The sequence below is a fragment of the Mus caroli genome, unplaced genomic scaffold, assembly GCF_978045245.1.
Source record: "Mus caroli unplaced genomic scaffold, Mus_caroli_1 scaffold_1, whole genome shotgun sequence".
Classification (NCBI taxonomy): Eukaryota; Metazoa; Chordata; class Mammalia; order Rodentia; family Muridae; genus Mus; species Mus caroli.
Genome location: NW_028227256.1, coordinates 4,809,317 through 5,097,674, shown reverse-complemented (window position 1 = coordinate 5,097,674; position 288,358 = coordinate 4,809,317).

Here is a 288,358-nt window from a genome sequence, read left to right as displayed (position 1 = left end):
CCACCCATAAAAAAACAGCTCTACCTGCAGTCCCAAAGGCCTACTGCCACCAGGGACTACCAGATCTACCTGCATCCCCAGAGAACTGTTGCCACCAGGGACAATCTGATCTAATCCCTTGTGAGTAAACATTCAAATATATGTCTATAGATACCATTCTTATTCAACCCACCACAAAAGCATAAAAAGTAATAATTTTAATTATTCAACATATTAAATTAGTAAGTATACTTAAGTAGTAAATATATGGACCCAGACAGAAGTGCATTCTTTTTTTGTATGTTTCCCGTAGAGAAAAAAAAAATTAAACAGATATGAATTTATAGTTTTATAAACTAAAATTAAGTTAAACGTCTGTTCTGTGAGCAGAATGATATTAATTGCTATAAAATAAATATAGAATCATTATAAAATTAAGTAAATTTAATATATATTAATTTAAAGTAAAAATATTTAGTGTATTGTAAAACAAATTAACTTAGTTGAGAAACCACTGGCTCACACACAGCACATTTTAACCATTTTCTTTAAAACAAGATTAAAGAAATGAGAACAATTGTGTCCAAACAATAAAAGAATTCAACATTGTGTGTAATTCAAATAGAAAAAAAATGAATCTTGTTTTTCTGTGTAATTCTCCAATAAGACAATTTTGGGGATAAGAAATTATTTAGTACAAGGTAATGTCCTCCTGAAGAAACTTTAAAAGAGATGAAATGTATTTTAACATAAAATTTCAGCTTGTGGTTTACATATGAAGAAAAATCAATACAATAAAACTACATTACTTTTACCCAGTCATATTTTTTAACTTATAATTATCAAGTGTACAGAGTTACTGGACACTATCTTATAATTTTAATCTAAACAATTATTTGAATTACTTTTAATAGTATAGGTGCTTAAACATTATTCAGCTTCTTCTCTCACTATGGGCTGAGCAAAGATAATTATGGAGAAATAGATCTGTTCTTTCAGCAGAAAATTATAAACATTTACTGTTAAATGAATTATTAGAAATTATATGTATTCTGTTATACAGAATGAAATTGTGTTGAAACATAGATAACCTGGAAGTTTCCTAGGCTCAATTATCATAAATGTAAAGATATTAACTGTGGAATTGTGTTCTTCCTTTCCGTTGGGGGTGCCTGAATACTACCACTGCTGGAGAAGGCTGGGGGAGTCCAGAACAGGGAGTTCACTGCCTGCATTTCTTTTCGAGGCACCACTACATGCCAGATCAAAAGGGGAAAGCATGGTCTGGAATGATTGCTGTGGTTCCAAGATCTCTTCTCAGGGTGCCAGGTTGCCGAGGTATACTAGCCCTGAAAGGAAGTCATGAACATTTCCCCTCAGGACACCTGCATAACAGGCAAGAAGGAGAAAGTAGAGGTGAGCAGGATCAGTTCCACTGGGAAAGTGCTGAATACAGACGGGTGAATTCATGACTGTTGTTGGTAAAAACCTCCCTATGGGCAATCTCTAGTGAAGCAAGCAGCTCATTGAGAGGATCTTAGCTCGTTTGTAATTCATTATTAGGGGTAGATATAAATGCATGCACTTTATTCAGGGTGGGCCAGGGATTATTTTGCGGGAAGAACATGAGAATATCCAGGAAGGGACAGTCATTGGCTAAAAGCTAAATGCATCTCTTTAGCATAGCAGGTGCTATGCTATGTGGCTGAGTGCCCAGCCCATGGTCCTCTTAGCTGATGGTCGTGGTTATATGTTCTAGAGCAGGCACTGGAGGGTTAAATAAGCATCTCCACTCCACTATGGAGGGCTCAGGGAATCTCTGAGATTCCCTGGTTCAAGCACACCCCACTCCACCAGTGTTTATGCCTGTCTGATAGTGTTGTCCCACATGCCCTATATTAGGGTAGCTATTTAATTCTAAGTGAATACAAGGATTTTATTTATAGTACAGTTTGCTCCTTCATTTGTCTTTAATCATATTTAATTCTTAATGTTAATACAGGTTGAAAGAACATATGTGATGCCCAATTCACCCACCTTCTAGTTCAGTTACATGCACAGACTCTAGCAAGTATTTATTCACAAATACACGTTTTATGGAAGAAATAAGTATGCATTTGTATTGTCCCAAAAGTGACTATTTTCCTTTGTTTTGCTTTGGTATTACTATGACTGAGAATAATTGGGTAGTATCAGATTTGCCTTATGTCCTTCAATAGCATAATTCCAGAAGAAAATAACTGCATTTTCCAAATATTATGTAAATAGGTACTATGAGATTTGGTCTCTATAAGAAAAAAAATTAACTGGGAATGTCTATTATACCTAGGCTTCCTGTCTGGTCCTAAAATGTCACTGCTTAAGGCACGCTAGAGAGGCGGAGGTCAGTACTAAGAAACATAAGACCACCGGAGCTGGGGAAGGTCCCACTTTGCATGACCTCCACACTCTGGAGGGCTTCGCATTTAGATTAGCCCTGTGCTGCTCCCATCAAAAAGCTCTTCATATTTGCATCTTTGAATTTTTGTTTTATAATCCAAGACCAAATGATCATATATTTGAGCACAGGAAGCACTTGCAATATACATTCAGTTGTTGTTGATGTTCCTTGCATATATCACATTTGTAAAATATCCTAAGCAATAAATGGTTGGCTCACAGGACATGGAACAGTGGGCTCTAGGCTGAGCAGGCACTCACTAAATGATTTAATGAGGCTGAGATTAGGAAAAAAGTAAATGTAAGAAGTGGGAATAAAATTTGTCATAAAATTCTACCCTCCATTGTAGAAATTGGCCCCTCGATCTTGCCCTGGATGGCATATGCCAGCCCATACAGTCTTTGTACCTAAGAGAAGGTCATGTAGCCTGGCAAACAAGATGGACTCTCTCAATTTATGTTATATCCTGTAATATTGAAATTACTCCATGTTCATATGAGACATTCATTCTCAACACTCTGGCCTTGGCCAACAATATGCATTCACCTCAAAGACCTCTACCAACTTCCCATAGGTCTCAATAGCCTTTGTTCTTCCAAGTAAATGAGCTGCCTCAATAAAGTCTGCCTCCAGGAGTTTGTTCTTGCTGTACTTGCTTACCACTTGAAGTCTTCATTCCTCATGTTCTTTCCTGCTTCACTCCCCCTCTCAGAATTCTCAGACTGTGACCCTAAGAGTGAGCAAGTGAGGACAAGAATGACAGCTGGAATCACAAATGTGGGCCTCCTAAAAAGACTTCCAGAACACATAGATGAGCAATCTGCCATGATAGCACATCTATCTGCCCTGCCCAATGATGCCTCTCTGATACAAGAGCTGACAGTTTGTCTTTTCCTTCTTTCTCTTACTTCCAGATGTAGGCAGTCTCATGGGACTGCATACAGTAAGTAGGCAACAACACCTGAGAGAGGCTACTACTCAGCATTTGAAGAAGACCTTCAACGCACTGCACAGACTCTGTCAGCTCAGTCATATGTCAGTCATAACCTCCTATTATTTTTTCTCCTTGAAAAACAAACAAACAAACAAACAAAGGTAATGCAATGACCAGTTAAGAGTCATTATGTTCTTCCTAGAAATTGTGAGTGGGCTAACACCTGGGAACATTCTTTTGTGACCTGGGTACTTCCAATTTTTTCTCTCTCATAAGACATACTGCATCACATCATAAAGAGTCCCAAATTAGAGACCTGAGAGCCCTGCTCAAAACTTATGGCATAAAATGTATCCAATGGAAAGCCACCTCCTTTCAGAAAGAGGTCCTTGATGCAGACCCCTGGGTTGTCAAATGTGATTGCTATGACTCTGATATGTGGACTTAGATTGCTTATCTTGCTTAACACTGAGAAATTCAGGAAGGAAAGCCTGCCTCCTTCTGCTTTCTGTCCCCTATAGCTGCTGTCCTCCAATGTCTGGGTCACTCTAAGTCAGGGCCTACCAAAGATACTTCACACCCCTAGATGATCCTGTTGATGATGAATGTCCAGAAGACTATCCCACTGTAGATCTATCAACTCAAGGAAGAGTCACAAAGGAGTTACGCAAAACAATAGCTTCATCAATTTCTGAACCACACACTGGCTCCACTCAATCTGCTTTGTACCCTCCCTGTGTTCACAAGCTGTACTATAGGACACTACTCCCTCCACCCCTTCCTTCACCTCCCAGGAGCTCTTCAACTTCAGGGACCATGCTTCTGATCTGGAAGTCCAGGCATTCGTGGTTAATGTCCACACCATCTAGGCTAAGCCTGTAAAATTGTACCTTTATAAGGCTGGAGACTTAAAAGAGCAAGAGCTCAGACCAGCAGTCAAGGAGGATGGCATTGATACTTGGATAAATCCCTCCTCCAAAGTCAAAAGGTCACTTTAAACAAACCTCAAGTCTAGCAAGGCATTTCTGGCTCCTCTCTAGCAGTCTCACTTTTCTTACAGTGGGGAGGGGAGCTCTTTAAAGGGACAAAATACCAGAGGGAGCCTCTCTCTCACTTTAGCCTTACAACTAAGATGAGCTTAGAAAAAAACTCCTGATTCTACAGCCAGAGACTGCCTTCTTAAAAACTTCGTTTGGGAGGGTATGACTTCTGAGCTCAGGTCCATCTGCCTAGACCTCAAAATGAACCCTGTGATAGATGGATCATGGTTACCCAGTATATTCAGACAGCATCGCATCATGCTGCCTCCATTGTTGTGGCCTTTACAGCAATAATGAAAACAGATGGGCTTGCAATAAGTGAGACAAAAAGGGACACTAGAAAAGCAAGTTCCCAAAGACAATCTCTTCCACCAGAAATGATACCACCACCAAAACAGTCTATATCAGTGATGTCATAAAAGTTTCCACTGAAGGAGAGATTTTTCCCATGCTTCCATTATGACAAGAATGGAAAGCCACTAGAGTCTTTAAACTTAAAATGGGGCGGCCCTTATCCCCAACAGTAAGATGGAAAACTATCCTCAGAGATTTTATGGATTTTAAGCATCTGAGAAGGCTCCCACTCAAAGATAACCATGAAAACAAGTGAGAAAACATTCAAATGTCTATTGACACTGGAGCAGATGAAATAATTTTAAGACAAAAGGTCCCACATGATTGGGAACTAATTCCCTGACCTTATCTTATAGGTATAGGAGAATGCTCCCAAACCTTTGCCAAAAAAGAAAGAAGAGAGAGAGAGAGAAGGAAAGAGAGAAAGAGACAGAGACACAGACAGACAGACAGACAGAAAGAAAGAGAGAAAGAGAGAAAGAGAAAGAGACAGAAAGAAAGAAAGAAAGAAAGAAAGAAGAAAGAAAGAAAGAAAGAAAGAAAGAAAGAAAGAAAGAAAGAAAGAAAGAAAGAAAGAAAGAGAGAGAGAGAGAGAAAGAAGCATGTCTATATTGGAGGACCTTAATGGGTCTACAGGCATGAAGCACCCTCTTGTGGCCAATGTCATCATCAGTCTCCTATGAAGAGATATTCTGGGGGCTCTGAAAGTTACACTCACTAGTCAGCCAAAAGAAAATTACACAAAACCCAGACACTATGGCAGATGCCAACAAGAGCTTGCTGACAGGAGCCTGATATAGCTGTCATCTGAGAGGCTCTGCCAGTGTTTGGCAAATACAGAAGTGGATGCTCACAGTCATCAATTGGAAGGAGCCCAGGTCCCCAGTGAAGGAGCTAGAGAAAATACCTAAGGAGCTGAAGGGTTTGCAGCCCCATAAGAGGAACAACAATATGAGCTAACCAGTACCCCTAGAGCTCCATAGGTCTAAACCACCAATTAAAGAAAACACATGGTGGGACTCATGGCTCTTGCTGCATATGTAGCTCAGGATGGCCTAGTTGGTCATCAGTGAGAGGAGAGGACTTAGGTCTTGTGAAGGTTCTATGCCCCAGTAGAGGGGAATGCTAGGGCCAGGAATGGGAGTGGGTGGGTTGGGGAGCAGGGTGAAGGGATAGAGAGTAGGGGATTTTTGGAGTGGAAACTAAGAAAGGGGATAACATTTGAAATGTAAATAAAGAAAATATCAAGTAAAAAATGTGAGAAAAAAAGTAAATTACAAAAGGGTGGATGATCCTATCCATGATAATAATGATCCTCATAAGCAATTTGAAAACCCTCCCCCGGGTTACCTCCAATTCTAAGGGCCACTGAGAAATATAAACCCTCCCTGACTCAACTTGCTCTCACAGAACCTCTCTAGGCTGAACAGTCCTTTGTCATGGGAGAAACTTGAAGCTCTCACATAGTTTAAAAAAATTGAACTCCAACATATTTACCCTTCTCACAGCCTATTAAATGCCCCTGTGTTTGTTATTAAAAAAACAAAAAACAAACAAAAAAAACCAGCTCAGGGGAATGGAGCATATTATAAGGTTTAAGGGCAATTAATAAAACCATGATGGTTTGGAGGTCCTCCCAAAGGGTGATATCCCTCATTCTCACTATCCCTGCCAATGTCGCTATCTTAGCAATACACCTTAAGACTGCTTTTCCGTCTCTTCCTCTCCACCTGGGGGATTAGCAATACTTTGTGTTGTCAATACCTCCTACTAACAAGTCTGTACCTTATTTATTATGAGACAACCATACTCTTGGAAGGAAAGGCATACAGCCTCACTGCTGCCAGGAGACCATTGCTACAGCATTAAAGTCCTACTTAGACACAGGTATTCATATGTATCATTATATGAATGATATCATGGTGTGGGAAGACATTTCTACCTCCTTTCAACTTAATGCTTAATTAATAACCTTCCCTATATTCCATAGTATTTAAAATATCTCCTCATAAAATACAGCTTATTCTGCCCATTTCATTCTTGGTAACAGAAATTTCCCTCACCTCAAAACCTTAGCTCTTGATTCCCTCCAAAGCATTTTGGGGAACCTTAACTGGCTTTCACTGAGGGTTTTTTTTTTTTTGCCACCAGTACCCCACCAGTACCCCACAGCCTTTCTTTGATCTCCTTCCCGTGGTGTCTCCTTTTGGAGGAAGTTTAAGATTTAGATAACATTAATGCAGCCCTTAAAGACATGGCTCTCATTAGGTATGATCCAACAATGCCCATACAGTTTCTAACTCTTCCTCTACTCTCATAGGAGCATTCTATCAGACCCAGGGAAAGCTGAAATGATTCCATAGCCCTATAGTCAGTGCACATAGAATTCTGATGTTGATGCACTTGCTATTGTGATTAGTAATGTCAGGGATAGACTCTTACAAACCTTAGAAAAAGAACCTGATAACGTTGTCTACATTTTCCCCCTCTGATAGTCAATGGCTACTCTGAAATAACTCTCACAATGCTATTAGCCTAATAGAATTCCCAGGACAAGTTGATAATAATTACCATAATGAAAGATAGATTTCTGCCCTACTTGTGTTTAAGTGGTTAGCCCTGTATCTTTGCAAGAAAAAAAAAGCCCATTACCTTGGTACCCTCAGTATCTACTGCTACAGGAAAGAGGAGAGCCATGGCAACTACTACACTGGGGGGAAATCTCACATTATTCAATTCATAGAATTACCCCATAAGCCCTACCCCCTACACATATACACACACTATAAGGAAATATATGCTATTTTGCTGTCAAAGAATTCAATGAGCAGTCTAAACTTTACTCAATGTATATGCTGCTAATTTGTTGCCACGGTTATCATGTTCCTTTGTCAAATTTGACATCATACCTCTAGCCACTTACAGGGGCTACATCACCCCTACCTCCAACATGGCAGATCTCACAATACTCTGCCAGTTCCTATATCTGAGATATATGTCCTCATAGATTGAATATTCTCTACAGAAGTATTCACAGCCTATCAAGCAAGCAGATTAATTTCGTTCATGCACACAGGCAAATATAAAAGGACTTCACACCTGTTTCCCCCACATTCTATGGGTTCAACTTCAGAAAATAATAAAAACATGCTCCTCTTGTGTAACCCAGCTTCATAAATATCAGGCATTAACCCCCTGACATCTCAAATCCGATGTCCTCTGACAAACTGATGTCATCCATATTCTCCATTTTGGCTGGTTTTATAATCTATTGATTCTGGGAGCAGCACCCACCTAATATGATTTTGTTCAATTTTTGAAAACTTTATTTGATGGATATAACATGGAATATCAGATTTCCTTATGGTATTTTCTTATACTGTTTTGATGGACCCTCCTCTTTCCCCTCTCCCCACCTCTTAACTTAAACTTCACTGCTTCAGTATTTATCCTTCCAATGTAATAGCATAAAGTAAGTTTAAATACTTTAATATTAAATATAAAAATATTTAAAGTTGTGACAAACACATACAAAAATACGTTTTATATTTTATGTTAGTTTTTCACTAGTTTTAACTGGCCTTACTGGTGATAAAGGGAGGAAGAAGAACAGAAAAAGGCCAGATTACAGGTCCATACTAGAGCTGAGAACCAAGCTAATAATAAGCAATATGTGATGTCACAGGGTTTGTCGAGAATAATTTATTGATGATGAATAAAAGAAACAGATGCTTGGTGTTAAAAAGTGGTAAGAAACATTAGGGTCTAACATAGTGGCAACAAAGAATTACAGGAAGTAGGCGACAAGACTTAAAACTTCTTAGCATAGTTGTTTTTGTAAAACTGGGAGAAAGAAGTCAAAATTATTTTTATAAGGTCATCACAGTTGAAATACAAACAAATAACAAAACTCAGGAAAGTAAGCTTATGTTCCTAATATTAAGAGAATAAAGGCTATTATTTTTCTGATGTTGGCAAAAAACAGTCTCTGAAAATATTCAAAAACATTCATGAGAAAATATCTTAGAATAATGGATACTATGAAAATGAGATTACATGACAGAAATATTTCTACAAAGCACCTCAATCAGCTATCATTATAAAAATGATCCAGTCATTTTTTTTTCTTTCTAGGATACAAAAAGCAATATCAGTTACCATCAGTTCTTTTGGAAATAACAATGAAACAAAGGATAACCCTCAACAGCACAAGGAATATTCTACAAAAAGAAATGAGAAAATTGGTGGTAGAAAAAAATTAAGCCATTTGTCTATTACAAGATTTACATCTAGTAAACATAAGCAATATTCAACAAATTACAGTGAGTATATATTCTAACAAAAATGAATAGACAATTCATTAGAAACAATGTAGGATAAAACATGAAAAGATGTTCACTAGTACTAGATGTCAGAAGATTTAGCATACAGTCCTAGGAAATCAGCCTCACTGATAGAGATGGACCTCCATTTGGAGCAGAAAGATTGACTGATCTCAGTAGCAGTCCCCCTTATCTGCTCATTCAAAACTGAGACATGTCCACCTTGAACTTTCGTAGATTCTCACTGAACTTTATGCATTGTGAGCAATCATGCACATGCTTTGTTACAAATTTGATATATGAATGGGACATGTAGGAACAAGAAGCATACACATTGCAAGTGGCTGCTATGCTCACACAAATGCTCACCTGGTTTATAGAATATGCCTTCAAAGAAGAAAGTATATAGAGCTTTTTGATTGTAGCTGTAGAGGATTAAACTAAATGTGAAACCAAGTAGAGTGTGGAGCCCATGATGAAACATGTCACAATTTGCAAAGTTTGTCCTGTCCTAGCTGTGGCAGGAAGCTGAGACAGAAGACTGCTTATTTTAGATCAAAAGAATAATGAGTCAGAGTCAGAGAACAACAGAGATAGTACAACAGCTAATATTTAAAAACAAAAGTTAAAAGAAACATAAATGAAGAAAATATCTAATTAATAAAATATTTTCAAATTAAAAAAAGATGGAAATTAAGCACACACTTAAACACAATTTCAGGGAAAAAGCAAGAGATACTTGTACTAGAATTACATAAAACATATAAACTAAACTGATGAATAAAATCAGAAATCAAAACTCAGAAAAATAACTTATTTAAATAACTAAAGTATAAATATATAACACACACTATATTTTATATATATATATAACAGAAAAGTAACTAATATATACTCATATATGGACTCTATATTCATATATATGGATATATGTATGTGTGTCTGTGTGTTAGCTATATTTCTGTTACTAGTGATAAAATATTGTGGCCAATGTACCTCATAAAAGCAGAAGTTTACTAATGCTATGGATTCTGAAGTCAAAGGATTTTTGTCAAGTAATTGCTATGTGACAAGCATGGCAGCAAGAGCAAGTAGTTAAAATGTCATATGAAGAAAAAAAGCAGAGACAACTGGAAACCGAATGAGGCTGTAAACCCACCATAACTACCCCCACCCCCAACAGTGATGTACATCCTCTGGGAAGGTTTAACCTTCCCATAACCTCACCAAAGAAATGCACTAAATAGGAAACAACTTTTCAAATATTTGAAACTAAGGAGTCATTCTCAGTTCAAACTGTCACATTTCACTACATGGATCCATGGATTTCATGGGATTCTGATCATAATACAATGCAAAATGCATATAGTCCAACTTTCAAATCACAATACTCCTTGAAAAACTCAATACCATATAAAAGTCTAAAGTCCAAAGTCTCTTCTGATCCACAAGTAAATCTTTTAACTGCAACTCTTGTAAAATGAAAAGCAAATTACATACAACAGTACAAAAAAGAGGAATGGGGATATAGAGAGGAAATACTTGAATAAAGCAACATGAAAATTCATTGGGGCAAACATCAAATCTGCAGTTCATGTCTTATGCCTGGAACTTTAGTTTCAGTGGGTTTATTCAGATATTTTTTTCCCTACATCTTTGCTACATGCAACAAATACCTCTATCTTGGGCTGGTTTTGCTCCTTGTGCAATATTCCTTGTTAAATGCTTCAGGGTTTGGGCATCTCTAACATATTGCAGTATTTATAGAAACCTAGGCCTCAATATTTTATCTTCACACAACAGTCATTTACATTGGGAATCCTCTGCTATAGATTGCATGGTTCTTTGAAATCACAGAGCATGAATTAATGACCCCTTCCTTTTGAATCTTTCATACCTTCAAGGCCATAGCAGCCCTCTTTTAAAAGCACTAGTTTCATTAATTTTTATAAATTTTCTGGTATTATGTGCCTTGAGTGGTAATTCAAATCAACATGGGGCTCTTTTGGCTTATACACTTGTGTGCTCAGTCCCTAGTTGATGAACTGTTTAGAAAAGATTAAAAGGTATGACCTTGTTGAAGGAAGCATGACATTGTTGAAGGAGGTATGTAACTAGGAGTGGGCTTTGAGTATTTAAAAGCCCATACTTACCCATTTTATGTCCCAACATTGTTTCCAATAAGATACTGGATTTTATCACAGAAAGACCTCTGTTTTTTTTTTCTTTTTCATTTTTTAAAACTTTATTCAGCTTATATCCTTATTTCAGCCCTCCCTCTCTCCTCTACTTCCATCTGACCCTTGACCCTCACAAACCCCTCTGTTATTCTTCCCTCCTTTCTTTTCAGAATAGGGGAGTCCTTCCACCCCCATGGCAACCAACTCACCTGGCATATCAACTCTCTGCAGAGTTGATCCTCTCCCACTGAGAACAAACAAGGTAACCCAGCTAGAGGAAAGGGATCCAAAGGCAGACAGAGTCTGGGACAGTCTTTGCTCCAGTTGGTAGGAGACTCATATGAATAGCAAACTGCACATCTATGTGTGTAGGGGTCCTAGGTCCAGCCCAAGGTTACTCATTGATTGGTGATTCAGTCTTGGTGAACTCCCATGGACACAGGTTAGTGGACTTTGTAGTTCTTTTTGTGGTGCCCTTGACCCCAGTAGCTCTCCCAATCTTATTTCTCATTCTTCCACTGGACTACACAAGCTCTACCTAATGTTTGGGTCTGAATCTCTGCATCTGTTTCCATCAGTTGCTAGATGAAGCATCTCAGAAAAAAAGTTATGCTAGGCTCCTGTGTTCAAGCATAGCAGAGTATCTTAATCTAATTTGCCGTGGGCATTTTGGCTCAAGAAAATTTCTTCCCAGGTTGAACTTGATAGGCTTGAGACTATAGAAATAGAACATATTGAAGTTAACTCCTTCAAAGATGTCTTCTTACATATATAAGATCACCATCAGACAACAACTAGTCTTCAATATTATCTATTACCATTAATATTCCTTCCCTGTCTTTAACTTCTTTTAAACATTCATATGAGTCTCTTTGTTCACCTTTTTGGCCATGACTGGAACAGGAGGATGTTTGCTGTTACCGGGTATTGGATTACTAGCTTTTAAAATGCTTTCTAAAAACATTAGCATTATTAAAATAATTAAATTCTAGTATGCATGTTATTATTTCTATTAAAAATCTCTGGGCTAGTTCCCTTTTCAAATTGCTTTGTCTGTCACTCTTTTTCTAAAAAACAAATAATCCACATATATTTTCATTCACTTTGTGATGCTGTTAGAAATTCACTAGTTAGCATCAATTTTCTCAGTTCCAAAATCATGTGTATTTGGATAGCTCTATCTTCAAATTTGAATTGTAAACTGTACTGGCTAGTTTTGTGTCAACTTGACACAACTGGAGTTATCACAGAGAAAGGAGATTCAGTTGAGGAAATGCCTCCATGAGATACAACTGTAAGGCATTTTCTCAATTAGTGATCAAGGGGGAAAGGCCCCTTGTGGGTGGGACCATCTCTGGGCTGGTAGTCTTGGTTCTATAAGAGAGCAGACTGAGCAAGCCAGGGAAGCAAACCAGTAAGGAACATCCCTCCAGTGCCTCTACATCAGCTCCTGCTTCCTGACCTTCTTGAGTTCCAGTCCTGACCACCTTGGTGATGAACAGCAGTATGGAAGTGTAACCGGAATAAACCCTTTCCTCCCCAACTTGTTTCTTGGTCATGATGTTTGTGCAGGAATAGAAACCATGACTAAGACATAAACATAGCATTTTCCCAAGTATTTACTAATTCTTTGGCAGCCTACCTTCCCTTAGAAAGTTTATTCTGTAAAGATTTGATAAGAACAGTGGATGAGGTGTGAACCATTTAGTTGGCAGTTTTATTGAAGAGATAACAAAGGTTAACATTTTCTTATGTTTTAAAATGAAAGATTCTTATTCAAATTGTGAAATTTGTATACAAGATACATTTAAAGTTCTTGGTAACTTATATAACTCAACTAGTTATCAAGATATGTATTTCTGGTCTCTCAGTGAATCACCCACTGTTCTCTTGTATTATTTTCCTATCAAGACCATCTAAGGTAGAAAAATAGTCCTTCAAACAAATGGTTTTAAGAAGCCTGTATGCCATCATAGAAATGAATAAAGTTAGAGACTATTTACATTCCATATTTAAAGTAATCACATATTTTAGATAATTGTTTTGGAGATGCTAGTTACTCAAAACTCAGATATCACAAGGCACTCCTCATCACTTTGAATCTAACAATGTTACCTAAAACAAGAAAATGTCTTTGGATATCTCCTTTGACCACCTTACCTAAAAATAGTAGTGTGGGCAGACAGCTTCTGATGCTTATTTTGTGATTGTTAGACTACAGTGAAATCAACTTTCACTTAATTTGGATGAGAAAGGCACATCTTAAGCCTGAAATTCATAAAATACTTCCAGTAAGCTCTGTTCATCTTTGTAGAATCAGTCTTGATATTTGTCTGGTTTCTTCATCTGCTGTAAAAATGATAAAGTGCAAGAATAAAAAGAAAATTCTTGTACAGGCACTATTTGATCATTAAGATAAAAACAATTATATAATAAAAGTGGCTTTCACTGTGTAAGTGTGGCTCCCCTGGATTGGTGAATTGCTCCATATTATGTGTTTGGCAAAGAGCTGTGCCACTCAAGTAACACCAACAGAACATTCTGAAAAACAATAATAAAGATTTTTGCCTTGGTACATTATCCTTTGTTATTTAATTGAATTTTGTAGTTAACTACATAATGAAGTAAAAGGCAATACAGTTGTATAGAGTTAGTCATCTTTAAAATTACAAACAGGATTTGGTGACACAGTGTCCTAAGATTGTCTAGGACAAAAATTCTCATCATGTGAATCCTGATCTAGTTTTGGTAGAGTATGTTGCTATGAAGAGACATCATGCCCACAGCAATTCTTATAAAGGAAATGATTTCATTGAAGGAAGGCTTAGAGTTCAGAGGGATCGTCCATTGTCACCATGGCATAAAGCATGGAGACATGTGAACAGACACTGTACTAAAATAAGAGCCAAGAATTCCACAGCTAATCAGCAGACACCAGGATAAAAGAGCGAGACACTGGGACACTGGTCCTGCCTTGAGCATCTGAAACCTCAAAACCTGCCCCAGTGACAGACTTTCTCCAAGAAGACCACACCTACTCCAAAAAGTCCACACCTCCTAAGAGTGCCACTCACTATGAGCATATGAGGGGTGTTTTCATACAAACCACCACATGATTCCTTTTGGGATGGGTCAAACAACTTTTCCACATATCAAAGATTCCACATAGCATGTACTTACATTATGATTCATAACAGCAACAAAATTAAGTAATGAAGTACAAACAAAAATAATTTTATGGTTGGGTCACCACAACATACGGAACTATATTAAAGTGTCACAGCATTAGAAAGGTTGAGCAACACTGGTTTATAATATATTTTTTGAATGTTACTTAGTGTTATGAATCAGGATTGAGGACAGAGGTGAGAAGAGCGTGTCTTAGTTAGGGTTTTACTGCTGTGAACAGACACCATGACCAAGACAAGTCTTATACAAACAACATTTAATTGGGGCTGGCTTACGGGTTCATAGGTTCAATCCATTATCATCAAGGTGGGAGCATGGCAGCATCCAGGCAGGCATGGTGCAGGAGGAGCTGAGAGTTCTATGTCTTCATCCAAAGGCTTCTAGTGGAAGACTGACTTTCAGGCAACTAGGGTGAGGATCTTATGCCCACATCCACAGTGACACACCCATTCCAACCAGGTCATACCTATTTCAACAAGGCCACACATCCAGATGATGCCACTCCCTGGTCTGCATAGACTTGTTCAAAAACATGACTCTATGGGGAACATATTTAAACATAGCATAATGCAAAATTATTGGGCCAACTTTCAATGTCCTTATAGCAGTCTCAACAATGTTAAAAGTCCAAAGTTCAAGATCTCTTCTGAGATTCATCCAACTAATTAAGTGTAATCCCAAAAACAAGGCAGGAAACCATCTGGGCAAACTCCAAACTCTGTATCTCCATGGCTGATGTCAAAGTGGTCTTCAGATCTCCACTCCTTTTTCATCTGTGTTGACTGCAACAAACTGCTTTCTCCTGGGCTGGTTCCACTCCCTGTTAGCAGCTTTCCTCAGCATGTATCCCATGGCTCTGGCATCTTTAACATCTTTGAGTCTCCAAGGCAATTTCAATATTAAAGCTTCTTGTTTCAATGTCTGTGATTCCATTTGATTTTTTGGGCTCCTCCTAAGGGCTGGCATCACTTCTCCAGCTCTGCCCTCTGTAGCACTCTAAGCTCAGGTTGATCTACTCCACTACAGCTGCTGTTCTTGGTGATCATCTCATGGTACTGACATCTCCAATACACTGGGGTGTTCTACTCCAACTAGGCTTCACCAATAGCCTCTCATAGGCTCTCTTCATGGTGCCAAGTCTCAAATCCTTTGCATGACCCCTTCAATCCTGGGCCATCAACTACAACTGAGGCTACACCTTCTCCAATGACCTTCCATGACCTCTCACAGTGCCAAACATCAGCTGTTCTTCATGACACCTTCATGCCTTCAAAACCAGTACCACCTGGGTGACTCTTACACATTGCCAAATCCAGCTGGAGCATGAGGTACAACATAGGCTATCTCTGGAACACAGCTTTTTTGTGCTCCGAGAAAACAATTCCCAGAAGATTTCACCTTAGTGATGCTGGTCTCTTCTTAATCACTGCTAATTTCTTAGCTCCAGCTAACCAGCTTCAATTGTCCCAGTAGCTCTTTCCATTCTTAACTCTAGAGCCAGAGCCACATGGCTGAAGCTGCTGAGTTCTGCTGCTTGCAGGAACCAGAACATGACCCCCTTGTACTATTACATGATCACTGGCTTTATGTTTTCTAAATCCTTCACTACCTGAGCTTGGCTATCCTGGATCTTGCTCTGCAGATTGACCTTGAATGCAGAAATCAGCATGCCTGTCTCCTGGAATTAAAGGTGTGTACCAGCATGCCTGGATATGAATTTAGCTGGGTAGGATCTTGCCCCAAGGTCCCAATCCCTTAATCTGTTATCCCCTAGAACACAAGACTTTGCTCCATTTCACTTCCTTGTACTCCTTTAATACTTGAACCATATAATTCATATTTTTTCCTTTCTAAGCTTGCTATGCTTGTTCAAGCTTCTCTTCATAAGACTTAACCAGAGAACAAAGTCTCGGCTGGGCTTTTTTGAAACTTCCTTTGACAATGCAAATAATCTGAGTCTCTTCACCCTATTCTCAGACAGACTTTTCAGACAAGAGCAAAAAGTAGCCACATTCTTCACCAAAATACCACAAAAACAGTCTTTATGCCACATTCTAAAATTATTCTCCTTTAAAATCTCTTGGTCCAGGTCAACACAGTTCAAATTACTCCCAGCAACAAAGTTTTTCATATTCATACTAGGATGACCCATTAAGCCCCAGTTAAAGCATTCCACTGCTTTCCAAATTCAAAGTCCCCAAATCCACATTCTTTCAAATAAAACCATGGTCAGGCCTATCACAGCAATACCCCAGTCCATGGTACCAACTTCTGTCTTAGTTAGGGTTTTACTGCTGTGAACAGACACCATGACCAAGGCAAGTCTTATACAAACAACATTTAATTGGGGCTGGCTTACAGGTTCATAGGTTCAATCCATTATCATCAAGGTGGGAGCATGGCAGCATCCAGGCAGGCATGGTGCAGGAGGAGCTGAGAGTTCTATGTCTTCATCCCAAGGCTTCTAGTGGAAGACTGACTTCCAGGCAACTAGAGTGTGGATCTTATGCCCACACCCACAGTGACACACCCATTCCAACTAGGTCATACCTATTCCAACAAAGCCATACCTTCAGATGATGTCACTCCCTGATCCAAGGATATACGAACCATCACAGAGAGCCTTGGACTCAGAGGTCAGGTTATAATAGCTTATTTATTCATAAGTAGCAATAGACAAATAAATAGTGAAATAGATCACATCCATTTACACACACAGTTAACTAACCTCTGGTTTGGCCCGATGTCATAGCCTGGCTCGATGGTGGCCCATCAGGTAAGGTTCGCAACATGTCCTCTGCTTTCTGGTTCTGCTGGAGCTTTGTCCATGGTGCAGGCTTGTGTGATTTGGTGGTGGGCGACCAGGTCTGTGGACTCCATCTCTCAGTACGATAGCACCTCTGTGGGACTCTGGGAGTGAGTGAGTTGCAGTGGCCAGCCTGGGGTATTTAAGCTTCACTTAGCCAATTATAATTAAGGCATTCAAACATTACTTCATCTTCATCGGGTGTTTTTCTTACTTCTGCTTTATCATACTCACACACACACATACCCTATGCTTGGTTTCTGTGGTTTCATTCTTCCATGGTATCATTTTCTTATGTCATTTACATCTTTTTTTTTAAAGATTTATTTATTTATTATATGTAAGTACACTGTAGCTGTCTTCAGACACACCAGAAGAGGGAGTCAGATCTCATTACAGATGGTTGTGAGCCACCATGTGGTTGCTGGGATTTGAACTCTGGACCTTCGGAAGAGCAGTCGGGTGCTCTTACCCACTGAGCCATCTCACCATCCCTTATGTCATTTACATCTTATTCCTTACACTTAGATATATGAGAGGACATGTTTCTTAAGGAAGACAGAACAAATTATAGCCTCCAAAGGGGCCTTGTTGCATTTTGCTTTTACACATTTAATTATGTCCATGTACTTTTTTCTACAATCATCTTTGATACAGATCACTTATTGGTAGCTATAGGTGAATTGTAAGTGAGAAAAGATTGACCATGTCTTTCTGGTAACAGCAATTGTGTCACTCAAAACAATTAAAAATGACAGAAACATGGAAATAAAATCTTGGGCTTGCTCTATAGATTCTGGAGTTCATGCCTGCAGGGACTAGTATATGTTTCTCCTGTAGATACATGCCCACAACAGATGAGGAAAGCCCCCATACACAGGAATATGAAAAGCTTATGTTAATTTATTATTTATAACACAGGAGGAGGGATTAGGGAGACATAATAGCGGGGTCTCTAAAAAGAAGCATTCTCAGATTTTAAACATCCTAATGCATTGGAACTGGAGGAAGAGAGGAAAGATGTGAATCTGTAGTCAGTCTATCCTATTCCCTAGCAGAAATAATATACTTTCTTTTCAACTCTCAAGAGAACTCTATTTTGTAATCTAGTGATAATCATCTAAAGTTTATTTTCACGGTTAATGATCATACCAATTTTTAAATTCTATCTTCCTTCATATGCCATATTGTTGTTTTACAAGTATAAACAAAATATTTGCTTTAGTTTGTAATTTCTATAATAGAATATTGGAAGGTGAGAAATGTGTAAATAGAAGTTTAATTTAGCACACAGTTTTGGAAATCCAAGGGCATGGTACAGAATGCACCAACTATAGCTTCCTTTTCCCTAATGTTTACAGCCTCAGGCTCCCCAGCTCTGCAAAAGTGCACCTGCTGAAACCTTCCCTGTCAACAGGCCCTCATCATTTGTGGACTCCACAGATCTTCTTTTTCTAGTTTTAATTTTCTCTCTTGTTGCTTTTTTCCACCCCCTACATGAACTGCTAATCAAAAACCCACTCCTGGTAGGGAAGTCTATAAGCTGTCTAGGGAGCTTCACCTTTCCTTCCTTTCACCCAGTCTCATCCCCAGCCCTATAACAGAATAACTGCTATGGTATTCCCTTACTCTCTGACCGCATCTCCAGTGAACCACAAAGATATCCTCCAGCCTTTCCTCTACCAACGTATCCTGTTAGTCCAGCCTCCAATACTAGTAGGTATTCTATAAAAGCACAGCAGCTGCTGAAGGCAGGGAAGTTGTTACAATCCCCCATTCTCATGTCCATTGCTATTGTAGACCTCCTGGGAAGACCTCCCTTCACACTCTACCCTTGTGTCAAAATATTAAAAGAATAGATTTTAGTTGAACATTCTGCTCTCCATCCTGATTTGAGCCTCTTTAGGCCCAAAGCTCATCTCCATTTTTAAGTGCCAGTTACCAAGACCCAGAAACATATTTTTCCCTGGAATTCCCAGAGTCCATGCTATCAGATCCATAGAAAAAACTCTAGCAGAAAACATGTAGTCAAAACATTCATTTTAAACCAAGAGAGTAAACAGAATTAAAGAAATAAAATATTCATTCAATGTAGACAAAACCAGGAATAAGCATGCAGACATATAAGCATTCTAGTCCCAGATGCCTAGATGCCAGCACAGAAATAAAATCAATATCACCCAGAGTAATATATCACCACTAGTGACTAGCAACCCTACCACCATGAGTCTAGAATATTCTGATATAACTGAAGTCTAAAAAAAGACCTTTAAATATCCTGTTTGGAGATAATAGGGGTTCTTAAATCATGATATATCAAATGATACAGCTTCTTAAAGTAGAAATGAATAAATTCCTTAAAGAAATGTAGGAAAACACAAACACATAATGGGAAGAATTGAATAAATACTTTTATGAACTCCAATAAAATGTAAAGAAACAGTGGAGAGGAACAAATTAAAATGTTTAAGAACCAAAAATGGAAATAGAATCATAGAAAATTTAAAATGAAAATATTTTGAAGAAGGAAAAATTAGAAATTTGAACAGTAACTACCAACAAAACACAAGAGATGGAAAAATATGTTTAAGCCTTTAGTTCTTAGCTACAGCAATAAGATAACTGAAGAAGATCAATGAGTTAAAAATTAGAGCCAAAGTAGTCAAAGTACCTTTATTTGCAAATAATATTGTAATATACATAACTAACCCTAAGAATTTCACCAGGAAACAATAAGAAACACTTTCAGGCAAAATACTTGACACAAAATTTACTCACAAAACTCAGTAACGCTCCTATATAAAAATGACAAATGGACTGAGAAAGAAATTAGGGACACAACACCTTTTAGTTTCAAATAATATAAAATATCTTAGGGAATCTATCCAAGCAAGTAAAAGACCTGGGTGATAAAAGCTTACATTCTTCAATGAAATAAATTGAAGATATCAAAAGGTGGAAAGATTCCCCCATGCCTACGAATGGTTAAAATTAACTTGGCTTCATGGCCATCCTAACAAAAGCAATCTATATATTCAATGCAACCTCCATAAAAATGCCAACACAATTCTTCACAGATCTTCAAAGGAAAAATTTCAATTTCATATGCAAAACAGAAAATCCAGGAAAACAAACAAATAAATCCTGAACAAGAAAAGAAATTCTGGAGGTCTCACCACTCCAGGTCTCATGTTCTACTATAAATTTATAGTAATAAAAACAGCATAGTGTTCCATAAAACAGACACGTTGATCAATGGCATCAAATTGAAGAATCCTCCATAAATCAAGAAGCCTATGCACATTTTGTTTTAAAAGAAGAAACCAGAAATATACACTTGAAAAAATGACAGCATCTTGAATAAATGGTCATGTTTAAAGTGAGTGTCTGCCTTTAGAAAAGTACAAGTAGATACATGATTATCAACATGTAAAAAACTCAACTCCAAGTGGTTCAAAATACCATGTTCACTGGTGCTCTATTCACAATAGCCAGAAACCAGAAACAACTAAGATGACTCTCAACAGAAAAACTGATAAAGAAAATGTGGCACATTTACACAGTGGAGTATTTCTCGGCTGTTAGGGAAAAAAATGGCATCATGAAATTTGCAGGTAAATGGGTTGAACTAGAAAAAAAAATCATCTTGAGTGAGGTCACCCAAACCCAAAAAGGTAAATGCGGTATGTGGATATTATTCATTCAATAAGTGATAACCAAGCTATAATCCATAGACCCAATAAACAAGGGAAGACACAAGGATCTACCTGGGAGGGAAAAATAGAATAGATTTTATAGGTGGATTTGGTCATGGGAGGATCAAGTAAGAGATGCAGAAGGGACATAAAGTTGAGAGAGGGTATCCAGGGAGAAATTACTAAAATTAAGGAACATTTCAGGGTGGCATATTACGTCCTATTGAGTTGTTGGTGAAAGGGACACCTAGGAGGGTGTTGCCAAAACAAAATGTTTCTCCACAAACTAACCAGGTCCCATTTCTGAAGATATCTCCCACATAAGACATTGAACATGGAAAGGAGATCAGGGGCTTACAGAGAATACTTATGTGCTATTGTCCTTGGTAGGGGAAGGTACTCTGCAGGCTATCAAAAAAGAAATGTAAACACTAATCCAGCTTCAAAACCTCTGATCTACACTTGGTGCTGCTTGCGATGCATTCCATGGCAAGGGTACCACTAAACTTTTGGGAGTAACCAATCACTGTCTGATTTGTCTTAAGTGCCTCTTCACCACGTGAAATTTACTTATACCCAACACTTCTTGGGGGAGCCAAAACCAAATAGACTAGATAGATAGCTCAAGTAAACCCAAATACTACTGGTCTAAAAAAAAGTAACAATAAAAGTGCTTCTGATGCTATTCTGCTATATTCATATATGATGTCTTAATCAGCCGCTATCAAAGAAGCTTCACTCTGAAAAAGATGGGAACAAATAGTGAACAGAGAGTACAGAGAGTAATACCTAACTTAGAATACACAACTCTAAATGAGAAGTCTCCTTCAAATCCCTCCCACTTAAACATCAGGGAATCCCATAGAAGAACAGGCAGAAAGAATGTAAGAGCCAGAAGGTAAGGAGGATATCAAAAGAATGAACCCCTCTAAATTAGCATGAACAAAAGCTAATATGAACTTAAAGAGACTGAAGCAGCAAGCATAGAGACAACATGTGTCTGTTCCAGGTCTGTTGCTTTATATGTTATAGTTTTCAATTTAATATTTTGTGAAACTCCTGAGTGTATGGACAAGTGAGTCTCTGATTCTCAGACCTTCTCTTGGAGATTTTTTCTGTTAGATTTCCTTGTTCAAATTTTCTGTGATTTCTTTGTATTTTTTGTATCATATTGTATTTTATTATTATTTTAATATTTGATTATTATCTCAGAAGCTTGCTCTGTTGTAATAAGAGACAGAAATGGTATAGATTCAGAAGTGAAGGGAAATGTGAAGGAAATAGCACAAGAAAAGTGGGAGAAAACTGTAATTATAATCTATTTTAATAAAAGAGAAAAATAGTAAAATAATATGTTTTTAAACAGGTGAAATATAATAATAATAATAATAATAATAATAATAATAATAATAATAATGATGATGATATAGAACTAAATTGGAAATATCTGTTTCTATAGAGACTCATTTGTGACATGTGATTTTTTTTTTTTTTCTGGAAGCTGTCTTATGAGAGGATGCTCATGTCATGGAAAAGACGTGATGTTTTCTGAAACCTGTCTTATGAAAGGGAATGTGTTAATTTGCTAGAGCAGATGCTTGCAAGGGCACATGCTATTTAGAAAGAATATAGATATAACCCCATAGACAGTGAGAAGACGCTCTTGCATTAGTTCATCTTACAACATTCTGCTACTTTTGTCATGACTTCATAGAGGAAATAGTGCCAAAAAAAAAAAAAAAAAAAAAATCTTGTGGTATTCTGGCTACTTCTTGCTGTTTCTGTGGACTTGTGCAGATTAGGTTGAGCCTCGAGGTTTCTTCTATATGGAGCCAGTGCTACTGATTCCTGTCTGGTGTTCGCCAATTGGACAGGACTGCTGCTATTGATTTCTATTTGATATTTTGAACTGGACTGCTGCTATCCTGACAAGAAAATTGGGCCTGACCCCAAAGAACTACTTCTAAACGGTTTCACCATTCCCATGTCCTATTAACCCTTCTTTTCCTACTTGTCCTTTGAGGTAAAATGTTGTGTCCGGCCAGCAGATCACAGGTCTGGGTTCTAGCCTGGGAAGGCATTTTGGAATCCTGGAAGAGAAGAGGGGCTAGGCGGTGAGATAAAGACCGAACCAAGACAAGGCTCTGTTCAACGTTCAATTTTTACTATTCCGGCACTCCGTTAGGAAGGGGGAGGGGCCGGATTCCCGCCAAATACTCTAGGAGTAAGGTTGCAGGTGAACACGTGATGGCTTCAGAACAGCAAAGCAGCAAGCTCCAGCAGTGGGCATGGCAGAGCGATTGAGCTGCAAGCTCCACCCCTGAGGAAACAGGTTTCAGGCTGGGGAGGGGAGGCTACATCTCCTCCCTGTTGTTAATAAAAAAATAATAAAATAAATTTTAAAAAAGGCTGGCCTGAGGCAAAAAAAAAAAAATCTATGCTCAATAGTTCTGCCTGAATTCTTAGGGCTAAAGAGAAAACCCATCTCCATGGGATTTCCTAACTTTTCTTATGGTAAACCATATCTAGATAAGATTGTCCTTTCTGTCCTAGTAAACAACTAACAGAATAGCCCTGGGCTGTAGGCTCTGACTTTATAATGCTAATTAGTACTGAATAGGTAACTTCCTAGTTGAATTTTAAGTAGGGCGTTGGGACCCTGGCGAAGGTTGACTGTACAAATTTGAAATGCACTTTATTATGAATAACACTGAGTGGATATTCCTCTGCAGTTTGGATGACAGGCAGGGAACAGGAAGGAGGGGGTTATGACCTGCTCCATAGTACAAGGCCAATTGGTGTTTTTAGGGTGGGAGGCTGTGAAGGGCTTGCCCTTCCAACAGTACGGTCTTCAACCTCTCTCTCCCCCCCCCATTAATTAAGTTTAATAAGGCAATGTGGGAAGCCACATACGCCATTACAAGATGGTGCTGGCTACTGCTGGCCACCACCCATGAATATGGGTAAACAACCAATGTGTGCATGTACAAAAGAGTTTTTGCCTAGTCACTGCCTGGCCCAAGGCATGTTAATGAGGTACTGAAAGCATAATCAATCAGGTGTAGACATGCCTCTCTTAGGCCTATATAAGCAGCACCAGTTCTGGGACTCAGGGTCTTTTGCATTCTCAGTAAAAGCTCTCCCAATAAACGTGTTGCAGAAGAATTTCTTGCTGGCGAGTCAGGCATCTACAAGGCCATGCTTAATTGAGGTGATCAAATGATTTCCTCATCCGTAGATGAGTGGGCTTTTAACCTTAGCTTGGGTGGAAATTGACCCGATTCCTCCCGTGGGTGCTGTCATGACCCACACCTGTGGCTCTTGGTATCGTTTGCGGAGAGGAGGCAGAGTCTTAGAAAGATATTTTTGGTTGTAACTGGAAATAGATACCAACCTCCATCCAAACCGGGTGTATCTCACTGGGATCTCTGAAATGGTCAAGCTGGACCTTCCCCTGCAGTAAATCTCTGCACCAAGCAATACCCATACTGTAGATGCTGATTGACCTGCTTGAAAAAAACAAGATCTAGACAGTGAGAAAGTAGCAATGCAAATCTTCTTTTGGGGAAGTCCAGGTATTTTATCCAGTTGCAAATTAGCAATGCTTAAGCTCAGGAGGCCAGAGACTCTCTGGAAGTGGGGGATGTGCTCTGAATTAACTTTGCTAGGAAATTAAGAATATAGGAATCTCTAATATTGGACTGAATATTAGACCAGTCTAAGATTGAGTTAGAATGACTGGTCACACTGAAGAAAAGAGAAAAATCATTATGACTCTATTAAATGACTAATCTTACTAAGTCAGAATATACAGTCTCTGATGTACTATTGTCATAAAGTTAAAAGGCTTGAAGCTAGTCTAAACTGGAAAAAATTGTAAGCAAGGATGGATCTAAAACATGAATCTAATTTAGTTTCTTAGTTATTTCAATCAGGACACTGAGTCAACTTACCTGCCAGCTCGTCACATGGATTAACCAATATGCTTTTGCAGCGTTCTGTGGAGAGAACCTGTTTTTCCCTTTCCTAATAATTAGCTGTTTAGGACCAATCTATAAGCCAATAAGTAGATCCTTTTAAGATACTATAAAGCATTTATTAAATTCTTTGACATTTAAATCTCAAATTTTGAAAATAAAGGTATGATTTAAATAATGTGCAAGAGAATGCACTAAATAGTATGTATGGGGATACACTTTTTCTCTTTTTTGTCTTTTAAGAAGTTAAAGTTTTAAGATTTACAATAGCTAATCTTTTGAATTAATAACTTGTTGACAAAACATTTTAAATACTTGGCTGTAAAGGGGCAGTGACTAATTGCACTTTCAATCAGTTTTCTTAAGGAGCGGTTGTAACTAGAAAGCTTGAAAAGTTATTAAGAGTCACATGTGCATAATTTATTTATTTATTAACTAGAAATAAGAGCATTTATTTGTAGCAATTATTAAGTAAAAGTCCTCAAGAATTAACACTATTATGTGGAAACAAGTAGTAACTGAGGACACTAAAAGGAAAGAATTATACATGCACAATTTTTAAGAATACTAAAATATTATCTTAAACCATAACTGTTATGAATATATAAAGAACAAGGTTATATATCTAAACTATTTTATATGGACAGCCCATAGACTGTCTGAGATATAAATTTACCCTGGCATTGTTTTAAAAATGTCCAGGCAATTAGGACAATGTAATAAATGTCTAAGAACAGCCTTCTTAAAAGGACAGCATTTTTTTTCTATGAGTTGTATATGCATAAGCAATTGCAAATTTGAGAATTAATAGCATCTCAGGGTGAACAATCTTAAGCAATTATGAGCTCAGAAATATAGCATTGACTATTAATATACAAATTAAGGTTTGATTGTTTTAAAACACCATCTACAGCACACAACTAGATTATTTGTGCTGAAACAGGGGAAACTGCGTGTCTCAAGGCTCTGCCCCACAGCAGCTAGTTGGGCCCACGTGGGCCAACGATCATCTGGGAGGATGAGAAAAATGATTTTTTTTTTTGAGACAGGGTTTCTCTGTGTAGCCCTGGCTGTCCTGGAACTCACTTTGTAGACTAGGCTGGCCTCAAACTCAGAAATCTGCCTGCCTCTGCCTCCCTCCTGAGTGCTAGGACTAAAGGTGTGCGCCACCACACCCGGCTGAGAAAAACGATTTTATAATAATGTTTTTTTCTGGCCAAAGAACTGTCTTGGGCACAGCCAATATTTAATTACCAATGAATATAATTAATAACAATTATAAAAGCTTTCTTTATTTTGTAAAACCTTTTGTAGTAAATTAAAACCCTAAGTAACAAAAGGATATTGTCTTTGAATCTTTTGGGCGAGAGCAAGGATTTAAAGTAAACTTCCCTTGAGAAGCATTAGTTAATAAAATACTTTTCACTTAGGAGACAATATACACTGAAAGATTAAAACTCTTGGCTTCTTGTATAGAAGCAGAGACAATAAAATTTTTTCTTACATAATGTAAAGCTATATTAGCCATACCTAGAGGCAAAATTTTCTAGTGATTACCAGTTCACTAGAAGCAAAACTCTTTGAATTTAAGCATTATTCTAAACATCTGAATAGATCTGCAACACTGTTAAAAAGAAATTTTCTTGAACACAGGGAAAAACTTTCTCAGGCACTGTTTGCAAAACACAAGAAAGCCACAAGTTGCTCTGATGCTGCCCAGAGCCCTGCATTGACTCAAATGTAAAATATTTTTTAATCTGAGCATCTTGGCCCTCCTGCAATAAGGACCGATTCTAGAGGAACAATTTAACTGTCTATGCCTCTAATTTTTGATACTCTTTTTTAGATGACTTACAGTTCAAACGTTCTTCACAACTTTAGTGTTGTGAAAAAATTGCCAGTACTGCAGTTTCTTGCCAGGCAGCAGCTATAGCCAAACAGATTGTTTGAGGGTCTAATTTATGCACAAAGACAAACATAGCTATATAACTCTGTTCCAGTTTTGTATGAAGTGAGCTGTATTAGTGCTCTCATAAGATGATTTCTCTTGTAATAATCTTAATTAACAATATATGGGTGAGTAGAAAATCTTAAATTTGCAAGCAAACTGCAAGCTGCAGTCAATGGAACACTGGCAGTTTTAACCATAATTTTCAAGTTTCTTTTGCAATGTTAGGATAAAATCTACAACCTTGGGAAAGCAAAACCCAAGTTTAAAACAATTTATCATCTATAAAATCAATATTAGAAGCATTACTATCATGTTATGAAGTTTGGCTGCCAATTTATACCTATGAATACATGCAAGCTTTAATGTTTTAATAAAGAGACATTGTTTTAAATCTGATCTTTAATTTTACTTTTTAGGATAGGAACCACATTATTATCTAAATTATAAATATCTTTAGAGACCCAGCCTCTTGGCCTGCCTTATGCCATGTGTTGGAAGGACTCTAAACTTGAGTTATCAATTTTAAGACTAAACATCTGTAGCAATGTAACAATTATTAATCTTAACCAACAACTTATGAGCTGATTGTGAAAACACGCAGAGGACATTACCAATAAAAAAGAACCAAAAGAAGCAGTTACATTTAGACCAATCAGAGAATATTAATTTTTGTAGCTACAATCATAGAATAAAAGGCACTTTATCATTTGTCAAACACATTAATCATGAACCATTTATCAGCTTTTTTACCCCGAAATTAAGAGGCTGTAGACTCGCCCTTTTTTCCTAAAACGAACACTTTTTCCAGCAGGGGCCCTCCTGCCATGTGTCTGATTCCTGGCTTCTGAGAGCTACGGCTAATCTCCTGTTACAGTTCTCAGCTCCTGTTAAGCTTCACTGCTGAACCTAAGTGAATAGGCGCTCAGGTTAAACACTGTTTCAGCTTAGCCCATAAAGACCTTCTCTGGTATGAATTTCCTTTAATTATTTTCTTCTTTTATAGCAGTGCTTATTCTTCTTATACAGCAGTGCTTCTTCCAAATGTCCTCTGCCATTTCTCAGTCCCTAGTTGGTTTGCCAAATGTTGTCCGGCCAACAGATCAGAGGTCTGGGTTCTAGCCTGGAAAGGCATTTTGGAAACCTGGAAGAGAAGAGGGGCTAGGTGGCGAGATAAAGACGGAACCAAGACAAGGCTCTGCTCAATGTTCAATTTTTACTATTCTGGCACTCCGTTATAAAGGAAGGGGGAGGGGCCCGATTCCTGCCAAATAATCTAGGAGTAAGGTTGCAGGTGAACTCGTGATGGCTTCGGAACAGCAAAGTGGCAAGCTCCAGCAGTGGGTATGGCAGAACGATTGAGCGGCAAGCTCCACCCCTTAGCAAGCAGGTTTCAGGCTGGGGGAGGGGAGACTACAGTAAAAGTTGCAGAAAACCTTAAGCAACATAGGATGATTCTTCCTATTCGTGATGATAAGAAAACATAAAATATGAACATCATCACCAATTAAAAATCAAATAGAAAGTTAAAGGCAGGATGTCCTTTAGAAATGAATATAAACATAGATTTTATTCACTTTCTATCATGAATACTTGTTACAAAGATCATAATGGTAACATATTTAACTTAATGGTTTTCTGTGGTTATTTCTGACTGCTTTCTCTTTGGTGCGCAGAGTTCCTGAGAGCTTGAAGAGTGACCCTGATGCATCCACTCTTGACCAAGTATGAGTACATACACCCTGACACACAGTCAATCATTCCATTCTATACAACCTCTTGATACAATCACTTAGAGTAAAGCTTAAATGTTGAAACAAATTGAATGATAAAGGAATGAGTAGTCCTTGTACTTTAGTGGAGAATGGTCAATCACATTATTACCTGTCTAGCTTTCCTTTGAAAATACACATATTTGAGAAAATAAATTGCAAAACTTCCAGGCAATGACTTCATGTGTAATTTTCATACTGGAAGATAGATTCTTTTAACATCTAGAATGACGTGTATTTCTTCCATTATTATCTTCAGTCATCTCTATTCCATCTATATTTTTCTATTAACCTTTTTTTTTTAAATAGTGGTTGCTTCTGTCTTCTTGTTGCCTCATAATTCTAAGATTGAAATGATCTTAATTCTGGATAATATAGAAGTCACATTTCCTAATTAGAACTTTTTACTGTGATATTGCACACTACTCTTTAAATATTACTTGTATTTTATAAGTAACTCTATTACTTCTCATTTTTAGATTTAGTGCTGGTGTCTGTGTACGTCCTCAAATACTGGATTGTAATACATTCTGTAAACTCATTGAAAAATACAGGCAAGTTTCACCCTGAGAGAAGGATACGGGAAGGAACACAGGCTTTGGGCCAGGGGCAGAAGACAGATTTAGCACAAAGACAAAGTTGATAACATTCCACCAAAAAGCTTAGGAAAATATACCAACCAAATCTAAAGAAAGTCTAACAATATTCTTTATCTATTTAGTCATAAATAATCTTAGGAAAAACCAGTATATCCTATGGATAAGGTAATGCATTCACCTAGATTTTGCTTTGCTTCAGATATATACACATAAATATTACCCCTGTCATGTTCAACTCAAATACTGTGAGCTGTGTATTCTAAGGTATATCCATTGTCTGTTGCTACAGAGCACTTGAATTGTATCTAGTATGAATAGAGAAAAGATGAAACAAAAGATAAAATGACATTTATACATTCAAGGCAAAACAAAAAAAATATAAAATGCTCTTGACAAAGCTCTGTTGGTTTTATATTTGCAAAATAACAAAATTATATAGTGGGGGAAAATAAAATATGTCACCACATTAAACTTATTGTTACTCATGAATGCTTTTGGTAGCAAGTAGATTCAAAATGATCCATCCATCATCTGTTCTAGAATTTGTTCCCTGTACCAATATGTTCAGGGCTATTCTGCATCTTCTTTGTATTAGATTTAGTTTATTGTGTATAAGATGGCCATTTTGACTATCATAATCCTAGGAATCCATTATCATGGAAGACTTTTCCATCTTCTGACATTTATTTCTTCAGAGATGTGAAGTTCTTATTATGCAGGTCTTTCACTTGGATGATTGGAGTTACATTCACATATCTGATATTATTTGTGGCTATTGTAAACAGTGTTGTTTCCCTGATTTCTTTCTCAGCTGGATTATCATCTTTTTTCAAAGGAGGGCTATTTATTTTTTTAGTTAATTTTGTATTCAGCCACTTTACTGAAGCTCTAGGAGTTCTCTTATAGAATTTTTTGGGTCACTTATATATGCTGTCATATCACTTGTAAATAGCTGTAGTTTTACTTTTTTTCCCAATGTGTATCTCCTCTATCACCTTTTGTTGTCTTATTGCTATAGCTGAAACTTCAGTTTTATGTTGAACGGATATCAAGAGAGTGGGGAGTGTTTACTTGTCCCTGATTTTAATGTGATTATTTTAATTTTCTCTCAATTTAATTTGATGTTTTCTATTTGCTTGCTGTATATTGATGTTATTATGGTTAGCTATGTGACCTGTATCCATGATCTCTCCTAGGCTACTAACATGAAGGGGTGTTGGATTTTTGTTAAAGATTTTTCAGCATCTAATGAGACAATCATATGGGATTTTCTTTCCCTTTGTTTATATAGTAGATTACATTGATGGGATTTCATATATTGAACCACTGTATATCCCTGAGATGAACCCTATTTGATCATGGTAGGTGATAGTTTTCTTCCATTCTTAGATCCAGCATATAAACATTTTGTTGGGCATTTTTACATCAATATTCATAAGCAAAATGATGTGAAGTTCACTTTCTTTGTTAAGTCTTTATGTAGATCAGGTTTCAGGGTGACTGTGGCCTCATAGAATGAGTTTAACAATTTTCCTTCACTTTTGTGGAATTGTTTGTAGAGTATTGGTATTAGCTTTGAAAGCCTGGTAGAAGTACCCTACTCTCTGGGCCATAGCTCTGCCTATACCCTGCAGGACAACCAGATTTACGCACTTCCAAATCATCTGCCTGCTGGGTTGACCAACTAGGCAGTCCAGTTAGTCAAAAAAGATCCAATGGCAGGGAATGGAAACCAAGACAGTTTCTGCTCTATTTATTAGGAGACCCTTATGAAGACCAGGATGTACATTTTTGACAAATATATAGGGAACCTAGGTCTAGATCCTGCATGCTTTTGGTTGTCAATGAATTTATACAACCAATCTGGAAATCAATTTGGTAGTTTCTCAGAAAATTTGGAATAATTCTACTCCAAGACCCAGCTATCCCACTAGGCATACACCCAAAGATGTTCCACTATACCACAAGGACACTTGCCCCATTATCTTCATAGCAGCTTTATTCATAATAGGCAGAAACTGGAAGCAACTCTGATGTCCCTCAACCATCAAATGGATAAAGAAATGTGGTTCATTTACACAATAGAATGCTATTCAGCTATTTAAAACAAGGACATCATGTTACTTGTAGGAAAATGTATGGAACTACAAAATACTATCCTGAGTAAAGTAACCCAGACCCCAAATGCATGGTATATATTCAATTATAAGTTGATATTAGCCATTAAGTACAAGACACACAGGCTACAACCCCCAAAATGCTAAGTAATAGAAGGATACTTGAATCTCACTCAGAATGTAAAATAAAATGGTTATTGGCAATGGATGGATGGAGAGGGGGAATTCAGAGGGGAGCTGTGGACAGAAAGCCAGGAGAGCAAAAGGAATTTAGCAATAGAGGCATTTTGAGGGGCATCTCTAGAACCTGCCAGAGACCTAGCATGGGGAAAGTGTAGGCAAGCCTATGAAGTTTCCTAGCTGTGTGGGATATAGATCCTGAAGTGGCCACCACCTTTAGCTAGGTAGAACATACCAACCCAGCCACAAAAATTTTCCTGTCTACAAGAGATTCAGGAACAAAGGTCAAAGAGAGATTAAGGGAATGGTCAACCAATAACTGGCCTAATTTGAGATCCATCCCATGGACAAGCACCATTCCCTGACACTATTAGTACTACTCTGTAATTCATTCAGAGAGAAGCTTAACATAACTTTCCTCTGAGAGGCTCCACCTGGTAGCTGATGGAAATAGATACAGAAATCCACAGCCAAACATTGAACAGAGCTGGGAGAGGCTTGTTGAAGAGTCAGCAGAAGGATTGAGGGACTATGACAACATAGGGACTCCACAACAAGATCAACAGTCAACTAACCTGAATCCCTGATGGTTCTCAGAGAGTGAACCACCAACCAAAGAATTATACATGGACTGGATTTAGCCATTGTGAAAGCTTCCTTGTCACCACTGCAGACTAAAGGCTCAATCCAAAGTTTGATAACCTAATAATTACAGTCTTATAAGACTACTCTTAATAGAAATCACATCCCTTCTGTATCTTTTATTCAATGCCTGAAAACACTTCATTTCCAGATATTTAATCCAGAAATTAGAAGCTCCTTATTTGTTTTCATAATATACAGCAATAAACAACTAGGAGTCATTTTAATATGGTATACATTTAGCAAAATAATGTAATGATGATAATAATAATAATTATTATTATTATTATGTTGTTGTTGTTGTTGTTGTTCTCTTGGGCCTATGACCTATAATATTCTTGAATTTGTTATGAATGCCAGGTATGGATTCCATCTCATGAAGTAGTCTCTGAATCTAATCAGAAGATCTTTGGTTACTCCCATAATATTCACTGTATTATTATACTACTGGGCATGTTTTACTAGGCCATTCACTATTGTATTTAGCAGCTTTCATGACTAGACAAGATTGATGATTGCTTTTTCCTTTCAGTAGACTGCATAGCACCTTTCAACACCATAAAATCTAGCAAGTAGAAATGAAGTCTCAGGTCAGTACCATCTTACTTTCTACACGTTATGGCTTAAAATTGTGGTGTCTTCAAAAATAGAATTTTATGGTAAAGTTCTAGGGAGATAACCAAGAGCAATGATAATAGCCTAGAACTCTTAGGAGTTCTATAGAAAATCACAGGCTAATAACTAAAAAAAATTTAAAAACAAAAGATAACTTGTTCCTGGTACTAAGGTTTTATTTGGTAGAATATGGTGTTTCATAGCAGTAATAGGGTAACTCCATTTAGGTTCTTTATGTACATATGCATATATAGATATCAAGTATATATATTTTGGAAAACTTCTGTGGTGTAAGTTTTTCACACATATTTTCTAAAATATTTAGTGTTTGGTATCTTTATTTCCATATTCCAACCTCTTCCCTGCTCTTGCATCTTAAAAATAATATGATATCCTTATTTGTACTCACCTTTAAATGCAAACAAAGAAGCAGTTCTCATTGTTTTTCTTTTTCCTTCTTATTTGATTTAATTTTTAACATTTTTAGCATAATATATTCTGATCATAGTTTTGTGTTCTCCTTGTTTTCTACATCATCCCCACCTTCCCATTCATCTAAGTTCATGCTTTCTTTCTCCCTTTTTAGAAGCAAACACACAGAAAAACAACAACAATAACAAAAAATAATGATGATGATGATGATGATAAAATATAAAGCACAGAAAAAACAAAGAAATGCAAACAGGCAGAAACATATACATACTTTGCATATACTTTCAATATTTTATTTTAAAATTACCCACTTTACTGTATATGTTACCCATTATGTTCATGTGTTGCTTATAGATTTATGTACAACCAACATGAATTTTTAATTCCTTTAGAAACAATTTATTCAAACTATTTTATAGCCTTACTCTTCCTGTTTTTCATTAATTTTTATGTGTTACTCCATATGCTTTAAGTGTCTTTTAGCAATATCTCATGTTTTCGCTTCCAAGTAGCTTTTCATGATGTACCTCAGTCATTCATCTTAACTAATTATGTCAAGAATTAGATAGTAATATTTCCTTGTGACTTAATTTTCACAAAAAAATTAGTTTTCCTGATATTAGACCAAGAGGAATTTAAGGAAGTTGGTTAATGTTCTCAGAGCACTTTCCTTGTGGGTCTCTCTTCTCCCTGGGGTAGTTGGCTGCTGGCCTATGAGGGTAGATGGAACTGTGAGTAGGATTTGGATGGCTTTGAATATTATGGAAGGACTGTTAGAGACCCTTCAGTGAGACAGCTCTAATTTATTGCTTCAGAGCTAGAATATATAAGGGTTTGGGGAATTACAGTCAAAAAGAGTTGATTAGTCACTACACAGCATCTAATTATCATGTGACTTGAAGGGAAAATTGTGACTCACATGCTGAATTATGCAGAACTTGTGGGAAGCTCTGTGCAGGGTAATTTTCCACATAAAGGCAGGCAACTGTGCTTAAAGACACTCTCCAGATAAGGTCAGTGGAAAAGAAGAGCTCCCACTGAAAAATAGAGTCCTCTATTTTACACTGAGTTTGGGGCTATATGGACATGGCAGACTGCTATTTTAATAGCAGTGTCTCCCAACATCCATGATTCACTCCCTTTTAGCTATCATGTCTGTCGGCTTCACTCCAGTTTCCTGCAGGTGCTTTCTTTTTATGGTGTCTTGAGATGAGGTTTTCCTTGCTATTGCTATACACTGTGTGTGTGTGTGTGTGTGTGTGAGAGAGAGAGAGAGAGAGAGAGAGAGAGAGAGAGAGAGAGAGAGAGAGAGAGAGAGAGAGAGAGAGAGAGAAGGCATAGTCTCTTGTAGCAAAGTCATCTCCTGGGGATCTTTTCAAATTAAGATAGAAGGGATTTATAATTTTTTTCCTGTGGTACAGGGAATCAAAGCCAAATCTTCTGCATCCAAAGCAAACACATTTTTTTTCCTATTGAGCTCCACCTGCCTATCTGAAGTTGTATTCAAATCGACTGCTTCTGCAAACATCCTTAAAGTAACAAATATGCTACTGATGTGTAGCTATTACATACGAGTTTTTGTTTGGAAATATTCCCTGTTTTTCTTACATAAACCATGCACAGTTTGATATACTGGAACATATATTTTAAAACTTACTCATTTGTTTTTTTCTTGAACCTAATAGATAGATCTGTCTTAGAAGCTGCTGCTCACTAGTAAAACTCACTTGTTTTATGTGACTGTCTCCCTTCACAAGGGGAAGGAGATAGAGATTTACATATTTGCTTTAAAGCTTTATATCTGGAACACAGAAAATGGGATAGTCTATAAAATCCTTCACATAAAAGCTGAACCTGGGGAAACAGACCAGTGTTTAAATCTAATTAATCTGTCTAACAATATTGAAACAGAGGAGCCTGCTGGAAGCAGGAAGCCACAATCCAGTTGTTGGCTTCAGTGTGGTTACCTGCTGTAATGTTCTCTATGATTCAAGGGTACTTCTTCACTGATTCCAGAAAACAGTGATGTGAAGGTCTCAGAATTATTACTGTTAAGGAGAATATTCTCTTTTTGGTAGAATTAACTTAGTTTTTGCTGTTCCATAGAAACTATGTAGGTTGAGTTTAGTTACTCCCAAAGAAGTGACAAACAAAACCAGATGACCTAAAAATGACATCCCTTGTTTCTAAATTTTCTTATTGCACACTACTGCAGAGAAATCATTTTAAGCATACTGTTAATGTATATTCGATTCCAGAATACTGGTAGAGAGAAACTATAAGCACAGCAGCACACTCATTCCTAGCTGGTTTAACACTACCTCCAAAGAAAATGATTTTGTGTTTCACATTGTTCCAATGACAATTCTATTTTTTCCTATATTTACTTTATCAGACAAAATTAGATCATCAGAACTTGTGTTGTTGTAAGGTAATCACACTAAAGTGCAATACAATGAGTAGAAGAGATTATCTCCTTTGGCTATTTCCTCTCTGATTTTATACACACCACCACTAGGGATTTTCTTCAAAAGTTGCCTTGCAAATTATGTCTATACATATTTTATGAAATTGTAGTTAGTTGACTTCACTGGCATAAATGAAATATGTTATATCTAAAACAAACAGAAGGATCTCATTGTTACCTAAGCATTTCACTTTACAAGTCATTTGGTATCATGTTACATATCTGACAAATGATATATTACCTATTGATGTCAAAAGGTACATCAAGTAAGAGAGCAGCTTAATTATTTTCTTATATATAGCTAAAAACATAAAACTAGAATGTCTAGTACTTTTACCAAAATCCATGGGAATGTGTACTTGAACACCTGTGTAAGATTAGGAAAACTATCCAATAAATAAATAAAACTAGACATAAGATATAGAAAAAGGAAGGAAAGTACTCTTCACTCTAGTCTGGCTTGTTTGATAATTGTGTTATTTCCATACAGATTTTTGCTTTTCCTATTTCTCTAATATGTGGTCATATAGAAGAGACTAAAGCAGACTTGCCACTATTCTCAGGTCCTGTTTGCAAGACCTTCCAGAAAGGTCTAATCATTTCATTCCTACAAAATAGGTAGGCATTGTTTTGTGTCTACTTTACTTATATCAACTATGGGACATATGTCAAGTTTTCTCTTCCCTTTGAGAATCTTAGATTTGATATATGATAAGTATAGCCTCTCTTGGAATGTATGGTTACTGGTGCTGTTGTTTTGACCTGTTTCATGTATTTCATGAGGATCCTGGAACAACACAAAACTAAACTAAACTAAACTAAACTAAACTAAACTAAACTAAACAAACAAACAAACACAAAAAAGAAGAGAGAAGACTACCATAGAGCAGTCACTGCTAAACTACAGCATTGTCCCACTGCAGGATGGAGGTGCTGAGACTATTCTGGTCTGACATCCGTCTGCGTGGTATATCATCACTTAAAGCCAAGGTTCAACCCTGCTCTATCTGTTTTTTGTGTAATACTTTATAAGGATTTCCTTGGGAAATTACACAAGTAAATTTAAGTTGCTATTATATTGGAAATGAGTAATAAATAGTAAACATTTGTTATTTAATTGACAATTTATTTTATGACAATGGAAATGTATTGCAAAACTTTAATAAATTGTTTAACAATATATTAGTGATCAGTAAACAAGTGTGGGGATAAATGTTCCCCATAGTTTTGGGCATATAATCACTAGATCCCCATTTGATGGTACTGTTTGGGTAGAATCAGGAATTGTGGCCTTCCTGGAGGAAATATGTAACTGGGGAAGGGCTTTGAGGTTTCAGAATTTTATGACATAAAAATTGTTCTTTGTATACTGTGTTTATTGTTCAAAAAGTGAACCTCAGCTTCAGCTTCAGCTCCAGCCACACTGTTTGCTTCTTGCGCTCCCCTTCCTCACTATACAAAATAACGTCTGGAACTATACAAAAATAACCCCTTCCTTTTTAAAGTTGCCTTGGTCATGAAGTTGTATCCTCAAAAATTCTAAGAAACACAATGAGCCACACACAATAAACAATTTTATACTAAGCTGCCAAGTGCAGAGAAAGACTCTAACTAGAAGCAGCTTGCATCAGGGTAAAAAGCAGAGCTGATGGAGGGGGCAGAATATTATTTAGGAGAAAAGGAGGTGGGAATCTACTGCCTTCTGTCAGTAGAGCTCTTTCTGTCTTTTTCATCTTTCTACCACCAGCCATTACTAACACTTTGACCCTTCTTTGAAGCAAGAATAAGGTCTAAACAAAAATAAAGGGAAGAAGCAGAATGCAAAGGCATTCTGGAAGACTTACTTTCTCAGTTTTCTGGAAAAATTACCTTCCAATAATTTTGCTTTTCAAAAAGAAAAAAAAACAAAGGCCCTATCCTCTGAAGCCTTTATCTGCTTTTATATACATGCCTGATCACAGAAACAGAATCTGATCTTTTGAACCCTCTGGGGATGATAGAAACTTAAGCCCACCAGTGATAAAATAGATAAAATGATGCTCAATAGCCCAGAACTACCACAAGAACATCTATAGCCCAGAGTTCAGAGGCAACTCCTCTGAATCCAGTGATACAATATTTTTGATCTATTCTATCTTTTGTGTTTGTTGGAATGTAGTGGCTTTCCTACCCCAGTTTTCTATAACAACCTTATTAATTTTAACTTAACATGTGCTGCATCCCAAATCACTGCAGGTATTTTTGCAGTATTTTATAATAAGCTTGTATAAGCCCTTTGATGTCTAGGGAACTGGAAAGAAACTTTGAAAGAGCTAGATAATACACATGAGATCACATCAGCTACTAATAGTGAACTTTCCATCAAATGAAATTTGGCAGTGTGTAGGGAAGTGAGGCTGCCTAGGTGGGTACCAGGCCTCTCTGTGTGCTACTTACATTCTTCAGAAGTCTCGTCTGAAGGGTAGGTATGACTGATCCTGTGGGCAGTGTGATCAGAGCAAATACCAATGTTGTGGTTTAGTAGTCACATTAGAATGAGAAGACATCCTCTGAAAATGTTCTATAGAGGCCCCCAAAAAACATGATGGGTAAAGAACATGTAACTGTGAGACTCTAGGTAGCTTCTAAAAGGCCAGTATGTTCAGTGGCATCATATAATGAGAGGTAAGATAGTAATTTTGGGCTCTGTGACCTGTGGAGGGCATTTTCTGCCTCTATCTATGTTAAGGACTTTTTAAAAATTTAGCACTACTTCTAAAGTTTATCTTAGAGCATATAAACATCCGCATAGATCCCAGTACAGATTTCAGCATGTTCATCCTCTAAACCTCACTTTATTGTCTGTGTAAAAACTTGTCATACTTCCTTTATCTAGACAGGAACCCCGTGAATGGATAATGACATAAACCCACCCACAAAACTTTCAATCCAAAATTTGTCCTGTCTAAAAGAAATGCAGTCCAAGATGGAGTAGAGACTAAAGGAATGAGTAAGCAATAACCACCACAACTTGAAACCTGTCCCAAGGGCAAGCACAAGTCCCTGACAGTATTAATGATGCTCTGTTATGCTTGTCAATAGGAGCCTAGCATAACTGTCCTCTGAGAAGCTCTAACCAGGAGCTGAGTGAAACAGATGCAAAACCCACAGCTAAATATTGGACTGAGGTCATAGACTCTTACAGAAGAATTGGGGGAAGGGTTGAAGTCCCTGAAACGGATGGAATCCCACAGGAAGACTAACAGAGTAAACTAACCCTGGGAGCTCTCAAAAACAGAGCCACCAACCAACCAAAGAACATACATAGTCTAGAATGAGACCACTGACATATAGGTAGCAGGCATGGAGCTAAGTCCTCAAGGCTACCTTGCCAGGTCTCAGATTAGTCAGGGATGACTAATCTGGCAGAGACTTGATGGGCCAGGGTGGAGTGTACCTGTGGAAGGGCGCTTTCTCAGAGAGAAAGGCATAGGGGAAGGAGAAGGACTCTATGAGGGGTAGCAATAGTTGGAATTTAAATAAATAGTAAGAAAAATAAAAATTAATAACCTTTTCACATAACACATTTTTTTCTCCTTTGCCACTAGAGGACAAATTGAGGCAATTGATAATTTTCACTGTGATTTGTGTTTTAATATTAAAATTCTAGTTTTCTTTCTCCCTTTCCAAGATAAATATCTGTTTGCTTGGATTCCTAGTAGTAGAGAATATGGAGTCTGGAACATTTATTTTCTGCAACCAGGCTAGGCTCCCAGTAGTAGAACTGAGAAACCAACCCATCCACAAAATCTATGACCCTGCCCTGGAATAGTGGTGGCTCAGAGCTTATAGGAATGGCCAGCAAATGGCTGGTATAAACTCAGGCCCACACTATGCAAGGGACCACATGCCCAACATTGCCAAGATGGCCAGAATCCAGATGCCAGATGACTCAGAGACCTGGGATAGAATCAAACATAACTGAAAAAAAAAGTCATTGAAATGATTTATAATATTATTCTGCTATACTAGTAATATCTGTATATAGCGCAGAAAGGCTACTTCCAGAAGCTGAGGGAAGCAGATACAGAGACCTATAGAAAGAAATTTGGCAGAGCTGAATGAATTCTACATAAGAAGAGGAGGAAGGATTATAGAAGCTCAAAATATCATGACCCCAGAAGACAATCTATACAATCAAATAAACTGGGCTCCCAAGGTGTGAAGCAGCAACCATGGAGCCTGCATGGATCTGCAAAAAGCATTTTGCATACATGCTGTTCATGGGGTTTTGGTTGATATCACTGGGAGGCCACCTTTTTTCTAAAATGAAACAGAAGAGAAGTGGATATAGGGGAGATGGAAGGTAGTGTGGGTATAGAGGAAATAGGAGAGGGTGTGGTTGGGATGTATTGTATGAAATAGTAATAAATAAATAAAAATAAAATATGATAAAATAAAGTCAGTGTTTTAGTGAGCCAATTGTGGGGCAAGGTCAAATGCTAGAATCATCAACGCTGAGAAAAAAAATCATGCATTGTTATTTCAAGACCTTTGTGGGTCATTTGTGGAAAGATTACCACAAAATCTTACTTTAAGTCTCAAAGAGTGGAACTTAAAGTGAAAGGTTTTCTAGTCAAATTTGCAGGAAACTGGTAGACTAAATTTTCAATGGCAAAAAAAAAGAAAAAAGAGATAATTGTAGAGAGAGAGAATGACAACAATAAAAGAACTAATTATAAACCAAGCTTTTATTTATAACTCTCTTGATTACAAGGAAGATGTCACTTTGAAGGTAAAAATGAGGTTGTATAAATACAAAATGGGAAAGAATATATCTGTATTTATGGAGGCATGCTTCATGTAATGCCAGCTTACAAGCCTGGTGATGGTGGGCTTGCCTTTTAGACTCTTGTCCTTCTCAGTGTCTGACAAAGAGAGATGTAATGATGGTACTATTTCCATTGCAGATGTGTTACAAAACAGCAATGAAGAGAAATAATATTGTCTGTTCTTTTTATGGAGGACAGTGAAGAAATATCTTGTATAAATGAAACAAAAATCCAAAAACAAACAAATAAGCAACAACAACAAAAACAGTTGTTCACTAGAACTACCTTCTCTTGGGCACAAGTTCAAAATGTTCACAATTTATCCTTTTGACCTTCCTCATACTGAGTTTTTATCTGGATTTAACCTATTGAGGTATTGTGTGAATTGTCACATATTTTAAACTACTGACCATGATAGTAGTGTATGACTACTCTGGCAAAACCTCTCTCTGTTCACCTTTGTTCATATCCTCCCTGTGTAAAGATCTGGACACATTATTAGGATCCCTAAAGCAAAAAGAAGGTCTAACATGCAAAATACATATGTCTACCCTTCTATGGAAAAAAATGTCCTCATATGAACACTATAGATGCCTGCTCTTCTATGAGTAAGGTCATTTCCTCAAATGGAAACTTGTAATAACTATGGTGCATGTCAGTAATTCAAATAAATTTTGTTTTTTTATTTCATTATCCTGAGTTATTTTCTAAAATATCTCAAATCAGAGTTATTTTATTAAATCATTTAATCAAATAAAAAAATTTTTGGTAACAAAATTTACTTATCTTTGTTTATATAGATAACTCAATTGCCTTTGTCTTATTCAATAAATAATTTAATTAAAACTCCAGTTTGTAGGATACATAATTTTGATGGATGAATATATTTTGATTAAAATTTGTGGAATTATATTTTTATACATTAAAGTTAACATGTGTCTTAGGATTTTACTACTGTGAATAGACATCATGAACAAGGCAACTCTTATAAGGACAACATTTAATTGGGGCTGTCTTACAGGTTCAGAGGGTCATTCCAATGTCATCAAAGGAGGAGCATGGCAGGATCCAGGCAGGCATGGTACAGGAGTTTCTGAGTGTTTTACATCTTCATCTGAAGGCAATTAGAAGACTCACACCCAAGTGGTTAGGAGGAGTGTCTCCTTGCCCATCCCCATGGTGACATACTTCCTCTCACAAGGCCACGCCTACTTCAACAAGAACACACTTCAAAAATAGTAACACTCCCTGGGCCAAAGATGTTCAAACTACCACAGCATGGTTGATTTTTTTCCCATTAATTCATTTATTTGAGACAGAATGATAATATATGAGTCAAGATGACTTCAACTTTTCATCCCCCTGCCCTACCCTAGTTATGGGAGTATAAAGCTTAGAACATGTGGAAGCTGACATTTTAAGGTGATTATTGAATTAAATGGTGTGATTGAACTTGTGTGATAATATAATATTTTATAAATATCTGTTTTGTGCTTCTAAACATGATCTATAGTTAGTTTATAATTAGTAGCATTTGTTACCTCCATACACAGAGTTCAATACATCAGACAACAAATAGTATGTCAAAAGAATGTTGGTGGCCCAGCCATTCCATTAAAATATTAGTAGAACTTTTCAAAATATAACACTATATATTTCAATTATTACATATTCTCTATCAAGAACAATATGCTCTAAAAATATTTTCATTGTAATACAAACTATATTTTAAAAATTTTAGAAAGTGTTTTTTTTTCAGAAAGCCTTAATCTTTGAAATAATTTATAGTCTCAGCAAAAGCAAAGACCTTAATTGCCAGCAATCAACTGTACATTTTTACCTCCATTAAAAATTATTGATATGTTAATTACATTCAATTACTGTCAGTAAAGAATTTCAGTTTAACAGATTTTTAAATTTACTGAAATGGAGTAAATGTTTTCTTACCCACAGATTTTTTTCATTTGTTTTGTTGTTGTTTTTTACTGTTATGTTCTTTTTTATATTAGTTTAGTTTTTCTCAGATCTAGTAAGTACTGATAAATAGGATTTTTTGAAAGTCAGTACATAAAAATGGTGACAATTTATTATTTTTAAGGGAGTCAAATGAATCAAGGTTAATAATATGTAATGCTAAACTACAATCAGTCTATCTTTGAAATAATTTTTTATCATTAGAAAGATATGAGTAACTTTTCATTTTCAAATCTTTTCATTCCCTTTATTTCTTTGCCACCTTGCTACTCATCATTCTTTCTTTCCTATTTTAATTGACAAATATTTCTGAGTAATGAGGAATAAAACAACCCAAATCAACTTGTTTAAATAAGAGAAATTTATTTATTCCAACCTGCCTGATTCCACCCACCCTGGTACTCCAATTTGTGGTGTCTATGTGTTTATGATGGTGTTGCTGTGGGAAGGTGAAGCAAGTCAACAAACTAAAACTACCTGCAGTGTTGCACAGGACATGTGTGAATGGAATGAATGTTCCCTTAAATTCTTAAAAGTCGATTGTGTTACTAGAACCCTGGGAAGACAATTAAGCAGTTGTCCTTTGAACCTTGAAGGCAAGCCAAAAATAAAAAAAAGATCACTGCAACTGTGTCCCATGGTGAACTAAAAGAATAAATCTCTAGCCCTGTGGGATGCAGTTTTGCCAACTCTTGAAAGGTGTATCTCAGGTGACTGCTGCTTCCTCACAAAATGCTTCCTTTTATTTATTATGGTACTGACTGGCTGGGTAGGATGGCAGGGGACAAGTTAAAGCAAAGTTTAGCTATAGTCTTTTTCAATTTTAATTATGCTGGAAATGTCTCCCCCACCAATTATAAAGAAAAAAATCCGAGGCATAGCTCATAGAGCAAAGCTGAAAGTAGCAGTTTTCAAGAAAGATTTAGAGGGTATATGCAATATCAATTTAAGCATATACAATACAAATATATAAATAAACTGGATGTATTTGTGGAAACTTACTATCCACAACTGGAGTGTTTGCAGATTAGCCAAGCATGCTTAGATTTAGGATTTGAGGAATAGAAATTTTATGTTAAAATACCACCTGTTTATCAATTGGTATTTATTGGTTAGACAAGAGGTTTCTTTGTTACCCAGGCTGAACTCAAACTTCTGCCTTATCTTCGAGTCCTGGAATGAAAGATGTATAACCTTGCCCAGCTCAATTTTTCTTCCAGGTGAAATCTGCCAAATTTATTAAAAAGCATTTCCTATTTATATTAATATGTAAGAACAATATTATAGAAATATTTGTAGTCTATATATCTGTCTAAAATCTATCTGTCTCTATTATCTATCTCTCTTTCTCTTTGTCTTCTATTTTTCATCTATGTCTGTCTCAGTCAGTCATCTGTCTATCATTGATCCATGTATCTTTAGGAGTCAATTTGCCATTGTATTTCTAGGTAAGCAGACAGAGGTTCATACTTTAAATGTTAAAATAACAATTATAAAAATAAGTCTTAAATGAAATGATATTGTCTACATGCTCATCTGAAAGCTAATCTTTCTCAGAAGCAGACGACATGCATGTCTGCTTGCCTACACCTTTCATCACATCTTGATTACAGTTCATTTTTATTCCTGTCTTACCATTTGCCAAGAATTATGTTGATGAATATTGATGGTGCTATAAACCACGAATACCAAAGTCAATAGAAAATTCTGTTACTGTTTATTATTTATTTCATGGTTTACCATTTCTGTTTTTGAATTAAGTATCATACCAAGTATCATACCTGAGTGTCATAGTTAAATTTTTGTAGTACATAATTTATTTCATGCTTTAATTATAGAAAAATTATGCTCAACAGAATATTACTTAGGTATTTTATATGTACTCTAGTGATAACTCTTCATCATTATATATTTATTAAAATTCATATAATATCAAAATATTTAATCTTGTTCAATCATTCTAGGTAGACATAGATATTTTAAAACGTCACAATACCGGTAGAACTCTCAGCTCCTCCTGCTCCATGTCTGCCTGCACCCTGCCTGGAGCCCACCTTATTGATAATGGACTGAACCTCTGAATCTGCAAGCCAGCTCTAATTAAATGTTGTCCTTTTAAGAGTTGCCATGGCAAGAGTGTGGACCACAGAAGCTAACAGCTTCTGGGACAGGCAAGAGCCACAGAGCCTCTGAGGCAGCGCCATTTTCAGGCTCCAGACATCCAGCCACCTTCCTGGCCAGAGGACAGGGGTCTGCCCGGCCCAGGAGGCTAGGATTTTGACTCAGGATCAGCAGGAGCCACCTTGGTTCCCGGACTCCTCAGAAAGTAGCCTGCACAGGTGAGAGTGTGGACTATAGAAGCTAACAGCTTCTGGGACAGGCAAGAGCCACAGAGCATCTGAGACAGCGCCATTTTCAGGCTTCAGACATCCGGCCACGGTCCCGGGCAGAGGTCAGGTATCCATCTGGCCCAGGAGGCCCTACCCTCAGGATCCGAGGGAGCCATTTTGGATCCAGGACTCCACAGAAAGTAGTCTGCATAGGTGAGAGTGTGGACTACTGAAATTAACAGCTTCTGGGACAGGCCAAAGCAACACAGCTTCTGGGAAAGGTCCTGTTTTGGCCCTTCATCTTCACCCAGGAGGAGGTCCAAATGTCAGATAACCGTGCACCTTCCCTGTAAGAGGTGACCTTGCCTGCAGAGACTACACTGACCACTGAAACTCAGAGGAGAGAGCCAGTATCCCCAGTCAGCTGATAGAGGGTAACAGAATCACCAGAGGAACAATCTCTAAACAGAGACAACTATAAAAACTAACTCCAGAGATTACCAGATGACGAAAGGTAAACATAAGAATCTTACTAACAGAAACCAAGACCACTCACCATCATCAGAACCCAGCACTCCCACTTCGTCCAGTCCAGGGCACCCCAACACACCCAAAAAGCTAGACTCGGATTTAAAAACATATCTCATGATGATGGTAGAGTACATCAAGAAGGACTTTAATAACTCACTTAAAGAAATACAGGAGAACACTGCTAAAGAGTTACAAGTCCTTAAAGAAAAACAGGAAAACACAACCAAACAGGTAGAAGTCCTTAAAGAAAAACAGGAAAACACATCCAAACAGGTGATGGAAATGAACAAAAACATACTAGACCTAAAAAGGGAAGTAGACACAATAAAGAAAACCCAAAGAGAGGCAACGCTGGAGATAGAAACCCTGGGAAAGATATCTGGAACCATAGATGCGAGCATCAGCAACAGAATACAAGAGGTGGAAGACAGAATCTCAGGTGCAGAAGATTCTATAGAGAACACCGGCACAACAATCAAAGAAAATGGAAAGTGCAAAAAGATCCTAACTCTAAACATCCAGGAAATCCAGGACACAATGAGAAGACCAAACCTACGGATAATAGGAGTGGATGAGAATGTAGATTTTCAACTCAAAGGCCCAGCAAATATCTTAAACAAAATTATAGAAGAAAACTTCCCAAATCTAAAGAAAGAGATACCCATGAACATACAAGAAGCCTACAGAACTCCAAATAGACTGGACCAGAAAAGAAATTATTCCCAACACATAATAATCAGAACAACAAATGCACTAAATAAAGATAGAATACTAAAAGCAGTAAGGGAAAAAGGTAAAGTAACATATAAAGGCAAGCCTATAAGAATTACACCGGATTTTTCACCAGAGACTATGAAAGCCAGAAGAGCCTGGACAGATGTTATACAGACACTAAGAGAACACAAATTCCTGCCCAGGCTACTATACCCAGCAAAACTCTCAATTACCATAGGAGGGGAAACCAAAGCATTCCACAACAAAACCAAATTCACGCATTATCTTCCCACTAATCCAGCCCTTAAAAGGATAATAAGAGAAAAAAACCAATACAAGGACGGGAACCATGCCCTAGAAAAAGCAAGAAGGGAATCCCTCAACAAACCTAAAAGAAGACAGCCACAAGAAAAGAATGCCAACTTTAACAACAAAAATGACAGGATGCAACAATTGCTTTTCCTTAATATCTCTTAATATCAATGGACTCAGCTCCCCAATAAAAAGACATAGACTAATGAACTGGCTGCACAAAGAAGACCCACCATTTTGCTGTTTACAGGAAATTCATCTCAGAGAAAAAGATAGACAATACCTCAGAATGAAAGGCTGGAAAACAATTTTCCAATCAAATGGTATGAAGAAACAAGCTGGAGTAGCCATTCTAATATCTAATAAAATTGATTTCCAACCCAAAGTCATCAAAAAACACAAGGAGGGTCACTTCATACTCATCAAAGGTAATATCCTCCAAGAGGAACTATCAATTCTGAATATCTATGCTCCAAATACAAAGGCAGCCACATTCATTAAAGAAACTTTAGTAAAGCTCAAAGCACACATTGCTCCTCACACAATAATAGTGGGAGACTTCAACACACCACTTTCATCAAGGGACAGATCATGGAAAGAGAAACTAAACAGGGACAAAGAGAAACTAACAGAAATTATGAAACAAATGGATCTGACAGATATCTACACAACATTTTATCCTAAAACAAAAGGATATACTTTCTTCTCAGCACTTCATGGCACCTTCTCTAAAATTAACCATATAATTAGTCACAAAACAAGCCTCAACAGATACAAAATTATTGAAATTGTCCCATGCATCCTATCAGATCATCATGGACTAAGGCTGATCTTCAATAACAAAATAAATAATAGAAAGCCAACATTCATGTGGAAACTGAACAACACTCTTCTCAATGATACTTTGGTCAAAGGAAGGAATAAAGAAAGAAATTAAGGACTTTTTAGAGTTCAATTAAAACGAAGCCACAACATACCCAAACTTATGGGACACAATGAAGAATTTCTAAGAGGAAAACTCATAGCTCTGAGTGCCTCCAAAAAGAAACTAGAGAGAGCACACATTAGTAGCTTGACAACACACCTTAATGCTCTAGAACAAAAGAAAGCAAATTCACCCAAGAGAAGTAGACAGCATGAAATAATCAAACTCTGGGGCGAAATCAACCAAGTGGAAACAACAAGAACTATTCAAAGAATCAACCAAAGGAGGAGCTGGTTCTTTGAGAAAATCAACAAGATAGACAAACCCTTAGCCAGACTCACTAGAGGGCACAGGGAAAGCATCCTAATTAACAAAATCAGAAATGAAAAGGGAGACATAACAACAGATCCTGAAGAAATCCAAAACACAATCAGATCCTTCTACAAAAGGCTATCCTCAACAAAACTGGAGAACCTAGATGAAATGGAGAAGTTTCAAGACAGATACCAGGTACCAAAGTTGAATCAAGATCAGGTTAATGATCTAAACAGCCCTATATTCCCCAAAGAAATAGAAGCAGTCATTAATAGACTCCCAACAAAAAAAAAGCCCAGGATCAGGTGGGTTTAGTGCAGAGTTCTATCAGACCTTCAAAGAAGATCTAATCCTAGTTCTTCACAAACTATTCCACAAAATAGAAACAGAAGGTACTCTACCCAACTAATTCTATGAAGCCACAATTATTCTGATACCTAAACCACAAAAAGACCCAACAAAGATAGAGAACTTCAGACCAATTTCCCTTATGAATATTGATGCAAAAATACTCAATAAAGTTCTCGCTAACCGAATCCAAGAACACATCAAAACAATCATCCATCCTGAACAAGTAGGTTTCATCCCAGGTATGCAGGGATGGTTCAATATATGGAAATCCATCAATGTAATCCAGTATATAAACAAACTCAAAGACAAAAACCACATGGTCATCTCCTTAGAAACTGAGAAAGCATTTGACAAAATCCAACACCCATTCATGATAAAAGTCTTGGAAAGATCAGGAATTCAAGGCCCATACCTAACCATGATAAAAGCAATCTAAAGCAAACCAGTAGCTAACATCAAAGTAAATGGTGAGAATCTGGAAGCAAGACCACTAAAATCAGGGACTAGACAAGGCTGTCCACTCTCTCCCTACCTATTCAACATTGAACTTGAAGTCTTAGCCAGAGCAATTAGACAACAAAAGGAGATCAAGGGGATATAAATTGGAAAGGAAGAAGTCAAAATATCACTTTTTGCTGATGATATGATAGTATGTATAAGTGACCCTAAAAATTCCACCAGAGAACTCCTAAACCTGATAAACAGCTTCAATGAAGTAGCTGGATATAAAATTAACTCAAACAAGTCAATGGCATTTCTGTACACAACAGATAAACAGGCTGAGTATGAAATTAGCAAAACAACACCCTTCTCAATAGTCACAAATAATATAAAATACCTTGGTGTGACTCTAACTAAGGAAGTGAAAGATCTGTATGATACGAACTTCATGTCTCTGAAGAAAGAAATTATAGAAGATCTCAGAAGATGGAAAGATCTCCCATGCTCATGGATTGGCAGGATCAACATTGTAAAGATGACTATCTTGCCAAAAGCAATCTACAGATTCAATGCAATCCCTGTCAAAATTCCAACTCAATTCTTCAACGAATTAGAAAGAGCAATCTGCAAATTCATCTGGAACAACAAAAAACCTAGGATAGCAAAAACTCTTCTCAAGGATAAAAGAACCTCTGGTGGAATCACCATGCCAGACCTAAAGCTTTACTACAGAGCAATTGTGATTAAAAACTGCATGGTACTGGTACAGTGACAGACAAGTAGACAAATGGAATAGAATTGAAGACCCAGAAATGAACCCACACAGCTATGGTCACTTGATCTTCGACAAGGGAGCTAAAACCATCCAGTGGAAGAAAGACAGCATTTTCAACACATGGTGCTGGCACAAATGGTTGTTATCATGTAGAAGAATGTGAATTGATCCATTTCTATCTCCTTGTACTAAGGTCAAATCTAAGTGGATCAAGGAACCTCACATAAAAACAGAGACACTGAAACTTATAGAGGAGAAAGTGGGGAAAAGCCTTGAAGATATGGGCACAGGGGAAAAATTCCTGAACAGAACAGCAATGGCTTGCACAGTAAGATCAAGAATTGACAAATGGGACCTCATGAAACTGCAAAGGTTCTGCAAGGCAAAAGACACTGTCAATAAGACAAAAAGACCACCAACAGATTGGGAAAGGATCTTTACCTATCCTAAATCAGATAAGGGACTAATATCCAATATATATAAAGAACTCAAGAAGGTGGACTCCAAAAAATCAAATAAACCCATTAAAAAATGGGGCTCAGAACTGAACAGAGAATTCTCACCTGAGGAATACTGAATGGCAGAGAAGCACCTGAAAAAATGTTCAACATCCTTAATCATAAGGAAATGCAAATCAAAACAACACTGAGATTCCACCTCACACCAGTCGGAATGGCTAAGATGAAAAATTCAGGTGACAGCAATGCTGGCAAAGATGTGGAGAAAGAGGAACACTCCTCCATTGTTGGTAGGATTGCAAGCTTGTACAACCACTCTGGAAATCAGTCTTGTGGTTCCTCAGAAAATTGGACATAATAGTACTGGAGGATCCAGCAACATCTCTCCTGGTCATCTATCCAGAAGATGTCCCAACCAATAAGAAGGACACATGCTCCACTATGTTCATAGCAGCCTTATTTATAATAGCCAGAAGCTAGAAAGAACCCAGATGCCCCTCAACAGAGGAATGGATACAGAAAATGTGGTACATTTACACAATGGAGTACTACTCCGCTATTAAAAAGAATGAATTTATGAAATTCCTAGGCAAATGGATGGACCTGGAGGGCATCATCCTGAATGAGGTAACCTAATCACAAAGGAACTCACACAATATGTACTTACTGATAAGTGGATATTAGCCTCGAAACTTAGGATACCCAAGATACAAGATACAATTTGCTAAACGCATGAAACTCAAGAAGAACAAAGACCAAAGTGTTGACACTTTGCCCCTTCTTAGAATTGGGAACAAAACACCCATGGAAGGAGTTATAGAGACAAAATTTGGAGCTGTGACGAAAGGATGGACCATCTAGTGATTGCCATATCCAGGGATCCATCCCATAATCAGCTCCCAAATGCTGACACCATTGCATACACTTGCAAGATTTTGCTGGAAGGACCCAGATATAGCTGTCTCTTGTGAGACAAGGCCCGGGCCTAGCAAACACAGAAGTGGATGCTCATAGTCAGCTATTGAATGGACCACAGGGCCCCCAATGGAGGAGCTAGAGAAAGCACCCAAGGAACTAAAGGGAACTGCAACCCTATACGTGGATCAGCAATATGAACTAACCAGTAACCTGGAGTTCTTGTCTCTAGCTGCATATGCATCAAAAGATTGCCTAGTCGGCCATCACTGGAAAGAGAGGCCCATTGGACTTGCAAACTTTATATGCCCCAGTATAGGGGAACGCCAGGGCCAAAAAAGGGGAGTGTGTGGGTAGTGGACTAGGGGTGGGTGGGTATGGGAGACTTTTGGGATAGCATTGGAAATGTAAATGAGGAAAATACCTAATTTAAAAAAATGAAAAAAAAAAGTCACAATACCAATCCTGAGGTTTTTCTGATGGCACTGCGGTAGTTTTAACAATATAGTTTCAAATTTCTTATTAGAGCTGTGAAGGTCATGTGTGTCTTCTTGCTGGGTGGAAATAGAGTGTCTTTTTTTTCCTATGGAATCTCAATTATTATTTCATTTTATATAATTTTATATCATATTGTTAAGAAACCAAGATGTGTAGAGAATTCATGCTGATTGCTGCATTGTAAATGGGCTTGAAGAGCTCTTTCAGGTAACATAGTAAAATAATACACTGTACATACAAACCTGCACAATATATGTACCCTACATATAAGCATTGGCAGTAACTCCATTACAGCAAAGATGAATTCACTCTGACAGCTGAAATTCTAAATTATTATCATATACATGACCCTTGCTTTCCCTGATGTCTTGTGGGTAAATTTGTATTCCAACAGTGAAAAACTTGTTCACATCATTTCTAGTATATTTTGTTAACTGTCCAGTTCTTTATGCATCAAAGTTACATCATATTAATTAATTTACACTTTTGTGGAATGGAAGTGGTAATCCTAGCTCTTGCATTCATTTTGAAAGTTCCTGTGCTGATTCAAATTGGACAAAAATCCTGGTACCTTCAACTTCTTCTCTTAAAAAGTTATTTTTGTTCTTATTATATTCACTTTTCAACTATTTCAATTTTCATCTGTATGTGACAGGGTTAATGAGAGAGAGATTGGGAGAGGGGGAGAGGGAAAGAGGGAAATGTGTGTTGTTTTATACATGTTTGTACACATGCATATATGGTTACTTGCTGCACATACCATCAGAGAAGAGAGGAGGATGGCAGATGCAGTTATCAGACTTTACTTTACCCAGTGAGACAAGATCTCTCACTAAACTTCAAGGTTTCTGATTTTCCACCAGGATAGTGGACAGTAACAGAAAAGAAGATTTTTTGTTTTAAATGCAATGAAAAATGAACAATTCCATCATTTTAATAGATCAAATAGTTTGGAATTAAGTTTTTCTAAGAATCATGATTTGTAGGAAAAAAGTTTAAATTTCTTTTCAAATTATGTCATCTTCCTGATTTTTTTCTAGACTCAGCACAAAATAATCTCTGGAAGACACAGCAAATAACTAAAAAAATGAACCATGATGTGATGCTTTGAAAGGCTTGATAGAAAATTACATGGTTTTATATTACAGTACTTGCAATTTTCTGTCTCCCATACAAAACTGATTTTACAATGCCATAGGAAAAGACTCTTCTCACTCATCAAACTTAAAAGATTAGAGTGAAGTCTGTGGAATATCTTAAATTTTCCATCCAAAGGGTTTTGACTTAATAAAAGAATATTGAGAATATTTTATAATGTAACAGGCTTTTATATTATTACCTTAAGTCTTCTTAGAGTTCTATGGTTTGATTATTCATGAGGCAAATTATGAAGCACATGTACATGTAGTTAGCCCATTGCTAGTGACCCTCCAAATGACTATTAGCAGTGAGTGAAGAAAATGATAAAATAAAGGCTCTTAAACTCTCATGACCAAGGCTGGTCTGAGCTGAAACCCCGAAGTTGCAGATACACTCATGCAAGAAGGACCATTGCATCTTCGTTAGCTTTGATTATTTAGGGACTGGTGTGTGTGTGTGTGTGTGTGTGTGTGTGTGTGTGTGTGTGTGTGTGTGTATGTATTGTGTATGTGTGTGTGTATTGTGTATTGTGTGTGTGTGTGAGTGTGTGTGTGTGTGTGTGTGTGTGTGTGTGTGTGTGTTGGGGGGAGACAATGCTTATCAAATCTGATGAGTGGATCTATTGATGCTCTGTTTGAACAAAAAAAAAATTGTTTCCTTTTCTACCTGCTTTACAGTAAAACAGCAGAAATTAGGTCACTGAGTGTCAGTTCTGTGTATGCTTAGCTTATTTCCAGAAAATCATAGAGTACACATTCCTATAATGATTCATAAGGACATGATCACTCAAATTCAGAATTGTCATTGGATAATACTTTGGACATGGCATGATAAAGTTTTCTATAAGAACAAGGTTCTGTGCTTAGAGAATGAATATTTACTGAGCATTCATATTTGCTTAAATGAGTGGACGGTCATAGTCACTATAATAGGTAATGTCTAATAAATCTGTTTATCTCCTGTGTTGCTTTGTAAACCAGGTCAGAAGTTCAAGCACTGCAGGCAACTAAAAGTTTATCTCTTTCCAGCAAAGGTTCAATGCCGACATTTGGAGTCTGAGTACGATAAACTGACCAGACTACGATTGACTAGGACAGCCTTGTAGCTCATATTTACAGCAGCTCATAATCAAAGGTAATAAAAGTGATCATTTCAGGGAGCTAAACAAGAAACTATTAAAATTTTGCACATTTTATCCCATTAATTTAACAATTAACAAGGGGAAATGCTCAACACATCATATGCCTCATAATGGTTCCATTAGAAATAATTTCATTACTTCACAAAATTTAGCATTTACTCTGAATACATTCCACTGGCTTTAACATGATATATTTCATGTATCAATTCATTCTTAATACATAACCCATGTTCTCCTTTAAAAGTCTGACAAGTAAAGGGAAGGGATTGAGCACAAAATGAAAAAAAAAAAAACTCCAAGTCAAAGCCCTCAGAGGAAAAGACGCTATGAATTAGACCTCTATATAATGTCAAAAAGAGGAATGGATAGCAGGAAATAATCAAACTTAGGGCTGAAATCAACCAAGTAGAAACAAAAAGAACTATACAAAAAAGCAACAAAACCAGGAGCTGGTTCTCTGAGAAAATCAACAAGATATATAAACCCCTTAGCCAGACTTACCAAAGGGCACAGACAGAGTATCAAAACTAAAATCAGAACAGAAAAGGGAGATATAAAAATAGAAACGGAGGAAATTAAAAAAAAAATCAGATCCTACAATAAAAGCTTATACTTAACAAAATTGTTAAATTGGGATAAATGGATAATTTGCTAGTCAGATACTAGGTACCAAAGTTAAATCAGGATCAGATAAACATCTAAACAATCCCATAGTCCCTAAAGAAATAGCAACAGACATTAAATCTCCAAACTAAAAACAATGCCCAGGACGAGGTGGGTTTAGTGCAGAATTCTTCAAACTATTCTACAAAATAGAAACAGAAGGAATACCATCCAATTTGTTCTCTGAAGCCACAATTACTTTTATACCTAAACCACATAAAGACCCAAAAAAGAAAGAGAACTTCAGACCAATTTCCATTATGAATATTGATGCATAAATACTCAATAAAATTCTCACAAACTGAATCCAAGAACACACCAAAATGATCATCCATCATGATCAAGAAGGCTTCATCCCAGGGATGCAGGAATGGCTCCATATACAGAAATCTATCAAAGTAATCCACTATATAAACAAACTCAAAAGAAAAAAAAAAAAACAAAACCACATGATCGTCTCCTTAGATGTTGAAAAAGCATTTGACAAAATTCGTTACCCCCTCCATGGTAAAAGTCTTAGGAAGATCAGAAATTCAATGCCCATACTTAAACATAGTAAAAGCTATATACAGCAAACCAGTAGCCAACATTATAGCAAACTTGAAGCAATTCTACTAAAACCAGGGACTAGAGGAAGCTGCCCAATCTCCCTACCTATTCAATATAGTACTTGAAGTCCTACCCAGAGCAATTAGATAACAAAAGGAAGATAAAGGGATACAAATTGGTAACAAAGTCAAAATATGACTATTTGTAGATGATAGGATAGTATATTTAAGTGATGCCAAAAATTAAACCTGAGACCTCCTAAACCTGATAAATAACTTCAGCAAAGGGGCTAAATAAAAAAATCTACTCAAACAAATCAGTAGCCTTCCTATACTCAAATAAAGAGGCTAAGAAAGAAATAGTCACAAATAATATAAAATACTTTGGTGTGATTCTAACCAAACAAGTGAAAGATATGTGTGACAAGAACTTCAAGTCTCTGAGGAAAGAAACTAAAAAAGCTCTCAGAAGATGGAAAAAAAGCTCCCATGCTCATGGATTGGCGGGATTAATAGAATAAAAATGTCTATCTTGCTAAAAAGCAATCTACAAATTCAATGCAATCCAATGCATCCAAAATTACAACTCAATTCTTCATAGACTTGGAAAGAGCAATTTGCAAATACATTTGAAATAACAACAACAACAAAACAACCCAGGATAGCAGAAAAAAATTAAACAATAAAAGAACTTCTGGGGGAATCACCATTCCTTACCTCAAGCTGTGTTACAGAGCAATAGCTATAAAACTGTATGGTGTTAGTATAGAGACAGGCATTGAACCCACACACCTGTGGTCACTGGATCTTTGACAAAGGAGCTAAAACGATCCAGTGGAAAGAAGACAGCATTTTCAACAAATGGTGCTGGCACAACTGGAGGTCAGCATGTAGAAGAATGCACATCGATCCTTTCTTATCTCCTTGAACAAAGTCCAAGTCCAAGTGTATTATGGACCTCTCTATAAAACCAGATACACTGAAACTATTAGAAGAGAAAGTGGGGAAGAGCCTCAAACATACAGCACAGGGGAATATTTCCTGAACAGAACACCAATGAGTTATACTTTAAGATCAACAATAGACAAATGGGACCGCATAAAAATTTCAAAGCTTCTGTAAGGCAAAGGACATGGTCAATAGGACAAAATGGCAACTAACAGATTAGGAAAAGATCTTTTCCAACCCTACAGCCAATAGAGGGCTAATATCCAACATATAAAAGAACTCAAGAACTTAAACTCCAGAGATTCAAATAACCCTACTTAAAAATGGGGTACATGCAAAACAATTAATTCTCAACTGAGGCTGAGAAGCACCTACAGAAATGTTCAACATCTTTAGTCATCAGAGAAATGTAAATCAAACAACCCTGAGATTCCACCTCAAATCAGTCAGGATGGCTAAGATCTGAAACTAAGGTGACAGCAGATGCTAGCGAAGATGTGGAGAAGGAAGAACACTCCTCCATTGTTGATGGGATTTCAAGCTGGTACAAGCACTCTGGAAATCACTTTGGTGGTACCTCAGAAAATTGGGCATATTACTAACTGAGTGCCCAGCAATACCATTCCTGGACATATACCCAGAAGAATCTCCAACATGCAATAAGAACACATGCTTCACTATGTTCATTGCAGCTTTATTTATAATTGCCAGAACTTGGAAAGAACCAAGATGTCCACCAATAGAGGATGGATACAGAAAATATGATATATTTACACAATGGAATACTACTCAGCTATTAAGAACAAAGAGTTCATTAAATTCTTAGGCACATGGATGGAACTAGAAAATATCATCCTCAGGGAGGTAACACAGTCACTAAAGAACACACATGGTATATACTCACTGATAAGTGGATATTAGCCCAAAATCTCTGAATACCCAAAATACAACCCACAGACACAAAATACAAAACACAGACTACGTGAAGCTCAAGAAGTAAGAAAACTAAAGTGTGGATGCTTCGGTCCTTCTTAGAAGAGGGAACAAAATTCTCACGGGAGGAAATATGGAGACAAATTGTGGAGTAGAGACTGAAGGAAAGGTCATCCTTAGACTGACCATTGGATCCAAACCAAAACACTATTGTGGATGCTAAGAAGTGCTAGCTGACAGGAGCCTGATATAGCTATCTGCTGAAAGGCTCTACCAGTGCCTGACAAGTACAGAGGCAATGGTCACAGCCAACCATGGCACTAAGCAGGAGGTCTCTGATGGAGCAGTTAGAGAAGGGTTGAGGGACATGAAGGGGTTTGCAACCCCATAGGAAAAACAACAATACCAACCAACCAGATTCTCCAGAGCTCCCATGGATTAAACCACCAAACAAAGAGTGCACATGGAGGGACCCATGGCTCCAACTACATGTGTAGCAGAAGATAGCCTTGTAGGACATCAATGGGAGGAGAGGGTCTTGGTCCTGGGAAGGCTCAGTGCCCCAGTTTACAGGAATGTCAGGGCAGGGAGGTATGAGTGTGTGGTTGGGGGAATATCCTCATAGAAGCTGGGAGAGGAGAGATGGAATAGGAGGTTTCCAGGAGGGGAAATTGGGAAAGGGAAACATTTGAAATGTAAGTAAAGAAAATATCCAGTAAAAAAAAGTCCAAAAAATAAATAGTAAGGTTGTGAAAAGTATTAGAGGCCATTCCCTTTAAAGTCAATGGATATCAGAACCCATTAATACTTTCAGTTCTACTGGGAGCTACTTAGTATGTTGGTTTTGATAGTGCTGTCACTTTTATGTGTTGAATGGTTAAGATGCTTTTTAAAAGGCTGAAACCTATGATAGGATTATGTGAACTGAGAGAGATTTACAAACTCATGGCAGTCAAAATTTGTACCTCTGTAATTTCTTCTGTTTTGCTGAATAGATTGTCTCATGGAAAAAGATCTATAAAATGACTGCTGGACTTCTCACTTTGGATCCAAAGATCTCTCAATGTGCCATGTAAATCACCGGAATGAAACAAACAAACAAACAAACAAACAAACATCAGTTACTTAGACTCTATATCATTACTAGAACTTGAATGCTACAATATTTACCTACTAGGCAGGATGTACCTACTGGTCCTCTAGTTTAGTGAATATTATGGAGTTTACCCAATTGCTTTTTAATTGGGCCTGATATCTTCTTCACAAGAGGAAAGCCATGCCTAGTACTGTAAAACTGGTTAAAAGCTAAAAGCTAGAAAAGCCTTAGGGGGAAAACTAATGATACTATTATTGTTCTAAGTAGACAGACATGTCATCAAACTGAGTTCTTGATATTTAGGTTTATCCCCATAGGTTAGTATTTTGGCCTAGAAACCTCATTTGCAGCGGGAAACAGTCAATGCACAGGTTCATAACTTATGTGCCAAAAGCAAGTGGCACATCATTATGAAAAACTATTGATTTGTTCCCCTCCTCCCTCCAGGGCACAAGGAAAGAGTGAGTGCCATGAAATACTGTCTTTTGGATATAACATGATTTCGCACTCACTGCTGTGACTAATGTGAACAAGACTTTCAAAAAGTCAACAAGGTCAGTCGACATTCCAGCAGGCAGCACTAACTAGAATGATTAGCCAAGTTTAAAGGGGAGGTAAGAAGATAGGAAGCATGTGCTGGAGGTTGTCTAGGGGTAGGTAGAAGGTAATTAGGAGTAGGGTGTGCTTGATAACTATACACTGTGTACATATATGAAATTGTAAGAGAATAAGTTAAAAGTATTCTAAAACCAAAGAAAAACTTGATGAATTGGAAGTTGTATATCCCTTTTGGGGGATAAAATGAACTCGTGATTTTCTTCCTTCATTGGGAGCTTCCATCTGATCATCTCTTTGTAGTAAATCATGTCTGTATTGGTCATCATTTCAAGTTTTCTCTTGTAACTTCATCCTAAGACTTACATGTGAAGATCCCACCCTGACATTTAGGTACCCAGAGAAGGCTGCAAGTGTGGTGTTGCCAGGGGGTTAAAAGCTGATTACTTCTGGCAATTTAACTTTCTCTTGCTATTTAAGGGCCAAATGATGATGGTTTCTGGCAATTACCTTCTACTGATAGCATCAGGGAATTAAGAAATACAACTAGATTATATGGGTTCTTTACTCTTTGACTCATAGACCTCTTGCTGGACAGATAAGAAGCTTAGAGTCAATTAACTCTTTGTAATCCAGAGAGAAAAGAAAGAAAAGTAAAGCAGAAAGAAAAGAAATGAAAAACAGAAAGAAATTCAGGCACAAACAAACACATGCATACTAGATGAAGCAGAAAAGGGCTACACTAACACTTTATTGTTCTTAGTTTTTATACCTTTTCAAGAACAGTGGATTACATCATTTTCTAAGCCCTTTTACATTCAATAAGTTCATAGTAAGTTAAAGGTAATATTTCATGTCATAGATTAACAAAGCTTAAGGAGTTACAGAAGAATTGCTTATATGTCTTTCCATTAAAACTGACACATGACTTAACATTCATGTCATTTTCTGGTTCCACAAGTTCAGTATAAGATTGAAGCTATAGTTTTTTATGTCATAAATTAGCACAATATTGTCAAGAGACATATTATCTTCTTTGTGTCTTATTATTTTGAAGCCTTATTTATTTTCTGTCCATGAACCTACAAGAAATTGCCCATTATCAATTTATGACCTTTAGTTACCATATAGTGGCCTCATTCCTAACCTAGAAGGAATGTCTTCCTTGATTGTAAACCTGTTTTCATAGTACATTAGCCTGTGAGACATCAAGTTGTACAGAGCTCTATTTTTACCTTTTATTTTATGGGAGGGGGCAGTTGAGATTGCTTGTGTCAATTTAGGAGATCTATAAAATCATTATCAGCAATTAAGAAATCATCATTCTATTTATACACCAATACTACATGAAAGTATATCTTTATACTGATTCTGCAAGAAATCTCCCCAACAGAGGAGTTACATACTCAGACAATCATAAACCTATGTAATATTGGCAGGAAAAACAATTCTGGATTAAAGTGTCTGGGGACGCTGTTTCTTTGAGCTCAACCATTATAGCAAAACAATGAAATATCTCTAGAAAACTAATTTACTTGCCATAGCCTTTCCTAATGACACTTACACTAGGTCTGCACTCTATTTTTTAGGATATTAAGTTACATATAAATACTCACCATTGAACAGGTAATATCTACTTGTTCATTATTCTTAACTTAAAAACTTGCACGTTTTTAAAACATTCTCATACCTTCCAGAACCATATTTGGATATATGCTCAGCTTTTAAATTTATTTTATTTATATTCCAGTTGTTACTCTCCTTCTTCTGCCTCTCCACACAGTTCCTCAGTTTTTTCTAACTATATATGCTTTTTGGTTTTGTTTTTCCTGTTGTTTGCCTCCAGTGACTGAGGCATATTATTTCTCTATCATATAACAGAATATCGATTTTAAAACTGCAATGCTCTTGTTAAAATGAATAAGTGATGCTTTATTCTAGATATATTATGAGTGACCAGTGTCCTAGGAACACAGATTAAGGTTACCCAAAACTCCATCTTCAGTTGTAGAAAAAGTTTTACAGAGTTTTCATAGTTTTAAAAAACAACAAAAGTCATAAATCAAGACAAATGTAAATGCCATTGGTGGCTACATCAGAAAGGTGGGTACAAAGCGATGGAGAGACTTAATTCTATAAGTCAAAGGTGCTATGAGATGGCATTCTTAGCTGATGCAGAAGCTAGTATTCATCTAAGTTAATAGCTTATATAGGCTATTAGGCTTCTTTTATGTATTATCATGAGGCCAAATGTTAGTTCAGATAGAGCATGGGGCAAGGAATGACTATTCCAGAAGGATAAAACTAGCCCAGGACAAAGTAATTAGTCTCTCAACCTACAAAGTTCCAATATTTCCACAAATCAGAAAGTTCAGTCAATCCATCAATCTCTGTAGGCACACTCCTACAGGGATTTTTTGGTTCACAGACAGACAAACCTTCTTTTGAGAAATTTCATTCACATATGTTGTGAATGGATGGTGGTGATAAAGAAGCTTTGAGTACAGAGGCAAAGTTCAGAGCTGAGACTGAAGGAAGGACCATCCAGAGACTGCCCCACCCAGGAATCCATCCCATAAATAACCACTAAACCCAGACATTATTGCATATGCCAACAAGATTTTGCTGACAGGACCCTGCCTATAGCTGTACCCTGTGAGGCTGTGCCAGTGCCTGGCAAAAATAGAAGTGGATGCTAACAGTCATCTATTGAATGTAACACAGGATCTCCAGTGAAGGAGCCAGAGAAAGTACCCAAGGAGCAGAAGGGGTCTCCAACCCTACAGGGGGAACAAAAATATGAACTAACCAGTACCCTCAGAGTTTGTGTCTCTAGATGCATATGTAGCAGAGGATGGCCTAGTCAGCCATCAATAAGAGGAAAGGCCCTCAGTCTTGCAAAGATTATATGCCCCAGTATGGGGGAATACCAGGGCTGGGGGTAGAGGGGATTTTTAGAGGGAAACTAGGAAAGGTGATAGCATTTGAAATGTAGATGAAAAAAATATCTCATAAAAAAAAAGAGACAGAGAAAAAAACAGGATATTTCCTTTGTGCCTGTTTCTATGAATTTGTGTTTTTGCAATTGTAAATCATTAAACACAAATAAATAAAGCTAGAAAATCTTATAGTACTCTGTAACTGTAACAGGTCCCATGTCTGTCAACCCTCATGTTGAGTAGACCTGTAATCCATTCTTTGTTTTATTATTTCAATGAAAGTACCTGTGTCTGGCTTGTTGGCAATTGCTCTGAATCCATTAATTCCTATCATGTTCCTGTTTTAAGTACATAAAAATAAATTAAAATTTCCTCCTTTAGAGTCTAGTCATAGAGCTGTTTTATTTTTAGTAAAAGCTAACAAGCTCTGCATTTTCTTCATAAGCTACAGTGATAGAAATATTCATGAGCTGTCTGAACTACTTTTCATACATATAGGTGAAGTTGTGAATGAGATAATAGTTTATTAAAAAACACTCTTTTAAATATGTTTGACCTGACCACTCACAACTCCTTATGGATATGGTAAAACTACAATTTTGATATTATTTACTTGTAAATAAATTTTTTACATATTCTCATGATTTGAGAATATTTGGCTTGTTATTTCATATTAACAATAGTGTGGGATCATAGGGTCAGTGGAACTGATGAAGTAAGAAAGACACTTAACACTTCTGACTCTGTATCTCCCATATGAGAAATTGTACCTTGCTACTTAAGGTCAGTCTACAATGTTGACATAGCTCCTTTGAACTCCTTTGAGCTTGGTGAAAAATTGAGGTTTTCTTCTCTTACCAAGTCTACATGTTCCTGATCTGGAGAGCCTTGCACCTAATCTTCTACTCTAGGAATGTCACATATTCCTTGGCAAACCTACAAGTTCAACTTCCCCTTTCCCCATAAGAACCCACCCAGCAATTACCTGGATTTCCTAAAATGCCTTTCTATAAAAATGAGGAATTCATAGTACTTTGAACTTTAGTCAGCGATTTAGTCACCATAAGAAATCTTTCCCATTCTCCAAGGTTCCTATATAGCCTTTGTTCACCCCAAGTAATATATATGTGTACTACCTCTTTCACTGAAGTTCATCTTAGAGAGATAATTCACTGAGTATGTCTAAAAAAGCTGTAACACTAAATTTTTGGAGAAGGCTGTGTTGCCACTCCCCCCCCCACCCCCCCCACACTGGACTGGGATCCTGCAGACTCCATCCATTCTAGACTCTAATTCGTCTTTCCAGCCTGGTGTACAGTGTCATCTTGACATCCTAAAGGAGGAAGTAGAGTATATGGAACCATAGCTGGTCCCTGACATGCATACCAATGAGAGGGTTTCTCTGTGTACCCATGGCTGGCCTTGAGCTCACAGATTTACCTGCTTCTGCCTCTGCCTACTGAATTCTGAGAATAAAGGCTTGTGCTTCCAACACCTGGCTGTCAATTTTCCTACTCTCGGCATTAACATTTCATAATGTCCAGCTTCATGTGTTTAAAAAGTAATATTAGCCCCCAACTCAAGCAGATACCTCCTGTCAAACCAAAGACCAATCCTATAAGAGAACCAGGTTGACTACAAAACTTCATCATCCTTCTGTTCACTGATTCCTATGCTGTAATTCTCATTACCAGCTTTGTAGTAGAAAAATAGCTGTGGTTCAAAGAAAAAAAAAAACAGAAATAGATACGCAATTTTTAATTATCTCAATGCCAGGTGTCTAGAAGCCAGCCTAAAAACACAATAGTACAAAAAACAAAACATAAAGGTAAAGTGTCTCTACTTAATGACCACCAACCCTACCACAACCGGCCCTGAATATTCCTACATAGCTGAAATATATGAATAAGACCTTAAGTTGCCATGTACAAAGTTTATAGTGTTCACTATAGAAGAAATGAATAAATCTGATAAAGCAATCCATAAAAACAAAGGCAAAAATGTGAGGAATGTATAAATTCTTTAAAGCAATCCAGAAACACAACCAGTTAGGAAAACAAATAAAACTCTTCAAGTCTTGAAAATGGAAATAAGACTCAATAAAATAAACAGAATTCTAATTTGAACAGGAGCTTGAGATGCAAGCATCACCAACATAACACAAGTGATAAATGTTGAAAACCCCGTGCATTGATGACAGGGTAGAAGAAATGAATATATCATTCAAGCAAAATGTTAAATCTAAAAAGTCCAGATACAACAATCTAAGAAATTTTAGACAACATGAAAAGACCAAATATAAAGATATTATAAACTGAAGATTGGAAAGAAACCCAGCTCAAAGGATACAAAATTGATTTCCACTAAATCATAGAGGATAATTATTCTAACCAAAGGAAGGATATTCCTATCAAAGTAAAGGAAGCATTCTGAAAACCAAATACATTGGACCATGAAAAAACATCCATAAGAACAAGATAATATTTTCTGAACAGAACACAGTATAGACGAGGAGATCAACAATTAAGAAATGGCAAGTAATGAGATTGAAAATCTTTAAGGCAAAAGACCCTGTTAATCTACTAAAGAGGCAGCCTTCAGAATGGGGAAATATTTATACCAACTCCAAATCTGGTAGCACACTAATGTGTGTTTGTGTGTGTGTGTGTGTGTGTGTGTTGCTTAATGAACTAGCTATAAAAAAAACCCTACACAAATCTAGTAAAAATGATGACTTACAAAGAGAATTCTCTATAGAGGAAAATCACATAGTCGAGAAATTCTCAAAAAAAGTTCCACATCCTTAGCCATCGAAGTAATGCTAATCAAAACTATTTTGAAATTCCATTTTACACCTGCCACAATAACAAAAGTTACAGCTTATGCTGGCAATGATGTGTAGCAAGGGAAATACTCTTATATTACTGATGATATTATAATCTTGCATAGCCACTATGGAAATCAATATTTCCTAAGAAGCTTCAGTATCAATCCACCTCAAGATCTAGCTATAGCACTCTTGCTCCTATTCCCAAAGGATGCTTCATCCTACCACAAGGGCACCTGCTCAACCATGTTCTTTGTGTTTTTATTCACAAAAACCTGAAGCTGCAAAAAAAATCTACGTCCCCCTAAACAAAAGAATAAAGAAAATGTACATTTACACAATGGAGTGTTAATTAGTTGTTTAAAATGACATCAAATTTGTAGGTAAATGGATATAAATAGAAAAAAATGTTGACAAGTCCCTTCCGGATCCACCAGCACAGAATGTAGCTTGGGCACAGAGTCTGCTGACACCTGCAAGCTAACCACAAGACCCGCCATGAGATCTTAAGACCTCTGGTGAGTGGAACACAGCTGCTGCTCCAATCCAATTGTGCGGGACCTGAGACTGCATTAATTAAGGAAGCAGAAAACCCGGCCTGATCAGGGGCACAAGTCCCTTCAGGTCCACGCCAGCACCGGGGTACCTTGGACATGGAGTCTGTGAACACCCTCAAGGTATACACAGGACCCTCCACAGGATCTTAAGACCTCTGTGAGTTGATCACAACTTCTGCCAGTAGGCAGGTTCGAACACCAGTTATCTGGGCACCTTCCCTGCAAGAGGAGAGCTTACCTTCACAGAGTCCTCTGAACACTGAAACTTAGGAGAGAGCTAGTGTCTCAGGTCTGCTGATAGAGGCAAACATAAACACCTGAGGAACAAAATCTAACCAGGGACAACTACAACAACTAACTCCAGAGATTACCAGATGGCGAAAGGCAAACATGAGAATCTTACAAACAGAAACCAAGACCACTCACCATCATCAGAATGCAGCACTCCCACCCCACCCAGTCCTGGGCATCCAAACAGACCCAAAAAGCTAGACCCGGATTTAAAAGCATATCTCATGACGGTGGTAGAGGACATCAAGAAGGACTTTAATAACTCACTTAAAGAAATACATGAGAACACTGCTAAACAGGTAGAAGACCTTAAAGAGGAAGCACAAAAGTCCCTTAAAGAATTGCAAGAAAACATGACCAAACAGGTGATGGAAATGAATAAAACCATCCAAGACCTAAAAAGGGAAGTAGACACAATAAAGAAAACCCAAAGTAAGGCAACACTAGAGATAGAAAACCTAGGAAAGAAATCTGGAACCATAGATGCAAGCATCAGCAACAGTATACAAGAGATGGAAGAGAAAATCTCAGGTGCAGAATATTCCATAGAAAAAATTGACACAACAATCAAAGAAGATACAAAATGCAAAAAGATCCTAAGTCAAAACATCCAGGAAATCCAGGACACAATGAGAAGACCAAACCTAGGGATAATAGGAGTAGATGAGAATGATGATTTTCAACTTAAAGGGCCAGCAAATATCTTCAACAAAATTATAGAAGAAAACTTCCCAAACCTAAAGAAAGAGATGCCCATGAACATACACTAAGCCTACAGAACTCCAAATAGACTGGACCAGAAAAGAAATTCCTCCAGACACATAATAATCAGAACAACAAATGCACTAAAGAAAGATAGAACATTAAGCAGCAAGGGAAATAGGTCAAGTAACATATAAAGGTAGGCCTATCAGAATTACACCAGACTTTTCACCAGAGACTATGAAAGCCAGATCTTGGACAGATGTTATACAGACCCTAAGAGAACACAAATGCCAGCCCAGGTTACTATACCCAGTCAAACTCTCAATTACCATAGATGGAGAAACCAAAGTTTTCCACGACAAAACCAAATTCACACATTATCTTTCCACGAATCCAGTCCTTCAAAGGACAATAACAGAAAAAAAACAAAACAAGGACGGAAATCATGCCATAGAAAAAGCAAGAAAGTAATCCCTCAACAAACCAAAAAGAAGACAGCCACAAGAACAGAATGCCAACTCTAACAACAAAAATAAAAGGAAGCAGCAATTACTTTTCCTTAATATCTCTTAATATCAATGGACTCAATTCCCCAATAAAAAGACATAGACTAACAGACTGGCTACACAAACAAGACCCAACATTCTGCTGCTTACAGGAAAACCATCTCAGGGAAAAAGACACACAGTACCTCAGAGTGAAAGGCTGGAAAACAATTTTCCAAGCAAATGGCCTGAAGAAACAAGCTGGAGTAGCCATTCTAATATCGAATAAAATCGACTTCCAACCCAAAGTTATCAAAAAAGACAAGGAGGGACACTTCATACTCATCAAAGGTAAAATCCTCCAAGAGGAACTCTCAATTATGAATATCTATGCTCCAAATGCAAGGGTAGCCACATTCATTAAAGACACGTTAATAAATCTCAAAGCACACATTGCACTTCACACAATAATAGTGGGAGACTTCAACACACCACTTTCATCAATGGACAGATCGTGGAAACAGAAACTAAACAGGGACACAGTGAAACTAACAGAAGTTATGAAACAAATGGACTTAACAGATATCTACAGAACATTTTATCCTAAAACAAAAGGATATACCTTCTTCTCAGCACCTCATGGTATATTCTCCAAAATTGAATATATAATTGGTCACAAAACAGGCCTCAACAGATACAAAAATATTGAAATTTTTCTATGCATTCTGTCAGAACACCATGGACTAAGGCTGATCTTCAATAACAACATAAATAATGGAAACCCAATATTCACATGGAAACTGAACAACACTCTTCTCAATGATACTTTGGTCAAGGAAGTAATAAAGAAAGAAATTAAAGACTTTTTAGAGTTTAATGAAAATGAAGCCATAATATACCCAAACTTATGGGACACAATGAAGAATTTCTAAGAGGGAAACTCATAGCTCTGAGTGCCTCCAAAAAGATACTAGAGAGAGTACACAACACGCCTAAAAGCTCTAGAAAAAAAGGAAGCAAATTCACCCAAGAGAAGTAGATGGCAGGATATAATCAAACTCAGGGGTGAAATCAACAAAGTGGAAACAATAAGAACTATTCAAAGAATCAACCAAATGAGGAGCTGGTTCTTTGAGAAAATCAACAAGATAGATAAACCCTTAGCCAGACTCACTAGAGGGCACAGGGACTGCATCCTAATTAACAAAATCAGAAATGAAAAGGGAGACCTAACAACAGATCCTGAAGAAATCCAAAACACCATCAGATCCTTCTACAAAAGGCTATACTCAACAAAACTGGACAGAGTGGACAAATTTCTAGACAGATACCAGGTACCAAAGTTAAACCAGGATCAAGTTAACGATCTAAACAGTCCCATACACCCTAAAGAAATAGAAGAAGTCATTAATGGTCTCCCAACCAAAAAAACGCCCAGGACCAGATGGGTTTAGTGCAGAGTTCTATCAGACCTTCAAAGAAGATCTAATTCCAGTTCTGCACAAACTATTCCACAAAATAGAAGTAGAAGGTACTCTACCCAACTCATTCTATAAAACTACAATTACTCTGATACCTAAACCACAGAATGATCCAACAAAGATAGTGAACTTCAGACCAATTTCCCTTATGAAAATCGATGCAAAAATAATAAAATTCTCACTATCTGAATCCAAGAACACGTTAAAACAATCATCCATCCTGTCCAAGTAGGTTTTATTCCAGGGATGCAGGGATGGTTTAATATATGGAAATCCATAATCGTAATCCATTATATAAACAAACTCAAAGACAAAAACCACATGATCATCTCGTTAGATGCTGAGAAAGCATTTGACAAAATCCAACACCCATTCATGATAAAACTCTTGGAAAGATTAGGAATTCAAGGCCCATACCTAAACATGATAAAAGCAATATACAGGAAACCAGTAGCCAACATCAAAGTAAAGGGTGAGAAGCTGGAAGCAATCCCACTAAAATCAGGGACTAGGCAAGGCTTCCCACTTTCTCCCTACATATTCATCATTGTACTTGAAGTCCTAGCCAGAGAAATAAGACAACAAAAGGAGATCAAGGGGATACAAATTGGAAAAGAAGTCAAAATATCACTTTTTGCAGATGATATGATAGTATATATAAATGACCCTAAAAATTCCACCAGAGAACTCCTAAACCTGATAAACAGCTTCAGTGAAGTAGCTAGATATAAAATTAACTCAAACAAGTCAATGGCCTTTCTCTAAACAAAGAATAAACAGGCTAAGTAAGAAATTAGGGAAACAACACTCTTCTCAATAGTCACAAATAATATAAAATATCTTGGCGTGACTCTAAATAATGAAGTGAAAGATCTGTATGACAAGAACTTCAAGTCTCTGAAGAAAGAAATTAAAGAAGATCTCAGAAGATGGAAAGATCTCCCATGCTCATGGATTGGCAGGATCAACATTGTAAAAATGGCCATCTTGCCAAAAGCAATCTACAGATTCAATGCAATCCTCATCAAAATTCCAACTCAATTCTTTAACGAATTAGAAAGAGCAATCTCCAAATTCATCTGGAATAACAAAAAACCTAGGATAGCAAAAACTCTTCTCAAGGATAAAAGTACCTCTGGTGGAATCACCATGCCTGACCTAAAGCTGTACTACAGAACAATTGTGATAAAAACTGCATGGTACTGGTATAGTGACAGACAAGTAAACCAATGTAATAGACTTGAAGGCTCAGAAATGACCCCACACACCTATGGTCACTTGATCTTCGACTCGGGAGCTAAAACCATCCAGTGGAAAAAAAGACAGCATTTTCAACAAATGGTGCTGGCACCACTGGTGGTTATCATGTAGAAGAATGTGAATTGATCCATTCCTATCTCCTTGTACTAAGGTCAAATCTAATTGGATCAGGGAGCTCCATAAAAAATCTGAGACACTGAAACTTATAGAGGAGAAAGTGGTGAAAAGCCTCAAAGATATGGGCATCATGTAAAAATTTCTGAATAGAACAGCAATGGCTCCTGCTGTAAGATCTAGAATTGACAAATGGGACCTCATGAAACTGCAAAGCTTCTGTAAAGCAATAAGACCAAAAGGCCACGAGCAGATTGGGAAAGGAATTTTACCTACCCTAAATCAGATAGAGGACTAATTTCCAATATATATAAAGAACTCAAAAGGTAGACTCCAGAAAATCAAATAACCCCATTAAAAATGGGGCTCAGAGCTAAACAAAGAATTCTCACCTGAGGAATACCGAATGTCTGAGAAACACCTGAAAAAATGTTCAGAATCCTTAATCACCAGGGAAATGCAAATCAAAACAACCCTGAGATTCCATCTCACACCAGTCAGAATGACTAAGATCAAAAATTCAGGTGACAGCAGATGCTGGCGAGGATGTGGAGAAAGAGGAACTCTCCTCCACTGTTGGTGGGATTGCAAGCTTGTACAACCACTCTGGAAATCAGTCTGGCGGTTTCTCAGAAAACTGGACATGGTATTACCGGAGGATCCCGAAATACCTCTCCTGAGCATATATCCAGAAGATGTTCCAACTAGTAAGAAAGAAACATGTTCCACTATGTTCATAGCAGCCTTATTTATAATAGCCAGAAGCTGGAAAGAACCAAGATGTCCCTCAACAGAGGAATAGATACAAAATATGTGGTACATTTACAAAATGGAGTACTACTCAGCTATTATAAAGAATGAATTTATGAAATTCCTAGGCAAATGGTTGGATCTGAAGGGCATTATCCTGAGTGAGGTAACCCAATCACAAAAGAACTGAAATGATATGTACTCACTGATAAGTGGATATTAGCCCAGAAACTTAGAATACCCAAGATATAAGTTACAATTTGAAAACACATGAAACTCAAGAAGAACGAAGATCAAAGTGTGGAATTTTGCCCCTTCTTAGAATTGGGAACAAAACACCCATGGAAGGAGATAGAGACAAACTTTGGAGCTGAGACAAAAGGATGGACCATCTACAGACTGCTATATCCAGGGATGCATCCCATAATCAGCCTCCAAAGGCTGACACCATTGCATACACTAGCAAGATTTTGCTGAAAGGACCCTGATATAGCTGTCTCTAGTGAGACTATGCCGGGGGCCTAGCAAACACTGAAGTGGATGCTCACTGTCAGCTATTGGATGGACCACAGGGCCCCCAGTGTAGGAGCTAGAGAAAATACCCAATGAGCTAAAGGGATCTGCAACCCTATAGGGGGAACAACATTATGAACTAACCAGTACCCCGTAGCCCTTGAGTCTAGCTGCATATGCATCAAAAGATGGCCTAGGCGGCCATCACTGGAAAGAGAGGCCCATTGGACTTGCAAACTTTATATGCCCCAGTATAGGGGAACGCCAGGGATAAAAAGTGGTAGTGGGTGAGTAGGGGAGTGGGGACAGGAGGGTATGGGAGACTTTCAGGAAATGTAAATGAGGAAAATACCCAATTAAAAAAAATCTCAAAAAAAAAAAAGTCTTCACTGAGGTAATTCAGACCCAGGAAGATAAGTATGTTATGTATTTACTTATAAGTAAATATTAGTCTTAAGTAAATAAATGATAACTAAGTTACAATATCTGTATACCCAGAGAAGTTAGGTAAAGAGGACAGACTAGGAGGGAAAATGCATTTATCTAGGAGGTAGAAATAGAATAGATTTTGCAGCTGGACTGAGAGCAGGTGGGAATATAAGGAGGTGATTTTGGTATCAGTGGAGATGAGGTTGAAGGGGAGAATGCTGCCAGAGATGGCTGGAACTCGTAAGTTTTTAGGGGGTGGTGTGGAAGCCTAGTAAATGGGAAAATTCCTGGAATTTATGAAAATGATACTAATGAGGACTCCAAGTAATGATAGATACAGAGTCTCAAATGGCCATTTCTTGTTGCCAGGTGAGGGTTTCAGTGGTGGGACTAGATTACATTTAATTGAGTTTTTGGACAAGGGCATACCATGAAAATCCCCAAACAACCCAGACTATTATAAAGACAATAGTTTTAACTCTGCAAACCAACAGTGGCCCACTATTGCTGAGAACAATACCCACACAACTTACTGAACATTGTTAAGTCAAACTGGTTCCTTCACTTCTAATTCTCCTGTCTTTGATGCAAGAAGCTACCAAAAGAGAAACATGTATTTTAACCCATAACAAATCTTTTGACCTACAATTTACTCTGCCTCGAAATATGCTAGGGTAATGGTGACACAGAACAGAAAATTGATGTCTGAATTGAAGTGAGGCCAACTACAGAAGAAGGAACTCATACCTGACACTGCTAGAATAACTAAGAACCAGAGACTAGAAAGCCCAGAAACCCAGGGTTAAACCAAACAGTACTGGTTTAAAAAAAAAAAAAAGTATCAATAAAGGACTTCTGATGATATTATGGGAACAGATACAGAGACATACTTGCAGATATTACATGGGGAAAGTGTCTAAATAGGAGTTGTCCATCCAATCCCTCCATTCAAATCTCAGGGTACCTTCTGGAAATTGTATGAGCCAGAGGGAATAGAATACACCGGGAGAAAAAGGTTCTTGATTCAACTAATCAAGTCTCACATGAGCTCACATAGACTGAAGCAACAAGCACACTGCCCACATGGTACCAATGCACACCTAGAATTAAGGAGCACAGATGAGATATGAACACCTAATGCAGTGGAATCTTCCTAAATTACATAAAGGCAATCCTAATGAAGTCTCCAAATAATAAAAAAAGAGAGACCTAACTGTGCATCACTTGTCCTGAAACGAAGCTTCCAGTACTGAGACTGGGTTACATTCAGTGGAATTGTTGCTCAAATGGGTCCCATGGGAATTCCCAAATAACCTACCTGATGGCCAAGATAGTAAATTGCACTCCACAAATGAACAGAAAAGTTTCATTGCTGAAGACAATACCCACACCATCTACTGCATATGGAGAATTTATGGGAAGGAGTGGAAGGCTTAAGCTTAAGGTTGTTACCTCTCACACTTTAGAATAGTGTGAGTAGATGATGGAAAGGCATATGTTAAAGGAATCTGAAAAAATATCAAAAAATGCTTATTGTCTACATCCTGTTTTCATTTCCAGGGAGAAATGATTTTACTTTCTTTTATTTTTATCCACTGTTACTTGGTTTTAATAGAGCTTCAGTTCTTAAAAGGTACAGAAATCAAAGCACAAAACATAAGAAAGTATTTTCCATTAGCCTCTCTGATGTGTCTCATTGCTGAAAAAGAGGTCACTCACACAAAAGAGAATAGAGCCCATCCTGTTCCACTGGCATCCATGATTTGCATCTCAAAAACTCAAAGGAAACTGTTGTGTGCATTGTATAGTCTACACACAGTTCTCTCTCAACTCTTTGTAGCTCATCAACACTCTTACAGGATCTAAATATCGTTTTAAGCCCTAGATGTCAGCTTCGCAATTATCACTAACACTGTCAGTGATGTCTCATAAATCCAAGTGAAAAAGAAAGATCCAAAGTCTGAATAAGATTAATAAAGAAAGTGGTAGAATTATTAAGGAATAAAATAGACTACAAGTGGTAGTTTAAAGATGCTTGGCCCAGGAATTGGCACTATTAGGAGGTGTGATCTTTTTGCAGGAAGTGTGTCATTGTGGGGGTGGGCTGCGAGAGACCCTCTTCCTAGCTGACTAGGAACAAGACCTAGAACTCTCAGCTTTTCCAGGGAATTCTTCCAACCATGATGATAATGGACTGAACTTCTGAACCTGTAAGCTAGACTCAATTAAATGTTGTACCATATAAGAAGTAAATTGGTCATGATGTCTCTTCACAGCAGTAAAACCCCAACTAAGACAGTACTATGCAGCAGTTAGAGTTCATGAACTTAGCAAGTCAACTACAAATTACTGGAAATTAAGGCAGACTCCAGGATGATAGGGGTTTTGAATTATATTTGTCTCACATCACAAAATTCTGTGTGCTTTCCAGGAGTAGTCCGAAATTCACATCAGTTTCTACTGTGAACTATACTTGGTATAGTAGTTACTGTGCTCATTTTCACAATGAAATGTGTGGCAACAGCAACCTCAGGCAGGAGGAGTTTATTTTGCCCCAGATATCCAAGATTCAGTCCAATGGGACATAAAGTCACTGCAGTGGGATTGTTGATGCAGCTGGTTACATTTATTCCAGACATGAAACAGAGAAAGATGAACACCAGTGCTCAGCTCACTTTCTCCTTTTTATTCAGTCTGGAACCCCACTTCACAGGTTAGAAATGGCTATATATAGATTAGGTCTTAAAACTTCAGCTAACCTAGCTTAAATAATCACTCATAAATGTCACCCGGTTGGTTTCCATGATGATTCTAAATCTCATCAACTTGAAAGGAATAACAGTCATCCCTAGTCAGTAAGTCTACTAATTTCAAAGGTGGAGATCTATCAATTATATAAAACAACCTAAAGTCAGTGGTTAGGTATTTCACTACTGCATTAAACATGGTGTGAGTGTCATATGTGTATTCATACTGTTTTTAAAAAGTAACAGAAGATGAAATAAAACATGTTATTAAGTTTATATTTTAAATTAAACTTTATTCAGAGTGTAAACTTAATAGAGATTGAGATAATAGCTAAACTAAATATAATATTGACTTGTTAAAAGGCTGAATTTAGAATTTTCAAATTAGAAGAATTAAATAAGCATTTAAAAATAAATTGAATTTATTCTGCATAATGTTAGAGGACAAATTTACCTCATGCTCATGTACATAACCTGCTTCTAAAAAAATATTAATTTTCCACACAATTGCCTTAGAGTAAAACTAATCACCATAATGGAAGTACCATTCAGATCATAAAACTCAGAACATAGACAGCACCACCTGCCAAAATGAAAACAAAGATCTAATCCATCAAAGCCCATGGTTCTGGAAACATCTCTAAATGTACTACCCTAGATTTTATGGCATCTGCCTGATCTTGATAACTAAAATATGCCAACCTAGATTATCTTTTTTGTGATTAAAAGCTCACCCTGAGAAAGGCTTTGGGCTACACAGGAATCTCAAACACCCAGTTCAGTTCCTAGCCAGCTAATGACTTTTTTTCAATTGACACCCATTTCTGAACAGTCTTTTGTTCTTCTGGATAACCCACAATAAAACCACTTACCTCATCACTATTTTTCAAGGTCAGATTCGGGAATCAGCTTAGGCACCCACCAATAATGAGTAATAAACAACAATGTATAAACACAGAGTGGGGTTTTATTCAGCCACGATAAAAAAAAAAAAAAGAAAGAAAAAAAAAGTGCTTCCTAGGAAACTAAAAGCAAGCAAAGATCAACAGGTTAAGCAAAGTAAGCAGGACTCAGAAAGAGAAATAACATTTCCTTACACACACACACAGTGGAAATTGTCTTTGTCAACGGCATGAACTGCAAGGGGGACAATGTGGAAAGAAGAAAAGGTTTAAAAGAAGGGAAAAGTCATGATAACATAGGAGGTGAATCTGGTGAAATTTTTAGAACTCTCAGCTCCTCCAGATCCATGATTGCTTGGATGATGCCATGCCTTTTTCCACGACGATAATGTACTGAACCTGTAAGCCATCACCAATTAAATGTTGTCCTTTATAAGAGTTGACTTGATCATGGTGTCTCTTCACAAGAATGGGAAGCCTGACTAAGACAATATATATTGGTTACTTTTGTGTAGCTGTGACCAAAACATTTGAAAGAGTAATTTAGAGAAGAAAGGTTTTATGTTAGCTTACTTTCAGACACTACATCTCATAGACCTTGGCTCTTTGACTCTAAACTCACAGAGAAATAGAAAATTATCATTGGTGCATGATTCACATGCCATGCAGAACAGAAACATTGGGAGAAAAGGCCAGGGGTTGAGTATAAACTTTATGACACACACATCCATAATACGCTTGCTGCAACCCTTGTCCATGTCTTTGCGTGCTTTCTATTTCTGTAATAAAACCACATGATCCAAAACAACTCAGGGAACAAAGACTTCCTTGCCCAACCACAAACTGTCCTGAAGAAAAGTCAGGTCAGGAGCTCCAGCAGAAACCTGGAGTCAGGCAGTCAAACAGAATCCATCAGTGGCAGCTGCTTACTGACTTGCTCTTCACGTTACTTTCCTATATTTTATATTCCTCTAAGGACCTAGTGATGGCACTACTTTGAGTGGGGTAGGCACTACACATTAATCATTAATGAAGAAAATGCCCAAACAAACTTAAAATCCAATGTTATGAAGTCTTTTATTTTTACATTGTTCATCTGATATTTTCTTTCCCAGATAACTCCAAGTATGTCAAGCTAGCAAAAAGCCAATGTCAAAGATGGTCCATAGCATAAAATTCTTAGAACTTCCCCCAGATACCACCATCAGCTAGGAAACAAGACCAACATGTGAGAGAATATTGGAAATATTTCATTTTTAAATCACAAGTGCATTGGAAATAGTTTTATGAAGTTTATAGTTGATTTGTGAAAGGCTCCCAATAACCCCTAAAAATATAGATTATTGCTCAGATTGTAATTCTGTGTGGTAGATGCAGGAGAAAAAGCTGTTTGAAGATGCTCACGCTGCCTTATAACATACTAGAAAGCATCAAACTCAAAGGTGTTTCTAATCGGTCAGTGACCCTTTAGCATGCTGTTTACTCTATGAGATTTAAAACACCCAGATTTGTGGTTTCATGTTCACTGTTCTATACTTCTATGTAAATAGAATTCTCATTTTGCCATTATCGCTATAATACTTATTTACCTTCTCCAAGTCTCTTAAGTTATAGTTGTATACAGTAAAATTAACCTACTGTAGTCTATTTTTCTGTCTGCATAAACCTCTATTGTCGTTTAACTTTAACTACAATGTAGAAAGAACAACCAGAAAATAAAATCCATTGCTATACTCTTTATACAGTCAAGCCTTTCCCCAGATTGCTAGCCCTAGAAAGCCATAAATATGTTTCTTGAACCTATACTGCCTTGCAAGAACATTATATATGTGGCATAACAAAAATAAAACAGAGGTGTCTGGAGCCTATTACTGCTAGAATTATGCTGAAGAAAAGCAAACTAATAATCACCATCATCAACAAAACAATGGATTGGTAAAGAATCAAAAATAATAATAAAGAGAATCTAGAATACATAAAAGAATAACATAATTTATGATTATTGACAATGATGTAATATACAAAATTATATATGTTAAACTTTTAAAGGACTGGCCCAGCAGTGCCAGTATCACCACAAGCAATTTAGCCATTCATAGACATGAGAATATAGAACTATCAGGCTGGTTATATTTCATGAGATGGGCATTGTATATGATATCTGCCATAGATCAAAACAACACTGTGTGGCCAAAATAAGTGTTCTATTTTACTACTTATCTATTTACAAAATAAGTGTTTATTACTAGTGTAATCTAGTAACATTTTGATTATAATATGTTTTACTTATTATTCTGTTTTGAATTTGCTTTTAAGAAAAGGTAATTGAAAATTACTCTCAGAAGCATTTTTAACAAATGGTACTGCTTCAACTGAGAGTCAGCATGTAGAAGAATGCAAATCAACCCATACTTATCTACTTGTACAAAGCTCAAGCCCAAGGGGATTAAAGACCTTCACATAAAATCAGACACAATGAGACTTATAGAGGAGAAAGTGGGGAAAAAACCTTGAACACATGGGCACAGATGAAAAGTTCCTGAGCAGAACACGAATGGCTTATGTTCTAAGATCAAGAATTGACAGGCAGGCAGTGGTGGCACACGCCTTTAATCCCAGCACTCAGGAGGCAGAGGCAGGTAGATTTCTGAATTTGAGGCCAGCCTGGTCTATAGAGTGAGTTCCAGGATCCAGGACAGCCAGGGCTACACAGAGAAACCCTGTCTTGAAAAAAACCAAAAACCAGAAACCAAAAACCAAAAAAAAAAAAAAAAAAAAAAAAAAGAATTGACAAAGTGTGAACTCATAAAATTGTAAAGTAAAGTACATGGTCAATAAGACAAAACAGCAATAAACAGTTTGGGAAAAGATTTTTACTAATTCACATCTGATAGAGGGCTAATATCCAATATATACAAAGAACTCAAGAAGTTCAAATCCAGAGAACCAAATAACACTATTAAAATGGGGTATAGAGATAAACAAAAATTCCAACTAAGGAATATCAAATGGCCTAGAAGTACCTAAAAAATGTTCAACATCCTTACTCATCACAGGAAGGCAAATCAAAGCAACCCTAAGATTCCACCTTTCATCAGTCAGAATGGCTAAAATAAAAAACTCAGAGGACAGCAGATGCTAGTGAGGATGCGGAGAAACAGGAACTCTCCTCCATTGCTGGTGGGATTGCAAGCTTGTACAACCATGTGGGGAATTGCAGGCTGCTCTCCAGTTAAGCTGAGTTCTGAACCCCAATAGTATAATTCACCTACTTGACACGGTAGGCATTCCCTCATGTTCCTAGAGCTCTGGCCCCTGCCTAAGGTACCACCTCCCACAGCCCCTACAAGAGAAGCATGGGCAGTAGTGACTAAGCAATGGCCCAAGCTCCTGACCTTCAGGCTAAACTCCTCCCTAGTTAGCTAGCAACAGTGAAGACCATAAAATTGGGTGCTCATCCCCCTCCTCCCTCTTACTTCTTTGTCCTCTTACCTCTCATTTCTCTCTCCTCTTCCCCTTTCTCTTTGTCTTCTCCTCTCCTTTCTCCTTTTCTCTCTCTCTTTATCTCTAGCCTTTCCTCCCCCCACCTTCTCTCTTTCCCCTGCATTTCTATAATAAAGCTCTTAAACCATAGACATTCTCTGTTCCTTCAAGACCCACTGAGCACTCTGGTCAGTGTTGGGAACTTCTTTCCCCATTTCCTCTCTCCCACAACCCTGGTGGCTTTAGCAAAGTAGCTCTAGGGGAGGGGGGCTCCCCAGGTAGGGCTGCCCCTTGGCTACCCCTTGAAGAGTGGGATAGAGGAATGCCCACCCAGGGATGAGTGGATAGGGTAGGTAGCAGCCCTCCCATGCCTAACTGACCAGAGAATAGGGAAACTCTGGCGAGGTATGGGCATCTTTTTCCTAACCCACTTCTCCCCACCCCCCAAGCCTTCCCCCTTTTATTGTGTTCCCAATACAACCACTCTTGAAACCAGTCTGGCAGTTCCTCAGAAAATTAGACATAGTACTACATGAGGACCCACCTATACCACTCCTGGGCATATATCCAAAAGATTCTCCAACATATAACCAGGACACATGTTCCACTATGTTCATAGCCTCCTTATTAATAAGAGCCAGAAGCTGGAAAGGACCCAGATGTCCTTCAACAGAGGAATGAATACAGAAAATGTAGTACATCTATAAAATGGAATACTATTCAGCTATTAAAAACAATGTCTTCATGAAATTCTTAGGCAAATGGATGGAGCTAGAAAATATCATCCTGAGTGTGTTAACCCAATCACAAAAGAACACACATGATGGGCACTCAGTGATAAGCAGATATTAGCCCAAAAGCTCAGAATACCCAAGATATAATTCACAGATCACATAAAACTCAAGAAGAAAAAACACCAAAGTATGGGTGCATTGGTTCTTCTTAGAAAGGGGAACAAAATACTCATGGAAGCAAATATGGAGACAAAATGTAGATCAGAGACTGAAGGAAAGACCATTAGAGACTGTTTCACCTGGGAATTCATCCCATGTACAGTCACCAAAACCTAACATTATTGTGGATACCAAGAAATGCTTGCTGAAAGGAGCCAATTACAAATGTCTCTTGAGAGGTCTGCCAGAGCCTTAAAAATACAGAGAGTGATAGTTCCAGCCAACCACTGGACTAAGCACTGGGTCCCCAATGGAGGCGGTAGAGAAAGAACTGAAGAAGTGGAAGTTGTTTGGTACCCCATAGGAAGAACAAGAATATCATCACCCAACCAGAACCCCAGAGCTCCCAGGTACTAAGCCACCAACCAAGAAGTACACATGACTCCAGCTGAATATGTAGCAGAGGATGGCCTTGTTAGGCATCAGTGGGAGGAGAGGTCCTTGATCCTATAAAGGCTGAATAGATGCCCCAGTATAGGGGAACCAAGCAGGTGTGGGTGCTTGGGTGGAGAAATGCCCTCATAGAAGCAGGGGGTGGGGTGGGATTGGGGGTTTCTGAGAGAGGAGAAACTGGGAAAGGGGATAACATTTGAATGTAAATAAAGAAAATATTCAATCACACACACATATATACATATACACATACATATACACATATAAACATACACACATATACATACACACACACACACACACACACACACACACACATATATATATATATATATATATATATATATACACATACACATACGTGATACATATATGTGTGTGTGTGTGTGTGTGTGTGTGTAAAATGGTTCCTGATATCTGAGCATGTAGAGGTGTAATTCTTTTCCATATTTTGAGTAACCAAAGAAGTATCCCTTTAAGAAACTAATAATTTTGATTTAACCTGCTAATGATTTCTATTAGACCACTTCGAGCATTACTGGCTGGGAGCTATCTTAAAGAAAGTATGTTACAATATGAATTTAGTATAGACATATGTTCCTAATAAGATGCAAGTATGCCTTGTTAGTAGTTCTGTCTTGTTTTACAAATTGTTATGCATATATATGATTGATGGAAGTGCACATATTTTTGGTTCCAAAAGCACATACAAATCAGTAGCATTGGCTATAATTACAGTGGTCAAGCCTCCATGGAGCTAACAGCTGTCATCCATATCCTGGACTGCATTCTCTATCCTCCTTTCCTTCACACTCTGGATGCTTAGCTTTTTCTGAAATTGACATTTTATAAATTTAAGATTATCCAAATGCAAGAAAGAGAATGGTCTCAAAAGTGGAACTGGCCTCTGTGGTTGAGAGACCAGCCCACTGTTAGGAGCATGATGCTCATGTCATCACTAGGTTCATGGCTCTGCTGTGGCTGTTGTCACTAGAATTCTCAGATGCTTTCCTTAGACACCCAGTAAACACCAGCAGAATGTTTTTAGGTGTTTCATTTAAATGAAACTTCTATTTTTCAAATCACCAATTCACACAAATATTTTGCTCTAGATTTCACTCATCACACAAGAACTTCTGAAAGCAGAGTCCTGAATTCATCTCCATGCACTCAGAACTGTCTCAGCCCATTTGACTAGATTTCCTTCACCAGCAAATGATGCATTCTTTGTTGAGGGCATGAACTTCTCTTTTCAAGGCAGAAATATTTTCTTCAATAACATATTTTACTCCATAGATTCACTTGTCAAAATGTCTTCAGGTTAACATCTCATTCAATCTTGACTCATTACTATTCATTTTCTGAGAACTGTGCCATATCCATTTTTACTTAGCATTTTCTCAAGTATAGAATTAACTCTGTAGAGAGGTGATATTCTCTTCACTCACTGCCATGCTCATAGAACTGTCAACAGTCCCATCTTCAACATACTTCTCATCTATCCTTGGTGTTCTCTGTTACCTACCATGTATTCTCCATTGTGCTCAGTTATGCAAAACCCATGTGTAACTGAAGGCATTGGCTTTGCATCATGCTGAGTTTAAAGCCCACATAAGCAAAGAATACATGAAAGAAGGGGAAAGGCATCAAGATATCATCATCAGCAGGCAAGGAAAACAAGGTTGTCATATTCCTTTTGAACAAAATAAGCATGGAAATTTATTGAGGTATGAGACCATGATGAAAATGGACACACTCCCGAGAGTGTGCTGTGCATGAATATATTTCTTAGTGTGCTTTACATTCATAATTTAACAAAGAAAAATAGACACATTTAGGACATGTTCTTCTCAAGGTCCCTGGGTTTTGTTTTATAAAACTAAAGTGATAAAGTAAGCCATAAGGTATGCTTAGCTTGCATAATTGAATTCCAGATGAAAGAAAAGGCCACTTTTAAAGTATATATGGCAGGATTTGCCCCAACATGATCTGTGTCCTCCATGACCAGACCATGTTGTCCGATTTCTATCTGCAGAGTACAGAGAAATGATTACACAGGAATTAAAGCTCTGAGATGAAACAATACTTCTGTGGGTCTCCCTCTAAGTACATAAGCAAAAAACATCAAAATGCATATTCTCCTAGCAAGAATTCAAAGGATGATTTTACTGTTTAATGTTCAATATAATTGGATGGTTAACATAAAGTTAGGATCCTGATTTACTCTGTTTCTCTTGAGCCAAGCAGAAAGATGAATATCCCCTCACTGGTGGACCAGGAAATAGGCATCCAGTGATGATGTTAATCACAGCACAGCCCATATCACCTTGATTTATATAGCCACGTCCCTCTTCACTTAGTGTTAGCAGCCATCTCCAGTAAGAGGTGGCAGCCATTTCCTCAAATATCTGTGTGTTTTCCCCCACTCCAGAATTCCTTGTCTACAATGTTAAGGTGAAACGCTCCCTCCTCTTAAGAACATCTATTGTACAAGTTTGTTGTCTGCTAAACTCATTTCTGTCAGGCTGATACAATGCTTCTTATTTGATCCACATCATTTTCTAGTATGTATATCAGTCTATACACATTTTCCCACCAATCCTTGATCTTTCGCATCCATTATATTGTGCCTTTTCTCTTCAAATAATTTACTGCCTCAGCACAAAGTCTTGGATGTAGAAAGTAGACTGTCCTTTTCTATTGATCTTACATGTTCAGTGATAAATGAAGCCAATAAAGCTCATGATTTGTTTGTAGTATAAGACTGTCAGAACTTCCTTACTATATTGAAGTGTAGAAAATTTATTAACTTTGTAAGTTTTAAAATATTTCACAGGAATGTATTTTACTGTCAAATATTCAATTACAAATATCAGGTTTACCAGCTGGTTTACATTTTCATGAATAAATATAATAGTATATTATATTTATTTTTGTTAATTTTGTTAATTTTGCCTTACTCATATTGTCATTAAAGTGTCTTCATACTCCATTAAACCCTCATGCATGATTCTGATTTTGTAAAGACAGATTTTTTTGTTGTACTATTGGCTTAGTAACTCACAAACATATGAATGTTCAGAGTGTAGTCAAGAGAGCTTATGACCATATTTTAGGTTGTTTAAATTTATTCATGACAGTTAATGAATTGTCTTCTTGAAATGTCACGTTTTATTTTCCTAATCTTTAGAGAAATGCTAACGATTAAACTTGCCTCTGGATATCATTTAGACTAGAAATAGAGCAACAGCTCTGTTGTTGTATCAAACTTTGTAAATTGACATGCAATTGTGTAATGTTTGTCTGGGACTTGAAACAATTAAGATAAGATAAAATTTTATTCTAGAAGACAGAGGATAGATGATGATGTACACAGAGTACAGACATTCCCAAAAGAGATAAAATATCATTGTTTACATGACTCAGAGTCTCCCAATGATAAAGACAGCAATTTCATAATGTTACTTTCTTATAGTCTATAGACAAACCTTTAATAAACTTTTAAATAGTTAGATGGATATGTGAAGGCTTTGTAATTAATGTTCCATTTTCAGATCAGCATATAGCATCCCACTGTGTTGAGGAAGGCCCAATATATTTGAGAAATATTTGAAATCAGCAGAAATATAAGATCCCATCCAAAAGTGAAATCTTATATTCAATAAGCTAAGAAAATCATATGCCTCAGTACAGGGGAATGACAGGGCTAGGAAGTGGGAGTGGGTGTGTTGGGGAGCAGGGTGGGGGAGGGTATAGGAGGCTTTGGGGATAGCATTTGAAATGTAAATGAAAAAAAAAGAAAAATAAAAACAAGTTTGAGCTATGTGTGGACTAATTTACTACTACAGTTCTTAATGATTATAAACACAGTTTGCTGTTTTGGAAAAAGATGACAAGGGTAAGGATAATAAAAATTGTACCAGTATAGGTCTGTCTTACTTAGGGTTTCCCCTGAAGAGACACCATTACTAAGGCAACCCTTATTAAGGACATTTAGTTGAGGCTGGCTTACAGTTTCAGTGATTTAGTCCATCATCATCATGGCAGGAACCATGGCAGCATCCAGGCAGATATGATGCTGGGGAAGGAGCTGAGAGATATTGATCTTGAGCTAAAGACAGCTAGAAGGAATCTGTCTATTTTTCACTGTGTGGAGTTTGAGCATGAGGACCTCAAAGCCTAATCCCACAGTGCCTCACTTCATCCAAGGCCATAATTATTTCAAGTAGGACATACTTCTTAATAGTGTTACTCCCTGTGGGCCAAGGACTCAAGGTCTATGAGAGCCAAACCTATTCAAACATTTTGAAGGTTCATCAGAAACTTCACACTTTCTCCTCTGTGTTAGCAATAGAACAAATGACAGTAAAAATTGTACTTCAATCACTTCAATTCTCTTATATACAAGGAGTAAAAGGCCATCAATAAAGATATTATCAATCAGCTTTCTGAGTGGAGAATGAGAGAGAGAGAGAACGAGAGAGAGAGAGAGAGAGAGAGAGAGAGAGAGAGAGAGAGAGAGAGCGAGAGAGAGCACTGTAAATTAGTGAATAGTTCATGAATAATTGCAAATGAGAACTCTAGGAGAAAGTGGCCACTTGTCCAAGGAGGTCATGTTTTTATCCTAAGGTAGAAATACTGCAACAGAGACAGTGGGGAATGGTTATAGGTTTCAAGAAATGGTGCAATTTGTATCTGTTTCTGTGTCACCAACACATTGATCCAAACTTTGCTTTTATTGCTTGATGGTTCCCATTCTCATATGGGTTTATATCATCTGTAGGTACAAAAGGAGAGACTGTCTTTGGAAACAAGATGATTTTTGTATTGGTTGACTACCATCTCTCAGGAACTAGAAGTCAGGTTAAATAACTACTACCATTAGCTATTCTCTTTCTTTCTTTCTTTCTTCTTTCTTTCTTTCTTTCTTTCTTTCTTTCTTTCTTTCTTTCTTTCTTTCTTTCTTTCCACTCCTGATTTTATTCCCTTCTTGGTCCACCCTCTGACTGTTCCTCATCCCATACATCCTCCATACCCCCTGTCTCCGTGAGGATGTCCTTACCCCCGACCCCATCAGACATCTAATCTCCCTGGGGCCTCCAGTCTCTTGAGGGTTAGGTACAATGTCTCTGACTAAACCCAGACCACGCAGACAATACATTCAGGTTCTACACAATCTCCCATGTTGGTGTGTCTGTCACCCACCGACTCCTTGTCCATCTGCACCCAGAGACCTGTTCCACACAGACAAGGGACCCAGAGAGTCTGTGGCAGCATATCAGCTGGTGTCTGCTTCCTGTTTGATGATTCAGTGTTTGACAGATCTCAGGGGTCCAGGTTAATTAAGAATGCTGGCCCTCCTATAAGGTCACACTCCTCCTCAGCTTCTTCCAGCTTTTCCTTAATTCAACCACAGGGGTCAGTAGCTTCTGTCCATTGGTTGAGTGCAAATATTTGCATCTGACTCTTTCAGCTACTTGTTGGGTTTTTTGGAGGTCAGTCATGATAGGTCCATTTTTGTGAATTCTCCATAGCCTCAGTAATAGTGTCAAGCCTTGGGACCTCCCTTTGAGCTGGATCCCTCTTTGGGCCTGTCTCTGGACCTTCTTTTTCTTATGCTTCTCTCCATTTCCATTTTTTCAGTTCTTTCAACCAAGAACAATTATGGGTCAGAGTTTTGACTGTGAGATGGCAATCCTCTCCCTTACTTGATGCCCTGTCTTTCTGCTGTAGGTGGGCTCTACCTCTACCTACTGTTCTCTCTACCTACTGTTGGGCATTTCATCTAAGATACCCTCCCTTTAAGTCCTTAGAATCTCTCACCAACCAGGTCTCTGGTACATTCTAGAGGTTTCCCCTAACCTCCTGTGGTTGCCTGTTTCAATTCTTTCTGCTGCCCCTCAGTGCTTCAGTCCTTTCCCCTCACCCAATACTAGATCAGGTTCCCCCCACCCCATGCCCTGCTGTCTACTTTCCCTCCCAGTTCCCTCTCTCACCCCCTGTGATTGTTTTTCCTCTCCCGCCCAAGTGGGACTGAGGCATTTTTACTTGGGTCCTTCAGCTTATTGAACTTTCTCAGTTCTGTGGACTGTATCTTGTGTATTCTGTACTTTTTTTTTTAAACTAACTTCCACTTATTAGTGAGTAAATACCATGCATGTCCTTTTGGGTCTGAGTTACATCACTCAGGATGATATCTCCTAGTTCAATCCATTTGCCTGCAAAACTCAGGATGTTCTCATTCTTAATAACTGAGTAGTATTCCATTGTGTAAATGAACGACATGGTATTCGTACAGAGACAGATCACTTAATTAACAGAATGGAATTGAAGACCCAGAAATAAAAATAACTAACTAAGAGGCAGAGAAACATAATGATGGACATTGAGGAAATATTAAACAATCATTAGATCTTGTTTCAAAAAGCATGTACTCCACAAAATTGAAAATTCTAAATGAAATACATTATTTTCACTATTATTTTAGGTACCAGTTACCAAAATTAAATAAAGATTATGCAATCTATCTAAATAGTCCTATAATCTACAAGAAAATAGAAGTGGCCATTAAAGATTTCTCAAACCCCCCCCCCTCCAATGCTCAGGGACAGATGGCCCTAGTGCAGAGTTTTTGAAGACTTTCCAAGAATGTAATACCAACACTCCTCAAACTGTTCCACAAAATAAAAACAGAAGGAAAACTGCCAAACTCATTCTCTGAGGCCATGGTCACCTTAACGTCTAAACCACACAAAGTCTCATCAAAGAAAGAGCATTTCAGACAAATTTCCCTTATGACCATTGATGCAAAAATACTCAATAACATACAACCAATTTATATTTCAGAACACATCAAAGTAATCATCCACCATGATCAAGTGGGTTTCATCCTAGGGAAGCTGAGGTGGTTCAATATATGAAAATCCACTACCATAAGCCACCATATAAACAAACAGGAAAAAACCCACAAGATCATCTCATTAGATGCTGAAAAAGCCTTAGACAAAATCCAACACTCTTTCATATTAAAAATCTTAGAGAGATAGTAGATACCAGGTCCACACCTAAGCAGAATAAAGATAGTATATAGCAAGCCAATAACTGACATTAAATTAAATGGAGAAAAACTTAAATAATTCCATTAAAGTCAGGGACAAAGCAGGGCTCTCCATTCTCTCCTTATATATCTTCAATATAGTATGTGAGTTCCTACGTGTAACAATAAGATTAGTAAAAGATATGAAGAGGACATAAATTGGAAAGCAAAAATTAAAGTATTGCTATTTGCAGATGATATAGTTGCATCCCCAAAATTCTACCAGAGAACTACTACAGCTGACAAACACCTTCAACAAAGAGAATAAATATAAAATTTATTCAAAGAAATCAGTGTCCCTCCTTAATACAAATGATAAATGGGCTAAGAAAGAAATTAGGGAGATAAAACCCTTCACAACAGCCACAAATAATATAAAATACCTTGGTGTAACACTGACCAAGCAAGGTGAAAGACTGTATGACAATAACTTCAAGTCTCTGAAGAAAGAAATTGATTTAATCTTTCAGAATTCTGAAAGATCTCCCATGTTGATGGATAGGTAGGCTTAATATAGAGAAAATGGCCACTGTACCATAGACAATCTGCAGATTCAATGCAATTCCCATCAAAATTATAACATAGTTCTTTACATACATTGAATATGCAAACCTTAACTTCCAGATAGCTAAAACAATCCTGAACAATAAAGGAACTTCTGAAGCTAGCACCATACCTGGCTTCAAGCTGTCCTATAGACCAATAATTATAAAAACTACACCATATTGGTATAGAAACAGATAGGTTGATCAATATAATCAAATCAAAGACCCGGAAATTAACCCACAAACCTATGGCCAGTTCACTTTTCAAAGGCTCAAAACTTATGCAATAGAAAAGGGAGAGCATCTTCAACAAATGGTGATGGTCTAACTGGATTTCTGCATGTAGAAGAATGCAAATAGATCCATATTTGTCATTCTGGAAAAAATTCAAGTCCAAGTGGATCAAAGACTTCAGAGTAAAATCAGATATACTAAATCTAATAGAAGATACAGTGTAAAATTGCCTTGAAGTCAGTGGTACAGGAGAAAACTTCCTGAAAAGAAAACTCATAGTTCAGGAACTGAAATCAACAGTCAATAAATCTGACCTCTTTAAAGGGAAAATCTTCTGCAAGGCAAAGGATACAGTTAATAGGACAAAATGACAGCCTACAAATAAGAAAAATATCTTCACCAACCCTACATCCAACAGAGGGCTAATTTCCAAACTATATAAAGAACTAGGGAAGTTAGACACCATCAACTCAAATAATCAATTAAAAATGGAGTACACAGCTAAACAGAGAATTCTCAATAGTAGAATCTCTAATGGCTGAAAACATTTAAAGAAATGTTCAACTTCCTTAGTCATTAGGGAAAGGCAAATCAAAATGACTCTGAGGTTCTACTTTACATTCATCGGAATGACTAAGATTAGAAACTCAAGTGATAGCACAATGTGGCTAAGATGTGGAACAGGAGAAGTATTCCTCCATTATTGGTGAGTGTGCAAACTTGTACAATCACTCTGAAAACCAACTTAGTAGTTTTTCAGAAAATGGAAAATAGTTATAACTCAAGATCCAGCTGTACCAGTCCTGGGCATGTACCCAAAAGATGCCCCACTATATCACAAGGACACTTACTGCACTATACTCATAGCAGCTTTATTTGTAATAGCTAAAAACTGTAAACAATGCAGATGCTTCTCAACTGAAGACTGAATAAAGAAAATGTTGTTCATTTACACAGTGGAATACTACTTAGCTATTAAAAACAAGTACATCATGAAATTTTTCAGCAAATAGATGAAACCAGAAAATATCATCCTGAGGTAATCCAGACAGAAAAAGGATAATAACACAATAATCCACAGACCCAACAAAGTCAAATAAAAAAGAGGGCCCAAGGGAGAACACTTGAATCTTTCAAAGAAGGAAAAATAAAAAGATATTGTATATGAATTGAAGGAGAAAGCTGGGTGGTAGAGGAGATGGTGAGCTTAATGGAGCATGGAGTTCAGGAATATAGAGAGCAGGGGAGAGAATAGAAATCTATGTGAGGGGTCATCTCTAGGAAATGGCACAGACCTGGGATTGCAGGTGTCCCCAGGGAGACTACAGGTGTGATTGTAGCTGAGACTCCCTCCATATTGGGATATGGAGCCTGTAGTGACCACCTTCTGTAGCCAGAGAGGATATCTGGAGGAAGGATAAGGATGGGAACCCATCCACAATTCCTTTCATCTAAAATGTGTCCTGCCTACAATATGTGCAAAGACAAAGATGGAGCAGAGATGGAGTAAATGTCCAACCAATGACTTACCAGAATTGAGATCTATCCCAAGGGCAAGAACAAATCCCAGACAGTATTAATGAGACTCTGTTATTCTTGTAGATAGGAGCATAGCATAACTTTCCTCAGAGAGAGAGACTCCACCCTACAGCCAATTAAAACATATGCAGAAATTCACAGCCAAACATTAGATGGAGCTCAGGATGGATGAGTTAGGGAAATTATTGAAGGACCTCAAGAGGATAGGAACTCCTCAGAAAGTTCAAGAAAGTCAAGTATTCTGCAACGCTGGAGACTCCTAGAGACTGATCCACCAAACAACGTGTAAGCATGGACCACATTGAGTAGATGTGAGCTTAGTCTTCACATGAGTTCCCCAACAACTGAGCAGGGTCTATCCCTGAACCTGTTGCCTGCTTGTGAATCTAAGCTGGACTCCCTTGTTTAGACTCAGTGGATAAAGAGGCACCTAGTTCTGCAGTGACTTGATGTGCCAGTATGGGTGATCTCAGGGGGAGGTGCCTTTCTCCACCTTCTTAAAGACGAAGCAGAAGGAGGAATGGTGGAGGAAATTTGTGAGTGGCACTGTGAGGAGAGGGGGCTGATATTGGGATGCAAAGCGAATAAATAAGTAATGAAAAATGAAAGAGAAAAATGGCTGGTAAAGCAAATATATATCAACAAAATGACTTCTTACGATACTCTGCTAGACTCCAATATCAGTGCTTTATCCAGTCATCATCAGAGAGGCTTCTTCCAGCAGCATATGAGAACAGATTCAGAGACCCACATCTAAACATTAGACAGAGAGAGAGAGTCTAAATGGAGAGTCTCCATCAAATCCCTTCCCTCTGAGCTCGAAGAATTCCTTAGAAGAGAAAGAGTTGGAACATTGCAAGAGCCAGAAGCTAGGACACTAGGATAACAAGGTTTTTGAACAACTAAGCATATGAGTGAGCACATGGGATACGTGGATCTACACCAGGTTTTTTGCATATATAAAACAGCTGTTAATTTAGTATTTTTATGGGACGCCTGACTATGAGAAGGAGTAGGTCCCTAGCTCTTGTACCTATTCTTGTCACTCTTTTCCTCCTGTTGACTTGCTTTGTTCAACTTTGACATGATAGCTTTTGAATAATCTTATTTAGTTTTGTAATATTGTTTGTTGTTTCTTAAAGGCCTCCTCTTTTCTGAGAGACAAAAAGGGAATGCATCTGAATGGGAGGGTAGATGGGTAGGAACTGATGGTAGTAGAGGGGCTGGGAACTGTAATCAGCATATTTTACATGAAAATTATCTATCTTTAATATAAGAAAAACAAACATGTATATGATTATTTTTAGTTAAAAAACAATTTATTTTATATAACAATGATGTATTTTGAGGACCTTTATATTCCTGCAATTTCCAATTCTTCAATAAAAGAAATTAGAAAGGCAAGTTCACTTGAAATATCTATTATTAATATTGAAGTCTATTTTAATTTTTTAATTAAAATCTATACTTAAATTGGCTTTGTTAAACCATTAATGCTAGAAGCAAATAGCTACCAGTTACTCTGCCTGTCTCAAAATCCTACTGTAGTTGATAACTTCCTTTCATGAGGAGAAAGCCTGCAGTAGATTTCAGTATGTCAGTTACAGGAAGTCTTACATCTGTATGTCTTACAATGGCATCGTATATCCTACTTAGTATTGGTTGTAGGCTATCAGAAATATGATCGAGTTTTAAGTTTTGCTATCATGATCACCAGAAGCTATCTCCAATTTTCACTTGAAAATGAAAATTCAGTTGTCTCCAGCAATGTCTCATTGGGTATACAAACCACTCATGAGTAAGTCCCCATGCCTTGCAAATGATGGCTAATAGAAAATGACTCAGTGAGATCTTTGGAAGTTCTTTGTCTCATAATGTTATCTCAGGGCATTTTTAAAAGACCTTAACATGTCTGTTGTGTGCATATTACGGCTTTTGGTTTTGTGGTTTTATGGGATCCCATGTGTAAATGTGTGTGTCTTTACATCTCTATGTGCCTTTTGTATTTTTTTTCTTTGGGTTTATTTGTTTGCTTGTGGTGCCCTAATCAAGCTGGTTTGCTTTATTCTTATCTTATCTTACTTTATTTTATTTCAATATTATTACTCATATGCCTGCTTATTTCATAACTAGAGATCAAAAGGGTGTGGGTGCACATAGGAAGGCAGATGAGAAGGATCTCTGATGAGACAGGGAAATCCTCAGTCAGAATATATTATATGAAAAATGTATTTTAACAAAAGAAAAATGAAAACATCATGTTCATTTCAAAAATACTTGCTGAGACATTATTACATGGCACACATAATTTTTGATACCAGGATAGTGTTACTATTGTAACCTAGGTCATAAGCCATAAGCAGTCCATTAGGTAAACATTGCAGGGTTGACAGTACCGCGTTCACAGTAATGATACAGATCTTTTTTTGTACATATAGTCATATCTATCTAATGAAAAACCATCACCGCCATCAGCAATAAAATCAGTTCCAATGTTGAGAACGCTGCTCTGTACACATTACATAAACCAAAGCATTTATCAAACTGATTGGACAAGGGGGTATAACACAAACCTTTACACATTAATGGATATTATATAGGTTAGATTGACAACCCACACAAATAAATAACATTTTATTTTCTGAACCTGCTTTGTCTAAAAGAAGAAATCTGTAAGTGCATATGTTTGGCTATTGAGATAAAATTAATGTCACTTGTAATCTCAAGGACCAGAAATAAAGTTAAAGTTGGTGATGTGTTTCACTTCTATGAAGTCAGAATTTTGATCAAAATTACAATGATGTAATCAATTAAAAGTTCTTTACTTTGACCTGGCAGTGGTGGCACATTCCTTTGATTCTAGTACTTGTGAGTCAGAGGCAGGTAGACACTTAAATTCGAGTTCGAGGCCAGACTGGTCTACAGAGTGAGTTCCAGGATAGGTAAGGCTACACAGAAAAATCCTGTCTCAAAAAACTAATAAAATAAATAAGTACATAAGTTATCTACTTTCAACTAACATCATATTATGGAGCATTTTAGTGGTGCTTATGTACATTTTAAAACATCTCAATATCTCATTCTACATTATACATACAAATTGCTGATAATATAAATCTTGTAAATATAAATTGTTCTTAATTTCTCCCATAAGTCTTCCCATCTAAGAGGAAAAGAAATCTCAATATTTGTTTCCAGACTGTATTTTATCATAGAGTTCTTGTTTGTGCTGTTTCAGTCCTTTGCTTACAAGCTTTCAAATATTTACTTTTATTCACACACATAGCATGGACCAGAAGACAAATTTCTGAAGTTGCATTTCATCTTTCACCTTATTTCTACCCATTTTCCTACTCCAGGCTAGCGGGCACATGAGCTTGCTGGCAATTATCTTGTTTCTATATGCCATCTCCAAAAGGTATGCTGACTTTAGATATAAATGTCACCATATTCAATTATTTTTAAAAATAATTTTCATAAGAAATATGTTGAGTATATTTCCCATACTCCAGTTCCTCCCAGATCTTCTTCATCTCCTTAGCCATCATGGCCAAGAGCCTGAGACTAGATAGGCCACAGGCCTAGAAGAAAAGTTAATAACTATTATTCTGTGCATGGGTTAAACACGTCAGTGATTATTCCAGAGACACAAATAATTCACCATGCTACACTAAGGAAAGAACTCCAAGGGGAGAAATAAAAGCAAATCCTCCTCAGATTCAGTCAACAAAGGATGAGCCCATACTTACCTTCTCTATTTCATGTTCCTCTCTGTATCTTCTGTCTCCAATCTGTCTGTTTTATAAATCTGAAACTAGGCTAGCCTTGTCTTTTAAATTTATCCCTGTGTCAGCATATGTGTGTGTGACACATACATTTTCTCTCTCTCTCTCTCTCTCTCTCTCTCTCTCTCTCTCTCTCTCTTCCTCCCTCTTTCCCTCCCTCTTTCTCTGTGTGTGTGTTTGTGTGTGGGTGTTCAACCTTTGTATTTACTGCTTTCAATAAGTGATACATACAATGTTCTGGGTCAGAGGCTTGAAAAAGGTACATAATTTAATATTACAGCTATGCATTGGCTCATGCTGTAAAACCTGTTCCCATGAGAAATCTGAGGCAAGTAATATTGGTTGTTATATTGTTCTCTTAAAGGCTGGTTAAACAAACTCACTACAAAGTAGAATATCAGTCCTAATTCTTAAGAGATCTCAAGGTATATTGTTGACCCTTGCTATGAGATCCTGAAAATCTATTCTCTTAAAATATAAGAGACATTTTCATCATAATGCATTTCCACAATTCTGCTAAAGAAACAGTATAAAATGAGTCTTAGTAACACACTGATTTACTCAGATAAGTGCCTTATTTATCCATTTTCAGAGAAGATTTCTTTTTCATTAGATGGGAACTAACAGAGAGACCCATAACTGGACAATGTTTAGAGAATGAGAGACTTTTGAGCACTGATTACTGAATGGGATATCTTCATCAATAATCAGGGTTCTATATAGAAAAGGAGGCAGAAAAATGGGAAGAACCAGAGAGGATGGGTGACTCAAAGGAAGAGTTCCTTCCAGATACATCAGGACTGCTATACATACAAATTAATAAAGACTTTTGCAGCACACACAAGGTATGTATAGGCTTTAGCTATATGTAGCCACAGTCCTGAGAGAGGGTCATAGACATGGGCTCCCACCTGTAACCAAGAAGGTGTCTATAACTAATACCTGCTGACAAAACAAAAATCAGTTTTGCCCATGGAGTCTCACTATGTATATTAATCATACTATTAGGCTGGCCACCATGTCAACATTAGTCTTTGGAATATAGGTACACAGGTAATAGGGTTTAATATCAGGTTGCTAAGTATGAAAAAAAAAACAATCAATTTACATGATAAACTTTTGAGCTGCTCCAAATCTTTTAAAGATTAAAACATGGTACTGTACAAAAATAACAAATCTTTATAATTCTTTGTCAGATGTTTAAACAATATGTTTGTTTTAGCCTTCTTTTCTGCCAGTTTCCTTCCTTGCTTGTCTTTCTTTGAAATTTTCTCTTTTCTGTATAAAATTTAAAGATACTATATAGGATAATTTTCAATTTTCTACTTTAGAAAAATTTGACTTGAAGAAATAATATATTTATTTGGAAATAGAAATTGCAAGTTTCCAGCTGGAAAGATCCAGATCAGCTTGACTTTCTGGAAAAGACTGAGTTGACTATTTGGACACGACACTTACCCTATACATAATAGTGTTTTTCAAATCAAGACATCAATAAGCTTAAACCTTTTTTCTAATCCCTGTTATGAGATTCTTAATAGAATAGAGATCAGTTCCACTGAACTACTGATGGGCACAGATTTTATAAAAAGAAAGGAGAAAAATAAGTAGAAAATAGATAGATCCAATTATAGAATAGGATTGGATGAATCAGATTGATACATTCTAGTAAGAATGGGACATGGTACATATTTTTTAAATATCAAATAGCATCACCTAGGACCAGGCGGTCCAGTCAATTAATTTGTAATATCTAAAATTCTATTCACACCAATACATGTATGTGTTTTTTCAACAGCAATGGGGCAGGTTAAGTGCAGGCTGTATACCAGCATCTCACCTATATGGGCATCTTATGGTTAGATAGTTCCTGACAAGGGAGAGATAAGTGAGGCCTGCATAAATCAGTGTTGGGTGCAATTATTCTGAGAGCCAATTTGTCTGAGAAGTGACCTGTCATAGGGGCAAAAAGCTACTTACCATCTTAATTCTATGAATAATTGAATGTACATCAAATTAAAGTTAGACACATCATGGGATAGTACTCATCCAATGGAAAAGGGTTTATATAACTCAAGCTTTTCAATCAAACCTGATTTAACACTAGCATCTCATTTCTTAAAATCATCTCCCCTTCCTCCAGAATGCAGCAGAAGAAGCACTGAGAAATTACTTTACTTTAGAAATGCAAGTTTTCTGAAGTCTACTCCCATCTTAAGAAGTGCATTTGATGCTTTTACAGTTTTAACAATCCCATATTTTTTTATACTACTATGCTATATCGTGTTCAAATCTGTTGTAGTAAAACTTAATTGGGTGTTTCTACCACACCACTGGGCATTCAGTTCCCAAAGAAAAAACACACAAAACCTTTATAGTTATAATAAGCTTTAAAGTACAAGATCTGGGCAGATATCAACCCTCTATGCTATTTTGTCTACTTCTTTCTCAATAACACTGTAATATAACTTGCAATGTTCTGCCTGGGCCACTCTTACTCCAACTGGCCAGTCCAAGTCTCTTCCTCAAACCCCACATCTGGGAAACAAAGCCCTGCCTACCTTTTATTTGTCCAGCTACATGCTGTAGGCACCTTTATTGACCAATAATGGATAACATGGCGGTCAAGGTTACATAGCATCACTTATCTCCACTAATAATACAATTTTCTAAAAGCAAAATTAATTCAGCACCCATCAGTGATAACTAGTTAAGAGCTCATGTTCTACAAATGTAATTCTGGCATGTACCTACAAGGCTATAAAATAGACAAATATCTTAAAGCTTTGCTAAGTGAAAGAAGAAACAGCGTATGAGTGATTGATGACATTGTTTGTTTATATGATATTGTTTGTACTAGGTAAATGTACACAGTGAGATTTCTCATAGGGAGAGAGTGGGTTAGAAGAGGGTCACATGGAGAATCAAGGCTTAGCCAGTGGGTAAAAGCTTTAACATTAGACAGATGCAGAAGGTATAGAATATTGTACTGGTCAATTATCTAAATGTTTCTTTTAAAATGTCAGTTTAATATTATATGAATTTCATATTAATTGAAATGTATAGTGTGAAAAATTCAGCAAATCTTAATGTACTGGTTTATCAATGGGAAAAGAAGGAAGGAGGACAGAGAAAGAAAAGCAACCCCAGCATTTATTGCCTGGATAGAACACCATTTCCTTAAACACAGCCAAAGAAAATAAGCCTAGTGAAGTAACTGTAATAAAAGTATAGAAATAAGTTTTACCCTGACATGGTGCCAAGAAAATTAGAATGCTGGTTGCCATACAAGCAGTGGATTCTAGGATATGAAAATAGTTTACATTGAGCATTACTGAAAAGTGTTCTGAATTGATTCTAGAAATACTGATAGCTTTCAGATATTTAATGTATAACTTTACCTGAATACTTACTAAAAAGGAGACATACACTATGATTTCTCTTGCTATATACATACATATCTTGTATGTCTCCTTTTTAGTATAATTATATAAGTATAATACTCCATTTTTATTTTTAAACTTTTCAGGAAATGCTTTTCAAAGATGAAACTGAGTAATATCAATTCATGTGAAGAAGCTCTTCCTGAGTTTCAATTGAAGTAATTAATAAAATCAATAGTGATTACATTTTCTAATGAATACTTAATTGGCTCTCTGGGAAATTACTTATGATTACAACTCATTACCAAATAATTGCATGCTGTGTAGTGACTTGTGTCATGCTGTTATTTCAGACTTGTGAAAAGGATGAATATTTCAAACTCCAGCTCTATCTCCTATAGGAATACAATGCTTTCTGTTAAGAAGCTGAAAATAAGTATCAGTCAATTTACTTTTGTAATCATGACAACTATTACTGATGATGTATAACTATTTTTTAAAAACACATCTATATTCAGAGAGCAGCCAAGCTGAATTTTCCTTTGTTTAGATTAGAGAGAGCCCTCAGTGAAACACCCAGCTACAGTTAAAGTTTAAACATCTAATGGCATAATTTAACACATATATAACATTTTTCTCTAGAATAGTTCTTTCAGAAAAAAATCTGTATTTTGATACACACACACACACACACACACATACACCAGAAAAAATCTTGAATAATTGGTAAAATGTGAGGGCAAAAAGTGGAGCAGAGACTGAAGAAAAGGACATCCAGAGACTTCTCCACCTAGGGATCCATCCCATTTGCAGAAATGAAACCCAGACACTATTGCTGATGCCAAGAAGTGATTGCTGACAGGAGTGTGGTATAGCTGTCCCCTGAAAAGTTCTACCAGAGTCTTACCAATATAGATATGGATACTCACAGCCAACATCAGACTGAGCACAGGGACACCAATGGAAGAGTTGGAGAAAGAACTGAAGGAGCTGAAGGAGATTGCATCTCATAGGAAGAACAACAATATCAATCGACCTGAACCTCAGGGCTCCCAGGGACTAAACCACCAACCAAAGAGCACACATGGAAGGACCCATGCCTCCATATGCATATGAAGCAGAGGATAGCTTTATCAATAGGAAGGGAAGCCATTGTCTTTTGGAGGCTCAATGTTCCCGAATAGGAAGATGCTAGGTGGTTAAGGCAGGAGTGGGTGGGTTGATGGTAGAGTACTCTCACAGAAGCAGAGGAAAGGGGGGATGGTACAGTGTGTTTGTGGAGGAAAAAACAGGAAGGGGGACAACATTTGAAATGTAAATAAATAAAATAACCAATTAAAAAATTGAGAAGCCGGGCGTGGTGGCACACGCCTTTAATCCCAGCACTCGGGAGGCAGAGGCAGAAGCAGGCAGACTTCTGAGTTCGAGGCCATGATGGACTACAGAGTGAGTTCCAGGACAGCCAGGGCTACACAGAGAAACCCTGTCTCAAAAAAAAAAAAAATTGAGAGCAAAACTTGGTAGAGAGGTCAACATAGGGTGTTGAAGAAATTTGCTGGCCCTTTAAGTTGAAAATCTTCATTCTCATCTACTTCTATTATCTGTAGGTTTGGTCTTCTCATTTTGTCCTGGATTTCCTCGATGTTTTGAGTTAGGATCTTTTTGTATTTTGTTTGATTGTTGTGCCCATGTTCTCTATGGAATCTTTGACACCTGAGATTCTCTCTTCCATCTCTTGTATTCTGTTTCTGATGCTTGCATCTATGTTTCCTGATTTCTTTACTAGGTTTTCTATCTCCAGAGTTGTCTTACTTTGGGTTTTCTTTATTGTTTCTACTTCCTTTTTTCAGTCTTGGATGGTTTTGTTTCAATTCCATCACCTGTTTGGTTGTGTTTTCCTGCCATTCTTTAAACACTCTACCTATTTAGCAGTGTTCTCCTGTATTTCTTTGAGTTATTAATGCCCTTCTTAAAGTCCTCTACCAGCATCATGAGATATGTTTTTAAATCTGAGTCTTGCTTTTTGGGTGTGCTGGGGTATCCAGGACTGACTGAGGTGGGAGTACTGGGTTCTGATGATGGTAAGCAGTCTTAGTTTCTGTTGATAAGATTCTTACGTTTGCCTTTCTCCATCTGGTAATCTATGGTGTTAGTCGATATAGTTGTCTGTGGCTGGAGCCTGTTCCTCCTGTGATTTTGTTACCCTCTGTCAGCAGTCCTGGGAGTCCTGCTCTCTCTTGAGTCTCAGTGATCAGAGTACTCTCTGCAGGCAAGCTCTTCTCTTGCAGAGAAGGTGCACAAAGATCTGGCGTTCAGACCCGACTGCTGGCTGAAGATGAAGGCCTGAAACAGGGCCTGTCACAGAAATGTGTTGCCTCTGCAGTCTCAGCGCTCACCTGCACAGACTAGTCTCTGAGGGACCCAGAACACAAGATGGCTCCCTTCCCTGCTCTGGTGGTCAGAGTCCTTCCAGTTGATCACCTCTCCTCTTGCTGGGAAGGTGCCTGGATGTCTGGACCCTGAAACAGGGGTCTGTCCCAGAAGCTGTGTTGTTTCTGCCTGTCCTAGAAGCTGTGTTTGCTTCTGCACTCCTCTTGCTCACCCTCTGAGGTCCGTGAGCTGATCTAAGCAGACTGGTCTCAGAGGGACGTGGGACACCTTCCTATAATTCTTTAAGCTATTTTTGTGTTTCCTCTTTAAGGGTTTCTACCTGTTTACCTGTGTTCTTTTGTATTTCTTTAAAGAAGTTATTCATGTCCTACTTAAAGTCCTCTATCATCATCATGAAATGTGATTTTAATCAGAGTCTAGCTTTTCTGGTATGTTGGGGGATCCAGGACTCACTGTGGTGGGAGAACTGTGTTCTAAGGATGTCAAGTAGCCTTGGTTTCTGTTGCTTAAGTTCTAGCCCTTGCCTCTCTCCATCTAGTTATCTCTGTTATTAGCTTGTCTTGCTATCTCTAACTGTGATTGTCCCTCCTGCAAACCTATGTGTCAGTACTCCTGGGAGACCAGTTCTTTCAGGGAGTAATTTGTATATAGAGAACTGTAGCACGTGGTCAGCTCTGGAGTACTGACAGAAACCAGAAGGATCTGGTCCCTGGCTGTTCCTTGGTTCCTCTGTCCTGATGGCTCTGGGAGGGTTCCTCTTGTGCCAGGAATTTGAAGAGAACTGGTCATCTCACCTGTGCTCATATGTGTGTTGGGATTCCTGGGACACCAATTCTTTTCCAGAGCTATTTAACTATGGAACCCTGTGCAAAGGATCAGTTTGTGGCACAGTCAGAAACTGGAAGGTTCCTGTCCCGGGCTGCTCTTAGGTTCCAGAAGGGTTCCTCTGAGCATCAGTGGTAGTCTTATCTGTGCTCACAGGCTTGTCTGCACCCCTGGGAGGCTCATTCTCTCCTGGCCCTGTTTGGGTATGGAGTCCTGTGGCACAGGCTCCCAAAATAAGATTCTTACTAGTATTCCTTAACATTTGTAAAAGTCTTCTTCAAAAATATACATGTGAACTTTCTCATCAGACACATAGATCTGGTTTTAGTACTATAATTTTCTCAAAAAATTGTGTCAAATATACTGAATAAAGTTATAAAAATAATAAAAGGAGGATGGGCTTAACTTAATTGCATAGCACTTGCCTAGCTTGTGAAAAGCACTGTGTTCCAAGACCCCCAAATGTACAAGAGTTTAAAACAAATTTTTATGTGTATATATATTCATATACATATGTATATATATGCATATACATTTTACAAATGTATACATAATTAATATTTCATGAGTTTTATTTACAGTTAGTGAAAATGATTAGAAAAAAATCACCTTAAGCTAACATGATATTTCTATTTGTTAGAAGTAGTAATAAGGGATCACATTTCAAAGTTTTATGTGTGTGCTCTCATTCTCAAAATGTTCTGGTATGTTCAAAACAAAACGACAGATTCACTGATGCTGCTGATGTTACTTAGGGCTCTACAAGCAGCTTTGATAAATCTCTTGTAACACAGAGTAAAGAAAAGAACTTTATAAGGAGTAGGGAGATGTTCACAGTGACAGCCAGTATAGTTAATAAAAACGAATAACTATGTAAAAGTGTGTGAACATGCTTACTGTCCCAACAGTGTTAGTCTCTTTCATTCTTGTAACTTCTCAAACACACATCTTACTTTTAGGGGTGAAATTTTATTATGACCATATGGGCTTTAGGTACTTTTAAAATTTTTTATTCTATATATGTGACATCAGTAACACAGATAGAAACTAAGACATGATTTAAACAAGAAATCTAAGTTAATTTTTGGAAGTTATCTGCCTCTTAAATAATGCGTCAGAAAATAGAGATATTGCAGAAATGAATGATCCTTAAGTCTAACCCCAGAATATAAACAATGAGCTAGAACAAAACAGACTGGATATTTAAGGAGACTGATTTTTTTTAACTGTTTAAATTTTTAGACTATGGGACTAAATTTTTAGAAATTAATTTTAATATTTTTAAAATTTTAGAATGTTTATGTTATAATGTTGATATTCCTGTGTGATCTTGGGTATGAACAAGAGAAAGATATTATTAAGGGAGGCCCATTGGACTTGCAAACTTTATATGCCCCAGTACAGGGGAACTCCAGGGCCAAAAAGTGGGAGTGGGTGGATAGGGGAGTGGGGGGGGAGGGTATGGGGGACTTTTGGGATAGCATTGGAAATGTAAATGAGGAAAATACCTAATAAAAACTATTTTAAAAAAAGAGTGATCTTTGTGTATCAAGATGACAAGGAATAGCTACCTGTAAATTATTGTTAAGAATTCTTTCAAAGTAAGGGACAATAATTGCTTTGTATGTGTCCTATGGTTTTTCAAAATTTCATAGCACTGTAGAATGTTTTTACTGTATTTTTCTCTGCTACCCATCTGGAATTTTCATGGATTCATTATTACATCACGTGAAATTTTATAACTTATATGGATATTAGAAAACATAAGTTATTAAATCATTATAAATAGTAACAGAAGCAGCAGTAGTAACAACAACATAAGAATCTACAAGATATATGCTGGTGAAGGTGGCTAAGAATAGATCATCCTGCTGAAAGAATGAGGTACAACATAATACATCTGCCCTAGCACTGTTTCTGAGACCTGTGTGATCATAATTACATGTGTTTGTAAGGCAGTTTGTCAGTGGCGCTGAGGATATGTCTCCACCTAGTCATAAATTCTAACATGTAAAAGTGCAAACTTACTTAAAAGGAGATATTCTGGACTGGGAATGCTACTGAGAGTATTCTCTGCTCTTCATAACAACTGTCTAGGAATGCAGTTATCCATGGTCAGCACACAAAAGATAATATAGTAGTAAATAGGAGGTAAGATGTATTACAACTTGTTGCAGAACTTTTAAGTGTCATCCTAGTAGTACTTAATTTTTAAGTACAAGAATGTTGCAGTAGACTCATGTGAACTCTTGTTTCACAGAATCAAACAATAGCTGTGATCAGTAAATGGGATTGTGTTGGAGACCATAGGAGGCCCTACGTGGTTATCCCATTATAAACTGTAAAATTGGAGTCTAAGATCCAAACAGTCAGGAGCATAGCAAAGATTCTAGGACCATAAGATGTTCACCAAGAAAAGATGCATATATGAAATACAGTCACCTCAAGAGAAAGGTTATGTGTGCTATAGGCATCAGAGATGAAGGTATGGGTGCATCCAAACAGTTTGAATGCCCAAAGACTTCATTTCAGGTCCAGATGTCAGACATGAAAAAGGCAGGTTTTCATGTTTTCTCTTTCTCATCTTACATTGTTCAACCATATTTTGCTGTGACCCATTTCTTCACCTTTGGGAGTGCTTAGATGTTGCCATTGTATGTTAGAAGGGTGTAACATGTTTTTTGATTGGAGATAGAATATCCACAGAGTTTTAAAGAGATAACCCAATAGTTCTCAATCAACAGTGCAAATTTCTTAAAGATGAGCTAAGTGTCTTTTTCAGCTTCATTGATTGTGACCAAACTGCTGAAGTAACAAGGAGCTATCTATCAATATAACATCATGTTTCAAATTCTCCTGCACAGTTGAGTAGAGTAATACTGTTGCCCACTGTCATAACCTTTATGATATCTAATAATGTATTTTTTAAGCCTTCTATGAGTTTTCAAATGTGTTCTATGTATCTTAATAAATCATCATATATTAATACTTAATTCCATTTGAAAAACAAAATTTTCACAAGAAATACAGAGGCATTTATGGCATTAAGGCAGGAACAAGGCAAAGTAACATAGTCAACTAGTTGCATTTAGTGCTAACAGTTTTCATTGAGTCCATCTTGTATTTAATATTATATAGACCTTGAAGGTGATGGGTAATATGCTCAGACCTGGACTTAGAAAATAAACTAGCATCGATGTATTAGTCTCTAGAAATTTACAAGCCAAGTTTCATGCTCATTATCTAGCTGGACATTTTGACCATAAGAAAGATGCATGAATTATAGGTTACACTGTAGACAAATTTTTTATAGTATACAAGTTACTTTATTTAAATGTGAAAAGTTTGAATGCAAATGTTGGATCACTTGTTTACAAATTTTACATTTAATTATCTTGATTCGCTCAATTCCTTTATCTTTGCTTTTAAATGAGCATATTAACATTTATCTGACATCATTGTTTCCAAGATAAGAGATTGGCATTTAAAGGACAAATATTTGGTAAGAATCTATGTTTCTGTATTTATGCCATTTTTTTTTTTTACTTTTTTCCCATATTTTTTTATTGGGTATTTATTTCAATTACATTTCCAATGCTATCCCAAAAATCCCCCACACGCTCCCCCATCCACTCCCCTACCTACCCACTCCCACTTCTTGGCCCTGGCGCTCCCCTGTACTGGAGCATATAAAGTTTGCACGACCAATGGGCCTCTCTTTCCACTGATGGCCAACTAGGCCATTTTCTGATTCATATGCAGCTAGAGACAAGAGCTCCAGGAGGAGTATTGGTTAGTTTGTATTGTTGTTCCACCTATAGGATTGCAGATCCCTTCAGGTCCCTGAGTACTTTCCCTAGCTCCTCCACTGGGGGCCCTGTGATCCATCCAATAGCTGACTCTGAGCATCCACTTCTGTGTTTGCTAGGCCCCGGCATAGTCTCACAAGAGACAGCCATATCTGGGTTCTTTTAGCAAAATCTTGCTAGTGTATGCAATGGTTTCAGCGTTTGGAAGCTGATTATGGGATGGATCCCCGGATATGGCAGTTTCTAGATGGTCCATCTTTTCGTCTCATCTCCAAACTTTGTCTCTGTAACTCCATCCATGGGTGTTTTGTTCCAAATTCTAAGAAGGGGCAAAGTGTCCACACTTTGGTCTTCATTCTTCTTGAGTTTCATGCATTTAGCAAATTGTATCTTATATCTTGGGTATTCTAAATTTCTGGGCTAATATCCACTTATTAGTGAGTACATATTGTGTGAGTTCTTTTATGATTGTGTTACCTCACTCAGGATGATGCCCTCCAGGTCCATCCATTTGCCTAGGAATTTCATAAATTCATTCTTTTTAATAGCTGAGTAGTACTCCATTGTGTAAATGTACCACATTTTCTGTATTCATTCCTCTGTTGAGAGGCATTTGGGTCCTTTCCAGTTTCTGGCTATTATAAATATGGCTGCTATGAACATAGTGGAGCATGTGTTCTTCTTATCGGTTGGAACATCTTCTGGATATATGCCCAGGAGAGGTATTGCGGGATCCTCCAGTAGCACTGTAGACAACTTAATGAAAGTAAGAATACACTGATCATGGGATTTATATTTCTGAAGTTCCAGCACTAGACAGGCTGATGGGACAGGATTAAGAATTTGATGCCAGTTTAGGTTGCAACAATAAATGAATTAAATAAAAATCAAAAAGGATAGAGTAAAAATGATTACATCAATAAAAATTAGCACTGAAATACTTTTGAGGCTCAAAGTATTTCAATTTTTAGTTTTTAGTGCATCATCGAGGGAAGTTAGGGCAAGAACTTAAGCAAAGATCACAAGCACTCACAGATTAAAAAAAAAACAAAAAACAAAAAACAAAAAAACATTTCCGTCACAATGCTACAGAAGCATCTTGAGTTTGTTCAAGAGTATCTGACAGTGACCAAAACAATTCCATAGCTTTTACAGTACATATAACATTGTGATGAACTTGTCTCTGTGACTACCTTATAGTAAACTTTCACATGCTTGTTCCAGGAGAGTGTTTCTCTGGAGTTAGGTAAATTTTACAGAAGTTGAAATTACATGATTCTAGAAAAAAAAATTCCATTTTTAGCAAACAAAACTTGAGATTCAAGCCGATAGCAGCAATGGTCTTGTCTCAAGGGAAAAGAGAAGGCATCTGATTGGAACTGAAGAAGCCATGGAAGATCACTGCTCCTAGTTTGCTCCTTATGGCTTGTTCAACCTGATTTATTATAAAACATGGGAGCAGTTACCCAGGGCTTGTATCTTCAATGATTGATGGGCCATCAAGAAAATGTCCTCCAGATTTGAATACAATCTAGTTGGAAAGATTTTCACAACTGACATTCCTTTTTCACAGATGACTCTGAATTATGTGGTTTACCAAAATCTCAATAGCCCAAATTATTATTAGATCTAACAATAAATTATTGGGTATGTAACAATAAATATTGGGTATGTAAGATATTTTCTTATCTCTTTTCTTCACTTTTATTAAAAGTAGATTCCATTCTCATACAGCATGTATTGAGTACAATTTTACCTCCCTCACATTTTTCCAGTTCCTCCCCACCTTCCCTCTCATGCAGATCCCTTTCCTTTTTGCTTCTAAGAGATAACAACAAAACATAACAAAATAAAATACAGTAAGAAAAAAAAAACAAAATCATTGGATCAAAGTGGAAAAAGACAACATAAGGAAAAGAGACCAAAGAGAAGGCAGAAAAAATCAGAGATTTTTCACATTCATGAGTTTCATAAAAATACTAAAATACTAAATTGAAAATTTATATGTATATAAGCTAAGTAGACTTGTGGCAGTCCTGTGTTTGCTGTTTCAATCTCTGTGGGTTCATATGAGCTTTTCTCAGTTAATTTAGAGGACCTTGTTCTCATGTGATCCATTCTACAAAATCTTAAATTCATTCCTGCCCTTCTGCATTGTTCTGTGATCTTGGAGGGGAGGAATTTTATAAAGATATCTCACTTAGACCTGAGTATTTGAAAGTGTCTCTCTCTGTATATTATCTGTCTGTGGGGAGGAGATTTTTCTGATGATGGTAGAAAAAGGAACAGATTTATGAGTATAAAAGTGTATCATCAGGAGTACCATTATTACTTTTAAAGGAACAGTTGTATTTGATTTTACACTCGGTCCCTATGCTATCTGGACTCTGCTTCTTAGTTACACAACCACTTTTGGATATACGTTCCATCTCTGAGAGGGAGTAAAATCAGATATTGCTTAGTTAATCCTACAAAATTTTGTAATCATTGCCCCAACATATTTTTCAGGAAGGATGGAAAATCAGAGATTTTGTGCCTGGATTAGTATTTATGTTTATCTTTTGGTAAATTGCAGAGTATATTCCCCTACCAAAGACACTAGAACCTATGGGTGAAAGTTCCCTGAAGGTACCAGATCTCTGGCTCCATGTTCAATGTGGCTGTTGTCTTGAGCAATAGTGCCTTTCTGGCAGTTTGCAAAGATAAATTTATTATCTTGGAAAATGCCAGGTTTTTTTTTTTTTTTGGGGGGGGGGAATTTCCATGAGAGCCCTTTGGCCAACAGCTTAATTGGATGTAACATAGGCCCAGTAGTAGAAGCTTTGTTTAGTGAGAAGAGATGCCCAGTTGGGACTTTGTCTCCCTCATCATTTGGAAACTTCATATGGTTGCCATGAAATATTTTTGGAAGTTTCCACAACAATATGGTTCTATCCACACCTGTAATTTCTCTCAATTTAAATTTTTTCTTCCCACATTTCTTCCTTCAAACCTATCTCCCTGTATGTGATACTGCTATTTACATTTTCTCTGCCCCTAATTACCCATAAAATATCTTCTATTACCCTCTTCTAGGGAGATGTGTATATCCCACCTTACTTCCTTTATACCTAAAGATTGGTCTACAGATCGTAGCTTGGTTATCATTTATTTAAGGACTAATATTCACACACAGTGAATGAAAACAGTATTTATTTTTCTGGGCCTGGGTTACTTTACTCAAGTTGTTTTTTCCTAATGTAATGAATTTGTCTACAAATTTCATAATTTCGCTGTTTTTAAAAGCTGAGTAATTGAGATAATGGTGACACACAGCTTTAATCGCAGCACTTGGGAGGCACTCATTCTATAAATGGACCACATTTGCTTTATTCATTTTTTTTTGAAGAACATCAAGCTTATTTCCAATTCCTAGCTATTATGAATAAATCACCAATGAAAGTGAATAAGAAAATGCCATTGGCATAGGATAAAGCCCCCTTTGATTATATGCCCAAGAGGGGTATAGCTGAATCTTGAAGTAGATTAGTTTTCATCTGTTTGAGGAACCATTACACTGCTTCTATAGTGACTGTATAAATTTGCACTCCAACCATTAGTGAATGAATATTCTCCTTCTTCCATATCCTTCCTATCATGAGCTGTCACTTTGTTATAAATTAATACTAGGTGTGGAGGCCTGAGCAGAAAATGGGAATTTAAAATCTGATGATGACAGACAGACAGGAAGGAAAATGAGATGAGAGGATTGGCTTCTATTCCTCCATAAGGACTGCAAGTGGAGTCATCAATTAAAACAGTGCAACTCTATCTCCAGTCCCCTATGAACCACAAACCTCCCATACCCACTTCCTTCAGGAAAACACTGAAATTGGAGAAGAGAAGCAGGGTATCAATCAGGGCAAAGTAGGTGGTAATTTTTGTTAAGGGATTTTCGTCATTTTGGATGAAGTTTTTTCTTCCCTTTTGACACAGTCAATTACATTAAGGTATAACAAATGCTTTAGAAGACCCATAGCTTGTATTATCCATTTGATTCTCACTAACCTATTTACTGAAAATCAGTTCCAATATATATCTTTTCTCAAACATCATCATGCAGAATGCATGTACATGCATCACATACTAAATGTTCTGAAAATAGTGCAGAAGGATTTTGTGGATCTTTTTCCTTGAAGAGAAAAAAGAATCTCACTACACAAAGACATTCTTCATAATATACTTATACATAAATTATACCATCAGTCACATAAATAGTATTAAAAGCAAATTGATAATCATCTAATAAAATTATCTACTAATGGATACATGAAGTATAAATTTTCTATAATATATATATATGTGTGTGTGTGTGTTTGTGTGTAAATGATATCTGAATTAAGTAGGTATTATTTTATAATAAAAATTTAAAAGCATATATTTAACTATCTCATTGAAATGCATAGATAATGTCTTATAGACAACCTTAGAAATATATTTGACTTTAAAATGGATGCTTTCCTTAGCCATTTTCTCCTTTTGAAACAAGTCAAAATAATATTAAAAACAATGAATTTATCCCAGTCAAAGGTGCCAAATTGATACCAGTAGAAAATATGTAATAGTAGGAAGAAATGAATAGTATTATAGACATAACAGAAGAAAAGATATCTAAACTAGCTTGAATTTAAACTGCAAGAAATTTGACAAGTTGAAATGATTCAGTGTGTAAGAATCTTTGCAACCAAGCCTGACGATGGAAATTCCATCCCCAGAACTCAAAAGGTAGGAGAGACCCAATTCCCTCAAGTTGTTCTTTGACCTCCAAATGCATGCCATAGCACATGTACACATATACATAATGAATACATACATACATACATACATACATAAATACTCACACAAATATGACAAAAAATAAAAAAATAAATTCACCTTACTTTGGAGCAGAAGGCTCTTTGATACCACTCTTGACTTTTTTTATAGGCAAAGAAACTATGATAAGGAAAATAGAAATAAAGTTCCACCTAGAAAAGACGGGAATATCCATGTGTCTTCCTGGCCAGTCTACCCTAATCAGGGGGTACTAGTGAGTGATTGTGTCTAAAGATTGAGGTGGAGAATAATTGAGGAAAATATCCAATGTGGACATCTGGCCTCCAACCCCCTTCACGTGAACTCACAACACCCCCCCCCACACACACACACACACGACAGACAGGACGAGACAGAGAGAGAGAGAGACAGAGGGACAAAGACAGAGAGATGGAGAGGGAGAGAGAGAGCTCAGGAAGAGCAGTTATGTTGCCACAAGCTAAGTATCTGGAAGGCTCATTTCTCAAGTTTCAGAGGGAACTGAGCTGATGGCTTTGACTCAGAACTGGCCTTTAGAACTCTGACAGTAATACTATAATGTGGGACTGTGATAGGCAGCCTATTTTGGTTGAATGGGACTTGCTCTGGTGACCCAGTAGAGAAATCTACAAGGGACGGAAAGGCGAGCCACATTCCCAGAATCAGGTGCCTGTCCATAATTCTGCGACTCAGTCACGCAATGTTCCAAGCTTCTGGCATTCTGGCTAGACTCCACCCCCACAGTTACCTGACTATAGCCAGGTATGCTCTACCCCACAGTTTCCTGTCAACAGTAAGATGGCCCAGCCCACCATAAGAGGGGCTGCTTGGTCCCTCCTCGATCTCTTAAGCTTTTACCTTTCTTACTCTCTAGCCCTCCTTCATTCTTTCTCTTCCCCCCTCTCTCCCCATGGCCATGGCTGGCCTCTCTCTTTCTACCTTCTCTCCTTTCTCCCTGCCTTTCTACAATTAAGCTCTAAAACCATAGACTGTCTCTCACCATCAAGGCCCACCTTGCTTGAAGGATGGGATGGGCTTTCTCCTAATGAGCTTTATTTAACTTCCTGCCAAAAGACCATTCTGTGCTCCAGCCACAGACCTGACAAAGGACTCTAGCACATGTAGGAACCATGCAGCTCCCCCTTTCTCCTTGCCTTCTCCTGCCATCATTCCTGGGGTCGAGTGTCGCCCCAAGGCCCTTATTCTGTTCTCAGCTCCTCCACCGTATCCAGCATGGGATGCTGTAGGCTGAGAACCTGGTAACTGGGGCTGCCACTTGTCCACCACCCACCGTGTGTGGTCAGTAGCTTAACACAGCCAGACACCCACCTGGGGCCACATGGAAAGAGTGCTCAGTCCTCCTGTGTCCACCTGTCCAGAGCACCAGAACTCCAGAGGAATGCAGGGTCTCTCCCACTCCCCTTCCCTCCACTTCCACAGCCCCACACTATAATTCTCAGACTCCAAGACTGCTGAAGTGTTATACAGTTTCTTAAGTCCTTATAAAACTAATATGTTTCTCATTGTTCTCTATCATGATGAGATGTAATATGCCCTGTGTATCTAGGGCTCTTTAACAATCACTGAAATAATGAACTATAAGCTGTTCTCTTCTGTCCTTATTCTCTTGTGTCTCTTCCAATACATGCAGATCTACTGAGCTATGTCTCAAATGAGCAGCTCAGTGCCTTCTTTAGAGTAGAATGGGATTTCAGCATCTTATCTACATGTATAAGATATATGTATACCTTGAACCTAGCAGCTTCCAGTGACTTGAATTTGAATAACAGATCACTCTTCATTGACAGGTTGTGGAGGAGTAGCAAGGAGAAGAGAAAGAGAAGATAGAATATAAAGATGATAGGGAAGCTGTGGTGAGAAGATCTTACACAAGTGTGTTTTTTTGCTAAGGCAGTATATTAAGAAAGATAGGTCCAGTTCCAATACCATCCTGGGTGATTTCTCTCAGACCAAAATGACAGGCATTGTAAGTACTCTCTAATAAGAGGATATTAGCCAAAATGTACAGAATAGAATACCCAGGACACAATACACAGAACTCAGGAAGGTTATCAAGTCAAAGGGCCCAAGTGAAGAACCTTCAATTACACTTGGGAGGGAGAAGAAAGCAGAGGGCAGAGGGAGGGAAGGATCTGGGTGGGAGAGGAGAGTGGGAGGGGCAGGAGAAAGGGGAACATGATCTGGTATTGGAGAGACCAGGAGTAAAGCCCCAAATGAGAATTCACATTCTTTCTAGAATGGAAATATACAACCACAAGGTGTGGAAGGTGTAGTGACTCTCTAGAATATACCAGAAACCTGGGAAATGAGAGAATCTCAAGATTCAAAGGGAGAACTTGTAAACTCCACCTCCAGTAGAAAGAAATGGCATCAAGCAGAGGGATGGAGTTGCCATCCCACAGTCAAAAATTCTGACCCAGAATTATTCCTGCCTAAAAGAACTGTAGGGAGAAAAACTGACAAGAGTCTCAGGGAAAGGAGTTTCAGTGACTGGCCTAAATTGTGACCCATCTCAAGGGAAGGCTCCAAGGCCTTAGAATATTACTAATGCTATGATGTACTTACAGACAAGAGTCAAGCACCCTAGCATGGCTGCCCTCCAAGTGACCCAACAAGTAGCTGAATGAGACAGAAGCAGATACTTACACCCAACCAATGGTCTGAAGTTGGAGACTCCTGTGGTTAAATTAGGGAAAGGCTGGAAGAAGTTGAGGAGGAGAACATCCCTATAGGAAAACTAGCAGTCTCAACAAACCTGGACACCTGAGATTTCTGACACTGAGTCATCATCCAGGCAGCATACACTAGCCAGTCAGAGGCCCCAGACACATAAATAGCAGAAAACTGCCTGCCCTGGACTCAGTGAGAAATGACACAACAAATCCTTGAGAGACTTGAGGCCCCAGAGAATGTTGAATCCTGACAGAGTGGATGAGAGTGTGTGGGCATATGAGGACATCCTCTAAATGGGAGAGGGGAAATGGGATGAGGGTGGACCAGGAGGGAGATAACTACTAGACTGTAAAAACAACAACAACAACAACAAAAAAACCAAACCATTAAAGATAATAATAGTAAAAGCAAACATATACTGTATCTTACATACAGTTCCAACCCACAGTCAGAATTTCTGACCCAGAAGTGTTCCTGTCTAAAAGAACTCCAGGGATATAAATGGAGAAGAAACTGAGGGAAAGTGGGTACAATGATAGATCCTATTTGGTATCCATCTCAAGGGGAAGCTCCAAGTCCTGACACTATCACTTATGCTATGGCATGCTTACAGATAGAAACCTAGCATGCTTGTCTGAGACAGATGCAGATACTTACACACAAGCAATGGACTGGATTTGGGGATCCCTGTTGTTTAATTAGGGAAAGACTGAAAGAAGTTGAGGTGGGCAGCCCCATAGGAACACCAGCAGTCTCAATTACCTGGAACCCCTGAGATCTCTCAGACACTGAGGCACCAACCAGGAAGCATACACAAGCTGGTCCGAGGCTCCCAACACATAGCATAGAACATATAGCAACATATAGCAAAGAACTCCCTGATCTGGCCTCAGTGGGGGAAGATGTGCCAAGTCCTTGAGAGACCTGAGGCTCCAGAAATGAGGGAAGCCGAGTGTCGGATGGGCGCATCTTTTCTGGAACAGTGGGGAGGAGGAAGAGGAACAATGGCTGGATTGGAAAGAAGGAAAGAAAGGAAGAAAGGAAGAAATAAAGGAAGGAAGGAAGGAAGGAAGGAAGGAAGGAAGGAAGGAAGGAAGGAAGGAAGGAAGGAAGGAAGGAAGAAAGAAAGGAAGGAACCATACAGATACAGCACACAAATGCTATGGTACTGAGAACCATAACCTCTTAGGGTGAGAAGAGCTGGATCTATGACTGGCTCATCAAATATTCTTCTGGTTTTGAGAAGCTGTGTTCCTTCTCTGTATATCAGGTCATCCAAGAAAAGCCTCAATAGATCTGCTTCTCAACAATTATGCATAAAGCAAAATTAAAGATGCCATTTGTTTTTATGGATTATAAATTTGTCACAGACTCTTTCTCCTTAGCACTGGAACTTACTTGAGTAACTAAAAGTATAGTTGATGCTTCATTCCAAAATTTTCAAAATTCTTATTCTATAAATGAACAATATAAAATAGGTGAAGAACCCACACTCTGCCCACCACTTTTCACTACTCTGCCTGTCTAGATCTTTTTGGCAATTAGAGTCATACTGTGGTAGTCCCATGTAATAGCTGGAAATGCTCCATTCCTTTGCCTGTTCCGTAACGGGGCCTAAAAATGAGGCAGGAATAAATCTTATACAATAGTCTATTTTATTCAGCACATCTGACAATTCATACTCTAAAAGATAAGAAGAGTTTTCTAAGAAAGCATACAATCTCAAGGACAACTTGCAGAGCACTTGGTAAAATCATGTTTCTTCATAAAGGTATATGTATAACAACACCTGAAGAAAATTTATTCCTATCTGCTATACCTGTGAAAAACACATTCCAAGATTTGGAAAAAATGAGGTCACAAGACCCCTGCCTTGTTTTCTTGGTGATTTTTTAGTTTTATTTTATTTTTAATTTATTTTTTACACTCCATATTCCATTCCCTATACCCCCTATCCACCCTCCATCTGCCCCACATCCCCCTTTCTTCTTTTCAATAAATAGGAAAATATGACAGCATCAAAACAAGTAGAGAGCACGACAATATGAGAAAACTGTCTTTACTTTTCCTGGGAACATAAGTAAAAACAACTAAGACAAATTTCTATTAAATATCTGGTTTTTAATGCCTCAGCTCACATTAGGAAGAATTCACCACATTCTAAAGTTGAATAAGGTTCTAACATTTTCAAATTATTACATTAAGAACTTTATTTATTTATTTATTTATTTATTTATTTATTTATTTATTTATTTAATTTACAGTCCAACTTTTACCCCTCCATGTTCACCCTCCCAGTGTTCCTCATCATATTCCTCACCCCCACGCCCCCATCTCCAATAGGATGCTCCCTGTGCCCCACTGCCAACCAGGACTTCCTTCCCACTCCCTGGCTATTCAATTCTCTCAAGAGTTACATGCATCTTCTCTCACTGAGTCCATACCAGGCAGTCCTCTATTGGATATGTGTCAGAGGCCAGCTAGGGTATGCTGCCTATTTGCTGTTGCCATGTCTGAGAGATCTCAGGGACCAATTAGCTAAGACTGTTGGTCTTCCTATGAGGTTGCCCTCCTCCACAGCTTCTAACAACCTTTCCCTAATTCAACCACAGGGGTCCCTGACTTCCGTCCATTGTTTGGGTATAAGTATCTGGGTCTGTCTCAATAATCTGCTTGTTGGGCCTATCAAAGGACTGCCATGCTAGGTTCCTGTCTATAAGCACACCATAGCATCATTAATAGTCTCAAGCCTTGGAGCCTCCCATTGAGCTGCATCCCAATTTGGGCTGGTAACTGGACCTCCTTTCCCTCAGTCTCTTCTCCATTTTTGTCCTTGCAGATCTTAAGATAGGAACAATTCCAGGTCAGAGTTTTTGACTGTGGGATGGCAACCCCATCCCTCCACTTGATGCCCTGTTTACTGGAGTTGGACTCTACAAGTTCTCTCCCCACTGTTCGGCATTTCATCTAAGTCCCCTTTGAGTCCTGAGTGCCTCTCACCTCCCAGGTCTCTGGTATATTTCAGAAGGTCTCCCACCTCTGAGTGCCACCCCCCAACGTTGCATATTTTCATTCATTCTGCTGTCCATCAGTGCTTCTCTCCTGTGCTCCTCTTTTACTTGTGTGCAAGAGAATTGTCTGCCTATTGGATTTTCATGACATGCTCTTTGAAAATGTTATGTGTTTTTTCTTTTGTCTCTTTGGCTTTGTTTGCTTGCTTGCTTTTGTTTTATTTAAATATATTTTAAATTAGTTCTACCATTGAGAAAATATCCACCATTTTATAGATAGTTATCTTTACATTAAGACATAATCTTCTGTAACTTTTCCAGGCTGGATCTGAACTCAAGGTGTAATGCATGAAAACTAGATCTCAAGACTTTTTACTTGTCTCAGCTTATGATGCAACTGAGATTATAGGTCTGTGCCACAAGGCCTGCTTAAGTTGTTTCATCCATTTGGATGAAAAAAAAATGTCTATTTTGTTTGTTTTTGTTTTTGGATCATTTGTGTATGGGATTTTTTACATAAGTATAAATTCATTAAATCTATAAATGAAAGACAAAATTATGTATTCTCTTATTTTGTAAGCAGCTAACTCTTAAGGATTCACTTCTTTTTAAATAATTTCTTTAAAGACATGTATTTATACAGAATGAGAATTTAATACTTTTTAAAAAGGTTCCAGTCCAATCAACTATCCCTTCATCAGCCATGCAGAGTACTTTAACCCTGAATGGCAACAGGATATTGCTGTTGAACAAAAGAACAAAACAAGATAGAGAAATGTTCTTTTTCTCTTCAGGTTGAACTTTTTACTCATTTGTCTTGTGAATCTTGAGCTGTGTTTGGTGTGTGTGTATGTGTGCTTGTGTGTGTGTGTGTGTGTGTGTGCGTGTGTGCATGGGAGAAAGGAGATGCCTTTGTATCCTCAGATCATAGGAAGCAGAAGAGCCTCAATTAAAAGACAAATCCCAGTTTTCCACAGGGCTCCCTCCCAAACTGCTTCTACCAAAGGCAGTCTTTTACCACCATAACTATTTTTATAACAGCACATCCCTGCTCATAGACCACTGTCTTTCATTTTCAATTATGATGAGCAAATGCCTTTAAAACTTGATAAAATCCATGAAGCACACAATGTCAGTTTAATAGCAGTTATTGGGAAGCAGTCTCATTAGCTGATCTTATATTAATGCTTAGCAGTAAGCTGAGTGATGATTTTAGAAGGCAAGCATATTTCTTTAACAACCTCATGACTTCCAAAATCAGAGTAACTAGATGTGCCAAACACAGGACATACCAAAACATATTACTCATGTGAATAAGCAAATTGTGGACTAAATTACACTAGTAGTGGGGATACTAGGAAAAATGGACATGAGCTCTGAGGGAAATCTTCTGTGAAGGCTCACGAGGAGGATTATACAAGCTTTTTTTTGGATCTGTAGCAGTAAACAATGCTGCTACCACTGCAGAAAGTATTTAGGGGGAAAAAAAGCATATTTTTCAAATCACTAGAGAGACAGCAAATTGACTGCTAAAAATTAAATCTGTCTTTCATATCACATTAAGCAGCATGTCTGGGCAGACTTCAGCCTCACAATCACACAGTCTATGCAGAGTGACAATGTGTAGCTCAAGATGAATAAGGCCTATAGTGAAATGCATTATAGCTAAAGAAGATCAAACAAGCTATATTATTTGTTGCACACTTATTGTAACAGTTGTTCTCATCTAACCTTAGAAAAATTTCATGAGTGATGCACAGACTGAATGATGCTGAAACTTGAAGCTGTATCTCAGCTGAGATCAGCAATGACAAAAAAAGCAAGTTCTGTTTCCAGATAATGCCTCAGCAACACCAGACTATTCTGTCTCATGAAGAACAGGAGAGGCTTAGTATGGAATCTATTCAGTTTTCACTGAGAATAATTCAAGTGAAATTTAAGATGCTACATGCTGAGACAGTTTTTTAGTTTTGTTTTTCTTCTTCCTGTTTTTGCAAAGTATCTAGGTATCTTGTTTGAAAATAGAAATTCAATTTAAAACCTGTTCTTTGCAGACTAGAGGAAGAGTCTTTTTAAACTCATTTCAAAGAACCGCTAAGTCCTATTGGCTGAGCAGGTTGATTAGGACAAGGTGTTCCAGAAAGAGAAAATGATCAGAACAGCTGTCATGAGAGTTTATTGCTTACCTAGGGCTCACCACAACACGGAGAATATTAAGGAAAACAGTAAATATCATTTTCATATTCCTAATGGGGCCAAGACTGTGGAAAAGGTCCTTCTTGAGTGACCTGCTGTGAAAGGGGGCAGTTTTCCTTATAACAACTATCACAGCACTTACTTAAGAATTTTGCCACCATACAACTTTTTGAGATTTACAAGAGGCAGAAAAGAGAGATGGGGGAGATAGTTGTGCTCAGCTAGGGGAAACAACTGACCTTGAAGTGACCAGTTGTAAAAGATGGGAAAATGTCCATAAGTCCCTAAAATGAATGCTAAAAATAGAAATTGTACAACCTCTTGAAGCTTTTCTTACACAGAGTTGCAGATATAGAGAATTGGTGAACTGGTTTTGGATGATATATGAAGAAATATTAAACAACTGAGACAGAACCATGTAGTTCATGTCCAGTGTTGTGGTGGAACTGGATTTAATGATGCCCATCTTCCCCAACTACAGTTGTTTAAAGCCTTTATAACATTTTCAAATTCTCTTAAAAATTTCTGCCCTGATAAGTGATTTTTCCATTCATTTAATGATTCTTAAGAGCACATTTTAAGTTTTGTTTCATGGTTAATTAAAATAAATTGTTTGTTAACTGAGATAATATGTAAATGGTTTAGGGAAGATGGTCCTCTCAGAAATGGAAGGCTAGATAGCTTTTCTTTCTCACCTTCTCATGTATGTCTGAACACTGTTTTCTTTGTGTGTTTTCTTTCCTTGTGATATCCAATGCCACCAGGCTTGTCTGTAGCACTCAAGCAGACATAAATGGCAACTTGCCCATCTTTTGAATTAAAGAAGTTTCAGTGATTTTCACTGGTCTTAAACCCAATGATATTCAAGAAATCTGATGTTCATTTTTTTAATTAATATATTATTATAAGGACTGAGGTAAATCCGGTCAAATAGCACACACCTGTGATCCCAGATACTCAAGATAGTGAGGCAGGAGGCTCACAGGTTCAAAACTAATGGAGGTTGACTAATAAGATTCTGTCTTAAAAGAGGATGAAAATAGATTCAGGTATATATGAAAAGTAAAGTACTTTGACAAACAATGAGTCTTTGTTTGGCACAAGATGTTTTTTACTACACCATAGAAACACATTTCTTTAACTTTAAAGGACATTTGACTTTACAGATGTTTAGTTTATTCAGAAAAAATATTTTTCCTGCATCTTGGGCACAAACTCTGAGGAAGTTCCCAAAGTCCCCAGAGGACTCTCCATGCCGCGGGCATCCTAGCACACCCAGGATCTTGAGATCACTGGTGAGTGGAATGCAACATCTGTTCTAAAAATCACGGAGGGTCTTTTGCCAGCAGGAACAGGGACAAAGGAAACCCACCCAACCAGTGGCTGGGGTTCTTTCTGATGGCTCAAGCCCTGCGCCATCTTGGGCAGGCTCCAGCCCTGCGCCATCTTGGGCACAAACTCCGCAGGCCCTGGCACACCCAGGATCTTTGGATCACTGAGACCAGTCTACATGGGAGAGCACGTGTACTACAGAAGCAACAAAGCCTCTTGGACAGGGTCCCTTCGGGCTTTTATCCTCAGCCAGGAGGCAGAGCTAAGACCCAGATCCCTGGACACTTTCCCCTCCAGAGGGCAGTTGGCCTTCAGGAATGGCTCTGACCGCTGGGACTCCGGAGGTGGATCTGAGCTCCAGATTTCTGTGTACATTACCTGCAAGAGAAGAGCTTGCCTGCAAAGAGTGCTCTGACCACTGGGACTCAGGAGACAGTTAGATTCCCAGGAGTGCTGACTGAGGTTAACAGAATCACAGGAGGAACAAGCTCCACCTACAGACAGCTATAACAACTAACAACAGAGATTACCAGATGGCAAAAGGCAAACTTAAAAAAGAGAGGCCCATTGGACATGCAAACTTTATATGCCCCAGTACAGGGGAACGCCAGGGCCAAAAAGTGGAAGTGGGTGGGTAGGGGAGTGGGGGGGAGGGTATAGGGGACTTTTTGGGATAGCATTGGAAATGTAATTGAGGAAAATGCCTAATAAAAAATATTAAAAAAAAAAAAAGAATTTTACTAACAAAAACCAAGACCACTCAGCATCATCAGAACCCAGTACACCCACCACAGCGAATCCTGGATACCCCCAACATACCCGAAAAGCAAGATTCAGATATAAAATTATATCTCTTGATGCGGGTAGAGGATTTTAAGAAGGGCAGTGATAACTCACTTAAAGAAATACAGAACACTGCTAAAAAGGTAGAAGTCCTTAAAGAGGAGACATAATGAAAACCTTAAAGAATTGCAGGAAACATAACCAAAAGGTGATGGAGTTGAACAAAACCATCCAAGATCTAAGAATGGAAGTAGAAACAATAAATAAAACCCAAAGAGAGACAACACTGGAGATAGAAATCCTAGGAAAGAAATCAGTAATGATAGGGACATTCAGGATAGCATTTGAATTGTAAATGAAGAAAATATCTAATAAAATTTGTTTAAAAATATTTGTCCTGCCAGATTTTTTATATATTTTCCTTTGTTTCTTATTTTTCTTTCAATTATGCTATGATATAATATCATATAATAAAATGGTTTGGATTTATATTCTTCAAAACTTTGTTCTTTCTGATGTCATCCATGCCCTCTGTGCTTTTCAGTGCTGACCTTGTACTTGATTATATCATCCTCAGTTCTCAATCTAAAATCACTAAAAACCAGCAATGATTTCTTTTTTTTTTTTTTTTTTTTTTTGGTTTTTCGAGACAGGGTTTCTCTTTATAGCTCTGGCTGTCCTGGAGCTCACTTTGTAGACCAGGCTGGCCTCGAACTCAGAAATCCGCCTGCCTCTGCCTCCCGAGTGCTGGGATTAAAGGCGTGCGCCACCACGCCCGGCCAGCAATGATTTCAAATCTATTATACACTACACAGTTATGGATTCCACTGTAGTCTTTTAATGTGCACATTGTCATATTTATCTTATGTCTCTTTTTCTTCATTTCTCTTGCCCTGTCTTACTGGTCTCTTCCTTTCCTCAAATACCCATGCTATGACTACTATATCAAGTGGTACTCCTTCCACTTCAGATCTAGTCTTCCTTTGTCATGATAATCCTTCAAGTTCATGACTTACACATACACATACATGTGTGCATAATAAAATTTGGTGGTACATATGAAACAATACATTAATATTTGGCTTAAATTGATGACATACTGCTTTGTTTGACATAATGATCTAGAGTTGCATCACATTTTTGAAATTTACATGATTTTTTAAAATTTTTTTAATTTGCTATTTTCTTCATTTACATGTCCAGTGCTATCCCAAAAGTCCCCTATACACTCCCCCCCTACTCCCCTACCCACCCACTTCCACTTTTTGACACTGGTGTTCCCCTGTACTGAGGCATATAAAGTTTGCACAGCCAGTGGGCTTCCCTTTCCACTGATGGCAGACTAGGCCATCTTCTGATTCATATGCAGCTAGAGACATGAGCTCCGGGGGGTACTGGTTAGTTCATATTGTTGTTCCACCTATAGGATTGCAGATCCCTTCAGCTCCTTGGGTACTTTCTCTAGCTCCTCCATGGGGAGGCCCTGTGATCCATCCAATAGCTGACTGTGAGCATCCACTTCTGTGTTTGCTAGGCCCTGGCATAGTCTCACAAGAAACAGCTATATCTGGGTCCTTTCAGCAAAATCTTGGTAGTGTATGCAATGGTGTCAGCATTTGGAGGCTGATTATGGGATGGATCCCCAGATATGGCAGTCTCTAGGTGGTCCATCCTTTTGTCTCAGCTCCAAACTTTGTCTCTGTAACTTCTTCCATGGGTGTTTTCTTCCCAATTCTAAGAAGGGGCAAAGTGTCCACACTTTGGTCTTTGTTCTTCTTGAGTTTCATGTGTTTCGCAAATTGTATCTTATATCTTGGGTATTCCAAGTTTCTGGGCTAATATCTACTTAGCAGTGAGTACATATCGTGTGAGTTCTTTTGTGATTGGGTTACTTCACTCAGGATAATGCCCTCCATGTCCATCCATTTGCCTAGGAATTTCATAAATTCATTCTTTTTAATAGCTGAGTAGTACTCCATTGTGTAAATGTGCCACATTTTCTGTATCCATTCCTCTGTTGAGGGGCATCTGGGTTCTTTCCAGCTTCTGGCTATTTTAAATAGGGCTGCTATGAACATAGTGGAGCATGTGTCCTTCTTATTGGTTGGAACATCTTCTGGATATATGCCCAGGAAAGGTATTGTGGGATCCTCTGGTAGTCCTATGTCCAGTTTTCTGAGGAACCACCAGACTGATTTCCAGAGTGGTTGTACAAGCTTGCAATCCCACCAACATGGAGGGGTGTTCCTCTTTATCCACATCCGATTGGACTTCCTTTTTTCTTATTGTATGTATGTGTTCAAGTGTGTACACTTTTCTCTATGTGTGAATGTATTGTTTTTATGTACAGGTCATAGGTCATGTCTGGTGTGTTCCTCAATTATTCTCTACTTTCCTTTAAGAGGTACTGTATCTTACTGAACCTGAAACTCGTCTGAATAGCTAGAAAGTCTGGTCAGAAAGCCCTAGAAATTTAATTGTCACTATCTGCAGAGCTCTGGATTATAGCTACAGGATATCCCACTTCACTTCTACATGGGTGCTTGGAACTGAGCTCAGGTCTTAATGCTTTTGTATTAATCATTTATATCACTGTCTGACATTTCTCCCCAGCCCTAGCACTACATTTTTGGTGTATGTAATATGTTTGTACACATATATGTAGGTATGTAGGTATGTATGTATGCATTCCATTCATCTATTACTGGATATTTAGGTTGGTTTTCATTGTTAATATGAACAGTGCCACGAAAAACATGTACATTTATTTATCGTTATGATAGAATTTTTGGATGTATACCCAGAAATTATGTGGCAATTTTTAGCTTCCATTTGGATGCAGCTTCATATTAGATGGCTCCATATGGCTTCCTGCCCCCTTCATTCCCCTGCACTGGGGCATATTATCTTCACAAGGCCAAGGGTCTATTCTCCCATTGATGGCCAACTATGCCAACATCTTCTACATATGCAACTGAAGACACATTTCGGGGGGGGGTGCAGGTAATGGTTAATTCAGCTTGTTAAGTTTGTCTTCCTATAGGGTTGCAGACCCCTTTAGCTCCTTGGTTACTTTCTCTAGCTCCTTCATTACGGACTCTGTGTTCCATCTTATAGATGATTATGAGCATCCACTTCTATATTTGCCAGACACTTGCATAGCCTCTCAAGAGATAGATATATCTGAGTCCTCTTAGCTAAAATTTGCTGGCATATGCAATGCTGTCTGGGTTTGGTGGTTGTATAGGGGATGGATCCCCAGGTGAAGCAGTCTCTGGACTGTCCTTTCTTCACTCACAGCTCCAAAATTTGCCTCTGTGACACCCTCCATGGGAATTTTGTTCCTCATTATAAGAAGGAGCAAAGTATCTGCACATTGGTCTTCCTTCTTCTTGACTTTCATGTGTTTTACAAATGTGTATTGGATAGTCTAAGTTTCTGGATTAATATCCACTTACCAGTGACTGCATATCATGTGTGTTATTTTGTGATTGAGTTACCTCACTCAGGATGATATCCTCCAGATCCATCAATTTGCCTAAGAATTTCATGAATTCATTGTTTTTTGTTTGTTTGTTTGTTTGTTTTTCTAGTTTCTTATTTTTATAAATATTTTTATTACGTATTTTCCTCAATTACATTTCCAATGCTATCCCATAACCTCCCCACTACTTCCCTACCCACCCATTCCGATTTTTTTGGCCCTGGCATTCCCATGTACTGGGGCATATGAAGTTTGCATGTCCAATGGGCCTCTCTTTCTAGTGATGGCCGACTAGGCCATCTTTTGATACATATGCAGCTAGAGTCAAGAGCTCCGGGGTACTGGTTAGTTCATAATGTTGTTGCACCTACAGGGTTGCAGATCTCTTTAGCTCCTTGGATACTTTCTCTAGCTCCTCCATTGGGGGCTCTGTGATCCATCCAATAGCTGACTGTGAGCATCCACTTATATGTTTGCTAGGCCCTGGCCTAGTCTCACAAGAGACAGCTATATCAGGGTCTTTTCAGCAAACGCTTGAATGCAATGGTGTCATCGATTGGAGGCTAATTATGGGGTGGATCCCTGTTTATGGTAGTCTCTAGATGGTCCATCCTTTTGTCTCAGCTCCAAACTTTGTCTCTGTAACTCCTTCCATGGTTGATTGTTTCCAATTCTAAGAAGGGGCAAAGTGTCCACACTTTGGTCTTCATTCTTCTTCAGTTTCATGTATTTTACAAATTGTCTCTTATATCTCGGGTATACTAAGTTTCTGGGCTAATATCCACTTATTAGTGAGGACATATCATTTGAGTTCTTTTGTAATTGTGTTACCTCACTCAGGATGATGCCCTCCAGGTCCAACCCTTTGCCTAGTAATTTCATAAATTCATTCTTTTTAATAACGAAGTAGTACTCCATTGTGTAAATATACCACATTTTCTGTATCCATTCTTCTCTTGAGGGGCATCTGGGTTCTTTCCAGCTTCTGGCTATTATAAATCAGGCTGTTATGAACATAGTGGAGCATGTGTCCTTCTTACCGGTTGGGACATCTTCTGGATATATGCCCAGGAGAGGTAATGCTGGATCCTCCGGTAGTCCTATGTCCAGTTTTCTGAGGAACCACCAGACTGATTTCCAGAGTGGTTGTACAAGCTTGCCATCCCAACAATGGAGGAGTGTTCCTCTTTCTCCACAACCTCAACAGCATCTGCTGTCACCTAAATTTTTGATCTTAGCCATTCTGACTGGTGTGAGATGGAATCTCAGGGTTATTTTGATTTGCATTTCTCTGATGATTAAGGATGTTGAACATTTTCTCAGGTGTTTCTTAGCCATTCAGTATTCCTCAGGTGAGAATTCTTTGTTTAGCTCTAAGCCCCATTTTTTAATGGGGTTATTTGATTTTCTGGAGTCCACCCTTTTGAGTTCTTTATATATATTGGATATTAGTCCCCTTTCTGATTTAAGATAGGTAAATATTCTTTCCCAATCTGTTGGTGGCCTTTTTGTGTTATTGATGGTGTCTTTTGCCTTGCAGAAGCTTTGCAGTTTCATGAGGTGCCATTTCTCAATCCTCGACATTACAGCACAAGCCATTGCTGTTCCATGCAAGAATTTTTCCCCTGTGCCCATATCTTCAAGGCTTTTCCCCACTTTATCCTCTATAAGTTTCAGTGTCTCTGCTTTTATGTGAAGTTCCTTGATCCACTTAGATTTGACCTTAGTACAAGGAGATAGGAATGGATCGATTCGCATTCTTCTACATGATAACAACCAGTTGGGCCAGCACCATTTTTTGAAAATGCTGTCTTTCTTCCACTGGATAGTTTTAGCTCCCTTGTCGAAGATCAAGTGACCATAGGTGTGTGGGTTCATTTCTGGGTCTTCAATTCTATTCCATTGGTCTACTTGTCTGTCACTATACCAGTACCATGCAGTTTTTATCACAGTTACTCTGTTGTATAGCTTTAGGTCAGGCATGGTGATTCCACCAGAGGTACTTTTAACCTTGAGAAGAGTTTTTGCTATCCTAGGTTTTTTGTTTTTTCCAGATGAATTTGGAGATTGCTCTTTCTAATTCGTTGAAGAATTGAGTTGGAATTTTGATGGGGATTGCATTGAACCTGTAGATTGCTTTTGGCAAGATAGCCATTTTTACAATGTTGATACTGCCAATCCATGAGCATGGGAGATCTTTCCATCTTCTGAGTTCTTTAATTTCTTTCTTCAGAGACTTGAAGTTTTTATCATACCAATCTTTAACTTCCTTAGTTAGAGTCACACCATGATATATTATATTATTTGTGACTATTGCGAAGGGTGTTGTTTCCCTAATTTCTTTCTCAGCCTGTTTTAAAACAGGCCTCAACAGACACAAAAATATTGAATTCATTGTTTTTAATAGCTGAGTAGTACTCCATTGTGTAAATGTACCACATTTTCTGTATCCATTCCATTGTTGAGGGACATCTAGATTCATTCCAGCTTCTGTATGTTATAAATAAGGCTGCCCAGGAGAGGTATTGCTGGATATTCCAGTATTACTATGTCCAAATTTCTGAGGAACCACCAGACTGATTTCCAGAGTGATTGTACCAGATTGCAATCCTCCCAACAAGGGAGGAATGTTCCTCTTTATCCACATCCTTGCCAGCATCTGCTGTTACCAGAGTTTTTGATCTTAGCCATTATGACTGATATGAGGTGGAATATCAGGGTTATTTTGATTTGCATTTCCCTTAAGACTAAGGATGTTGAACATTTTTTCAAGTGCTTCTCAGCCATTCAGTATTCCTCAGTTGAGAATTCTTTGTTTAGCTTTGTACCCCACTTTTTAATTGGGTTATTTGATTTTCTGGAGTCCAGCTTCTTATGTTTTATGTATATATTGGATATTATTCCCCTATCAGATTTAGGATTGGGAAAGATCCTTTCCCAAACTGTTGGTGGCCTTTTTGTCTTATTGACAGTGTCTTTTGCCTTACAGAAGCTTTGCAATTTCATGAGGTCTCTTTTGTTGATTCTCAATCTTACAGCACAAGCCAATGCTGTTTTGTTCAGGAATTTTTCCCCTGTGCCCATATTTTCAAGGCTTTCCTCCACTTTCTCCTCTATAAGTTTTAGTGTCTCTGGTTTCATGTGGAGTTCTTTGATCCACTTAGACTTGAGCTTTGTATAAGGAGATAAGAATTAATCAGTTTGCATTCATGTACATGATACTGCTAGTAGAGCGAGGAACCTTTTGTTGAAAATGCTGTCTTTTTTCCATTGCATGGTATCAGCTCCTTTGTCAAAGATCAAGTGACCATAGGTATATGGGTTCATTTCTGGGTTTTCAATTCTATTCCATTTACCTACCCGTCTGTCACTGTAGTAGTATCATGATGTTTTTATCACAATTGCTCTGTAATACAGCTTGAGGTCAGGCTTGGTGATTTGCCCAGAGGTTCGTTTATTGTTGAGAATAGTTTTTTTCTATCCTAGGTTTTTTGCTGTTCCAGATGAATTTGCATATTGTTCTTTCTAACTCTGTGAAGAATTGAGTTGGAATTTTGATGGGGATTGCATTGAGTCTGTAGATTGCTTTTGGCAAGATAGCCATTTTGACTATATTAATCCTGCCAATCCATGACCATGGGAGATCTTTCCATCTTCTGAGATCTTTGATTTCTTTCTTTAGAGACTTGAAGTTCTTATCATACAGATCTTTCACTTCCTTAGTTAGAGTCACACCAAGATATTTTATATTATTTGTGACTATTGAGAAGGGTGTTGTTTCCCTAATTTCTAACTCATCCTGCTTATCCTTTGTGTAGAGAAAGGCCACTGATTTGTCTGAGGTAATTTTATATCCAGATACTGCACTGTTTATCAGGTTTAGGAGTTCTTTGGTGGAATTTTTAGGGTCACTTATATATACTATCATATCATCTGCAAATAGTGGTATTTTGACTTCTTCCTTTCCAATTTGTATCCCCTTGGTCGCCTTTTGTTGACTAATTGCTTTGGCTAGGACTTCAAGTACTATATGAACAGGTATGGAGAAAGTGGGCAACATTGTCTAGTCCCTGATTTTAGTGGGATTGCTTCCAGCTTCTCTACATTTACTTTGATATTGGCTACAGGTTGGCTATATATTGCTTTCATTATGTTTAAGTATGAGCCTTGAATTCCTGATCTTTCCAAGTCTTTTATCATGAATTGGTGTTGGAATTTTTCAAATGCTTTTTCAGCATCTAAGGAGACGTTCATGTGGTTTTTGTCTTTGAGTTTGTATATAGTGGATTACGTTAATGGATTTTATTATATTAAACCATCCCTGCATACCTGGGGTGAAGCCTACTTGATCATGATGGATGATTTTTTGATGTGTTCTGGGATTCCGTTTGCAAGGATTTTATTGAGTGTTTTTGCATCAATATTCATAAGGGAAATTGGTCTGGAATTCTCTTTCATTGTTGGGTCTTTATGTGGTTTAGGTATGAGAGTAATTGTGACTTCATAGAATGATTTGTGTAGAATACCTTCTGTTTCTATTTTGTGGAATAGGTTGAGGAGAATTGGAATTAGGTATTCTTTGAAAATCTGATAGAACTCTGCACTAAACCCATCTGGTCCTGGGCTTTTTTTTTTTTAGGAGACTATTAATGACTGCTTCTATTTCTTTAAGAGATATGGGACTGTTTAAATCATTAATCTTATCCTGATTTAATTTTGTTACCTGGTTTCAGTGTAGAAATTTGTCCATTTTTGTCCACATTTTCCAGTTTTGTTGAGAGTAACTTTTTGTAATAGGATCTTATGATGTTTTGAATTTCCTCCTGTTCTGTTGTTATGTCTCCCTTTTCATTTGTGATATTGTTAATTAGGATACTGTCCCTGTGCCCTCTAGTTAGTTTGGCTAAGGGTATTTCCATCTTATTTATTTTCTCAAAGAACCAGCTACTGGTTTGGTTGAGTCTTTGATAGTTCTTTTTGTTTCCACTTAGTTGATTTCAGCCCTGGGTTTATTTCCTGCTGTCTATTCCTCTTGGGTTTATTTGCTTCCTTTTGTTCTAGTGCTTTTATGTATACTGTCAATCTGTTAGTGTATGCTCTTTCTAGTTTCTTTTTGGAGGCACTCAGAGCTATGAGTTTTCCCCTCAGGACTGCTTTCATTGTGTCCCATAAGGTTGAGTATGTTGTGTCTTCATTTTCATTAAACTCTAAAAACTCTTTAATTTCTTTCTTTATTTCTTCCTTGATGTGTCATTGAGTAAAGTGTTGTTCAGCTTCCATATGAATGTTGGATTTCTATTATTTATGTTGTTTGAAGATCAGGCTTAGTCCATGGTGATCTGATTGGATGCATGGGATAATTTCCATATTATTTTATTTGTTGAGGACTGTTTTGTGACCTATTATATGGTAGATTTTGGAGAAGGTACCATGAGGTGGAGCTGAGAAGAAGGTATATCCTTTTGTTTTAGGATAAAATATTCTTTAGATATCTCTTAAATCCATCTATTTTATGACTTCTGTTAATTTCCATGTGTCTCTGTTTAGTTTCTCTTTCCAGGATCTGGCCATTGATGAGAGTGGGATGTTGAAGATTCCCACTATTATTGTGTGAGGTTCAATGTGTGCTTTAATCTTTACTAAACTTTCTTTAATGAGTGTGGCTGCCCTTGCATTTGGAGCATAGATATTCAGAATTGAGAGTTCATCTTGGAAGATTTAACCTTTGATGAGTATGAAGTGCCCCTCCTTGTCTTTTTTGATAATTTTGGGTTGGAAGTAGATTTTATATGATATTAGAATGGCTACTCCTGCTACTTTCTATGGATCATTTGCATGGAAAACTGTTTTCCAGTCTTTTACTCTGAGGTAGTATCTGTCTTTTTCCCTGAGGTGGGTTTTCTACAAGCAGCAAAATGTTGCCTCCTGTTTGTGTAGCCAGTCTGTGAATCTATGTCTTTTTATTGGGGAACTGAGTCCATTGATATTAAGAGATACTAAGGAAAAGTAATTGTTGCTTCCTGTTATTTTTGTTGTTAGAGTTGGGATTCTGTTCTTGCGGCTGTCTTCTTTTAGGTTTGTTGAAGGATTACTTTCTTGCTTTTTCTAGGGTGTAATTTCTGTCCTTGTGTTGGTATTTTTCCTTTATTATCCTTTGAAGGGCTGGATACATGGAAAGATATTGTGTGAATTTGGTTTTGTCATGGAATACTTTGGTTTCTCCATCTAATCGAGAATTAAGAGTAATTGAGAGTTTTGCTAGGTATAGTAGCCTGGGGTGGCATTTGTGTTCTTTTTTGGTCTGTCTGTATAACATCTGTCCAGAATCTTCTGGCTTTCTTAGTCTCTGGTGAGAAGTCTGCTGTAATTCTAATAGTTCTGCTTTTATATGTTACCTGATCTTTTTCCCTTACTGCTTTTAATAGTCTATATTTATTTAATGTGTTTGTTGTTCTGATTATTATGTGTAGGGAGGAATTTCTTTTCTGGTCCAGCCTATTTGTATTTCTGTAGGCTTCTTGTATGTTTATGGTCATCTCTTTCTTTAGGTTAGAGAAGTTTTCTTCTATAATTCTTTTGAAGACATTTACTGGCCCTTTCAGTTGAAAATCTTCATTCTCATCTACTCCATTACCCGTAGTTTTGGTCTTCTCATTGTGGCTTGGATTTCCTGGGTGTTTTGAGCTAGGATCTTTTGCATTTAACATTTTCTTTGATTGTTGTGTCCATGTTCTCTATAGAATCTTCTGCACCTGTGATTCTCTCTTCTATCTCTTGTATTCTGTTGCTGATGTTCCCATCTATCATTACTGATTTCTTTCCTAGGGTTTCTATCTCCAGAGTTGTCCCCCTTTGGGTTTTCTTTATTGTTTCTATTTCCCTTTTTACTCTTGGATGGTTTTGTTCAATTCCATCACCTGTTTTCTTGTGTTTTCCTGTAATTCTTTCAGGGATTTTTGTGTTTCTTCTTTAAGATCTTCTACCCGTTTAGCAGTGTTTTCCTGTAATTGCTTAAGGGACTTTTGTGCTTTCTCTTTAAGACCTTCTACCTGTTTTGCCATGTTCTCCTGTATTTCTTTAAGTGAGTTATTAATGTCCCTCTTAAAATCCTCTACCTGCATCATGAGATATAATTTTAAATCCGAATCTTGCTTTTCAGGTGTGTTGGTGTGTCCTGGATTCATTGTGGTGGGAGTGCTGGGTTCGGATGATGCTCAGTGGTCTTGATTTTTGTTAGTAAGATTCTTACATTTGTCTTTTGCCATCTGGTAATCTCTGTTGTTAGTTGTTATAGCTTTCTCTGGGTGGAGCTTGTTCCTCCTGTGATTCTTTTAGCCTCTGTCAGTACTCTTGGGAGTCTAACTCTCTCCTGAGTCTTAGCGGTAAAATTATTCTCTGCAGGCAAGCTCTTCTCTTGCATGGAAGGTTTACAGAGTTATGGAGCTTAGCTCTGCCTCCTGACTGAAGATGAAGTCCCAAAATGCACCCTGTCCCAGAAACTATGTTGCTATTGCTACCCTTACACTCTCCTGTACAAACTGGTCTCTGATGGAACTGGGATACAGGATGATGCTCTCACCTGATCTCATGGTCAGAGCCCTCCCTGGACACCAACCCTCCTCTGGCAGGGAAAGTTCGCACAGGTCTGGCGCTCAGTTCTTCCTCCTTGCTGAAGATGTTGGCTGGAAAGGGACCCTGTTCCAGAAGCTATGTTGCTTCTGCTGCCTGCACACTATCCTGTGCAGACTGTTCTCTTGGTGTGCTTTAAAAGGCCCACAAAACACTCAATCCAGATCACCAACCAACAGGTGACTTTTCCCTCAGTTAGTTGGGCCCTTTTGATCAATAATCAATTTTTAAAAATGCCCCAAAAGCCAATATTTGGGCTACATTTTTTTCAATTTGGGATTCATCTTCCAAAATTATTCCAGTTTATGTAACATTGACATAAAACTAGAAAGCACAGTTGCAGAGGCCCTGATGTACTGCCACAGTAACATAAATCCCAGTTGTCACACCTATACTACATTGATCTAAAATTCTGAAATGTCATCTACATAATTATTACTTATCCACAGGGAGCCAGCCATTTGGTTAAAAATACTTCTAGACCATGTCAGTGACTCAAACATTTTTATTCTGGCTGTGTGCTGGTGAGTTGGAATAATTACCTTCTTATTGCCAGCTCTGATAATGTAATGCATTACTGCAATATTTTTGTGAGCCTTTTTTTTTTTTTTTTTTTTTTTTTGGTTTTTTTGAGACAGGTTTTCTCTTTATAGCTCTGGCTGTCCTGGAGCTCACTTTGTAGACCAGGCTGGCCTCGAACTCAGAAATCCGCCTGCCTCTGCCTCCCGAGTGCTGGGATTAAAGGCGTGCGCCACCACGCCCGGCTTTTATTCAATTTTTTTTTTTTTTTTTTTTTTTTTTTTTTGGTGTGAGCCTTTTTTAAGAGCCAAAGAAAGGAGATCTTTTTTTTTTTCACCAACATGAAACAATGACATTCACACCCACATTCACATTTGAGTTCCTTAGAGTGACAGCCCAAAGTAGAGCCCAGAGCTTCTGCAGGTGTTTATGAGTATATTTTTTTCCCCAACCTACTCAACTTATCTGGTTTCTTTAAATTTTCAGCTGGAAAGAGAGGAACTGCCCATAAGGCCACATGTTTTACAAACCAAGCTTTTATTTAGTTATTTAGCAATGCTAATTAGTGAAAAATTCGCAGTGTACATGCTCTCACCAAAGCCTTGTCTGTCACATTCATATTTTTTTAAATGCTTTAAAGTGTGACTACTGTTGTTCATTGTGTTGGAGGTTTTAAAGAATAAGATAGAATTTTAATACAATCAGAATGAGGTATTAGCATCTTATGTGAAAAGATGAGAATATTTACTCACTAATACCAACATCAAAATTTTCCAGCAATTACTTTCTTCCTAGATTTTTTTGTTCCTCAATGACTACCGGGTCTATTTAGGTGACAAAAAGAAGATCATAATTGCAGATTAGATTTATGAAAAGACAAAATAAAATAGACCTTGATGACATTCAAGCCTAAAGTTTGGTAGCAAGAAGTGACACCAAACCAAGAACTAGTGACTTTGAATGTACATCATACTTCTGAAATGTTATTATTTTGCCTACTGCTGTGATTAATCAGTCATTTCAGTAAAGTCAGGATGGTGTCAAGAAATACTCTTTAGAGGTCAGAAGAAATCGCTCAGTGTTTAAGAACATAGTACATATATGTACACATAGTACACAGGAAAAGTATTTATGTACATAAATAAAATAAGTAAATTAACCAATGGAAATTGATCTTGTGAAAATTTGAATAGATAACTCAGTGTACAAAACATTTGCAGTGAAAGCAGAACAGGGGTTCTGATGTTCCAAGCTTGAATAAGTTCCATACATGTAGAGAACTGCCTGTAATCTTAGCATGCTTAAGGCAGAGAGAGAAGATCCCCAGAACAAGCTGGCTAATCAGGCTACATAAAGCAGTGTTTTCTAGGTTCTTGAGTAGAATCAGTTAAATTGTGCTGGGTCTTCACACTGATATGCACATATATAAACTTGAGCCTATATACACACATGTGACTACACACCCACAAAAATATAGTATTTATACACACATATGAACATACCACATACACATTTATAACAGCAAATCTTTTAAAGAAAGAAGGTATTCTATTAATTCCAAAATACTTAGCTATTCACACAAACTACTGGGAATAGGCTATTTATAATATAGTAGGAGAAAAGGTTTTATAAGAATCAATCAGAAAATTAATGCCATAAAACAATATTCTATAGTTTTTTGTTTATCTGTTACTTGACAGATATATAATGTTTCTATGTTTTTCTTTTTTTGATGGTACTGCACAATTAAGTATGGACTACCTGGCTTACATGAATCCTTATACCTACATGTGAAATCTGTTCAATGCCTACATTTTCCTTTACTTCATTGTTATATTTAGAGTGTATATGATAGCAGTATTTATTTTACTTATTATTATTTTATATTTAAATCCTGACTGCTGTTTCCTCTCCCTTCCCTCTTATATTCTCTTGCCCCCACACCCACTTTCCTTTACCCCAGAGTCACCCCATCCTTCTTCCCTTGGAAAAGATTTGGCCTCTCAAGAACATGAACTAAATAAGGTAAATGAGGTACAATTAGACCAGGCACATATTTTCATATCAATTTTGGATGAAGCAACTCATTAAGAGGAAAGGGGTCCCAAAAACACCTAAAGGACTCAGAGACAGATTCTACTCTGACTGTTACAAATTCCACAAGAACATCAAGGTATACAACCATAACATATATGCACAGGACCTTTGACGGGTTCATACAAACTTCCTCATCTTTGTGAACCCACATGAATCCCAGTCAATTGATTTTGTGGTCCATGTTTTTGTAATATATTTTAATTCTCTGGGCCTGAAAATTTGTTCTGCTCCTCCTCTGAAGGATTTCTCAAGCTCTGCCCCATATTTGGCTATGGGACTCTGTATTTGCTCCCATTAGTTGCTGGAAGAAGTGTTTCTGATCTCTCTGGTGATGATGATTATGCTAGGCTCTTGTCAAAGCACATCCTACAGGCATGACAAAGTCTAGAAAGGAGGTTTTGTGACTGGGTTGCCTTCCCAGTCATCCCCCACCCACTTGATGCCCTTCCTAGTTAAAAAAGATGGAATTACTAGGAATCATTTCTAGTGTCACCCAAATAGATTACATGGAAATTTCACTGCATTACATTTCCACTTTACCCTTGAAGTGTGCCCCAATTCTAGTCATTTCTCCCAGTATTCCCTATCTCAATTTTCCTCCTCCTGCCTTCACCATACCTGATCATATCTGTCCCCATCTCCACCTGTGCCTAATTCATCCATGGACTCTATTCTGTTTCCCCTATCCTTGTGGTCCTCTTTTTTAGTTAGTCTCTCTGGGTCTGTGGATTATAGCATGATTATTCTTTATTTTATAGCTAATAACTACTTAAAGTGAATACATACCATCTTTGACTTTTGGGGTATGGATTAACTCACTCCAGATGACTTTTTTTTAGTTCATTCCATTTGCCAACAAATATCATGATGCTGTTTTTTTATGTATTTTTTGACAGCTGAGTAATACTCAAGTGTATAAATATAGCAACTCCTCCTCCTATTTCTCCTCCTCTTCCTCCTCCTCCTCTTCCTCTTCCTCCTCCTCTTCCTCCTCTTTCTCATTCTTATTTCTCTTCTTCTTCCTCTTCTACTCCTGCTCCTACCTTTTCTTCTTCTTTTCTTTTTTTCCTTCTCCTCCTTACTTCTTTCTTCCTTTTCTTCCTCCTCCTCCTCCTCCTCCTTCTCTTCCTCCTCCTCTTCCCCCTCCCCCTCCTCCTTCTCCTCCCCCTCCTCCTCTTCTTCCCCCTCCTCCTTCTTAGTTTATGCATACTTGAGTTGAGTGACATCTGAAATGTTTTCAGTGGACAGATTATTCGGACAAAAACTAAACAAAAACAAATAATAGAGCTAACATACACTATGAGCCAAATGGACGTCACGGATACCTATAGAACATCACACGTAAACTCAAAAAAATATCACTTCTTTTTAGCATGTCATGGAACATAATTCAAAATTGAGCACAGCCCTTCCGGTCCCGATAGGACCGGGGTAGCTAGGGCATGGAGTCTGGTGATACCTGTAAGCTACATACAAGACCCACCACAGGATCTTAAGACCTCTGGTAAATGGAAAACAGCGTCTGCTCCAATCCAATCGCATGGGACCTGAGACTGCATTAATTAGGGAAGCAGAAAACCCGGCCTGATCAGGGGCAAAGTCCAATCTGGTCCACGCCAGCACAGGGGTACCTTGGGCATGGAGGCTGCGGACACCCATAAGGTATAAACAGGGCCCTCCACGGGATCTTAAGATCTATGTGAGTGGATCAAAATTTCTGCAAGGAGGCAGGTTCGAACACCAGATATCTGGGCACCTTCCTTGCAAGAGGAGAGTCTACCTGCAGAGAGTACTCTGAACACTGAAACTCAGGAGAGAGCTAGTCTCCCAGGTCTGCTGATAGAGGCTAACATAAACACCTGAGGAACGAGATCTAACCAGAGAAAACTACAACAACTAACTCCAGAGATTACCAGATGGCAAAAGGCAAACATAAAAATCTTACTAACAGAAACCAAGACCACTCACCATCACATAACGCAGCACTCCCTCCCCACCCAATCCTGGGCACCCCAACACACCCGAAAAACTAGACCTGTATTTAAAAGCATATCTCATGATGATGGTAGAGGACATTGAGAAGGACTTTAATAACTCACTTAAAGAAATACAGGAGAACACTGCTAAACAGGTAGAAGAACTGTAAGAGGAAGCACAAAAATCCTTTAAAGAATTTCAGGAAAACACGACCAAAGAGGTGATGGAATTGAATAAAACCATCCAAGACCTAAAAAGGGAAGTAGACACAATAAAGAAAACCCAAAGTGAGGCAACGCTGGAGATAGAAACCCTAGGAAAGAAATCTGGAAACATAGATGTGAGCATCAGCAACAGAATACAAGAGATGGAAGTGAGAATCTCGGGTGCAGAAGATTCCATAGAGAACATCAGCACAACAAAGAAAATGGAAAATGCAAAAAGATCCTAACTCAAAACATCCACGAAATCCAGGACACAATGGGAAGACCAAACCAACGAATAATAGGAGTAGATGAGAATGAAGATTTTCAACTCAAATGACCAGCAAATATCTTCAACAAAATTCTAGAAGAAAACTTCAAAACCTAAAGAAAGAGATGCCCATTAACATACAAGAAACCTACAAAACTCCAAATAGAGTGGACCCTAAAAGAAATTCCTCTCGACACATAATAATCAGAACAACAAATGCACCAAATAAAGATAGAATATTAAAAGCAGTAAGGGAAAGTAACATATACAGACAGGCCTATCAGAATTACACCAGACTTTTCACCAGAGACTATGAAAGCCAGAAGATCCTGGACAGATGTTATACAGACCCTTAAAGAACACAAATGCCAGCCCAGGCTACTATACCCAGCCAAACTCTCAATTACCATAGATGGAGAAACCAAAGTTTTCTATGACAAACCCAAATTCACAAGTTATCTTTCCATGAATCCATCCCTTCAAAGGATAATAACAGGAAAAAAAAATACAAGGACAGAAACCATGCCCTAGAAAAAGCAAGAAAGTAATCCCTCAACAAACCAAAAAGAAGACAGCCACAAAAACAGAATGCCAACTCTAAAAACAAAAATAAAAGGAAGCAACAATTACTTTTCCTTAATATCTCTTAATATCAATGGACTCAATTCCCCAATAAAAAGACATAGACTAACAGACTGGCTACACAAACAGGACCCAACTTTCTGCTGCTTACAGGAAACCCATCTCAGGGAAAAAGACAGACACTACCTCAGAGTAAAAGGCTGGAAAACAATTTTCCAAGCAAATGGCCTGAAGAAACAAGCTGGAGTAGCCATTCTAATATGGAATAAAATCGACTTCCAACCCAAACTTTTCAAAAAAGACAAGGAGGGACACTTCATACTCATCAAAGGTAAAATCCTCCAAGAGGAACTCTCAATTCTGAATATCTATGCTCCAAATTCAAGGGCAGCCACATTCATTTAAGAAACTTTAGTAAAGCTCAAAGCACATATTGCACAATAATAGCAGGAGACTTCAACACACCACTTTCATCAATGGACAGATCATGGAAACAGAAACTAAACAGGGTCACAGTGAAACTAACAGAAGTGATGAAACAAATGGACTTAACAGATATCTATAGAACATTTTATAGTAAAACAAAAGGATATATCTTCTTCTCAGCACCTCATGGTACCTTCTCCAAAATTGACCATAAAATTGGTCACAAAACAGGCCTCAACAGATAAAAATTATTGAAATTGTCTCATGCATCCTATCAGATCACCATTGACTAAGGCTGATCTCCAATAACAACATAAATAATGGAAAGCCAACATTCACGTGGAAACTGAACAACACTCTTCTCAATGATACCTTGGTCAATAAAGAAATAAAGAAAGAAATTAAAGACTTTTTAGAGTTTAACGAAAATGACTTAAGGGACACTATGAAAGCATTTCTAAGAGGGAAACTCATAGCTCTGAGTGCCTCCAAAAAGAAACTAGACAGAGCACACACTAGCAGCTTGACAACAGACCAAAACCTCTAGAAAAAAGGAAGCAAATTCACCCAAGTTGAGTAGACAGCAGGAAATAATCAAACTCAGGTGTGAAATCAATCAAGTGGAAACAAGAAGAATTATTCAAAGAATCAATGAAATGAGGAGCTGGTTCTTTGAGAAAAACAAAGAGATAGAAAAACCCTTAGCCAGACTCAACTAGAGGGCACAGGGACAGCATTCTAATTAACAAAATTGGAGCTGAAAAGGGAGACATAACAACAAACCCTGAAGAAATCCAAAACACCATCAGATCCTTCTACAAAAGGCTATACTCAATAAAACTGGAAAACCTGGGTGAAATGGACAAATTTATAGACAGATATCAGGTACCAAAGTTAAACCAGGATCAAGTTAACAATCTAAACAGTCCCATATCCCCTAAAGAAATAGAAGCATTCCTTAATGGTCTCCCAACCAAAAGAAGCCCAGAACCAGATGTGTTTAGTGCAGAGCTCGATCAGACCTTCAAAGAAGATCTAATTCCAATTCTGCACAAACTATTCCACAAAATAGAAGTAGAAGGTACTCTACCCAACTCATTGTATGAAGCCACAATTACTATAATACCTAAACCACAGATAGATCCAACAAAGATAAAAAACTTCAGAACAATTTCCCTTATGAATATTGATGCAAAAACACTCAATAAAATTCTCCCTATCTGAATCCAAGAACACATTAAAGCAATCATCCATCCTGACCAAGTAGGTTTTATTCCAGGGATGCAGGGATGGTTTAATATATGGAAATCCATCAACGTAATCTATTATATAAAAAAACTCAAAGACAAAAACCACATGATCGTCTTCTTAGATGTGGAGAAAGCATTTGACAAAATCCAACACCCATTCATGATAAAAGTCTTGGAAAGATCAGGAACTCAAGGCCCTCCTAGAAACCTCCACTGATTGATTGATCTTTTTTCTTTTGTTTTTTCTTCTCTTTCCTTCCAATCTCTCCCCAGGTATTCTTCCCTGACATTAACTTTTCCTGGGGTTCAAAACCCGTGGAAAGGCCTGTATACTTATTTGGTGCACCATGTTTCCTCTTTGCTCCTGCTCTCTCTCCCCGCTTTACTTCTAATAGACTGTCTTGAATTTCGTCTAGAATTCTCTGCCCTGCCTTAACCACTTGTTGACATGTGAAAAGGAACAAAAAGGCTTCTAACACTGGAGAAAGTTCAAGGCCAGACATACCTCATAAAGCTGTAACGTGTCCCGGAGTTCTGGTTCTGCCCCACGAATGAGGGATCTTCCTTGCGCTGGTGTGATGGTAGTTCCTGGGTTTCTCCGCGCCACTTATCCCGAGCTTTTGTCCCCACCGGCAAGAACACACTCAGGACAACCGGAATCTTCTGCGGCAAAAGCTTTATTGCTTACTTCTTCAGGAGGCAGAGGAGAAGAGAGGCGAATGGCAAAACCCCGTCCCTTTTATGGAGGATTGTCCTCCGCCTCGTATGTGTCGCTCCCTGATTGGCTGCAGCCCATCAACCGAGCTGTCGTCACAGGGAAGGCAGAGCACATGGAGTGGAAAACTACCCCGGCACATGCGTAGATTATTTGTTTACTACTTAGAACACAGGATGTCAGTGCCATCTTGTAATGGCGAATGTGAGGGCGGCTCCTCACAGAGTAAAAGGTCAATCTCTACTTGTATGTCTGAATTATAGATGGAATAATTTTGTTTTGTTTTGTTTTGTTTTGTTTTGTTTTGTTTTGTTTTGTTTTGTTTTGTTTTTTCATTCTTTTGGTTTTTCAAGACAGGGTTTCTCTATAGAGCCCTGGCTGTCCTGGAACTCACTCTGTAGACTAGGCTGGCCTTGAACTCAGAAATCCACCTGCCTCTGCCTCCCAAGTGCTGGGATTACACTACCACTGCCTGGCATAATTTTGTGTTTTAAATTGTGTTAAAACAAATTGCTAGTACCAGCTGAAGTGAGAAAAGGGTCTTTCAAAGTGAAGTCCTAGTGTGTGAGATATTTAGCTGCCCTTCCTCCTAGATAAAAACTCTAGTTAATAAATATCAATAACTTACTGAATAGAAATGGATTAAGTATAGGATACATGAATCAGTTCAGTGTAACAGTTAGAAAGCGAATATATATCCTTTCTCTAATTTCCATGAATTAATGTGAATAGTCAACATTCATTTATTTTGCCATGTAAATAATGCAATTTGTGGTTTTAAAATAACATTTCAAGGTTTTTTGTCTATAATTTCAGAAGTTTGAGATGTGGTTTGAAATGGAGTTATTTAGCTTTATACTTTTTGTGACTGTGTTTTGGCAAATTTGTGATACTTAAACCAGTTATTTGACTGTTCTTTGAAATTCTATGTCTGTTCTAGAGTTCTGAATTGAATGCTCTTTAGTGCTTTCTGTAAGAGATGCAAGTGTTGTTAGAATAACAGAATTTGCCTGCCTTAGTTCCTCAAGTCTCTCATAGACCATCAGTGATGCAGTTGAGAGAACAAAGACCACCTCAGTCAGAAATGAAATTGTTACTCACAAACTATTTTTCTGGCATAATTCTGCAAGTATTGGCTATGGCTCTAAACAATAGGTGAGCTTGTTTCGTGTATCTAATAATGCTTAAATTTCACATAGGAATATTTTCATACAATAATAAATGACTTCCCCCTGATTAATTAACCAATAAATGGATTGACTTAGAAAGATTTATGACCGCACCAAAAACCACTGACACATCAGTTTACTAGATTCTGAGTAACAGAGAAGCTTTGTAGATAGTTTCATATTATTTGTGTCTTCTCATAACTAAATTTAAAATGAGAAAATGATTTCACCATGGTAATCACCAGGGTTTCAAAGCTGTTGACAAACAACATTTGTATTTTCATAATTAATGTGTTAGCACATTATAATTACCTCAAAGAGTATAGCTAATCATCAATACTACTTTATTTAAAATGAGTCTATAATAAGCTGCATAATTTAGGTTCTCATCTGTCTAAGAATAATAAAAAGGATGAGTACATTTTTAATGAGAAATTAGAAACTTATATGGGAACATAAAATAATTAGAATGTTAGAAAAGTATTTTAATGCATAATAAACTGTTTCTTAACAGATTTGTCTACACTAAAGTATTTATACCCTGACTTCTGAGTCTAAGATTATTTTCTTTCTTCTGAAGTAAAAAAAATTATATTGACAGAATATTCCCTGTGAATTTTTGCTATAAAATAACCCAAGTATGTCTACAAGAACTGTCAAATGAGGTTTTAAAAGCTCTATTGCTGAGCAGAATAGATTGGTCTATTCTAGCCCCACCAGCATGATGGTACTCTGAGAACTAGTCTCAGATGCAAATCTGAAATTTAACAATATGATAAAGGCCATGATCACAAACCCACAAGTGACAGTGGAATGCACAGTAATAGAAGACCTTCTAAGATCTGTAACAAGACCAGGATGTCCACATGTGGCACTCAATTAAACAAGGCAATAAATATCCTATCAAGAGAGATTAGATAAGAAAGGGAAAATGTGTACTAGCTACAGAAAATACAGTAAATTCGCAGCTTTGCCAAATGTGCTGTTATATGGAGGAAATCCAAAATTCCACCAAAAAGTCATTGGGATTAATACATATTGCAAGCTGTGTGCAAAAAATTTAAAAATTTGAGGGAGTATAATTATTATTCAACCATAGAAAAGTATTTTTAAAATTAGTGAAAAATACAATCTCATTTTTAAGAGTTACAAAACATAAAATAACTAGAACTGTGGGAAATTTCTATAATGAAGTGTTTAGAACATGAAAAAATATAAGAACAAAAATCACAAAAGAAATTAGGGAAAAACTGTGTTAATGAATTAGAAAAAATTCAACATTGTTCAAAAGTAAATCCCTCTGTAAACATTCTGCAGGGTGTGTGCAATCATATTTAATGAACATTGCAATATTAAAATTATAATTGACTTTTACCAATATCTAGAAAATTCTATCAAACTTTGTCTATTTTAGAAAAATTAAAATTATAGGAATTAAAAGCCAATCACCCTGGGCAACCCTAAGCAGCAACAACAACAACATCAAAATAAATAAAACAAACAAGCAAACAAAAACTCCAACAAACAAAAATAATAAGTATGACTTAAGTATATGGTACAAGTCCATAAGGTATGGTGCTGCATGAGGAAAGAAACAGTCATTAAAACAAAACTGAGAATCAAAAGCAAACCTACCTGTCATATACAAAGGTGCATGAGTTCTTTCAGTAAATGGTAATAAGAAAAATTTGTCCATTTACAGAAGAATGAAGCTAGATCCCCATTCCACAACATATGCAAAATCAATTCAATTAAAATCATTATAAAGATCTAAATATAATACCTAAAGTTATGAAAGTAACAGAAAAAAATCATAAAAAGGACATTGGAATAATCAAAGAACTTTAAGGTCTGACTTTCAAAGTTCACAAGAAAAAGAAAAAAGCTTCATAAGTCTAAAATGTTCATACACAGCTGTTACACAGCAAATAAAGTAATTAACCATAGGGGACAGCCTACAACAAAAGAAAAATATTTTCATATCATACATTTAATCATGCATTAATGTCTGGAATATATATTGCATGTAAAGAAGTCAACAACAAAGAAAATATGACAATGATCATTTCCACACTGAAATTTTTATGTGGATGCTGAGGACTTAAACTCAGGTCCTCATTCATGCACAGCAAACTCTTTATTAACTGGACCCAGCCTGTACTTTCTTGACCATATTAATTAATAGTATCTTTTCTGGTTAATTAAATCTACTTCCATCTAATGGAAGGTTAATTTCAAGTGACTGCATTACTGATGTTATTAGATATCATCATAGTGAAGAATCCCAAGGTGTGTCTCTCATTTTAATTGTTTGTTTCTAATTTTAACAAATAAATCATATTTTAGAGCATCCCACTGATAAACATGATACTCCTACCTCTTTCGACAATACCTTTTTCTACAAGATTAGAAGACATACAAATTCCAGCCTACCCCCTCCAAGTCCATCCCTGTATCCCACCATCAATTTTATTACCAACATCAAATAATCTGCTGTTTCCAGTTCAGGATGTGAACTTAGGACTGATGATGTAAATGGATTTATGAATATTTAATGAAATATAAGAACCACCTTAAATGTTCTTGAAGAAAAATAACTATCCTTCTCCCAGCAACTATCTCATGACAATATTTCCTTAGTTGGAGGTGAGAACATGTTCTCCCTTCTTCTCTTCATTCTTAAATATTTTCTGCTTTGATATTGTGCAGCTCTAATGTACACCATAATAGCCACTACATGTTCATATGTAGATATGCTCCCATTTTGTCTAGAAGATACTATTCTGGTATAGTCATACAATGTCTCTGACTCTTACAATTCCCCCATCTTTTCCACAATGATATCTGATCCTTTGGAGAAGAGGGTGTGATATAAATGTTCTATTTAAGGCTGCTTGATCTCTGATTTCTTGTTCTCTGCACATTGACCATATACAGGTCTCACAAAGAATGTGTGACCCTTGAAGTTATTGATTATCCAAATATGAAGACCATTATAAAATGGAAATAATAAAAATAGTGATCTACATTCCCATTAGTCTGCGATTGAATATACATTTATAATGAAATCATTTACCTTTGTCCAATAAAGATTATTGTAAGAGTCAACAAAAAACATGTATCCAAAACTGTCTTATTCTGTACCAGAAGCCTATGTTTCAGCTTCTCAACTCTAAAAACTGTGAGGATCACTGGCCAAAGAGGTCCCAGAAACATCCCAAGCATCTTAGGCTATCATTAGGTTGTTGGTTCTTAAAATCCTATTGTTGAAGACAATACTTATCAATGAACAGAGAGAAGTTAAATTGGTTCATAGAGGCTTCACCCTTACTGATTAGTGTTCATGATACTGGAAGTATTCTGCATATTGCAATAAGGGAAAATTATTCATCAATATAACTCAGCTAAAAAACCTGTACCTTAAAACATTAAGATGCCTGCAAGTTGTAGACTTGTAATCATAGCACAAATTGTATAAAAATTTTTAATTGTTTAAAGGCTCACACAGTCCTGACACAGCTAAAGTAGCCAAGAACCTAAGACTAGTTCATAAGACTCAGGAACCACCTACTATTATTCTTCTGCTTTAGGAACTACCATTATTCTGCAGTAAAATAACTTCTAATGGCATAATGCTCTATCCATAGATCAGTGCTTTATTCAACTGTCATTAGAGAATCTTTCTCTTGAAATAGATGGAATCTAACACAGATATCCTCAAAAGGACAATGTTCAGGAAAGGAAATTATTGAGTACTCAGATCTAAATGGCACATCTTCATTTAAAACCTCCTCTCAAGGGTTAGCTATCTATTTGGAAGAGGTGGCAGAAAGATTGTAACACACATACATGCATACACACACACACACACACACTCACAGAGAGAGAGAGAGAGAGGGAGAGAGAGAGAGAGGGAGAGAGAGACAGAGAGACAGAGAGACAGAGAGAGACAGAGACAGAGAGAGACAGAGAGAGAGGGGGGGGGGAGAGAGAGAGAGTGGGGAGAGAAGGTCTAAGGAATCATTGCCTTTCTTACTTGATAGAATTGAGGTACACATGAATTGAACATGTGTACCTCAATTGAGTCCATGGAAGCACACAAAAGACTTATACAGATTCAAGTTAGATGGGCATCCCAGAACTGATAGGAGAAAGAAGGCTTGGGCTGTAGTCCTATGCAAGTGATACCTACTATCTATAACTGGTATCTACTACCTACAACTGATAACTGCTCGAAAAGGGAAAAACAGTATTCTCCAGTGGAACTTAACTAAGTTTAGCAACCACACTCCAGGAAAGTCCCCATGTCCAGGAGTGTTGAAAAACAAAAGAAAAGAAACTTGATGGTACTATGTATTGCTTTGTATTGTTGTGCATGTTTGAATATGTGTGTGTGCATGTATGTAAGTATGTGAGTGTGAGTGTGTGTGTGAGTGTGTGTGTGTGTGTGTGTGTGTGTGTGTGTGTGTGTGAAGGACATGAGGGTGTCGATGTGTGTGTTCAGTCTTTCTTTTGTGATTTGTTTTGATTTTTGCTTTTGTGTTTTTGTGGAGTTCCTTTTTGTTGTTTCTCTAATACTTTTTTGAAAGATAGAGAAAGAATGTGAGGCTTGTGGGTAAGAAGGTAGGAAGAATATGAGAGGAATTGGATAGAAGGATAAATTCTATCAAAATATATATTATATGGAAACTCAGTGAAAGTGAAAAAAATAACATTAACATTAAAAAAACTATACCACATCAAAACATCGGCATAGAAGATTTCTAACCAGCATGAGAAGTCCTATTCAGACTTTCCATGAGGCTCTAAATCCTGAGTATCCACTTCCAGTCCAAAACTAGTTATAATGATATATTGTGGGCTTGGGTACCAGAGGTTTTCCATGGAGATCTCTGTCTAGGCCTGGTGCAAGGGTTCCAGTGAAAGAAAGCGAGTTCAGGCAGAGAGATGAAGTCTCTGCCATGCCTTCTATTTCACTCTGTAACTCCAAGCTGCTCTGAACTGTGAAGAGTGTGGTGGGACCCCAGGTGGCTCTTCTGGAGAGAAGATCTCTTCCCAAGTGTTACATACAGCTCTTAGAACAAAAGACTCAGATGAAGGAGTAGTTCTTGTGCACCTTTAATTCCCTGGATGGATTTATATACAGTTCTGGGGGTGATTCAGGGTTCAACAGCAGGTACCTCTCATTTGTTGGACTGAGAGTTTGAGGTAAACCTCATTTGCATGTGGGAAGGCTTGGTGGTGTTATGACATGACTGATGTCCACACACCTCTCCTGTGGGGGCTATTGGGGTGGTAACTTCTATAGGAGCCAGGGTTCCAAGAGATATGATCGAATGTCTTCCATCCCATGTAGGTGGAAATTACCACCCACCAAGTCCCACTGGGGTTCAAAACCTAAGCTCGACTGGAGTCCAGACTGTCTGTACATAGCCCATTGCCCCACAATATATGATATATAGAGAGTGATACCTAACACATAGAGAGCAGAGGTTTAAAAAAGTCAACAAAACCTTCAAGTGTGCTGTGGTTAAAAATGTTAGATGCAAAAACAGAGGAAAAATATTCTTGTTATGGATGAAGCAGAGTCTATCCTGTTGCATATAGAACATCTATGGATTATTTTATAGGCAAAATTCAATATTCTAAAGAAAATACTTGGGGGTCTGAGTGGAGAGGGAGCGCTTTGCCTGAGCATCTGCAACAGACATCTTGGTTCCTGGTCCCTGAGCATCAGCAGTAGACATCCTGGTTCCGGGACCCCGCCAAGTGTATTCTGCACAGGTGAGAGTACGGCATACAGAAGCTAAAAGCTTCTGGGATGGGGGGAGCCACAGAGCTTCTAAGGCAGCCCCCTTTTCAGGCCCAGACAGCTGGCCACTTTTCTGGCCAGTGGTTAGGGATCCGAACGGTCCAGGAACGCTTTGCCTGTGCATCAGCAACAGTCATCTTGGTTCAGGGACCCCGCCCAGTGTATTCTGCACAGCCCCAGAGATTACCATATGGCAAAAGGCAAACACAAGAATCCTGCTAACAGAAATTAAGACCACTCACCATCATCAAAACGCAGCACTCCCACCCCACCTAGTCCTGGGCACCCCAACACAACCGAAAAGCTAGACCCGGATTTAAAAGCATATCTCATGATGATGGTAGAGGACATCAAAAAGGACTTTAATAACTCACTTAAAGAATTACAGGAGAACATTGCTAAAGAGTTACAAGTCCTTAAAGAAAAACAGGAAAACACAACCAAACAGGTAGAAGTCCTCAAAGAAAAACAGGAAAACACATCCAAACAGGTGATGGAAATGAACAAAAGTATACTAGACCTAAAAAGGAAAGTAGACACAATAAAGAAAACCCAAAGTGAGGCAACGCTGGAGATAGAAACCCTAGGAAAGAAATCTGGAACCATAGATGCAAGCATGAGCAACAGAATACAAGAAATGGAAGAGAGAATCCCAGGTGCAGAAGATTCCATAGAGAACTTCGGCACAACAATCAAAGAAAATACAGAACGCAAAAGGATCCTAAATCAAAACATCCAGGAAATACAGGACACAATGAGAAGACCAAACCTATGGATAATAGGAGTTGATAAGACAGAAGATTTTCAAAATAAAGGGCCAGCAAATATCTTCAACAAAATTGTAGAAGAAAACTTCCCAAACCTAAAGAAAGAGATGCCCATGATCATACAAGAAGCCTACAGAACTCCAAATAGACTGGACCAGAAAAGAAATTCCTCCTGGCACATAATAATTGGAACAACAAATGCACTAAATAGAGATAGAATATTAAAAGCAGCAAGGGAGAAAGGTCAAGTAACATATAAAGGCAGGCCTATATGAATTACACCAGACTTTTCACCAGAGACTATGAAAGCCAGAAGAGCCTGGACAGATGTTCTACAGACTCTAAGAGAACACAAATGCCAGCCCAGGCTACTATACACAGCCAAACTCTCAATTACCATAGATGGAGAAACAAAAGTATTACACGACAAAACCAAATTCACACATTATCTTTCCACGAATCCAGCCCTTCAAAGGATAATAACAGAAAAAAAACAATACAAGGAAGGAAATCAGGCCCTAGAAAAAGCAAGAAAGTAATCCCTCAACAAACCAAAAAGAAGACAGCCACAAGAACAGAATGCCAACTCTAACAATAAAAATAAAAGGAAGCAACAATTACTTTTCCTTAATATCTCTTAATATCAATGGACTCAATTCCCCAATAAAAAGACATAGACTAACAGACTGGCTACACAAACAGGACCCAACATTCTGCTGCTTACAGGAACACCATCTCAGGGAAAAAGACAGACACTACCTCAAAGTAAAAGACTGGAAAACAATTTTCCAAGCAAATGGCCTGAAGAAACAAGCTGGAGTAGCCATTCTAATATCGAATAAAATCGACTTCCAACCCAAAGTTATCAAAAAGACAAGGAGGGACACTTCATACTCATCAAAGGTAAAATCCTCCAAGAGGAACTCTCAATTCTGAATATTTATGCTCCAAATGCAAGGGCAGCCACATTCATTAAAGACACTTTAGTAAAGCTCAAAGCACACATTGAACCCCACACAATAAGAGTGGGTGACTTCCACACAACACTTTCATCAATGGACAGATCATGGAAAGAGAAACTAAACAGGGACACAGTGAAACTAACAGAAGTTATGAGACAAATGGACTTAACAGATATCTACAGAACATTTTATCCTAAAACAAAAGGATATACCTTCTTCTCAGCACCTCACGGGACCTTCTCCAAAACTGACCATATAATTGGTCACAAAACAAGCCTCAACAGATACAAAAATATTGAAATTGTCCCATGCATCCTATCAGACCACCATGGACTAAGAATGATCTTCAATAACAACATAAATAATGGAAAGCCAACATTCGCATGGAAACTGAACAAGACTCTTCTCAATGATACCTTGGTCAAGGAAGGAATAAAGAAAGAAATTAAAGACTTTTTAGAGTTTAATGAAAATGAAGTCACAACATACCCAAACCTATGGGACACAATGAAAGCATTTCTAAGAGGGAAACTCATAGCTCTGAGTGCCTCCAAAAGAAACTGGAGAAAGCACACACTAGCAGCTTGACAACACATCTAAAAGCTCTAGAAAAAAAAGAAGAAAATTCACCCAAGAGGAGTAGACGTCAGGAAATAATCAAACTCAGGGATGAAATCAACCAAGTGGAAACAAGAAGAACTATTCAAGAATTAACGAAATGTGGAGTTGGTTCTTTGAGAAAATCAACAAGATAGATAAACCCTTAGCTAGACTCACTAGAGGGCACAGGGACAACATCCTAATTAACAAAATCAGAAATGAAAAGGGAGACATAACAACAGATCCTGAAGAAATCTAAAACACCATCAGATCATTCTACAAAAGCCTATACTCAACAAACCTGGAAAACCTGGACGAAATGGACAAATTTCTGGACAGATACCAGGTACCAAATTTAAAACAGGATCAAGTTAACGATCTAAACAGTCCCATATCCCCTAAAGAAATAGAAGCAGTCATTAATAGTCTCCCAGTCAAAAAAAGCCAAGGACCAGATGGGTTTAGTACAGAGTTCTATCAGACCTTCAAAGAAGACCTAATTCCAGTTCTGCACAAACTATTCCACAAAATTGAAGTAGAAGGAACTCTACCCAACTCATTCTATGAAGCCACAATTACTCTGATACCTAAACCACAGAAAGATCCAACAGAGATAGAGAACTTCAGACCAATTTCCCTTATGAATATAGATGCAAAACTCCTCAATAAAATTCTTGCTAACCAAATCCAAGAACACATTAAAGCAATCATCCATCCTGCCCAAGTAGGTTTTATTCCAGGGATGCAGGGATGGTTTAATATACGGAAATCCATCAACGTAATCCGTCATATAAACAAACTCAAAGACAAAAACCACATGATCATCTCCTTAGATGCGGAAAAAATATTCGACAAGATCCAACACCCATTCATGACAAAAGTCTTGGAAAGATCAGGAATCCAAGGCCCATACCTAACCATGATAAAAGCAATCTACAACAAACCAGTAGCCAACATCAAAGTAAATGGTGAGAAGCTTGAAGCAATCCCTCTAAAATCAGGGACTAGACAGGGCTGTCCACTTTCTCCATACCTATTCAACATTGTACTTGAAGTCCTAGCCAGAGCAATTCGACAACAAAAGGAGATCAAGGGGATACAAATTGGAAAAGATGAAGTCAAAATATCACTTTTTGCAGATGATATGATAGTATATATAAGTGACCATAACGATTCCACCAGAGAACTCCTAAACCTGAAAAACAGCTTCGGTGAAGTAGCTGGATATAAAATTAACTCAAACAAATCAATGGCCTTTCTCTACACAAAGAATAAACAGGCTGAGAAAGAAATTAGGGAAACAACACCCTTCTCAATAGTCACAAATAATATAAAACATCTTGGCGTGAATCTAACTAAGGAAGTGAAAGATCTGTATGATAAAAACTTGAAGTCTCTGAAGAAAGAAATTAAAGAAGATCTCAGAAGATGGAAAGATCTCCCATGTTCATGGATTGGCAGGATCAACATTGTAAAGATGGCTATCTTGCCAAAAGCAATCTACAGATTCAATGCAATCCCCATCAAAATTCCAACTCAATTCTTCAACGAATTAGAAAGAGCAATCTGCAAATTCATGTGGAATAACAAAAAACCTAGGATAGCAAAAACTCTTCTCAAGGATAAAAGAACCTCTGGTGGAATCACCATGCCTGACCTAAAGCTTTACTACAGAGCAATTGTGATAAAAACTGCATGGTACTGGTACAGTGACAGACAAGTAGACCAATGGAATAGAATTGAAGACCCAGAAATGAAGCCACACAGCTACGGTCACTTAATCTTCGACAAGGGAGCTAAAACCATCCAGTGGAAGAAAAACAGCATTTTCAACAAATGGTGCTGGCACAACTGGTTGTTATCATGTAGAAGAATGCGAATCGATCCATTCCTATCTCCTTGTACTAAGGTCAAATCTAAGTGGATCAAGGAACCTCACATAAAAACAGAGACACTGAAACTTATAGAGGAGAAAGTGGGGAAAAGCCTTGAAGATATGGGCACAGGGGAAAAATTCTTGAATAGAACAGCAATGCCTTGTGCTGTAAGATCGAGAATTGACAAGTGGGACCTCATGAAACTGCAAAGCTTCTGCAAGGCAAAAGACACCATCAATAAGACAAAAAAACTACCAACAGATTGGGAAAGGATCTTCACCTATCCTAAATCAGGTAAGGGACTAATATCCAATATATATAAAGAACTGAAGAAGGTGGACTCCAGAAAGTCAAATAACCCCATTAAAAAATGGGGCTCACAACTGAACAAACAATTCTCACCTGAGGAATACCGAATGGCAGAGAAGCACCTGAAAAAATGTTCAACATCCTTAATCATCAGGGAAATGCAAATCAAAACAACCCTGAGATTCCACCTCACACCAGTCAGAATGGCTAAGATCAAAAACTCAGGTGACAGCAGATGCTGGCGAGGATGTGGAGAAAGAGGAACACTCCTCCATTGTTTTTGGGATTGCAAGCTTGTATAACCACTCTGGAAATCAGTCTGGCAGTTCCTCAGATAACTGGACATAGTACTACCGGATAATCCTGCAATACCTCTCCTGGGCATATATCCAGAAGATGTCCCAACCGGTAAGAAGGACACATGCTCCACCTTGTTCATAGCAGCCCTATTTATAATAGCCAGAAGCTAGAAAGAACCCAGATGCCCCTCAACAGAGGAATGGATACAGAAATTATGGTACATTTACAAAATGGAGTACTACTCAGCTATTAAAAATAATGAATTTTTGAAATTCCTAGCCAAATGGATGGACCTGGAGGGCATCATCTTGAGTGAGGTAACACAATCACAAAGGAACTCACACAATATGTATTCACTAATAAGTGGATATTAGCCCAAAACTTAGGATACCCAAGATATAAGATACAATTTGCTAAACGCATGAAACTCAAGAAGAATGAAGACCAAAGTGTGGACAATATGCTCCTTCTTAGAATTGGGAACAAAACACCCAGGGAAGGAGTTACAGAGACAAAGTTTCGAGCTGTGATGAAAGGATGGACCATCTAGAGACTGCCATATCCAGGGATCCATCCCATAATCAGCTTCCAAATGCTGACACCATTGCATACACTAGCAAGATTTTGCTGAAAGGACCCAAATATAGCTGTCTCTTGTGAGACTATGCCAGGGCCTAGCAAACACAGAAGTGAATGCTCACAGTCAGCTATTGGATGTATCACAGGGCTCCCAATGGAGAAGCTAGAGAAAGTACCCAAGGAGCTAAAGGGATCTGCAAACCTATAGTTGGAACAACATGATGAACTAACCAGTACCCCGGAGCTCTTGTCTCTAGCTGCATATGTATCGAAAGATGGCCTATTCGGCCATCACTGGAAAGAGAGGCCCATTGGACTTGCAAACTTTATATGCCCCATTATAGGGGAATGCCAGGGCCAAAAGAATGGGAATGGGTGGGTAGGGAATTGGGGGGCGGTATGGGGGACTTTTGGGATAGCATTGGAAATGTAATTGAGGAAAATATGTAATAAAAATATTAAAAAAAAAGAAAGAAAATTACAATTCTACAAAAAAATAAATAAATAAAAATAAAAATAAAGTTATTCTGAATGCAGCATGTTTTAACTTATTCCTTTATAATTTTGTAATACTTATTTATATTGCATAATTTTTTTAATTTAATTAACAAAAGAAATATGTTGTGAGAGCTATTATCCTAGTCTCTGTATCACAAAGCAACCCAACTTGCAAGAAAACTCTGCTGGTGTTAGGAACACTGTACAATGCCTGAGCAGTCACAATCACCTGCATATAAAAAAAAAATCTATGTGGTTTTAAACATAGAAATGTGATACATACCAAATTCAGCATTTTATATATATATATATATATATATATATATATATATATATATATATGTGTGTGTGTGTGTGTGTGTGTGTGTGTGTGTGTGTAAATACATATATACACATATATTTATATACATACATATATGTGCACATGTATATGTGTATATATATATGCATACATATGTATATGAATTTTTATTCTATTCTTAAATTCACATCATGATTGGAACTGCAAAGCGAAATTTTATGGAAATTTCTTCCTCAGCATTTCTCATTTCCCAGAAATCTCCCCATGCATTTTGTAACACAAACAGCTGCATTTTTCTATATTTCATAATGTTAAATTGAAATAATGTTTCTTTTGAGATCTACTGGCGCTGTCCTTTCTTCCCACAGAGATAAGAACAACACAGACACCAAGGCGGGTTCACGCAGTAACTTCTTTACTTGCTGCTTTTTCTCCTATAGCTCTCTCATGACTGACCTCATCTTGCTCCACACCATCTCATCCAATCAGAAATCACACATGCTCCAGGCACAATCTCAGGTCAGTCACAGATAGGATGACAGGTCCGGATCATGATGAACAGTCCATCCTGGCAGGCAGCCCATGCATGCAGCCTCACTGTGCATGCTCACACAAGGCAGTAAACATGTGGGGTTCACAGGGCCTGGCAATGGGCCTGAGCGCCATCTTGGTCAGAGCACCTGCTTCCCGCATCCCCCTTTTTTGTTTTATTAGCAGCTCTGGGATCAACATCTGTCTTAAATTGCCCCCATCCTTGCCACATCCTTACCCATTATGGGAGTGATGAACACACTTTCGCCATCCTGTCTTAGGTTGGTATGTGCATGTGAGGGTGTTACCCATCATTGATTACTAATCCAGCATGTTGAGCCAACATTGTGGGGATGTTCCTGATTCCAAGGCTGCCATAGCCTGCACTAAGGCTCGTTTATCAGCCCTGTGCCACCTTTGCATAAGTGCCATCCACCAAAGCATTCCTCCACACACAACAGTCAGCAGGAATGGCCAAAAGGCCAATTTTTTAAGAATCCCACAGTTCCCTGGATGATCTCCAGCCATTTGTTTGCAGTTGCAATCTCCACAAGGGTGTTCACAGCAACAATTGATGCTCGAAATTCCTTCATCTTTGTGTCGAGATCATGACTCCAATTTCCTAGCCACATCACACCAATTGCACGCAACAGATTTGTAGCTCTGGAAAAATTCTGATACTGGGAACCTTCCCTTCGACTCTATATCTGAGATCCTTAATGCTTCGTTCCTTTTTTCCCTGAGAACCTTCCCTTCGTCTCTATATCTGAGATCCTTAGTGCTCCATCCCCTTTTTTTTCCAAGGAACCTATCAGGCCTATGCTTTCTTTAGTTGCTGAAATTCCTTTCGTCTCTATTCCTGAGAACCTTAGTGCTTCGTCCCTTTTTTCCCCAAGAACCTAACAGGCCTGTGCTATCATTAAATTCCCTTCATCTCTATATCTGAGAACCTTAGTGCTCAGTCCCCTTTTTTCCGGGGAACCTATTTGATTTTCTCCTTCATGAAGAGAGACAATCACTTAAAATGATTATTAAAGACAACTAGAAGCACCTGCTGCAGGGGCACGCTGTATGTTGTAACAAAGGACCAGGTCCTCTCTCTCCTGTGTGTATGCACCTATGTGAGCACAGGGACCACCACACAGGGACCATCATTCACTGTACTGATTTCAAGAGAAACTCTAACAAAAAGTCTTCAAAAAATACTTAAAAAGTGGGATACAATGCAGCAAAGTGGAATACTCAATACTTATGTAAATGCAGAGCACAAAGCTCAGAAGATAAGACAGACAGGGATCAGTACAGAGACTTTTTTGGGGGATCTGGGTTCTCAAAAATGAAACTTTCATTACATCATCTTTACATTTTCTTTGAGAACAGTAAGAATTTTACACATCTTTACATACTTCTCACCGACTAAATAGTCCATAAATATTTGCCTATGTGGTGAAACCCTGTATCAAACAGAACTAAACACAACAACAACAACAACAACAAAAAAAAAAACTTAAGAGAAAATGAATTAACAGGGAACATTTAAGATGACATATATTATGTGTGAAACATTCCACATTATCCCTAATAACTACAATAAATGTTGGCAGGTGCTTCTGACAGAGTAGAATAATTTTTGTAAGTTAAAATTCCAAATAATAAAAAAGGCTTTTGGCAGTGGTTTGTTCTCAGTATTGTTTAGATAAAAACACAGAATTTAGAGGTAGCCACAGACTCTTATAGTTTAACTAAAGAGGTTCTAAACTGGCCACTTACCTAAATTTCCTTACCGCTGCTTACCAACATTTCCTTCCTTACTGCTGCTTACTAAAATTTCCTTACTGCTGCTTACTAAATTTTTCAAAGGCCTGTACTTTCTTTACTTACTGTTGCCAAACAACGCGATGAGTTCCTTGTACAGGCCACCACTTGGCGCTGTCCTTTCTTCTGCAGAGACAAGAACGACAGGGACACCAAGGCGGGTTCATGCAGTAACTTCTTTACTTGCTGCTTTTTCCCCTACAGCTCTCTTCCCAGCAGCTTCTTCTTCTACTCCTCTTGCAGCAAGGGCAATAACAACAACAACCCTCCTGTACTCGCACTGACTGACCTCATCTTGTTCCACACCACCTCATTCAATCAGAAATCACACATGCTCCAGGCAGGAGCTCAGGTCGGTCACAGATAGGATGACAGGTCCAGATCATGAGGAACAGTCCAGCCTGGCAGGCAGCCCACGCATGCAGCCTCACTGCGCATGCTCAGGCAAGGCAGTAAACATGTGGGGTTCACAGGGCCTGGCAATGGACCAGAATGCCATCTTGGCCCATGTGGCCACACCCGCTTCCTGCAATCTACACATTAAAGAATGGGTTTATAAGGTAGATGACACCTAGGTAGGCAGACAGGTTGAGAGAAAGATAGACAGATAGATGATAGACAAATAGTTAGATGATAGATAGATAGATAGATAGATAGATAGATAGATAGATAGATAGATAGATAGAGTCCTTTGGGTACATGTCCAAGTGTGATTCATAACTGGATTACATGGTGGATCTAATAGTAGATTATATCTTGAATTCAGAGTTTGCAGTGTGGCTTGGCCAGTTTAGAACCCCAAAATATCAATATTTTTCCCCAAACTTTTATCATCGTTTATTGTCATTTATTTTCTTGTTAGGGACCATTCTTATTGAAGTGAGATGAAATCTCAAAATGGCTTGAATTTGCATTTCATTGATGACTAAGTATAGAAAATGCATTAAAAATTATTGGTCATTTATATCTCTGTTCAGTTTATTGACCAATTTATTTACTAATGGTTTCTGTGTGCATATCTTATGTGTGAATTGTTTAAATTTTGTTTTTCTTTATGACTCCTATTTTAGTTTGTTTATTCAATCTAGTGGTACTTTACTTGGCTATATTAAAGCTGTTTTTTTTTTCAAATTAATCCCATTTGTTAATATTTAGATACATTTCTTGTGATGCTGGGATTTTTATTAGATATTTTCTTTACTTACATTTCAAATGTTATCCCTTTTCCTTGTTCCCTCTGCCCCGGGAACCCCCTACCGAGTCCCCCCTCCTCCTGCTTCTATAAGGGTGTTTTCACTCCCCCTCCTCCCTGCCCTCAAATTCCCCTACACTGAGTCATCAAGCCTTCACAGGACCAAGGGCCTCTTCTCCCATTGATGTCTGACAAGGCCATCCTCTGTTACATATACTGCTGTAGCCATGAGTCCCTCCATGTGCACTCTTTGGTTGGTGGTTTAGTCCCTGCGAGCTCTGAAGGTACTGTTTGGTTCTTATTGTTGTTCCTTCCATGGGGCTGCAAACCCCTTCAGCATTTTGGGTCCTGTAGCTCCATTGAGGATCTTGTGCTCAGTACAATGGTTGGCTGAGAGATGCTGGGATTCTTATTCAGAAAGTTCTTGCTTATTTTAATGTGGTTGCTCACATTTTTCTCTAGAATATACTGTTTCTGGTTTTAAGTTAACATCTTTGATCCCTCTTGATTGTGTGTGTATGTGTGTGTCGAGTGAGGAGTAAGAGATGTTTATTTATTTTCATTTTTCAGTAGGTGGATATCCTGTTATAATTTAGTAGTTGGATACCATTGTCTCTCTAAAATGATGGATCTATGTATTTTTGGAGCTGTTGCTTGGCTCTCCATTGTATACCATTGTTCTATATAAATTGTTTGCTGCCAGTATCATAGTCTATCATTGTGGTTCTGTGTTTGAACTCAGATGCTGTGATACCTCCAGCAGAGGGATTATTTTCTGTTTGTGTCTACTTTAGCTATATTCAGTCTATGGTGTTTCCATATGACCCATTTTTGTTGTTGTTTGTTTGGTTTAGTTTTTTTTGTTGTTGTTGTTGTTTTTGTTGGTTTGTTTGTTTGTTTGTTTTGAGACAGGGTTTCTCTGTATATCCCTGGCTGTCCTGGAACTCACTCTGTAGACCAGGCTGGACTCAAACTCAGAAATCTGCCTGCCACTGACTCCCAAGTGCTGGGATTAAAGTCATGCACCATTACTGCCCAGCTCCATATGACTCTTAATTAGTGTAGTACTATTATGTCTACAAAGAAGGATGGTTTGACATTTTCCTTTCTAAATTTTGTACTTTTATAGCTATCTCTTCTTCTCTCATTGTAACATGCTCCACACCAAACTTCCAGTTAATATTCTTTTGACTACAAGACTTTAGGCTACCACTACCATCATTAACTTCTCTTCTTGGGTGGTGTTATGATGGCCTCATATTATCATCTAGTAATTATCTGCTACAGAGTATAAGTACAAACACATTTCTTTTTCCATATGCCTGTGCTGTTCTGTTGTAGTTAATAGTTATATTTTAAATTTTTATATCACAATTATAAATACATGTATTAATACTTTCCTCTAAGGAAAGAAGTGACAGACACTGTGAATTTCCTAATGGTTGTCAGTAATATAAGTTTATATGCATTACACTGTCTTCCTGGCAATTTCTTATCCTGGAATCAGCTTAGTCTCCCAGGAAAGTCATTCTGCCTAAAAAGGTTACCAGCAACATTCTTTACTAACCCACATCTTTTTTTGAATGGTATGATAATGGTCCTGGCTAGTTTTATCGCAGCTTGAAAGCTAGAGTCATCAGAAAGGATGGAGCTCCAATTTAAAAATGCCTCCATAAGATGGTCTGTAGCAAGCCTGTGTGATGTTCACTTAGTTAGTGATTAATATAGGAGGGCACAATCCATTATGGGATGTGACCACTCCTGGGCTGGTGGTCCTATTCCTCCAGGTTCCAGATCTATTTGAATACCTTCAATGATGAACAGTGATCCAGAAGTAGAAGCCAATTAAATCGTGGTTGATTTGGTCATGAGGTTTTACTAGAGTATTAGAAATACTAATTAAGGCAACAACTAATTAATTTTTTAGAACTTATGTGTACATGTATGATGTGTATGTGTGTATCTAAGTATACACATATCAAGGTGGATTTGTGAAGGTCAGATGACAACTGTTGGTGTCAGTCCTCATCTTCCATTTTTTTTTATGAGCATGGTGTGTTTTATGTTCACAGATGCCTATGCCTGGCTAGCTCTCCATGGCCTTCTAGATATTCTCTTGCTCTGATTCCCCTTTTTACAAATGATCACTATAATTACTAACCAGTACTACTTCATCAGACATATTTGCACGGGACTTGAGTTCTCCTGTTTGTTGGAAAGTCACTTTATCCACTGAACCACCTCTTTGGCCCTTTCTTCCTTGACTAACATTCAAAAGATTATAGGGGAAAGGGCAGCATATTCTGGCCTAACTTGAGATTCATGGCTTTATTACAGAACTCTGTTTTGTGGACTTGGAGATGGAACTCAAGGCATCTAAATGATAGGTTCTACCAATGAGCTACAATCTTAATCACTAGCAAAACATTTATAACTTGGATATGAAATGTCTTTTTTATAATATTTATCTATCATGGGGAAATATAACCACTACATCTACTAGTGCCAGGTTCTTCTGATTATAATAGCTTGTTGAAATCATCCCCAAAGATAGCAAGTTACTAATCCTTCTGAAATCACTTACACTATAAGGAATTCTTCCCTAAGATATTTCACTAGTTGAACAATAGGGAGATTTTTGAATACGTTGTTTTCTTTGGTTAATGTGTGTTTTATTAATTTTTCACATTTTATTGGATATCATCTCACATCTCTTGCTCCTAACACTAAACTAATAGGGATCACTGCACTGCTTCTTGCAAAAACAGTGAAACCATCTTCCTCTCTCAGCAATATGAGCAGGGAGCATTTCTGTTTAAAGTCACAATAATTGGCCATTTACATCCACAACTGAAAATTTGCTGTCATTACATGAAATAATAAACCTTAATTCCACCAAACAAATAATCAAATTTGCTTATTTTCTAGTAGTTAGTACACATTTTTGGCTTGGCAATACTCATTCTTAAATCAATATTAAACTTCTATATCATTTAAATACAATAGTGGAGCACCAGCCTGATTAATCATGTGGAATCATCCACTTGCTTTCTATTTTCCTGTTGATTGCATAGTTTCTTTGTAAGAGTTGAATTTTTATTAGATAGATTCAATGATTAGCTGTCATATGTCAGTTACTGGACCCTTCTGGTTTTTTCCTACAACACAGAATAAAAAACAGAGGTGTTAATGTGTATTGCATCAAATGCTTTTATAATCTCAAATAATGTTATAAAAAATTCTGGCATGCTTTGAACCATTCAAACACTGGATTTGAAATCCCATTAGGCCCAGGAAGTGTTTATAGCTTTGTTCTAAAGAGTCCCTAAGTTGCATTCTAAGATATAAAGTAAGCATATCAAACCTGAACTGGACTTCATTTAATTAGTTTTGTCTATTTGAAATCATGGGAGGCTTATAAGGATTCTCAGGCTGCCTTCAGACTTTATTACCCAGTCTGAGCACAGCATGTAGGTTTTGTATCAGGTTATGGGGGGAAAAAAGTTTAACTACTTGGAATCATGCTGTTTTTCAAAGTAATCCAAGTGTTATTGTAGAGCAATATAATGACTCTCAGCAAGAAGAAATGCTTCATAATTTTGAGCTTTGCAACTGCAGTGCAAAAGAAGCAAGAATAAACTTGGCTTCCTGAGACACTCCTTCACTTTTAAATTCAGTCTTCACTAACACCACACAAAAATGATTTCTGAAACTTGTTGAGAGATACTTTTAACATGCCTTAGTTTACTCATTTATATAACATTAAACATACAACACTTCCTTCTTCACACTTGATAATTAGTGTTAGTCTCTAAAGCAATCACTTTTTTTCATTTTTTTTATTTCTTACTTATTCACTTTACATCCCACTCATTGCCCCCTCTCCCAGTGAGCCCCTCTAGCAAGACTTTCCCCATGCTCTCCCCTTTTCCTTTGAGTGGGTTGGGATCCCCTGGATATCTCCCAACCCTGGCAACTCAAGTCACTGCGAGGCTAGGTGTTTCCTCTCCTACTGAGTCCAGAAAAGGTAGCCCAGCTATTATATATTCCACATACAGGTAACAGCTTTTGGGATAGCGCTCATTCCAGTTGTTTGGTACCCATATGAAGACCAAGCTAAATATCTGCTACATATATATAAGGAACATTATGCCCAGCCCGTGTATGTTCTTTGATTGGTGGTTCAGACTCTGAGACCTCCAAGGGTCCGGGTTGGTTGATTTCGTTGGTCTTCATATGGAGCTCTTAACCTAACCCCTTTAGGGCTTGCCATCCTCCCATTCTTCCATAAGAGGTCTGACGCTCCATCCACTCTAAAATAGTCACTTTTAATAGATCCCATTGCTAATGTTTCTTCCCAGAAATTCTCTATATATGTGTCAAGTTACATTAATTTCCTCATTTTCTTTTACTTATACAAATGCCTGTATAATCTCTTAGAACCACTCTGTACCTAAGGAAAAGTCTACCCCAAATAGACTGCATATCTAAGTGTGAAAGATGTATATAGTAAATGTGTATACTGCTTTTCAAATACAAAACTTGGTAATACATAAAAATATACAGATAGAAAGGACCAGTAAGGGATATGCTAAAAATATTAACTATCAGGAAATGGCACTAGGACTGTGAAAGTTCCTTGAGCTTTTGTTCTCCTCACTGAGAATCAGCCTTGGCAATTGAATAGATGCTCAAGTTTTTTCCAAGTACTGTATTTTCCAAAGTGACAGTAGTAACTTAAGGTGCCATACATCTTTAAGCAATTTATTCCTCTCATAACCTATTGCTAAGTAGGGTCCCATTTCTTTTATGTCCCTTTGCTAATATCACCAAAGCACTGACTTCATTGGAACCCATGTTGACTTATAAATGTCTTCTTTTCTAGAAAGAGCTGGAACTGGCCCTGCCAGATCTGCTTCCATTTGTTTGATGGATGTAAGTATAAGTTTATATTTCACAATCATTGTTTACAACAGTAGAGGAGGTTTGAAATTAAATCAGTAAATGCAGAGCTAATTCTCTCAACTCAGAGTTTCTCACTGTTTTTCTTTGGTGCTTTCCTTTACTTTTTAAAATCAATGTTTTCCCCCTATTCAAATTCCAGCCTGTGAGAAAAGTCTCTTTTTAAAGCATGGTGGCTTATGTAGGTAGGCAGAGGTTTAAGTGTAATCTGCCCTGATCCACCATCACAGGACTTAACATAGAATAGCTCACAAAATTAGGATAATAGTTTCTGTGCCCAGTGATTGTGTTACCTGTTGATTCTAAACTAAGATTGTGCAGTGTTTTCCTTCTTGCAGCAACTCAGCTGGGTTCAAGAGAGGAATCTTTGATAACTGTATAAAGTGATGACATGACCATGCGATGGTATGGTTAGCAGGAAGGGTTTTTATTATAGACAAGAGGGAGAATAGCCATAGGCATCTGTAAAAATTCAGAGCAAAGAGAGAAAGGAGTATACCTGTCATGTCCAGCAGACTGGATCTGGCCATGAAAGCAGGAGCAGAGCAGAGAGGTAGAAGAATATAAAGAAAGGGAGAGCAAGTTGAGGGGCAAGAAGAGAGACAGAGGAGACAAAAAGAAGGGGACACAGAGAGACTAAAGAATTGTTCAGAGAAGCCCAGAAGCTGTAACAGCAGGCTTCTAAGAATGAGCAGCTGGGATGGAGGGAAATTCCTAGACTTCCCTCCATCTCCAGGAGAGTAAACTTCCTGTAAACTTCCCTCCAGGGAGTTTACAGTGGGGGAGGTGGTAAGAAGAGCCACTATAAGGTATGAAATATACAACAGGTGCTTTAATTCTGAAGGAGCCTAGAGACAATCATTTGCTTTGGTATGCTAATAGGGATCACAGGTAGCAATTAGACCCATGGAGATTCCTTTGTACCTGCTGCTAAATGCTGCAGAACCTTCCCCTAATAAATAAAGATTTCAAGGGACCAATCACTGGGTGAGTAGGAGAGACTTCTTGGTTGGAGAGAGGAAGAGGGGAGGCAGAAGAAGTGTACTTCCTTTGGGACAGGAGAGAGCACAGAAACTATCAACCTAATTTTGTGAGCATTCTATGTTAAGTCCTGTGATGGTGGATCATGGCGGATTACCACTTAAACCTCTGCCTACCTACATTAGCCACCATGCTCTCTTCTCATTTCCAAGTGAATAAGTGGAACTGCTTGGGTCAGGGATGGCCTTTTCTATAGCTAGGACAGTGACTGAATCATAAGAGAGGAAGCATCTGCTATAAGGTGAGGAAGTACTAAAAACACAATAGCATTTGATTAAAAAAATACAGGATTGAAAGAAAAGCTCAATGATGGTCATAGTTAGAAATGTCTGAGTTACAAAATAAATTCAACAATACTGGGAAATCACTGACAGCATGAACTATACACAAAACCAAGGGGAAAGAACACTCTCTGAAACAAAACACTGTGACAGAATTTTTCCTGTCCAATTTCATTAAAATATTAGTGCAGCAGGAGGCCTGTGATTAGACAGGGGAAAGGGAGGCAGCACTAGGAGTTGCAGAGAGAGAGAGAGAGAGAGAGAGAGAGAGAGAGAGAGAGAGATAAAATGGAGAGAGGAAGCCAAGACAGAGGGGACAGACTAGAAGAAGAACCTGAACTAGCGTGACTTTAAATAGTCACAGGTAGTTATGATATCATAAAGGTCAAAATAATTGGAATAATTTGTGTAATCTAGATGGGCAGCCTTTAGCATTACCAATTGGTTCTGAAATTATTGTATTGGCATCTTGTAAATTGAGAATTTATTGTTACATAAATATGATTGGTTAATTATAAATTTCAAGTGTTTTGATTTACTTGGTTACTGAGACCACCAATCAGAGAGGTTTATGGCTGAGAAGGAACTAGCAGAGCCAGAGACAAGTGAACCAGAGCTGGCAACACAGTGATTGGTCACTGTGGAGGCTAGCTAGAGACAGAGCCTGTGGGATAGCACTGCACTGGAGAAGACAGTTGCTGAAGGTAGCATGGGAACTTGCAGGCTTTTTAAAAAAATATTTCCCACAACAGAACAGAAAATACATTTTGCAGATGCTGTGCTGCACAAGTAGAAATGGTGCATGAAAGTCCAGTGCAAAAACCCCTTTCTAAATCCACCGCTCTCCAGTCTATGACTGAACATGCTGACATGAAGATACTTTATGAAAAGTGCACATTGCTCTCTCACTTTCTGCATAAAACAGAAGACACAGAACCTAAAATGAAAGAATATTCTATTGAACACAAGCCCTATACTCCTCTCAAACTTTCAGTGTAATCGAAAACATAGTTTAGGAACTGAGAGAGCTCTATTAAGCCTAAAGAGAGGCAGGGGTTATTGAATATTCAGGAAGTAGTTGGAACTAGGGAAGTACATGGTTAAACACTAACAAGTCTAGAATGAAGGATGTTGACAAACTAGGAAACCACAAAAGGACAGATGCTAATGTGGGGAGAGTGACAACAAAGCCATTAACCTTGAAAGTTGACAGTGCACTGAGCTGTAGTTTCTCAGTCGTCCTGTATGAGCATACTTGCTGATAAGTGGTACCCCAGATGGTATAGAACCTCTGAAAGATCAGTTTAATGGACTCTTTTCCAACTTCTTGCCACGATCTCACTGTTTACTGACTGTGAAATACTGATGTGATGGACGGATCTTTGGCACCATACATGAGATACATGAGATCCTAGAGGATGTACTTTTTCATTAAGGATGACTAACTACAGTATAGGTGAAATTGGAATATTATACTACTGAACACCACTGCAATAGCAATTGTAGGAGATAGTTTTATATTAACATGACACAAGCTAATGTCATCTGAGCTAGCGAACCTTAATTAAGATAATGCCTCCATAATATAAGGTTGTAGGCAAGTCTGAAAGGCATTTTCTTTATTAATGATTGATGTGGGAGGACCCAGCTAATTATGCATGCTCTCCCTGGTCATGTGTTGATGGGCCTTAGTTCTATAAGAGAGGAAGATGTGCAAGCTAGGAGGAACATGCCAGTGTCAGCACTCCTCTACAGCCTCTACATCAAATCCTGTCCCCATGTGTTCCTGCCCTGTTTGAGTTCCTGCCTTGATTTCCTTCTATGATAAACAAACAGGGCTGTGGAAATTGCAGCCAAATAACCTCTCAACACAGAAATTAAAATCTTAGGTAAGAAATCAAACATCAAACTAACACACTTTATATAGATCATACAAGAAACAAAGCAGCATACAAGCATCCTTCTCAGTGTGCAGCAGTGATGTTGTAAACATCAAACTTTTGTAAGTGGTTTCTGACTCCTTATTTTGTAAGACAACATAGACCTTAAGTGTGACAACCATGAGATTTATAGATACAGCTCCTCTCTATCTGTTAAATTAATTTTTTACATTTGTTGAAACACCTTTTTAAAAATTATTTTTAAAATTTATTTACATTTCAAGAGTTACCCCTTACACAGTTTCTCCCCCTCCTGGAAACCCCCTAACCCTTCCTAACTTCCCCTGCTTGTATGAGGGTGTTCTTCTACCCACTCACCCACACCTGAATCCCTGCCCTCAATTCCCCTAGACTGGGGTATCTATCAAGCCTTCATAGGATCAAGGACCTTTCTTCCCATTGATGCCTGATAAGGTACATATGCAGCTGCAGTCAAGTGTACTCCTTGTTTGGTGGTTTAGTCCCTGGGAGCTCTGGGGGTGGCGTGGAGGGATCTGGTTGATTGATATTGTTGTTCCTCCTATGGGATTGCAAACCCTTACAGCTCCTTCAGTCCTTTCTCTAACTCCTCCATTGGGGACCCCATACTCAGTGCAAGGGTTGGCTGTGAGCATCTGACTCTGTATTTGTAAGGCTCTGGTAGGGCCTCTCAGGAGGCAGCTATAAAAGGCTCCTTTCAGCAAGCTTTTCTTAGCATCCAGAATAGTGTTAGAGTTTGATGACAGTATCTGGGATGAATCCCCAGGTGGGACAGTCTCTGGATGGCCTTTCTTTCAGTCTCTGCTCTGCATTTTGTCTCCATATTTTCTCCCATGAGTATTTTGTTCCACTTTCTAAGAAGCACCCACTTCTTGATTCTTCTTTCTTCTTGAGTTTCATGTGTTCTGTGAAATGTATCTTGTGTATTCAGAGGTTTTGAGCTAATATCCATTTATCCATGAGTGCATACCATTTGTGTTCTTTTGTGATTGGCTACTTCACTCCGGATAATATTTTCTAGTTCCATCGATTTGCCTATGAATTTCATGAAGTCATTGTTTTTAATAGCTGAGTAGTGTAAATATACCACATTTTCTGTATGTACTCTTCTGTTGAAGGGCATCTGGGTTCTTTCTACTTTTGGCTATTATAAATAAGGCTGCTATGAACATAGTGGATCATCTGTCCTTGTTATATGTTGGAGTATCTTTTGGGTATATGCCCAGGAGTGCTATAGCTGGGTCCTCAGGTAATACTATGTCCAATTTTTTGAGGAACTGACAGACTGATTTCCAGAGTGGTTGTGCCAGCTTGAAATTCCTCCAATAATGGATATTACATGACAAAACCATATTTACACAATATCTTTCCACAAATCCAGTCCTAAAAATAATAGATATAATAAAAGCATAATAGATGGGAAATGCCAACACAAGTAGGGAAACTACACCCTATAAAACACAAGAAAGTAATCTTCTTTAAGCAAACCCAAAAGAATATAGCCACACAAACATAAAAGTTACATCAAAATAACAGGAAGCAATAATCTCTATTCTTTTATATTTCATGTCAGTGGGCTCAATTCCCCAATAAAAAAGGTTTTAGGCTTAAAAAAAAAAAACTACTGTCATTTCAATGGACTTTTAAATGAATACAGCTTAGAAGGATAAAAATTAAGAGGAAATATTACTTAATGAATTCCTGCTTCCTCTTAGCACTGAGAAAGAAGTTTCATATTTTAGCCATTTCCAAGTAGAAGCTTCCATGTAGACATTTTGGAAATATATAACTACTTTGACAATTAGAATCATAAAGTACAGTGTATAATTTTGGAAATGAAGTCTTTCCTGATAAATTTATTCAAAATATATAATTTCTCATTTTAAATTAAACATGGACTTCTAGTCTGTTTTCTCTGTTGCTATGATAAATACTACAAACTAAAAATAAAACTTGAGGAGAAAGTGTTAGCATTACAGGTAACACTTCATTACTAAGAGAAATTAAGGTAAAAAATTAAGACAGGGACATGGAGGCAAGAACTGAAGCAGAAAAGATGGAAGAATACTGCTTACTAGCTTATTGCTGGCCTTTCTTAAAATCCCTAGTCCACCTGACTAGTGATGGTACCACCCGCAAAGGACTGCTTCCTACTAGAGAAATTACAATCCAGAAAATGTTCCAGAGATGTGGTCACAGGCAATAAAGGCAATCCTTCACTTAGGTTGTTTCATCTTTCTAGCTTCCTAGGTAAACCAAGTTTACAACTAAAGTTAACTATAACAAATAATAATCTTATGTTGCCAGATTTGTGAATACTAATTAAGTTCAACAATCTATTCAGTCGTGGATCACATGGAACTAACTTGTCAACAATAAACTCAAAGGCTTTCATCTTTTCAAATACGTGGGCTTTCGTTCCTCTTTATGAAGAGCACTTTCAGAACTGTGAAAATTCGCATGTGTTGCTTCAACATAAGTGGTTCTGTTATGAGAATCTGAACAGAGGTATGAGATACTGAGGATTATTCAGAAAAATATCAGCATTTAGTTTTGCTAGCAGTCTTTATCAAATCCTTGTTTAGAAAACAAAACAACAAAGAATAATCATTATTGCAAAACAAGACTTTCATGTGACAGCCTCTGTCTCCCATGTATGGTAAGATTCTGGCCCTTACCTTACAATTAAGACAGGATAGTTTCCAGCAAACACAATTTTCACCAGTTTATCACACTGAATGAGTGCAACACTTCATGGCTGGGCAAAGTTACTTTTGGCTTCTGTGACAATGAGAAAGTTGCTAGAGTAAACGCTACAGTTAACTGATGTAGCCATCTTTAAATATTTGATAAAGTGGAATCAGAAATTTAAATATGGTTTATCAGTTATTTTGCAATATCAAGTGGGGACATTCTAAAGTTGGGAAGAATGTGGAAGAAGAAAGCACTACTTGAAAGAGATAATCATTTTACCAGAGACTAAACATGGTGGGCTCTTTTTCCTGTAAGGGTCTGAAAATTGCTGAAGGAAGACCCCTAACTCAGAGGTATTATGCAAAACAAAGATTGTTTATTCTTCAGAAACAATTAGCATGTCAGGGCCACCATCATTTAGAATGGCAATACAGACAAAGACATTTGAGTTCCTTTTAGAATATAACTGCTTAATTGCTTCTGAGATTAAAAAGATTTCTAAATATAGGGTTTATTCCAAGGGGTTACAACAAGCATTAACTAAAGATCATAAAGAAAATATACACCACTGCGGCCACAGGTGAAAAACAGGAGATAATATATTGACTGGGTTTACTTATATAAAAAGTCAAGGACAGATTAGTTATAGCTTTTAACTTTCCTGTTAAAGAACCTGTAAACTAGTAACAAAAGATGAATGTTTGGCCCCAAGTACATGTGCATGTAGACATTCTTTGTTATAAGCCTTTTATTCAACTTATGATCTGAATTTATGTGCATACTCTAAGTAATCTTTTTACTATGAGAAGATACCCTGTGAATGTTGTACAAGTGCTGAGAACAAAGGGCAAAGACAGGCTTCCCTCCATGTTGGACCTCATTTTGGCCCTGGATTGGGCCTTGAGGACAAACCGGAGCCTGGCTCAAGTTTCTGTAGCCTTGAGGGAGGGCCTAAGCCTGGCTCGAGTTATGAGACCTGTCTCAGTCACTTCCATATTGGGGTGACTCAGCAAGACCTGTTTGGCCCTGCCTTTGCGCCCCCCCCCCCCCCCCCCGCCATTGCTGATGTAGAGCTTTTAGCCATTGGTCCTGTCAGTCACTCCACACATACTCCTCACCCTTCCCTGCCTCCTATATCATCTTACTCCACCAAAAATCCCCCTCCCTTTGTTTGGAACTTATATAAATGAGAGGCTGTTGCCATAAAGTTGAGTTCCTGTTTCAACAAGACTCCTAGCTCAGAGTGTTTCCTTTGGGCTACTTGCCACTCTGCTCAGTCCTGGAGAGACACCAGTGGACTGGAACCTCTTTCCTCGCACCTGGACCTGCTGGGAGGGAGTCAGCAAACTGGTGCCTTATGTGAGGATTCCCCTCCCTCCCGACGAAGAAAGCTGACAGGCCAATTGGTCTGCGGATGAGTGTACCCCCCATAAATTATGGGGCAGTCTTATCCAGGTCTGACCCCTCCTATGAGCTCCTATATCCCTCACTTGATTATTCTGACAGTGCCCTTTGGTCCTCCAGTAGACCCTCAAGAACACCTCCTTTGGACCCCCAAACGGACCCCTTCCTTGTTCCTCCCTCCATGCTTCTGCCTTCTGCCCCCCCCCCCCCACACACACACAAATACTTTACAATAGGGAAGAGTTCAGTAGCCAGTACACCAGTCTTTACCCAGTGAATGTCGACCCTGGCAGTAATCCACCAGCTGTTTGGTATCCTTGAAACCCCCAAGAGATTGATGAACTCAATAAAGCAGTGGTTAAGGAAGGTTCAGATTCCAGGAAACTCTCTCTTCTTTCCTGGACCTGCCAGTAAGGGGCAAGCATCTCCCCCTTTTTTTCCCAAGACATAGAGAAGGCAATTCCCTACTAAGATAGAGGAATAAAGGCCACTTTACTTAGCCTCCTGCTGTTTTATTATGAGGCTAAAGAAGCAACCCAACAGACCAATCACTTGCAGAAGCAAAATACCTTACTTTAGGATGGATAGCAAATGCTTTATGGCCTAGTTTCTGAGTGGAGACAAAATGGAATAAAAAGGACTCCTCAGTCTTTCTTTCCAAGATCTCTGGGAAGGCTACCTAAACAAGGAAGGAAGTCTAGGAAAAACATGGTTAAATATATGTACACTCTGGCATATCATGAAGTGGGCCTGGGTATCTTTCTTTCCCTTGATTCATTTGGACAGAGTCTGTACTGATGATCAACAGTGAGGAAGAAGACCTTTCAAGAACGTCTAGCAGTTCATCATCCAAGACATTGGGTGGGTTTAAGCACTGCCAGCACTCCATCTTTCCTCTTCACTGTGAATTTTCCCATACAAGCTTATCGCTTTTGCTTTACTTAAATATAGGGTAGTTTCCACTAAGCATGTTTCTCAGTAGTGTAACTCTGCCTTCCTATGTTAGGCTACTTTGACTTTCTTGATTATGGAAAAATGCTAACGTAAACACAACATTTTTGTGATGTTTTAACTTGAAATATTTGAGACCAGAGAAATTCAGAGAACTAAAACCTTCTTTCTTTAGAGAGCAGACATGCAGTATGTGACATTTATTTGCTTGCTCATGTGTTGTACACTTTTCCACTTTGCTTTACATTTGCTATTATTCAAAAGAGTTCAATTATTTTAAAAATCATAGTTTACTATTAATACAGGTGCACTAAAATGAACAAGTATCATCATTACTAATATAGTTTCCCTGTGGGGTTTTCCTCAAACAGATAACTATGCAACAGCTGCCTGAAAAAATATTTTAGAAAATGGACATTCCTACTTTTCTTCCTCATTGCTTTGAGAATACCTAATAGTTGTCTTTTGTGCCAATATTTCCTTAAAAATTATCAATTTCTTCTAATATGACTGTAAATTTTGTTGTCACTCAATTACTGTGACTAAATTTGCCCATAAGGAAGAAAGAAAATGATTATCTACATGAAATATAAATATTTGTGGAAGTCATGTAACAAAGAATAAATGAATCAGAGTGAATAGTGAAAACTGCCATTTATGTGATTAGAAATGTAAACTTTCAGGAAACTATGTGGCTTAGCTAGTTTGAGGAAATTCTCAAGACTTTCCTTGAAACATATTTATTATAGGCAGTCCCCTTAATACTTCCTACTTTGTAGGGCAGATTCAGCTAATTAAATACACTTTGTTTACTTAGATGAATTCTCTAATTGCTGATCTCTTTAAGAGGAGAGAAGCAAGTGAATTCATTTTTTGTTTCTCCAATAAGTAGAGAACATTGGGGGTGGATTGGGTCATGGTAACTCTACTCTACTAAAGAGATTGTTTCCCCTTGTAGGAGTGAATCAGACTTTGTGTGAGTGGTCATGTACCTTTTCCTTCTGCTGTGACTGGTACATTGCTGCCACCATAATGATGCTGTGGCCAGAAGAAACTCACAAGAACACAACTGATGCCAACACCATACTTATAAATCTCTAGAACTGTGAGATAAATGAACCTCATGTTTTAAGTAATGAAATAGGTGTTCTACTGTAGAACAGAAAGTGTATACTGACACCCACTTATCTTGAAAAGCCAAAGATTTCTTTTAAAGATCACAGAAAACATTAACTGTATAAGAAAATCTGACTAACATTGTTTAATTCAGACAAAGAACCCAATACATCAAAAAGATTTGATTAGGAGAATAAGTAGATAAGATTGATTGGAGAAAATAGTTTTCATCTGTACTCTATAGAAGACTTGTCTCTGAAATAACTCAAATTCTAATAAATAGCAGAAAATAAACATCTCACAGTAGTTCCATAAAAATATACTCTACATACAACGAATAGATATAATTACTGTAACAAGAAAGAACACTGATGAGTTTCATACTCAAAATATAAATGCAGAATAACAAATGCAATGACAGCTGATGTCCTCTTCTGACTTCTACAGGTACTGGCGCTAGGCAAACAGATCATGCATATCATAAAATAAATAAAATATATTTTTAAAAAAATTTAATATTTTTATTATGTATTTTCCTCAATTACATTTCCAATGCTATCCCAAAAGTCCCCCATACCCTCCCCCCCCCACTTCCCTACCCACCAATTCCCAATTTGTTGGTCCTGGTGTTCCCCTGGACTGGGGCATATACTGAGAAATGTATCTAGTCAGGGCTAAAGATTCCTCATAGATTCCTGTCTTCTTATCCAAATTAGTGTCATGATATGCCTACATGGATTCTGCTGATGGCATCCATGATGTCACACATTAGGTTTACCTACCATGAAAGAGGCAAAATTTGAAAGGATGAATGAGTAGCAATTCTACTTCAAGATGTTGAGCTAATACTTTACAAATAATATTCAGATAATCTTTAGTCAAAAATAGGGATTCTTCTGTGAGCTTCCTCTGTGTCTTAAATGACATATGATTAGTTAGGTTCAGATCACCTTTTCAAATAAATTATAACATATTCAATATCAATAAGTAATATAGATTGGGCTATGAAAAAATTTCTTATTCTAATCTGTAGCTGATTGCAATGGGATGAATGGGTCTATGAGGATAGACTCAAAGATGAAAGAAGTTGAAGATCTGAAGAACACTTTGACATTGGACATGAAAATGCAGAATTCTGAGTTTGGCCAGATGGGTTTCAGTTTTGCTTTGGTCCAGTATTTCCTCAGTATACTCCCTTTTTTCTTGTTTGGAATGGTAATGTATATACTGTGCCATTTATGTTGAAAGCATGCAATCTGCTTTTTCATTTTGATTTTACAGAGGATTACATTTAAAAGAGTGCCATAAACTCAAAAGAAAGTTTGGATCTTTAAACAATGCAGAGACTATGAGGGCTTTTAAAATTAGACTGAGTGATTGTTCTCATTATAAGATGGCTACAAAGTTATGGGGGTCAGGGAGTAGAATGTGGTGGTTTGAATAGGAATGGTCTCTATAGCTTCACATATTGAAATGTTTAGTCATTAGAGAGCAGCACTCCTTAAGAGAGTTTAGAAGGGAAGACATTTGTCAGTAGGTGTGTCTTTGTTAGGGGAAGTGTATCAGTAGGAAAAGGCTTTGAGGTTTCAGAAGCCCAAGCCAGACCCAGAGGGAACTAAGTAGCGCCTGGTGTTTGTTTGTTTGTTTAAATCTTTATACTCTACATTAAACTGAAAAAAGATTTTAGACTATATTTAAAGATAAATAAAGTTGTGTAAGTATTATAGGAATTCTTCAGTTCTTGTCTTCTGAGGGAAAGAATTTTCAATAGATGGCAGAGAGTTAATCAGAAATTTAGTAAGTGAAGCAAAGTAAGTATTTCAGAGATAGACTGCAGTGGCATTGTCCCAAATGGAGAAATAAAGAATCACAGGGGGTAAATAGTGCAGATTTTAAAGAAAACCTATCAATTCTACAAATTTAGGCATAGTTGAAGATTTACTTCTGTTGTTGATTTGCTTTAATGCATGGGCTCTTTTCCGGAAGAAACATGGAAGATTTGGGCATTTTAAATATTTCAAGGTTTGCTTTTCTCTATAATTCTGTTTCATTCATCCAACATGTGTAATTTAGACACCAGTCTCATCATGAAAACACATGAAAGTTTTCAGGGCTATATTTTTATTTACTTGATGCAAGCAAGTGATTTTAGAAAAGGAAATTTCTATTGATAAATGGCCCAACCAAAATAGCCTATGAGAAGGAGAAAACAAAAGTCTTTTAGTCTTTCATGGCATTCTCCTGTTAATTGATGACTGGCCAGGATCAGTATGGGTAGTACCACTCCTGGGCCATAGTCCTGGGCAATATAGGAGTGCAGTCTGAGCAAGCTATGAGGGATAATCCAATAAGTAACATTCCTCCATGGCCTCTACTTTAATTCTTGTTTCCAGGTTCCTGCATTGAGTTCTTGCCCTGACCTAAGACGTAGAGTGTGAGCTACAGAAGGTAAACACACACACTTTACTCTCTAAGTTGTTTTTGGTCTTGGTGTTTTATCACAGCAATAGAAACGCTGGCTAAGACAAATGGTGATGTGGAAACCTGTTTCCTAAAGAAATGTCTTTTGCTGAGTCAGTATGATAAGGACACTGCTTCTACTTCAACAAGCTTAATTAACTTCTGAAGTGTTTTTGCTTTGTGCTGTGTCTTAGTGTTTCTTTTGCTGTAAAGCGAAACTATGACCACAGCAATGCTTATAAAGGAAAACATTTAATTGGGGGCTGGCTTACACTTAAGAAGTTTAGCGCATTGTCATTGTGAAGGGAAACATGGTGGCATTCATACAGACATAGTACTAGACAAGTAACTGAGAATTCTAAGTCTGAATCCACCAGCAGCAGAAATAGAGAAATACTGTGCCTGGCTTGAGCATTTGAATCCTCAAAGCCCACCTTCAGTAGCACACTTACTCCAACAAGGTCACATCTACTCCAAAATCCACACCTCCTAATAATGCCACTAGCTATGAAGTTCTGAAGGCAATTGTGATTCAAACTATCACGTGCTATATAACAATTTACTCTCAGCTGAAACAATCCATCCTGGAAGGAAACTTAATGCTCTGTAAGTGCAAACTCACTAGCAGTACAGAACTGAATTTTCTTAGACTCACAAGGCTTCTTTCTGAGAACAATGAAATGGAAACCCACAACTGATGGAGGAGGCTCACGAACAGTGTTGCCTGGAGGAGATTCTTTCCAACATGTCTAACTGCCAGTAACTGATGTGTAGAGCTCCAGGAATGACGCTTTTGCAATTCATCATTCATTTAGGATGAGTATTTCCATGGTGGTGATTCCTTTGAGTTGTTCCTTCTCCTAAGTCTAGAACCTCACCCACATTCCCTTAAGTGGTCCAATAAAGGCATTAGTTTGACAAATTGGACTTTGTTATAATTGTTAGTTTGAGTGTCTTTTAGTCTTCTTTCAGAGGGAAATAGATCTTTGCTTTGTGTCTCCAGAGGAAAAGTTTTATACTACACCTTTCCATCATGAACATTAAACTAACATTATTTGACTATCTGTTTCTTTGAATATTGTTATATTGAGTATTATGATTAATGGCCTTGCTGATATTTAACCTAAATGTATTTGGTATAGTTTATGAGTCTTCCTTGACACCAAACATCCATATGTGCAATGCATATTCTGCTTCTTCCTGTTTCTGTCTCAGCCCCAGATGTCCTTCATATATGAATTTACTCATATATAAATATTCATGGATAATTACTATATTTTCACTTTCGTTTTCACCTAGAAGTTGAAGCCATAAAGCTTTACCTGCCTTGTTACCATTAAATTTTCACTACCTAGCCAGGAATTCAGTTTATGCAATCAATGATTTACAAGAAAATGAATGAAAAAGTTAAATCATTGCATGTTAACCAACCAAACTGTTTATTACAAACAGGAATTCTAGTATTTTTCCACCACTTTATACTTTAGTGATTTATATAATTCTAACTAGATTAATAGGTAGATAGATAGAAAAATGACTGATGATAGATATATAGATAGATGATAGATAGATGATAGATAGATAGATAGATAGATAGATAGATAGATAGATAGATAGATAGATAGATAGATGTTATATAAATATATTAGTAAGAGATAACATAAAACTAAATGTTACATATATGAAAAATGGCTCAGTGCTTAAAATGAAAACACATATATAATCCATTTATTTGAGTACAACTTTGAAATAGAAAAGCACAAATAAAAAATAAATCAAATTACTAAAATGCACACGAAAGTAAAATAAAGATAGTTGCTTGTCTAGAACTGGTTGAAATGGGTCAAATTCATATTTATTATTTTCAATCACTCAGTGATGTGTGTGTGTGTGTGTGTGTGTGTGTGTGTGTGTGTGTGTGTCTACAAATACTATATACTCTTAGGGCCAGATGTAATTAGAAGCAGTGAAATTTCCCATGAACAGTCTTCAAGGTCATGGTTAGACTTAGAAGTCTTAGACCAGTGATAAGCAAAAATAAACCTCACTGGGACATTGCCTGGTTTCATTATTATTTTCATTTGGAATCTTTGTCCTGTTTGCAAATGTTGGTTTCTGTATTTTTAAGGTATATAGATTTTGTGCATTTAGTTATGACTAGAATCTCCTTTATCTTAGGCTAGCCCTTGACACAAAGACAAAGGGATTCCTTAAAAATTTCTGTACTGAAATGCTTAATTAATTTGGCTTCTCCCTCTCTTTCTTTTCTTACTTTCTTATAAACATACATAAATATATATTATTGCTGTTGAAATTCCAGTTTGATAAAACCACTCTGGAAATTAATCTGGAGGTTCTTCAGAAAATTAGAAATAGATTTAACTGAAGACCCAGCTCAATCATTCTTAAGTATATACCCAAAAAATGCCCCACCATGCCACAGGGGCACATGTTCCACTGTGTTTATAGTGGCCTTATTTGTGATATCCAGAAGCTGGAAACAACCTGGATGTCCCACAACAGAAGAATGGATTCAGAAAATGTTTTTCATTTACACAATGGAATACTATTCAGCTACTAAGGACAAGGACATCATGACTTTCGCAGGCAAATGAATGGGACTTGAAAATATCATCCTGAGTGAAGTAACTCAGACCCAAAAGGGCATTCATGGTCTGTGTTCACTAATAAGTAGATATTAGCTTAAAACTGTACAAAATAGCCAGGATACAATCCATAGGACTCAAAGTTAACAAGCAGAAAGGCCAAAGTGAGGTTGCCACAATTCCACTTGGGAAGGAGAAGAAAGCAATTGTGGTGGATAGAGGGAAAGAGGGTGCCAGGTGGGAGAGGGGTCAGGGAGGGGGAAAGGGGGAATATGACCAGGTATTGGAGGAAAAACAGAAGTGAAGACCTGAGGGCCAGCAAAAACAAAGGAAAGAGACAACCTAGGGAAATAGCTGGGGTAGGGGCTCTAGGATAGACCAGAGATCTGTGAGGTAAGAGAGTCTCAGCACTCAAAGGGAGGAACCTTAAATGAAATTACTTACTGGTAGAGTTCTTTTCCAGTAGAAAGACAAGGCATCAGGTGGAAGAATGCAGTGTGTAATTTTACAAAGCCCACACAATTGCTAGCTAGGCTATGGAGTTGGGTCACACTCTGCTCCCAGGCTAGCTCTACAGATTGGTCTCTGTTTGCTGGCCCCCACAGCTAGCTCCCACAGCTAGGCCCTGGTTTCCATGCTTGGCTTGCTAAGCTGACCAAATGAATTTTTTCCTGAAAACACCTAGATCTTGTCATTTGTGTTCCACATGCCATTCCCCAACCCTCTGTGGCTGGTCTCCAGAAAGTCAACAGCACTCCAGTCTCACCCAGTCCCCTCTAACCTTATGAAAGAAAAAAACTAGAGATTTATTTTATACTGGCTAGAATTATATTGGTAAATCTCTAACCCCAAAATGCCAGTGCAAAGAACACACAAGTCCATAATATAATTACAAGCTCTCAAAGACTCCTGGGAGCCTTGGTTTACCTGGGACCCCCTGAGTGAACCATGTGGAGCCAGAATCAATGCAAAAAGCAAGAGGAATTTATTGTTCCAGTGCACTGGGGTCGTCCCTGACCCGAAGGAGAGGCGGCAACGAACCAGCACCAGTTCAGTGAGTTTTTATGTGGTTTCCAGGGGTAGAACAGAGCATCAACAACTAGGCACAATATGATTGGCTGAACAGCACACTCTTTAAACTGATTGGTTTTTAGGGAATGAGGTGACAAGGACTTTCCTTGTCTGAAGGTGAACAATTGTTAGTCCTGTGGAATGTGTCCCCACCTGCAGGTCCATTCCTGCCCTGTGGTCTGAGAAATGCTAATTAGCCTCTCCCTTCCAGAGGGGTGAGTGTTTCATTACCTTCCCAAAGTTCCTATGCTGACCTTTTTAGCTCCATGCTTAGATTAGACAAATGTACTACTACACTACTCTATTGCCCAGCTATGAAATCCCTAGCTATTTTCGTCTTCCAGACATTGTGGGTCTGCTCTGTCTTCAACCTCTTTTTCCCCCATCTTCTTCTCCCTCCATCCTGTGTCTTGCCTCCTTCTTCTCTTCCCTCTCTAATAGTTTCAGCTCTGCCTTTTCCTTCCATTGCCCAATCACAGGATCTAGCATTTATTTGACCAATTAAGATTTCACCTAGAATCACCTGAATATGTGATCTACTCCTCATTAGGGCAATTCCTCTTGGAGGAGCAGAAAATACAAACAATAATCCACAATGGGATAGGATTGCCATCCTACAGTCAAAAACTCTGACCCAGATTTTTTCCTGACTAAAAGAACTGCAGGGACAAAACTGGAGAAGAGACTAAGGGAAAGGAGTTTCAGTGACCAACCCAACTTGAAATCCAGCTAAAAGGGAGATTCCAAGGCCTGACACTATTATTGATCCTATGGCATACTTACAGACAGGAGCCTAGCAACCCTGCCTTCTGAGAGAACCAAGAAGTAGCTGATAAGAGTCAAATACAGATACTTACAACAAACCAATGGATAGAAGCTGGGGACCTCTGTGATTGGATCATCGAACAGGTGAAAGAAGCTGAGGAGGAAAGCAACCCCATAGTCTGACCAGCAGTTGCAACTAACCTGGACCCCCAGACCTTTCAGACACTGAACCAGCAACCAGGCAGCATACATGTGCTGATTTGAGTTCCCTGACACATATATAGGAGAAGACTGACTGGTCTGGTCTCAGTGAGAGAAGAAGCACCTAACCATCAAGAGACTTGAGGCCCCAGGGAGTGGGGAGATCTGGAGGGGTAGGAGTGGGGTAGGTATATCATCTTGTAGACAGGGGAGGAGGAATGGGATGAGGGGCAGTCAGAGGGCAGACCAGGTGGAGGATAACTACTGAACTGTAAAAACAAACAAACAAACAAACAAACAAACGAACAAAAAACCTATTTTGTACATTCTGAAGAGCTTTCCATGCTCCACTGAAAAATAATAATAATAATAATAATAATAATAAAAGACATTGTCACACATAGAGCACTAATAGAAATAAGGGATCAAAAAACAAGAGCAAAAGGAATATGTATGGAAACAGTATTTATACAAAGGCAAAGAGGAAATGGGAGTGGAGGTGAATCAGAGAGGACGGGAATGACAAAAGTCAAAATACACAAGCTAAACACATAAAATTGTAAAAATAACATAATTAATAAAAGAAAAGAACATTCCTTTGGCTTTTGAAAGATATATGTATATGTATTGAATATAATCATGAAAAATCTGCTTAATACTTATAGTTTATCTAATAAATTTACTTATAAAACTTGTATAAAATGCCTCACATTAAATTTATTTGTAATTATTTCATATTTGATTGCTTCATTTACTTGATAGAAAACACTATGAGAATCAGAACAGCACTTGTCTTGTTTTAATCATTAAAATTAATAATACTTCATGTATTTGAATATCCACCATGTAAACACATAAAATCAAGCATTAAACCTTCTTTACACTGGATATGTTGTGGTTTAAGTGAGGTTGGCTTCTATAAAATCACTTGTGTGAATATTTGGTCCTCACTTGGTGGAACTGTCTGGGATGTATGGGGTTGTGGCCTTGTTGGAGTAGATGTGGCCCTGGGATGGCCTTGAGATTTCATAGGTCTTCATCATTCCAAGTGTCTCTCCTTCTGCTCTGCTTGCTAATCAGTATGTTACTTCTCAGTCTGTTCTCTGGTTTTGAGCATGTCTGACTGCTGCCATGTTGTATACTATGATGGTCATTGGATCTGACTGGCTGTAACCTGAAATCCCCCAAATTAAGCAATTCATTTTTATAAGTTGTCTTTGTTATGGTGTCTTTTCAGCAATAGAAAAGTAGCTCAGATAGCATGCAGACACATATCTTGGCTTATGCATAAGATTATACACATAGAAAATATGTAGTTTAAATTGGGTGAAATGTTGTATAATTTCCTGAATTTACTTTGGGGACACTTCTCAAAAACAACAGAAAGCTTACAAAAGCATATAAACTGTACAACTCTCTATCAAATGAGGAATGAGTCAAACCAGAAATAAAGAAAAAATGTATGACTTTCTAAAATTCAGTGAAAATGAATATACAACATGCCCATACTTATGGGAAACAGCAAAAGCAGTGCTAAATGAAGATAATAACATTAAGTGCCTTCATGAAAAATTGGAGAGATTTCATATTAGCAACTTAAAAGAACACATGAATGCTCTAGAACAAAAAGAGGTAATCACACTTGAGAGTAGTAGATAGCAAGAAATAATCAAACAAGGGACTGAAATCAATAAAAGAGAAACAAAGAGAATAATACAAAAAAATAAATGAAACAAATTGTTGGAAATTGTTGGTCCTTTGAGAAAACATGGTAGACAAACCCTTATTCAAACTAACTAAAGGACATAGGGAGAATATCCAAATTATCCAACTCAGAAAAAAAAAGTACGCATAAAAATTGACACTGAGGCATTCCAGAAAGCCATAAAGACATACATTGAAACCCTGTACTCCACCAGATTGGAAACTGTAAAAGAAATGGATTATTTTCTCAATAGGTATTGCTTACCTGTTAAATCAAGATAGACAAACAATTTAAATAGAACTTAATCCCTAGTAAAACAGAAGCAATCATTAAACAAGAAAATGCTCAGGGCCAGATGGTTTTAGTGCAGAATTTGTCCAGACTTTCAAGGCAGTGTTAATACCAATACTCCTAAAGTTATTCAGCAAAATAGAAACAGGAATATTATCCACTACATTTTATGGGGCCGAGGCTTAAATCATACACAAGCCACTCAGACTCAGCAATGAAGAGAATTAAATGAGCATAGATGCAAAGGTATCTATGTTTAATAAAACACTTGCAAACCAAGTCTAAAAGTACAACAAAAAGATTGTCCACCATGATCAAGTAGGCTTCATCCCAGAGAAGCAGAGATGGTTCAGTATACAAAATCAGTAAATGTAACCCTCCATACAAACTGAAAGAAATACATCATCATCATCTCATTACATGTAATAAAATGCCTTTGACAAATACTAATAGTATTTCTAGATAAAATGTTAGGGAGGTTAGCAACACGAGGAACATATCTAAACATAAAGTTTTACTTACATTCAACATTAAATTTAATGAAGGAAAACTCAAAGAAATTCTACTAAGATTAGGAACAAAACAAATTGTCTGCTCTGTCCATACTTAGTCAATGTGGAAACTGAAGTCTTAGCTAGAGCCATCAGATTACTGAATGAAATCAGGGGATGCATATTAGAAAGGAAGAAGCCAAAGTATATTCATTTGCAGGTAATAAAATAGTATACATAAGCAAGTCCAAAAGTTCTACCAGAAAATTCTTACAACCAATAAACACCTTCCTTGAAATGGCTAGATGCAAGATTAACTTTAAAAAACAAATAAACAAAGAAAAAAATCCACTTGCCCTTCTATATAAAAACCAAAGGGACTGAGAAAAAAAGTACAAATGGCACTTTTGTAGTAGACATAATTAATATAAAATATATTAAGGTAACTCTACTCTTGTTCCTTTGCTATCTAGTGTTAGTAGGTAAAACCAGACAGAGAGGGGTATAAATGGTTGTAAAAGTAGAATCTACAAAGTAGCAAAGACAAGAAGGAATAAAAGAGAGACTAAATTAGTAACTGGAATAATCAAGTAAGAAGATACAATAATTGTAAATATGAGAAGCTCTAAGTTTATAAAACAAACAAAAGGACAGAAGCCACATGGGTCTTGACACAATATAGTCCCACTTATATATATATGTAGATCTTCAAACTTAAAATAACAAAGAAATTTGTAGCTCCCCATATGCCATGGATCAACTCGATTTAACAAATATGTGTAAAATATCCTTCCAAATGGATAGGAAAAAAATTAAAGAAGGCAAAGTAAAATATTTTCATTTACATTTTCAATTAAGCTAATAGATAATAATCTCTGGAATATAATAGAGGCATAACAATTAAAATATACTATTCTAAAAGAATCAATAAAGCTCACAACTTAGGGGAACATTAAGTTACTGGCAGAAATGCTAAGAGATGGGAAGGAAGAGTTTAAAACTTTGACAATAATTTTAAAAGATATAATTATATTTGAAAGATAATTTGATTTAGTTGTAAATAGATACTGCAAATCTTTGTTCAGCTACTAACAAGAGAAATAAAAGGGAAAATCTCAATGAAATACTAATGAGAAATTTTTGAAACACATAAAATATTTAATTAAAAACAGAGTAAAATCAATATAAATGGTTCAGTCAGTAAAGTACTTGATGTACAAATAAAAGGGCCTGAGTTCAAATCACTAACAGCATGTGAAAAGGAAGATGTCTTGGCATTTTCCTCAAATTTCTGAGTTGGGGAAGCACAGAGAATAAAATCTCTGGATCCCACTGTCCAGCTTTGTAGTTTAATCAGAGGATTCTAAGTTCAGAACGTGACTGTGGATCAAAGCATAAAGTTGGGACAACTGAAGAATACAACTAACTTTGACCTCTGGTCTATACACACACACACACACACACACACACAAATTGTAAAAGAGAGGTTAAAACAAACAACAAGAAGTAGAGAGGCTGTAAAAATGTAATGGCTGCCTCACACTTAATGAAGGAAGCAGACCAATCAAATTCCTGCATTCTAATGTCTTTCCAAGATGACAACTTAGATTAAGACTTCTTAGTCTTGTAGCCTATGGAGAAGGGCAACAAGAACTAAATGTATTGTAAATGTTTGTATAACAAATACAAGCATCCCAGGCACTCAGAACTCAGTTCTCATTTCAGGACATTTGCAACATTCAATCTCGGCATTATCTAAGAATTTTCTGGTCTGAAGCTGTCATTACAAAACATAATTGTGCCCTAAATATACCTATTTGACTTATTTCACTTATTTTCATTGATGACTATTTTTTCCATTGTTGTTTTTGTTTGTTTGTTTGTTTTTCTTTATTTGCTTTATAATCTACTATGCCACTTTTCTGGAATAAAAAGCCTCTCTGCATTATGCAATTCATATTAGAATGGTTGGCTCCAATTTACCAAATTAAATCCATTCAATTATCATGTTCCAACTACCCTATACATTGGATTTGGGAAAATATTCCAAGGAAGTTAATGTAAATGAGGACAGAAACTGTGTACTTTTACTTAATGTAATTTATATTTAAATAAGAAAGACTGGTTGCCAAAATAGGGGGATAATGAAGTAGTGAAGGTTTGGTGTAACATGCTGTGAAGGCTTTTGTCATATCTCTGGAGTCTACATCAGCTCAAGAAATATTTCACTGTAAAGTTCACTCTTCTTATATGCCAAGTACTGGTAACCACAAATCAGCGTTCAGAAGCAGGTTGTAAGCAAAGCTACATGATGATTGAAACTCACATTTTGTGAGAAGCCTAGAGGAACCATTTTTATATAAAAATCTGTGAAGTGTCAATTTCAGAGAATTTAATTAACAACATCTGTTAATGTACATTCTTAAAAATAATAGTGCAAGAATAATGGATTTCTGAAATCAAGTTTATTGTTCTTCATGTAGCAGGTAAAAATGTCAAATTGGACATTAATGGATTGTAAAAAGATTGTGTCTGCATTTCTACTTACAGATCTGAATATTAATTAGATATCAATGGCCTTATTGTCCACATGAGAGTTAATCAGAAGGCTAATATTAACTTAGACTCAGTTTATCAGAAAACCCAAAAGTCACTATGCCTTACACAAAATAGTTACTTCTTCCTTCCCCTTCAAGAATTTTACATGTATGTCATCTAAGAACATATATTAATAACTCTGTAGCTGCATCCTTGAAGCAGGTTCCAATGTTTTCTTCTACCCTCCTTAATATGCAGCTACCTGTCTTATTTTACTTTGTAGCTCACAGGGTTACTTACAGTGTATCTGTGGGAACTAAAAGGGGCTGGGAAAGAAGGGGGAAGGGAGGATAGCCTGCATCTGGCCAGAGTTCCTCCTGTGCTCTGGGCAAGCTGACACGGGAGGGCTGCCGTCCCTGAGTGGGCATCTAAGACACTGATCCCACTTGACCTGTGTGTGGGGTGGGGTGGGGTGGGGTGGGGTGTGGACAAGGGGCAGCCTGTAGCCTCAGGGTTATGGGGGAGAGGGCTAATAGGTTCCCAGGCAGGTGAGATTCTGTGCAGCGGACCTTGACAGCGGACCTTGATGAGCAGAGACTGTCTATAGTTTTAGAGCTTTATTGTAGAAATGCAGGGGGAAAGAGAGAAGGTGAAGAGAAAGAGGGAGAGAAAGAGGGAGAGGGAGAGGGAGAGGGAGAGAGAGAGAGAGGAGGGAGGGAGGGAGGGGGAGGGAGGGAGAGAGAGAGAGAGAGAGAGAGAGAGAGAGAGAGAGAGAGAGAGAGAGAGAGAGAGAGAGAGAGACTGGCCATGCCAAGAGGAGAAAGAGAAAGAGAGAAAGAGAGGGAAGAGAGGAGGGAAAAGAGAGAGAGAAAAAAGACTAGCAAGTAAGAGGAAGAGAGAGGAAGAGAGTGTGAGGAGAGAGGAGAGGAGAGAAAGGGTAGTAAGAGGAGTAAGAGCAAGAGAGTAAGAGAGCAAGAGAGTGAGGAAGGGCCAAACAGCCCCTCTTATGGTGTGCTGTTGCTAGGTAACGGGGGAGGAGTTTAGCCTAAAGGTCAGAAGCTTGGGACATTGCCTACTTAACTACTAGCCATGCTTCTCCTGTGGGGGCTGTGGGGTCAGAACTTCAACAGGAGCCAGCGTTCCAGGAGACATGAAAGAACTCCTGTTCCATGTAGGTGAATTATCACCACCTGGTCAAGGGGTTCAACATCTAGCCTTAACTGGAAACCAGGCTGTCTGTGCATAGCCCAATGGCCAACATAGATCTAACCGACTGTCTGTTTTGCTAGCGATGGGGGTAAGTGGGTAGAGTGAATACCTCCTTGACTTTCCAGTGACTAGCTTTGCTTATATGCTATTTAATATCACCAAAACAGGGCCACATCTTAAAGCAACAGTGAGATAGTGATACAGTAATGTTAAGATCTAAAACAAAAGGAAGACAGGGAAACAAAATAGATGGACATTTTTCCAGATTCCAGTCAAAAAACGAAAGGAAATTAAAAGGTGTGTTATTGTAATTGCTAACAACACAGATTTGGAGGGCAGACAATATAGGGTATAGGTTATTTGTGCCTTCTAGACCGTTCTTCATCAGTTCAGAGTGGTGGTAAGCCCCTTAGATATTATTGAGGATTTCTTCATTTGATTTGCTAATATTTTGTTGAGGACATTTGTGTCTATATTCTTGAGATTGTTCTGTCATCTTCTGTTGTGGCTACTTATAATGGGTCACATGGAAAAAGTTGTTAAGTGGTTTGTATTTTCAAAAAGACATTTTGTTAACTTTGGATCATTCTGTGTCTAGTCTAATTCTCCTGTGGATGAGTGAGGAGAATGGGTGAGGGTACTGATGGGGGAGCACCCTCTCAGAAATCTAGGAGGGAAGACCAGAAAGGAAAGCAACATTTGGAATGTAAATAAATAAAATAAGTATAAATAAATAAATAATATCTATTGTCAAGAACTCTTAAGTTAAAGATACAATTTAATAAAGTTAGAAATTAAATGGCCTACTCCAAACCTTTTCTTCTCTCTAATGTAAGCATTCTGTGCTGCAGATTGTCTGTCAACTTACTTTAGCTAGATCTCATTTCCTCAGATGTGTGTATTAATTCTATTCAGTTCTATGCACAACTTTATAGCTTTGGAAAGTCCCCTTTGCCTATGGTTTATTTGGAGGAGTATAGCTTATTTTCTATTACTGGAAATTCTCTTTCATCTTTCTATAATTGGTCTCTGTCTGATATAATGAATCCATTAGTGCTGAGAATGACATGCTATGTGACTAAATCCAATTGTACGTTTGTTGAGTATTCTTACTAATAAAGATATTGTATCAATGTCTATGAATGTCCCCTCATACTTGATTGAAAGTGTGCGTTCTCCTCCTGGTGGCAGGAAGTTTTATGTAAATAGATCCTGTGGGGTCACATTGGTAGAGGACCCCACATTCATCTCATGGATGATTGCTCATTCATTTACTTGTTGATAATCTGTCATGCATTTCTTCAGTCATTGAATGGGATAGTGAAGTTCCCAGTTGTAATTAACAATTTGAAAATTTTTTCCTTTCAGTTACATAAATTTCTGTTCTAGACATAACAGGTTCCTTAAAAACTGTGACATATATGTTAAGAGTAGTATGACTTGTTTGCTGGTTGACTCTTTCATTAGAAATAATAATTTTGTCTCTAGTAATTTTATTTGACGTGAAGGCCACTTCCACTGGTATTAATATAATCATCTATTTGGATTAATCGGTGTTTTCCTGGTAAGTTTTACAATTCAATAACTTTCAACATTACTGTGCAACTATTATGAGAAATAATTTATTGAACAGTGTATGTATTAGATTCATGTTTTCTTTGCATTTATCCACTACCAATCCTTATCTTAATTTAGTTTGTTGGTATCATATCCTTCAGTTATAATTATTGACATGGGAGAAATCTGTTGTTTTTCATGGTATTTGATTTTTGCCTATATTTCATGTCTTCTCATTTATCTTTTTCTCAATGTCATTTGAAATACTTGACTTTTACTTTACTTAGAACAGTGTTTTAATTTATTTTTGTTTTTCACGAAATGTTTGCTTCTTACAGTCTTCTAAGGCATTACTTTGGACATCAGAATGATGTATTTTATCATAGCAGTAATAATATATCAAATAAGGTACATAAACTGTTTCCACTGAGGCCAATTTATAATATTCATTCTGTAAATACAAATAAATTTGTTCTTTCTACCTATATTTTCTACACGAAATCACTATACATCATTTATTACAATTTCATTTCAACTATAAAACCTCACTCACCCTCACAATTCCTTATATTACTAGTTAAAAATATAATTCAATTTTTTTTATTTTTAATTTATTTTTTACACTCCATATTCCATTCCCTGCCCTGCCCCATCCACCCTCCATTTGCTCCACATCCCACACGTCTTCCCGACCCTACCCTGTCTCCATGTGAATGCCCCCACACCCCACTCCACCTGATCTCTCAACTCCCTGGGGCTTCCAGTCTCTTGAGTGTGAGGTGCATCATTTCTGAATAAACACAGACCTGGAAATCCTTTGGTCTATATGTGTTGGGGGCCTCATATCAGGTGGTGTATGCTATCTGTTTGCTGAATGAGTGTTTGAGAGATATCTGGGGTCCAGATTAATTGAGACTGCTTGTTCTCCTAAAGGATTGCCCTTCTCCTGAGCTTCTTTCAGCCTTACCTAATTCAAAAACAGGGGCCAGCTGATTCTGTGCATTGGTTGGGTACAATTTTCTGCATCTGACTCTTAGCAGCTTGTTAGGTTTTTCAGAGGGCAGTCATGAAAGATCCCTTTTTGTGAGCTCTCCCTAGCCTCAGAAGTAGTGTCAGGCCTTGAGACCTCCCCTTGAGCTTGATCCCACTTTGGGCCTGTCACTGGACTTTGTTTTCCTCGGGCTCCTCTCCATTTCCATCCCTGTAATTCTTTCAGATAGGAATAATCATGAGTCAGAGATGTGACTGTGGGATGACAACCCCATCTCTCATTTCCTCCTGGAGGTGCGACCTTTGAGTCCTAGGAGTCTCTCACCTCCCAGGACTCTGGTGCATTATTGGGGTCCTCCCAACCTCTCATTTCCCGAGATTGCCTGATTACATACTTTCTGCTGGCCTGCAGGGCTTCATTCAGTCCTTTTCCCTCACCCAATACCAGATCAGCTCCCTCACCCACTCCCCTACACCTGATCAGGTCAACATTCCCTCCCAGGTCCTTCCCTCCCTCCCCACTTGTGATTTCTTTCTTCTCTCTCCCAAGTGGGACTGAGACATTCTCACTTGGGCACTTCAGCTTGTTGAGTTTTTTGAGTTCTGTGGACTGTATCTTGGGTATTCTGTAGGGTTTTGTTCTAATATCCTCTTATTTGAGTACATACCATGCATGTCCTTTTCTGTCTGAGTTACCTCACTGAGAATATTTTCTAGTTCCATCTATTTGCCTGCAAAACTGAGGATGCCCATGTTCTTGATAGCAGAGTAGTATTCCATTGTGTAATTAAACCATATTTGCTGTATCCATTCTTCTTTTGTAGGATTGATATCTAGGTTGTTTCCAGCTTCTGGCTATCACAAATAAGGCTGCTATGAATATAGTGGCATGGTGGAACATCTTTTGAGTATATTCCCAAGAGTGGTATAATTGGATCTTCAGGCAGATCTATTTTCAGTTTTCTGAGAAACCTCCAGATTGATTTCCAGAGTTGTTTTCCAAATGAATTTGAGAATTTCTCTTTCCATGTCTTTGAAGAATTGTTTTGGGATTTTGATGGGGATTGCATTGAATCTTTAGATTTCCTTAATTCTACCAGACCTTCAAAGAAGATCTGATACCAATTTTCTCTTGAATTAACTTTGGTATGTGTTATCTATCTATAAAACTATCCATCTCATCTGGATTTCCCAGTTTTGCTGAGTATAGGCTTTTATAGAAGGATCTGATAATTTTTTTAATTGCCTCCATTTCTGTTGTTATGTCTCCCTTTTCATTTCTGATTTTGTTAATTTGGATACTGCCATTCTTCCCTTTAGTTAGATTGGATAGGGTTTTATCAATCTTGTTGATTCTCTCAAAGAACCAGTTTTGTTGATTCTCTGTGTTGTTTTCTTTGTTTCTATTTGGTTGATTTTGGCCCTGTGTTTGACCACTTCCTGCCTTCTACTCTTGTGTGGGTTTGCTTCTTTTTGATCTAGAGCTCTCAGGTGTGTTGTTAAGTTGTTAGTGTAATATCTCTCCAGTTTCTTAACCAGGGCACTTAGTGCTATGACCTCTCCTCTTAGCATTGTGTTCCATAAGTTTGGGTATGATCTGTTCACATTTTCATTAAATTCCAAGGTGTCTTTAATTTTTTTCTTTATTTCTTCCCTGACCAAGTTATCATTGAGTAAAGTGTTGTTCAGTTTTCAAGTGTATGTCAGATTTCTATATGTTTTGCTGTTATTGAAGACCAGCCCTTGGCCATGGTAATCTGATAAGATGCATGGTATTATTTGAATCTTCTTGTATCAGTTGAGGGTTGTTTTGTGACCAATTATATGGTCAATTTTGGAGAAGGTACCATGAGGTGCTGAGAAGAAGGTGTATTATTTTGTTTTAGTGTGAAATGTTCTGTAGATATCTGTTAAATACACTTAGTTCATAACCTCTCTTAGTTTCACTGTGTCTCTTTTTAGTTTCTGTTTCAATGACCTGTCCATTGTTGAGAGTGGAGTGTTGAAATCTCCTGCTATTATTGTGTTGGGTTCAATGTGTGTTTTGAATTTTAGTAAAATTTCTTTTATGAATTTAGGTGCTCTTGCATTTAGGGCATAGATGTTCAGAATTGTGACTTCTCTTGGTGCATTTTCCCCTTGATGAATATGAAGTGTCCTTCTTCATCACATATGATAACTTTTGGCTGAAAGTCTATTTTATTGGATATTAGCGTGGCAACTCCTGTGTGTTTCTTGGGACCAGTTGCTTGGAAGACCATTTTCCATCCTTTTACTCTGAGATAGTTCCTGTCTTTGTTAGTGAAGTGTATTTCCTGTATGTAGCAAAATACTGGATTTCTGTATCCTGTCTGTTAGCTTATATCTTTTTATAGATGAGTTGAGTCCATTAATATTGAGAGATATTAAAGAGAGATGACTTTTGATTCCTGATATGGTTGTTTTTGTAGGTGGCTTTATGTGCTGTGGCACTCTGCTTTTGACTTTGTTGTGAGATGCTTAATATCTTGTCCTTTCTTTGGTTCAAGTTTCTTCCTTGTGTTGTAGTTTTTCTTCCAGGATCCTCTGTAGGGCTGTATTGGCAGATAGATACTGTTTGAATTTGAGTTTTTCCTGGAGTATTTTGGTTTCTCCATCTATGTTGATTGAGAGATTTTTCTGGGTATAATAGCCTGGGCTGGCATTTGTGTTCTCTTAGAATCTGCATGACCTCTGACAAAGCTATTCTCACTTTCATCGTCTCTGTTCAGAAGTTTTGTGTAATTCTGGAAGGGCTACCTTTGTATGTTATTTGGCCTTTTTCTCTTGCAGCTTTTAATATTTGTTCTTTGCTCTTTTCATTTTGATAATTATGTGACAAGAAGATTTTCTTTTCTGGTCCCATTTATTTGGTGCTCTACAGGCTTCTTGTACATTTGGGTCCATCTCTTTCTTTAGGTTGGGGAAGTCTTGTATTATGATTTTGTTGAAGACATTTTCAGGTCCTTTGAGCTGGGAATCTTCGTTCCCATCTATTCTGATTATTCTTAGATTTGGTCTTTTCATTGTGTCCTGAATTTCCTGGGTGCTCTGGGTTAGGAGTATTTTATGTTTTGAATATTCTTTGACAGTTGTGTCAATCTCTTCCACTGTATCTTCTACACCTGAGATTCTCTCTTCTATGTCTTGTATTCTGTGGTAATATTTACATCTGTAATTCCTGACCTCTTTCCTAAGTTTTCCATTTCCAGGTTTGCCTCCATGTGTGTTTTCTTTCTTGCTTCTACTTACTTTTAGGTCTCAGATTTCTTTATTTAATTCCTTCACCTGTTTACCTGTGTTTTCCTTTATTTCTTTCAGTAAGTTATTCATATCCTCTTTAAAGTACTCTATTATTTTCATGAGATAGGATTGTAGGTTAGCATATGATTTTCAGTGTATTGTTATATTTAGGGCTTGCTGTTGTGGAAGAACTGGGTTCTGATGATGCCATGGCTTCTGTGCTTATGTTCTTGTACTTGCCTTTCACCACCTGGATATCCCAGATGTTTGTTGGTGTGGGTGACTGTCTGGAGTCTTCCTCTTTTGTCCCTAGGTTGCTTCAGGCCTGCCACCTTGGCTGTAGAAAACCACCTGTGAGATCTTTCAACTGGGAATTCTTCACAGAGAATCTGCTGGTCTATTGTCCTGGCTGCAGTAGATCTACTTGGAGACCTTCAGACTGTTGGGTCTTCATTTGAGCAGTCAAGCTGATGTCCAACAACTCTGAGAGAAGCTGATTCACAACTGCTCTGAGTGCAGAGGGTGCTCAACTGCTCAACTGCTCTGAGTGCAGAGGGTGCTCAACTGCTCAACTGCTCTGAGTGCAAAGGATGCTCAACTGCTCTGAGTGCAGTGGATTCAACTGCTATCAGTGCAGCGGGTCCTCTAGGATGTATTGTGATATGGAGTCTTTATGGAAGCAGATCAACTAGGAGTCTGCCCCAGCAGCGAGGACATGACAGAGGGGGTGGAAATTTTGGGAGGGTGGGGATTTTGTTGGGTGATGGGTCCTAAGGCCACCACGCTCCCAGCAGCAGCTCTGACACTGGGGGTTCAGGGGTTGAGGGGATTTCTTACCAACTGCTCTGAGTGCAGCGGGTCATATAGAATGGATTGGGATATGGAGTCTTCACAGGAGAAGACCAACTAGGGATCTGCCCCAGCAGCAAGAATCAGGCAGAAGGGCATAAAATGTAATTCAAAAAATTTTAAAAGTCAAGCGTGTGAGTGCACACCTAAATTTCATAATCTGAAAGAGAATGATCAGGTGTTCTGGACCAGATTGAACTACACAAAATTCTTTCTCAATACAAAACAAAACAAATTGTAGAACAATGCATTGAAATGCAACAAAGTTAATAAAAATAGTGAAGCAGATCCAGTTCAAATGCAAGTGTCACCCATTCTCCCATTTTCTGCATGTTATGTATACTTATATTTTTCAAAATCTAAGTTAAATGCTTTAACTTCCCTTCTAGCTCCCCCCCCCAAGGTAGTGGAAAGGAAAGGTTAATAGGGCAAAAGGGGGATGTGATCCTGTTTAGAAATAGTACTTTGGGGCTATTTCAATCTTTGTTGTCAGGATATCACCAGTTCAGTTTACAGAAATCAGTAGTGCGACTCCACGCACAAACACCAATCACCAATTAGTAATAGTAGTTCAATTCAAAAGAAAGCTCCAGGCTCCACCAATCAGCCTGAGTCTGTGGAAGAGACAAGACACTGAACTTTTATGAAAAGCTCTTTACAAAGTCATGCTATAGTCATGTCCACTGTTGGATTATACTTCTATCTTTTCTAAGTATCATATATCCTCTCAAACATCTGATCTATCAAATCGAAGCAACATGCCATTTTTGCAGGCAGCTTCCAGAAAAATACCACATGTCTGTTCTCAGCAAAACATCTTCCCACATGTCTTCCTCAGCAAAACATCCACTCTTAAGACAGTTTCCAGAAAAACATCACATGATACAACTAAATCTCCAAAGAAACCAAAATTTTCCACTTCAGTGTTACCTTTATTAAAGGTTTTATCCTTGAGTAATGTTGTTCAATGCCCAGAACACATAACGTTCACCTTGCTCAGCTCTCTGTGAAAAGTCAACAGCATGAATCCCCAGTGACCTGTTTATCTGGTTTCATTGCCTTCCATATGGCTAGGCTCACTCCTGAACTAATTAATTCCTTTGAATAAGGAAATTAGAACATTTTCTGTAGTATCAAGAAGCATGCTCAGTGAGGTAGGAATAATCTAAGGAAGAGATAATAAACATTGCTTCTTCTAGCACAGGAGAAAGAAAGGACTGCCTTATCAAGGTTCACATCTGCTATGTATATTGAAATAATCAGAATATCCACTATCATCCTAAGGGTAGAATATATGACAAAATATAAGGGGTAAGCAGCTGTGAACTGAAATCATTATTATTCCATGTATTTTTTCAAAATGACAGAAAGTTGACTAACAAGTGTAGGGTCAACCCACTGCTGAGAGAAGATATTTAAAAATAGTGTGTATACTGAACATAAATCTACCTTAGTCACCAGTGTTCTCTAAATACAGTATATGAGCTGGTAGAAATCAGACTGCCTTTATGTGGTATATTCAATCTACCAGGGATTTAAATCAGACCAACAGGTGATAGCATATCATACACACATACTGCAACACTTAATAAAATGGGAGACCTGAGCATCCATAGAGTTGGATATTCTGGGAGTTCAGAAATCAATTTTGCATGGATACCAAAGTGTGCTTTAATAATTCATGGATATTTGTTTTTAAAACAGAACAAACAATGAGAACTCTACTTCCTACCAATTAGTAAGAATAGTGTACCAACATTGAAGAGTGTCTGCTAATATAAAAAACAGTAATCTCTAGATAAGCAGGAACAATTCTAGCTGAAGTCTGTTATCAAAGGCGGAGAGTATTAGGTTATCTAATAATTATTTAAGAACTCTGCCATTTCTAGCATTTTATTACTTGTGTGTTTGGTGACTGGTTTTATGTCTACTTGGCATGGTCTAGAGTTATTTGGGAAGAAGAAACATCAGTTGAGAAACTGGCCCCAACAGTTTAGCCTGGAGTCTGCATCCCTGTCATTTCCATAGTTGTGGAAACTACCTGTCCTGCACTTCCAGCATACTCAAGTAATATTATTCATTCTCAAATTTCTGGTGGGGTTGAAAGTAGTTATAGTCTCACAAATAAGCCTATTTGTTTAGGATTTGCAAATATGTTTTAAAGTCTAAGAAGTTGTTCTTAAGTTTATAAATGCAAGTTTTGATAGAAAATTATTTATGTACAGAACACAGATAGGATAGACAATAGAGTTGCCAAATAAAAGTAGACTGTTCATTATGAATATAACTTTACTTGATATGTTTTCTTAATTGTTATTATTGTATCTAATTTATTAATTTAATAGAAAGGACCATTTCTTGTACTAAAAGAGGAAGATGTAGAGAGAATCTCTTGTGTACTCTGTGGAAGCCTCAAATGCCAATAAAAATCTAATGCCCTTTTAGAAAAAGGCAGGAAACAGAAGGTGGGAGTTATGGCAGAAAGAGATTGAATCTCTAGGAATTAGTCAAAGGTGGCAGATTTGTCCTAAACTCTGTGGGGATAAGATGCATGAAACAGAGGAGAAGTAACTAACCATGTGGCAGTCATACACTATAATAAATGGGTTATATAATTATGAGCTAGTCGAGGAAATGAGTCAAAGCTATGACCTAGGCATTTATTCATAGGTAATTAAGTCTCCTGGTCATTATTCTGGGAACAAATAGTTCAGGTAGAAACGCTCAGGGCTACAGTTCACACTGAAATCTCCAGTGCTAATGTGAAAACCTTGTGTACATGTCTTTCTAGAACATCAAAGGACACACGGCCAAGGCTGTCAAGCTTCAGAACAAAGCTCATCAGTAGGGTGCAAGCTAATGTCATTCACATTTACTTATTTTGAGATTCTTATCACCTCTACCTCTAGGTCACTCATAAACCTAACCACTTTTTTTTCTTTTCTCTTTCTCCTTCAGTTTGGATATATAATCAGCTATCAAGTTCTATAAATTCTGAGCTTTCAAACTGTTCATTTTCTTCCTCACAGCTGTGCATCTAACTTAATAACATACATTTCGGTAGTTATGAAAATAGCTTGCTATCTGGGTCACTATTTTTTTTTAGTTTCTCTGAATTTTAGTCTGTCCTCAGACACTTAGGAGCCCTGCAAGTTAGACCTCCTCTGCCTGATATCCTGGGTAGAGCTGGTCTCATACTCAGGATGTCTAACCCATTAGAATGGATATATGTGTCTCTCTTCAGTGTGTGTGTCATGTTACAGAGAAGTCATACTATTCTGTTTCTGAATAGTTCCAGATAAGAGGTTCTCAACCTTCCCAATTCTGTGATCCTATAATATAGTCCCTCAAATTGTACTAGCTTTGAACTATAAATTTATTTCATTGCTACTTCATAACTATAAATTTGCTACTATTATGAATTCTAGTAAATGTCTAATATGTAGGACATCTGATATGCAACCCCCAAGGGGGTCCTGACCCACAAATTGAGGACCACTGAACCAGATATTTCTATCCTTAAGAGCTTTTCTTTCTAGAAAACTTGCCCTGAAATGTGATCATTAACTGTATAACTCTGGGTCCCAACTCAAAACAATGACAGTAAACCTGAAAACAGTAATAGTCCCAATGGCAATTTGCTTTGTGACAACTGCTCTAACAATTTGCAACTCTTGGCTCATGTAATATAAAAACAATTATATTTAATTATTTCTGTTTTCATTGTAACAAAACCCCCACTACTATTTGATGTGGTGAAGAGTTTTATATAGAATTTTCAGCAATTTTTAATTGTATTTTTTAATTGGATAGTTTACATTTCAAATGTTATCCCTTTTCCTGGTTCTCCCCCTACCTGCAGAAACCCCCTATCCAGTCCCCACTCCTCTGCTTCTATGAGGGTGTTCTAACTCCCACATCCCCACCCTTGAATTCCCCTACATTGGTGCATTGAGCCTTCACAGGACCTCTCCTCCCATTGATGGGTGACAAGGCCATCCTCTGCTACATATATAGCTGGAGCCATGGGTCCCTCAATGTGTACTCCTTGGTTGGTGGTTTGATCCTTGGGAGCTCTGGGAGGTCTGGTTGTTTGATACTGTTGTTCATTCTATGAGGCTGCAAACCTCTTCAGCTCCTTCAGTCCTTTATCTAACTCCTCCATTTTTATTAAAGATTTTCTCATCTTTCTTATTTTGAATTCTTTGGAGAGTTTTGCAGTTCTATATAATGTATTGGGATCCTTTATACATGTTATCTCCTTTTACTCCCTTCCTACTACTGTTCATTCTCACCTCCCAACTAGTCTTCCAATTCCCTTCTGACTTTCATGTCCTATATGCGTGAGCACACACAGATCTTGTTAGGTGGTCCCATATGTTACTCATTCCACTTCTCTCTTTAAAAAAAAACAAATCACAATATAGTAAAAAAAATAAACATAATCAAAATGACAAAGAATACTAAAACAAAGCATTTAAATTAAATTTAAAGTACACATACACACAAAAGCATGGAATCTGTTTTGTGCTGGTCAACACTCCTGGGCATGAGGCCTGTCCAATATACCAAGGGATATTTCATTGCAGAAAACTGATTTTCCTTTTCTTAGTGTAAATCAATTGCAAATAGCTTCTTGGAAGTGGATTTTATGTCCACTTCCTCTTCTTAACACTGAGTTTTATCTGTATTGAACCTGTGTCATTCTTGGGCATCCTGTTACAAACTCTTTTTATTGTGTCTGAAAGATACTTGGAGTTACCCACTATGCTCTGGCTCTTAAAATCTTTTTCACTCCTCTTATTCATAAATTCCAGGAACTTAATAGGTGGGGCTTAATAAAGTCAAGTTAGGTCTGAGTGCTCCAAAGTCTCTCACTCTCTGCATATTGTTTAATTTTGTGTTTCTGTATTAATTATCTACTTCAAGAATAAGACTCTCTGGTGAGGTTTGAATAAAGTACTGTTCTATGAGCATAGCAAAATGTTATTATATTTTTTTGCTGTGTAACTTTAGTGGAATAATAATCAAATGTTTTCTGCTAGGAACTATGAGCTATCTAGTCTCAGATTCTTCGAAGTTTTGTAGTGTCAGGTATGGAATACATCTCATAAAGTGGGCCTTAAAGCCAATGAAAAAGTGCTTTCTTACTCCCAAAACATTTGCAAAACTATAAAACAAATAGATACTGCAGATAGGTCTCTGTTGTAGGTAGCCAGGCTTGTATCTGTATAAAGCTGATAATTATTTTTCATCTTCAGTAGCATGCAATGTACCTTCCAGCAACTGGAATGCTAGTCAGTAAAAATGAAGCTTATTTTTAGGCCTCAGGTTAATTTCTCCACATTCAGTGACATAAATAAATGGTGTCTTCGGTAACAGGTCTTTACTATCACATTATGAAGAATAATCAATAGCCTTGGATATAGCCTGTGATGTCTGGGGAGGGGAGACTTTTGAAACCCTGAGGCTAAGGACTCCATAATATGTGACCCATTCCTGGAACTAGAGGGTTTATTTGGTTGCATATAATGTTGAGTAGGAACACTGTATTCTCCATTATATGGTAACTCTATTTAAATTCATTGCATATATGCATTCCTGGGAGTAGTAATATGAATAATGCTGCCTCTACAAACATTTTCATATCCTAACTTCTAGAACATATATCTATGATGATCTTAAAAATGAATAAATTCCCTAAATAATGTAGAATTCAAATGAGATTATTCAAGATTATTGATTGAACATAAACCCAGATAAAATGGTGTATTTGGACATAGGAATGACATAGACATGAGGGAAAAGATGAGAAATTATAGGCAATGGTTGGAGATGTATAGTGGAATGGCAAGTAGTTGGGGCTGCCATAAGAGAGGACATGTTTTTATTTTCCCTTAAGATCTTGAAAGGGAGTAGAGTTCTCTGCCCTCCAGTACTGTGAAGAATAAATCTATTGCTTAAGCCACCCACATTTCACTGCAGTTAAAGGAAACAGATTGGGAAAACTTGATATCATAAAGACTAGTTTAACACATCAAAGTACTGCAGTTATTTTAACACTAGCTTATAATCTCATATTCATGATAGTACCATTTGATACTGTTTGTGATTTTTCTTATTTTTCCTACAAAGGTGGCAAAATCTACACCCAGGCTTTAGAGTTGCTCATAAACCCTGAATATTTATTTATTATTTGGATGGGATAAGATACACATATGAGTATGGGTCAAGTTTCATGTATGACATTGTCCATGGGACATGGTCTGCAATTAACCTATCTGCCTCTATCTATCTCTCTATCTCTCTATCTCTCTACCTCTCTATCTCTCTATCATCTATCTATCTATCTATCTATCTATCTATCTATCTATCTATCTATCATCTATCTATCTATCAGAGATGGAGACTGGGTTAGGGAAGAATGCTGGGCAGGTTAATTTCCCTTCTCTATCTCTTTTGGGAGCTGCTCTGGAATATGATTGCAGTCCTCTGGAGCACTGGCAATGCCATTGACACTGACCTTGACATAGTCACCTTTACTTTCACTTGCTTAGATTTCCCTTTTAACTACATTCACAATCAAGTTTTGAAACTTCCAAAGTGAAAGCACCTTAATATTGTTTTTAAATTCAAAATTCTATAGGAACTGCTGTCCATGATAATCTGTGAAGCTACTGCTTACAATCAAGCATGTACAGAAAACAATCATCATTGAGTTTTGGAATTAGTTCTTTTTTTTTTTTTCAATTAATCACTCCATTCGTTTACATCTCAAATGATATCCCATTTCCTTAATTACTCATTCACAAACCTCCCTCCTACACCTGCCCTCTCCCCCTGCCCTTTGCCTCTATAAGGGTGCTCACAAAAAAACACCCTCTCCTACCCCACCACTCCAGCATCCCCCTACACTGGGGCCTCAAATATCCACAGGACAAAGGATCTCTCCCCCTCCTATTGATGTCAGACAAAGATAGATAGATAGATAGATAGATAGATAGATAGATAGATAGATAGATAGTTCATCTTGGATGGTGATCTAGTCCCTGGGAACACTGGGTGGTCTGGTCCCAGTTCTTTACCCCCTACTCCCACATACTTTTATTAGTTTTCCTGATCTTTTGTACCTCTCTCCTGTCACCTCTAGTATCTGATACTATAGCCCCCTTATATCCTTTCCCTCCCTCCTTGGTCACCCTCTCTCCATTTCCCACAGACAGCCTGTTCCCCCTCAATGCAGGACTGAAGCATCCACACCCTGGTCTTCCATCCTCCTAAACTCCATATGGTCTGTAGGTTTTACACATGGTATGTACTCACTGGTAAGTGGAATTAGTTCTTAATGCCTGCTTGGTTTCTTCACTTCCTTGTCCAACAAAAGCATTGCTACAATTTTACTTATAAATAACTTTGGTCATCTGACCACACTGGAATACCAAGCTCAGTAAGATCTTAACTACTTCATAGAATTTAAAAGCATTTGACTTTTACAACTATGTACCAAATTTCTGAATTTTATTTTCTTATTTCTGTGTGAAATTTGGCTAATTCTTACCTGATATTGATTATATTCTTCTATTTTTTCTAAGGCCCACTTGCCTGTGATCACCGATTACCTTCCTTTCACGATTCAAACTCGGAATCCTAATCTCTCCCAAGGATGTTTGGCCTTCTGGTTTTTGCTTTTTTCCCAAGGACAGCTGCACCTGGGAATTGCTTAGCCGTTTATCAGTGAGAGTGCCAGCCTCCTTAACATGGCGGCAAGATAGGTTGTTGTTTGCCTATTCTCTGCTGGTATCTGTTGTTCCTCAGGGGTTGGGAGGTTCATTAAGGGGTATTTTTATGAAAATGGGGATAGTGACAGACCAGGTACTCTCTGAAAGGCCAGGGAAGGAAGGAAACTTCATGCTTGCTGCAGGAAGGAGCAGGAGGGAGGGGAACTTTGCGATAAAGTGTGAGAGACAAAACTGTGGGAAACTAAGTCCTGCAGTTACTCTCACCCTAAAGATCCGGCTGACCTTTTGAAGGGAATTATGTCACCCCCTCCTTCATTGCCTCCACCTGGCACTTGAGACTGCCAGCTTCACTCCCTCCTTTACTTGGCATCTAGAACTGGTTTAGATTAAGGCAGCTTCACCTCCTCCTCCATGTCTCTGTTTGGTGCCTGGGACTGTTTATGGCACTCCAAGATAGCTACAAGATGTTTGATAGGTTCCTGGGTCTGTGAGTTCAGAGCTGGCACTCCAAGATAAACTGCAGAATGTTTGAAGGCCACCCGGGACAGTTTTAGGGCCGACATTCTAAGATAAGCTATGAGAAGCCTGTAATCAGCATTCGCCCAGATGTCCATCCCTTTCTCTGTATTTTATTAAGCCCCCTCGACCCCTCCCAATTTTCTCTCACTGTGTGCTTATAATCAGGCTCCTAGCCTTCATTAAACAGACCTTGACAACTCTTTGCTTGGTCTCGCTCCCCTTTCTCTGCCCACTTCTCTTGCAGGCCTCGGTCCTCCTCGACCCACGGAATAACTAGGTCCTGCTGGACTGGACAATAAAGCACAGAGGCAAGCTGCCTACATACTTCAATAGAAATAAAAAAATCCAAACAAACAAAAAACTAGAATTCTGTGTCACCAGTCAATCATTTTTGCTTCCATTTTAGAGAATTGCAAAACAAATAAAAATTTAAGTTAACTAGAAAGAAAAATAAGAAACTGTAAAAGAAGAAAAATCAAAGAATCCGAAGGTAGAAATAAAATATATGGAGCAAAATAAAAACCTAAAATTAGCAGAATTGTGCAACAAATAAATATGGAACAGTAATGAAAAAAACTATTCTTTTATAAAAATAATGAATTTGTTCTTTTAAAAGGAAAATAATAAGTTAAAACAGAAAAAAAACATTATTTATGAAACTCAGATATAGGAAGAGCATTAGTACATTGAATGGATATTTGTGGGTACTAATTCCCATCTTCAGATGTAAGCAGGGCATCACTAGACATTAGTGGAAAATGTATGAGTCATCAAGGAATGCTGTGAAAAACTCTAACATCACAATTTTGGAAACAGATAAATTGTACTAATTCTGTGATGAGCATTGTCTGCTAAAACAAATGTCTGAATAAGCTTACCCTGATTAAGGATAAAAACAATAACTAATAATTCTCTGTAGCAAACTACAGATAGATGCCCTGTTGAATTCTTCTAAGCAGTTTAAATAAGAAAAAATTCTCCCTTCCAAGAATTAACCAAGCCCAATTCTGCTTGGCTTCCAAATCAGATGAGATGGGATATACTCCAAAAAGTATGGCTAAACGGAAGGCTAGAAAGTAAGGGAAAAAGAGATAAATGCAGAGGGTTAGGGAAGGAATAGAGGAAAATAAGTACTAAGTGTGTCTGAAATAGGCGTGCAAAATGACATATTATATATATATATATATAATTTAAATGCAGTTATTTTCCATGGGCTGACAATGTTTTCCCCAACAAAAATAGGCCACTCATATAGAGTATTGCAATTGCAATTGCTTGCCTCCCAGAAGTTGAAGATAAATTGCTACTACTGAAGACATCATATATTTTAGACACAAAACTTAAGAGGATCTGAGTGGGATATGAATTGCAGTTCTCCTCCATAAGTAATAGATTTCTTATACTGGAAGATTATATGCAAGCTTTAGAAGGAGCCAATATTTCTACCTATCACTGATACCTATGAACCACGATAATGACTGGCTCAACATGCTATCCCATAAGGGTACAATAGTGGTAGTCATATTTTATAGTAACAAACACCTGTTTAATTATAATTACGGCCTGCTTGACAGGAGTAAATCATGCTTGGTACTGCAACCTTGCCCTCTAACAGGGCTAGAAGTCACATAACTTGGTGGAAAATCTACTGCTGCTACTTACTAAACCAGCATAATTTCTAACTACATTCTAAAGATTATCCCTCAGATAAGTGTATCTTTAATCCCTCGTGAAAGAAATTTATTTTGAAACAGGTGGAAAACACAAGTGGTCAAAATACAGATAAAAATATTATATTTGGCTACTTTGCCTCAATGGATGCATCTACATCACAATTCCTGCACCTAAGGCTCCGGGAACATCCAGGACCAGAGGCAGTAAGAATGTAAGAGCCGGAGGACCAGGGAGTCTACTATTAAATTTTGTTTCCTAGAGATGTTAGCTTTACCCATGATGCCTCAATATTGTGGCTGCCTAAATAAGATCTAAACAAGGACAATGCCAATAGACATGTTGAAGAAGAAGGAAGAAATCTCATAGGTCTCTACACCTAGTCAAAGAGTGATAGACAAATAAGTAATGCTGATTGCAGAAGAAATAATTTTCCTAGGGAACATTCCTTAGTTGGTTATGTAATACCAAATTATCAGCCCTGAAATCATTAATAAAAGAAGATACACTAAATGGAATGAGCAGGTTATGGTTATATATTTAAGATTGAACATATGCATATAAATATATATCTATAACAAAGATAAAGAGGCAGAATCTTTATATTAATGAAGTTATTTGCTGATATTACATCTCAATTGCAGCTTCCTCTTCTTCCTGTCCTCCAAGTTCCTCCCTCTCCCCTCACCTCCCACTATTCACCCCCTACTCCTCTTCTCCTTATAATAGGGAGGCCTCCGATAAAGCTATGAATTTTTTTCTTTTTTTTATTAGATATTTTCTTCATTTACATTCCAAATGCTATCATGAAAGTCCCCTATACACTCTCCAGGCCCTCTTCCCAAACCCACACACTCATGTTTCCTGGCCTAGGCATTCTCCTGTTCTGGGGCATATGATCTTCCCAAGACAAAGGGCCTCTCCTCCCATTGATGGCCTACAAGGCCATCCTCTGCTACATATGCAACTAGAGACACAACTTTGGGGGTTACTGGTTAGTTCACATTGTTATTCCACTTATAGGGTTGCAGACGTGATTACATCCTTCGGTACTTTCTCTACCTACTACATTAGGGGACCTGTGTTCCCAACAATAGATGACTATAAGCTTCCATTTCTGTATCTGCCAGGCACTGGCATAGCCTCACAAGAGACAGATATATCAGGGTCCTGTCAGCAAAATCTTGCTGCAATATGCAATAGAGTCTGGGTATGGTGGTTGTATATTGGATGGATCTCTGTGTGGGGCAGTCTCTGGATGGTCCTTCCTTCCATCTTGGCTCTGAAATTTGACTCTGTAACTCCTTCCACGAGTATTTTTGCTCCACATTCTAAGAAGAAACAAAGCATCCACACTTTGGTGTTCCTTCTTCTTGAATATCAAGTGTTTTGGAAATTGTATCTTGGGTATTCTAACTTCATGGGCTAATAGCTGCATATCAGTGAGTACATATCATGTGTGTTCTTTTGTGACTCGGTTACCTCATTCAGGATTATATCCTCCAGATACATCCATTTGCCTAAGAATTTCATAAATTCATTATTTTTAATAGCTGAGTAGTACTCCATTGTGAAAATGTACATTTTCTGTATCCATTCTTCTGTTGAGGGACATCTGTGTTCTTTCCAGCTTCTGGATATTTTAAATAAGGCTGCTATGAATGAACATAGTAGAGCATTTGTCCTTATTATCAGTTGTACCATCTGGGTATATGCCCAGGAGAGGTATTGCTGGATCTTCTGATAGTATGTCCAATTTTTTGAGGGACCGCCAGACTGATTTCCAGAGTGGTTGTACCAGCTTGCAATCCCATCAACAATGGAAGAGTATTCATCTTTCTCCACATCCTCGCCAGCATCTGCTATCAGCTGAATTTTTTATCTTAGCCATAATGACTGGTGTGAGGTAGAATCTCAGGGGCGTTTTGATTAAGGATGTTGACCATGTCTTCATGTGATTCTCAGCCATTCAGAATTCCTCAGTTGAGAATTCTTTGTGTAGCTCTGTACCCCATTTTTAATAGGGTTTTTTGATTTTCTGGAGTCCAGCTTTTTGAGTTCTTTATATATATTAGATATTGGTCCCCTATTTGATTTAGGATTGGGAAAGATCCTTTCCCAATCTGTGGTGGCCTTTTTGACTTATTAACAGAGTCCTTTGCCTTACAGAAGCATTGCAATTTTACGAGATCCCATTTGTTGATTCTTGATCTTCCAACACAATCCATTGCTGTTCTGTACAAGAATTTTCCACCTGTGCCCATACATTCAAAGCTTTTCCTCACTTTCTCCTCTATAAGTTTCAGTGTCTCTGGTTTTATGTGGAGTTTTTTTTTTCCATTTTATCTTGAGCTTTGTACAAGGAGATAAGAATGGATCAATTCACATTCTTCTACATGATAACTGCCAGTTATGCCAGCACCATTTGTTGAAGATTCTGTCTTTTTTCCAGTGGATGGTTTTAGTGCCCTTGTCAAAGATCAAGTAACCATATATGTGTGGCTTCATTTCTGGGTCTTCAATTCTATGCCATTGTGAGAACAATGTCTGTCATTGTACCAGTACCATGCAGTTTTTATCAATTTTGCTCTGTAGTACAGCTTTAGGTCAGGCAAGGTGATTCCACCAGAGGTTCTTTTATCATTGAGAAGAGTTTTTGATATCCTAGGTTTTTTTGTTATTCCAGATAATTTGCAAATTTCCCTTTCTAACAGAGTGAAGAATTGAGTTGGAATTTTGATGGGGATTGATTGGCTCTGTAGATTGCTTTTGGGAAGATAGCCATTTTTACTATATTAATCTTGTCAATCCATGAGCACGGGAGGTCTTTCATCTTCTGAGATCTGCTTAGATTTCTTTCTTCCAAGACTTGTATATCTTATCATACAGATCTTTCACATCCTTAGTTAGAGTCACACCAAGGTATTTTATATTATTTTTGTCTATTTTGAAGGGTGTTTTTTTCCTTTATTTCTTTCTTATCCTGTTTATCCTTTGTGTAGAGAATGGCCACTGATTTCTTTTAGTAAATTTTATATCCTGCTACTTTACTGAAGCTGTTTATCAGATTTTGGAGTTCTCTGGTGGAATTTTTAGGGTCACTTATTTATACTTCCTTATCACTTGCAAATAGTGATATTTTGATTTCTTCCTTTAAAATTTTTATTCCCTTGATCTCCTTTTGTTGTCTAACTGCTCTGGCTAGAACTTCAACTACTATATTGAATAGGTAGGGAGAAAGTGGGCAGCCTTATCTAGAACCTGATTTTAGTGGGATTGCTTCAAGCTTCTCTCCATTTATTTTGATGTTGGCTAATGGTTTGCTTGCATTGATTTCATTATCTTTAGGTATGAAATTTTAATTCCTGCTCTTTCCAAGGTTTTTATCATGAAAGGGTGTAGGATTTTGTCAAATGTCTTTCTTTGAGTTTGATTATATAGTGAAATATGCTGATGGATTTCCATATATTAAACCATTCCTGCATCCCTGGAATAAAGCCTACTTGATCATGATGGATGATCATTTTGATGTGTTATTGAATTCGGTTAGTGACAATTTCATTGAGTATTTTTGCAGAAATATTCATAACAGAAATTGGTCTGAAGTTCTTTTCCTTTGGTGGGTCTTTTTTGTGGTTTAGGTATCAGAGTAATTGTGGTTTCATAGAATGAATTAGGTAGAGTACCTTTTGTCCCTATTTTGTGAAATTGATTGAGGAGAATTGGATTGAGGTCTTCTTTGAAGGTCTGATATTTTTCTACATTAAGTCATCTAGTCTTGGGTTTTTTTTGGGGGAGACTATTAATGACTGCTTCTATTTCTTTAGGAGATATGGGATTGTATAGATCATTAATCTGATCCTGAATTAATATTGGTACTTGTTACATATCTAGAAATTTGTCCACTTGATCCAGGTTTTCCAGTTTTCTTGAGTATATCTCTTTGTAGTAGATTCTGATGATGTTTTGGATTTCCTCAGGTTCTGTTATTATGTCTCCTTTTTCATTTCTGATTTTGTTAATTAGGATACTGTCCCTATGCCCTCTAGTTAGTCTGGCTAAGGATTTATTTATCTTATTGATTTTATCAAAGAACCAGCTCCTGGTTTAGTTGATTCTTTGAATAGTTCTTTTCGTTTCCACTTGGTTAATTTCACCCTGAGTTTGATTATATCCTGCCATCTAATCCTCTTGAGTGAATTTGTTTCCTTTTATTCTAGAGCTTTTAGTTGTGCTGTCAAGCTGCTGTGTATTCTTTCTCTAGTTTCTTTTTGGAGGACCCAGAGCTATGAGTTTTCCTCTTAGGACTGCTTTCATTGTGTCCCATAAGTTTGAATATGTTGTGTATTCATTTTCATTAAACTATAAAAAGTCTTTGATTTCTTTCTTTATTGACCAAGGTATCATTGAGTAGAGTGTTTTTCAGCTTCCACCTGAATGTTGGCTTTCTATTATATATGTTGTCATTGAAGATCAGCCTTAGTCTGTGGTGGTTTGGTAGGATGAATGGGATAATTTCAATATTTCGATATCTGTTGGGACTTGGTTTATGACGATATATGGCCAGTTTTGGAGAAGGTACCATGAGGTTCTGAGAAGAAGGTATATCCTTTTGTTTTGGGGTATTTTTGTTGTTGTTTTTTTTAATTTTTAATATTTTTATTACATATTTTCCTCAATTACATTTCCAATGCTATCCCAAAAGTCCCCCATACCGCCCCCCCCCACTTCCCTACCCACCCATTCCCATTCTTTTCGCCCTGGCATTCCCCTATATTGGGGCATATAAAGTTTGCAAGTCCAATGGGCCTCTCTTTCCAGTGATGGCCAACTAGGCCATCTTTTGATACATATGCAGCTAGAGACAAGAGCTCCGGGGTACTGGTTAGTTCATCATGTTGTTCCAACTATAGGGTTGCAGATCCCTTTAGCTCCTTGGGTACTTTCTCTAGCTTCTCCATTGGGAGCCCTGTGATACATCCAATAGCTGACTGTGAGCATCCACTCCTGTGTTTGCTAGGCCCCGGCATCGTCTCACAAGAGACAGCTATATTTGGGTCCTTTCAGCAAAATCTTGCTAGTGTATGCAATGGTGTCAGCGTTTAGAAGCTGCTTATGGGATGGATCCCTGGATACGGCAGTCTCTAAATGGTCCATCCTTTCATCACAGCTCCAAACTTTGTCTCTGTAACTCCTTCCATGGGTATTTTGTTCCTAATTCTAAGAAGGGGCACAGTATCCACACTTTGGTCTTCATTCTTCTTGAGTTTCATGCGTTTAGCAAATTGTACCTTATATAATGGGTATCCTAAGTTTTGGGCTAATATCCACTTATCAGTGAATACATATTGTGTGAGTTCCTTTGTGATTGTGTTACCTCACTCAAGATGATGCCCTCCAGGTCCATCCATTTGGCTAGGAATTTCATAAATTCATTCTTTTTAATAGCTGAGTAGTACTCCATTGTGTAAATGAACCATAATTTCTGTATCCATTCCTCTGTTGAGGGACATCTGTATTCTTTCCAGCTTCTGGCTATTATAAATAGGGCTGCTATGAACATAGTGGAGCATGTGTCCTCCTTACCGGTTGGGACATCTTCTGGATATATGCCCAGGAGAGGTATTGCTGGATCCTCCGGTAGTACTATGTCCAGTTTTCTGAGGAACCGCCAGACTGATTTCCAGAGTGGTTGTACAAGCTTGCAATCCCACCAACAATGGAGGAGTGTTCCTCTTTCTCCACATCCTCGCCAGCATCTGCTGTCACCTGAATTTTTGATCTTAGCCATTCTGACTGGTGTGAGGTGGAATCTCAGGGTTGTTTTGATTTGCATTTCCCTGATGATTAAGTATGTTGAACATTTTTTCAGGTGCTTCTCTGCCATTCGGTATTCCTCAGGTGAGAATCTTTTGTTCAGTTCTGAGCCCCATTTTTTAATGAGGTTATTTGACTTTCTGGAATCCACCTTCTTGAGTTCTTTATATATATTGGATATTGGTCCCTTATCTGATTTAGGATAGGTAAAGATCCTTTCCAAATCTGTTGGTGGTTTTTTTGTCTTATTGATGGTGTCTTTTGCCTTGCAGAAGCTTTGCAGTTTCATGAGATCCCACTTGTCAATTCTCGATCTTACAGCACAAGCCATTGCTGTTCTATTCAAGAATTTTTCCCCTGTGCCCATATCTTCAAGGCTTTTCCCCACTTTCTCCTCTATAAGTTTCAGTGTCTCTGGTTTTATGTGAAATTCCTTGATCCACTTAGACTTGACCTTATTACAAGGAAATAGGAATGGATCGATTCGCATTCTTCTACATGTTAACAACCAGTTGTGCGAGCACCATTTGTTGAAAATGCTGTCTTTCTTCCACTGGATGTTTTTAGCTCCCTTGTCGAAGATCAAGTGACCTTAGGTGGGTGGGTTTACTTCCGGGTCTTCAATTCTATTCCATTGGTCTATTTGTCTGTCACTATACCAGTACCACACAGTTTTTATCAAAATTGCTCTGTAGTAGTAAAGCTTTAGGTCCGGCATGGTGATTCCACCAGAGGTTTTTTATCCTTGAGAAGAGGTTTTGCTATCCTAGGTTTTTTGTTATTCCAGATGATTTTGCAGATTGCACTTTCTAATTCGTTGAAGAATTGAGTTGGAATTTTGATGGGGATTGCATTGAATCAGTAGATTGCTTTTGGCAAGATAGCAATTTTAAAATGTTGATCCTGCCAATCGATGAGCATGGGATATCTTTCCATCTTCTGAGATCTTCTATAATTTCTTTCTTCAGAGACCTGAAGTTTTTATTATACATATCTTTCACTTCCTTAGTTAGAGTCACACCAAGATATTTTATATTATTTGTGACTATTGAGAAGGTGTTGTTTCCCTAATTTCTTTCTCAGCCTGTTTATTCTTTGTGTAGAGAAAGGCCATTGATTTGTTTGAGTTAATTTTATATCCAGCTACTTCACCGAAGCTGTTTATCAGGTTTAGGAGTTCTCTGGTGGAATTTTTAGGGTCACTTATGTATACTATCATATCATCTGCAAAAAGTGATATTTTGACTTCATCTTTTCCAATTTGTATCCCTTTGATTTCCTTTTGTTGTCGAATTGCTCTGGCTAGGACTTCAAGTACAATGTTGAATAGGTATGGAGAAAGTGGACAGCCTTCTCTAGTCCCTGATTTTAGAGGGATTGCTTCAAGCTTCTCACCATTTACTTTGATGTTGGCTACTGGTTTGCTGTAGATTGCTTTTATCATGTTTAGGTATGGGCCTTAAATTCCTGATCTTTCCAAGACTTTTATCATGAATGGGTGGTGGATCTTGTCAAATGCTTTTTCCGCATGTAACGAGATGACCATGTGGTTTTTGTCTTTGAGTTTGTTTATATACTGGATTACGTTGATGGATTTCCATATATTGAACCATCCCTGCATCCCTGGGATGAAACCTACTTGGTCAGGATGAATGATTGTTTTGATGTGTTCTTGGATTCCATTAGCAAGAACTTTATTGAGGATTTTTGCATCAATATTCATAAGGGATATTGGTCTGAAGTTTTCTATCTTTGTTGGGTCTTTTTGTGGTTTAGGTATCAGAGTAATTGTGGCTTCATAGAATGAGTTGGGTAGAGTACCTTCTGTTTCTATTTTGTGGAATAGTTTGTGAAGAACTGGGATTAGATCTTCTTTGAAGGTCTGATAGAACTCTGCACTAAACCCATCTGGTCCTGGGCTTTTTTTGGTTGGGAGACTATTAATGTCTGCTTCTATTTCTTTGGGGGATATAGGGCTGGTTAGATCATTAACCTGATCTTGATTCAACTTTGGTACCTGGTATCTGTCTAGGAACTTCTCCATTTCATCCAGGTTCTCCAGTTTTGTTGAGTACAGCCTTTGGTAGAAGGATCTGATGGTGTTTTGGATGTCTTCAGGATCTGTTGTTATGTCTCCTTTTTCATTTCTGATTTTGTTAATTAGGATGCTTTCCCTGTGCCCTCTAGTGAGTCTGGCTAAGGGTTTATCTATCTTGTTGATTTTCTCAAAGAACCAGCTCCTTGATTGGTTGATTCTTTGAATAGTTCTTCTTGTTTCCACTTGGTTGATTTCGCCCCTGAGTTTGATTATTTCCTGCCGTCTACTCCTCTTGCGTGAATTTGCTTCCTTTTGTTCTAGTGCTTTTAGGTGTGTTGTCAAGCTGCTAATGTGTGCTCTCTCTAGTTTCTTTTTGGAGGCACTCAGAGCTATGAGTTTTCCTCTTAGAAATGCTTTCATTGCGTCCCATAAGTTTGGGTATGTTGTGGCTTTATTTTCATTGAACTCTAAAAAGTCCTTAATTTCTTTCTTTATTCCTTCCTTGACCAAGGTATCATTGAGAAGAGTATTGTTCAGTTTCCACGTGAATGTTGGCTTTCTATTATTTATTTTGTTATTTAAGATCAGCCTTAGTCCATGGTGATCTGATAGGATGCATGGGACAATTTCAATATTTTTGTATCTGTTGAGGCCTGTTTTGTGACCAATTATGTGGTCAATTTTGTAGAAGGTACCATGAGGTGCTCAGAAGAAGGTATATCCTTTTTTTTAGGATAAAATGTTCTGTAGATATCTGCCAGATCCATTTGATTCATAACTTCTGTTAGTTTCACTGTGTCCCTGTTTAGTTTCTGTTTCCAAGATCTGTCCATTGGTGAAAGTGGTGTGTTGAAGTCTCCCACTATTATTGTGTGAGGTGCAATGTGTGCTTTGAGATTTACTAAAGTTTCTTTCATGAATGTGGCTGCCTTTGTATTTGGAGCATAGATATTCAGGATTGATAGTTCCTCTTGGAGGATTTTACCTTTGATGAGTATGAAGTGCCACTCCCTGTCTTTTTTGATGACTTTGGGTTGGAAGTCAATCTTATCAGATATTAGAATGGCTACTCCAGCTTGTTTCTTCATAGCATCTGCTTGGAAAATTGTTTTCCAGCCTTTCATTCTGAGGTAGTGTCTATCTTTTTCTCTGAGATGAGTTTCCTGTAAGCAGCAAAATGTTGGGTCTTGTTTGTGTAGCCAGTTTGTTAGTCTATGTCTTTTTATCGGGGAGTTGAGTCCATTGATATTAATAGATATTAAGGAAAAGTAATTGCTGTTTCCTGTTATTTTTGTTGTTAAAGTTGGCATTCTGTTCTTGTGGCTGTCTTCTTTTAGGTTTGTTGAGGGATTACCTTCTTGTTGTTTCTAGGGCATGGTTCCCGACCTTGTATTGGTTTTTTCCTGTTATTATCCTTTTAAGGGCTGGATTCGTGGAGAGATAATGTGTGAATTTGGTTTTGTCATGGAATACTTTGGTTTCTCCATCTATGTTAATTGAGAGTTTGGCTGGGTATAGTAGCCTGGGCTGGAATTTGTGTTCTTTTAGTGTCTGTCTAACATCTGTCCCGTATCTTCTGGCTTTCATAGTCTCTGGTGAAAAATCTGGTGTAATTCTGATAGGCTTGCCTTTATATGTTACTTGGCCTTTTTCTCTTACTGATTTTAGTATTCTATCTTTATTTATTGCATTTGTTGTTCTGATTATTATGTGTCTGGAGGAATTTCTTTTCTGGTCCAGTCTATTTGGAGTTCTGTAGGCTTCTTGTATGTTCATGGGCATCTCTTTCTTTAGATTTGGGAAGTTTTCTTCAATAATTTTGTTGAAGATGTTTGCTGGTCCTTTGAGTTGAAAATCTTCATTCTCATCCACTCCTATTAACCGTAGGTTTGGTCTTCTCATTGTGTCCTGTATTTCTTGGATGTTTTGAGTTAGGTTCTTTTTGCGTTTTACATTTTCCTTGATTTTTGTGCTGATGTTCTCTATGGAATCTTCTGCACCTGAGATTCTCTCTTCCATCTCTTGTATTCTGTTGCTGATGCTCGTATCTATGGTTCCAGATTTCTTTCCTAGGGTTTCTATCTCCAGTGTTGCCTCATTTTGGGTTTTCTTTATTGTGTCTACTTTCCTTTTTAGGTCTAGTATGGTTTTGTTCATTTCCATCATCTGTTTGGATGTGTTTTCCTGTTTTTCTTAAAGGACTTCTACCTGTTTGATTGTGTTATCCTGTTTTTCTTTAAGGACTTCTACCTGTTTGATTGTGTTATCCTGTTTTTCTTTAAGGACTTGTAACTCTTTACCCATGTTCTCCTGTAATTCTTTAAGTGAGTTATTAAAGTCCTTCTTGATGTCCTCTACCATCATCATGAGATATGCTTTTAGATCCGTGTCTAGCTTTTCCAGTGTGTTGGGGTGCCCTGGACTGGGCGAAGTAGGAGTCCTGTGTTCTGATGATGGTGAGTGATCTTGGTTTCTGTTAGTAAGATTATTACGTTTACCTTTCGCCATCTGGTAATCTCTGGGGTTAGTTGTTGTCGTTGGCACTGTTTAAAGATTGGAGCAGATTCTGTGTTCCACTCACCCGAAGTCTCAAAATCCTGTGGCAGGTGTAGTGGGTAGCTGGCGGGTGTCAGCCGACCCTGTGCTCTAGCTACCTCGGTGCTAGTCAGACCGGAAAAGGCTTGTGGCCCTACTCAGGCCGGTTTTCTGCTTCCCTAACTAATGCAGTCTCAGGTCCTGTGCGCAATTAGATTGGAGCAGAAGCTGTGTTCCACTCACCAGAAGTCTTAAGATCCTGTGGCGGGTGTTGTGGGTAGCTGGCGAGTGTCAGCCGACCCTGTGCCCTAGCTACCCTGGTGCTGGTCAGGCCGGAAGAGGCCTGTGGCCCCACTCAGGCCGGATTTCTGCCTCCCCAACCAAAGCAGTGTCAGGTCCCGCGTGATTGGACTGTAGCAGAAGCTGTATTCCACTTACCAGAAGTCTCAAAATCCTGTGGCGGGTGTCTTGGGTAGCTGGCAGGTGTCAGGCGACCCTGTGCTCTAGCTACCCTGGTGCTGGTCAGGCCGGAAGAGGCCTTTGGCCTCACTCAGGCCGGCTTTCTGCCTCCCCAACTAATGCAGTCTCAGGTCCCGTGCGCAATTGGACTGGAGCAGAAGCTGTGTTCCACCCACCAGAAATCCCAAGATCCTGTGGAGGGTGTTGTGGGCAGTCGGCGTCATCAGCGACCCTGCGCCCTAGCCACCTTGGTGCTGCTCCGACCGGAAGAGGCCCGCGGCCCCACTCAGGCCAGACTTCTGCCTCCCCAACCAAAGCAGTCCCAGGTCCCGCGAGATTGGACTGGAGCAGAAGCTGTGTTCCACTCACCAGAAGTCTCAAAATCCTGTGGCGGGTGTCGTGGGCAGCTGGCGGGCGTCAGCCAACCCTGCATTCTAGCCACCCCGGTGCTGGCCAGGCCAGAAGAGGCCTGCGGCCCCACTCAGGCCGGTTTTCTGCTTCCCTAACTAATGCAGTCTCAGGTCCTGTGCGCAATTGGATTGGAGCAGAAGCTGTGTTCCACTCACCAGAAGTCTTAAGATCCTGTGGCGGGTGTTGTGGGTAGTTGGCGAGTGTCAGCCGACCCTGCGCCCTAGCTACCCTGGTGCTGTTCTGACTGGAAGAGGCTTGTGGCCCTACTCTATCCTTTTGTTTTAGGATAAATTGTGCTGTAGATATGTTATATCCATTTGTTTCATAACTTCTGTTAATTCAGTGTGTCTCTGTTTAGTTTCTGTTTCCAGGATCTGTCCATTGATGAGAGTGTGGTGTTTAAGTCTCCCACTATTATTGTGTGAGATGTAATGTGTGCTTTGAGATTTACAAAAGTTTCTTTAATGAATGTGGCTGCCCTTTAATTTGGAGCATTGATGTTCAGAATTGAGAGTTCATCTTGGTAGATTTTACCTTTGATGAGTATGCAGTGCCCTTTCTTGTTTGTTTGTTTGTTTGTTTGTTTGTTTTTTGGTTTTGGGTTTTTTTTTTATAACTTTGGGTTAGAAGTCGATTTTATTTGATATTACATGGATACTCCAGCTTGTTTCTTGGGACCATTTGCTTGGGAAATTGTTTTCCAGCCTTTGACCCTGAGATAAGTTTACCTGAGGTTGGTTTCCTGTAAGCAGCAAAATGTTGGGTCCTGTTTGTGTAGCCAGGCTATTAGTCTGTTTCTTTTTATTGGGGAATTGAGTCAATTCAACTCTTCATATTAAGAGTTATTAAGTAATTGTAATTATTGGTTTCTGTTATTTTTGTTGTTACTGTTGGAATTCTGTTCTTGATGCCATCTTCTTTTAGTTTTGTGGAAGGATTATTTTCTTGCTTTTTGTAGGGTGTATTTTCCCTGCTTGTGTTGGTGTTTTTCCTTATCCTTTGAAGGGCTGGATTTGTGGAAAGATACTGGGTTAATTTGGTTTTGTCATGGAATATTTGGCATCTCTATCTATGGTAATTGAGAGTTTTGCTGGGTATAGTAACCTGGGCTTGCATTTGTGTTCTCTTAGGTTCTTTATTACATCTGTCCAGGATCTTCTGGCTTTCATAGTCTCTGGTGAGCACTCCAGTGTAATTCTAATAGGTCTGCCTTTATAAGTTACTTGACCTTTTTCCCTTACTGCTTTTAATATTCTATCTTTATTTAGTGCATTTGTTGTTCTGATTATTATGTGTCAGGATTATTATATGTTGGGAGAAATTTCTCTTGTGGTCCAGTCTATTTGTAGTTATGTAGGCTTCTTGAGCATCTCTTTCTTTAGGTTAGGGAAGTGTTCTTCTATAATTTTGTTGAAGATATTTACTGGCGTTTTTTAGTTGGATGTCTTCATTCTCATCTACACCTATTATTTTGTAGGTTTGGTCTTCTCATTGTGTCCTGGATTTCCTGGATGTTTTTAGTTAGGATTTTTTTGCATTTTGTATTTTCTTTGTCGTGTCATGTTTTCTATGGAATCTTCTGCACCTGAGATTCTCTTTTCCATCTCTTGTATTCTGTTGTTGATGCTTGCATCTATGATTCCTGATTTCTTTCCTAGGTTTTCTATCTCCAGAGTTGTCTCCCTTTGGGTTTTCCTTGTTGTTTCTATTTCTATTTTTAGATCTTGGATGGTTTTATTGAATTTTATCACCTGTTTTCCTGTAATTCTTTAAGGGATTTTTGTGTTTCTTCTTTAAGAACTTCCACCTCTTTAGCAGTGTTTTCCTTTAATTCTTTAAGGAATTTTTGTGTCTGCACAGGAGAGTGTGCAGGCTGCAAAAGCAACATAGCTTCTTGGACAGGGTCCATTATGGCTTTCATCTTCTTTCAGGAGGTAGAGCTGAGACCCAGACCTATGTGTACCTTCCCTACAAGAGGAGATCTTGCCTGCAGAGAATGCTCTGACCACTGAGACTCAGGAGAGAGTTTGAATCCCAGGAGTGCTGACAGAGGCTAACAGAATCACTGAAGGAACAAGCTCCAGCCAGAGACAGCTATAACAACTAACACCAGAGATTACCAGATTGCGAAAGGCCAACGTAAGAATCTTACTAATTGAAGCCAAGACCAATCAGCATCATCAGAATCCAACACTCCCACCACAGCGAGTCCTGGATACTCCAACACACCCAAAAGAAGCAAGATTCAGATTTAAAATCACATCTCATGATGCTGGTGTAGGATTTTAAAGAGAACATTAATATCTCACAAAGAAATACAGGAGAACATTGCTAAAATGCTACGAATTTAAATGGTGCAAGGATTGGTGACCTGGAAGGAAAGAAGACAGGAAATGGGTGGGGAGATGTTATATAATTGAATTTTAATTTTCAAAATTAAAAATGTGTTTAAAAAAAAGCAATGAAAGCAATAAATACATTATTGGTTCATATCCAGTTCAAGTCAATTAAGCCTGTTAGTTTTAACTTTGCTCATTCTCCAGAGTCTGTTTTTTTTTCTTATAAAATAAATACAATACTTTCCAATTCATTTTGGATCCACCATCATAACAAAAGTAGACAAAAGAAGCATGATAAAAAATGCAGACTAATATCTCAAGAACATAAAGGCAATGTTCCTAAGAAAAATATTGAATCCCGAAATGTGTAGTATAACCATACACCATGACCAAATAGGAATCCCATTTATACAAGGGTGGTTTAACAACCACAGCTAGACATTATGCAGAAAGAGAGTGTAAATTGATATCCTCATTGGGTCCCTACCAGCTGAAAACAAGGAGGCAAAGGAAAAATTGTGGGAATTTGATAGGATTTAAGATACCAAAAGAACATGGTTCATCAAATCACCTAAGCAAGGCTCATATGGGCTCACAGAGACTGAAACTACAAGCAAATGGCCCATATGTGTTTGCACCAGGTCCTCTGAATATGGTATGGTTATCTTGGTGGTTTGGCAGACTCCTAATAGTGGGAACAGGTTTATCTTAGATGTTTATCTTCTCTTGAGACTCTTTTCCTCCTATTAGATTGCCTTCCTGAACCTTGATACCAGAGCTTGTGCCTTGTCTTCCTGTATCTTGCTTTGTCCTGTTTGGCTGTTGGTTCTTGGAGGTCTGCTCTTTTTTGAGGAGGAAATAAATGCAGAGTGGATCTGGTGAAGAGAGAAGGTTGGGAGGGAGCAAGGTATGGAGAAGGGGGAAATTATGGTTAGCATACATTATATGAGAGAAAACTATTTTCAATAAAAGTTAAATGCCAATAAATCAAATGACTATATAAGCTGGCTTAAAAATAACATTATTTTATCCTAGACACAGAAAAGTTTAATTTGACAAATTCTCATACACATTGAGGTCTGCATGAAGGATTGGATAAAGGCTCCTGTGTCTGAGTGCTTGCTCACAAGCCAATAGTGTAATTGAGAGTGGTGGAAACTTTAGGAGGTAGAGCTCTACTGAATGAAGTAGGTCAGTGGGGCAGTCCTTCAGGCTTTATAGGAATATCCCACTTGTTTGTGTTTTCTGCTTCCTGAGCACAGGTGCAGTGTGGCTTCAGGTTGCCATGCTTTCCTTGGTATATTGGAATATGAACCTGGAACTGAAAGTGAAAATCTAACAAACCCCCCCCAAAAAAAAAACCCTATTTATCTATTTTTAAGTTTCTTTTTTTTTTTTAGTATTTTGTATCAACAATGAAAAAGGTAACTAATGTGCTCAAAAATATCAAGTAATATGATAAAATATGCAAAAAATGCATTGAAGGGGTAATTTCCTCCATCTGATAAATGAGATCCAACAAAAACCTATGGCTTATGTCATGTTATGTTCAATGATTAGAAAATGAACAATGCTCCTACACACAGCACCTTTTCAGCACAGACTGAAAGTTCTAGGTAATAGAATGAGACAACAAAAGAAAGCAAGCCTCAGACAAACTAACAAGAAAGAAGTAAAACTCAACTTGCTTGATTATCTGAAACTTACTTGATTATCTGAAAAATCTGAAAAATCAAAATGGCAAAACTATCTTGAAACAAAATAATTATAACAGGGTTGCAGGTACAAAATTAATATACAAGATAATAGCTTTCCTATATTCAGGACATAAACAAATGCAATTTGAAACTTAAAAACATTATACTATTTATATTGAGGCAGTCTTCACTTGAAAGTCCAGGACACAAAGCTATTGCTCTATTCTAAACCCATACAAGGAGGATAAAAATTCTGTTGAAATAAATCAAAGAAGTAAATAAGTAGAGACATTGTATGTTCATAGGCATAAAGTCTCAATGTATTGAGATAACTATCCTTCACAGTTTGATCTGTAGACTCAATGTCTCAGTGTAACCTACATCTCAAATGGGTGTTATCTAGATACCGACACAACGATTATGAAGTTAGTGTGCAGAAGCAGAATACTTCAGCAGATAACATAATACTGAAGGTCAAATAGAAAGAGTAACACAACTTCCTAATAAGACTTTCTATAAAGTTACAGTAATCAGAATAGTCTTGTGATACATAACAAATAAGACATAATAGCAACCCCAGAAATACAGTCTACTAATCTTTAGTGAGGAAGCAAAAGCAAGCAGTGATTCTCTTAACTTAGGTTCTTGAACAAATGAAATAGAAAATGAAATATTCACTTGCAAAAACAAAACAAAACAAAACAAAACAAAACAGAAACCATATTTACCATACTTCCTAAAATCTATCCCAATTGGAGCGAGATAAAAATAAACCATGTCTCTAGAAGATACTTTACAAGCAAATCATTATTTTGTGTGTGTGGTGATTTCAGTAATTATTTCAAAGGCATGGTCAGCAAAGGAATGAATTAATTAACTAGATTCAATTAAAATTATTTTTTTTTACTCTGCATAATTCATTGTTTAGAAATGAAAAGACATGCCACATATCCAGAGAGATATATATGCAAAAATGTAACTTGTAAAGGACAGCTAGAGAATTAAGCAAAACTAAGAAAATCACCTGAACAAATTGAGGAAGAGATTTTGCATAAACTTGATGGAAGACTATATATCGATGTCAAAAAAAGAAAGGAGAGAGAGAGAGAGAGAGAGAGAGAGAGAGAGAGAGAGAGAGAGAGAGAGAGAAGAACAAAAGACAGAAATGTTCTACAACATGGGCACCAAAGAAGGCTGATTAAACAGAATGGTACCATGATCTGCTTATTAATAAACTAATGTACAACATGCATCATGCTGGCAAAAGCAAGTCCTGGTAAAGACCAGAAGTAAAGGAGTAAAGGAGCTTCCCTCTTGTCTTCAAGGAGTATAAAGTGATTTAGGCAGTTTAGATCACAGTGGTAGGGCTCATCTTAGCACAGTTGTTACCAGTAACAGTAGTTAATATTTCTGACGATTTGGTTACAGAAATATTCACAAAATATCCTGCAGGTTGATGTACTTTCTTATTTACTGATGCACTTCTAAGCCAAAAAGTTCTTGAAGAGAATTGATAAACTTTACTTTGTGTTCAGTTAATAGCTAATAGGTAAACGTTCAGGGTTAAAATGAAACAAGGAGGTATGAGGCCATAGTAATATATGGAGAAATGTAAAATATATATTACAAAGTGTTATAAGCCAGTCTAAAAAGTCTTCAACTCTGCATGCCTACAATTACAGGACAATGTAGATTAGAGAAAACTCTGTAAATCTAAAATAATATTTGTGCTGAAATTTGATTTGGTGAGAGGAAGGAGGAATAGATGGATTGGTAATATTATTTTACATTTTTCATTAAATATAATTTTATCATATTATTTCTCCCATTCCACTCCCCCAACTCCTCCCACTTTCTACTAAATATTTTTCACATGGAACTCTCCGAGTTTTTGGCTTTTATACTTTTTTCCCACTTTGTCTTTCACAATAGTCACTGAGCCTTATATATGGAGGTTGTTATAAATGTATACATAGGGATTGGACACCACAATTCTACATTTTGATTGGTTGTGGTTTTCTATAATGGTCTCTGTCTGTTGCAAAGAAATATTTCCTTGATGCAACATGAAGACTAAATGTATCCATTGCTTAGAGAGCAAATATTTAAAATGTAATTAGAGGTTATGTTTATGTAGTAAAGTGGTAGTTGTAATTTCAAATCTGAGATAAATGACTTAATTACCCTTGGGTTGTTGTCAAACTTTATAGTACTGAGCATGATTTATCTCTTTTAAATCAAGTCTTTAGTCTAAATACAGAAATATTGGTTACAATCAAAGATTTATTTTAGGGTATGAGAAACATATTTTCATAAAGGGTCTAATTTTGTTGGCTAATGAAGATCTTATAGGATATCTCCTGTTGTAATAAAACACAATTACCAAGCTGATCAGGGTGGCACATTCCTTTACTTCCACTATTTATGAGACAGAGTCATGTGGATCTTGGGAGTTCAAGACCAGCCTGGTTTCTGTAGTGAACTCCAAACACCCAGGACTATGTAAAAAAACCCTGTCTCAAATAGATAGATAGATAGATAGATAGATAGATAGATAGATAGATAGATAGATAGATAGATAGACAGACAGACAGATAGATAGATATATAGATGATAGATGATAGAAAAAATTGAGGGAGAAAGGTTTTATTTCACTTTATTACACTTTCATATCATAGTCCAGTACTCGGGAAAGTCAGGGTAGGTACCTAGAGGCAAGAGCTAATGCTGAAGTGATGGAAGGATGCTGCTTACTGGCTTGCTCAACATGCTTTCTTATTGAACTCAGGCTTATAAGCCCAAAATAGTCCCCACCCGCAATCGGTTGGACTATCCCATATCAAAGTATAAGATATTGCTCAACAGACTTAACTACAGGCAAATCTTGTAGAGGCATTTTCTAAATTATGAGTACCTCTTCCCAAATTATGCTAGGGTTGACATAAAACATGACAGGACATAAGACAAGAAAGTTTTCTCCCCTGAGTTGCTGTATCTGATGCTATAGCTGCATCTCTATTGTGTTTACAGAAATTATTCTAAGAAGTTTCTAACAGAACTCCTCAAATATATTTGGTATTCAGACTGCAGCATTTTAATTACATTGTTTAATTATGTTATTTCTATCAAACAATAATAAGCATTTCTCACCAGGATTTAATGACTTCTATTTTGATAACCTGAATATATGTTCCTGGTGCCCTACGCTATCATGTAGTAGATTTTTGTATCTATCCCTTAGAAGTTCATTCACCTTTCTCCAGTGACATACATCTCTTCCAAAATTTTCTCTCTGGTTTCATATGTATCTTCCATATTCTATGCTTCAGTGGTTAGCTGTTTAATGTATCTTTCTTTGGTGTTTAATTTTAGGAGATCTTTCTTTGCACAAAAGTTGGATTCCAACTCATATTCTTTACTATTTTTAGCCTTCGGATGGCTGGGATGTCAGATGACAAATATGTACCACCATATCTGGCCTAGCTCATTTTCTTGGTATTAGTTGAGCTTGTATGCAGACAAACTAGGCACTACAATTTTAGCCAGTGATTAATCACAGCAGATATTAATTTTCTTTACACTCCTTTCCCTTATATTTGGGGAGACTTATTTTAATAAATATATGTAAACAGTGATGATGGATGTAGCTTGTACTGGTCCTAAAGGAGCAAAATGCTGTAGTGGAACATTATTTATCAGAAAATTAAACACAGCCTCTAGCCGGCAGCTGAAAAAGCCAAGGCCCTCAGATATGCAGCTGTGAGGAAATCACATACACTAACAACTTTAACCAGCTTTAGAAGGATTAAACCCGAGAGAAGAGCTTAGAAACCCAGAGCATGGGACAAGGCTGCACAGAGAGCCAGCAAAAGGATACTGTTGTAATAGCTGTGTCTACTGTTGCTAAACAAAAGAAAAGAATGAGTACAGGTCCTAAAGCTTTTAAACTGAAAATGTGTTTTTCCTCTCTCTTTTATTATTTTAAGTAGACTCATAAAAATGCACATGTTTATGGACTAAGATAAACTATTTCTACGTATGTCTAAGTTGTATAGTGCTAAAATTCTATGAGCTTCTTTTCTCAGCATGTTTATTTTTTATGGTTCGAACATTTAAAATCATTGTGTCTCTGAAATATACACTTGCTATATTTTGTGGCTTGTCTTTCTTTCTTGTTTCATTTTATAGTATTTTATGTGATATGTCTGAGTATTTTGCCTACAGGTATGTTACTTCATTGTATATTTGCAATGATTGTGGAAGTGAAAAGAGGCCATCAAATCCCCTGTCTGGGGACTGTGAGACTCTGAACTATGAAAGAAACATCACAATCATTTTAATACTTGTTCATAGATTCCTGTTATGTACTTAATAGCATGAAGGAAGTCGAATTTACTGTCAAGGCCAGTTGATATTTGATCCCTTACAAGTCACTAGAGCTCAGGAGAAAACACTGATTCTGTTTTTGTTGTTGTTGTTTGTTTGTTTGTTTGATTCTTTGTTTACTTTTATTATTTTAATAGCTACCTCATTTTATAAAATGGCTTTGTTGTCCATGGGTTTGCATGCATGCATTGAGGAAGTTTTCCTTTGTGTATAAACTCCACTTGTAGAACACTTGTTACACTCCATCTGGTAGTATCTTGATGGCTTACTTGAACATGAGACAAAATAACAAAATATTTTTAGGAATTTTCTACAGTCCCTTGGGATTTAGTTCACCTTAAAGGACAAGAACAAAAAAAAAAAATGTTCTTCTTCATTGCTTTAAATACACTAGTCTGGGCTTGGTCTAGTAGACTAGTGTAGCAAAGGAAGGAATGCTGTGGTCAGGAGACAGAAATGGGAAAGGCAGACTAGGTATTAAGTACTGTCAATATTTAAATAAAATGTGGGACAAGAACCAGCCAATTTTTAATAAGCATTAATTAGACATATCTTTATTTTCTTAAGTTTGGATGTTTAAATAGCACCAAAAGCAAATCAATAAATTAGGGTAATTCTATTGATTTGGGTAGATATTTTATATTGATGCATGGAACTTTGACTTTAAAAATTTTATAAAAATTACTTAATCTCTAAATTCCATCTTTTAAGTCTTATATAACATTCAGACACTCAAAATTTAAGATTTTTTAGCTCCTTCATATACTGAAAAAATATCTACCTTCTTAATCTTTGCAAATAAATCCTTTATTAAAAGTACTTCATTTGTTAGATCTCTTTCCTCCACCCCCCAGGGGAGTGCTTTAACATTACTTTTTATACCTGCTGATTTTTTTCTTAATGTTATGAGACATAGCAACACTCAAAACAAATTTACCCTCTAATTAAAAGAAAGTTGAGCTTTTTTGGCCTTCATCTTCAGCCAGGAGGCAGAGCTGAGACCCAGACATCTGCATACTTTCCCCACAATAGGAGATGGTGAAATCAGGGAGGCCTCTGTTCACAGGACCAGGTGAGAACACCACCTTGTATCCTGGCTCCCAAAGAGACCAGTCTGCATAGGAGAGCCCAAGGGCAGCAAAAGCAACATAGTTTCTGGGACAGGGTCCCTTTCAGGCCTTCATCTTCAGCCAGGAGGCAGAGCTGAGCTCCAGACCTCTGCACACTTGCCTGCAGAGAGTACTCTGACCACTGAGACTCAGGAGAGAGTTCGAATCCCAGGAGTCCTGACAGAGGCTAACAAAATCATAGAAGAAATAAGCTCCAGCAAAGACGGCTATAACAACTAACACCAGAGATTACCAGATGGTGAAAAGCAAACATAAGAATTTTACTAACAAAAATCAAGACCACTCAGCATCATCAGAACCCAGCACTCGAACCACAGTGAGTCCTGGATAACCCAACAAACCTTAAAAGCAAGAATCTGATTTAAAATGATATCTTATGATGCTGGTAAAGGATTTTAAGAAGGACGTTAATAACTCACTTAAAGAAATACAGGAGAAGACAGATAAGAAGGTAGAAGGCCTTAAAGAGGAAGCACAAAATCCCTTAAAGAATTACAGGAAAACAGGTGATAGAATTGTACGAAACCATCCAAGATCTAAAAATAGAAATAGAAACAACAAGGAAAACCCAAAGGGAGACAACTCTGGAGATAGAAAACCTAGGAGAGAAATCAGGAACCATAGATGCAAGCATCAACAACAGAATATAAGAGATGGAAGAGAGAATCTCAGGTGCAGAAGATTCCATAGAAAACATGACACAACAATCAAAGAAAATACAAAATGCAAAAAGATCCTAACTCAAAACATCCAGGAAATGCAGAAAAATATGAGAAGACCAAACCTACAGAAAATAGGAGTTGATAAGAATGAAGACTTCCAGGTTAAAGGGCCAGTAAATATCTTCAACAAAATTATAGAAGAACACTTCCCTAACCTAAAGAAAGAGATGCTCAAGAAGCCTACATAACTACAAATAGACTGGACCACAAGAGAAATTCCTCCCAACATATAATAATTCTGACACATAATAATCAGAACAACAAATGCACTAAATAAAGATAGAATATTAAAAGCAGTAAGGGAAAAAGGTCAAGTAACTTATAAAGGCAGACCTATTAGAATTACACTGGAGTGCTCACCAGAGACTATGAAAGCCAGAAGATCCTGGACAGATGTAATAAAGAACCTAAGAGAACACAAATGCAAGCCCAGGTTACTATACCCAGCAAAATTCTCAATTACCATAGATAGAGATGCCAAATATTCCATGACAAAACCAAATTCACCCAGTATCTTTCCACAAATCCAGCCCTTCAAAGGATAATAAAGGGAAAACAACAACACAAGGAGGGAAATTATGCCCTACAAAAAGCAAGAAAACTAAAAGAAGAAAGACAGCATCAAGAACAGAATCCCAACAGTAAGAACAAAAATAACAGGAGCAACAATTATTTTTACTTAATATCTCTTAATATGGATGGACTAAATTCCCCAATGAAAAGAAACAGACTAACACCCTGGCTACACAAACAGGACTCAACATTTTGCTGCTTACAGGAGTCGGAACTCAGGTAAAAAGACAGACACTACCTCAGAGTCAAAGGCTGGAAAACAATTTTCCAAGCAAATGGTCCAAAGAAACAAGCTGGAGTAGCAATGGCTAATATCACAGAAAATCAACTTCCAACCCACAGTTACAAAAAAGACAAGGAGGGGCACTTCATACTCACCAAAGGTAAAATCTTCCAAGATGAACTCTCAAATCTGAATATCTATGTTCCAAATTCAAGGATAGCCACATTCATTAAAGAAACTTTAGTAAAGCTCAAAACACACATTGCACCTCATACAATAATAGTGGGAGACTTCAACACCCCACTCTTACCAATGGACAGATCCTGGAAGCAGAAACTAAAGACAGACACATTGAAAGTAACAGAAATTATGAAACAAATGGATTTAACAGATATCTACAGAACATTTTATACTAAAACAAAAGGATACACCTTCTTCTCAGCACCTCATGGTACCTTCACCAAAACTGACCATATAATTGGTCACAAAGCAAGCTTCAACAAATACAAAAATATTCAATTTATCCCATGTATTCTATCAGATCACCATGGAGTAAGGCTGATCTTCAATAACAAAATAAATAATAGAAAGCCAGCATTCATATGGAAGCTGAACAACACTTCTAGTCAATGATACCTTGGTCAAGGAAGAAATAAAGAAAGAAATTAAAGACTCTTTAGAGTTTAACAAAAATGAAGCCAAAACATAATCCAACTAATGGGTCAAAATGAAAGCAGTCCTAAGGGGAAAACTCATAGCTCTGAGTGCCTCCAAAAAGAAACTAGAGAGAGCATACACTTGCAGCTTGATAACACACCTAAAAGCTCTAAAATAAAAGGAAGCAAATTCACTCAAGAGGAGTAGATGGCAGGAAATAGTCAAACTCAGGGCTGAAATCAACCAAGTGGAAACAAAAAGAACTATTCAAAGAATCAACTAAACCAGGAGCTGGTTCTTTGAGAAAATAAACAAGATAAAAAAAAAAAAAAAAAAAAAAAAACCCTTAGCCAGACTAACTAGAGAGCACAGGGACAATATCCTAATTAACAAAATCAGAAATTAAAAGGGAGACATAACAACAGAACCTGAGGAAATCCAAAGTTTCATCAGATCCTACTAGAAAAGGCTATACTCAACAAAATTGAAAAACCTTGATGAAATGGACAAATTTCTAGACAGCTACCATGTATCATTAATAGTCTCCCAACCAAAAAAAAAAAAAAAAAAAAAAAAAAAGCCCAGGACTAGATGGGCTCAGTGCAGAGTTCAATCAGACCTTCAAAGAAGACCTAATTCCAATTCTCCTCAAACTCTTCCACAAAATAGAAACAGAAGGTACTCTACCCAACTCATTCTATGAAGCCACACATACTCTGATACCTAAACCACATAAAGATCCAACAAAGAAAGAGAACTTCTGACCAATTTCCCTTATGAATATCTCTGCAAAATACTTAATAAAATCCTAACTAACAGAATCCAAGAACACTTCAAAATGGTCATCTATCACAATCACGTAGGCTTCATTCCAGGAATGCAGGGATGGTTTAATATATGGAAATCTATCACTGTAATCCACTATATAAACAAACTCAAAGACAAAAACCACATGATCACCTCATTAGATCCTGTGAAAGCATTTAACAACACTCAACACCCATCCATGATAAAAGTCTTGGAAAGATTAGGAATTCATGACCCATACCTAAACATAATAAAAGCAATATACTGCAAACCAATTGCTAACATCAAACTAAATGAAGAGAAGCTTGAAGCAATCCCACTAAAATCAGGGACTAAACAAGGTGACCCACTTTCTCCCTACCTAATCAATATAGTACTTGAACTCCTAGCCAGAGCAATTAGATATCAAACAAGATCAAGGGGATAAAAATTGGAAAGGAAGAAGTCAACATATTACTATTTGCAGATGATATGATAGTATATAAAAGTGGCCCTAAAAATTTCACCAGAGAACTCCTAACCCTCATAAATAGCTTCAGTAAAGTACCTGGATATAAAATTAACTCAAACAAATCAGTGGATTTTCTTTACACAAAGGATAAACAGGCTGAGAAAGAAATTAGGAAAACAACACCCTTCACAATAGTCACAAATAAAATAAAATACCTTGGTGTGACTCTAAGGAAGTGAAAGATCTGTATGATAAGAACTTCCTGTCTCTGAAGAAAGAAATCAAAAAAGATGTCAGAAGATGGAAAGATCTCCCATGCTCATGGATTGGCAGGATTAACCTAGTCAAAATGGCTGTCTTGCTGAAAGATTTCAGGCAAATCTTATATAAAATACAAGATAGCAAAATTCTTGTGTGTTTTGTACAGTTTAGATGATTATCTCCAATAACTATGCTTTTGATTTTGTATGAGTATAAGTAGAACACAGATAGAAACAACAGTTAAATAGTCCAATACCAGCTCTATGTTTAGAGTCTCCAGCAGGATTCAACAAGAACACCATACTAAAACGTTAATATTAGATTAATTGGTTGAGGGACTTTCAGTCAGCAAGTACATTCTGTCCTTTCCATAGATATTTAGCTAAGGTTTTTTTTTTTTTAATCTATCATATTGGTTTACTTATTAAGTAATTAAATCTTGATACTTACTATGCATTTATATTAATCTGTATTAATTACTGTATGTTACTCTTGTGACAAACTAAAGCATTCCATTAGCTGCCTTTATTTTGGGCACCACTATATTTAATATAAATAATCTATCTATATTGGAAATAGTTTTCCTTTTAGCTCTCCCTATAGGCACAATGCCTTTACTTTCTAACCATTGTGTTGCTCTTGTTCCTGTCCTATAGTCAGGAGGCCAAGCTGACTCAGAAAAATGGGCTTTGAAGGACATTTTTGAGACAAACATGCTCTTGTCTGAAATGGTAGGTTTCATTTCTGCATTCAGAATACAGAATCAGAGACTGACAATGGACAGAAAATGTGTATGGTTTTTTTCTTCTAGAATATTGTAAGAGACATAATATTTGATTTTGAAGGGTCACTTTCTGAAGTCTTTATATTGTATAATGCCATGTATGAGTTACAGTCTACAATAATGAGCAGGATGGATCAAGCTGAGAGTGGTATATGACTTTACTACCATCTAACTTGAGATCCTTCTTCACTAGTCTTGGTGAAAACAGCTACTTGAGAGTGATACAGATAAGCTCTTTGTGTGCCTGCAAATGGAGATATACAATCCCTAAAGAGTTTATAAGTACTTTATTCCCAGTAAAGAAACCAAGTTAGAGGAAGTTTACTTTCTCACTAGCAAGTGGGCACTGTCTGGGGATAGTTGACAGATTTGATCTTTGTTTAGCTAAGGCTCTGATTTTCCTTAGGCTTTGATAACAAGAAAGCTCTATAAACATATGTGGGTCCATGTAGTTCCATCATGTCCTGTAAAAATATCCCAGATTTGGTGGAGATGTTACCTGGCAGAAGAAAAAAAAAAAAGAGTAGGCTGTTATGTTTGATTGCCTGAGCACCTAATTTTGCCCAGCATTTGAGAAGGTGGCCAAATGGTGATGATGGAAAAATTTTTAAGCCAGATTATCCCACATGTAACAAGATGGAAGAGGAAAGATGAGACGGTATTTGGTCAGGTTTTGGTTTTCTCTGCCTGCATGTTCTAGCCTATTTAGAATGGCATCTCTAGCCTGTCAATGTGAAAATCTGTAACTGTCTAGCGTGGTCAACTCCAGGGTATAGCCAGCCAAGTAGTAACACTTCTGTACTTCCTCATGGCCAAGTCCCTGCCATCTTCCAATTTCTTCCCTTTATGTTCCCAAACTCCTCACACACCCACCTCCCTACCTCTTTCCCTCCCAAGCCCTGCACCCCTGACCCATGCTCCTTTTAATGGACTATCCTACTGCCTTGGTCCTGCCTGTAGTGGCTTGATGCATGATCTCTTTTTAGCCTTTATTGCACTCCAGATGCTGGTAAATTTGTCATTTTTCAAAAGAGAATATCTATCATCTGATTCTACCATTTGATTTATGAAGAACGATTCATGAAGGTAGCAAAAATGTGTTGATTTGAAACTACCCAAATCTGTTCCTGTAGGAATATTGGAATATTTCTTCTTCTATTACAGGACTATTTAACCCACCCCCCAAAAGCTGTTTTCCCAAAAGCTTTCCCAAAAATCTATTACAGTCTAAATCTGCAGAAAGCCTGATTAAAGTCTACTTGCTGTTGAGATGATAGTATCTTCATTCTAGTTAAATTTCCTAGGCCCCTTTGCCCAAAAATGAGGTTAGTGAAAAGAGTGACAACAGAAGAGCAAGAACAGAAACATGAAAACAAAGAGTTCTTGTGAAACACACTTAAGGGCTGAGAAACCTAGAAAGTGCAGAAGGGATTGTCAAGGATGTGTAGTGTAGATGTTAGTAGACTCTAATCTCAAAGATGCAAATTTCTTTTTCATAGATCTTGTCTAGGCTCCCTTAAAGGAGGCTGTTCAAGTGCCACCGAAGCAAAGATATTGAAAAATATATTAGATTAGCATGAGATCCTTTTGACCCAGGAGTGAGAACTTCTGTTGGAAGGCAACAGTGCCACTTACCAACTTAGTAAACTAGCTATGTAAAGTGAAAACTGTGCCTTCCCCAGACATCATGTCTTATGTTCTTCCCAGCTCAGAGACTGATTGAGGCATTAAGGTAGGCTAAAATGTCTGCCCACCACCACCTCGTTAAAGTGTTATTAGTGAAGCTGTTTGATCACAATCATTTCTAATTGTTCTTTGAGGTTTGCACTCAGGATTTCTTGTTTCAAGGGTCTTCGCAAATCTCAGTGGGGCCTCCAAAAATAGGATCAGCAGTCTCATTTTATCTGGACCCCCTAGATCTCTCAAACACTAGATCACCAAACAGGCAGCATACACCACCTGATATGAAGCCCTGAACACACATACAGTAGAGGACTGCCGGGTCTATGTTCATTCAGAGATGAGGCACCTAACCCTCAAGAGACTGGAGGCCCCAGAGACTTTAGAGGTAAGGTGGGGTGGGGGTGGGGGCATCCATGTGGAGACAGGGTGTAGGAAGGAGGTACGGCATGTGGAATAGTTAGAGGGTGGATGGGGTGGGGGTGGGAGAATAAAATATGGAGTGTAAATAAATAAATAAACAGTAACAAGAATCCTGGTGTTTATGAGGAGAATTCACTTTTTTGGAAAAGACAACAGATCAAAATGCAGGAATACAAAGGCAGAAATGAGAATAGAGCAAAAGAAAATAAAACAAAAACAACAACAAAACTTCGTTGGGGCAGTCTGTCATCTCCTACTTCTAGAGAGAGAATACTGAAATGGAAGATTCTGGTAGTGTCATGCCATGCAGACTAATGTGATGTTTTGCTGAAGCAAGACCCATGAATAGACATGTGACATTTGGAAAGAATATAAACAGGATTCAACAGACAACATCCAACAGACAGTGAAAGTGTATTTGCGTACCCAGCTTTTCAACACTTTTGTGGATTCTGCATCTTCATTGATTTTCACTTCATTCAGAAAGGTGCAGCAGAGAACTGCTCCTGGCTTCCCAGGTAGTGCTTGTTGCTCACAATGCTGATTTGGAAGAGGCCTGGTGTTCCTGCTGGATTGTGCTGATTTGTGTTTGGTATGCTGATACTACTAAACTGGACTGCTGGTATCTTGACAGAGATTTGCCCCCATGGAACTACTTCTAAACAGGTACACATACCCTTGTCTTATTTAGAATCTTTCTCCCCTATCTATGGATAGTGGGCTAGGAGGTATTGAAGCATGTGAGAACCCTTATTAAAAGTATGCTTTAAAAAAATCAAAGTCTACTGAATTCAGATTTGGGAGTCTTCTAAGGAATACTTGGGTTTTATAAGATCTCTGGGTACTCTCATTGTCCTTATTTCCTGACACAAATATGTGTACCTAAGAAAGTAGCAGCATAGGAAGGCTGTTTTCTATAGGCGTCTATATTCTTCTGACCCCACCTCATTTGTATGCATTGTTTGCTTTCAATGTGTTTGTCTTAGTGATTCAGAAGAGTTTTGGTTTCTGGTAGTTTCATTGGTTTTTAGGTCATTTAGAAACAAATGAACTTTTAGCCTTTGAAGGCATTTTGGTTTTTCTTGGTTTTATTTGCTTTTGGAAGGCTTGGTTGTTGGAATTTGGCCTTTGTCTTCTGACAATCCATAAATGTTCATTTATTTCTGTGTTCCTCTGAATCTTGTGTTTATATTTAATGCATTCTTGCATCCTTTAGCTCAGTAATGTTATGAGCATCCACCTGATCATTAATAGCCTAAAAGCCAATTGTGTCATCCAATAATATGGATGTTCAGAGGCACTGTCCAGGACAATTTATAATAGCAACAGGATATCCAGTGGATAATAATATGTATTGGATGAAAGTTGATAAATCTAATGCCCCAAATAACAGATAGGCCTGATCCAAATCATATATCTCTGAGCTAGCATAGAAAATACTTGACATTTTCATGAAAAAGAAAAAAGAGAGAAGACACAGAGAAAAGGAGGAAAGATGAGGAAGGGGGGACAGAAAGAGAAGGAGGAGGTTTTCAAACAGAAGAAGGTAGGTTGTGTGTAGAGATAATACCATCTGACATTTCAGGTTTTATATATAATAGTTACAAAATTTCAACATTTGAAAGCATTTGGGAAAATAGAGAGATTTACACACTGAAAGATAGCTCGGCTTAATGGTTCTTTCAATGGAGAATGATTGATATTCAAAAATTAGTAATTTTATGTGTAAAACTAGAAGATCTATGCAATAAAACAAACAAATCAGTGGGCAGCCTGCTTTATTAGAATTTAGAAGTGTTTCTAAGAAAAGAAATGACAAAATTGCAAACTTACAGGAAGTGGACATGAGAATTTTGGAAGCAATGTAAGAAATAAAGAGAGACATTGAAGGACAGGAGAATAAAAAGAAAATCTTAAACACTTTTCCAAACCTTAAGACAAATTCTGCATAGCTTCATTTTCCTCAAGCTATCCTCTATCCTTGCCTCCTATAACAGAAGAAATTCACTTTTCCCTCCTTTACCCTCCCCTCATTCTACTCTTCTGGTAGTTTCTATGGGGACTTTAGGAATTCACAGGGGAATCAAAATTCTACACTATAATAAATGCTACCATATCTCCTTTTATGTTTAAAACCCTGGTGAAAGAGTCCCAGATAGTGCTGTTTATGCAATTTTGACAAAAATGAACTGAAATAGTCGGATATGGATCCAATTATCCATAGCAGAACACACTAGAATGTACTAATAGATTTCTCATCACTCTAATGTCATATGAACCAAGATTTATGAATTATGACAATGAATTGGCTGCCGGAAATTACACAGTTGAATGGTTTCCCTTCCCAGAACACAGAATCTCTCTCAAGAATATTAAGAATTATGATGTTTAAATTATCTGCCCTGACTTAGGGAACTGTCTCTCTGCTGTGATAGCAAAATTCTAGCCACAAATTAACAACTGATTGTCAAAGCCAGCTGGTCATTCAACAAGGGAACCATGACTAGGAGAGTGAGGATAATTAGAGGAAAGGTAGAAAGAAGATGGAAGAGCCAGAATGCAGGGTTGTTGTTGGTTAGTACCATTCAAGTGAGAAACTGTACTTTCTAAATGTCTTAAGGGCAAGCAACACAAAACATGACCAATTCTAGGAAGATAAACAATGACCACAAAAGCTTATATGGCAAGTTTATGGTACACAGTATCTATGTTTTATTAAATCCATTTCCTTTAGGCTAGTACAGTCTTTCAAGGACATATGTATAAGTGGTGGAACTTGACAGGGTATAATGCATGTCTTAATTAAAAACAAAGACAGATGTTTGCAAACTCATCCATGATTAATCACAAGCAAAAAGTCAGCCAAAAATAACTCTAAAAGTGTTTCCTATGTGTTCCCCTTTTTTAATCTATACAAGCGAAAGCTCTCTCACCACAATTGGTGCAGAAAGACTATGCCTATATTAGGTGTTCCCTCATGAAGTATAGACCTCAACTAGCATTCATACCCTGTTGTAAGTTGTTCCTCCTCTGAGAAAATATTACCAGCATTTTAACAATCTATAACAGGCACTTTATCAGTCCTGGGGCAGAAAGTTGTGCCTGTCTTAGGTTGCCATCTAAAACACAGCTCTTACCTGTCAACGGCACATAAATAATCTTGTATTCATGGCCTGTCTTAGGTTGATAAAGTTTTGGAAGATGATCTTACCTATCACTGACTACCAACTTCTGCTAGGGAAGACTTTGGAGCTTGAACTTATGTAACTCTGCTTTGACATCTGTAAAAGCTCTGATGATTCCTCGCAAAAGGACTGGTAATAGACATGCTAAAGAAAGGATCATAAAGCCAAGTGTGGCTATGCCCAATATAAGAGATGGAAATGAGGATCATGAAGAAAAAATTGGTCTGTAACTTTTTCAGAATATTATTTACAATTCTAGCAGTTTCAAAAGACAAAGGCTTTACATTTCTTAAATTCACAACCTCCTAATGCTGGGTTAACAAATCTAAAGAAGTATTAGTACTAAGCCAAATACCCTGAGGGTGTCTTTTTACTCTGGTCCACTTGGTGCTCATTCTTATTTAGCCATTTCTGGAGTTATACAAATACATAGATATCAAGAATGACATTCCAAATGGCTTCTAATTTTGACTCCTTATACCTCAGCTCCCATGATCTACACTATATCATATAATGCATCAATTTTTTGTTCTAGCCGTCTATTCAAATCTTGTATAATCAGTGCATTAGTTACATTTTCAGAAAGATGATTTAAAAAAAAACTAGCCGTTTGTACTTCTTGTGCTAAAGCTAATGCAGAAGTAGTAGAATTTGTTATATATATTATGAGAGCAACAACACTGGCAATGATCAGTCCAATCAGAGTATGATCTAACTCTTCCAATATTTGTAAGCCTTTTTCAGAATACCAGGGTTTAGATAAATTTACCAGAATCATAACAAAAACTGGTTGATGTACTACCATTACAGATAGAGCATCGTGCAGTGCAGAACCACAATGGGACAAAAGACAAAACAAGAAACATTGTACTCATAATAAGAACCAATAACAAAGGTAATAGTCCCAATTAATAAAAGATTAGTTAGGGTAACACAGGATGTCACATTTACCTTAACCCTAGAACCTGTTCCATTTTTATCCACAGAAAACAGAGTATGATACAAGGAAGCTGCCAATTTCCAAATATGTCTCTGAAAAATGTCCAGAATTAGCCCTCCAAATGCCCAGCATCATTTCCTTTTATCCAATATTGGAATCATTTGCAGACCAGTCACAGCAAAGGAAAGAGGAGAGTCATTATGAAAACTTCTCCATTTGGTTGATTTGTGGAGGAAGGCTCCACAGCTTCCATGTTTTCTTTCCCACAAGGTCTAAAAGATTGAGTCAAGACAACTTGTTCTGTCTGAGATACAGGTACTTCTATCTTAGTTCTTTGCACTATAGTCTTAGAGATATTATACTTCCAAGTCTAAAGATGCACAGAAACACAACCAGCATTGGTACTACTTCTAGTAAAACAAATAGGCCCTGAACTACAGCAATGTAATTCACTAATTTGGGATACTTTTTTCTCTCAGAACAAGGAAATCCTAGCAACTGAGTGTTATTATTAGAGGTCACAAGTATTTCTGGCTTTAACCTTCTGGAATATAGTAGCAAAGAGAGTCAGGTACATATGCTCAATATGGCTTTCCGATCACCATTGTCAGGACACTCAGCAAGATCACAGACAGCATCACTGTTTGTTCCAGAATGAGTATGATGCATTTCTTGCATAAAAAATAAAGACAGATCTCTGTAGACTCATTCATGATAAATCACAAGTCAACCAAAGTTAAATCCAGCAATGCTCCCCACAACTGAGGCAAAATACAGCAATGTAAAATAAGAAAAAGAGAAATTGATTTTTGTGTCAAATTATTATAAAATAAAAAAAATAGAAAACACTTGAGAATTCCCCTTGAGAGCTTTGAGGGTCACAAAAGTGATACCTTGCTAATCTTCATTTTTGGAAGTGCTAGAATATATGGCCACTTTGGGGTAGCAGGATAAATTCAAGAATTATTATCAAAAACTTAAAATGAAAATAAATATGGCTACCAAATTTTTGAGCTTACACTTAAGCAGTTAAACTCACAAACAAAGAGACTTAATAATTTCTTCTATATTGAAAAAGCAGAATAATTTTTAACTATTTTAAAGGACTTGGGCATTTCAGAATGGATTTTGAGAAACTGAAATGGATGCCCTCCCCACCCCCAGGGCATTACAGGCCTCTGTGAGGGAACGTAAAAGAAAAGTGGAAGTGAATATAGCTACCCTGAAAAGTCTAAAGCTGATCTTTTTTTCTAACACACTAATGTGTTAGAAAATGTAAAATAATTGTAAACCAAAAAGAAACAAATGCCAGTGGTATTTGGGCTAGTGGATGTATATGTTTAAAATCCCACAAAGTTTAAAAACACTCTCCCTCAGACAAAACATACAATTCAAATGGTATAGAATTCTAATCTATCTATAACTGACTTTAATATAAACTCTATAAAATTTCAACTGGGAGAAACTAAATATCATCACACATTTCTACCAGTGAATCATTCCCCCATGCCTTTAGAAACACAAAATAATCCTATCTTTTGCTCAGCTCAACAAAGGAAGAAATCTTAACCTTAATCTTAAACTAAGAATCCCCATTCCCCTGTTATATTCATGAAACTTGCAAATGAGTAAGAAATAATCCCTACATAAGGAAATAGACAACCTTCCTCCATAAGTACCAGAAGTTTGGGCCAAAATATTAAGCATACGTAGGAGAAATAAAATCAACTGCCTGGTTGAGGCCACAAGAAAACTCTAGCCAAATAGAAAACAATGATATCCTTTGAGATGAGAGGTCCTAATGGACTCAAACATATCATAGAAGGCTTCCAAGAAAACAGGATCATAATCCTTTGAGCCCTCAAAAGACATCAATATTACCTAAAAAAGAGACAAATAGAAGAGGGTGGAAATTTGTGCAAGACTCAAAACCCATAAATTAGAAGAAATTATGAACTCCTTGATTTTTGTAGTACCTGACTCTACAACTTATTACCTAACATTCCTCTAAATACAGCCTATATTTCAGTAGTAAATATTTGTTATTACTTTAAAAGCATCCCTGTGCTAATTTTTGTTTGATTTTATATTGGGTGAAATGTCAGTATACTTGTACTATGATGCTACAGGGGTACAGAGAAAGCCCTATTGGTAGCAGTTAAACCTAAGGTGTCTTAAGTACTGCCATTTTGACTTAGAGTCCATTTTATTTAAACTGACAAACTCCTTCTCTAAACAACAATAGTTCCCCAAAAATATATACTGTTATCTCCTCTCTAGGCAACAGTAGTCACCCAAAACATAATGCCTGTTCATAACAACAGAAAGAGCAAATGCATTTGACTCCTCAGGCAAAAGCACTTGTATTCAATGACAATTGACAATGATGGAACACAGGAGAAAATTCCTAATCTCTGAGTTCTAACTGATAAGAATTTTAACTGTAACTTTAAGTATTTTTTTTTGTGCTTCTAGACCATGCTTCAGTCCCTACTTTGTTTTGCCAGAAGAAAAGAGGTCTCTGAGTCCTTTTCTTATGGCCCTGATCAATTAGTGTTGCCACTTATGTAGTGAAAATAATAATACACTGGTGTATTCTCTCCCTTTCTTTGTGCATTGGACAAGTGTATAACAGCCCCATGTATTTTTCTCGAATACTTAATGCTGATTCACATAACATGCATTTTTGTTCTGAGTCTATTTGAAATAAACAAATTTTATTGTGTTCTATGTCATAGGTTCCTGTCTCAAAAATACAATCTCTTATTAAACTGGCTAGCAAAGAAAGGCTAGAAAGTATTGAGAGACAAAATCCAATGCTACCAGAAGGAACCTAAGTACCTAGCTATTGATAAACTAAGTCACAAGGGGTGATCAAATAGAGACACTGGAGGATTCAATGAAGAATTGAAGGGAAGTGGGTGACCTTGACAGACCAAACCTAAGAAACCTTTCAGAAGCCTATTTATTAAGTGTTACACAAAACCTATTTTTAGAGTAAACCAAGTTTCTCATAACAGAGCCCCTGGTCTAATCCATGTGTTTCGTGAAGGGACATTACTCTGCATCCCAGCTTTTACAGTATAGCTTTCAATACTCAATAGTACAACATTTTCTTGTTGTCAAAAGAGTCTTGTGATTAAGATCTATAAAGGCTATAACGCTCCTTTAGAAAACAACACTATAATGATCATTATTATAACACCCCCGAAAATGATCATTAGTTTTACAATGATTTCTTTGACAGCATAAGTACACCTAAAAACAATTACTTCATTCAGATGTTTATAGTGGATACAATGACTCTATGAAGTTTCCCACTACACTTGGGTCATATAGTGATTCTCTCAAGAATTGCACATAAATACTTACCAAGATTCTGCTATTAAAAGCTTTTCTACCCAACAAAACAAAACAAACAATCAAAAATAAACAAATAAAGGGAAACTGAGTTCTAAGAGGTATTGTTATAACTAGATTCCAAAGTATTTATTAATTCCCTAGTATAAGAGCATACTAAAGTTTAATAGGACCAACCAGGTATAAAACTTCGCCCCAAGGAAAGTATAGGAATTAAGTCCCTAAAGACACTTCTATTTTTTTAGTTTCTTCTTCTCTCATATATTACACATAGGCTGCAGGTCCACCCACCACCACTCCTCTTCCCCCAGTCCCTTTATCCTAACTCCTGTCTTGCACAGACCCACTTCCTCAATTCCCTTCATTAAAGGGATATCAACCAAACATTAAGTTGCAATATGACTAGGCACATACCATGATATCAAGACTGGTTGAGGAAACCCAGTAGAAAATAGGGTGGGCCAAAAGTATTTTAAAAATTCTAGACAAATATGGCTCCCACTGTGAGGTGTCACACAACACTAAGCTACAAAACCATACCATATATTCTGAGGACATAAGTTATACCCATGTAGGCTCCCTGATTGTCAGTTCAGTCTCTGTGAAACTCCATGAGCCCTGGTTAGTTGATTCTGCGAGCTATTTTCTTGTGGTGTTTTTTACTCCTTTGGCTCCTACAGTACTTCCTTGCTCTTTTCCCCAGGATTCTCTGAGCTCTTTTAATGTTTGGCAGTGGATCTCTGCTTCTGCTCCCATCAGTTGCAGGATGAGGCCTCTCTGGCAATAATTATGTCAGGATCTGGTGTATGAATATACCAAAGTATCATTAGGAATCATTTCATTGACTTTTTGATATTTATTTTTTAGTTTGTTTGTTTACTTCTTTACACCAGTCATGTTTGCTTCTATCCTAGGTCTTTGAGCTAATCAGACTCTAGTTCATGGTCTTCTAGGCAATGTCAGACATGGACTCCCTCTCCTGGCATGTGCCTCAAATTGACCTAGTCATTGGTTGGCCATTCCCATATGTTCTGTACTGCCTTTACCCCAGAAAATCTTGAAGACAGGACAAATTATATATAGGAGGATTTGTGATTGCTTCGGTGTCCCAATCTCTTTACTGGATGCATGCCTGATTAAAAAATATGACCAGTTCAGGCTCTCTATCCACCTTTACTAGGAGTCTTCCCTAGAGTCACCTTCATAGATTCCTGTGAGGTTGTTTCCAGTATAGTGGGTTTCTTTTCAAGCCAATTTCAGTTGTCTTTCTAAATATTCTCTTATTCCACCTGCCCAACTGTTCACTCCTGTTCTCATCCCTACCACCAGCCCAACCATGAAGTCTATTCTATTTTCCGGGAAGATCCATGGTTCCCCATCTCAGCCCTCCTTATTAATTAACTTCTCTGAGTCTGTAGATTTTACCATGATTATCCTTTACAGAAAATATTCACTTACAAGTGAGTATGTATCACGTTTGTTTTTCTGGTTCTGGGTTACCTCAGCTCCACCCATTTGTCTGTAAGTTTCTTGATCTTATTGTTTAACAGCTGAGTAATACTCTATTTCATAAAATGTATCACATATTTTTTATATAGTTAAGTCGTGTGTTTTACAGTAAATGACGTTTCTTGTGAGATCCCCAGATAATTGCTTTACAGGCTGAAGATGAGAAAATGCTTATTTATGCATTGGCATTTTTTTTAACATTTTTAATTAAGATGCATTGGTATAAAAGAAACTTCTGTATATAGAAAATCCCAACGGAAAAGTTGTTAAATTTACTCACATTTGTGACTCAGCTATTGAGAAACTGATCAGATCGTGGGGCAAAGGGGCCTTCCTCTTCCTATAACCATTTAATAAGCATATTCTGTTTGTCTTCTGACTCAAAGATAGGTCTGCCTTCTATCAAAATTGCCTAAATTCCACAAAGAATAATTCTGTATTACTGAAAAAAGTCATTGTAATTTTATTAATTATATAAAATGAACTGTAATTTAAAATATACACGACATCTATCTGAATACATTTTATAAAGAGACTATTGAAGTAGAATTTCTTTTACCTCCACAATTTCAAGTTTTCTTTGTACCAAATGATTGTTTATAATTCAATTAATTTGAATATATTTAATTGTTTTATATTTAAATATTATAAGATTATGTATTATTCAAAATAGTCATTTGCCATTCATGACATGAAAATGTATATAGATAATATCATAAACAGAGTAAATCACCAATCTTACTAATGAAATATCTAGGTGACTTATTGTTTCTAAAGGGATCAATAAGAAGACATGTAAACTACCTGCCTGGATGGAATGAATATATACAAAAGACACATTGATGTTCCACTCTTTAGTTATCAGATTTAATAAATGGACACACCAAACTAGAATTCCCCAGGAGATGTACAACTGGAAGAAGAAGCTGCTGAAGCACTATTAGCACTGACGCACTGAAGCCCTATAGAGAAAGAATTTGTTTCCTCAAGAATGATTCACAACCTGTCAGGAGAGAGTTATAGCAGAACCAGTGTGGAACACATCTTAGCCAGAATGCAGCCATTCATATTTGTTGCCTTTTGGTTAGTGATAACATCACATTAGAAGCCTGGAGTGGGATTTGGTGTAGAATGAGTTTAATGGACCTTCTGTCCTTTATTTCCAATATGGTCACACTGACTAAAACACTGATTTCTGCATTTCACTAATAATGTGGCCATTTTAAGTTGGTATTTGAAAATGAGATGATGAATTTGGCTTCTTAGGACTGAGCCTGTGATCCTAAGTATAATAACATATATGCCAAATCTGATTATTTTTCATTGCAAATTTAGGAAGATGTGTTATAATACATTGGATTTTAAATTTAATAAAAATTACTTGGCTCATATAGCGTGTGTCTCATATCTGTCAGGAAATAGAAAATACCTGACTTTGCAAGTAATTTGCATGGTAAGTAAAACAGAATGTACTGTTAATGGTCTTAATGATGCATATGCTGCAGCTGCCAAGCTCCAAGATTTCTAATTAATGACTACACAATAAAGATTAAAATAATGACCAAAGTAATTAAGAACAAAGCATACATATGGTGTGTAAGCTATAATTAGACATTTAGAGTTGTCAAAATTAATAAATGCATCATTATTCTCTGTAAGAAGTTTTTCTTTATTGCTAATTGGAAGAACGTCTGGATGCATATTAAAAAAAAACAGTTAAGTATGTTAATGACACTTTCCTATAAAGAAATATTTTCAAAATTTATACAGAACCAACAATTCTGACGTCTGAAATTCAGCATTTAAACAAGTGAGTATTTTAAATGAACCTAAGATTTTTGAAATCAATAGTGTTAGCGATTGGTGCTTGCCCATGCGATGGGTCTCAAGTTGAGTCAGTTATTGGTTGACCATTTCTTCAGTCTCTACTGCTTCCCATGTCACAAGGTATTATTACATTTTCTCCCTCAGGATACAAGCTCATCGATGCTGAATCTGGCAGTTTCACAGTTCTAAGCTTAGTTTGAGTCTATGGTGTCCTTGCCACAATGATTCACTGGCTAAGCTGTCCAAGATATACTCTGGCTCTTGCTGGACTTCACCATCCACAATTTTATTTTCAACTTTTGGATTTAAGTTCAGAATGAGATTTAGTTCTCTATCTTTGATTCTGTCTCTCTGCCTTATATATTCCTTTAAGTTTATGATCAAATTACATTCATCTTATAACACCAAACTTAGATCTATGCTGGGAACTTAAAACAATTTCTTGTTTCCATCAGTACCATTTATTTCACAATCAAACAGTCTAGATCAATATATATATATATATATATATATATATATATATATATATATATATATATATATTAGAGCAATATTTTTTGGGAAATTGTGGGGAAAAGATAAAAATAGAACAAATGTCACTCAGCTTAATTAAGCAAAAGAGAGAGAAAACTCCAGATTAAGAGAATCGGACATGAGCAGGGAAACAGTACAACACACACCAGAAATTTAAAATATTATAAGGGAATACTCTAAAGCATGTCCATTAAGGTAATTAATAAATTATGTTAGTCAATAAATTTTTAGATTTATTTAAATAATGAGAGTTAAACCAATAATATACCAACAACTTCAACGGAATTTTAAAAAAGAAAATGAAAAAGTAAAACAATAAAAAACAAACAAAACATACACAAACAAGCAAACAAAAACACTTCTAACTAAATAAAACTAGTTTCAGATGAATTCACAGCAGACTTTCTCTAGACTTTCAAAGAACTACAACAAATATTTTTTTAAATGAAGACAAAAAAAGAGAAGTAACATGTATGAATTCCTATGAAACCAGAACTAGTCTAATACCAAAAATAGAGCAAACAACAAAGAAACAAAATCAAAACAAAACAGACACATAAATACACACAAACCTAAGAATCATTATTCCTAAGGTACTTTTGACTAAATAATTGCAAATACTGGCATATATTGAAAAGACCATACACTCCTGCTGCCTGTGCCCTGGGCTACTCACTGCTCCACTACCCTACCTTCTCTTGGGGGTTGGAGGTAAAGTGGCATGGAATCCATGACACAGACTCTGTGAGCAGGTGAGAAATACCAAAGCAAGCTCATCTGAAAGCTGCTTCAAGCTTCTTCAATATCCTATGCCCATGCCCCATTGGTTCCAAGAAAGCATCCCTTCTAAACTGTAGTTCCCAATTGGCTGACATTGTCTGTGTGGCAATCCTTGGTGTCTCAGGCAGTCTTCATTTAGGTCCCACTGCAAGAGATGCCTTTGCAACAGTTGAAAACTATTACTGAGTTCCACAAATAGTTAGGATGTAGAGAATAATGTACTCACAGATTCCAAATTATACACTTAAGATCCAACTACAACATTTACAGCTCAGAGAAACCTGCCGATGAAGGGCCAGAAAGATTGTAAGAGTCAAACTATGACGACTACTGCTAATTATTATCTTCTGGATATTAGAAGATGGCATCAACAATGACATAGTAAAAAAGTGGTAATCTAAACAAGACGTGTGTAATGACACAACCAGTTGATATGGCAAGGTGAATGGTGGAAGTCTCACAAACTCACATGGCTAGATTAAAGACCTACAGACAATAGATCCACCTGACACATGGAAAATTGATGTTCTTCAAGGATAAATTCCATTATAGGTTCACTTCAGGTATATTTTATACTATCATGAAAATAAGTTTTTAAAAAATGTTAATCTTTTAAGTAAAAACTATTGCCAACTAGGCATTTACCTAGAGGTGACCTTTCCTCCTACATTTCCATCCTTTTGTTTTCAGATTTTGATCCCTCATAGATAGCAACTTAATACTTTGATAGAAGGAAATGTCATACTAATAATTATTTTGTTTAAGTGTCTCACACAACATATATCCAGGCAGTGCTACATAAATAAGGTGACCCTCCAGGTGCTCATGGTTCTTAAAATGAGCCCCCGAAAGGTGATCAAAACCTGAATGGCAGAGATCTATGAGACCACCATGTAGGTTGTTCCTCATCTCTACCTTGTGTGACATGCCTCCAGAGTAATATTTCTTTGAGGGCTGGTAGTCAATGATGGGTAAGATCCTGGAAGACAGGATAACCCAAGACAGGCACAGTGCAGTGTACTTGGAATCCTCTGAGGTGGAGTCAACAATGTCAAGGCAGTGGAATCCAATGTTCCACTAGGTTGTCAAAATATAAAAACAAAAGGGTGGAAATGTAGGAGGAATGCAGACACAAAGGCATCTCCTGGAGGAATAAATCCAAGAAGATCTATTTCTGCCTGTAAGATTGTATCATCAGGGATACCTTGTTGGAGCAAATAATATTGTGGTTTGTAGACTCTACAGCTAGACTCTTCTCCTTCTTGGTAGCTTGTATAGCATCTTCTTATACTATGAAAGTTGGCCTTCACAGAGAAGGATTCCATGTCAGTTCAAGTAAGAAATGAAATTAATCATTCTTGCTAGCCTATGTGTTTACACATAATCCACATATTTTATTTGAAAGCTCTAAGCCTAGATTGTGCAGGGTTGGAGCTATTCTAAGTTACTTCCACTACATAGCATCCCTTGTTATTTGTTGTTTTTTGTGGTCACATGCTCATGTTCCATCTCATCTCCTGGTGGCCTTGTCCTCTTCATTCTTTCTCTTCCCTCTCCTGTCTCCCTATAACCACATACAGGTAACTAAAAAACCCACCTAACTATACTGCCTAATCATAGGCTTTAGACTTCTATTGACCATTTAACTTGGGGAAAAAGGTTATGTAGCATAATTTGGTATATCGGAGAATCTTTTTGTCCCTCAGGATTTTCTCATCAGAGGCAGCTAGATCTTGGGGGCCAGTATATAGCATTTTAATATATAGCAACCCCAGACCAACCTATTGTCTAGTTTATCCAAGTCTTGTGTCTGAAGTATATGGTGTCTTATATAATAGCATCACTCATTCAGGTCCAGAGAAAAAACCAATAACAGTGAAGGATATCAATAAACTATTTTGCTTTGGAAGTTTCTTAAACCACTCCACCATGACCTACAACTCAAAGAGATGTTTCCATGTCTGTCACGGGACTTTTGCTAGATAATGTATGGCTTTGGGGCATAGTTTTATAGGCCTACTGGTATAATTTCATTTTCATTGTATTTTTGAGGTTTGTGCTTGCTGGAAAAAGTACGCCACTGGGGACAGGTTTTGTGATTTCAAAAGTCACACTACATTTCCAGTTTGGTCTGTGCTTGTGTTTACTGTTCAAGATATACACTCTCAGTGTCCCTTCCAGCTACATGCCTAATTCTGAAGGATAATAGGGAAAATTTTGTTTCTGAATTTCGTATATTTGTTGGCATTCTTATTTATAAATTCACAGAGAAATTTAAATATGGATGACATTCTGGTACCATATTTTTTTGTCCAGCATTTTCATTGACTTAGTTCTATTCTATATCTATATGTTCTGTGCATTAATAGTATTTTGTACACTGATAACCTGAAAACCAAAATAGTAAGCCCAATAATCTTCTATGGCATTGAAATAAAAGCATGAATAGCTTAAGGTAGCAATTATCTGAAGAGATTAATCCAGTAGTTGTGAACATATTAATTTTACCGCACTCATTTATTTTTATTGAGAGATATTGTATATCTGTCATTGTGAAGGCATGTGGAAACCCAGTAATGCTTCCAGTAAGCCCAGTATTATCATACTTTCAGTAGCTCAGTTGATCATTAGCATGGTTGAGTATGAAGTAATTTTAATTATGTATGTTGGTTTTGGGGTTAATACCCAATAAAATCACACTCATAAAGAATGTTTATGTTCAAATGAAAGCATACAGATAGGCAATCTCACAGCAGATTGGTTCCTTGATTTCTAATTTCTTCTATACTTTTTCCAAAACCTCTTGCATCCTATATTACTTTTAAGCTTTCCTGTAGTCAACTTTTATTAAATTATTTGAGTGTTTGTTGTGGTAGTTTGAGTCATGTGCATCAAGTTGTCAAGTAAGCATTTTGTCACTGAGTTATATTATTTTATTCTGGACAGGATATCACCAAAGTGTCAAATAAACTTCAAATTTGCAATTCTACCTCAGCCTCCTGAGCACATCACTACATCTTCTAGTTCTCACTACCCCCTGAAATAAACACAGTGACAGCCTTATTGTCAGTGTTTGGTTCAAGGAAAATGTGTTTAACTGAGTGTGGGTGTGCAACTTTTTATTCCTGGGCTTCACCTTTTTTTTCTACAAAATTTTAACTGACCTTAAAAATCTGATTATCACAATATCTGGAGATGAGCCTCTGAGCTGCTCTGCCTGTAAGAAAATTCTTTCGATGAAATATCCTTTGTCTGTGCTATCTACCATGGTAGTAACATTAGTTATTGAACACTTGAAATTTGATTATTGTAACTGATGAACTAAAATATTAAGATCATTTAAATAGTTTAAATTTGTAAAACCATTGGTGGTTATTAGTTTCGATATTAGAAAATAAGCCTAGAGAGTTTAAAATAGAGATCATTCTAAACTTCATTGTAGGTCTGGCTTTCAATTCATATTTTTAATGCAACTTCCTGTAAGCACTTGCTTTCCATGAAATATGTATGTTCTTCATATTTAAGTTCATGATTCACCTGCATGTTTAAAAGCCTTTATAGGATACTACAATCCAAGGGAAACTATGATTGACTTCCATGACTAGCATTCAGGATTCTTTAAAACGTCCATGCTCTCTATAATCTGAAGGTCCTCTATGTTAGCAACCATCCTTTTTTTCTTTTTTTTCTTGTACTGGATATATATGTGTATGTAGGACATAGGTACGGGAACAAGCCAGAGGACAGCTTCACACGTCATCCTCAGAAACACTACAAATCACTTCTGAAGTATAGTCTTCATTGGTAGGGAGCTAATCAATTAAGCTACAATGACTGACCAGTGTCCAAGGGATCTAATTGTCTCCTCTATCCTGGAGCTGGGATTACATATGTGTGCCAGCACACCTGGATTTTAATGTTGATGCTAAGGACTAAATTCTAGTTTTATGCATAAAAGGAAAAAAAAACTTTACCAACTTAACCATCTTCTCAATCCGGCAGTAGCTCGTAATATAAATATAGTCTATCTGCTATGTGCAAAATTGGCAGAATTCTATTTTATTCACTCTAAGAATGATTTCCTAATATTTGCTACAGACACCTTTATGTAAAATGGAAAACTTCCTCCAACTTAATATTGAACACAGGCGGTCAAGTGTGTCCACAAGTGCCTTTACTCACCAGCTTGTATAATGTATTCACTTTGATGTCATATAAGTAGAATTGTAATCTCAGTTCTTTTTCTTTTTATATCATACCTATAGCAGTGTACTGTCTAGTTTTGTGTCAACTTGACACAGGCTGGAATTATCACAGAGAAAGGAGCTTCAGTTGGGGAAGTGCCTCCATGAGATCCAGCTGTGGGGCATTTTCTCATTTAGTTATCAAGTGGGAAGGGCCCCTTGTAGGTGGGACCATCTTTGGACTGGTAGTCTTGAGTTCTATAAGAGAGCAGGCTGAGCAAGCCAGGGGAGGCAAGCCAGTAAAGAACATCCCTCCATGGCCTCTGTCTGCATCAGCTTCTGCTTCCTGACCTGCTTGAGTTCCAGTCCTGACTTCCTTGGTGATGAACAGCAGTATGGAAGTGTAAGCTGATTAAACCCTTTCCTCCCCAACTTGCTTCTTGGTCATGTTTGTGCAGGAATAGAAACCCTGACTAAGACAAATTGGTACCAGCATAGTGGGGTATTCCTGTGATAACCTGACCATCTTTTGGGGGAGGACAGTGGAAGGACTTTGGAACTTTGGGTTAGAAGATCCATCCGTGTTAAGAGCTCTGTGGGATGTTGTGTAGGAGTTTGGAAGGTAATGTTGAGAACAGTGCAGAAGATGGAGGCCTGGTTTGTGAAATTTCAGAGGTAATATTACGACTCTTTCAGGGCCATTACTATTTTGATTATGAAGATTCTGTGGTTCTGGTTAGCTGGGGCTGAAGAATCAGCTGTGATTAACAAGATACCAGAACTACTAAACTGAAACCTTTGCATTACTGGGACTATTGATGCTGGTTAGCTGGAGCTAAGACATTATTGGTGACTAAGAAGAGACCAGCATCATTGAGGTGACATCTTCTGGGAACTGTTTTCTGAGAGCACAAAGAGGCTGTGTTCCAGAGATAGCCAAAGTTGTACCTCGTGCAGTAGCTGTACTTGGTAATGGGAACGAGTCACTAAGGTGGTACTGGTTTTGAAAGCATGAAGAGGTTATGAAGAGCAACTGAGGCTTGGCACTGTGAGAGGCCATGGAAGGCCATTGGTGAAGGTGCAGCCTCAGTTGTAGTTGATGGCCCAGGGCTGAAGGGGTTATGCAAAGGTTTTGAGGCTTGGCACCATGAAGAGAGCCTATGAGAGGTTGTTGGTGAAGCCTAGTTACAGCAGAAGACAGCAGTGTTTAGAGATGCCAGTACCATAAGATGACCATCAAGGACAGCAGCAGCAGTGGAGTACAGGTATCTGGAGCCTAGAGGATGTGGTGTGTGCTACAAAGAGCAGAGCTGGAGAAGTGACCCAAGCCTTTGGAGGAATCCAGAAGATCGTGAGTGGATCCCAGACAATGGACAGTTGGAGTTTAATCTTGCTTTTCATTGTGACTGTTCCCTAAAGTTTCTCCCTCTTGAAGGAAGTATTTTAGTGGAACCCAGAGTTAAGAGACTTTTAATTGTAAGGATTTTGGATTTTAAGAGAGATTGAAATTTTAAGTATTTGTAAAGACTGTGGGGCTTTTAAAGTTAGTTAGATCTTGGGGATGAATAAGAAAGTAAGGGTTGAGGCTTACTAGTGGTGTGTTTGTGTGTCAAGTTGACAAGGGGTCAATTGTACTGGCTAGTATTGTGTCAACTTGACACAGGCTGGAGTTATCACAGAGAAAGGCACTTTAGGTGGGGAAGTGCCTCCATGAGATCCAGCTGTGGGGCATTTTCTCAATTAGTGATCAAGTGGGAAGGGCCCCTTGTAGGTGGGACCATCTCTGGACTGGTAGTCTTGGGTTCTATAAGAGAACAGGCTGAGCAAGCCAGGGAAAGCAAGCCAGTAAAAACATCCTTCCATGGCCTCTGCATCAGCTCCTGCTTCCTGACCTGCTTGAATTCCAGTCCTGACTGGAAGTATAACTGTCATTGCATTTCTTCAGGTTCTTCTATACACCGAAATGTATCTTTAAAAAATAAAGATGTTTTCCCTTATAATAAAATATAATTCTATTTATTATATCACTGATTGAAAAGAAACTCTGTAAATATTTGAAGTGGTGACAATGGACATGATGGTTTTACTCATTGATTCAGTAATGCAAGTCCTGTACTATGTGTAGATGCCCTTCAAAACCTGAAGGGTTTTTTCAATACCCACTTAAAGAGTATTTAATCATAAAGCAATATTTGGCTTTTGCCAAGTGCTATTTTGGTATATATTTAGATAATTTATTTGTCCTTCATACTGTTATATGTGTGTTGATGCATGCTTCATCCAAATATAGTACATTGTATTCTTATATCCACACAGTAATCTTTGATTAAGACATCTTTGTATTGCTTTGACATTAAGGTAATTTTGTTCTCACAGAGTCATTTTCTTTTTACTTATCATATTTTAAAGATGAGTTCTTGTTCTAGAGTTTAGATTGGCCTAAAATTTCCTACATAATCTCATGTAGTACATAGTACTTGCTGTAACAATCATGCCTCAGCTTCCCACATACTACGTTTATATATTGAGCCACCATATTTAGCTAGAGAATATTCATGGACAATTTTTATAAATAAACATTTTCAAATTTTCCTAAACATTTACCGGAACACAATTACAAAAGTACCAACACTCAATTTTCCAGTATGGGCACATTTTTACTTAACTACTAGTTAAATCTCTTTGCTTAGTACTTCCCCTCTAGTATTTGTGACAGAGATCTCTAGGAATTATCTATTTCATCTCCTTGGGAATATATGGGAATTCAATTATCCAGATAATCCTTTATATTATCTCTAATGTCAGTAGGGTTGTGACATCTATTTTCCATCTGGCTTTGCAGTTTTGTTCTTCTCTCATGGTTAGTGTAACTTTCATGAATAGTGTAACAGATACGTTGATTATGATTGTCTATATGATTCAACATTCCATGCTTATTTTCTGTATTATTTTCTACTTATTGTTTTATGAAATTTAGCTACTCTTTTTCCATTTTTGTGAAGTGGAAGGTTGGATATTTTAATTTCAGTTATTTTTGATTCTTAGAAAACAGTGTGAGATGCCTACACTTACATTCACTATACTTCATAATTTTGGAGTGCTTTCTTGTTAAATTTTTCCTCAAAGTATATTCCTTGGGATATTTTCCATATTTACTGGTTATTTACCAATGTGTACTTGCAACTTTTTGTTTTAAATACTGCAAATATTTTCCTATTTGTATGTAACCTTAAGAAAAGATACCAATCAAAATTCAAACCAGGAAAAAATAATGTCAGTATGATATAAACATGGAACATATTTGTTCAAACAGATAAAGAAAAATATATTTAAGAGGAATTTTATAAGCAAAACTACATTAAAATGATATCTCAAATTAGCAGACTTATACAAGAAATTAGGACCTTGGGTGCAGAATCGGCAGACACCCCCACAGTCCCCAGAGAACTCTCTACTCGATCTTAGGATCAGTGAAACACAACATCTGTTCCAAACAAATTGTGACAGGTCTGTGACAGCAGGAACAAGGGCACCAGAGCCCTGCCTGACCTGATGCTCAGGTTCCTTTTGATCGGTACTGGTTTACCTTGTTTTCAAACAGATCAGACAGCTCCACGGTCCTCAAAGAAGACACCGCTTCCAGGCACTGTAACATGCCCAGGATCTTAGGAAAACAGGATTCCAGAATAAAAGGAGCTAGGTCACACCAGGATTTCAGGGTCTCAGTGGAAGCTTGACTACCAAGAACTCTGACAAATCTAGAATCTCAGGTTCATAGGAGCCCACAATCAAAGGATCACAGAGAAAGCTGGACTCTGAGGAGACCTGAATCAACTGGGATTATAGGAAGGAAAAGCTCCAATCAGATAAATTGTGGGAAGCAAGCACTTTAGATAATCAGATGGCAGGACGCAAGCATAATAAAAGAATTAACAGAAACCAAGGTTACTTGTCACCATCAAATCCAAATTTTCCCACCATAGCAAGTCCTGGATACACAATCACACCAGAAAAGCAAGACATTGATCTAAAGTCACCTCTCATGGTGATGATGGAGGAGTTTAAGAAGGAAACACGGGAAAACACAGGTAAACAGCTAGAAGCCATTAGAGAGGAAGCACAAAAATCCCTTAGAGAGTTACAGGGAAAGACGACTAAACAGGTGATGGAATTGAATAAAACCATCCAGGATATAAAAATAGAAGTAGAAAAAAATAAAGAATTCACAAAGGGAGACAACTCTGGAGATAGAAATCCTAGGAAAGAAATGAGGAACCATAGATGCGAGCATCAGCAACAGAATACAAGAGATGGAAGAGAGAATCTCAGGTGTAGAAAACTCCATAGAAAACATGAACACAACAATGAAAGAAAATGCAAAAAGATCCTAACTCAAAACATCCAGGAAATCCAGGACACAATGAGAAGACCAAATCTAAGATTAATAAGAATATATGAAAATGAAGATTTTCAACTTAAAGGACTAGTAAATATATTCAACATAATTATAGAAGAAAACTTCCCAAACCTAAAGAAAGAGATGACCATGAACATACAAGAAGCCTACAGAACTCCAAATAGACTGGACCAGAAAAGAAATTTCTCTTGACACATAATAATCAGAACAACAAATGAACAAAATAAAGACAGAATATTAAAAGCAGTAAATGAAAAAGGTCAAGTAACATATAAAGGCATACCTATTAGAAATACACTAGAATTCTAACCAGAGACTATGAAAACCAGAAGAACCTAGACAGATGTTATACAGACACTAAGAGAACACAAATGCCAGCCCAGGCTACTATACCCAGCTAAACTCTCAATTACCATAGATGGAGAAACCAAAGTATTCTATGACAAAACCAAATTCACATGGTATCTTTCCACAAATCCAAACCTTCAAAGGATAATAACGGGAAAACACCAATACAAAGACAGAAATTATGCCCTAGAAAAAGCAAGAAAGTAATCCTTCAACAAACCTAAAAGAAGACAGCCATAAGAACAAATCCCAACTTGAACAACAAAAATAACAGGAAGCAACAGTTACCTTTACTCAATATACCTTAATATCAATGGACTCAATTTCCCAATAAAAAGACATAGACTAACAGCCTGGCTACACAAACAGTACCCAACATTGAGCTGCTTACAGGAAATCCACCTCAGGGAAAAGACAGACACTACCTCAGAGTCAAAGGCTAGAAACAAATTTTCTAAGCAAATGGTCCCAGGAAACAAGCTGGAGTAGCCATTCCAATATCAAAAAAATTCCACTTTCAATCCAAAGTTATCAAAAAAGATAAAAAAAGGACACTCCATACTCATCAAGGTAAAATCTTCCAAGGTGAACTCTCAATTCTGAATATCTATGCTCCAAATGCAAGGGTGGCCACATTCATTAAAGAAACTTTAGTATAGCTCAAAGCACACATCGCACCTCACACAATAATAGTGGGAGGCTTCAACACCCCTTTCTCATCAATGCACAGATCCTGGAAAAAGAGAAACTAAACAGAGACACACTGAAACTAACAGAATTTATAAAACAAATTAATTTAACAGATATCTACAGAACAATTTATCCTAAAATGAAATGATATACTTTCTTTTCAGCACCTCCTGGTACTTTCTCCAAAATTGACCATATAATTAGTCACAAAACAGGCCTCAACAGATACAAAAATATTGAAATTGTCCCATGCATCCTATCAGATCACCACAGACAAAGGCTGATCTTCAATACAACATAAATAGTACAAAGCAAATATTCAAATGGAAGCTGAACAACACTCTTCTCAATGATACCTTGGTCAAGAAAGTAATAAAGAAAGAAATTAAAAACTTTTTAGACTTTAATGAAAATGAAGTCACAACATATCCAAACTTATGGGACACAATGAAAGCAATACTCAGAGGTAAACTCATAGCTCTTAGTGCCTCCATAAAGAAACTAGAGAGGGCATACACTAGCAGCTTGACAGCACATCTAAAAGCTCTAGAATAAATGGAAGCAAATTCACCCAAGAGGAGTAGATGGCAGGAAATAATCAAACTCAGGGCCGAAATCAAGCAAGTGGGAACAAAAACTATTCAAACAATCAACTAAACTGGGAGCTGGTTCGTTGAGAAAACCTAAAAGATAGAAAAACCCTTAGCCAGACTCATTTGAGGGCACAGGCATAGCATCCTAATTAACAAAATCAGAAATGAAATGGGAAACATAACAACAGAATGTTAGGAAATCCAAAACACCATCAGATCTTTCTACAAAAGGTTAAACATAACAAAACTGGAAAACCTAGATGAAATGGACAAATACCTAGACAGATACCAGGTACCAAAGTTAAATCAGGATCAGAATAATGACCTAAACAGTCCCATATCCCCTAAAGAAGTAGAAGCAGTCATTAATAGTCTCCCAAACAAACAAAAAAAAAAAATCCCAGGACCAGATGGGTTTAGTGCAGAGTTCTATCAGACCTTCAAAAACCTAATTCCAGATTTTCTCAAACTATTCAACAAAATAGATATAGAAGGTGCTCTACCCAATTCATTCTACAAAGCCAAAATTACTCTCTGATACATAAAACACATAAAGACCCAACAAAGATAGAAAACTTCACACTAATTTCCCTTATGAATATAGATGCAAAAATACTCAATAAAATTCCCACTAACCAAATCCAAGATATATCAAAATAATCATCAATGAAGATTAAGTAGGTTTCATTCCATGGATGCTTATATAGTTTAATATATGGAAATATATCAATGTAATCTACTATATAAACAAACTCAACGACAAAAACCACATGATCATCTCCTTAGATGCTGAGAAAACATTTGACAAAATCCAACACCCATTCATAATAAAAGTCTTGGAAATATCAGGAAGTCAAGGTCCATATTTAAACATAATAAAAGATATATGCAGCAAACCAGTAGCCAACATCAAACTAAATGGAGAGAAACTGGAAGCAATTTCACCAAAATCAGGGACTAGAAATGGATGCTCAGTTTCTCCCTACCTCTTCAATATAGTACTTGAAGTCCTAGGCAGAGCATTAGAAAACAAAAGGAGGTCAAGGGGATACAAATTGGAAAGGAAGAAGTCAAAATATCACTATTTGTAGATGATATGATAGTATATATAAGTGACCCTAAAAATTCCACCAGAGAACTCTTAAACCTGATAAACAGCTTCAATGAAGTAGCTGGCTATAAAATTAACTCAAACAAGTCAATGGCCTGTCTGTACACAAAGGATGAACAGGCTGAGAAAGAAATTAGGGAAAAAAACACCCTTCTCAATAATCACATATAATATAAAATACCTTGGCATGACTCTAATGAAGGAGGTGAAAGAGCTGTATGATAAGAACTTCAAGTCTCTAAAGAAAGAAATTAAAGAAGATCTCAGAAGTTGGAAAGATCTCCCATGCTCATGGAGTGGCAGGATCAATATAGTAAAAATGGCTATCTTGCCAAAAGCAATCTATAGATTCAATGCAATGCTCATCAAAATTCCAACTCAATTCTTCAAAGAATTAGAAAGGGCAATCTGCACATTCATCTGGAATAACAAAAAAAAAAAAAAAAAACCAATTAGGTTAGCAAGAAATCTTCACAAGGATAAAAAAAACCTCTGGTGGAATCACCATGCCTGACCTAAAGCTGTACTACAGAGCAATTGTGATAAAAAAACTGCATGGTACTGGTACAGTGACAGATATGTAGACCAATGGAATAAAATTGAAGACCCAGAAATGAATCCACAGCCCTATGTTCACTTGGTTTTTGACAAGAGAGGTAAAACCATCCAGTGAAAAAAAAGACAACATTTTCAACAAATGGTGCTGGCACAATTGGAGGTTATCATGTAGAAGAATGCAAATTGATCCATTCTTATCCCTTATACAAAGCTCAAGTCTAAGTGGATGAAAGACCACCACATAAAACAAGAGACACTGAAATTAATAGAGGAGAAATTGGGGAAAAGCCTCAAAAATCTGGACATAGGGGTAAAATTCCTGAATAGAACAGCAATGCCTTGTGCTGTAAGATCGAGAATTGACAAATGGGACCTAATAAAATTGCAAAGCTTCTGCAAGGCAAAAGACAACATCAATAAGACAAAAAGGCCAACAAAAGATTAGGAAAGGATCTTTACCTATCCTAAATCAGATAGGGGACTAATATCCAATATATATAAAGAATTCAAGAAGGTGGACTCCAGAAAATCAAATAACCCCATTAAAAAATGGGGCTCAGAGCTAAACAAAGAATTCTCACCTGAGGAATACCAAATGGCAGAGAAGCACCTGAAAAAAAAATGTTCAATATGCTTAATCATAAGGGAAATGCAAATCAAAACAACACTGAGATTCCACCTCACACCAGTCATAATGGCTAAGATAAAAAATTCAGGTAACAGCAGATGCTGGCGAGGATGTGGAGAAAGAGGAATGCTCCTCCATTGTTGATGGGATTGCAAGCTTGTACAACCACTCTGGAAACAAGTCTGGTGGTTCCTCAGAAAATTGGACATATTACTACTTGAGGATCCTGAAATACCTCTCCTGGGCATATATCCAGAAGATGTTCCAACCAGTAACAAGGACACATGCTCCACTATGTTCATAGCAGCCTTATTTGTAATAGCCAGAAGCTGGAAAGAACCCAGATGCCCCTCAACAGAGTAATGGATACAAAAAATGTGGTACATTTACACAAAGGAGTACTACTCAGCTATTTAAAAACAATGAATTTATGAAATTCCTAGGTAAATAGATAGACCTGGAGGGCATCATCCTGAGTGAGGTAACTTAATCAAAAAAGAACTCAAACAGTATGTACTCATTGATAAGTGGATATTAGCCCAGAAACTTAGAATACCCAAGATATGAGATACAATTTGCTAAACGCATGAAACTCAAGAAGAACGAAGACCAAAGTGTGGACACTTTGCCCCTTCTTAGAATTGGGAACAAAACACCCACGGAAGGAGTTACAGAGACAAAGATTGGAACTGAGACGAAAGGATGGACCATCTAGAGACTGCCATATCAGGAGATCCATCCCATAATCAGCTTCCAAACGCTGACACCATTGCATACACTAGCAAGATTTTGCTGAAAGGACCCAGCTATAGCTGTCTCTTGTGAGACTATGCCGGGGCCTAGCAAACACATAAGTGGATGCTCACAGTCAGCTTTTGGATGGATCACAGGGCCCCCAATGGAGGAGCTAGAGAAAGTACCCAAGGTGCTAGGGGGATCTGCAACCCTATAGGTGGAACAACAATATAAACTAACCAGTAACCCCCGGGGCTCGTGTCTCTAGCTGCATATGTATCAGAAGTTGGCCTAGTTGGCCATCAGTGGAAAGAGAGGCCCATTGGTTGTGCATCTTTATATGCCTCAGTACAAGGGAACGCCAGGGCCAAGAAGTGGTAGTGGGTGGGTGGGGGAGTGGGTGGGGGTCGTGTGGGGGACTTTTGGGATAGCATTGGAAATGTAAATGAAATAAATACCTAATTAAAAAAAATAATGATGATGATAACCAAAATATTAAGTACTCCACTGTGACTTATGACCTCTCCCACCATATTTTGAGGAGTTTTATAGTACAATACATATGTTTCCTCTTTTGGAATGGAATTCAAATGCAATAAAAAAAGTGGCTGGTTACTATTTTTACTGTTAGGCCACTGTTGTAGAAATTAACACACTGTTTTGGGCATTTTGGTTTCATAGTTTTGAAGGTTTATTTATAGACAAGACTACTAATATCTTTTTCTCCTCAAGTAACCTGTAAATTTTCTGTGAGTTTAAAAGCTAGCTGAAAACGCATCCAAATAAGTATATTTGATTTGTCTGTATCATGCAATTGATACCTGTAGTTTCACCAATTATGTCTTATCTTCTTGCTCTGGTTGGAAATAAAGAGTATTAGGATGCACTTATCTTGACTCAAGGAGTCCTGGAGCCTCCACCCCTAAGACACCAACACCTCCAAATCTATGGAGGTATTCCACACTTTTTACTGAGTTTCATTTATACTCCATGGGAGCAGCTTTTTTCTACATGTTCAGGGTTATCTCACTTGGAACTTCTTTTAAAAATGAATTATGTTTTTATTTTTTTACAAGATACTAGTTTTCATATAACATTTTCATACCTACTTTGTTTTAGTTGATATTTCTCTGTCTTTTCATCACCTCCACTCCTGTCTATTCTCTGACTGAATATGTCCATGTCTCCATATCTATCTTCTCCTCTACTTTCATTATTCCCTACATACAATCCTTTCTCTTAAGAAATACTCTTCTGAAAGATGATATGATGCTACCATGATCCATATCCAAATACCACCAGGAGAGAACTGACATTCCCAGGAGTGCCAACACACCTGTGAGCACAGATACAATCACCAGTTCTCTTCAAATTCCTTGCACAAAAGGACCCTCTCAGAGCCATCAAGACAAAGGAGCCAAGGAACAGCCAGGGACAGGATCCTTCTGTTTTCTGTCAGCACCCTGGAGCTGACCCTGTGGCACAGCTCTCCATAACAAATTCCTCCCAGAAAGAACTGATCTCCCATGAGTACTGGCACATAGGCTTGCAGGAAGGACAAAAAACAGTCAGAGACAGCAAGATCAGCTAAAACCAGAGACAAGCAGATGGAGAGAAGCAAGGACAAGAACTTAAGCAACAGAAACTAAGGCTATTTGACATCCTCAAAACACAGTACTCCCACCACAGTGAGACCTGCATCTCCCCACACACCAGAAAAGCAAGACTCTGATTTAAAATAACATCTCATCATGATGATAGAGGACTTTAAGAAGGACATAAATAACTCCCTTAGAGAAATACAGAAGAACACAGGTAAACAGGTAGAGGCCTTAAAGAGGAAACACAAAAAATCCCTTAAATACTTACAGAAAAACACAAACAGGTGAAAGAACAGAACAAAACCATCCACAATATAAAAATGAAAATGGAAACAATAAAAAAAATCACAAATGGAGACAAACCTTGAGATAGAAAACTTAGGAATAGAACAGGAGTCATAGACGCAAGCATCACCAACAGAATACTAGAGATAAAAGAAAGACTGTAAGGTACAGAAGATACCATAGAAAACACTGAAACATTAGTCAAGGAAAATGCAAAATATAAATAGCTTCTAACCCAAAACATCTAAGAAATGTTGGACACAATAAGAAGACCAAATCTAAAGATAATAGATATAGAAGAGAGGGAACATTTCCAACTTAAAGAGTTAGTAATATCTTCAATAAATTATAGAAGAAAACATCTCTAACCTAAAGAAAGAGATTCACATAAACATACAAGAAATCTACAGAATTCAAAACAGATTGGACCAGAAAGTAAATTCCTCCTACCACATAATAATCAAAACACCAAATTCACAAAACAAAGAATACTAAAAGCCATAAGGGAAAAAGATCAAGTAACATATAAAGCCAGACCTATCAGAATTACACCAGACTTCTCACCAAAGACAATGAAAGCTAGAAGATCCTAGGCAAATGTTCTACAGACCCTAAGAGAACACAAATGCCAGCCCAGACTACAATACCCAGCAAAACTCTCAATTACCATAGATGAAGAAACCAAGCTATTCCATGACAAAACCAAATTTACACAATATCTTTCCACAAACCCATCCCTAAAAGGAATAATAGATAGAAAATGCCAACACAAGGAGGGTAACTACACCCTAGAAAAAGCAAGAAATCAATCTTCTTTCAACAAACCCAAAAGAAGATAGCCACATAAACATAAAATAACATAAAAAATAATAGGAAGCAATAATCACTACTCCTTAATATTTCTTAACATCAATGGACACAATTCCCCAATACAAAGACACAGACTAAGAGACTGCATACATAAACAGGACCCAGCATTTTGCTGCATAAAGGAAATATATCTCAAGTTCAAAGACAAACACTACTTCAGAGTTGATGTCTGGAAAACAACTTTCCAAGCAAATGGCCCCAAGAAACAAGCTGGAGTAGCAATTTGAGTATCCAATAAAACAGACTTTCAACCAAAAGTTACAAAGAAGGTAACATCAAGAAAAAAAAAAAATCGAATCACGCGGGACCTGACACTGCTCTGGTTGGGGAGGCAGAAATCCGGCCTACGTAGGGCCACAAGCCTCTTCCGGTCAGAAAAGCACCGGGTTAGCTAGGGCGCAGAGTCGGCTGACACTCGCCAGCTACCCACAACACCCGCCACAGGATCTTAAGACTTCTGGTGAGTGGAACACAGCTTCTGCTCCAATCCAATTGCGCGCCAGAAACCGGCCTGAGTAGGGCCACAGGCCTCATCCGTCCGGAACAGCACCGGTGTAGCTAGAGCACAGGGTCGGCTGACACCTGCCAGCTACCCACGACCCCCGCCACAGGATTTTGAGACTGCTGGTGAGTGGAACACAGCTTCTGCTCCAGTCCAATCACGCGGGACCTGAGACTGCTCTGGTTGGGGAGGTAGAAATCCGGCCTACGTAGGGCCACAAGCCTCTTCCGGTCAGAAAAGCACCAGGGTAGCTAGGGCACAGGGTCGGCTGACACTCGCCAGCTACCCAAAACACCTGCCACAGGATCTTAAGACTTCTGGTGAGTGGAACACAGCTTCTGCTCCAATCCAATTGTGCGCAGGACCTGAGACTGCATTAGTTAGGGAAGCAGAAAACCGGCCTGAGTGGGGCCGCAGGCCTCTTCTGGCCTGGCCAGCACCGGGGTGGCTAGAACGCAGGGTCGGCTGACGCCCGCCGGCTGCCCACGACACCCGCCACAGGATTTTGAGACTTCTGGTGAGTGGAACACAGCTTCTGCTCCAGTCCAATCGCGCGGGACCTGGGACTGCTTTGGTTGGGGAGGCAGAAGTCTGGCCTGAGTGGGGCCGCGGGCCTCTTCCGGTCGGAGCAGCACCGAGGTGGCTAGGGCGCAGGGTCGCTGACGCTCGCCGACTGCCCACAACACCCTCCACAGGATCTTGGGATTTCTGGTGGGTGGAACACAGCTTCTGCTCCAGTCCAATTACGCACGGGACCTGAGACTGCATTAGTTGGGGAGGCAGAAAGCCGGCCTGAGTGGGGCCACAGGCCTCTTCCGGCCTGACCAGCACCAGGGTAGCTAGAGCACAGGGTCGCCTGACACCTGCCAGCTACCCACGACACCTGCCACAGGATTTTGAGACTTCTGGTAAGTGGAATACAGCTTCTGCTACAGTCCAATCACGCGGGACCTGACACTGCTTTGGTTGGGGAGGCAGAAATCCGGCCTGAGTGGGGCCACAGGCCTCTTCCGGCCTGACCAGCACCAGGGTAGCTAGGGCACAGGGTCGGCTGACACTCGCCAGCTACCCACAACACCCGCCACAGGATCTTAAGACTTCTGGTGAGTGGAACACAGCTTCTGCTCCAATCTAATTGCGCACGGGACCTGAGACTGCATTAGTTAGGGAAGCAGAAAACCGGCCTGAGTAGGGCCACAAGCCTCTTCCGGTCTGACTAGCACAGGAGTAGCTAGAGCACAGGGTCGGCTGACACCCACCAGCTACCCACTACACCTGCCACAGGATTTTGAGACTTTGGGTGAGTGGAACACAGAATCTGCTCCAATCTTTAAACAGTGACAACAATAACTACTAACCCCAGAGATTACCAGATGGCGAAAGGTAAACGTAATAATCTTACTAACAGAAACCAAGATCACTCACCATCATCAGAACACAGCACTCCTACTTCGCCCAGTCCAGGGCACCCCAACACACTAGAAAAGCTAGACACGGATCTAAAAGCATATCTCCTGATGATGGTAGAGGACATCAAGAAGGACTTTAATAATTCACTTAAAGAATTACAGGAGAACATGGGTAAAGAGTTACAAGTCCTTAAAGAAAAACAGGATAACACAATCAAACAGGTAGAAGTCCTTAAAGAAAAACAGGATAACACAATCAAACAGGTAGAAGTCCTTTAAGAAAAACAGGAAAACACATCCAAACAGATGATGGAAATGAACAAAACCATACTAGACCTAAAAAGGAAAGTAGACACAATAAAGAAAACCCAAAATGAGGCAACACTGGAGATAGAAACCCTAGGAAAGAAATCTGGAACCATAGATACGAGCATCAGCAACAGAATACAAGAGATGGAAGAGAGAATCTCAGGTGCAGAAGATTCCATAGAGAACATCGGCACAACAATCAAGGAAAATGTAAAACGCAAAAAGATCCTAACTCAAAACATCCAAGAAATACAGGACACAATGAGGAGACCAAACCTACGGTTAATAGGAGTGGATGAGAATGAAGATTTTCAACTCAAAGGACCAGCAAACATCTTCAACAAAATTATAGAAGAAAACTTCCCAAATCTAAAGAAAGAGATGCCCATGAACATACAAGAAGCCTACAGAACTCCAAATAGACTGGACCAGAAAAGAAATACCTCCCGACACATAATAATCAGAACAACAAATGCTCTAAATAAAGATAGAATACTAAAAGCAGTAAGAGAAAAAGGCCAAGTAACATATAAAGGCAAGCCTATCAGAATTACACCAGATTTTTCACCAGAGACTATGAAAGCCAGAAGATCCTGGACGGATGTTATACAGACACTAAAAGAACACAAATTCCAGCCCAGGCTACTATACCCAGCCAAACTCTCAATTAACATAGATGGAGAAACCAAAGTATTCCACGACAAAACCAAATTCACACATTATCTCTCCAGGAATCCAGCCCTTCAAAGGATAATAACAGAAAAAAACCAATACAAGGACAGGAACCACGCCCTAGAAACTACAAGAAGGTAATCCCTCAACAAACCTAAAAGAAGACAGCCACAAGAACAGAATGCCAACTTTAACAACAAAAGTAATAGGAAACAACAATTACTTTTCCTTAATATCTCTTAATATCAATGGACTCAACTCCCCGATAAAAAGACATACACTAACAAACTGGCTAAACAAACAAGACCAAACATTTTGCTGCTTACAGGAAACTCATCTCAGAGAAAAAGATAGACACTACCTCAGAATGAAAGGCTGGAAAACAATTTTCCAAGCAAATGCTATGAAGAAACAAGCTGGAGTAGCCATTCTAATATCTGATAAGATTGACTTCCAACCCAAAGTCATTAAAAAAGACAGGGAGGGACACTTCATACTCATCAAAGGTAAAATCCTCCAAGAGGAACTATCAATCCTGAATATCTATGCTCCAAATACAAAGGCAGCCACATTCATTAAAGAAACTTTAGTAAATCTCAAAGCACACATTGCACCTCATACAATAATAGTGGGAGACTTCAACACACCACTTTCACCAATGGACAGATGGTGGAAACAGAAACTAAACAGGGACACAGTGAAACTAACAGAAGTTATGAATCAAATGGATCTGGCAGATATCTACAGAACATTCTATCCTAAAACAAAAGGATATACCTTCTCAGCACCTCATGGTACTTTCTCCAAAATTGACCACATAATTGGTCACAAAACAGGCCTCAACAGATACAAAAATATTGAAATTGTCCCATGCATCCTATCAGATCACCATGGACTAAGGCTGATCTTCAATAACAAAATAAATAATAGAAAGCTAACCTTCACGTGGAAACTGAACAACACTCTTCTCAATGATACCTTGGTCAAGGAAGGAATAAAGAAAGAAATTAAGGACTTTTTAGAGTTCAATGAAAATAAAGCCACAACATACCCAAACTTATGGGACGCAATGAAAGCATTTCTAAGAGGAAAACTCATAGCTCTGAGTGCCTCCAAAAGGAAACTAGAGAGAGTACACATTAGCAGCTTTACAACATACCTAAAAGCACTAGAACAAAAGGAAGCAAATACACCCAAGAGGAGTAGACGGCAGGAAATAATCAAACTCAGGGGCGAAATCAACCAAGTGGAAACAACAAGAACTATTCAAAGAATCAACCAATCAAGGAGCTGGTTCTTTGAGAAAATCAACAAGATAGATAAACCCTTAGCCAGACTCACTAGAGGGCACAGGGAAAGCATCCTAATTAACAAAATCAGAAATGAAAAAGGAGACATAACAACAGATCCTGAAGACATCCAAAACACCATCAGATCCTTCTACCAAAGGCTATACTCAACAAAACTGGAGAACCTGGATGAAATGGAGAAGTTCCTAGACAGATACCAGGTACCAAAGTTGAATCAAGATCAGGTTAATGATCTAAACAGCCCTATATCCCCCAAAGAAATAGAAGCAGTCATTAATAGTCTCCCAACTAAAAAAAGCCCAGGACCAGATGGGTTTAGTGCAGAGTTCTATCAGACCTTCAAAGAAGATCTAATCCCAGTTCTTCACAAACTATTCCACAAAATAGAAACAGAAGGTACTCTACCCAACTCATTCTATGAAGCCACAATTACTCTGATACCTAAACCACAAAAAGACCCAACAAAGATAGAAAACTTCAGACCAATATCCCTTATGAATATTGATGCAAAAATACTCAATAGGGCTGGTGAGATGGCTCAGTGGGTAAGAGCACCCGAATGCTCTTCCAAAGGTCCAGAGTTCAAATCCCAGCAACCACATGGTGGCTCACAACCATCCATAATGAGATCTGGCGCCCTCTTCTAAAAAAAAAAAAAAAAAAAAAATCCTCAATAAAGTTCTTGCTAACCGAATCCAAGAACACATCAAAACAATCATCCATCCTGACCAAGTAGGTTTCATCCCAGGGATGGAGGGATGGTTCAATATATGGAAATCCATCAAGGTAATCCAGTATATAAACAAACTCAAAAACAAAAACCACATGGTCATCTCGTTAGATGCGGAAAAAGCATTTGACAAGATCCAACACCCATTCATGATAAAAGTCTTGGAAAGATCAGGAATTCAAGGCCCATACCTAAACATGATAAAAGCAATCTACAGCAAACCAGTAGCCAACATCAAAGTAAATGGTGAGAAGCTTGAAGCAATCCCTCTAAAATCAGGGACTAGACAAGGCTGTCCACTTTCTCCATACCTATTCAACATTGTACTTGAAGTCCTAGCCAGAGCAATTCGACAACAAAAGGAGATCAAAGGGATACAAATTGGAAAAGATGAAGTCAAAATATCACTTTTTGCAGATGATATGATAGTATATATAAGTGACCCTAAAAATTCCACCAGAGAACTCCTAATCCTGATAAACAGCTTCGGTGAAGTAGCTGGATATAAAATTAACTCAAACAAATCAATGGCCTTTCTCTACACAAAGAATAAACAGGCTGAGAAAGAAATTAGGGAAACAACACCCTTCTCAATAGTCACAAATAATATAAAATATCTTGGCGTGACTCTAACTAAGGAAGTGAAAGATCTGTATAATAAAAACTTCAAGTCTCTGAAGAAAGAAATTATAGAAGATCTCAGAAGATGGAAAGATCTCCCATGCTCATGGATTGGCAGGATCAACATTGTAAAAATGGCTATCTTGCCAAAAGCAATCTACAGATTCAATGCAATCCCCATCAAAATTCCAACTCAATTCTTCAACGAATTAGAAAGTGCAATCTGCAAATTCATCTGGAATAACAAAAAACCTAGGATAGCAAAAACTCTTCTCAAGGATTAAAGAACCTCTGGTGGAATCACCATACCGGACCTAAAGCTTTACTACAGAGCAATTGTGATAAAAACTGCATGGTACTGGTATAGTGACAGACAAATAGACCAATGGAATAGAATTGAAGACCCAGAAATGAACCCACACACCTACGGTCACTTGATCTTTGACAAGGGAGCTAAAAACATCCAGTGGAAGAAAGACAGCATTTTCAACAAATGGTGCTGGCACAACTGGTTGTTAACATGTAGAAGAATGTGAATCGATCCATTCCTATCTCCTTGTACTAAGGTCAAGTCTAAGTGGATCAAGGAACTTCACATAAAACCAGAGACACTGAAACTTATAGAGGAGAAAGTGGGGAAAAGCCTTGAAGACATGGGCACAGGGGAAAAATTCCTGAATAGAACAGTAATGGCTTGTGCTGTAAGATCGAGAATTGACAAATGGGACCTCATGAAACTGCAAAGCTTCTGCAAGGCTAAAGACACCATCAATAAGACAAAAAAACCACCAACAGATTGGGAAAGGATCTTCACCTATCCTAAATCAGATAAGGGACTAATATCCAATATATATAAAGAACTCAAGAAGGTGGACTCCAGAAAGTCAAATAACCCCATTAAAAAATGGGGCTCAGAACTGAACAAAGAATTCTCACCTGAGGAATACCGAATGGCAGAGAGACACCTGAAAAAATGTTCAACATCCTTAATCATCAGGGAAATGCAAATCAAAACAACCCTGAGATTCCACCTCACACCAGTCAGAATGGCTAAGATCAAAAATTCAGGTGACAGCAGATGCTGGCGAGGATGTGGAGAAAGAGGAACACTCCTCCATTGTTGGTGGGATTGCAAGCTTGTACAACCACTCTGGAAATCAGTCTGGCGGTTCCTCAGAAAATTGGACATAGTACTACCGGAGGATCCAGCAATACCTCTCCTGGGCATATATCCAGAAGATGTCCCAACCGGTAAAAAGGACACATGCTCCACTATTTTCATAGCAGCCCTATTTATAATAGCCAGAAGCTGGAAAGAACCCAGATGTCCCTCAACAGAGGAATGGATACAGAAATTATGGTACATTTACACAATGGAGTACTACTCAGCTATTAAAAAGAATGAATTTATGAAATTCCTAGCCAAATGGATGGACCTGGAGGGCATCATCTTGAGTGAAATAACACAATCACAAAAGAACTTACACAATATGTATTCACTGATAAGTGGATATTAGCCCAAAACTTAGGATACCCAAGATATAAGATACAATTTTCTAAACGCATGAAACTCAAGAAGAATGAAGACCAAAGTGTGGACACTGTGCCCCTTCTTAGAATTGGGAACAAAACACCCAGGGAAGGAGTTACAGAGACAAAGTTCGTAGCTGTGATGAAAGGATGGACCATTTAGAGACTGCAGTATCCAGGGATCCATCCCATAAGCAGCTTCTAAACGCTGACACCATTGCATACACTAGCAAGATTTTGCTGAAAGGACCCAAATATAGCTGTCTCTTGTGAGACGATGCCGGGGCCTAGCAAACACAGGAGTGGATGTTCACAGTCAGCTATTGGATGTATCACAGGGCTCCCTATGGAGAAGCTAGAGAAAGTACCCAAGGAGCTAAAGGGATCTGCAACCCTATTGTTGGAACAACATGATGTACTAACCAGAACCCCGGAGCTCTTGTCTCTAGCTGCATATGTATCGAAAGATGGTCTAGTCGGCCATCAATGGAAAGAGAGGCCCATTGGACTTGCAAACTTTATATGCCCCAATATAGGGGAATGCCAGGGCCAAAAGAATGGGAATGGGTGGGTAGGGAAGTGGGGGGCGCTATGGGGGACTTTTGGGATAACATTGGAAATGTAATTGAGGAAAATATGTAATAAAAATATTAAAAATTAAAAAAAAATCTACCAAGAAGAACTCTCAATTCTCAATATCAATGCTCCAAATGTAAGGGCACCCAATATTCATTAAGAAACTTTACTAAAGGTCAAAGGACACAGTATACCTCACAAAATAATAGTGGAAGACATCAACACCCGACTCTCATTAATGTACAGATCATGGATTCACAAACTAAACAGAGACAGAGTGAAACAAACAGACGTTATGGACCAAATGGATTTAACAGATATCTATTAAATCATTCCAAATAAAAAATCTACACATTCTTTTCAGCAACCCATGGTATCTCTCCAAAACTGACCATATAATCAGTCACAGAACAGATCTCAACACATAAAAGAAGAATGATATAATCCCTTGCTTTCTATGAGAACAAAAGAGGCTAAATCTGGTCTTCAATAGAAAGAAAAACAACAGAAAGCCTACATACTAATGGAAGCTGAACAATTCTCTGTTCAATAACTTTGTCAAGAAAGAAATTAAAGAATTTTTGGAATTTAATTAAAAAGAAGGTACAAAATACCTTATGGGACACAATAAAAGAAGTGCTAAGAGGAAAAACTCATAGCTGTGAGTACATCCAAAAAGAAACTGGAAAGAGCATAAACTAGCAGCTTAACCACACAACTGAAATCTCTACAACAAAAAGGAGCACATACACCCAAGAGAAAGAGATGGCAGAAAATAATCAAGCTCAAGGCTGAAATCAACCAAGTAGAAACAGAAAGAACTATATAAAGACTTAACAAAATAAGGACCTGGTTCTTTGAGGAAAATAAAAAAAGATAGATAGATAAGCCCTTAGCCAGACTAAAAGTAGGGCATAGAGACACTATCCAAATTACCAAAATCATGAAAGGGGAGAGATTACAGAAAATGATGAAATTTTTAAAAATCATGAGATCCTACTACAATAGTCTATACTCAACAAAATTGGAAAACTTGGGTGAAATTCACAATTTTCTAGATAAATACCATATAAACCAAAGTTAAATCACGATCATATAAAGCATCTAAACAGTCCTATAAGCACTAAAGGAATAAAAACAGTCATTAAAAGTAAGTCTCCCAACCAAAAAAAAAAAAAAAAAAAGCCCAGAACCAGATGGGTTTAATGCAGAATTTGTTCAGACCTTCAACGAAGACCTAATACCAATACTCTTCAAACTATTCCACAAAGTAGAAACAGAAGGAACACTACACAATTCGTTCTATGAAGCCATAGTTACTCTGATATCAAATCCTCAAAAAGAATCAAAAAAGCCAGAGAGCTTCAGACCAAATTCCCTAATGAATGTTGATACAAAAATACTCAATACCGTACTCACAAACTGAAACAAAGAATACGCCAATTCAATTATTCCTCAAGATCAAGTGTGCTTCATCCCAGGGATGCAAGGATGGTTCAATATACAGAAATCCATCAATGTAATCCCCTACCTAAACAAACTCAAAGAAAAAAATAACAACATAATCACTTATTTAGATGCTGAAAAAGCATTTGACAAAATTCTCCATCCCTTCCTGTTAAAAGTCTTAGATAGACCAGGAATTAATGGCCCATACCTAAACATAGTAAAAGCAAAATAGAGCAAATCAGTAGCCAACGTCAAACTAAGTGAAGAGAAACTTGAAGCAAGCCCAATAAAATCACAGACTAGACAAGACTGCCTACTCTCTCCCTATCTATTCACTATAGTAGTTGAATTTCTAGCTAGAGCAATTAGACAGCAACAGGAGGTCAAAGGGATACAAATTGAAAAAGAAGAAGTCAAAAACATCACTATTTGCAGATGATATGATAGTATACATAAGTGATACCAAAAACTCAACTAGAAAAGTATTACTCCTTCAGCAAAGTGGATGGATACAAAATTAACTCAAACAAATCAGTATCCTTCCTCAACTCAAAGAATAAACAGGCTAAGAAAGAAATTAGGGAAATACATCATTTACAATAGTCACAAATAATATGAAATATCTTGGTGTGATGCTAACCAAGGAAGTGTAATATCTGTATGACAAGAACTTCAAGTCTCTGAAGAAACAAATTGAAGAAGACCTAAGAAGATAGAAAGAATTCCCATGCTCATGGATATTCAGGAATAATATAGTAAAAATGGCCATCTTACCAAAAGTAATTTTCAGATTCAATGCAATCCTCATCAAAATTCCAACTCAATTCTTCATACAGTTAGAAAAAGAAATTCTCAAATTCATTTTGAATTACTAAAAACCCAGCTTAGTGAAAACTATTCTCAACAATATTAGAACTTCTGTGGGAATAACCATTCCTGACCTCAAGTGGTACTACAGAGCAATAGTGATAAAAACTGCATGGTATTGGTACAGTGACAGACAGGTAGATCAATGGAATAGAACTGAAGACCCAGAAATGATCCCACACAGCTATGGTTGCTTGATCTTTGAGGAAGGAGCTAAAACCATTCAGTAGATAAATAACAGCATTTTCAAAAAATGGTGCTGGTTCAACTGGCAGCTAATATGTAGAAGAATGCAAATTGATCTATTCTTTTCTCCCTGTACAAACCTCAAGTCCAAGTGCATCAAGGACTGCCACAGAACACCAAATACACTGAATCTAATAGAGGAAAAAGTGGGGGAAGAACCTCGAACATATGAGCACAGGGGAGAAATTCCTGAACAGAACACCAATGGCTTGTGCTGTAAAATCAAGAATCGACAAATGGGACCTCACAAAACTGCAAATCTTCTGTAAGGCAAAGGAAACTGTCAATAAAACAAAAAGGCAACCAACAGATTGGGAAGGAATCTTTACCAACCCTAAATCTGATAGAGGGCTAATATCCAATATATACAAAGGATTCAAGAAGTTACACTCCAGAAAACCAAATATCCTTACTAAAAATGGGGTGCAGAACTAAACAAGGAATTCTCAACTGAGTAATAACAAATGGTTGAGAAGTACCTAAAAAAAAAAAAAATTCAACATCCTTAGTCATCAGGGAAATACAAATCCAAACAACCCTGAGATTCCTCCTCAGACCAGTCAGAATGACTAAGATCAAAAAACTCAGATACTAGCAGATGCTGGCAGTGTGATATGGAGAAAGTGGAACACCCCATTGTTGGTAGGATGGCAATCTGGTACAAGCCCTGTGGAAATCAGCCTGGTGTCTGCTCAGACAATTGAACATAGTAATACCTGAGGACCCAGCTATACCACTCCTGAGCATAAACCCAGAAGATGTTCCAACATATAATTAAGACACATGCTCAAATATGTTCATAGCAGCCATGTTTATAATAGCCAGAAGCTGGAAACAACCCAAATATCCCTCAAATTGATACATAAAATGTGGTACATTTATACAATGGAATACTACTCAGCTATTTAAAGCAATGAATTCATGAAATTTATGGAGGGAGCAACAATGCCAACAGGCAAGACCCACCCTGGAGCACCACGGGACTGGACACCAACCAAATAATAAACATGGAGGGACCAATGGCATTGGCTCATATGTGGCAGAGGATGGCCTTGTTGGATGTCAGTGGGCCTGAGGGTGCCTGATGTCCCAGTGTAGGGCAATACCAGGGCAGGAAGACAGGAATAGCTACATTGGTAAGTAAGCACCCTCATAGAGGCAGGGTAAGGGGGGATGGGATAGGGGATTTCTGAAGGGGAGACCTGGAAAGGGGAAAACATTTGAAATGTTAATGTAGAAAATATCCAATAAAAAAAAAAGAAATACTCTTTCAATGGTCTCTTTCTGGGTTTCTGGCTTTTTATAGAAACTTCAAATTGAATACACAAAATTAGAGTTTGTAATTTCAACTTACACAGGAAGAAGAACCTGTGACATTCAATTTTTATGAGCCACCTTACTCTGAAATTTCTTTCATTTTTATCCTTTACTAGAATTTTTTCTTTTTTATTCATGTTTTATTGAATATTTTATTTATTTATATTTCAAATGTTATCCCCTTCGTTATCCCCGCTCCCAGAACTCCCCTATCCCACCCCACCTCCTCCTTCTTCTATGAGGGTGTGCCACCCTACCACCCAACCACTCCTGCTTCCCCACCCATGCATTCGCCTGTGGGGTATCACGATTTCACAGGACCAAGGGCTTCTTCTCCCATTGATGCCTGACAAGGCCATCCTTTGCTACATATATGGCAGAAGCCATGGTTGCCTCCATGTGTGCACTTTGGTTGGTGGTTTAGACCCTGGGTGATCTGGTTGTTTGATATTGTTCTTCCTATGGAGTTGCAAACCCCTTCAGTTCCTTTAGTCCTTTCTCTTACTCCTCCACTGAGGACCCTGTGATCAGGTCAATGGTTGGCTATGAGTATTCACCTCTACATATGTCAGGCTATGGCAGAGCCTCTCAGGAGACAGTTATATCAGGCTCCTGTCAACACGTATTTCTTGGCATCCACAATAGTTTCTGCGATTTGTGACAGTATATGGGATGGATCCCCAGGTGGTGCAGTCTCTGGATAGCCTTTCCTTCAGGCTCTGCCTCATACTTTGTCTCCATATTTGCTCCTGTGAGTATTTTATTACCCCTTCTAAGAAGGACCAAAGAACCCACACTTTAGTATTTCTTCTTCTTGAGTATCATGTCATCTGTGAATTGTATCTTGGGTATTCTGAGCTTCTGGGCTAATTCCACTTATCAGTGAGTACATACAATATGTGTTCTTTTGTGATTGTGTTACCTCACTCAGGATTATATTTTCTAGTTCCATCCATTTGCCTAAGAATTCCATGAATTCATTGTTTTTAATAGCCTAATAGTACTCTATTGTTTAAATGTACCACATATTCTGTATCCATTCCTCTGTTGAGGGACATCTGGGTTGTTTCCAGTTTCTGGCTATTATACATAAGACTGCTATAAACATAGTGGACCAAATGTCCTTGGTATATGTTGGAGCAACTTTCTTTAGAGATGAATAAAATCACATTCTGCACCTGTACCATATTTTGTTGTTTTTTTTCCATCAATTTATGGAAAGCTGTTTTGATCTTCTAGTTACTGTGTGCTTTGAGTTTTAGCAAACCTTCTTTAATGAATGTGGATGCACTTGCATTTGGAGCAGAGATGTTCAGAATTGAGAAATCATCTTGGTAAATTTTAACTTTGATGAGTTATGAAGTGACCCTCCTTATCTTTTTTGAGAACTTTAGGTTGAAAGCCGATTTTATTTGATATTAGAATGACTACTCCAGCTTGTTTCTTGGGACAATTTGCTTGGAAAATTGTTTTCCAGCCTTTTACTCCAAGGTAGTGTCTGTATTTGTCCCTGAGATGGGTTTCCTGTATGCAGCAAAATGTTGGGTCCTGTTTATGTAAATAGTCTGCGAGTCTATGTCTTTCACTGGGCAATTGAGTCCATTGATATTAAGAGATATAAAGGAAAAGTCATTGTTGCTTCCTGTTATTTTTTGTTGTTAGAGTTGGAATTCTGTTCATATGCCTATCTTCTTTAGGTTTGCTGAAGGATTACTTTCTTGCTTTTTCTCGAGCTTAGTTTCCCTCATTGTGTTGAAGTTTCTCCTTATTACCCTTTGAAGGGCTGAATTTGTGGAAAGATATTGTGTAAATTTGTTTTATCTTGGAATATCTTAGTTTCTCCATCTATGGTAATTGAGACTTTTGCTGGGTATAGTAGCCTGGGATGACATTTGTGTTCTCTTAGGGTCTGTATGACATATGCTCAGGATCTTCTGGCTTCCATATTCTCTGGGAAGAAGTCAGCTGTAATTCTAATAGGTCTGCCTTTATATGTTACTTGACTTTTATCCCTTACTGCTTTTAATATTCTTCTTTGTTTTGTGCATTTGGTGTTTTAATTATTATGTGACAGAAGGAAATTCTTTTCTGGTCCAGTCTATTTGGAGTTCTGTAGGCTTTTTGTATGTTCACAGGCATCTTTTTCTTTAAGTGGAAGTTTTCTTCTATAATATTTTGAAGATATTTACTGCCCCTTTAAGTTGGAAATCTTCCTTTTTGTGTATAGCTATTATCCTTAGGTTTGGTCTTCTCATTGTTTCCTGGATTTCCTGGATGTTTTGGGTTAGTATCTTTTTGCATTTTGCATTTTCTTTGGTTATTGTGTCAATGTTTTCTATGGTATCTTCTGCACCTGAGATTCTCTCTTCTATCTCTTGTATTCTGCTCTTGTATACATGCATCAATGGCTCCTGACTTCTTTCCTAGACTTTCTATTTTCAGAATGTTCTGCCTTTGTGATTTCTTTATTGGTTCTACTTCCATTTTTAGATCTTGGATGATTTTGTTCAATTCTTTCACCTGATTGGATGTGTTCTTATGCATTTCTTTAAGGGAGTTATTTCCTTCTTATAGTACTCCATCATCATCATGAGAAGTGACTTTAGATCCATATCTTGATTTTCTGGTGCAATAGTTTATCCAGTACTTGCTATGGTGGGAGAGTTTGGTTCTGATGATGCCAAGTAACTTTGGTTTCTGTTGCTTCTGTTCTTACACTTGCCTCCTGCCATCTGATTATCTCTAGTGCTTGCTGTCCTCAATATATCTGATTGGAGCCTGTCTTTCCTGTGATCCTTGTGATTCAGAACTCCTCAGAGTCCATCTTTCTCTGTGATCCTGTTATTCCAGGATCCTGTGAATCTGAGATTCTGGGTGTGTCAGAGTTCTTGGCAGTCAAGCTTCTTCTGAGCCCCTGAGGTCCTGGTGTGACCAAGCTCCTGGGATCCTAGGATCCTGGAATCCTAAGATCCTAGGAGTGTTACAGTGCTTGGAAGTGGTATCTCCTCTGGGAACCATGGGGCTGTCTGCTATGTTAGAAACCAAGGTAGACCAGCACCGACAAGAAGGAACCCAAGCTCCTGATTAGGTAGGTTTCCTGTATTCCTTCTCCTGGTTGTACAGGTTCGTCACCATTGTTTTGGAACAAATGTTGTGTTCCACTCACTCAGGATCCTAAGATCCTGGGCATGCTAGGGCACCTGTGGCATGGAGAGTCTTCTGGAAATGATGGGACCATCTGCTGATTTCATGCCCAAAGTGGCCAGGAGCTGGTGCTGACTGGAAGGGGTTCTCTCCACTTTCTTTTCTTTTGGTTTCAGAGTATCTGGATTTATGTGGACATCCTTGATCCACTTGGACTTGAGCTTTGTACAAGGAGATAAGAATGGATCAATACTCTACTCAGTGAAAGCTTAGTCAATGAATACATAAAGAAAGAAATTACAGAATTTTTAAGAGTTCAATGAAAATGTATGTACAATATACCCAAACTTATGGGAAACAAAGTAAGTAGTGCTAAGAGGAAAACTCGTAGCTCTGATTGCCTCCAAAAAGAGACTGGAGAGAGCATACATTAGGAGGTTGGCAGCATATCTGAAAGTTCTAGAACAAAAAGAAGCAAATGTAACCAAGAGAGTAGTAGATGGCAGGAAATAATCAAACTCATGGCTGAAATCTAACAAATACAAACAAAAAGAACTATACAAAGAATCAAGCAAACTAAGAGCTGTTTATTTTAGAAAATGAACAGGATAGATAAACCCTTAGCGAAATTAAGCAGAGAGCATAGAGACAGTATCCGATTTAACAAAGTGAGAAATGAAAAGGGAGGAGTGGGCAGTGGTGGTGCATGACTTTAATCCCAGCACTTGGGAGGCAGAGGCAAGCAGATTTCTGATATGGAGGCCAACCTGGTCTACAGGTTGAGTTCCAGGACAGCCAGGTCTACACAGAGAAATCCTGTATCAAATAAAATAAAGGAGAACAAAAAGGAATGAAAAGGGAGACATTACAACAGAAACAGAGGAAAACAAAAAAAATTATCAGATCTTACTACAAAAGCATATACTGAACAAACTGGAAAATCTGGATGAAATGGACAATTTTCTAGATAGATATCAAGTACCAAAGTTAAATCAGGATCAGATAAATGATCTAAACAGTCCTAGATCCCCGAAAGGAATAGAATCATTCATTAAAAGTCTCCCAACCAGCCCTGAACCAGATGGCTTTAGTGCAGAGTTCTATCAGACCTTCAAAGAAGACCTAATACCAATACTCCTCAAACTATTCCACAGAATAGAAACAGAAGGAACACTACTCAATTTGTTCTATGAATCCACAATTACTCTGACATCTAAACCACACAAAGACCCAACAAAGAAAGAGAACTTCAGATCAATTTCCCTCATGAATATTGATGCAAAACAACTCAATAAAATTCTTGCAAACCAAATCCAAGAACACATTAAAATCATCCATCATAATCAAGTACACTTCATCCCAAGGATGCAGAGGTGGTTCAATATATGGAAATTCATCAATGTAATCCGCTACATAAAAAACTCAAAGAAAACAACCATAAGAACATTCCATTAGATGCTGAGAATGCATTTTACAAAACCCAACACCCATTCATGATAAAAGTCTTGGAAAGATCAGGAATTCAAGGCCCATACCTAAACAGAGTAAAAGCAATATACAGCAAACCAAAAGCCAACATCAAACTAAATGGAGAGAAACTTGAAGCAATCCCACTAAAATCAGGGACTAGGCATGGCTACCCACTCTCTCCCTACCATTTCAATATAGTCCTTGAAGTCCTGGCAAGAGCAATTAGACAACAAAAGGAGGTCAAAGGAAAACTAGTTAGAAAGGAATAAGTCAAAATGTCACTATTTGCAGATGACATGATAATATATTTAAGTGATCCCAAAAATTCCATCAGAGAACTTGTAGACCTGATAAACAACTTCACCAAAGTATCTGGATATAAAATTAAGTCTACAAAATCAGGGGACTTCCTCTACTCAAAGGATAAACAGGCTGAGAGAGAAATTAGGGAAACAACACCCTTCACAATATTCACAAATAGTATAAAAATACCTTGTTGTGGCTCTAACACATGACACAGTGACAAGAACTTCAAATCTCTGAAGAAAGGAATCTAAGAAGATCTCGGAAGCTGGAAAGATTTCCTATGCTCATGAACTGACAGGATTAATATAGTAAAAGTGGCCATCTTGCCAAAAGCAATCTACAGATTCAGTGCAATCCTCCATAAAAATTCCAACCCAATTCTTCACAGAGTTAGAAAGAGCATTTTGCAAATTATCTGGAATTACAAAAAAATCTAGAATAGCAAAAACTATTATCAACAATAAAAGAACTTCTGGAGAAATCACCATTCCTGACCTCAAGCTGTACTACAGAGCAATAGTGATAAAAACTGCATGGTACGGTACAGTAACAGGCAAGTAGATCAATGGAATAGAATTGAAGACCCAGAAAATGAACCCATACACCTATAATCACTTGATCTTTGACAAAGTAGCTAAAACTATTCAGTAGAAAAAAGACAGTAGTTTCAACAAATAGTGCTGGTCCAACTGGTGGTTATCATGTAGAAGAATATACAATGAAATAATCTTAGTTAAACAATAGTGTGTGACATTTTAATTGCTTACTGTGGTTGGGATTTATTGTATCAAAATTGTAAGTAATAATACATCCCCTCAACTATCCTAGACTGTATTTAAAAATACAGACCCACAAATGGAATTAAGGTAAGGGTAGCCTCTTATCTAAGTCGATTGGTGCCCTTATAAAAAGCGATCTGATAGTGACACACATGGAGGGAAGACTATGTATAGACATAGAAATGGGCAAGCCACATCCCACAGGACCAGCTCTGGGGTCTCAGATTCACAGTTAAAGAGTAGTGTGAGATGACATTTTTGCCATGCTTTTACCTGTGTCATATCAACTTTAGCAATTTAATCAAAGCATCATCAGTATGAAACTTATCCTTTTCAATGACTTTCCTGTTCTTTGTATTTTACCTATGGATCATTATCTCTCCTTAGAGAATGTTCCTCCAAATGATTCTGAGCTTATCATTTTGTTAAATACCATATCATAATTTCAAACACTGGCAAGTAGTAGCAAATATCCTCATGTCTAAAAACTTTTTGTGAGAAACTATTGAACAAAAAGTGTACCTTGAGGACCATAAAATTGATTACCTATATAAAATGGTTATTAAAGTTTTGTTACTTCAGAGATTGTCAAGTAAGATGGAAGGTAGCAAAGAGGGTTAATAATCCAGAATTTCTATTTTGAAAGATTGTTATATAAGTTTAGTTTGTGTGTCATAAAGAGCACATACATAATGATTTGAGTTCAAGGAAATTACAGAAAAGTGGACATATCTCTAGAGAACATGCCACTTAAATAGTACATGAGTGCAGTTTGAATAAATGCCCTCCCTCATCAGGTTCCCAAGCTGAAGGCTTAATTTTAGCAGCATTTCAGGGAACATGTTAGAAATTTTATGAGACAGAAGTTAGCTAGAGAATGTATATCATGGAGACAGGGTTTTGGGGTATATTGATCACTGCCCTGACTTCTCTTGCTCTATGTAACTGAGCTATCATGATGTGGCATGCTTTAGTTAACAACCCTATCCTACTCGAAAGTCCTGGTTGACTAATAACTCTGAAGGACATTTTTCTTTAAGTGTTTTTGTCAGAAATGTTGGGCATAATGACAAAGACAGTAACAAACTGTATTGTTTTTTAATAAATAGTTCATTCAGATATGTATATGTTTAGGAACATTGAAGTCTGGGACAGGAGATGCTAATAAAGGGCATTTGAGAATTAAAAAACAAGAATGAATTTAGGAAAAGGGAATACCATAATAATTTCAGTATGGACAATACACAAATCATGTAAAAGAGATTAGAAATTAAACAAGAAGTAGAGTGATAGATACACTGTAAAAAGCAAACATAAATTCTAACTTCACTAAGTAAGGAAAACACTTGAAAATAAACAGGATTAGTCTGTATTTTAACAAATTTCTGTTTAAATAGGTTGGAAAGATGTAACTCTTATCATTATAATATCTATACTTAGACTGTATTATTCATTCACTCATTAGTGAGTCCAATCTGAGAACTAAAGGAAACTCAGAGGTGATGAGATTGAAGCAAAGTGAAGTTTTATGAGAGAATAGTATTGAAATGGAAATAGTGCATCGTTGATGTTGGATTATATGTGGCAGGAAAACTGTAGGCATATGACAGAAATTGAGGAAATGTAGAGATTGAAAGAAGTAAGATAAATTACATCATACACTTTAAACAGAACTCATTGGTGCAATAATGATTAATAGGAATGATATATGTCTGAGTGTTTTTTAATAAAGTTGTGTAGACTGAGTTTGGCAGTTTTTCATGAGTTATCATTAGGCACTGATGTATGATCCCATTGGAATTTTTTTTATTTTTTCCCTTAGTTAAGTAAAAGTGACAATTCTGATCTTGATAATTTAACATTTCCAAACATATATATTTTGTAATATCTGTAGCATATTACCAATGTGAAGAGGCTTAATATTTGGGTTACAAAAGTAGTGAACTTGAAGATGATATAGCAAAACTCAGCTTGGAAGCAGGACAGATAGCATTCTATCAAAACTCGATGTGAACTAACCAATCCATTACTTAAGTTGAATTGTGATAAGGGGTATAAATGACAAGGCTTTTCGGAGATTTTGCTTGTTATATCTAAGAAGATTATAGTCATTATTCCTTATATAACTACAAATAAAACATGGAAATATTAGTAATAAATTGTCTCAATTACATGCTCGTTCTATGATAAAAATATCTTGACAAATGCGATTTAGGAGGGAACGAGATTACTTTTGCTGAGAGTTTCAAAGTGACACAATCCATTATTGAGGGAAAGACATATGGCTGGCTGGAGCAGCAACCTGTGAGCACATATTGTATTTGTACTCAGAAAGCAGACAGAACTTTCAGACTTAAGTGAAGCCCACTCATTCCAATAAGGCTACACAAATTTTGTATTATTAATTTTGCTGACTATACTTTCCCAGAATCAGTCAACTGTCATCAGCTCAGTGGAGTCTGGAAACTTCGACTGGCATGATTTTTGTTCAGGTCTTTTTCAGACAACCACAGGTACTATGAGTTCTGAGTGCAGAGAACAAGTAATGTCCAGAAGATGCAATTTTATCACAGTCCCTCTCAATCTCTGGCTCTTTCCATCTTTCTACTGTCTTTCTATTCCTTCTTCTGTGATGTTCCCTGAGCCTTAATGTTAGATGGTATCATATAAATATCCCATTTATGGCTGAGTCTTAAACCTTTAAAGGTTCCACAAACTTCCCAAATGGCACTGCTAACAAATGGTAAGTGTTCAAATTAATGAGCCTGTTACAATTCTTTCTATTCAAAACACAACATGAATAAGTGTTAAAAAGCCTAAAGGAAAATATGATTCCAAATATATAAAAATTAGTAAAGGTATTATGTCCACTGTAAAGGTTAAAAGTATAGGAAAAAAACCAAATGTTTAATGTCTGAAAACACATTAAATAAGGAAAATAAAACAATACAAAAACAAAAACCAAACAAAAAACCACCACCACCACCACCACCACCACCACCACCACCACCATTACCAAAAACAAGAACAACACAACAAGAAAAACAAGAAGCGAAACATTAGTTCTCTATCCTGCTATTTGCTCACTGGTATTGCACAGAAACACATTTACCTTTCATAGGCTTATCCCGGGTTGGTTCTTTATCCTGTAACTTTGCTCAACTTGCATTTTTATTTTAGGATTTCTGAGACTTTTTTCTTCTTTGTTTTCTTCTCTTGACAGCTCCTCAACATTTTCTACATGGATAACTAGATTATCTAAAAATGGTGTTATATTTTCATTCCCAATCCTTATGCCCTTTCATTTTTTTTGCCTTATCTCACTTCCAATAATGAGTTGAATAAAGCAGCCTAGAATAGTTAACTATCTGCCTGTGATTGGTCAGGTCTTATGTCTTGCCTGTGGCTTTTAGGATGCTCTTTTTATTATATTCTGTTTTCACAGATTGGACTGTGTGTCTTAGCAGCAAGGTGAGGATTGTTCCTGTCTGTATATGCCTTCCAACACTAACAGCACAAGTGTTATTTGTTACTATTGAAGTTTTCCTAGAGGGTTCCAAAGAACTATTCATCAATTTCTGCCATTTTCTCTGTCTGAGACTGTGAGACTTAGTACTTTTCAGAGTTCAAAAGATCATTGTACTTCTTCTTCTTCTTTTTTTTTTTTGAAAGTAAAACAATTTATTGATATAGTAGTGCTTAATTATATATGTATAATTGATTATTTTATTTTGGTGATTCAAGAACAAATAACCTTATACAAGAGAGCAAAACAACACCAAAATGTATGCAAGTTTTCTATGAATTCATCAGTAACATATTCAACACCATTAGCTCCTGAGTTTACACCACAGTGCCAGTTCAAATTCCACTGTCATTGTCATACAGAAGGGCAAGAGCATGGTGGTCACTGATTTTAGAGAGCAAAGTATCTTGAAGGAATTAGAATTTGAGTTGATCTTTAAGATGGGATTCTGACAAATAAAAAAAGACAGTTCTGCAGGGACTGGAACATTGGGGTGAAGCAGAGACACACCTTGAAGGTTAGTAATGGTCAATCTGGCATTGCTATTCATTAGCCGTATGGTCCCAATTATTCTTTAAAACTTTTCTTTTTCTTTCTGAATTCTTCATTTTATTCTTGAGCCCATCCATTGAACTGTTACATAAGACATACCTTATTAAACTTCTCTGTTAAGAATTTCCCTTAGTAAATGTTCATGGATGAAAAGAAGAGAATAATTATATCACTTCCATGAGGGAGCAGAAGTCCAGACCCCTTTCTTAGGTTCTGTTAGAATGCAAGTAGGTTCTCATTACTACTACTGATGAACTTAGTATACTTTGCTCCTTGTTATGGCTCCATATAAGTAACTGAGTATAGAGCCAAAGAAGTTCTTGTTATTACCCTCCACATACCCTTCCATAAAATTTGGGACTGGGAGAAAGCTACTCCAATTATTACTAGGCAGTGAAGAATGTCCTGCACATCTACAAGGTCTTCGCTAAAAAATCTCAGCAGGACTCTAAAGTGCTAGTTTGAAGTAGCCAGTCAAAAGTCCAGGATATGGTTCTTAACAATAAAAGAACTTCTGAGTGAATCACCATCGCTGACTTCAAGCTGTACTGCAGAGCAATAGTGATAAAAACTACATATTATTGGTTCAGAGACAGACAGGTTGATCAGTGGAATAGAACTTAAGACCCAGAAATAAAACCACACACTTATGGACACTTGATCTTTGACAACAAAGCCAAAAATATACAATGGAAAAAAAGAAAGCATCTTCAATAAATGGTGCTGGTCTAACTGGCAGTCTATATGTAGAAAAATGAAAATAGATGCATATTTATTATCTTGTACAAAGCTCAAGTCCAAGTGGATAGAGGACCTCAACATAAAACCAGATACACTGATTCTAATAGAAGAGAAAGTGGGAAAGAGCATTGAATTCATTGGCATAGGGGGAAGTTTCCTAAACAGAACTCCAACGGTTCAGGCATTAAGAACAAGAATTGATAAATGGGACCTCATGAAACTGGAAAGCTTCTGTAACGCAAAGGACATAGTCAATGGGACAAATCAGCAACCTACAGATTGGGAAAAATCTTCACTAACCCCACATCCAATAGAGAGTTAATAGCCAAAATATATAAAGAACTCAAGAAATTAACCACCAAAAAAATAAACAACCCAATCAAAAAAAATGAAGTATTAAAGTAAACAGAGAATTATCAACAGAGAGAACCTCAAATGGCTCAGAAGCACTTAAAGAAATGTCCAAAGTCCCTATTCATCAGGGAAGCAAACAAACAAACAAACAAACAAAAACAAAAAACAAAAAAATGAAACAAAACAAAACAAAAACAACAACAACAAAACCCCCTGAGATTCCACCTTACACAAATCAGAATGTCTAAGATCAAAAACTCATGTAACAACACATGTTGGTAAGGCTGTGGAGAAAGAGAAACAGTCCTCCATTGTGGGTGGGATAGTAAACTGGTACAAATTAATCTGGAAATCATTCTGGAGATTTCTCAGAAAATTTGAAATAAATCTACCCGAAGATCTAGCATATACCCAGCAGATGTCCCTCCATGCTACAGGAACACATGCTCCACTATGTACATAACAGCCTTATTTGTAATTGCCGGAAGCTGGAAACAACCCAGATGTCCCACTGAAGAATGGATACAGAGAATGTGGTTTATTTATACAATGGAATACTATTCAGCTAACAAGAAGCAAGACATCATGAGTTTTGCAGGCAAAAGGACAGAACTAGAAAATATCATCCTGAGTGAGATAATGCAGACCCAAAAGGAGGGTACTTACTAATAAGTAGATATTAGCCAAAAATATACCCAGGATACAATTCACAGAACTCAGGAAGATTAACAAACCAACAGGCCCAAGTGAATATGCTTCAATCCCACTTGGGAGAGAGAAGAAATTAATCACAGGAGGCAAAGTGATAAAGGATCTACTTGGTAGAAGGGAGGGGGAGAGGAAAAGTGGAACATGATCAGGTGCTGTGGGAGGAACATATGTAAAGCCCTGAGGGCCAGAAAAATGAATGGAAATAGGCAACCTTGGGAGGTGGGAGATGGTGTACCCTCTAGAATATACAAGAGATCCGGGAGGTGAGAGACTCTCAGGGCTCAAAGGGAAGGACCTTAGATGAAATTCCCAACTGTGGGGAGAGGGAACTTGTAGAGTCCACCACCAGTAGAAAGACAGGGTATCAGGTGGAGGGATGGGGTTGTCATCCCACAGTCAAAACCTCTGACCCAGAATTGTTCCTGTCAAAAAGAACAGCAGGGACAAAAATGGAAATGAGACTGAGGGAAAGGAGGTCCAGTGACAGTCCCAATTTGTGATCTATCTCAAGGGTAGGCTCCAAGGCCTGACACTAATACTGATGCTATGGTGTGCTTACAGACAGGAGCATGACAGGCTATCGTCTGAGAGGCCCAACGAGCAGCTAGATGAGACCAATGTAGATATTTATACTGAAACATCGGACTGAAGTCATGGACCCCTGTGGTTGAATCTGGGAAAGGTTGGTTTAAGTCAAGGAAAAGAGCAACCCCATAGAAAGACCAGGAGTCTCTAGTAACCTGAAACCCCATGTTTCCCAGACATTGAGCCACAAACCAGGTCGCATAGACTAGCTGGTCTGAGGCCTCTGACATATAAACAGCAGAAGGCTGCCTGTTGTGGCCTCAGTGAGAGAAGACACACCTAACCATGAAGAGATTTGAGACAACAAGGAGTGAGGAAGCCTGATAGGGTGAGAGTGGTGGGTGTGGGGTATGGGAACATCCTCTTGGAGAAGGAAAAGGAGGAATGGGATGAGGAAAAGTTGGAGGGCAGACCGGAAGGTGAATAGCAAATAGACTGTAAAATAAAGATTTAAGATAGTGAATAAATAAAAATTTAAAAAGTAGCTATCCAGACTTTCCAAGTCACCCACTCATTTTTTTTCTGGTAGAAAACAACATCCCAGTTTCTCAGATATAGCAGCACTGGGTGTGAGGCTAGGATGCTTCAGTGTACTGCAGGAGATAGAAGCAGACTTCTCATTCAGCACTTGCTCAGTTGTTAAGGGTGGGATACACGTTTTTCTGTAGTGTTTGGCCATGACTATTCTCTTAAGTTTATCTACACTGTGATACAAAAAGTCCAAGGTAAGTTTGTTATTTTAAAATAACAGTTAATTTTAGAGGTTCAATGATATATATCTTTTCTTGTTTAAAAAGTAAAATCATTAACTATTTTAGATCCAATTAAGTATAACATCACAATTTACAAAAAATAGTATGTCTGAATGTATTAAATATTTTATGGAACATTTTACAGAATCATGATTAGTTTTAATAAATGATCGGCTTTGGTTTTTTGTTGTTGTTTTGTTTTGTTTTGTTCTTCTGAGACTCACTCAGTTTTGTCACTAAGGCTTTCTATATTTCATGTGCTTATTTTCTTATATTGCTTTGTTTACAATGCTCAATAGCTCTCTGAATTAAGCCATGCTCTGAGTCCTGCATGGTGGTTATCCACAAGTAATGTAAATCTCTATTCATGGTGCCCTGGTGTTTTTGTAACTTGTCCTCACCACTGGAAGGTGAGTAGAATTAAAATAGGTCATAACTAAAGAAGCTCTAAATTCCTTCTGCCACAAAAATTATATTCCTCATAAGGATGGTCCTTGGACAAACTTTCTAAGAAATGAGCAGCTGAGTACAAAGGGCATGAAACAGGGTGGGAAATAAGCCAGTCCAACACAGCGTCCAACACGAGGATGTGAGCTACTTACTGCAGCACAGACTGATGAAACTGATCTAAGTCATGGTTTATTCTAGGTAAGTGCTTTTATACATAATACAAGAATTACAGAGTTAATTTTTCACTGATGATTTTGGTAATACTTGTGTCTGTAGCGCCATAAAAATGGTTATGAGGAAACTAAAAGAAGTTTGTATTAGTCCATTCATAGTGCCAAAATTCTTGTATATGCTAAATTCAGGGGAGAAACTAGGAAAGAAGGCAGCATTGTGTCGAAACTTAAATTGTTTAACCCAAAATGGTTAACTGTAATGTGGAAAGCTAGGCAGGCTTGTTCACAGTGCTAATAATGTGTCTGAAAACCCTTGTGAGATTCTGTTCATCTAGAAGGATATAGCTACAAAATGTCAATGCTTCTGCAGGACACAAGCTGACCTTCCTGTGTGTCAGAACACTGAAAACAGTTCTCCATTCAGAAAATGGTAAGTCAAAAATAAACTGGCGACACCAGTTTTCACTCTAATTTTAACAAACTTGTCACTCATCCTCCTTACAGCTAGGAAACCTCCACAAACTGAAAATCAATGGTTTTTCTGGGAAAAACAGGGCCATAGGACTAAACACATTGCTAAAATCTGAGAAGACAGCTGTGTTTAAAAAGCCACAGCAATTAAAATTTGAGCATAGTTCTTGAGAACAAACTCAGGTGAAAGCACTGTCTTGGTTAATTTTGTGTCAACTTTTAAGATTTATCCACTTAGACTGCATACAACAGAAAAATATAGGTAATATCTGTTGACATTTTGTCCAGGCTCTGCCTGTTAGAAACTTGAAGTTCATCTCCCCTGCTGCCACATGGAGAGTTACATACCTTCATAACCCAAACTTCAGAGAACTGGTAAGCTCCCTCCCAACACTGATCAGCATAAACATCTCCCTGGTTCCAGAGGAGCATTCTTGAGCTTGGAGCCACTCCTGTGCTGCCCTTGAGTCTTTATGACTGTTTTTTTCATTAACCCTTGTTCTAGGACCTCTAACACTTGAGTGATACCATGACCACCATGACCACCATAACCCTACCCCAACCCTCAGCCTCTCTCCCCCCCACCAAGTGATTTTTCTCTTGCTTCCATAGAGAATACCTAAGCTTAGGCAGACTGCTTTCTCACATGAGTCAGGGACTCACACTCATCCATTAGCATCCGTGTGATGATCCAGTGCATCTAGACCTGGCTGGTGTGTCTGTTTTTGTTTATTAGTTACTGAATCTTGTTCTCAGGATGCTGGTATGAACATTATTAATAGTCTTTACTGCGTTGTCCCTACTTACCAGGCATTTCTACATCTAATTCCCAGTACCCAGAAAGGAATATCTCTATGTGGCCACTTAACTGGCATTTTTAAAACAACTCTTTCACTAGTAGGCTTTCCCCTCCCCCTTCATTTTCTTGCCCTGATGCTTATAGTCATTTGCTTTGCTCTCCACTCTCCATGAGAAAAGCAGGTCTCACCCATCCCCCTTGCACTTCTGAGCCATCCCTGAAACAGACACTGCTACTGCTTTCCAATGGCCTTCCGCCCCTGCCCCTGCCCCTGCTCCTGCTCTCTCTCTCTCTCTCTCTCTCTCTCTCTCTCTCTCTCTCTCTCTCTGTCAGGGGCTCCACCCTACTGCCAGCAGCCACAGTTGCCACCACACCTGCCAGGCTGTCCAGTATTTAGTAGCTTGGGAGCTATCACCCTACCCCACATGCTTGCATCCATCCATACCTTGCACCAGCCAGTCCCTATTGCATGCCTGGTGCCTCAGCTGAGCACACTCATTTGCCTGTCTCCCATTCCCTCCTGCTCTCCCTCCTGCAAGCAGGGGACCACCAGGTTGCCTAAGGATGGGTGAACCAGTCCAGTTTGGAAACAGAGCAGGTCAAAATTCCCCTGCTGCTGGATTGTGCCTATGAATAGCCATCTGCTCTCTTTACATTATTTCCAGCAATGTGAGTCAACAGAGCCTTGGCCCTGGCCAGTGTCTCCCAGCTCTTCTGTCTGATACTCTACATTACATTCTCAGTTCTTTCCTGAGGTATGAGCCTTCTCAGTCTGTGGAATGGGCCTGAACCCACCCAGACACATTTGCTTTCTGTCCCTGGGTCAATGCTGCCAGCTTTCTGATTTCTTTCCCTTCTTGTCCACATCAACTCTAAGCCAAGTGTACACTAGGAAATTTGTCTCTTTCTATGTATGTCACTTCATGTGTTTTTCTCTGCTCATACAACCTGGCAAAGTCACTTAACAATTAAGATAAGGTTTTTGTTCTATTTTTCCTTGGTTAAAAATGAATTTTAAACAATATAAAAGTTAAAGATCACTGATTGTGTGTGTGTGTGTGTGTTAGCCTTGTTTTTTTGTTGTTGTTGTTCTTGTTGTTTTTTACACCCATTAAGTTATAGTGTACTCAATTTTCTAACTCAGAATTAGATACTTAATAGATATTGCTCTCAATATTGTCAGAAGTCTGCTAAATGTAACATTAAATGTTTAAGCTTATGCAGACAGAGACTCCTAAAGCCTAACAGTTACCCTCCAAGATCTCTGAGAAGATAATGGGCACAACCAGATTGACCCTGCCCAAGTTGCCATGGTTACCACAGGGACCTGGGAACTGTTTAGGTAATGGACCATAGATAAAAGTCTGTCATTTTAATTAATACATGACTCTTAGATTATAATTTATTTTTCCCCAGACTTCTGACAACATTGACAGCTAAAGTAACTGTAGCTTGAGAGCTAGAAAACAGACGTAACTTCTTACCCTAAGGTAATCCTCCACTATATTTACTCATTAATAAATTCATTAATAAGCTAAGACTGCCAGATTACTTACAGATGTCAAGGTAAATGATAAACAAGTTCAGATGTAAGCTTTCACAGATGTAACCTGCTACTTCCTTACCTAAACTCAGTTTCCAGTGACTAAATGCTTCATATTTCATCTTCTTGCTGTGCCACAGTCCTTATATTATTCAATTGAGTTCTTATAAAATTTTCTGTGGAGAATTGCAGGCTGGTCTCCAGTCGAGCTGAGGTCTGAACCCCGATGGTTATAAATCACCTACATGACACAGTAGGCGTTCCCTCATGCTCCTAGAACTCGAGTCCCTGCCTAATGTACCACCTCCCACAGCCCCCACAAGAGAAGCATGGTCAGTAGTCACATAAGCAATGGCCCAAGCTTCTGACCTTCAGGCTAAACTCCTCCCCAGTTACCTAGCAACAGTGAAGACCATAAAAAGGGGTGCTCACTCCTCACCTCACTCTCTTATACCTCTCTCTTCTCTCACTTCTCTCTCCTCTTCCTTTTCTCTGTCTTCTTTCCTCCTCCTCCTCCTCCTCCTTCTTCTTCTCTCCTCTCTCTCTCTCTCTCTCTCTCTCTCTCTCTCTCTCTCTCTCTCTCTCTCTCTCTCTCTCTCTCTTTCTCTTTTCTACCTTCTCTCTTTCACCTGCATTTCTATAATAAAGCTCTAAAACCATAGAGTCCTTCAAGTTCAGCTGTGCACTCTGGTCAGTGTTGGGAACTTCTTCCCTCCTTGCTCTCTCCCACAACCCTGGTAGCTTTAGCAAATTAGCTATGGGGGGGGGTGTCCCCAGGCAGGGCTGCCCCTTGACCACCCCCTGAAGAGTGGGATAGAGGAATGCCCACCCAGAGATGAGTGGATAGGGTGGATAGCAGCCTTCCCATGCCTGACTGACCTGAGAACATGGAAACTCTGGCGGGGCGTGGACATCTTTTTCCTTCCTTTCTTTCCCAGGGTCCCAGGGCCCTGCCCCCCTTTTTATTTCGTTCCCAAAAGTTTCCTAACCCTAATAAAACATTTCACTATATAATCAAACTGCATAATCACATATTCAAACTTTAAATTTTCTTTGATAGTCTTTTAATTAAAATTCAAAGTGTTTCTCATGCTAAATCTGCACTACAAGCTATCATGCTCAAATATGTTTCTGTTGGTGGTTTTTTAACTATGGTCTTAATGTATTTCTCATGCCAAACTATATGATCAATTGTATTCACAAAGTCAAGGTTTTGTGTTTCCTTTGTCTCTCAATTATAAACTTAAAATTATTTCTTGTTATGTGTATTCAATCTCCTAGACAGAAGGAAAAAGCCTTTTTTTTCCCTTCTGCTCCACAAAAGGTTTTTGTCTTCCCTAAGCTCATCTTGAAGACTGTTCATGTTGTTAACAAATTTATAATTTTTGTAAACTTATATGCTACAGTAAACCCACTCAGAACAAGCTCTCATGAACCAAAAAGACCCCATCCAGATAAGTATGTTATCTAATCAATACCCTAAAGTTCCCACTTATTGCATATTCCAGAGGGTAGGATTCCTCTCATGTGCCCAGGATTGGGACTTGTCCAATCATACAACCACCAAGACCTAAGTGTTTTAAATGTACATCTAAGAAAAAATTTCTCCCAAACACATACTTAACTTTATTCTCTATCTATAATATATAAATTATATGTGTGAGTGTGTGTGTGTGAGAGTGTGTGTGTGTGTGTGTGTGTGTGTGTGTGTGTTTCAGCATCTTGTCAGCTCAGGATATCCAGGAAAGCTTCAGAGAAACAACTCACAGATGTTCCAATTTTCTCTCACAGACACAGATGTTTCTACTCTATCCTGAACAGCAAGGAACACCCAACTCTCATAAAACTGGAATGCCATATTTATACCCACTTTCCTGGGTCCAAGAGACCATTGCCCCCAAATTAGCATGAAGTAGTAAAAGATCACATTGATAATTTCCCTGTTCCACCATCACCCATTTTCTAATATTTTTTCATTTTTTAATTAAACCAAAATGGGGGACTGATAGCATTTTGTCTAGGCTCCACCCCACAGTTATCTGGCAACTGCCAGGTGTGCCTGATTCACTGTAAAAGGGGCTGCTTGACCTCTCCTTTCTCTCTTGCTCTCTTGCTCCCTTACCCCTCCCTCCATTCCCCTCCCCTTTCTCTCCATGTGATCATGACTCCTCTCTACTCCTCTTCTATTCCTCTATGCTCTCTTTTCTCTTCTCCTTCTCCTTCTCCTTTCTCTCTCTCTCTCTCTCTCTCTCTCTCTCTCTCTCTCTCTCTCTCTCTCTCTCTCTCTCTCTCTCTCTCTCTCTCTCTCTCTCTCTGCTTCTCTCTAAACTCCCCTCCACATGCACTGAATTGGCTCTGTTATATACTATACTGTCTTGTGGCTGATCTTTCAGGGGGAAGAGATGCCTCAGCATGGGTCCACAGAAACACTCCCTTCCCCCATACCTGACTGCACATAACAATCGTATTTCTGTCTCCTTATCTTTTTATAAACCATAACTATGTCAATGGGGCTCACCTGATCTTTTGGAGGTAAAAAAATAAACAATAACAAAACAAAAACAAAAATAGAAACAAAAAAAAAAGAAAAGAAAGAAAGAAAAAGTTTTTAAAAAAAAAACTAAATAAAGCAAAGCAAAGATTCCGAGGCTGAAGGAATTCTCTTTACATCATTACTTTCATCTGCTTTATCATTACCCTGGGTCTTAGGCTGCCAAATTACAAAGTGAACTTTCCAGCTTCCATTATGTATAAGATGTGGAATGATAAATGAACTCTTATGTGTTAACTGTCAGGTACCTGCATATATAAATCCCACTGAATCCATTTACCCTAAGCTTTTGACTAACAAAAATTTAAGTATAGTTTTGAGAAATTACTAGAGATTGCACTCAGACCCTGTAAAATCTCTCACAGATATTTGTATTCCATGGGCATCCTTGCACATTTTTTTAAATTTTTTATTAGGTATTTTCCTCATTTACATTTCCAATGCTATCCCAAAAGTCTCCCATACCCTCCCCCCCCACTCCCCTACCCACCCACTGGTGGAGCTAGAGAAAGTACCCAAGGAGCTAAAGGGATCTGCAACCTTTGCACATTTATAAGCTTGATCACGGGAAACTTACAAGACTCTCCAAAGGGAAAACCCAAGAATGACCCTACTTGTCTTAAAAGTGGAAGTAAGCAGAACACCCTTTAAGAAATATACCCATCTTTAAGAGTTAGACATTTAATAGAGGAGCAGTGTCTCACTAAACATGTATTGGAGAAACTTCTTTGTGCACCGTATGTTAGTTAAGCTAGGGACCCATATCTGGACAATGTGCAGAGAGGAAGAAACTTTGGAGAACACAGTCTGGAAAGAGGTGACTTCTTCAAACCCTTCCCTTCAAGACTCAGAGATCTATAAGGAGGCAAAAAAAAATTATAAGAATTGGTGGTGTTGTAAGAATTTAAAGAAACAGTGTCCTTCTAGTACAATAAAAGTGATTTAGTGTTCACTCTGGTACTCAGCATTTACTCCTTGTTGTTGGGTTCAGTACAGTTTAATCCTTAGATTTGTTAAGAAGTCTGTATTGATTATTAATTTAATATGTATATATTTCCCCCTGAGCACTGTGTTAACTAGAGCTTGGATTTTTTGCTATGGTTTGGATTCACTTTTCAGTCATTCCAGTTTCAAATTCTGTATTTTAATTTCTTGTATTTTATGCAATCTTTATGAGTAGGATTTTATTTGATCATTTCTTTAATTTCCTAATGTTGTTGGGTATGTGTGACAAATGGCATTCTAATTCATTCAGAGTATGTGTTTTGCATGATTAGCTCTACGGGCTTTTCCTTTATAATCAACATGAAGGATATAGGATCAAAGTATGGATTACAGTTGGGTTTGAGTTCACTTTGCTGCTTCTGGACCTTATTACTTGTCTCTGCCTGTATGTTGTACAGCAATTTTCTCCAAGGTGGAAACATTCCATTTTCCATGGACTCTTCTTAAGACAAAGGGTAAATAAATCAAAATAGCCCAGGAAGTTCAGAAACATGACCAAATTCATTAGGCTCTTCCCTTCCAAGAGTAATCAAAAAGGCTGCTGAAAATCACTCTTTGGCAAACCTTCCTACAAAGATGCAGAGGGCAATAGAGCTGCCTAAAAGAGGTTAAAATAGCTGAACAATATAGAAACAATTCTCTTCAACATGTTGATCTTCCTTCAGGTTGTACAGTGTGTTCCAGGTTTCCAGTTTTCAAGAGCTGTCACTCATACTGGGGTAAGCTTTGGGGACATAGATGTATTAACATCATTTTTGCTCCTGCAAGTAACTCACCACTCAGATTCCTGTAAGTAATGCCAATAAACTTCGCTGGTTCACAAAGTTGTACTTTATTAGTGTCCATACCTTGCCATGTCATCAGATCTCTATCTTGGATGAATAGACCTATGTGTGTCATCTCCCCAGGAAGTCTATCACAGAAAATTGTCACCTTTCATAATAATCTAGTTATCTCTAGATGATACTTGACAAACACATGTACTCTCCTTTCTCTGCCTTTTAATTTTGTAGATGTTGGCATCTTTGATACCTTGCTGAAATTTCCCTTTCTAGAATGATCACATAATCTGCAATTCAGGTCTTTAAGCTTCCTGTGAGTAACCATATACCCTGCAGGACCAGAACAAATCTCATATCAAGTTAGTTTGCATGGACACTTTCAATAGGTAGGTTTTCATTATTTTTACTGCATAGTTATCACTCCAAAGTGCCCTCTTTTCTCTTTTCAAAGATTATCACAACATATGACATGTCAAAATACTGCTAAGTGACAAGGTAGGTTATTGTGGCCACTATTATTTTCTTCTTTGAATTTTTTATACTGAGAATAGATTTGAGATGTTTCTCAAATGATATCTTAGATACTAAACTTGTTCCTCCACACTTTTAACTGCTGCCCCAATCAAAAGGGAGCATCCTTAACAATAGGATCCAGAAAGACACAATCAATACAAGCCAGGAAGACGTCCTCCATGTAAGCCAGGAAAAAATCCTCAGTGTGAACCAGGATGAAATCCTTAGTGTGAGCCAATAGAAAGTCTTGATTATGAGCCAAGGGTACATCATGAGTGTGAGCCAATGGGATTCTGCCAGTACGAGCTGATAGGACATCCTGAGTGTAAGCCAATAGGGTGGCCACAATTTGAGATGGGAGAATATTGTCAGTCTGAGTGAAAGGGATAAGTTCAGGGAGTGTGGGAGATCATTCCCAGGAGGTTCTTCCATCTCAATACTCTTCACCCAGATTCACTTCAGGACGCTTTGGTCATTCTTAGTGCCATGCTCTTCACTGGGCTTCTTTCTATGTGTTATACATGATAAATCACAATCTCTGTCACCATAATAGTTTTCTGCTCTAGAGTTCTTACCCAGCAGTGGATCTACTTGCTTCTGAATTTAAAAAAGGTAAATGAAGTTATTCCAACCAAATAAAGCATGGCAAATATGACTTTGTCAGGCTTGGCCATTCTCTCCAATTCACTCTGCCTTTATACAAACAAACAAACAAACAAACAAACAAACAAACCTCTTAGATTACATTCCTAAATCTAGTCATCAACTTCTACTCCCTTTTTTTGGCCACTTTGACTTCCAAAGACTGACTACCAAGGTCTAGCTATTAAAGTGTTGTAGGCCAGAAATCAAAACCATCCCTTGTTTACTCAGTTAACATGCCCAATCAAAATAAAACATTTTATCCTAACATAGGATTTCCTTCTTTACCTATAAATCATCATTTTTCTATGGACCAGGTCTGTGTCTTGGCTATCCAAAGGCAGTCCTTTTTCCTCTGGGACAAATACCCTTTCTTCCTCACCCTTATGCCCTTTCCGTTTTCACTCATTCTCTATATCCTGTTCCTCCTCCTCCTCTCTCTCTTTCTCTCTCTCTCTCTCTCTCTCTCTCTCTCTCTCTCTCTCTCTCTCTCTCTCTCTCTGTGTGTGTGTGTGTGTGTGTGTGTGTGTGTGTGTGTGTGTGTGTGTATCTATATGTGTGAAGGAGATTTACTGAGGAGAATGGAGCAGGGGCATTTAAAGGGGTAGAGGCAGAGAGAGTGGGTGAGAAGGAGAAGAGAGGAATTGAGGAAGAGAAGCCAGTGGGGAACAGGTGGGAACAGAGAGACAAAGAGAGTGAGAGAAGAAAGGAAGAGGCTGGAGTAGTAATCAAGCAGCCCTCTTATGCTGCCTTTGTCTCTTATTCTCTTCATTTTGTTCCTCTCTTGCAAAAAAATATCCTTGTGCCGAGATCTTGGTTTTGGGTGTCCTGAGCCAATACCTGTCATTTAGAGTAAAGCCTGTAGATTAATTTTGATTACTTTTTCATGTGTTAATTCAAGAAGGGATTGCCTTGAATATTTTGAGACAGATCTAACATGCTTATTTTCATCTGCAATTTTAACCATAGTTCAGCTCTTTTTGTAGTGGGTTGACTTAATAGTGCTTTCATTCTAATGCCAATACTGGTTCCTCAAGACCTGGTTGCCCCAGAGACAAAAGAGTTCACTTGTAGACCTAAGAGACACTGTGACTTTGCTCCATGTTATCTCTGGTAAATAAAGGTACCAACAGCCAATAGCTGGGCAGAAAAAACACTTAGGCAGGATTTAGGTTTCTGAGCTTAGTGGTCAGAGGAAAACCACAGGGAGCTGGCTGGGAGAAGAAGGTGAAGGGGGAGACAGAAGCCACCATAGGTTAAGTGAGTCATGAAAATGTAGCCCAGAGAGCTTGCCATTTGGAGTTAAGAGCAACCAAGATGAAACATAGTAAGTAAGAACTTGGGGTTATCGATAGAAAAGTGGATTTTAATGGCATGGAGGATAGACATCTTACCAGCTCTTTTGCTGTTTAAGGCTTATTGTAAATATAGAGGTTGTGTGTTTCTTTTATCTGATAACTAAGTGTTTAAAGGTGGGGTGGAAATCCCGGATTGGGATTTAAAAAAACATTAAGGTTTATTTATTTAATGTACATGAGTATATTGTAACTGTCTTCAGACTCACCAGAAAGGGGCATCCGATCCCATTTATACATCTTTGTGAGCCACCATATGATTGTTGTGAATGAACTCAAGACCTCTGGGAGAACAGTCAGTGCTCTTAACCATTGAGCCATCACTCTAGCCTGGGATTAAAAATTTTTACACTTTTAATTGACAAACTGAGGGTATTGCATGTATTTTTCTCTGCTTTCAGCTACAGATTCCTACTATAAATTTGGATAAGACAATGCACAGTAACATTATTCTGTTCAAACTTTAAATTTCCTTTACCAAACATTTTAATACACTTCCTAAAATAGTAGTAGTGGTGGAGGTCAACAGCTTAAACACATAAGTACATTTGACATCCAAATCAAG